We start from the raw sequence: 288,358 nt of genomic DNA on the forward strand, positions 1-288,358 counted from the left end.
TCTGGCTAGTGCCATCTCTCTCGATTACAGGTAAACGATTGTCACTTCGTTTGTACAAAGTCGACCGCCATATCTTGTCTAGTTTTAATCCTTCTTCTTTTTTATTAAAATTATTTTCGTGCTTGTAAATCTCTATAGCTTCTCTATACATGCGGGTATAATAATGTGAGGCCCTAGCTATCACGTTTTACATATGGACCACGGGAATTCAGCCCGCAAGTTTTAATTAATGAGGCGGTCATAATCTTTGGCTCGTCAGTGTGTGTAGCCACTTTCTGACTATGCTTCTACCGTTCCACTCCCGAATAGGACGTGAGAAAAATGGACACTTAAATCTTTCCATGAGAGCTCCGATTTCTCTTATTTTATCGCGATCGTCCTTTCTCCCTCTGCAGGCATGAGTCAATAAAATGTTTTGGTATCCGGAGGAGAAATTTGGTGACTGTAATTTCGTGAAAAGATCTCATCACAATAAAAAACAATTTTGTTTCAGTTACTGCCACCCCAAATCGCTTATCGTATCCATCACACACCCTCCCTGTTTCTTTACAACCTTTTCCTCCCAACGTAAATGGTGCCACCCGTCTGTTCTGTCTGCTAAGGGAGGGGTGGCCAAGCGGTTAAAGGCGCTACAGTCTGAAACCGCTCGACCGCTACGGTCGCAGGTTCGAATCCTGCCTCGGGCATGGATGTTTGTGATGTCCTTAGGTTAGTTAGGTTTAACTAGTTCTAAGTTCTAGGGGACTAATGACCTCAGCAGTTGAGTCCCATAGTGCTCAGAGCCATTTGAACCATTTATAGTGCAGGCAGTCTCTTTAACAAATTCGTTTAATCTTATAAGCGGTTTGTCATTGGAACACTGTCTTTGGTTCACCTTCCCCACAACATCTGATGTGTGATCGTTCCAATTTAAGGTGTTCATAATAGCAATCGCTGAGTACTTAATTAAACCAAATGTCTTTAAGGAAAGGGATGTTTACAGTGGCGTCCAATAAGTAACGCAATATATTCTTTCGAGCAATTTCGGTTGAAAATTGCGGAATTTGTTGTGAGACGTCGTGGAGCATTCCAACTTCAGCCACTATAGTTTCTGAAGTTCCCACTGGCGGCGGCGCTGTACGTAGCCTTCAAAATGGCGTTTGTAACGGATGTGCATTCCAAGCGGAGAGCTGTCATTGTGTTTCTTTTGGTATAAAAGCAGTGTATCACAGATTTCCTTCAGTGTATCTGTGGAGACCTGGCAATGAACAAAAACACGGTGAGTCGTTGGGCGTGACTCTGTCATCATCGCAACAAGATTCCGCAAACCTGTCCTATCATCCGCGTGCCGGCCGGCCGCACACAGCTGTGACTCCTGCGATTTTTGAATGTGCGAACACTCTCATTCGAGGTGACGGACGGAACACAATCAAACACCCCGCTGCTCCAGTGGGTGTCTGTTGATGGTTCTGACAGAGTCGTCCTCCAGTTAGGGTACTCATAGATCTGTGCCCGCTGGGTTCCTCGCCGCCTAATGGGAGATCATAAAGAGCAACGAAGAACCATCTTCGCAGAATTGTTTGCACATTACAAGGCTGATTGTGATAATTTTTTGTCGAAGTGACAATTTTTTGTCGAACTTCGTCACAGGCGATGAAATATGGGTTCATCACTTCAAACCGGAAACATAACGGCAATCCATGGAATGGTGCAGCACCCCTCTCCTCCAAACAAAAAGTTCAAATTACTTTTGAATACATTATGGGAGTGGCAGTGATCAATTTGTTACAAATATTTACTATTAAAAACAGTCTTGATCACGATTTATTTATCAAGGTGACCGGTTTCGACCACTGCTGTGGTCATCTTCAGACCATTGAGTAGGAACTCTTACTGTTGGAGAATCACTACTCGATTCTCCAACAGTAAGAGGTTCCTACTCAATGGTCTGAAGATGACCACAGCAGTGGTCGAAACCGGTCACCTTGATAAATAAATCGTGATCAAGACTGTTTTTAATAGTAAATAAAAAGTTCAAAGGCGCACCCTTAGCTGGTAAAGTCATGGTGACAGTCTTCTGGAACTCTGAAAAGGTTGCTCTGTTTGATGTCCTCCCTCATGGTGCAATGATCAACTCTGAAGAAATGACTTCAGCGTGTTCGTCGCCGCAAACATGCAAACAAACTTCTCTTTCTCCAAGACAACGCAAGGCCTCACACAATTGTGAACACCCAAGAGGAGTTCATAAAACTTCTGTCGACCGTTCTTCCTCATCCATCCTACTGCCCCGATCTCGCACCTTTCGACTTCCATCTGTTTGGCTCAATGAAGGGTGCGCCCCGCGTGAAGCAGTGCGTGGATGATTGGGAGGTTAGAGACGAAGCAAGACGTTGGCTCCGATGTCGACCAGTAGAGTGGTACCATGCGGGTGTACAGGACGTCCCAGTAAGGTGGCGCGAGGCCGTCGCGTTGAAAGTAGATTACGTTGGTAAATTGGGTTTCATAGCCAAAAGAGTGGGCAGTAACGTGATGTATTGGAATCCTGAGTAATAACACCTTGCTTTCAGAAAACACTGTGTTACATTACGTATTGACTGCCCCTCGTATATAGAAGACCTTACATTTTTTTATTGTTGAGGTCAATTGGCACCTTTCTCACCATATAAATATTTTGACTAAGTAAGTTTGTAATTCGATTTGATCATCGGATGACTTTACAAGGTGGTAAATGACAGCATCATCTCAAACAGATTTATACCAGCTGAAAAATGCTCCTGTCGGAGCACAAAAAAGGCGAATATGCTCCTCTTTCTAAGGCTGACAGAAAAGTCGGGAACCAGCTCCCTTAATCCCCATTCTGCCTTCCTCATCAAGAAACGTGGCAGAATTAGGATTGAAGCAGCTGGTTTCTCACTTTTCTGAGGGGGAAATTTGCCACTTTCGTGCTCCGCCAGGGCCATTTTTCCGTTGGTTCCCTTCTTTTCACTGTTATAGCAGGGAGTTCTGCTTACATAAAACGAATTCTGTAGATTAGTGAAGTTCTAACAGTTTACTTGAATATTTTGACACATCTACATTCTTTGGCAGATAAAAAAACTAATATGTACACATAACATAACGCTAACACAAAATAGTCTCGCGCCCATCGCAAGTTCACCTTACACTGCTTAACATAAAAGAATGCACAACATTGTTGGTCCACACCTACAGTACACCAAAAATGTTGTGTCGCCTGATTTGCAAGTACAATGAATCTGATGTAACAAAATAACTTTTTATGAAGTGTTTACGTTAGAAGGTGGCACCATCGGGGTCTAGACAGCTTGTATAGACGTGAAGTGATCATTATACAGAGGGAGCGTGTCATGATGTTTTATTAGTGAAAAATGGCACCTATAAACATTTTTGGCGCCCTCAGAACAGTTGGGATAACCCCAGAACCGTTGTCATTTATTCACTACTTTAGTTAAAACTACATTCACACCTTAGATCGGATATTATGTGCATATTTTACTTTCGGAAGTACATTTACTCTACATCTCTGGATCTCGGTAACAGATAATAGTGTATAAATGGGTTTCAAAAGTTCCCCTAGAACATCATCTTAAGGACATATCACCTTAAGAGCATATGGTAAAAAATTTCGACAATTTGCCATGACTATAAATAACAGAAATGGCCATAGCCACAACTGGTAGGTGCTTAAAAATCTTGGTTTTCTCAGGCACCGCCCAAGAACAAATGATGCTTTTGTAAGCTGCCTAAGGACTATCCTAGACCGCACCTAATGCGAAATTACACACTTCCTCCAGCCCAGGCAAATTCAGCTGAATTACTAATCTACAGACTTCGTTTTATGTTAGCAGAACTCTCTGCTGTAACAGTGAAAAGAAGGGAACCAACGGATAGCCCTTGATCTAGTGACCTTTTGTATACCTGTCGGAACAACGAGCAAACAGTAGTTATCCTACGGTACTGGGTCAAAATCTAAACATTGCACACTCCCTCCAGCCCAGGCGAAGTGTGTAATGTTTAGATTTTGACCCAGTACCGTAGGATAACTACTGTTTGCTCTTTCTTCCGACAGGTATACAAAAGGTCACTAGATCAAGGGCTATCCGAATCACTTGACCCCTTATCCCTGTGATCAGCAGAATCCGAGATATGACACCCTCAAAAATAGTGTTTTCACGCGCAGCTTTTTGGAATATACGTATCGGTACCGCGCACTGTTGCGAAGGGACCGATTACTAAACGGCTATCCCGGAATCCAGTATCAGTTGCACGTTGCCTTTCTAACGGCTTCCAGGGGAAACAACAACCTGATTTTTAATATTACGCTTAATTATTGACCGAATTTGAAAATTAAAAATGATGTCATAATTTACTCATTAATTTGTATCATCTTCTGTTAGAACTATAACCCTATAAGACATCTATTACAGTTCGAAACAGTGAGTTTGTCTTGAGGCAGCGAAACTGACAGTGCGCAAATACCAGCATTTCATTCATCCAGTGTATGAGAATGAGAGAACTTATGGGCTTCCAACATTTTTTGCACATAATTTCAAACGTTTACGAAACTTTTTCTCGCTGACAAGCCCCCAAGCCCATGGTGAAAGGAAAAATGTTTATCGCTTGCTGTATTTATGCGTTTCGTGCAATTAAACTTCAACATGAGACTGGCGCTTTAATTTATTACTTCTTTACTACTAACACCATTCGCAACACATTTTCCAGACAGTATTTGGTATATCCCTGAATGTACCTGCAAAATTACACTCATATTCAAAAAAAAAACGGTACACCTTGAACTACTAGAGACATGTACGTCAGTATATTCTGCAGAAATGATTAGCACTTCAGTTACCTCAGTTCAGCATGTGTCCTGTTGCCTAGTAGGCACAGGATCCGCCATCGGCCCTGATAACTTGTTGCGTGCGTGATGGCATCGATGAGTATAAGGCGCGAATGGCGTCCTGTGGTATAGCCATCCATGCTGCATTCACTCAGTTGCAACGTTCATCTGTGGTGGTTGGCAATGAGTCACAGCGCTGCTCCCGTCGTTTAATCATATCCCACACATATCCGGTTGGCGACAAGTCTGGTGATCTGATGGACCAGGACAGAAGGCTGACATCCTGTGGCACCAAAAAGGCATGTGTTCGTGCAGCGAAGTGTTGTCGTGCATTGTCTTCCTGGAAAATGGCGTCTAGGGTGTTGTGCAGTAACGGTATGGCAACGGGTAGCAAGAAGTCATTCACGTAGATCACACTGATCACAGTGCCATGGACACGCACCAGCTGTGATTTGTGGTTGTATCCAATAGCAACCCACACCATAGAGCCTTGAGTTGGCGCTGTATGGCTTGTGCGAATGCAATCACTGTGATGTCGCTCCCCCCTGCCTGCGGCAAACCAAAATGCCATTCCTGTCCCAGTGACGTCGTTCCACACACCACTGCCGCCTAGTGTGTTTCTACACGTTCGTCAAAGGTAGGCGGAGAAGTGGTCGACGGGCAAGTAATCCAAGCCCGTAATAAAAGGCGACGGACAGTCACCTCTGGTGGTGTACGATGTGTTACACTGTTTCAATGGTGCACCAGAGCAGAGGAGGAGCAGATCTGTCCTACAATGCCATTCGGATGAACTGACGATCTTCTCGGTATGTTGTCTGGGTGGTGCGACTTGACTCATCTCGTCGTGTTCTACGGCCTTCCGTGAATCATTCTGCGAACGCCCGTTGCGCTGCCGAAACGCTTCGTTCCACACTAGCAGCAGTTTCCCGGCTTGATGTATCACATTCTATCATGCCAATAATGCGCCTTCTTTCAAACTCACTGATTTTGCGGTACAGTGCATCCATACGTCTGCGAGACATCTTGCACATCTGCTCATGGCACATTGAGCCTTACCTTCGATTTATAGCGACTACTAGAGCCACAGGCACATTTTGCCGATAGGTGGTGTTTCGCAGTGATATCGATGTTGACCTTGAACCCGCTGGCCTACATGCTTCACATGCTAATCATTTCTTCAGATCACACTGATGTACATGTCCTGTGAATACGTACGTCCTGTCTCTATTCATTGAAGATGTTCTGTTTTTCCTGAACATGACTGTATCTCACTGTACGACACATTGTTCAAGAGATATGACATTATAAATATTGAAATTCGTGAAAAGCACGCTATTGCTTGAAATGGGGCACAAATTACTCAGAATATATTCATCCAGTGTTTGATAATGAGAGCACTTAGCTACTTCAAACAAAGTTTAAGCATAATTTCAGACCTTTTCAAAATTTTACTGACGCATACATACTTAACGTCAAATGTATAACACATTAACTCATTTTTAAAGTAATAAGGGAAACAGTTTTACACATGGCAGTTAAGACTCCTTAAACAATCGATGGTACACTGGTTGTCACCTAAATGTAGATTAAGAACAGCAGAGGGATTACGCGAACCAATATATGATGACTGGCTGAGCACTCTCTTGGTAGGATCAGGAGTGATCTTCGGATACGAGCTGTCTTCTAGCAAGACCTGCATTTCTCAATGTAATCCTGATGAGAAAAGACCACAGTTGCGTTGCCTTTGTCGGATGGTAAGACCACGATATCTGGATCTTATCGTACCTTCCGTATGGCCTCCCTCTCCCTACTAGAGATGTTCGGTTTCACAAGTTTAATTTGCTTGAGGGCACAACAGGTTTCACGACGTGGAGAGGAAGACCATGGCCCTTCTCAAGGAATCCGGCTTACCAGATGATGTTGTGAAGAAGCTACGACAGAGAGCATGTGTTCCACCGAAACTTTACAGACTCCCGAAAGTACACAAACAGGCAATGCCGTTATGCCCGATTGCAGCAACATTGGTGCTCCGACGTACTCACTTGAAAAATACCTGAAGGATATGCTTAGCCGTTATGTCGGAAAATGTCCATATCATATTCAGAACTCAGTGTATTTTGTCGGGCGTCTTAACAACTTTAGACTTCGTGATTCGAACATCCTTGTGAGTTTCGATGTTGTCTTCACGAGGGTACCATTTCAGGGATCCTTGGAACTTATTGGTCAGAAATTTAACACAGTGACAAACCTTTTTAGGCACGCCCTGACGTCGACATACTTTCTCTTCGGCGGTGGATACTACGAGCAGACGGAAGGAGTAGCCGTGAGGAGTCCACTTTCACCAGTCGTCGCCAACTTGTTCGTGGAACATTTCGAGGAGGAAGCCCTGGATTCAGCTCAGTGGAGACTTTCTTCCGCTATGTTGACTACACCCTTGCCATATGGCCACATGGTAGAGACAAGTTGAATGGTTTCCTCATATATCTCAATTCCATACACCAGAACATCAAGTTTACAATGGATGGAGCGCTCCCCTTTCTGGATGTCCTGGTTAAAAGAAGAGCAGGCGGCACATTGGGCCACAGCGTGTACCGTAAGAAGACGCACACTACTTACATGCAAACAGTTACCACCATCCAGCGTAGAGAAACGGCGTTCTCAAAACACTGGTTCACAGGGCCCGTACCCTGTCTGACAGTGAGAGCCTTAGCCAAGAACTTGAACACCTGAGGTAGTTTTCCGGAAAAACGGCTACACAGAGAAGCAAATTCGGAGAGCTCTACGTCCCATACCGACTGTACAACCGGAGGAAACAGAAGAGGAACCTCAGCAGGATAGCATTTATAGCGTTCTGTGGCACTTTACGGTGAAAGATAGGTCGAATTCTCGAAAACATCATGTGAAGACTGTCTTCCGCCCACCAATTAAGACACAGGCAGTGCTTGGTAATGTCAAGGACGATCTATAACTACAGAAATGCGTAGTCTGCCAGATCCCCTGCGAATGTGACATGACATACACAGGTCCAACGGTGCGTACTATCGAAGAGTGTTGCCAAGAACATCAACGGCACACCAGACTGAAGCAACCTAACAAGTCGGCGGTTGCTGAACACTGCCTCTCGGAATTACGCAGAATGAATTGCGACCATACCAAGGTTCTGATAAAGACGTTCAAGTGCTGAGATTGTGTCATTAAAGAATCTATTGAGATTCGAGTACGGGAACCGTTGATCAATCGAGATAGCGGTTACATCCTTAGTAAGGCCTGGGAGCCCGCATCGAATCTGATTAAAAGGACAAAGAAGACATCTCAACACGAACTGACTTCGAGAACAGGCAGAGATACTAAGAAGACTCCGCCAGCAGGGGCCCCTGGGCGCGGACCGAGAACGGAACGGATGCTGGACGCTCCGGACCTGGGCGCGGACCGTATTCGGAACACCTGGAGGGGGGGGGGGGGGGAGGTGATAAAAGGCCGGTGGCGGCGCCTCGGCGGTCAGGTCGTCTGCGCACCTGATGACGGCAACGTGGTCACTTGTCGAAATATTGCATTGTGCCCGTTGTACACTTACACCTGGCTGTTCACTGTTGAACTCTTTCGTCATGAAATACGCCGAGAGAAATTGAAGAATTACAAAGAGCCAATTGTATTCGTATTCCACAAGAACAATATTTTGTCCGCAGCTCGTGGTCGTGCGATAGCGTTCTCGCTTCCCGCGCCCGGGTTCCCGGGTTCGATTCCCGGCGGGGTCAGGGATTTACTCTGCCTCGTGATGACTGGGTGTTGTGTGATGTCCTTAGGTTAGTTAGGTTTAAGTAGTTCTAAGTTCTAGGGGACTGATGACCGTAGATGTTAAGTCCCATAGTGCTCAGAGCCATTTGAACAATATTTTCTGTATCCTTGCTGGTTGCGTGTCAATACAAAGTTTTCTTCAATGTATTGCGTAATGCTGGAACACTTATGTTCCAATATCCTACTAAAAGTCGCTGTCATTGTTATAGGAAAGTAATTCAGAGGGTTACTTCTAGCTCCTATCTTGTTATCGGTGTTAACTGTGTAACTACTGTAATGTAACGAAGTAAGTTTTGTATAAATGATTTTCTTTTGGCATATGACCATGTGCAGACTTCGTCACCTACGTCAGTTACAATACACCTCAAAATTATTTAAATTCTTTTTAAAGTTGTCTCTGAATGGTTCTTGAACGAAACTGTAATTAAAACATCATCATTTGAGTCGTATGCGCAGAATTACGTCACTCAGTCCAATTGGTTTGCGCAAACTTTTTTCAATTTAGATGGCGTTTGTTTCTTTTCAGAAATTATATTAATGCAAGTTATCTGCTTTAATAAATATTAAAACCACATTGAATAAACTTTTAAGACTAAGACTCGCGATGAACGTTGTCAAAAATTAATAACCTTGTCAAATAAATCAGTAATAATTCTTCCTTAGTATAATTCTTCATAAATAAATTCTCGGAACACGTGTTTAAACTTTTGTAGTATACACTAGTTTATTATCTTCATATATACTACATATAGACGTGAACATGAGCCTTGACAAGGTAGGACTGAACATTTACAACATGATTAAACTTTCTATGACTTCATTGTTGTAGAAACATTACAAATTCTTATTTTTTCGGTTTTTAGAAGCACGACGCAACAACTCGGTTTCAGGATCTTCTGTTCCTCTTTGGCTGTCGACCCGCGACGTATAGTGGGCAGCAATTTTCTCTCTGGTCCCGGCAGTGAAGATGATGTCTCCGTTCGTTGCGCCGCCCTCTCCGTACATGAAACATAAAAATAAATACAAACTTTAGATAATTCACGAACATTGCAAATATTACAAAATACATAAACAAAACACTAAATTAAACTTATATTCACCTGCAAACCGGGATGACACTGGTGGATGGGTGACGCTTCAATTTCGCGTCCCACTACACTACTCAGTTCTTACGTACGAGTTTTTCGTAGAACGAGCGTTTGTATATTATTGCTAAAAATGATCCTATTTCATCAGCTTACTCCTAAAGGAACCGAACTGGTACACAATCTGGACCAAAAGACTTATCTTTATTAAGTAACCTAATTTGCTTCACTACAGCGGAGGTATCTGTTTCCAAATCACCAACGTTGGTGTGCATTTTCCTGCACTGTCGCACCGCCTTAACAAGGTCCGTTATGCCTCCGAAGAACGATACCCAGGTTGGTAGACAGTTCAATCCGTGGCTATTCCATGACTTCTGGGGAAAGTAAAAAATTTATTGCTATGCCGACCGAACACAATCACTGCTTTCAGAAAAAAAAAATCTTCATCACAGTTGAAGTTCTTCACTTTCTACAGCCAAAATTACTGTTGTCAGTCATCTGTGACGAAGAATTATTAGCACTGCGTATTTTGTGTAAACCACTCTATTGCAATGACGTGTAAATTATAACATCAGCAGATGTAGAAAAAACGAAAAAGATAATTTCGACTTACTGCAGCAGCGTCAGTGTCCAACGGCAGTTAAATTTCATTCTGATATTCCATAAATGTGGTCAGTGTTTTACACGAAACGACTGAAACACTAATTTTATTTCACTGAAGCTGTTTTATTTCTCCGGCTTACAATACTCGTCAAACTTCCCATCACACAGTTTCTTCTGATCACATTCACATCGTTAACATCAAAGATTATTTCACAAGACCGAGATGAAACTAAACAGAGTGATGCCATAAACTTAACACAGACTGGCCCAGAGAAAAAATGCATCGAATAAAATTACAACCATAGACTCTCAGATGACAAAAATTATTTTCGAACAGGTTATATTGATCGATTCTGAGACATTAATTTTGTACATTATAAATTAGTTTCATGTACTATTGTACAATATAACTTGTACTAACTTTAACAACTATTTTTATCCGATTTTATTTAAGCTAATAGTAAAAGTAGCTGGATGACTGGTTTTTCGTAATATATATTTCCTGCATAAAACGCATACTGAATATCTTCATAGTCATCCAGTAGGATAAAGCAACAGAAATAATGAAGAAATACAATAACAAGCTGCACCACAGCAAAAGCCGAGAAGTACGTGAATATTGACGAAAAGTGGCCTAGTGTGACTCATTAACAGTGAGACTGGCATCGATAGTCCATTTGGGAGACAGAGAATTATCCTAGGGTTGTTAAAACCTGCCATAAAGAAGTGAGTTTGGCAGGCAATAGTATACATGTGGATATCTACCTCCCCACGTTAGAACACCGTAAAATTAGAATCTTAATGTGTATTGGTAAAGACTGAGACCAGAACTAGCTCTACGGCTCCCTATATTGCCTTTATTCTCAGCTGTGTAACTGTTAAATTCTTGCTGAACCATGCTGTACGGTCATCTTGTTGCTTTCATTCAGAAACTACGTCCGAAATATCACGAACAGACGTATGTATATTAAAGATTAGACATTTGTCACTGTACTAGTTACTCGTTTCATTTACAAACAAATCCAGAAAAATCTTGCTTTGTAACTGAATGTAGGTCTCAAGGCATTTCCGTGATTTTGCTCCATTGCTATAGTACACGCTGAATGTCTCGATGCTGATTCTATCACCTTCCTCCGCTACAAATAATCCGCAAAGGCTCGGGAAAATTCTGCCTCATCATTTAAGTTTAGCCTCCTATTTACAGCGACCGTCAAGAAGCCGAATACATCCTCGAAAATTAAGCAGCCCTTAAAATCTTACAGACGGAATAAGATAATTTATTAATTTAGAGCCAGCGTTAATCTGGCAAGAGGGAAGACAGCACGGATGTGCTGCCGGAGGGTGCAGGTAATCGAGGCGTGTAGCTGTTCCTCAGGAATCCGCGGTAATCCGTCCCCCTCGTGCCTGCGCCGCCCATCCCCTCCAATCTTACACCCCCAATCCCCCCGGCCCCACCCCCCCGCCCCTTACAGGGGGCGGTCCAGGAAATTAAACAGATTAAAGCCGCGCCTTCTGGTCGCACGGCACAGCTCCTCCACCTCGAAGTGCACCGGCGAGTAACAAAGCGTTCGCAAAGCATGGTTGTTCTGGCAGACAGAAAGTGAACCACCTAACGCAATGTCCCGAGTAACTCAGGGATGTGTGATAGGAGCTCTCCTCTTCACGATATCTTGGAATCATAACTTATGCAGCTGTATAAGGCTGTTCGCAGGTCACACATTTGTGTACAATGCCCTACATCGTTAGAAACTCAGAGATTGCAGCTGAAATAGAGGAAAATATCATAAAATTTTATGTAATTCAAAATTTTCAGTCATTTGTAGAGTTTTTTGTGGATATTCTACCACTATTTATGTGCCTTTATGATTTTGCTCCAGATATAAATCAAAATCACTCCGCTCCAAGATTACCACAGTGGCACTGGTGCAGCAGCCGTAACAGACCTTTAGAACAGAAAAAACTGTCTTGGTTGCACAAGATATCTTTATTTAGTCTTCATATATCACGCGTTTCGCCCGTTCTAGGCATCATCAGACAATATGGGGAAATTACACACTGGTATAAATATAAATTGCTAGTAAAGGCAATAATGAATGAATAAATTAAAAATAACAAGGGAAAACATACACCGTTTGAACTATGGAACATAGGTACAATTAGTGTTTCAGGGCGTGGTGAAAGGTATAAATTTCAACTCATAAAGTATTGCACCATAACTGAGCTTACCGACAAAATTCTTGCTAATTGTAACCGAGGCGTCTAACGTAGTTAAGAGGCCCGAAGAACTGGGAGGTAACAGCCAGATAGCCACTGTCAACGCTTCATTACATCACCTAGAAGCAACACGAGAAAAGTTGACAGTAGGAAAGAAAAAGCTACTAAAGCGTGCAAGGGGCACCTAACCCACGCAAATGGGCATATTCAGTGAGCAGAAAAAACTCACAAGGGCAAAATATACCCATATAATGGCTTGGCTAATATACCTTTGGCAAATGACTAATAAGAATAAAAACACAGCTAAAATCTTTATTAAGACTATGAATCTTCGAAGCCAGAAGCAATGCTAAACCGGAAAACTAACGGTAACTATGATAAGTTACCCCCGAGGAACCGTCCCTTGAACGCAAATATGATCTGTTTACAATACTGTGAGCACGCGCTGCCATTCCGACAACTAGACTGCCAGGCAAATGCGAAGGCCCCGTGGAGCCACAGTGAGAAAAGGCTCACAAGGTGGCTCGCTAAACTTCACTAACTGATGGCTAAGGCTTGAATAAAATAATCGGTAAGCACTGTAGGTGGCAATTATCATTTAAAGACACATCTAAAAATGTTTGATGTTTCGAAAAGACTTGTGCATTTATTAGATTCGGAAATTTGAAAAAGATGCGCTTAGAAATTTCAAACTCAGTTGAACTTCAAATTCAGTTTCTTGCTTTTGTTGGCCACGAGAAGGATTTTAAGGTTTTTGAAATCTGGGGGCCGATGGCCAGAAGATTCGGGGTCGCTGGGCAAGGGGGGAAACTTTTTTCACCTGACCTTTCTTTGTCAGTGGATGCTCGCTAAACCTAACAGCCAAAGATCTCCCTATTTGATCGATATACTCGGTGGGACATTATGTACACCTGATTTTTTTTAGACACACCACTTAGACCATAAATTCCTGATAGGTTTCCCGTTATGGGGCAATGTGTATTGCATGGAAAAGTCCTTCGAAAAAACAAGTTGAACATTAGTATCCCGAAATAGCTTAGCCAAGTTGTGTGAAAACGATCCTTTGCCAGCACCTCAAATCTTCTGGCTATCGGACCCCAGATTTAGAAAACCTTAAAATCTTCCAGGCAGCCAAAACTGAATTTATTGGAAGAGTTTTAAATTACTAACCATATCTTTTTGAAATTTCCGAATCTAATAAATGAACAAGTCTTTTGGAAAAATCAAACATTTTTTGATATAATACTTATCTTTAAATGATGGCTGCGACCTACAGTACTTACCGATTATTTTATTTAGGCCTTAGCCATCGGTTAGTGAAGTTTTGGCGCGCCACCTTGTTAGTTTTTTCTCGCTATGGCTCCGCGTGGCCTTGGCACTTGCTTGCCAGTCTAGTTTCCGGCATGACAGGGTGTGCTCACAGTATCTTAAACAGACCATATTTGTTCGCATGGGGCGGTTTCTACATGGGTAAGTTATAACCGTTAGCGTTAGTTTTCCGGTTTAAAGTTGCTTCTGGTTTCGAAGCTTCATATTTTTATTAAAGGCATCGTAGTGAATAACCATCGGATCGTATACGAGACTAAAAGCTATACGACTGTATGGAAATATTACCTGGATGATCGCTAGCCCCGATACTAAAAGCGTGACATGTGTAAACAGTGCTCCACGGCAACTATCAGTTTGAAGGAGAGCCATATATGGGAGCTGCAAGCGCTGAGGCTGAAACTACGCAATATTCGACGACGATGACGAAGAGCTTCTCATCTTCGCCTATAGGTGATGTAATGTTTTCTTTTGCCTTGTACATCAAATGGGCCAGTATTTATTGTGCGTTCTTCTATCAACAGAGTCTAATTTACGTGTGCATATAGACTGTTACTGCCCCAAATCATGCTGCTTGTGATGGGTTTCTGGTCCAGGTCCGAAAAGCTACGTTTACGTCAAAATTTTAAAGAGAAAACTGTCTTTTTCCTTTCACAAAGGTTGTCAGAAATTTTTGTTACATTGAGAAACTACTTAACGATTCAGTTAGTGAAAAAGTGTCACAAATTTTGCCGTTGTGTGATGTTTTAATAGAATAGACTCAGATTTTCGTGAGAAACCAATTGATAATCTTAAAAGCAATTCTAACAGAATCATACAACAAACATTCAAGATAAACGACTAATTCGCTTCCTTTATTGTGTATTTTTGCAGACTGTGTTAAGTGTGCGTGTAGAGGTTCCAGCAGTTATTCTGTGGATCTCGGAAGATATTTATGTGGTAGCAGCACAAGTGTGGGATATTAGTGTAATTTAGCGATGTCCTGCGTGTGTATAAACGCTATGTGATCAAAAGTATCCGGACACCCCCAAAAACATACGTTTTTCACATTATGTGCATTGTGCTGCCACCTAATGCCAGGTACTCCATATCAGCGACCTCAATAGTCAATAGATATCGTGAGAGAGCAGAATGGAGCGCTCCGCGGAACTGACGGAATTCGAACGTGGTCAGGTGATTGGGTGTCACTTGTGTCATACATCTGTACGCGATATTTCCACGCTCCTGCACATCCCTAGGTCCACTGTTTCCAGTGTGATAGTGAAGTGGAAACGCGAAGGGACACGTACGGGACAAAAGCGTACAGGCCGACCTCGTATGTTGACTGACAGAGACCGCCGACAGTTGAAGAGGGTCGTAATGTGTAATAGGCAGAAATCTATCCAGACCACCACACAGGAACTCCAGACTGCATCAGGATCCACTGCAAATACTATGACAGTTAGGCGGAAGGTGAGGAAACTTGGATTTCATGGTTGAGCGGCTGCTAATAAGCCACACATCACGCCGGTAAATGCCAAACGACGCCTCACTTGGTATAAGGGCCGTAAACACTGGACGATTGAACATTGGAAAAACGTTGTGTGGAGTGACGAATCACGGTACTCAATGTGGCGATCCGATGGCAGGGTGTGGGTATGGCGAATGTCCGGTGAACGTCATCTGCCAGCGTGTGTACTGCCAACAGTAAAATTCGTAGGTGGTAGTGTTATGGTGTGGTCGTGTTTTTCGTGGAGGGGGCTTGCACCCGTTGTTGTTTTGCGTTGCACTATTACAGCAAAGGACTACATTGATGTTTTAAGCACCTTCTTGCTTGCCACTGTTGAAGATCAATTCGGGGATGGCGATTGCATCTTTCAACACGATCGAGCACCTGTTCCTAATGCTCGGCCTGTGGCCGAGTGGCTACACGAGAATAACATCCCTGTAATGGACTGGCTTGCACAGAGTCCTGAGCTGAATCCTACAGAACACCTTTGGGATGTTTCGGAACGCCGACTTCGTGCCAGGTCTCACCGACCGACATCGATACTTTTCCTCAGTGCAGCACTCCGTGAAGAATGGGCTGCCATTCCGCAAGAAATCTTCCAGCACATGATCGAACGTATGCCTACGAGAGGTGAAGCTGTCATCAAGGCTTAGGGTGGGCCAACACCATAGTGAATACCAGCATTGCCGATGGAGGGCGTCACGACCTTTTAAGTCATTTTCAGCCAGGTGTCCGAATACATTTGATCTCAAAGTGTACATGCCTGTAGAAACATTCCTACATGATTTTTTTTCTTTTATTTGATTTCTCGTTGCATTTACACGTCCACAGTAATGTCATGGTATCTCACACCTCTTTGGCAACCTGATAGCGTCGTCATAGTGTGTAGGCAATTGTCTTTAACACACACGTGGTGCAAATATGAATTTCCTTACAATGAGACTTAGACTTGGTACGTAGCAAGAATGTGTAAGATTAATAATGCGCTGTGGTGATACCTTTTAAAACATTTACAGTCTCGTGTTTGCGTGTGTCTTTGGATGATGTAAACTGATCAGCCAAACCGTTATGACCACTGCCCACCGTGACGTTATACGCCGCCTGGTGGCGTTGTGGGCACGTGACGCGGTAGCAAAAGTACGTAAACGGAGCAGATATAGACAGGGAATCACCCAAGAGATATAAGGGCTACAAATGGGGAAATCCACTGAGATAAGCGTCATTGACAAGGGGCACATTATTATTACGCAGAGCCTGCTAACGAGTATCTCGAAGCTGGTAGAATGTCCACGTGCTACTGTCGTGAGCATCTTTGGAAAGAGGTAGAAGTACAGTGGAACTACCACTAGGTGCTACGCGGTTGGTCGTCCACGACTCCTCACAGAACATGGCGTTCGGAGACTTGCCTGCTCTGTAAAGTAGGACAGACGGTGATCTGTGGCATCTCTGCCAAAAGAACACAATGCTGGTGCACGCACAAGTGTTTCGGAGTACACCGTTTATCGTACATTGTGGTGTCACCGCCAGACACCACACTTGCTAGGTGGTAGCTTTAAATCGGCCGCGGTCCATTAGTACATGTCGGACCCGCGTGTCGCCACTGGCAGTGATCGCAGACCGAGCGCCACCACACGGCAGGTCTCGAGAGACGGACTAGCACTCGCCCCAGTTGTACGACGACGTTGCTAGCGACTACACTGACGAAGCCTTTCCCTCATTTGCCGAGAGACAGTTAGAATAGCCTTCAGCTAAGTCCATGTCTACGACCTAGCAAGGCGCCATTAGCCTTAGATAGCTTGTATCTAAAGAGTCTCACTTGTATCGCCACAATCTCCAGATGTCTCATCAAGAACGATGTATACAAAGGATGGATTAAAGTTAAGTAGTCCAGAAGCTACGTACTTTTCTTTATAGCATTCATTACGTATCCTGTTTCAGACCTCACTCCATCCTTCGTGAGTTAGTGCGTGCATCTTGGCCGCCTCTTTCAATTAGTGTGCGTAGTGTTGGCAAGTCTGCCGACACTACATTTTTGGCGACGCGGATCAATCAGGATCTTGTTCTTTCTACTTGCTTTGCCCTAATTTACTTGTGTCATGGCTTCTCCAGATGTACTGTCCGAATTTTATCGCTTGCAGAATCAGCAGATGCAGGCGTTATTGGATGCCCTTGGACACCTCGTCCAGGGTCAGCGTGCAATGCACACCGATGCGGCAGCCGCCGCTTCCTCGCTACCCCAGCCACAACATGCTGTTGCACCCCAGTTTCGTCCGTTTCACGCGGACGAGGAAACCTGGACGGAGTGGTCACGCCAATTTGGATTTCATCTCGCCGCCTACAGAATTCAAGGTAACGAGCGGCAGCCTCACTTATTATCATGTGTAGGGGTGCAAACGTACCGTGTGATAGTGAAATTGTTTCCCCGGCGCGACGTCGCAACTCTATCCTATGAAGAAATTTTGTCAGCGTTAGATGCCTATTTCAAAGAAACAGTCAATGTCGTTGCAAAAAGGTATACGTTCTTTCGTACAAAACGTACGGCCGGTCAGACTAATAGGGAGTGGGTTGCAACATTGCAAGGACTTACTAGGGATTGTGCTTTTGAGTGTGAATGTGGACTCCCTTATTCAGATACAATGGTACGTGATGCAATAGCACAGAACGTTTCTGATGTTCGTATACGGGAACAGATTTTGAAACTAGTAAATCCCTCCCTTCAACAAGTGATAGACATATTGGATAGACAAGACACACTTGACTTTGCTCAGGAATCATTTGAAACTTCGCCAGCAGTGTGTCACATTAACCGGCCCGCCGGGCGCGCTGCACGGAACGTTAAACAGCCCTTGCGCACGTCCGCGCAGCTGCAGCCTAGCTCTCAAACACGTGTGCCGCGTAAGCATGCCAATGCAGTTCTGAAATCATGCCCGCGGTGTGCAACTAGACATTCGCGTGACAATTGTCCGTCACGCCAAGCTATTTGCTTTTACTGTCATAAGGAAGGACATGTTCAAAGTGTTTGCCAGCAAAAGCTCAGATCAGACAATCACAACGATTCCAGGCCCTTTGCTTCGCGCCGGAATCGAACCAAGGACAATCAGGCTCGTGATCCTTCGCCCATGGACATTCATGTAGTTAATTCCACCCCGTCCAGTGCCCCTTTCTCTAACAGTGACTGTGTTCGTCCCACACAACGTGTGCGTCGACGTCGCCAGAAATCCCGTCAAGTCGCAAGTGCTTCTGTACCTGTCTCAGTTCAAATTGCACGTGAAAGTCGCTCTTGTCGTCAGCAGGACAATAAACTTTTTGTAGACTTGGACTTTGAAGGCAAAGTGATACCATTCCAGCTCGATACCGGAGCTGCGGTTTCATTGATCAATCACGACACGTACACACAACTGGGCAAACCTCCGTTGCGTGCCGCAAATGTTCAGCTCACTAGTTATTCAGGACAGCAGATCCCTGTGTTAGGGCAGTGCACTCTTCTTGCAACATGAAAGGGACAAACAAAACTTGTGTCATTTTACGTCCTTCGTTCTTCTTTGCAGTGAACTTGTTTGGTTTAGATTTATTTCAGTTGTTTAACTTGTCAATCGTAAATCAGGTCCTATCAGTGAACGAGACTGTGCCTTCCGCCAGTGTTTCTCGTCTATGTGAGGAATTTGCAGACATTTTTGCACCGGGCCTTGGTTGCGCTAAGAACTATGAAGCACATTTGGAACTGAAAGTACACGCGCAACCGAAATTTTTCAGAGCGCGCAATGTTCCCCACGCCTTGCGTGATGAGGTCGCAAGAACTTTACATGATTTAGAATCACAAGGTGTAATTGCACGTGTGCAGGCTTCTCTCTGGGCCTCAACCTTAGTCATTTTGCCAAAACCTTCCGGAAAACTGAGACTTTGTGTGGACTTCAAAGCTACAGTGAATCCACAACTGGTGATAGCCACTTATCCTTTACCCTGCCCGGAAGATCTTTTTGATAAACTGTGCCCGGGTAAATACTTTTCGAAGTTGGACCTAGCAGATGCATATTTGCAAATACCTGTGGACGAAGAATCCCAGCGCGTCTTGGTGGTTAACACGCATCTTGGTTTGTACCGATTCAAAAGACTGCCATTTGGGTGTGCATCCGCCCCTGCATTGTTTCAGCAATATTTACAAACTGTTTGTGCGTCAGTCCCTACTGCTGCGAACTATCTGGACGATATTGTGATCTCCGGAAGGACAGCAGCCGAACATTTAGAAAATCTAAGAACATTATTTCAGGTCTTGCGACAGAATGGTCTTCGCTTGCGGAAGGACAAATGTGTGTTTTTTGCTCGTGACTTACCGTATCTGGGACATGTCATCAATGCCCAAGGCATACACCCCAGTCCAGAGCACCTCCGTGCCATACAGGACTTACCTTCGCCGCAGAATTTGAAGCAGCTGCAGAGTGTGTTGGGTAAAATAAATTACTATCATCGCTTTCTGCGCAATGCCTCTTCCATTTCAGCTCCGCTTCATCGCTTACGCCGTAAAGGTGTTCTGTTCGTCTGGACGACGGAATGCGAACGCGCCTTTCGCCAGTTGAAATCGGCGTTGCTTTCAAATACTTGCCTTACGCCATTCGATCCCCAGAAACCCCTTTTGTTGATGGTAGATGCATCGGATTTCGGGATCGGTGCTGTGCTTGCGCACAAAGATGGATCGCATGATCGCCCTATCGCCTTTGCGTCCAAATTGCTCTCGTCTGCGCAAAGAAATTATTCACAGATAGAGAAGGAAGTTTTGGCTCTCGTATTTGGTGTTACTAGTTCCATGATTTCTTGTATGGTCGTCACTTTACCATAATCACGGACCACAAACCTTTGACATCGCTTTTTCATCCGAACAAGCCTGTACCTCCACGTACAGCGCAGAAATTCATTCGCTGGTCTCTTTTCCTCTTGCAGTACCGCTACGATATCTTGTATCGGTCCACTGTTAAGCACGGAAACGCCAATGCGTTGTCCCGTTTGCCTGTTGCTGAGGATCGAGCATTCGATTCTTCCGAACTTGCTTGCATGTTCATTGTTTCGGAAACCGATGACGTGGTCGAATCGTTTCCGATTGATTTTCGTCGTGTAGCTACAGCCACAGCTGCTGACACTGTCCTTGCTACCGTTTTGCGTTTTGTTGCTACGCAATGGCCCTTGTCGAAGTCGCGGATCGAGGATCCGCTGGTTCGCCGATTTTTTGCTCACAAGGAGAGACTTTTTGTACGACGTGGTGTTTTGTTGTTGCGTTCTGATAATGATCAGTCCAGAGTCGTGGTCCCACGTTCGTTACAGTCCTTTGTCTTACGGCTTCTTCACCAAGGACATTGGGGTATAGTGCGAACGAAACAACTTGCTCGTCAGCACTGTACTTGGTTCGGAATCGATGCTGCGATTACGAATATGTGCTCTTCTTGCATGGCGTGTGCCGAACAACAATCCGCACCGCCGCGGAAATTCTTTGCATGGCCACAAGCCACTTCCCCTTGGCAACGCTTGCACGTCGATTTTGCTGGTCCATTCTGGAATGCTCGATGGTTGGTTGTGGTCGATTCTTTCAGTAATTTTCCTTTTGTTGTCCGGATGTCTTCCACGACGTCATCTGCCACCATCCAAGCGTTATTCGCTATTTTTTGCATTGAAGGTCTTCCACAGACTATTGTTTCCGACAATGGCCCACAATTCATGTCCGCAGAATTTCAGTCATTCTGCAAGGCCAATGCTATTCAACATCTGACATCCGCGCCGTTTTCGCCTCAGTCAAACGGTGCCGCTGAACGATTGGTCCGGATTTTCACGTCACAGATGTTGAAGTTGAAAGAGTCGCATTCTCGGGAGGACGCGTTATTGCTCTTTTTGTCTTCGTATCGCTCTCAGCCCCGCGATGGTCGCTCGCCGGCTGAGTTGCTCCACGGTCGTCCTCATCGGACCTTGATGTTTTTGCTGCATCCGCCGCATCAGGTTCCTGTGCAGCGGCAGACTCCTGCTTTTGCTCCAGGCGACGTTTTCTTCTATCGCAACTATCGAGGTTCACGGCGTTGGCTCGCAGGGCGCATTCTTCGCTGCCTCGGCCGCGCGATGTATTTGGTTTTGGGGGCCTCTGGTGAGGTGCATCGGCATCTCAATCAGCTGCGCCTCTGTCGTCACACGGGTTCTGCCGCTCCCCGTCTGCTTTCAGCGACGGTGCCGTCCGGTCAGCGCCCTGGGGACCCATCTACAGGCTCGCCTCATCCCCAGGTGTTACCGACGCTGCCTTCCATTTTGCCCCATGGCGACGCGCCGCCGCCGCCGCCGCCTGTTCTCCCGCCGGCGCCGCCCGCAGTGGACGCTTCACTGCAGCCGCCACGCGCCTCCCTGGGTCACGCGCCGCCGATCGCTTCCCGTGACCAGCTGTCCTCCGCCATGGAACTCTTGCCCGCTGCGGACCAGATGTCGTCTTCGCGCGTCGGGTGCCCCGACGCAATGGAGGTCGACCCTTCGGCCCCTCCTGTCTCATTACGGGCGCATACACCGCATGTTGACGTGCACCCTGGACTAGGTTTTCAGGCGTTTCCTAGCTCCCCTCGGACCGAATGGCCGGGTGCGGGTGGCACAGCCTCGCCTGTTGTTAGGCTCCCCACCTCATCGCATATGTGGGGTCCTCCCCACGGCGGGCGGAAGCCTTATAACACGACCGTTCGCCGATTTGCGGGGGAGGAATGTGGTGTCACCGCCAGACACCACACTTGCTAGGTGGTAGCTTTAAATCGGCCGCGGTCCATTAGTACATGTCGGACCCGCGTGTCGCCACTGGCAGTGATCGCAGACCGAGCGCCACCACACAGCAGGTCTCGAGAGACGGACTAGCACTCGCCCCAGTTGTACGACGACGTTGCTAGCGACTACACTGACGAAGCCTTTCCCTCATTTGCCGAGAGACAGTTAGAATAGCCTTCAGCTAAGTCCATGTCTACGACCTAGCAAGGCGCCATTAGCCTTAGATAGCTTGTATCTAAAGAGTCTCATTTGTATCGCCACAATCTCCAGATGTCTCATCAAGAACGATGTATACAAAGGATGGATTAAAGTTAAGTAGTCCAGAAGCTACGTACTTTTCTTTATAGCATTCATTACGTATCCTGTTTCAGACCTCACTCCATCCTTCGTGAGTTAGTGCGTGCATCTTGGCCGCCTCTTTCAATTAGTGTGCGTAGTGTTGGCAAGTCTGCCGACACTACATACATAGTTGAACATGGAGTGCCATAGCGGACTACCCCTACATGTTCACATGTTGACCCAATGGCATCGTCAACTACGACTCCAGTGGGCACGGGACCTTCTGGATTCGACCGTAGATCATTGGAAACGTGTTGGCTCTTAGGGTGAATTACATTTTTGCTACACTAGGTCGCTGGTCGTCCCCACAAACGCCGTCATCGAAGTGAACGGCGGCTCGAAACGTTCAGCGCGTCACAGACGTAGGCTGGTGGGAGCAATGGAAGACATTCTGCTCCGCTTGCATGGGGACTTCGGTGGTAATCGAAGACACGCTGACAGCTGCAAAATCACCTACTTGATGTCTCCCCCGACGGTGATGCCATCTTTCAACAATGCAGTTGTCCGTCTTTCGGAGTCAGAACGGTGCTACTGTGGTTTGAGGGAGCCTTATAGTGAATCACGTTCATGTCTCGATGACCAAATTCGCCTGATGTAAATCCTATGGAACCCATTTGTGTCGCTGTCGGATGCCATCAAAGCATACGAAAATCAGCGGCCCGTTATTTGCTCGATTTACATGACCCGGGCGTAGACATATAATGCCACATACTTCCACAAATTTACCAATCAACTGTCGGATGCTTGATACGCAGGATCAGTGATGTAATTCGTTCCAAAGAGAGACAAACTATTAAGCAGGCGATCATAATGTTTTGGCTCATCAGTGTGCATTCATTGTGTCCTTTTGCTTATGAAACATCTGCCTCAAGAAAGAAAGATTACAAATTAATTTGCTTGTTACTTTAGACGTTGCTTTGTACAGAACCATACAGAACATTTTCGTGACCATTAATGTGAGGGAGTATTTTCTTGTAAATTATTGTCTCGCAGTATACTGCATAATGAGTATTACAAGTAAAAGTTCATTCAGCAGCTTCCCCATGAATTGTTTAGTACAGACAGTAAGTTAGTAACTGAAATTTGGCTTTCAATTATTGCAGTTTCTTTATTCCGTAAAAAGTGTGTCCGAATCAGACTGGCGAGTTTAATTTTACCTTTCTACAACATAGAACAGCAGATTTGCCTGACCTAACAGAAACGATTTACGATCCACATTGCTATGTACATTGATTATGGTACGTTCTGTAAAAGAATAATTAATTTTGAATTCGACTGCCTAAATCAACCATTACTAAAACAAATTTTTTGTATAAAAAATGTTATAGTTTGACTAGGCGATAACCATAATAAAATCTCCATTGTTCAAGGTGGTTGACAGCATGTCGTGTCAACACCACGTTCTTGTAAGGTACACCAACGTAGAATTATTGCAGAAACCAAATATAGTGCTCCATGATCATGAGGATAGACAGGACAAACGGATATTGCAGTAATTTCTGGTAATTAGGTCAGAAGGTGAAGGACATTAATTCTTATGCTAGTCATCATTGAGAATTACACTAGTCTATCAACCGATTGGAGTAATTGGTGGCACTCATCACCTAGTTACTGAACATTTCTGTGCTATGTGTGAAGTATTACAGAATAATGTTCATAAGTCATCTGATTATAGTGAACATTGGCACTCATTGGCCAGTTACCAACCATTTTTATGCATTATCCAAAAGTGATCATTCAAAACAAGAGTTAATAATGGCATACTATTTACATAATTCATCTAGTTATAGTAATCTTTGACACTCATTGGCCAGTTACAAACCATCAGAAGTCATAATTCAAAACAGGAGCTAATGAGTGTAGCATCAAGCTACTGGTATTCATATATAATAGCATGTAAGTGACATAATACAAATTAAAAATATAAGAAACAGTGGCATTCATTGGCCAGTTACTAAACATATGGTAAGTATTGAATATTACAAAACATTTTCCTCATTCAAGTGACATACGACATATTTAAAATAATTATTGGCACTCATTGGCCAGGTACAAATCATCAGAAGTCATCATTCAAAATGAGAGTTAATTATTAGCATAGCATTTATAGAGTATAACAAAAATATTATTTACAGAAATTATTGGCATAGCATGTATGCATTATTACAAAATATTATTCACTATTACTCAGAACTCATCATTCAAGTGACGTGACATATTTAAAATGTAACACACTGTAACTATTACTCAAAGTCTGTGATTAGAAAACATCATTCAGTATTACTCAGAGCTCTCTTAAACTGGTAGCATTATTTGGGACTGGTAATACTTTTTTTTTTTTTGCTAGCAATGCATTGCGTTTGGATCGATAATTAATTGCTGGGGCATAACAATATTTGCTTTTGACTTATTGCTGCAAATGAGGATAGGTAACGTCATTCGTCATGAGTCAGCTGTAGCAAGGTTATGAAACAAGTAGAGTATATGTGATCACATTCATGAATGACACACACAAATGGGTAAAAAAGTGCAAGTACTAGAACAGGTTTAATAATTAACTGCTTATAGCACATTAATTTCATGAATAGCATCTTCTGGAAAAAATACAAAATGGATTATTAAGCTGAAAGAAGAAACGCATATTATGCTGAAAAGTAGTGAACTTCGAATTAACAGGTAATGAAACGTGTACTCAATATGTATGTACTCTAGCTGTCCTTTCCAAAACATTCAGTCATTATACCATGCGACATAAGACACACTGTCAAAACGAACTGCAACAAATACTTAAATAACTACATAGCATTTCTTAACTAACAGTAAATATATAAACTTCATCTTTATTCTCATCTGCAAAGAAAAACTTAAAAGTGGTGCGTTAAGTGGCCATATAAAATTCATCACTATCATCACCTGCAAAGAAAAACTTCATTATTCATATTAGCATCACTATTCATCATCATTCATTATCATCTGCAAAAAGACACTTCATTATTCATATTACCATTTACTTCATACAACTATTCATAGTATAATGTTTCTTATTTCTAGCATATTTCATCACTAAAACTAAGATGTGTAGTTCTGTCTGACAGCCTGCATCAATCGCCTCGTATTCTGAAAGAAAAATAATTAGTTAAGACTGCTATCATACGATGTGTATAGTATATTCTTGTTAATGCTTGTTAATTCTGATCCATTTACTCTTCGTGACGAGGTATTGCATCTTCTTTCGTTCATTCCGAAGGTGAAATTCCCATTTCATAGTAATCCACTGTGGTTTGTTTAATTTATTTCTTTTACACGTTATTGCTTTCTGAAAATGATGAATAAGGATTAAAATCTTGCATTTAAATCATATACCCATTAAATAAAAACTGGTTTCTAGTGATATCATTAAGCATACAGCATAGCATGCCAGAAAACGTATTATGTCAAAAACATAGACAGTGTTCAGGTGCAAAAATGTACACAGAATATCATAATGTAGTAGCAAAAAAAAATGTAAAATAGTCACGATGTTGAGATATCATAAGGCAAAATGTCAAAGTCAACTGGTGTTTGTTACATCTTAAACATTTCATAGTGCATACAAACAAAACAGGAAAACAATCATACATACACGAAAAATGGAAAATGTGCACGGTCTGATGTGTAACGACAAGAAAAGCGACCTGCTAACCTTACCTTGCCAGGCACTTGCCAAGAAAAAATATGATAATCATCAGTAAGTAATCACATAGATATAATTGCATAAGTGGTCATATAAAAATCAGAAAATGACATTACAGTGTGATAAATCATAAAGTATGTTCATTCAATAAAGGGTTTAATATTGGAGACATGGTGATTGCCTTTACTTTTTCTGGTTCTCAGAGTTTCGACGTGTACTACATTGAAGTGAGGAATGCTGCGAATTCGAAATGGACCTGCGTATCGAAGTTCAAATTTACTACATCTACTCTTTCTTCTGTTAGATAAATAATGTGTGCGTACTAATATCTTCTGTCCAATGTGAAAGTCACGGCGTGTACAAACCTGTTTTTGCTGTCTTCTCCGGCGCTCTGTGGCACTTTTGATGTTGTTCAGCGCAATGTCAATAATTTCATGGTGTCGTAGTCGACGAGATGTAGGAAAGGTTACTAATTCTTTAATTTTGTTAGGTGGTTCAACATTTTTCAGTATAACAGTCGGAGATAGCATAGTAGATTCATTTGGTATGGAGTTAATTACATCCTGGAATGAGAGTATGTGTGTATCCCAATATGTTTTTATGGCAGTATATTCTACACAGTTTACCAATTTCTTTCATTAGTCGTTCACAAGGGTTCGAAGAAGCATGGTACCTGGATGTATAGATCGGAGAAATGTTTCTAGCTCGTAACATACGTGTCCATATAGCAGATCGAAACTGTGATCCATTGTCGGAAATTACTTTCAATACATGCCCTACATAGAATAGAAAATGTTTTACAAATGCTTTCGAAACAGTTTTAGCAGTAGCTTTGCGTAACGGAGTGAAGGTAACAAATTTCGAAGTGAGTTCAACAGCGACAAAGATGTAGCAAAAATCTCTATTAGTTCTGGGAATCGGACCAAAAATGTCTACAGCGGCCATGTGTGTCAATTTAACAGGTACAATTGGATGTAACGGAGGAATATGTGAAGTCGTGTCTGACTTAGCTTTCTGGCAAATTTTACATGACGCTAAAACTCGTCGAATACGTTTCTCCATATTGGCAAAATAACAGTTCTGTCTCCGTATAAGAAAACATTTTCTGGCTCCGTAATGTGCGTAACTTAAACGAGTATTCCAAATTAATTTGTTAACAAGCTCGTCAGGAATACACAATAACCAATTGTTGCTGTCAGGGTGAGAGCGGCGAAACAGAATATTATTGCGTACAGTCTAATGGTTTCTAATGGTAACATTATTCCTATCTTGCCAAAGGTATTTAATTTCTTTCCACCCGTTGTCTTTACTCTGCTCTTGCGCTATGTCTCGTAATGACGACGAAATGAAATTTTCAAATGCAACTTGTTGAATATACATGACGCTGAAATTTGCTTTGCAGAAGTTGGTTGCGATGTCTTGCTGATTGTTGCTGAGAGAACGGGATAGTGCGTCTGCTACAATATTTTGTGTACCGGGAATGTGAACAATCGTAAAATTAAATTCCTGCAAATAAAGTTTCCATCTGCTTAACCTATCGTGTATAAATTTAGCGGAAAGTAAAAACTGTATAGCTCTATGATCTGTGTAAACGGTAGTGTGTCTTCCATAAAGAAAATGCCGAAATCTCGTAAATGCACATTCAACACATAATGTTTCAAGTTCTGTAACAGAATAATTGCGTTCAGCAGGTGACAGAATGTGACTCGCAAAGGCGATGTTTTTAATTACTGTAGTACCATCTTCCTCAATTTCCTGAAAAATTTGTACGCCTAAAGCGGTGTTAGAACTATCGGTGGCAATGGAAAAATTTCTAGTGAGATCTGGATGTGATAAAAGTGGTGCATTCAACAAAGCTTCTTTCAGGTTCACAAATTCAGAATGTGCTTGGCTATCCCAGGACCAAATAGTGTTTTTACCCGTCAGTTGACATAATCTAGGGGTGTCTAAAGCAGAGTAATGAATAAATTTACGAAAAAAGTTAATTAAACCCAAAAAGCTGCGTAGTTGTTTCTTCGTCGTAGGTACAGTAATGTCACGTAAAGCTTGAAGTTTTTCCGGGTCAGGCGCAATGCCTTCTGCTGAAATTACATGTCCAAGAAATTTTATAGAAGTTTTACCAAAGTGCGATTTACTGAGATTAACTGTGAGTCCTTCTGCACGAAAAGTTCGTAACAGTTGTTCAAGAATCAGATTGTGTTCAGACCAGTTAGCTTCTGCAATAAGAATGTCGTCTACATACGTTGTGATTCTGTCTTTTAAGTTCTGTCGGGAGTATAGTATTCAAACCGCGAATAAATGCTGCTGAAGAAATAGTTAAACCGAACAGTAAGTTACAAAATTGATAAGTCACCAAAACAGAGAAAAGCCGTGTACTTTCTGCAGTCCGGATGGAGCTGAATTTGCCAAAATCCCGATTTCAAATTTAATGTGGAATAAATAGTAGTACCATGAAATTTCTGTAGAAGTTCTTCTAGTGTCTGTGGGCGATCTGTTTCATTAATAATAATGTCATTGATGTGGCGCGAATCAAGTACGAGGCGAAGTGAACCATCCTTTTTCTTAACAATATGGAGTGGGTTTATGTACGGACTAACTGCCGGTTCAATAATTCCTTGGTCAAGCATAGCTTGCAATTCTTTCTTAACTTGTTCTCTGTGAATATACGGAATGGGATAATGTTTAGCTTTAAATGTGTCGTGCTGTTTAACTTGAAATTCATACATAAAACCGGACATAGTACCAGGGACGTTGTCAAATACTGGAGCTTGCTGTAAAAGAATTTTGCGTAGCTCTGAAAGTTCGTCGTCTGTATTTGCACTGCTCTGTTTAACTTTATCAGAAATCATCTGTATAACGTTATAGTCAGCTTCTTCTGGAGTATTATAGTTGTGTACGTACGTATCTGTGAACAATGTGGAATGACAGTCTATGTTACGTGATGCGGAAATGACCTCTGTACGATTAATTGTTTGTTCTTCTGCAGATAAAGAGTGCTGAAATTCTAAAGCCAGTTGTACATTTTCATCCTTTAACATTAAATAGGAGGTTTGAAAGTCAATAATTGCGTCGTGTTGTAACAGAAAATTCGTACCTAAAATAACGTCTGTCGTCAATAAGGGAACAATCCAAAAATTTGAGTGAAATGTATGACCTGCAATACAAAATGATAAATGTGTCAGTAATTTTACATCTACTCCTTTACCAGATACTGCTCCTTTTACTTTAGGTTTGCCTAATGGTAATGTAGAATAGGTATTCTCTTTGTTACATTCGTTGAAAGTTTCCTCATTTATAACTGACATAGATGATCCAGAATCGATTACTGCTGAAAATTTGGATGATCCAATCTTTACTTCAATGACAGAGTGTGAAATGGTTTTTTGAATAACTGGTTTTTCCTGCAAAAGAGTGTCTCGGATGTCGTCAAAAGTAATAACATTTTCGTGAACAAGATTCTGCGTGTCAAAAGTATTGCTTGCGTTGCTGGAAGATGCAACTTGTACTGTATCTAGTCAAATTCTATCTGACGTGCTATTATTTTCGGGAGGATGCTGTGGCATTTCCACTATTTGTACTGTTCTGTTATTTCTTCCTGACGTATTACGTTCGGGATGATATCTACTGTCTGGTTCATTCATGATAATTTGTGGTTGCGGATGATTCTGTTGCTGGTAAGACCGACTGTTATTAAACGTACGCTGAAAATTGTGCTCATTATTTTTACATCTGTCATGACAGTCATTTCTATACGGTGCATTGCGATATGAGTTAAAATGGTGTGTTTTCTGTACGTACTGATTTCCTTGTTGCTGTGCGTTACTATTTGGTGTGGCCGACGCTATACGTGTCGGCGGCGAAACATTAAAGCTTGGTTGACCTTGCAGACTGCATTGTTGGTGAGGTATGCTAACCGGTTGGTTTTGTTGCTGTTGTTGGGAAAAACCTCTATTGTTACCAAAATGTGGTTCCTGTTGCTGATAATTTTGACGATACTGATAATTAAAATTTTGTCTGTTATTAAAGTTCTGGTGGTTGTCGTTCCTGAAGCGTCTATTAGCTTTGCTATTGAAATAGCGTGGCTGATCGTAATTGCTGTATCCTTGTATTTGTCTGTGACTGTTCGGAATCTAAGTCGCGTACTCTCTGTAAATTACCTAAATTATACAGGTTGTGTGAGTGTGAGAAATGTTCGGAATGTGGCGTATGCTGTGACGTGTTAGTGACTGAAACATTTTTCATCTCTGTCACTTCTTGCTGTAAAGTTGACAATTTTCTACGTAATGTATTATTGGACGAATCTATCTCACTGATCGTCTGCTGTAAATTTTGGAATTCAGGTGTTTGATTAAACGAAACTGGTGAAGTATCGTCCGATTTGGTGTCATTATTACTTTCGATAACGTCAATACGTCTGGCCAATTCATCATATTTTTCAGTCAGTGGTTTTACCTGATCATCGTTTTTAGTATCGCAAGCATTAATTTGTTCTTGTATTTTACGTGTGGTTTTGTTCAACTTTTTAACGTCTGCTTTGATGGCATCGGGATCCTGAATTAGTTCTAATTGTTCAAGTCTGTCGGTCACTGTCTGAAAGTCTACTGTGTGTGTGTCTGTTTTTGCTTTAAGATCGGAGATTTCATCATGCAATTCGGTGTTCAACTGTTTGATAGTATTAATTTCGTCTGATACTGTAGCAATATTGTTGTCTACGTATGTTTTTGCTTTCGTAAACAATTTACGTTTATCTTCCTGTCTCTGTGCAGTAATTGTTTCCATGACTTGTCGCTTTACTTTATTCTGTTCCTGTATAAATTTACGGTAACGCGTTTCACTGTTTTGTAGGTGGTGATTAAAACGTTCGTCAATTTGGCTGTACTGTTGGTCAAATTTCGCGTCTACTTTTGCATCCAGTGTGCGTGAAAGTTCTGCTGACATTAATTTAAACTCATCGCGTAACTGTGTTGCGTTTTCAGAGCATTGTTTAGCGACTGCACTAATTTCGCCTCTAAGTATTTTAGTTGTGGCTGCATGTGTATTACTTAATTCTTGTGCCACAGATCTAATTTCTTCACTACTGTTCCTAGCACAAGCCTTAATTTCCTCACGTAATTGTTCCTTAGTATCATGACATTGCACGGCAACGGCTGTAATCTGTTCCCTAAGCTGTTTGGAATTGTTATCTAGTTTTTCATTAAGTTGTTTGTAATTGTTGTCTTGCTTATCATTCGACTGTTTAAGACATTCATTAATTTGTTTGTAATTGTTGTCTTGTTTTTCATTGAATTGTAGCAATAATGCTACAACTTGATCCAAGTCAAAATTACCGACTCTATTCTTGGTACTGTGTGATGGTGTATCTGCATGTGTCACGCTTTGTGTAACCATTTGGTTATTCTGTGATTCTTGAAAATGTTTGCTAACCGGATGTGCACTGTTGGTCACTACACCGGAATCAAATAAATCTAAAAAAAATGGTTCAAATGGCTCTGAGCACTATGCGACTTAACTTCTGAGGTCATTAGTCGCCTAGAACTTAGAACTAATTAAACCTAACTAACCTAAGGACGTCACACACAGCCATGCCCGAGGCAGGATTCGAACCAGCGACCGTAGCGGTCGCTCGGCTCCAGACTGTAGCGCCCAGAACAGCACGGCCACTCCGGCCGGCTCAAATAAATCTGACGTATTCTGATTACACTGTTCATTTTCGTTACAAAAATTTGTCTGTTCGTTACGTAAATTTTGCAAACCGGGTGTGTCAAACTGGGCAGCGTTCATTGTATCGGAACGTGCCGCGTCGTCAATTGTTACATTTACTCTGGACATAATTGCATTTGTTTGCTCATCATTAGGATCAAAATCATTATTAGTGATCGGTTCGCACTGATTGTCTGTAAATGGAGGATTATCATTATTACCCTAAGTGTCGCAAGTATTATCGGTTAAATTATTCGAGTCGGCTATTTCATTCATTGCACATCGCGATGTACTGTTAACAGTTTTTCGCGGCATTTTTCACAAATCGAAATTAAGCACAAATGAAACAAAGACAAAGCGAAATGGAACAAACAAATACAACAAAGAGCAATAAATTGCCGATGATCTGTGAAAGAAAGAGTGACAAATTAGTAAATGCGTTGCGCCAGATGCAAACTACATTTAAGTAAATAAGAGCAGATATATGACTACTTCTCAGAGATTCACAAAGAAATACGATCCTGGTCGGTTGTCGCCAAGTGTAACCTCCCCACACGAAATAATTAAATAAATTAAATATGAATGATGAATGTGATTTTAATTTAGTGTAACCTCAGAACAAAATTGGTTCCCATTTATAATCTCCGTGCAGAAATGCATTCACATTTAATGTACCCACAAAATTCTTTTCTCATTTAATGTAAGCTCCAAACAGAAAAATTCCTAAACCTCGTAATAATAAAAAATAAATTCAGTAACCTGGTAAATTTTGGGACGACAGCAGTGCTGCGTCATGGCCCTGTAAGATGATTCTGAACAAAAAAGCAAAAAAATTCTTACCTCAATAAAAACGGCGAATATATCTGCTCTTACCTAAAATTTTTCCGGCACAGCTCTGTGCAATGCTGGCCTATACATTTCTGATTTATGAAAGGAAGCAAACTGATTTTTCTTTTGCAACAATCGGAATGATCGTGGATTGGAGAAATTAGTAAATTCTTTAAATTGAAATGAATGCTTTTAAAAAAAATTACTTTATATTACAAAAATTACACTCCTGGAAATGGAAAAAAGAACACATTGACACCGGTGTGTCAGACCCACCATACTTGCTCCGGACACTGCGAGAGGGCTGTACAAGCAATGATCACACGCACGGCACAGCGGACACACCAGGAACCGCGGTGTTGGCCGTCGAATGGCGCTAGCTGCGCAGCATTTGTGCACCGCCGCCGTCAGTGTCAGCCAGTTTGCCGTGGCATACGGAGCTCCATCGCAGTCTTTAACACTGGTAGCAAGCCGCGACAGCGTGGACGTGAACCGTATGTGCAGTTGACGGACTTTGAGCGAGGGCGTATAGTGGGCATGCGGGAGGCCGGGTGGACGTACCGCCGAATTGTTCAACACGTGGGGCGTGAGGTCTCCACAGTACATCGATGTTGTCGCCAGTGGTCGGCGGAAGGTGCACGTCCCCGTCGACCTGGGACCGGACCGCAGCGACGCACGGATGCACGCCAAGACCGTAGGATCCTACGCAGTGCCGTAGGGGACCGCACCGCCACTTCCCAGCAAATTAGGGACACTGTTGCTCCTGGGGTATCGGCGAGGACCATTCGCAACCGTCTCCATGAAGCTGGGCTACGGTCCCGCACACCTTTAGGCCGTCTTCCGCTCACGCCCCAACATCGTGCAGCCCGCCTCCAGTGGTGTCGCGACAGGCGTGAATGGAGGGACGAATGGAGACGTGTCGTCTTCAGCGATGAGAGTCGCTTCTGCCTTGGTACCAATGATGGTCGTATGCGTGTTTGGCGCCGTGCAGGTGAGCGCCACAATCAGGACTGCATACGACCGAGGCACACAGGGCCAACACCCGGCATCATGGTGTGGGGAGCGATCTCCTACACTGGCCGTACACCACTGGTGATCGTCGAGGGGACACTGAATAGTGCACGGTACATCCAAACCGTCATCGAACCCATCGTTCTACCATTCCTAGACCGGCAAGGGAACTTGCTGTTCCAACAGGACAATGCACGTCCGCATGTATCCCGTGCCACCCAACGTGCTCTAGAAGGTGTAAGTCAACTACCCTGGCCAGCAAGATCTCCGGATCTGTCCCCCATTGAGCATGTTTGGGACTGGATGAAGCGTCGTCTCACGCGGTCTGCACGTCCAGCACGAACGCTGGTCCAACTGAGGCGCCAGGTGGAAATGGCATGGCAAGCCGTTCCACAGGACTACATCCAGCATCTCTACGATCGTCTCCATGGGAGAATAGCAGCCTGCATTGCTGCGAAAGGTGGATATACACTGTACTAGTGCCGACATTGTGCATGCTCTGTTGCCTGTGTCTATGTGCCTGTGGTTCTGTCAGTGTGATCATGTGATGTATCTGACCCCAGGAATGTGTCAATAAAGTTTCCCCTTCCTGGGACAATGAATTCACGGTGTTCTTATTTCAATTTCCAGGAGTGTATTATTAGGGTATTTTTAAAACATTTGGATGACAGTTCACATACATTACTAGATATGCGCGAGGCTGCTTTATTTTACCTTATACACTAATACTCAGGCTCCAGACTCCCGACCAGAGCAGACTGCAGACAACCGTAGACTAGCGACAAGCAACAACTTACTGCTACAGCTACACAGTTCGTACTGCAGTCAACACTGCTCTCTGGTCAGCGATTCTCTTATACCTTGCATATCTCAGGCAGCGCTTACCTCTTACAAGATGTCATTTCACACTTCCGTGGGGCAGTCCTGACGACACGCTTGTCTTCATTGAACACGCGTCCTTCATCCATGATTCGTAGGAGATCATGTGAGAAAAGTGCAGCTGAGTTTCACATGGGTGATGCTTCCTACAACCGTGCTGATTCGTGGACAGAAGCTTCTCGGTCTCAAGGAAATTTTTTATTTTCTATTAGAGAATTTGTTCAAGAATTCTGCAAGAAAACCAATATTAAGGATTTGGGCTGTAATTTCGTGAGTCCGTTATTTTACAGAAGTTACCTGCTGTTTTTTTCCAGCTGCTTGTGACTTTGTACTGGGCGAGAGATGGCGATAAATGCAAGCTAAGAAAGGGACCTGTGCCGTGGAGTACTCTTTTTAAAACCGAGCTGAGATTCCATGTGGACCTGACGGCTCACTTCCTTTCAACTCTTTAGATTGTTTCTCTACGCCAGGGATTCTTGTCACTACATTCTCCAGACGGAAGCTGTACGATGCTCAAGCGGCAGTATATTTGTACGATTTCATAAATGCGAAATTTAAAACTTCGGCTTTTCTTTTGCTACGACACGATTTATAAATGAAACCGTAACTTCTCCAAACCACTGGAGACAAGAGGAAATTGGAAAACCAAATCCTTAGAACACCTTTAATTAAATACGACAGAGTCCGCGGGGAAGGGGTAGAGAAAAGAACCTGATAATTAACCGGCACTCCACTAGATCCAATCAATCCAGAGATGCACAAATTCTCCTTCCAGCCTGCCTGACCCTATCTCTGCAGCTACCGTTAAAGCAGCTCAACCTGCCCCAACGGAGACACAAGAGTGCGTGGGAAAAGTTTTCGCGTGTTTATGTGACAGCTTCAGATAAATCGGTAGTGTCTCGCGATGCAAATTGTGTAAAAAATCTACTAAACACTCGTTCGGGAACCTCGAGTATATTACGAAATGTTTGTAAAATTTGACCAGGAGTTCCCTTATTTTTTTTTTTTAACAGGACAAAGACTTAGAGGCTGACAAGTGCGTGGAAATGCGTGATAAGGACTTGAGGCCATTTAGCAGTATATAGGCTTCCTAAATTTAGGGTAAACGTTGATTCAAATAGGAAAAATATGCGGCTCAATGGATATTAAAACCACATTTTGGTTGTATGCAACCAAATCCGAAGACAGCTTAGTATAAAAGAAAATCTCCTTCTTTCAGACAAATATTCTTTAAAGTAAAATAACGAAAAAATGAACTTCGCGTTTGCTAAAATGCATTTGGGGCATTTAATAGATATCTTCAGGTTCTTAAGTGCAAAGGCTTTCAGGGATGGTTCTGCTTCATCATCATCATCAGCCAATTCAATCATTAAATGATGTGGCCTCTTTGAATCGTGGATCCAGGTAGGCTTTCAGCAGCCTTCTCCAAGTGGGACGGTCTTGGGCAGCTGTTACCAGCGATCTTCTTGATGTCTTCCTCTAGGCCTCCGGTGCTCTCTCGGACTCCACTCCAGTACTAGCTTCGTCCGTCTGTTGTCTTTTCTTCTTGCGACGTGTCCAGCTCACTGCCATTTCAAGGAAGTGACCTGATGATGGTTCGAATTAAGAATAGCCAGTATTACTCGAAAGAGGGTGAATATGCAGACAAAACCGTTCCCGACGAAGTAAATAAATAAGCCGGAAATAATCCGGAAAAGAAAAAGTCCACAATTTTATGCGCTAAAAGGACTTAAAATGAATAAGTACAGTATATTGGGCCTCGTCTTGCGATTTACGGGTAAAAAACGTCCGAACGCTATTCGTAACACTCCAGTGAAAGCGTACAGAATGAACTGCTATGTAGCGTACGACTGTGGGAAGACGGGCGGGCAAGCAGTATTCCGTTAGTCTGCTTGGGTTTGACGGAGCTTGGTCTGGATAAGAGTAATGCAGCCTGCCCGTTCGGCTGATAACGTGCGGCAGCTTGCCTGCCTGGCTAACAGGCAACCGTGCACACGTTAAGAGCAGAATGTGTACACCTCTGAATCAGACACACGGTTCCATTTCAGACACGATGATTGCGTCGCTCTCTGTGGGGAAAGGAAAACACATGAAGTAACCCCATATAATTGAATCATGAGTAAGCCATCGAACACGACGTAACTCATAACAAAATCGCCTTAATTTTGGAAAGCAACTACCACTATCTTGTCACACTCATCCCGCACCGGCCTCGGTAGTGTGAACTTAACATAATTCTGCTTTGCGAGACGAACTAAAAGCTCTGTAGATGACGATGCGCCTAAGTGAAGTCTAGGAGAGCACGCGAAGGGGTTCTGCAACGTAAGTAGCCACAGGCCCCGAGCCGCGGTCTCGTGCTGGAGCCGAAGAGGAAAAGTCTGCGTGGAAGCTTACAGTGAAGAAGTCTTCAGTGGCATCTAGCGCCAAAGAACCTCTAAAACTTCGCTAACTAAGAATAAATATCCACGTAACGACACTACTCTGGATTCCTTGTGGAGAAACCGTCAAACTTCACCAGTTTGGCGATCGGAAAATTTGTTAGAAGAGGTTACAGTGGGATGCTACGTAACAGATATCGCTCTCTCTCTCTCTCTCCTCTGAAATGTTTACTTACCTGTTAGCCAGTCTGTAATTTTCCAATAATACTAACAATTTGGTAGCAAACTCCCACTCTCGAAAAAGACTGCAGCTCAAACCAATGCAAACAAACCCAAGCTTCCTATTCTCGGAAAACTGGAGTCGTGCTGGCTTTTTTTCGAAAGCGGGCCGAACATTCCGCCAGCTTTACAGTTCCACAGATATGACACGATGTTTTCTGCTGTACCGTCTGCCCTCACTTTGTTGTATTATGACCAGACTGTGGGTAACAAACACTGTAGAGAGGTCAGTTTGGTTGATTAGGACACAGTAGGAAGAAATGCACAGGTCTCCCGCAATTCCAGCTACTTCTTTATCCCATAATGCTGGACGTAATACTGTGCAACGTGCCAGACACGTGTCCATTTCCGGCAAAAGAGTCACCCTGCTTCGCCAATGCGGCACCTAGTACACAGTGGTCAGAGGAGTAGCCCTGTACTACTGGGCTCTCAGAGCTCGAGAAAGTCTGTTCCATGAGTCCATCAGCCTCTGGCTAAAGGCGCGTTCGCACTAGGCCAAAGAAGGCTAACGAACGAGAGAGACTGGCTTCGGCCACATGTGTGTTGGCTTTCGGTTCCTCACCCACTCCAAACGAAGGGCTTGGAGCCACAAGATTCGGCCACGTATAATGGCAGTTGGCTCTGAAAACTTGCCGGTGGTCCTCCAGTTTTGTTGTTATAAAGTAGCGGTTTAATCACAATTTCACTGGCCGATAGCATGAGGGAAGAGATGATTTAGTAGTCGCCACATGTGCAGCATTTATTTTACTGCAAAAGGCTGGCCCTCAAGAAAAGAAGGAAAAGAAACGACACTGATGGACGGGAGCAGTGAGGTGTGGCAAAACTAATGTCTGAGCTTAAAGCTGAAATGGAGTACGGTCTATTTCATAATTTTTTCCTAATGAAAGCTACAAATTTCGAATTGTTATTGTGTGGGCTCTAAACTTTCGAAATATAGCACATCAGCCGGCCGTTGTGGCCGTGCGGTTCTAGGCGCTTCAGTCTGGAGCCGCGTGACGGTCGCAGGTTCGAATCCTGCCTCGAGTATGGATGTGTGTGATGTCCTTAGGTTAGTTAGGTTTAAGTAGTTCTAAGTTCTAGGGGACTGAGGACCACAGATGTTAAGTCCCATAGTGCTCAGAGCCATTTATAGCACATCAGAAAGTTAATATTCACTCCCTGTTTTGCTTGTCTTGGTCATTCACTGCGAACAGATGTCAATAAAGACACCAATTTCTTTTTCACATTCTGTATATTACTTTCTAACAGCTGACAAGAGTCTAGTCTTTTTAGTTAGTTTTTACATTCCCTTTCACCGTAAAACTCTGTCAGCTTTAATGCTCCCTCCATATCCCACTCTAAATACACGCCCCTTAACAAGCCTGCAAAGGAAACAGCGAATGGACTGTTGAAATTAAGTTTTTCAGGACAGCCACACGTCGCACACAGTATATTTTATTGACTAGATTCGCTATTTAATTTAACAGCCAACTACTGTACTTTAAACTGTAAATTCTAGAGTTATTGACGAAACGCTCGATAAATTAAATACATCAGTAAAACATAGTGCGACTTGTGACTGTGCTGAAAAAATTAACTACTTACCCGTTCTGGAGACACAACTAATCACTACTAAACCAACGAACATTCGACTTGGCGTCCACACTAGGAGCAACGCCAACCAACCGCCACACCACAACCTAGGCCAACCGATTCGTTGGTTTCGATTTGCCGCCCGAACACACTAAGCAAATATCGGCCATCGAAGCGGTTGTGTGCCGCTCGTTGGCCTTCGTTGGTTTGGCGTGTACCCGCCTTATGAGGACGCACATTGCTGCGACGGCTCGCCGTCACTCAGCTAATATACCAGCCTACTACAATACGCTGGAGAAATACTCAGCTAACCAGATTTACATTCTTAGATTGATATATGACCGCCAAAATCGTCTGTGTCTGTAGCGTGAAATAATAAAAAATAAAGGCTCTTTACCTTATTCAATAGTGCAGCAGTTATACAGGTATCGCTATAATTTATTATTACATGAATGTTTGCTCTTCTATCTGCCCCAATACTTCCTCATTCTTTCAGATTTTTCTTTCTTCCTTCGTCTGAGATCACTCTTTTATTGACCTTCGTTTGTAGCCTGGTTTGTGCGGCTTGCAGTATCCTGGTCCCTCTGTTTTGTTTTTTAAGTTATCTACTGTAATTTGGAGTTTTCTTAGATGTTCCTTAATTTCTGTGCTCTTACAAATCTACGTTCTCATCAGATGTCCAAAGAATGAGTTATGCTTATTCCTGTTCGTACCCATTATTTGTTCTATTTTATTGTATTTTCTTTCATTTGCAACTGTTCTCCAATTCCCATTTACTTGAAATTGTTTATTTATGCCTGTCCTAATTATTCTTCTTTCTGTCTTTAGTGTTTTGTCGATTTCCGCCGTATTTGTTGTTTTGAAGACGGTTTCAGCCGCGAAAGTTATATCTCGCTGTGTAACTGTTTTACACTCCTGGAAATTGAAATAAGAACACCGTGAATTCATTGTCCCAGGAAGGGGAAACTTTATTGACACATTCCTGGGGTCAGATACATCACATGATCACACTGACAGAACCACAGGCACATAGACACAGGCAACAGAGCATGCACAATGTCGGCACTAGTACAGTGTATATCCACCTTTCGCAGCAATGCAGGCTGCTATTCTCCCATGGAGACGATCGTAGAGATGCTGGATGTAGTCCTGTGGAACGGCTTGCCATGCCATTTCCACCTGGCGCCTCAGTTGGACCAGCGTTCGTGCTGGACGTGCAGACCGCGTGAGACGACGCTTCATCCAGTCCCAAACATGCTCAATGGGGGACAGATCCGGAGATCTTGCTGGCCAGGGTAGTTGACTTGCACCTTCTAGAGCACGTTGGGTGGCACGGGATACATGCGGACGTGCATTGTCCTGTTGGAACAGCAAGTTCCCTTGCCGGTCTAGGAATGGTAGAACGATGGGTTCGATGACGGTTTGGATGTACCGTGCACTATTCAGTGTCCCCTCGACGATCACCAGTGGTGTACGGCCAGTGTAGGAGATCGCTCCCCACACCATGATGCCGGGTGTTGGGCCTGTGTGCCTCGGTCGTATGCAGTCCTGATTGTGGCGCTCACCTGCACGGCGCCAAACACGCATACGACCATCATTGGCACCAAGGCAGAAGCGACTCTCATCGCTGAAGACGACACGTCTCCATTCGTCCCTCCATTCACGCCTGTCGCGACACCACTGGAGGCGGGCTGCACGATGTTGGGGCGTGAGCGGAAGACGGCCTAACGGTGTGCGGGACCGTAGCCCAGCTTCATGGAGACGGTTGCGAATGGTCCTCGCCGATACCCCAGGAGCAACAGTGTCCCTAATTTGCTGGGAAGTGGCGGTGCGGTCCCCTACGGCACTGCGTAGGATCCTACGGTCTTGGCGTGCATCCGTGCGTCGCTGCGGTCCGGTCCCAGGTCGACGGGCACGTGCACCTTCCGCCGACCACTGGCGACAACATCGATGTACTGTGGAGACCTCACGCCCCACGTGTTGAGCAATTCGGCGGTACGTCCACCCGGCCTCCCGCATGCCCACTATACGCCCTCGCTCAAAGTCCGTCAACTGCACATACGGTTCACGTCCACGCTGTCGCGGCATGCTACCAGTGTTAAAGACTGCGATGGAGCTCCGTATGCCACGGCAAACTGGCTGACACTGACGGCGGCGGTGCACAAATGCTGCGCAGCTAGCGCCATTCGACGGCCAACACCGCGGTTCCTGGTGTGTCCGCTGTGCCGTGCGTGTGATCATTGCTTGTACAGCCCTCTCGCAGTGTCCGGAGCAAGTATGGTGGGTCTGACACACCGGTGTCAATGTGTTCTTTTTTCCATTTCCAGGAGTGTATAATGTTTTACTTTTGCGTCTATGGATAGGCTCTTTTGTTGTATTTATTTTTGATAATGCCATTTACTTTCTTCAGTTTCTTTATTCTATTTTGCCTTGGTGGGTTCTCATATAGATTGTAAGTTACTAGTTGACATAAATATTTGACTGTATCTACAATTTTGATTTCTTGTTCTCCTATTGTAATTTTGTTTGCAAGTGTTGGTTCAGCATAATCTCTGTTTTTTCAAATGATATTCTGAGGCCAGTCTCTGAATCCAGTTTTCTGTGCTATTTCTTGTAGTGATTCACCTCGTTGCCTGGTTTCTTGAACGTTGTTGGGTAGGAGAGCAAGATCACCAGGAAATCCAAAGCAGTTCAAACTTATTTTCCGCACTCCCAATTCTTATTTTCTCTGGGTTATCCTTGTACCATTCTCTCACTATGCATTCTGCGGCAAAGTTGAACAATGTCTTAAGCCTTTTTTATGATGAATGGTTAAGAAACTTCTCCCCTAAACTTAACCTTCGATTTGGCGGTGGTTAGAGTAAATTCTATTAATTTAATTAGTTTTGGATAGATTCTCACATTCCTTAAATTTTTTAGTACTGAAGGTCTATGGAGGCAGCCATATGTCTTCTTAAAATCTACAGCTGTTATTGCAAGAGGTTTGTTCCGATTCGTGTAGTAGGTCATAATCAGTTTTAAACTAACTATCTGCTCTGCACAGCTTCTCCATGCCCTGAAACCTCCCTGGTATTCCCCTAACTAGTGTTCTAGTTGTTCCTTGATTCTTCCATATAGGATCTTTGATAAAATCTTGTATGTGTCGTCTAGGAGAGATTCCTCTGTAGTTGTCTGGATTGTTCTTATCCTCCTGTTTTTTGTAATGGCTGTATGATGGCGGTGGTCCACTGTTCAGGGAATTGTTCTGTTATCCAAATTTTGTTAGAACCTTCTGTAAAGAGGTCTTCACTACGTCACTTGAATATTTTCACATTTCAAAAACAACCCGATCTTCTCCACATGCCTTACTTTTTTCTTTTGTTTTTTGTTCTTTGAGGACTCTTTCTACTTCTTGGAATGTTGGTGTTCTAATTAGTTAGGTTCGGTTTTAATAGTGGTATTTACGTCGATTTGTAAGAGTTCTTTGGATTCTTCACAATTAAAAAGTCTATTAAATGCTTTTGCCATGATTTCAGTATTCTCTTTGTTACTGTGTGATGTTCTTCCATCTCCATCTTTTAGTATTAGCGTCGCGGGCTCATATTGTTGTAGTTGTTTTCCAAAGATTTTGTAGTAATTCCTGGAGTTGACTTTGTAGTAATTATCTTCTGTAGAGTTTATTATGTCTTTATGGAATTCTCTCTTAATTCTCCTAATGTTTTGCATGAAGTAGCTCCTTTCATTTTTAGGTGATGGCATTTTCTTCTGTTTTGTTTCTTTCTTCGTGGAATTTGTCACGTTCCGGAGTCCACTATGCATGTTTTCTTCCTGGGCTCAAGAGAACTAGATCCTCGGCTTGTTTCTTGAGATTTGGTCCAGTTCTTTTCGATTATATGTTACTTTAATACGCTACGGTCGCAGGTTCGAATCCTGCCTCGGGCATGGATGTGTGTGATGTCCTTAGGTTAGTTAGGTTTAAGTAGTTCTAAGTTCTAGGGGACTGATGACCTCAGATGTTGAGTTCCATAGTGCTCAGAGCCATTTGAACCATTTACTTTAATAGTTTGTGTTATTGTTGGTATTTGTCACTTTTAATTAGCTTGTGTGGGTCATACCTCCTCCTTTTTTTATTAGTTTTTCAGTCTCTTTTTTTAAGGGTGTGAATTTGATTTTAATTTCAACTAATTAGTGGTCTGAGCCTTTGTCTTCTCCTATCAGTACTTTAAAACTGTATATTTCCTTCTGAAAATTTTTGTCTATATAGACATGGTCTAGCTGCCACTACTACTTCCTCCAGTCTGGGTGTTTCCATATTTTAAGTTTATTTGGCTTCCTCTTCAAGCGTGTTGATTTAGATGTAAGGTTGTGTTCTCTGCAGAGTTCTACATTCTTGTTTGTTTAGCTATGTGAACTCCACTTCCCAAGTATATCTTTTTATTTCCTTTCTTTTCCCAGCTGGGCGTTGAAGTCTCCCAGTAAGATTTTTACATTCCTTTCATTTATTCTGTTCACAGTTTGTTCGATAAGATCTCAAAATTTATCAACCTCTTCCTTTGTTTTCGTTAGAATTATTTTCAATTGTAGGAGCATGAGAATTTATAATTGTGTAGGTTTTGTTCATTGTTTTAAAAGTCAGAGTTGCAATCCTTGGTGATACTACTTGAATATCAGTTATTGAATGGGATATTTTTATGATCACCATAAATCCTGTCATAATTTGGGGACATTGCTTTTTAATCCTCTGTCCTGGTTTCCCATTATAAATTCTATATCCTTGCAATTCGAACTGGTCCTCTATCGTGTTTCCCATTTCTTGGAGCCCTGTTATTAAAATATTTTGTTTATTTCATTCATCTGTGAAACTCTTAGGCTTTCCAGTCCTAAGTAGTAAATTTGTGTATTGATATATAATTTATTTGCTTATGTTGAATCTTCTTTTTGTTTGTCAGGATGCATTTGGGTGATTGCAAACGCTCCGATTCATTGCTATCTTCTAGTTTGCTACCCACCGAAGCCTTTACCTGCCTTTTTGGGCAGAACGGTGGTATTTTTTTCCTAAAAGACCTTTCCATGTTTGACTTTCAAAGGTAATTAACCTTAGCTGAAGCAAGCTTCGATTTACAACTACGATTGTTAATCGCAGAGGGTGTGCTTGGTCCCCGAGAGTTATTTTATTTCACTCAGGTCGGCCGGTAAGCCGATTAGGACCCCCCCCCCCCCCCTATCCGGTACTTGAGACGTCTCACGTAGGAGTATCACCTCTCCTCCTGCTACGACAGCATAATAGGCTCGTTATATACGATCAGAAAATTATTTACATCTACATCTACATCATACACCGCAATCCACCTAATGGTGTGTGGTGGAGGGTACTTTCGTTACCACTATCTGAACCCTCCAACCCTGTTCCACTCGCGAATAGTGCGTGGGAGGAATGATTGTCGGTAAGCTTCTGTATTGGCTCTAATTTTTCGAATTTCCTTCTCGTGAGCAATACGCGAGGTGTATGTGGGGGGAAGTAATATGTTGTTCAACTCCTCCTGTAAAGTGTTGTCCCGAAATTTCAGTAGTAACTCTCTCCGCGATGACAACGACTCTCTTGTAACGTCTGCCAGTGGAGTTTGTTTAGCATCTCCGTAACGCTCTCTCGCCAGCCAAACGATCCCGTGACGAAACGCGCCTCTCTTCGTTGGATCTTCTCAATCTCCTCTATCGGTCCTACCTGCTAGGGATATCAGATAGATGAACAGTACTCAAGAATCTGGCGAACAAGCGCCTTATAAGCCACTTCTTTCATGGATAAATTACATTTCCTTAAGATTCTTTCGGTAAATCTGAGTCTGGTGTCTGCTTTTCCCACCATCTGTTTTATATGGTCATTCCACTTAAGGTCGCTCTGGATAGTTACTACTACTACTACTACTACTACGTGATCAGGCCCAGTGGACCGCACGCATCTACAAGTTTCCTCCTCCACTGTATTCTGTCCATTGCTGCTATCCGCCATTCGTCCACATCTATTGACATTTGTTTTAAATCTTCATGGAGTCCATCCCTCCAACGCTTCTTGGGTCTCCCTGGCGGTCTCTTTCCTGTAGGTGTGAAATCCAGGAGCTTCCGAGGCCATCTGTGATCCTCCATCCGGGCCACATGGCCAGCCCACTGCATTCGTTTGGCTTTGACAGCTCCTGCTATGTTGGGCTGCTGGTATAGTTCCTCAAGCTCTTGGTTGTATCTGATCCTCCATTCCCCTGTATCTGCATCCAGAACCGGACCAAAAATCTTCCGAAGCACTTTTCTCTCAAAGACAAGGAGCTTATGGAAGTCCTGTTTCCGGATACTCCATGTCTCACAGCCATATAGAACAACAGGCTGGATCAGGGTATTGTACAGTCGAATCTTGAACTGTCTGGAGAGAGATTTGGACCGAAGCAGTTGTGCTAGGCTGTGGTAAGATCGGTTTCCTGCTTGTATTCTGGCATTGATCTCTGCTTCACATGACGAGTTCTCAGTGAAAAGTGCCCCTAGGTATTTGAATTCTTGCACTCTCTTATAGGAATGGTCCCCAGCCTGCAGTGATTGTAGATGATCAGCAGTCTGACAATGACCACGCGTCATAACGAGGTACTCTGTCTTAGCTTCGTTTATGTTTAGCCCAAATTTGGTGGCAGCCTCCTTTATTGCTTTGGTCATTTGCTCCAACTCCTCTTCCGATCTAGAGAGTAAACAGATGTCGTCTGCATATGCTGAGTATGCCAGTCTCTTACCTTCGATTTCAATCCCTTCGTTCTCTTGGAAGGTCTCGCGTATGATCTTCTCGAGGGCAAAGTTGAACAGGATAGGGGACAACCCATCTCCTTGCCTGAGTCCTGTCACAATTTCAAATTCCTCAGTTACGCGATTTCCCATCTTCACGTCGTTCAGACAGATCTTTATCAGATTGATGAGTTTCCCTGCTATGCCAGACTCCCTTAAACAGTTGAGCAGGCTCTTACGATGTATGCAATCATAGGCCTTCTTAAAATCAACGAATAAAATACGCAAATCTTTACCATATTCACCCAGTTTCTCAGTGAGCTGCCGGAGACTGAAGATGTGACCTACTGTTGACCGTCCTGGCCGGAAACCTCCCTGTTACTCCCCAATCACCGATTCTGCCACTGGCTGAATTCTGTGTATGAGGCAATTGGACAGGATCTTATAGCAGACGTTAAGCAGGGCGATTCCTCGATAGTTGTCACATTTCAGTTTGTCGCCCTTCTTATGTATTGGACAAATCAGAGCTGTTTTCCATTCTCCTGGTAGTTCTTCTTTGGTCCATATTGCCTGTATCAGTCGCTGTATTTTTTCTGCAAGTTTCTCTCCTCCTGCCAGGATCATTTCAGCCTGTATTCCATCTTGACCTGGACTCTTATTCTGTTTAAGGTGTCTGATTCTGGTTTTTATCTCATCCAGGGTAGGTGGGGGATAGTCTGCATCGGCTGTAATTGGGGACTGGATATCAAACTGCAGTTCGGGTTCATCACAATTTAGCAGCTGTCGAAAGTACTCTTTCCATCTCTCAGCTATGTCCCTATCGTTCGTCAGGATCTTATCACGGGAATCTTTGACAAATTTCTGCTTGGCCTGGTGACCTTTGCAGAGGTACTTCACCCTCAGAAACATTTCCCTCGTCTTTTGTCCCCTGAAGTGTGTTTCTGCTTCAGTGATGATATTCCTTATGTATTTCCTCTTTGCTCTTCTCAGAATTGCTTGTGTAGTCTTTCGGACCTCCTCAAATTGTGCTTTGGCCTGTGCCAGATTTGTCCCCTTCAGCCATCTGTTCCTGGCTTCCTTTCTCCTTTCCAGGGCATCTGCACATTCCTTTCCAAACCAGATCTTCTTGCCCACTGGGTTTCCCATGAGTGTTTCCTTTGCTGTATCCCTAACTGAGCTCTGGATGTTTCCCCACATAAGTTCGAGGTCCTGATTCGCGTCCACTTCACTGAGTGCTTCAAAGCGGTTACTAAGTTGCAACTGGTATCTGGTCTTCGTTGCCTCATCTTTTAGTTTCTCCACATGGTACCTTTCCACTCTTTTTAACTTAGGCCCCGTTCTTCCTTTACACTATATGTTTAAATGGCCTCTGACCAGGAAATGATCACTCCCACCTTCGGCACCTCGCGCTGTCTTAACGTCTAACACCCATCTCTTGGCTCTGAGATCAACGGCAACATGGTCTATTTGATTTACAGTTCTCCCATCTGGTGATATCCAGGTTCCTTTATGTATGTTTTTCCGCTGGAAGTTTGTGCTGGAGATGAACAACCCCAATGATGTAGCGAAGCTGATGAACCTAATTCCATTGTCATTGCTTAGGTTGTGTAGACTGTGCCTACCTGTTGTGTCTTGGAATATTTGTTCTTTCCCAACCTTGGCATTCATATCACCATGGAGGATCCTCAGGTGACCATTTGGTATAGCGTCCATCACTGCCTCTAGCTGTGCATAGAACTCGTCTTTCACTTCACATTCGCTCTCCTCCGTGGGAGCATGACAGTTCACAAAAGTCGCCTTAATATGCTTTACTTCCAGTGTTAGAACAGATATTCTTGGGTTGACTGAAACGAATTCTGAAACATTAGCGGCCAACGTCTTACTGACGCAGAAACCAGTGCCTAACAGATGACCTCGTTCACAGGCTCCATACAGAATTGTACAGTTTTCAACATCAATGCTCCCAGCATCGTCCCACCGGATTTCTTGTAGTGCAACTAGGTCTAGTTCGTACCTCTGAATTTCCTTGACCACACTGATTGCAGCTCCTGTCTTGTACAGACTCCTTACATTCCACGTTCCAAATCGTATACCGTTTCTTTGCCATTGACGTCGTCTATTTTTGTCAGTAATGTTCCGAGGCTTACTTGTAGTCTTGAAAGCATGTTTAATTTTTTACGGAGAGAGGGTGCTGGCCTCCCGTCCAACCTGCGTTGTTACCCTCACAGCTCACAGGACTGCTGGCTTTTCTTAAGGGGTGGGCTCCCCTCAGGAGTTGGGTTATAGGAAGGAATAAGAAAATTGGAAAGACGCCCTCGGGCCTCGAAACCTAATACCGTTGGGGTCGAAGAAGCAAGAGTTGGCCAAGGGAGGCCGACAGGGAAGGAGAAAGAAGGAGTCTGACACAAGTAAGTGGAAGCAATGTCAGACTCAGCTCGGGTCCCCGCGGTTGCCACCCGCGTACTTCTAGCTGAAGCCCCTGGATAGTTACGCCTAGATATTTTACGGCAGACGCTGTCTCCCTATGTTTGTCATCAATAGTGTAGCTGTACAGAAGTGGATTTCTTTTCCTACGTATGCGCAATGTGTTACATTTATTTACGTTCAGGGTTTACTGCCAGAGTCTGCACCATTCATCAATTCTCTGCACGTCATTCTGCAAGTTCTTACTGTCTTCTAGCGTTGCTATTTTAGCATAAACAACTGCATCATCTGCGAATAGCCTTAAAGAGCATCCGACGCTTTCTACTCGGTCATTTATATATATTGTGAACAGCAACCGTCCTATCATACTTCCCTGTGGTCTCCGGATATTACCTTTACATCAGTTGATTTAGTTCCGTTAAGAGCGACGTGTTGAGTTCTATCTGCAAGAAAGACTTGAATCCAATCGTAGATCTGCTCCGATACTCCGTAAGCGCGTATTTTTTTCATTAAAGGGCAATGCGGGACGACGTCAAATGCCTTACTGAAATCAAGGAACACGGCATCAATCTGAGCGCCGTTGTCCCCTGCTCTGTGGATCTCATGGAGGAACAGAGCGAGCTAAGTTTCTCAGGATCTGTGTTTGCGGAACCCATGTTGATTTTTATAGAGGAGATGTTCATTTTCTAAGAACGTCATAGTTCTTGAGCATAAAACATGTTCCATAATTCTACAATAGATTGACGTCAACAATGTAGGTCTATAATTGTGTAGATCTGTCTTACGGCCTTTCGTACAAACGGGGATGACCTGCGCTTTTTTCCAGTCATTAGGTACCTTTCGTTGCTCAAGCGATCTACGATAAATTATTCTGAACATTTAGTTCATGAGCCCACTAGAAGCGTAAATGGTTGCGAAAGCGTACTTGACCTCTTAGTAACAAGTAATCCTGGACAAATAGGGAGTATCGTGACGAATACAGGGATTAGCGAGCACAAGGCAGTTGCTGCTAGGCTGAATACCGTTAATACCTACAACCATCAAAAAGAAACGCAAAGTATACCTATTTGAAAAAAAGTTATAAAACTACTCTTAATGCCTTTTTAAGAGAAAGTCTTCACTCCTTCCGATCTGATCATGTAAGCGTAAAAAAGTTGTGGAATAATTTCAAAGAGACAGTATGGACGGCAATTGGGAGATATATACCATATAAATTAATAAGTGATGGTGCGCAAAACGGGTCAGATCACTGTTGCAGAAGCAACGAAAAAAGCATGCCAAATATAAAAGACCGTAAAATACCCAAGACTGGCAAAGTTTTGCAGAAGTTCGAAATACAACGCGTACTTCAGTGCGAGATGCTTTTAATAATTTCCACAACGAAACACTGTCTCGGAATCTGGCAGAAAACCCAAAGAGACTCTGGTCACACATAAAGCACATCAGTGGCAAGACGCAATCAATACCTTCACTCAGCGATAACAACGTTGAAGTCACTGATGACAGTGCCACTAAAGCAGAGTTATTAAACACTGTTTTCCGAAACTCCTTTACCAAAGAAGACGAAGTAAATATTCCTGAATTCCAATCAAGAACAACTGCCAAGATGAGAAACATAGAAGTAGATATCCTCGGTGTAGCAAAGCAGCTTAAATCACTTAATAAAGGCAAGGCCTCCGGTCCAGATTATATACCAATCAAGTTCGGAGCGTGGAATGTCATATCCCTTAATTGGGCAGGTAGGTTAGAAAATTTAAAAAGGGAAATGGATAGGTTAAAGTTGGATATAGTGGGAATTAGTGAAGTTCGGTGGCAGGAGGAACAAGACTTTTGGTCAGGTGATTACAGGGTTATAAATACAAAATCAAATAGGGGTAATGCAGGAGTAGGTTTAATAATGAATAAAAAAATAGGAGTGCGGGTTAGCTAATACAAACAGCATAGTGAACGCATTATTGTGGCCAAGATAGACACGAAGCCCACGCCTACTACAGTAGTACAAGTTTATATGCCAACTAGCTCTGCAGATGATGAAGAAATTGATGAAATGTATGACGAGATAAAAGAAATTATTCAGGTAGTGAAGGGAGACGAAAATTTAATAGTCATGGGTGACTGGAATTCGTCAGTAGGAAAAGGGAGAGAAGGAAACATAGTGGTGAATATGGATTGGGGAGAAGAAATGAAAGAGGAAGCCGCCTTGTTGAATTTTGCACAGAGCATAACTTAATCATAGCTAACACTTGGTTCAAGAATCATAAAAGAAGGTTGTATACCTGGAAGAATCCTGGAGATACTAAAAGGTATCAGATAGATTATATAATGGTAAGACAGAGATTTAGGAACCAGGTTTTAAATTGTAAGACATTTCCAGGGGCAGATGTGGATTCTGACCACAATCTATTGGTTATGAACTGCAGATTGAAACTGAAGACACTGCGAAAAGGTGGGAATTTAAGGAGATGGGACCTGGATAAACTGAAAGAACCAGAGGTTGTACAGAGTTTCAGGGAGAGCATAAGGGAACAATTGACAGGAATGGTGAAAAGAAATACAGTAGAAGAAGAATGGGTAGCTCTGAGGGATGCAGTAGTGAAGGCAGCAGAGGATCAAGTAGGTAAAAAGACGAGGGCTAATAGAAATCCTTGGGTAACAGAAGAAATATTGAATTTAATTGATGAAAGGAGAAAATATAAAAATGCAGTAAATGAAGCAGGCAAAAATGAATACAAACGTCTCAAAAATGAGATCGACAGGAAGTGCAAAATGGCTAAGCAGGGATGGCTAGAGGACAAATGTAAGGATGTAGAGGCCTGTCTCACTAGGGGTAAGATAGATACTGCCTACAGGAAAATTAAAGAGACATTTGGAGAGAAGAGAACCACTTGTATGAATATCAAGAGCTTAGATGGCAACCCAGTTCTAAGCAAAGAAGGGAAGGCAGAAAGGTGGAAGGAGTATATAGAGGGTCTATACAAGGGCGATGTACTTGAGGACAATATTATGGAAATGGAAGAGGATGTAGATGAAGATGAAATGGGAGATAAGATACTGCGTGAAGAGTTTGACAGAGCACTGAAAGACCTGAGTCGAAACAAGGCCCCGGGGGTAGACAACATTCCATTAGAACTACTGATGGCCTTGGGAGAACCAGTCATGACAAAACTGTACCATCTGGTGAGCAAGATGTATGAGACAGGCGAAATACCCACAGACTTCAATAAGAATATAATAATTCCAATCCCAAAGAAAGCAGGTGTTTACAGATGTGAAAATTACCGAACTAATAGTTTAATAAGTCACAGCTGCAAAATACTAACGCGAATTCTTTACAGACGAATGGAAAAACTGGTAGAAGCGGACCTCGGGGAAGATCAGTTTGGATTCCGTAGAAATGTTGGAACACGTGAGGCAATACTAACCTTACGACTTATCTTAGAAGAAAGATTAAGAAAAGGCAAACCTACGTTTCTAGCATTTGTAGACTTGGAGAAAGCTTTTGACAACGTTAACTGGAATACTCTCTTTCAAATTCTGAAGGTGGCAGGGGTAAAATACAAGGAGCGAAAGGCTATTTACAATTTGTACAGAAAGCAGATGGCAGTTATAAGAGTCGAGGGGCATGAAAGGGAAGCAGTGGTTGGGAAAGGAGTGAGACAGGGTTGGAGCCTCTCCCCGATGTTATTCAATCTGTATATTGAACAAGCAGTAAAGGAAACAAAAGAAAAATTCGGAGTAGGTATTAAAATTCATGGAGAAGAAGTAAAATCTTTGAGGTTCGCCGATGACATTGTAATTCTGTCAGAGACAGCAAAGGACTTGGAAGAGCAGTTGAATGGAATGGACAGTGTCTTGAAAGGAGGATATAAGATGAACATCAACAAAAGCAAAACGAGGATAATGGAATGTAGTCAAATTAAATCGGGTGATGCTGAGGGGATTAGATTAGGAAATGAGACATTTAAAGTAGTAAAGGAGTTTTGCTATTTAGGGAGTAAAATAACTGATGATGGTCGAAGTAGAGATGATATAAAATGTAGACTGGCAATGGCAAGGAAATCGTTTCTGAAGAAGAGAAATTTGTTAACATCGAGTATAGATTTAAGTGTCAGGAAGTCGTTTCTGAAATTATTTGTATGGAGTGTAGCCATGTATGGAAGAGAAACATGGACGATAACCAGTTTGGACAAGAAGAGAATAGAAGCTTTCGAAATGTGGTGCTACTGAAGAATGCTGAAGATAAGGTGGGTAGATCACGTAACTAATGAGGAGGTATTGTATAGGATTGGGGAGAAGAGAAGTTTGTGGCACAACTTGACTAGAAGAAGGGATCGGTTGGTAGGACATGTTTTGAGGCATCAAGTGATCACAAATTTAGCATTGGAGGGTAGCGTGGAGGGTAAAAATCGTTGAGGGAGACCAAGAGATGAATACACTAAGCAGATTCAGAAGGATGTAGGTTGCAGTAGGTACTGGGAGATGAAGAAGGTTGCACAGGATAGAGTAGCATGGAGAGCTGCATCAAACCAGTCTCAGGTCTGAAGACCACAACAACAGGTTGCTTTCAGAGTATGCTGATGCAATAGCTCCGTACTTAGCAATTATACACAACCGCTCGCTCACAGAAAGATCCGTACCTAAAGACTGGAAAATTGCTCAAACACCAATATCCAAAAAGGGAAGTAGGAGTAATCCGTTGAATTACAGGCCCATGTTCTAACGTCAATTTGAGTAGGGTTTCGGAACGTATACTGTGTCCGAACATTATGGAGAACCTCGAAGAAAACGATTTATTGAGACGTAGTCAGCACGGATTCAGCAAACAACGTTCTTGTGGAACACAACTAACTCTTTATACTCATGAAGTAATGAGTTCTATCGACAAGGAATGTCAAATTGATTCCATATTTTTAGATTTCCAGAAGGCTTTCGACACCGTTCCTCCAAGCGTCTTCTAACCCAACAGCGTTCCTATGGAATATTGCGTCAGATGTGCGACTGGATTCGTAATTTCCTGTCAGAAAGGTCACAGTTCGTAGTAATAGACGGAAAGTCATCGAGTAAAACAGAAGTAATATCCGGCGTTCCCCAAGGAAGTGTTATAGGCCCTCATTGTTCCTGATCTGTATTAACGACATAGGAGACAATCTGAGTAGCCGTCTTAGATTTTTTGCAGATGATGCTGTCATTTGCCGTCGTGTAAAGGCATCATATGAAAAAACAAATTGCAAAATGATTTAGATATCTGTATGGTGCGAAAAGTGGCAATTGGCCGTGAATAAAGAATAAGTTATTCACATGAGTACTAAAAGAAATCAGCTAAATTTTGATTACGCGATTAGTCACTCAAATCCGAAGGCTGTAAATTCAACTAGCTACTTAGAGATTACAATTGCAAATAACGTAAAATGGAATGATCACATAGAAAATGTTGTGGGTAGAGCAAACCAAAAACTGCGATTCACTGGCAGAACACTTCGAATGTGCAACAGGTCTACTAAAGAGACTGCTTACATTACGCCTGTCCGCCCTATTCTGGAGTATTGCCGTGCGGTATAGGATCCGCATCAGGTGCTACTGACGGGTGACATCGGAAAAGTTCAAAGAAGGGCAGCTCGTTTTGTATTATCGCGAAATAGGGGAGATAGTGTCACAGACATGATACGTGAATTGGAGTGGCAATCATTAAAACAAAGGCATTTTTCGTTGCGACGGCATCTTCTCAGGCAATTTCAATCACCAGATTTCTCTTCCGATTGCGAAAACATTTTGTTGGCACCCACCTACATAGGAAGAAATGATCATCACGATATAATAAGAGAAATCAGGGCTCGCACAGAAAAATTTAAGTGCTCGTTTTTCCCGTGCGCCATTCGAGAGTGGAACGGTAGAGAGACAGCTTGAAGGTGGTTCATTGAACGCTCTCCCAAGCACTTTATTGTGAACAGCAGAGTAGTCATGTAGACGTAGATATACTAATGCTAGGACAGTATGTGACTGCTATGCTGTTGTGGTTAGAGCTATGTAGTTACAGAGTTGCAGGAAGCAGGTTGCGTCTTGATAGACTTTTTTTCCCTTCATCTTCGCATTTGTAATGATTTCTGGGACTTTCTTATTCATGTAATAGAAACGTGTTCTGCGATATTCGGAGCTACTTACGTATAAGAGAGCGCTCTCTCAGTAATGAGTGTCTTTGACTTTATGACTTCAATCTGATTAAAAACCGAAAGATGAAGTTGCTGCTAGGTAAGCAACTTGCAGTGACATTTGTATTCGTTTTCGTGGCAAATATTTGGCCGGCTTTTCGTATATGTCGCAATTTGCCGGAATTTGGTTAGAGTCCAAGAGCACAGCTTAAACTGCTGCTTTTACACTGAGGTGACAATAGTCATGGGATAGCGATATGCACGTATACAGATGGCGGTAGTATCGCTTACACAAGATATAAAGGGGCAATGTACTGGCGGGGCTGTCATTTGTACCCAAGTGATTTAAAACGCGGAATGGTAGTTGGAGCTACACGCACGGGACAATCCATTTCGGAACTCGTTAGGGAATTCAGTATACCGAGATCCACAGTGTCAAGAGTTGCCGAGAGTACCGAAGTTCGGGCATTACCTTTCACCACAGACAACGCAGTGGCCGACGCCCTTCGCTATAAGACCGAAAAAATGGCTCAAATGGCTCTGAGCACTATGGGACTAAACTTCTGAGGTCATCAATCCCCTAGAACTTAGAACTACTTAAACCTAACTAACCTAAGGACATCACACACATCCATGCCCGAGGCAGGATTCGAACCTGCGACCGTAGCGGTCGCGCGGCTCCATACCATAGCGCCTAGAACCGCTCGGCTACTCCTGCCGGCTTAAAGACCGAGAGCAGCAACGTTTGCGTAGAGTTGTCAGCGCTAGTAGACATGCAACACTGCGTGAAATAACCACAGAAATCAACGTGGGACGTATTCCTTCGGACAGGTGGCAAAATCTGGCGTTAATGTGGTAAGGCAGCAGACAACCGACGCGAGTTTCTTTGCCAACAGCACGACGTCGTCTGCAGAGAATCTCCTGGGTTCGCGACCATATCGTTCGGTCCCTAGACGACTGGAAAACCGTGGCCTTGTCAGATGAGTCCCGATTTCAGTTGGTAAGAGCTGATGGTAGGGTTCGAGTGTAGCGCAGATCCCATGAAGACATGGACGCAAGGTGTCAACAAGGCGCTGTGTAAGCTGGCGGTGGCTCCATAAATGTGTGGGCTGCGTTTACTTGGAATGGACTGGTCCCTCAGGTCCAACTGAACCGACCATTGTCTGGAAATGGTTATGTTCGGCTACCTGGAGACCATCTGTAGTCATTCATGGACTTCATGTTCCCAAACAAGATGGAATCTTTATGGGTGATAGTGTGCCATGTCTCCATGCCAGAACTGTTCGCGATTGATTTCAAATATATTCTGGACAATTCGAGAGAATTATTTTGCTACCCGGATCGTTCGACATGAATCCCATCGAACATATACGGGACACAATCTAGAGATCAGTTCGTGAACAAAATCCTGCGTCAGCAACACTTTCGCAATTATGGACGTCTATGAAGGCAGCACCCGTTGTCTAGAGGTAGCGTCTTCGATTAGTAATCAAAACGTCCTCGCCCCCGGGATCGAGCCTGCCACCACGTAACTTCCGAATAAAAGTCATCAGCAGTGGCGACCGAGGACTTCCCGCGTAAGAGGTCACCCTAATCCTGCCAACGACCGGCGAAGCGGACAGTGTTTTAGTGCATTCTCTTGCCCTTGGGGCAGAAACTGCCCCCAAGAGCGGAAGAATCAGCAATGAAAAAGGGCATGAGTATGCAGAAGGCAATGGAAACCACTGCATTAAAGACACATAATGTGTTTCCACACGACATCTGGTCTATAATTGTAATGTGTCATGATGATCTCCCCATTGGCAAATGATTAGGGAGTAGTCCCCCATTCAGATCTCTGGGAGGACACTGCCAAGGGGGAGGTGACCATGAGAAAAAGATTGAATAATCAACGAAAGGATAACATTCTATGAGGCGTGGCGTGCGATGTCAGAAGTTTGAACGTGGTAGAGAAGCTACGAAATCTGAAAAGGGAAATTGTGAGACTCAATAGAGACATCGTGCGAAAATTATCGCACAATGAGTTTAACAGTTCACGCATCAAAGTTTCTGACAAGAATAATGTATAGAAGAGTGGAAATGAAAATTGAGGATCTGTTAAGATGACAGGAATGGTGAAGGCAGGAGAGAGGCAATTGTGACGTTGCAGTTGATAATGCAAGCAAGACTAAAGAAAAAGCAAAGCACGTTTATAGGGTCTGTCGACCTGGAAAAAGCATACGGCGATGTCAAATGGTGCAAGATGTTCGAAACTCTGAGAAAAATAGGAGTAAGCTATAGCAAAAGACGTTTAACATAAAACTTGTACAAGAACCAAGTGGGAACAATGAGAGTTGAAGACCAAGAATGAAGTTCTTGAATAAAAAAGGGTGTAAGTCAGGGATGTTGTGTTTCGTCCGTTCTGTTCACTCCGTACAATAGAAGAAGCAATGACGGAAATAAAAGAAAGGTCCAAGAGTGGGATCAAAATTCAAGGTCAAGGGATAGCAGCGACAAAATTCGCTGATTATGTTGCTAGCCTGAGGAAAGCAAAAAAGAATTACAGGACGTGTTGAAGGGAATGAATAGTCTAATCAGCACAGAATTAAAGAAGAAAGTAATGAGACGCAGCAGAAATGAGAACAGTGAGAAACTTAACATCAGAATTGAGGATCACATAGTAGATCAAGTTAAGGAATTCTGTTACCTACGCAGCAAAATAACCCACGGTGGATGGAGGAAGAAGGTCATAAAAAAAGAGTAGCACTGGTAAAAAAGGGCATTCCTGGCGAAGAGAAGTCTAGTAGCTTCAAACATAGCTCTTAATTTGAGGAAAAAAATTCTTAAAATGTACGTTTGGAGCACAGCATTGTACGGTAGTGAAACATGGACTGTGGGAAAACTGGAAAAGAAGAGAGTCGAAGCATTTCAGATGTGAGCAACAAAAGAATGTTGAAAATTAAGTGGACTAATAAGGTAAGGAATGAGGAGGTTCTCCGGAGAATTGGCGAGGAAAGGAAGACAACAATTGACAAGAAGAAGGGACTGGGTGGTAGGACATCTGTCAAGCCATCACGGAATAACTTGCATGATACTAGAGGGAGTTGTAGATGGTAAAAACTGTAGCGGAAAACAGAGACTGGAATACATCCAGCAAATAATTGAGGACATAGGTTGCAAGTGCTACTCTGAGATGAAGAAGTTGGCATAGGAACGAATTCGTGACGGGCCGTATCAAACGAGCCAGAAGACTCAAAAAAAAAAAAAAAAAAAAAAAAAAGGTGGCAGCATGTAATATTTCTGCCGTGGACTTCCATCTATTTGTTGAGTTCATGCAGCATGTAATATTTCTGCCGTGGACTTCCATCTATTTGTTGAGTTCATGCCACGTCGAATTGCTACACTTCGGCGGGCAAAAGGAGGTTCGACAAGATATTACAAAGTATCCCATGAGTTTTGTCTCCTGTCTATCTATCTATCTACCTATCTATCTACGTGATTACTCTGCTGTTCACAATAAAGTGCCTGGCAGAGGGTTCAATGAACCACCTTCATGCTGCCTCTCTACCGTTCCACTCTCGAACGGCACGCGGGAAAAACGAGCCATAAATTTTTCTGTTTGAGCCATGATTTCTCTTATTTTATCGTGATGATCACTTCTCCCCATGTAGGTGTGTGCCAACAGAATGTTTTCGCAATCGGAGGAGAAGACTGGTGATTGAAATTTCATGAGAAGATCCCATCGCAACGAAAATCGCGTTTGTTTTAATGATTGCCACTCCACTTATCATCTCTGTCACACTGTCTCCCCTATTTCGCGATAATACAAATTGAGCTGCCATTCTTTGTACTTTTTTGATGTCATCCGTCAGTCCCACCTGATGCGGATCCCATACCGCACAGCAATACTCCAGAATATGGCGTACAAGCGTTGTGTAAGCAGTGTCTTTGGTAGACCTGTTGCACCTTCTAAGTTTTCTGCCAATGAATCGCAGTCTTTGGTTTGCTCTACCCACAATATTATCTATGTGATCGTTCTAGTTTAGGTTATTTGTAATTGTAATCCCTAAATATTTAGTTGAATTTACAGCCCTCAGATTTGTGTGAATAGCCGCGTAATCAAAAGTTAGCTGATTTCTTTTAGTACTCATGTGAATAACTTCACACTTTTCTTTTCAGGGTCATTCCACTTTTTGTACCATACAGATATCTTATCTAAATCATTTTGCAAGTCGTTTTGATCATCTGATGACTTTAGAAGACTGCAAATGACAGCATCATCTGCAAACAATCTAAGACGGCTACTCAGATTGTCTCCTATGTCGCTAATATACACTCCTGGAAATGGAAAAAAGAACACATTGACACCGGTGTGTCAGACCCACCATACTTGCTCCGGACACTGCGAGAGGGCTGTACAAGCAATGATCACACGCACGGCACAGCGGACACACCAGGAACCGCGGTGTTGGCCGTCGAATGGCGCTAGCTGCGCAGCATTTGTGCACCGCCGCCGTCAGTGTCAGCCAGTTTGCCGTGGCATACGGAGCTCCATCGCAGTCTTTAACACTGGTAGCATGCCGCGACAGCGTGGACGTGAACCGTATGTGCAGTTGACGGACTTTGAGCGAGGGCGTATAGTGGGCATGCGGGAGGCCGGGTGGACGTACCGCCGAATTGCTCAACACGTGGGGCGTGAGGTCTCCACAGTACATCGATGTTGTCGCCAGTGGTCGGCGGAAGGTACACGTGCCCGTCGACCTGGGACCGGACCGCAGCGGCGCACGTATGCACGCCAAGACCGTAGGATCCTACGCAGTGCCGTAGGGGACCGCACCGCCACTTCCCAGCAAATTAGGGACACTGTTGCTCCCGGGGTATCGGCGAGGACCATTCGCAACCGTCTCCATGAAGCTGGGCTACGGTCCCGCACACCGTTAGGCCGTCTCCCGCTCATGCCCCAACATCGTACAGCCCGCCTCCAGTGGTGTCGCGACAGGCGTGAATGGAGGGACGAATGGAGACGTGTCGTCTTCAGCGATGAGAGTCGCTTCTGCCTTGGTGCCACTGATGGTCGTATGCGTGTTTGGCGCCGTGCAGGTGAGCGCCACAATCAGGACTGCATACGACCGAGGCACACAGGGCCAACACCCGGCATCATGGTGTGGGGAGCGATCTCCTACACTGGCCGTACACCAGTGGTGATCGTCGAGGGGACACCGAATAGTGCACGGTACATCCAAACCGTCATCGAACCCATCGTTCTACCATTCCTAGACCGGCAAGGGAACTTGCTGTTCCAACAGGACAATGCACGTCCGCATGTATCCCGTGCCACCCAACGTGCTCTAGAAGGTGTAAGTCAACTACCCTGGCCAGCAAGATCTCCGGATCTGTCCCCCATTGAGCATGTTTGGGACTGGATGAAGCGTCGTCTCACGCGGTCTGCACGTCCGGCACGAACGCTGGTCCAACTGAGGCGCCAGGTGGAAATGGCATGGCAAGCCGTTCCACAGGACTACATCCAGCATCTCTACGATCGTCTCCATGGGAGAATAGCAGCCTGCATTGCTGCGAAAGGTGGATATACACTGTACTAGTGCCGACATTGTGCATGCTCTGTTGCCTGTGTCTATGTGCCTGTGGTTCTGTCAGTGTGATCATGTGATGTATCTCACCCCAGGAATGTGTCAATAAAGTGTTCCCTTCCTGGGACAATGAATTCACGGTGTTCTTATTTCAATTTCCAGGAGTGTAGATCAGGAACAGTAGAGGGCCCATAACACTTCCTTGGGGAACGCCGGATGTTACTTCTGTTTTACTCGATGACTTTCCGTCTATTACTACGAACTGTGACATTTCTGACAGGAAATCAAGAATTCTGTCGCCCAGCTGAGGCGATACTCCGTAGGCACGCAGTTTGGTTAGAAGACGCTTGTGAGGAACGGTCTCGAAAGCCTTCTGGAAATCTAAAAATATGGAATCAGTTTGACATACTAAGTGTATAGTCTTGCTTGTCACAAATATTTAGCTGCGATCGAATCCTTAAGAGCGACTTCGTAAATTCGGCGGTCAAGATAAGAAAGATAGCAGTACACGGCGGTCGAAGGACGTCACGTGACCCGAACGCCAGCTCGTGGCGTCCTCACTGTAGTTGGTCGTCAGCCCCTGCCGCCAGCTCGATACCGCAGGGGACCGTTGTGTGGCATTGCCTTCGCTGCCGCAGCCGGAGGTGTCGCGCGCTGTTGGCCGGCAAACGGCTGCGACGGGGATTACCGCAGATTGAGTTCAGCCGCCCACTGACGCACGGCAGCTGGGGGCTACACCAGCGCGCGACGGGCAGCGCCTGGGCCACTGGCGGCGTGCCTCAGCACTCACGTGCCAGTGGCAGTGGATTGCGATGCTAAAGTAGTGATTTATCAGCCTGTTGGCAAGGCGTTATTACTGGACCACTTCAGAGCACAGTGGGATATGAAGATACCTTCTGTTCCCCAATCCAACTCTTATCACTAGAGGAGACTTAAGCCATTCAACAATTGGTGGGGATAATTACAATTCTGCAAGTAGCAGGCTGGAAAAGACAGCCTGCCAAACATTACTAAATGCCTACACTGAAAATTGTAACACCCCACCCGTCACTTAGCTGGTTTTGGAGTGTGTTCACCCCAACTAATTGACTAACAGATCAACAGAGAGTGCAAAACTGCCGCAATATCGGATAACGCAAAAAAGTAATATGGCCCTGTGACTCCTGATTGAACTACGGTGGCAGTGTTCACATTAATTGATTCAAAATTGATAACTTTTAATTAAAAAGGGGTGCACATTGATGTTATATTCAGCTGTTGAACACCAGATGCAAATGTTGAACATAAAATTAATTAAGAAAGTGACTTGGGATTTCAACTACTTGATTGAAAACAGATGCAGTCGGTAAGCACAAATTTATTTTAACTCCCGACCTTCAATCATCACATTACAAGACTCTCCTATCAGGCAGTGGCAATAAATTGCGTTTGCGTGGAGTAAAGCGCGATAACTCAAAAGTAATTCCTATCGACTGACCCAGGTGTAATGCGAAATGCGAGAATAATTCTACAATACACGGCCCGTGAAACCCTCATGGAAACTTTGCCGACGTGATCCGACAAATTAATCAGTGGCTGGAGTGGGCGCAATATCACCAAATACAGCATGGTGGAGCGGCGTCGTGGTGTGGATGTCGGCCGACCTCGTGGTGCTGAAAGGCTGCGCTCGTCTATTCACTCCTAGCTATCTTGCTCAGTACATAGCTGAACCAAAACTTTCTATCTCCAAGCTCAATCGTTCCATTTGCTAAGTCCTAAACTGCAGAGATGTTCACTCTTTCCCAGGCAAACTGAGTAAAGAACGCCACGTCCACACTCTAGGCAAGCTGGGAACGGAAGACCTCTACGGAGACTTCTCACAGTCCGCTCTTCGCCTCGGTTTCCCCTCCAGCAAAATCACTTATGCCAATTGCAGTGCAAGTCGCATTAATTATGCATCGCTTCCCAGCGCTGACCAATGCCTGCTCTGGGAAGTGAACAAATTCCCACAAAATTTCCCTTCCTCTCAACTTCTGTTATTTAGCTCCTCCCAGGCCACCCATCAAGGTTAGCGTCTGCACAACACCAAGTTTTCCGGAATTCTGACTCCCAGGAGAGTACTTCAAACTCCTTGGTCCTACTTCCCCATCGGAGGCCGGCGTATTTCATTCTGTCGCTCTTCACCTTATTTGCTTCAGACTCTGTGGACCGTGAATTCAGCGTGAAGTTGCTATAGTCACGAACACGCATATTTTGACCTCTGTTGACCGCTCCACCGTAGCTTTGCGCGGCTTTCTCGCTTGTTTCACAGAAAACGGGATGACGGACATTTATCAACAGGCGTACAAGTTCTCTGTCTGTTTCCCGGTACACCAGCATGGAGTCGGTGTCAACTACCCACTGACTGTCACTCATCTTAAGGCGGCTGGAGGCCGCGCCCCATTACCACTTTCTCAGAGCTTGAGCCACCCTAAGCTGCCTATTGTCGCTTCCCTTAGTCGCTCCCCCGGCGGCCACGGTCAATTCTGAGTACTTCCCTGGGATAAACTAGCCTCCAGTAAATCGACGCGTTTCCACAAAGTTTTCATGTCGTGTGAATTACTTTAAAACCATCACCCGACATTAATTATTCCAATATGTCCATACTATACCCTCTACAAGATGCATTGTGCCTTGTCAGTCATTTTTGTTCAGCCCTACTGTTCGCTCAACGTGAGTTAGGTGATCTTTAATGACCTCATGTAAGGGGCATAGTTCTTGCCATCTTACAAAATTAACTGGAACTGATAACCTGGAAGCTCACTCATGATGGAAATCTTTCCGAGATAGGAGTGAAGTACACTTCGAAAAAGTTCAGAGAAGGGCAGCTAATTTTGTATTATCACGAAATACGGAATAGTTGCTACGGCAGTCATTAAAATGATGGGATTCTTCGATGCAGCGAGATATTTTCACGAAATTTCATTCACCATCTTCTTCCTCTGAATGTGAAAATACTTACTGTCGGCAACCTACATAGACAGATGTGATAAAATAAGAGAAAACAGAGCTCTAACAGAAAGATTTTAACAGAAAGATTTAATTGCTCACTTTTCCCACACACTGATAGGGAGTGAAACGGCAGAGAAATAGTTATGAGGTGGTTCGAAGAACTATCTGCCAGGCATTTAAGTGTAAACTGCAGAGTAGTGATGCTGATGTGGAAAGGTATTAGATCTAATGCCAACAAATATTACTGATCTCTTTGAGGATGTCCATATTAAAACTGGTATCAGTGACCAGGCCGTTGCAGAAACAGCGATTAGGGTAGCTAAAACAAGTACAATGATTTACATCTTCAATAATGTAGATAAACAGGCTGTCGAGTCGTATCTCAAGGAGGAAGTGAAAACGTTTAAGTACAGGCAAGAGTGTCAGCATGCAGAAGAAATGTGGTTCGAGTTTGAAACAATAGCCGATTATTAACTGAACAAATATGACCAAGTAGAAAAGAGAATGGGTGCCACCCCCTGCCCCCTCCCCCTCACGTCGTGTACAGTCACTACAAAGAAACTACTAAATAAAGAGCGTCTTGTGCATAATAGGTTAAAAAGAAAGCATAGGACTATTGATGAGACAAGGACGTCGCCCCAAAGCAGGTCACCCCAAAGTAGGTCACCCCAAGGGCCGCCCTCACTCAAAAGTACGTTACCCCGAGTACCGTTATCCAAGATGGTGGCCGTGACGCAACTACGCGACGTCAGCTGATGACGTGAGTACCATTACCCAAAAATGGCGGTAAGATAGGACAGTTGGACTACCTCCACTAACCTAAGTCACTTCTTCCTAGGAACTCGCGGGAAGTTTGAATTTTGGCGGGAAGAAAGGTCAATTGCACTACCTCCACTAACGTAAGTCACCTCATCCTACGAACTGGCGGGGAAGTTGGAATTTTCGATGGGCTACCTCTACTAACGTAAGAAAATGCTGTCAAAGAAAAGGCAGTTGCGCTAGCTCCACTAATCTAACCCACCTCTTCCTATGAACTGTACATAAGTCTTTATTAAACAATTAGAATCAGTATCACCATCAAGTGTGTTCATCATCCTTTTCGAAAATGTTCCCCAATTTTGATCTAAGAGCTTACATTCAAATCGAATATAATTTCTATAAATTTGTTTAAATTTCTTTATATTTGTTTAAATTTATTTATTTATTATTATTGCATACCTACAGCATTAGTTTCCTGTTACCACCACAATAGGCTGAGATATCGATAGCGGTATTACATGCACTGGACATAAGTCCTTATTTAAACAATTAGACCCACTACAACCATCAACTCTGTTCACGAAATTTTGCTCTAACAGCTGATGGCAGTTAGTATCGTGTTTCCATTCTATTCGAATATAATTTCTATAAATACCTTTAAATTTGTATAAATTTCTTTAAATTTGCTTAAATTTATTATGTAGGCCTACCTACAGCATTAGTGTTGTGTTATCGCCACAAGAGGCTTAGATATCCGTTTCTCATTGTTTTAATAACTGTATTACATGCACTCATTGAGCTCTGGACGTAAGTGTTTATTTAAACAATTAGACCCACTACTGCCATCAAATGTGTTTGCCCTGCTCTCGGATTAATTTTGCGGCGTTTACATTAGGTCATATCACCTATTTCCCCATCATTTTTCGCAATTCTATCTATTTTATGGCAGTTCTGTCCATGCGATCATGTAATAACCTCTCGTTCTGTTTTCTAAAATTGGTTTTAAATTCAGTACAGCCGCCAACACCTAGTCAAATACACGGATTGTGAGGCATAGTATAGCACAGTATCCAGTCACCCACACATTTGGAGAGCGTTTGCTCTGTTTTCTGTATGATATATGCATGTGTTGCAGAAGGCCCCCAGGACCCGCAGTAGAGACGAATTAGCGTTCGAGTGTGGACCCGCCACGCGTTATATCCAGACCGATGTTGAGATGCGGATCCACAATATGGGTTTGAAGATGGATCCCCCTCCGAACATCAGTACGAATATATATAGTGCATGGCGGTTTTCCCAGCAGGATTCACCACCGGCAATGGAGGGTGAAGCTTTGACAATGCCAGCCACTCGTGCTGGCGAAACGTCAGAAAAATCATTAGATGAACGTCGGCCGAAGAACCCGAGACAGAAGCCAATAGGCAGTTTGTCAACAAGTGGCCACGAAAGCCTTAAAAATTTTGTAGGATAAGAGAAGTTGGTAGTTTTTTCGATTTTAAACCGTACTTGTGCAGCGCTATGCATATAGTTATGTAATTAGGTCCGATCTTTGTGATTAATTGCGATATTTGCGTGAGTTTGGAGTGGTATTGGGAAATTTTTCTTAAAAATCAGGATATGACCAGTTGTATGGTATAGCTCTTTTTTGTGATTTTAAGCTGTCCCTGTCCTTGTGCAGTACTATGCATATAGTTGTGTAATTAGTAACAATCTTTGTGATTAATTATGTAATTAGGATGGACATTTATGTCAGACTCCCACATCTGAAGGATTTCCATGCGTTAGAGGGGGGTGCACTTAGGCTTTCCATCCAGTCGAATCAGGGTTTGAGTGGTTGATAAGTTGGGCTTTTTACTTGCATTGAGTGTTTGTACACTGAATTATTTTCAGGTGATTAAGCGTTGTGTGCGTGTTTGCATGCATTATTTCAGTAATGTGCATGGCGTGTACTGGTTTATTTCGATAATTTAGGAGTTGGGTTGTTTGAGGGAGAAGACTGGACAGCGAGGTCATCGGTCTCAGATCAGATTAGATTAGATTTACTTTCATTCCAATTGATCCATAGTGAGGAGGTCCTCCAGGATGTAGAACATGTCAGAAAAACAACAATACATGACAAATATTTACAACTCAAACAAATAAGCTAATGTACCATTCCACAGGTACCAAGTGGCATGGTCGTCATTTTTTAATGAACACTATATGAAAGAATCATTTTACAAATACTAATGCACTGAATTTAAAATAAAAAAGTTTATTATTTATTTATAAGGTAATAAACAGTTAATACAACTACTAAATACTTATTTACAATGAACACATTACTGCACCGAACTGGTGCAGAAGTTAGATTGTACTTACACACACACACACACACACACTTATTTACAATGAACACATTACTGCACTGAAATTGTACAGAAGTTATATATATATATATGTGTGTGTGTGTGTGTGTGGATGTGTTGGTACTACTGAGAAATTCATCACTGGAGTAGAAGGAGTTGGCCACCAATAATTCCTTTATGCTTCTCTTAAACTGAGTTTCATTGGTTGTTAAGCTTTTTATGGCTGCTGGCAAGAGTTATTGAAAATGTGTGTTCCTGAATAATGCACACCTTTTTGTACAAGGTTAAGTGACTTTAAATCCTTGTGAAGATTATTCTTATTTCTAGTATTGATTCCATGAATTGAGCTGTTGGTTTGGAAAAGTGATATGTTTTTAATGATACATTCCATTAAGGAATAAATATATTGGGAAGCAGTAGTTAGTATCCCTAGTTCCCTAAACAGGCTTCTGCAAGATGTTCTTGAGTTCACACCACATATAACCCTTACTGCCCGTTTTTGTGCCCAGAAAACTTTAGCTTGGCTTGATGAATTGGCCCAAAAAATAATCCCATATGACATTATGGAATGAAAGTAGGCATAGTATGCCAGTTTTTTCATTTTTATATCTCCTATGTCTGACACAATTCGCATTGCAAGTAGAGATTTTTTAAGACACTTCAGCAGTTCTATGGTGTGCTCCTCCCAGTTGAATTTATTATCAAGCTGTAATCCCAAGAATTTAACACTGTCCACTTCTTCTATCTGCTTGTCATCGTGTGTTAGGCATATACCCGTGGAACACCCCTTACAAGTTCTGAACTGCATGTAGTGTGTTTTTTCAAAGTTTAGTGACAAAGAATTGGCTAGGAACCACTGATTAATGTCCACAAATATTTTATTAGCTGACTTTTCTAAGACTACACTTACTAACAGATTAGAGCTACCTGCAGGTGCTCGATATACACTTAATATTATGAAGGAATTTTTGTTAAATTCTACTTCTGTTGCACATGCTTCCATATGCTGTTCTAGGCAAAATTTATGAATGTCTATGTTCTTAAATTTATAACAGTTCCTGATGAATGTGGCAACTCCTCCTTTCTCCATTTCTGATCTACAAAAGTGAGATGCTAACCTAAACCCTGTAACACTAAAGTTCTATACCAGTGGTCACTTGATGTTCAAAGAGGCAGATTATGTCAGCTGGGTTTGAAGACTCTAATTCATCTGCACAGATAACTAATTCATTAATTTTATTTCTCAGTCCTCGAATATTTTGATGCAATAAAGATAGCTGACATTTCACATTGACTGAGTTGAATTGGGTAGAGTTGAAATATCTGCTGGCTGTTGTAAATTCTTAACCAGTAGCTGTTTATGCTGATGTTTTAAGCTATAATTATGTTTTTGGTTTCTTTCTCAAACTGAAGGTTTGTCTCAGTCCTAACCTCTCTTAAAATTTGGTTTCTTTCTGTCCTTGCTACCCTAAAAAAGGATCTTTTCTGAACCCTATAACCACTGGTGTTTTATCACTCATGACAGTGCCTCCCAGCCAGTTTACCCTTCCCCTTCCTGTTGAGGTGAAAGCCATGCCTAGTATAATCCCACCTATTGAGAGAATCAACAGGAAACACACCAATGTGTGACCCTGCACCCAACATAAGCAGCCGTTCCAACTCCAAATTAACTCTCTTGAGAGAAGAGTTCAAACGAGGTCGGTCATGGCGCCCAAGAACAGATACAAACTCAACACTAGTATGCTTCGATGCTGATGCAATCTTTGCCAGGTCACACTCCATACTGTACCCAGTATCTCTGTCAATACTGTTACCTGCCCCACCCACTATGACCACGGTGTCTTCCTTAGTGAAATCTTCGCAAAGTGATCCTAAATTCTTTGTCACCTGCTCCAGACCAGCACTAGGTTTAAAAAATTGGTCACCTGGTTTTCTGACCCTAGTTCTTCCTGCAAAAGTTGGCCAACACCTCTTCCATGGGAACTACCTAACAACAACACTTTCTTTCTCTTTACTGATTTCTCTACATTCTTACTTTTGAATTTGCTGCTGAAAGTTTGTTGTTCCCTGCAACTGCTGGAGGCTCACCAGCTTCTGACTGAAGCAACAGGTCAAACCTATTTTCCACATTCACTACGAAGCTGTCAGATAAAGTTCTAGGCCTGTTCCTCCTGCTGCCTGTTGCCACTTCCCACCTCTCCTTACCCTTCTCCCTCCTTAACCTGTCAAGATCTCCCCTGGCCTTGTCTAATTCAGTCTGAAGGGCGGCAATTTTCCCCTCCTGTTCTAGTATCTTCCTATCTCTACTACAAATCCTACAAAACCACTGATGAGTCTCATTTACTTCCCCTATTCCCAAACCACTACAGTCGCCCACACGGAAAAAACTACAGCACCCATCACACCAAAGCACCGACCTAACAATTCTACGGCAAGTCAAGCACTTTTCACTCATGATTAACGTAATAATTAAGAATAAGTAAGTTAAATTACAGATAAACACGAAAATATGGTTCCACAAATTTGGTCTAGACGCAACTGTGTGTAAACAAAAACAACAGTGCAAAGTTTCTGAAATAACAACTGAAACTTTACACTACTTTCCGGAAATGTTAGTTAAATAATGAAGAGATACGCTACAGTTAAATTGCTGGAGAGAGCAAAGAACAACTAAACGAAATTCTATAGATTTACTGCGGCAAAACGTAAACAGCGTTTTCTGCTATATTACGTAAAGAAAAATGAAATCTTTAATGGTACACTTAAAAGGCACACTAATACACCTATTCACCAAGTAATCAGTAGTAAACTATATGTTTTATAATCTAAAATGACTTATCTTTTCGAGAACACCAAAAGTCGCGCTAGTCGCCTGCCTGCAGGGCTGCCATCGGATTAGGGAAGGACGGGGAAGGAAGTCGGCTGAGCCCTTTCAAAGAAACCATCCTGGCATTTGCCTGGGGCGTTTTTGGGAAATCACAGAAAATGTAAATCTGAATGTTGCCGAACGCGGGACTGAACCGTCGTCCTCCCGAATTCGAGTCCAGTGTGCTAGCCACTGCGCGACTTCGTAATTTACGAGTAGTTTGCGTCTCTGCACGTCAGCGTAATGCATTATTTAGGAGTAGTTTAGAGGTCTGTAAACTGTATATAGTGACTTTAAGCACGTTATGGTGCGTGTTTTGCATTAGCGTAATAAATAAATTAGGTGAAATGCGCAGCTAAATAAATTGTTCAAAAAAATAAATGAAGTATACTCCCTCCACTCTCCAGCAGCCCAGAACAGGCTGATTCCTTTTTTCACACCAATTTTCCTCCCCTCCAGATCGCTGGGATGGTGAGTGTTTTGTATCAGCGTAATAAACTAGGTGAGATCCGTAATTCTATGTATGTAGGAGATGTGGTTGGATGACCTTGAAAAGTAGGTGAGACTATTTGGAAGTGCAGCAAACACATTTTCTTGCCTATACGAGGTGCGGCTAGAAAAAAACCGGACTGATGCTGGAAAAAACATTTATTTACAATTATTTACAATTTCATGTTATCTCCTTCAATGTACTCTCCTCCTCGGTCTCTACACCGCTCCATACGAATTTTCCACTGTTCATAGCAATGCTGCAGATCATTTTCGGTAAGTTCATACATTACTTCCGTCGCTTTTTCTTTTACTGCTTCAACAATCTCAAATCTAGTTCCTTTCAAAGCTGACTTGAATTTAGGGAAAAGAAAAAAGTCACAGGGGGCCAAATCAGGTGAGTAGGGTGGATGATCTGAGATGGGAATGTTGTGTTTTGCCAAAAACGTCTTCACTGACAACGCACTGTGAGCTGGGGCATTGTCTTGGTGAAGGATCCATGACTTTTTTCTCCACAAATCGTTCCGTTTTCTCCGTACTCGCTCACGTAGGGTAGCCAGGACGCTAATGTAGTAATGCTGATTCACTGTTTGTCCCTCTGGTACCCAATCAATGTGCACAATCCCTTTGATGTCAAAAAAAACAATCATCATTGCCTTGAATTTCGATTTTGACATTCGTGCTTTTTTTTTGTCGTGGAGAACCAGGAGTTTTCCAATGCATCGATTGGCGTTTAGTTTCGGGATCGTAAGTAAAAAACCACGATTCATCGCAAGTAATAACATTTTGTAAGAAGGTGGGATCACTTTCAATGTTTTCCAGGATGTCAGAACAAATCATTCTTCGGCGTTCCTTCTGTTCAATTGTGAGACACTTTGGAACCATTTTTGAACACACTTTGTTCATGTTGAAACTTTTATGAAGAATCTGCCTAACACTTTCCTTGTCAACTCCTGTTAACTCAGACACTGCTCTGATTGTTAAACGGCGATCTTGTCGAACAAGTTAACCGATTTTTTCAATGTTTGCATCAGTTTTTGCTGACAATGGTCTGCCAGTGCGAGTGTCATCACTGGTGTCTTCGCGGCCATCTTTAAATCGTTTAAACCACTCAAACACTTGTGTTCGCGATAAACAATCATCGCCGTACACTTGTTGTAACATTACAAACGTTTCACTTGCAGATTTTCCTAGTTTGAAACAAAATTTGATGTTAACAAATGGTTCAAATGGCTCTGAGCACTATGGGACTCAACTGCTGAGGTCATTAGTCCCCTAGAACTTAGAACTAGTTAAACCCAACTAACCTAAGGACATTACAAACATCCATGCCCGAGGCAGGATTCGAACCTGCGACCGTAGCGGTCTTGCGGTTCCAGACTGCAGCGCCTTTAACCACACGGCCACTTCGGCCGGCACTGATGTTAACACGCTGTTCTTTCTGTACACTCAACATTTTCCGACGCACAGACAAAACGTCAACTACTTAAAACAGACGCCACGGGCAGACTGAGTGCAGGAGGCAGATGAAACTCGAGCAGTAGGCGGAGCGAGAGTCACGTGACAGGCCACGCGACTTTCAGCCTTATTGCATTCGTTTTATTGTTTCACCAGTACTAGTCCGGTTTTTTTCTAGCCACACCTCGTATGACTAACCAGCCTCTAGTGAGGGCGACACCATACTAACGTCCCTCAGAAAAATTCATTGACGTTAATCAGAGAGGATGGCAAACACAATTGATGGAAGTAGTGGGTCTAATTGTTTAAATAAAGACTTACGTCCAGAGCTGATTGAGTGTATGTAATACAGCTACTAACAAAATGAGAAACTTATATCTAATCCTCTTGTGGCGGTAACACAACACTAATGCTGTAGGCAAACAAATTTAAATAAATTTAAAGTAATTCATACAAGTTTAAAGAAATTTATAGTAATTATATTCGAATTGAATGGAAACATGATAATAACTCGCCGGCCGAAGTGGCCGTGCGGTTAAAGGCGCTGCAGTCTGGAACCGCAAGACCGCTACGGTCGCAGGTTCGAATCCTGCTTCGGGCATGGATGTTTGTGATGTCCTTAGGTTGGTTAGGTTTAACTAGTTCTAAGTTCTAGGGGACTAATGACCTCAGCAGTTGAGTCCCATAGTGCTCAGAGCCATTTGAACCATTTGATAATAACTCGCATCAGATGTTAGAGCAAATTTCGTGAACAGAGTTGATGGTTGTAGTGGCTCTAACTGTTTAAATAAGGACTTATGTGTAATGCATGTAATACAGTTAGCGATATCTCAGCCTATTGTGGTGGTAACAGGAAATTAATGCTGTAGGTATGCAATAATAATAAATAAATTTAAACAAATTTAAAGAAATTCAAACAAATTTATAGAAATTATATTCGAATAGAATGTAAGCTCTTAGAGCAAAACTGGGGAACATTTTCGAAGAGGATGATGAACACACTTGATAGTGATACTGATTGTAATTGTTTAATAAAGACTTATGTACAGTTCATAGGAAGAGGTGGGTTAGATTAGTGGAGCTAGCGCAACTGCCTTTTCTTTGACAGCATTTTCTTACGTTAGTAGAGGTAGCCCAATTGACCTATCTTCCATCGAAAATTCCAACTTTCCCGCCAGTTCGTAGGATGAGGTGACTTACGTTAGTGGAGGTAGTGCAATTGACCTTTCTTCCCGCCAAAATTCAAACTTCCCGCGAGTTCCTAGGAAGAAGTGACTTAGGTTAGTGGAGGTAGTCCAACTGTCCAATCTTACCGCCATTTTTGGAGAACGGTACTCACGTCATTTGCTGACACCACGTACTTGCGTCACGGCCACCATCTTGGATAATGGTACTCGGGGTGACCTACTTTGGGGTGACCTGCTTTGGGGCGACGTCCTTGTTGCCCTACTACTAGCATTGGGCTGTCAAGAAGGCAATACGTGACTCCCTCAATGATTTCCACAGCACAAAGTTAATGGAAATAGTTCTCTACAAACAAAGAAATAGATACAACAATAGAAATTCTGGTTGTATGTGAAGGCAAGCCATGGCACGAATCTTAGTGCCATTCTTGGATGACACAAGAAATGAAATTGAGGGTAACAAAGTAAGTATACAGCTGTTCAACTACATTTTCAGATGTTCCTTCACTAAAGAAAATACGGAAGTACTTCGCCAATTTACTCCTCACACCACTGAAAAAATACGAGTGATTTTGATATTTGTGTCGATGGTGTTGAGAAACACATAAAGCGGCTAAAATTAAACAAACCCAGGGAGAGGAGGGAACATAGTATACAGAATATGCTATTGAGTTAGCTCCCATTTTAACCATAATGCACGTTCATTCAGTTAAAAAACCTGTACCCAACGATTTGAAGATAGCATAGGTCACACACGTCTACAAAAATGGTAACAGAATCACTTCTGTCCATTCGCGTTAATGTCCATCTGATGCAGAACCCTAACACTCAATGCAGGCTCAAACATTGTGAGCTATCTCGAACAGAATGACCTCCTCCATACTAACAAGAATGGATCTATGAACTCCGTAAAAATCGGTCATGTGAAGCACAACTTGCACTTTGTGTAGTGAAGTCTTGAAAGCCATGGATGAAGGCAATCGTTTGGATGCAATATATCTTGACTTCCAAAAAAGTACTGGGTGATCAAAAAGTCAGTATAAATTTGATAACTGAATAAATCACGGAATAATGTAAATAGAGAGGCACAAATTGACACACATGCTTGGAATGACATGGGGTTTTATTAGAACCAAAAAAATAGAAAAGTTCAAAAATGTCCGACAGATGGCGCTTCATCTGATCAGAATAGCAATAATTAGCATAACAAAGTAAGACAAATCAAAGATGATGTTCTTTACAGGAAATGCTCAATATATCCACCATCATTCCTCAACAATCGCTGTAGTCGATCTTGTGAACAGCACTGTAAAACACGTTCGGAGTTATGGTGAGGCATTGGCGTCGGATGTTGTCTTTCAGCATCCCTAGAGATGTCGGTCGATCACGATACACTTGCGACTTCAGGTAACCCCAAAGCCAATAATCGCACGGACTGAGGTCTGGGGACCTGGGAGGCCAAACATGACGAAAGTGGCGGCTGAGCACACGATCATCACCAAACGACGCGCGCAAGAGATCTTCCACGCGTCTAGCAATATGGGGTGTTTTTTCTTCGTTCTAATAAAACCACATGTCATTCCAAGTATGTGTGTCAATTTTTACCTCTCTATCTACATTATTCCGTGGTTTATTAAGTTTTCAAATTTATACTGACTTTTTGATCACCCGATATTTGTCTTTGTATCACATCAATGTTTATTAACGTGAAAAGGATCATATTGGGTATAATACGAAATTTGTGACTGGACAGTGGATTTCTTGGTAGGGACGAAAAAGTGATGCATGCTATCATGGATGGAGAGTATTCGATAGAAGTTAGATTAGTACTACTACAGATGTTTGCAAAGTAAGAGTGTTGGAACCCTTCTTGTTGCACTTGTATGTTAGTGTTATAGCCGACGATATTAACAGTAACCTCAGACTTTTTGCAGATGATTTTGTTATCTACACGGTCCAATCACATTAAGGTGACCACCGTCTATGTTCGACGTCAGCGTGAAGTACCCATTCACAGAAGGCAGGTGGTAGCACCAGCTGTGGACGGTTTATAAAGCGTGTCGGAGTGACGCGGGCAAAAGTGCAGTCATTATCACAATGCGTAAACGGAGCTATTTATCTGACGTCCAAACGGGCATGATCAATGGTTTTTGGGTGAAGAGTGAAAGCGTTTCCAAAGCTGCTAAATATGTAAACCGTTCGTGTGTCACCGTTGATAAAGTATACCGTGCACGGCAAAGAGGCACTATCTAAAACCGGCGACGAGCCAACTGTACTGGGCCATAGGTGACAGGGGTGAACAATAGCTGTGGAATGTGTACGGACGAATAGAAGTGGAACTGTTGAGCAGCTAACCGTCCTAGTGAACCAAGGGGCTACCTACAGTGTCTCACCAACGACTGTTCAGCGAATGTTGCTGCCTGCATTATGGGCCTCCGCAGCTGGCGCCTGGTTCATACAACCATGCTGACTTCCGTTCATCGGTGACGACGGCTGAACTTTTCACGCCAGTACCGCAACCGAACGTCCACTAAGTGGCAACAGGTGGTATTTTCTGATATGCTATACGTAACGACAGATGGTCATTGGCGTGAACGACGTGAAACATCTGAAGGCAAACAGGGAGGGAGCTTTATGGTCTGACGAATGTTTTCGTGGCATTTCCTGGGTGATCTCGTCATTCTGGAGGCACAATGAATCAACACAAGTTTCATTTATTTATTTATTTACACGTCTAGTTCCGTAGGCCCAAATTGAGGAACAAAACTCCAAGATCTTGGAACGTACCAGTACATGAAAATTGGTTCAAATGGCTCACAGCACTATGGTCTAAGATCTGAGATCATCAGTCCCCTAGACTTAGAACTACTTAAACCAAACTAACTTAAGGACATCACACACATCCATGCCCGAGGCAGGATTTGAACCTGCGACCGTAGCAGTCGCGCCGTTCCGGACTGAAGCGCCTAGAACAGCTCGGCCACAGCCGCCGGCTCAGTACATGAAATTACAACATAAGAGTAAAAACAGATAAAATGTTTATGAACTTAAAAAACTAAAGCAATAAGTTTAAGTAAACATAATCAACAATATAACATAGGAATCAGCTTAATTTTTCAAGGGACACCTCGACAGAATTGAAGGAATGATCCATGAGGACCTCGTCAGTTTCGACTTGAAAGCTAAGATTTTTGAATTCTTGTGGTAGCTTATTGAAAATGGATCCAGCAGTATACTGCAGGTCTTTCTGCACAAGAATCGAGGATGTGCGATCCAAATGCAGACTGGATTTATGCCTAGTATTAGTTGACTGAAAGCTGCTAATTCTTGGGAATAATTCGATACAATTAACAAGAAACGACAGTAAAGAATATATATATTGAGAGGCCAATGTCAGTATACCAAGACCAAGACTAATGAACAGCGGTCGACAACAGCTTCGCGAACTTAACACCACTTATTGCCCGAACTGCCCCTTTCTGTGTCAAAAATATCATTTGAGAATGGGAAGAGTTACCCCAAAATATAATGTTATACGTTATAAGCGAATGAAAATAGCCAAAGGAGACTAATTTTCGTGTCGAACGATCACTTACTTCACATACCGTTCGGATAGTAAAAATGGCAGCAATAAGTCTTTGAAAAAGATCCTGAAAGTGGGCTTTCCATGACAGTTTCCGGTCTATCTGAACACCTTGAAATTTGGACTGTTCGGTTTCACTAATCATGTGCCCATTCTGTGAAATTAAAACGTCGGGTTTGGTTGAATTGTGTGTTATAAAAAAAAGTGAGCCTTACTGTGATTTAGCGTTAGTTTATTTTCCACAAGCAATGAAATTATGTCATTAGCTGCACGATTTGAAACAGAGCCAATGTTGCACACAGCCAAGCTAGTTCAGTAGCAAACAGAAATGTTTTATAATTACCTGTAACACTAGATGGCAAATCATTGATATAAATGAGGAAAAGGAGTGGCCCCAACACTGAACCCTGGGGCACCCACATTTGACTGTGCCCCACTCAGACCCCACATCACAGCCATTATCAACATTGTGAATAATAAAAATTTTCTGACTGTTGTTAAAGTAAGAGGTGAACCCCGTATTCCATAATGGTCCAACTTCTGGAGCATCTATCTTTGGCGATCATGTCCACTCCAACATGCAGTTTGTCTTCTCTTCGGCACGATGGCGTCTACCATCAAAACAATCCAAAGTGACACACAGCCTGTGGTGCCCGTGCATGGTTCGTAGAGAACTCGGACAAGTTTACAGTATTCCCCTGGCCGCCGAGCTCACCGGATTGAAACCCAATCAATAACACAGGTCTTCGACATAAAAATTGTTTCAAATTTATTAAGTGATTTTTATAGTGTTTTCAACGCTGACTTCGGGAAAAATAGTGAAAAAATTCCATCACGTGCAGTTATTTCACAAACTGCTTATCTAGTTTTCGCTGTTTTCGATATTTCAGCTCTCTAGTGAGTTTAAATTTTGGTTTTTAGGATCTCCATAAACTGTTATTTAGCCGTTTTTATACTAGATATACGTAAAATATAGAGTAATTAGGAGAAACCAGCAGTATTTTCATGTCAGTGCCTGTCTGTCGCGCTGTCCCTTCCCCCGCCATCACCGAGCAGTGAGCTTCTGCTATTGTCCTTCAGTTCACAGTACCTCTTCACGCTGTGCTGTTCACGTGTTGTTGTTACTAGTGCTTTAAAGTACTGACTGTTTTCTTTTGTTGTGAATTTGGTAAATGGACACTGGACAATGGCTACCAGAGGCTGTATAAACTCGCCAGATTGCTTCTGCTACATTTGTGGTAGCTATACCGTTAAAAAGCAACAAAGGAACATTTCCGATTTTGTTGAAAAAGTATATTTCGGCTATTTTGGTATAAAGTTAGGCAATCAAGATAAGCCTTGGGCCCTACATAAAGTTTGTTCAGTGTGTGTTGAAGAACTGAGGCAATTGTTTCAATGTAAAAAGCAGTCCTTACGTTTTGGAATACCAGTGGTTTAGAGGGCGCCCAAAAATCATAATGATGACTGCTATTTTTGTTCTTGCAACGAACGAGGTTTCAATTTGAAAAACAAAAAGGATATTTCTTACCCTAACATTCAATCAGCCATTCGCCCTGTTCCTCATGGAACTGAAGTACCAATACCCTCTCCTCTTTGGATTCTTTGGATGATACAGATGATCACGAGCCATTGCCTCAGCAAGGTGATAATAAAGAAGACAGAGATTGCAACGATCCTGGCACAACCGATCCCATTCCACTCTCACAATCTGAACCAAACGATTTCGTTGGAGACCTAGGTCTTTCTAAAAAATCGGCAACATATGTTGGCTCCGGGTACATCATTTTCTTGGTATCGATCGAGGGAAAAGCAGTTTGTATCTTTCGTCTCTCAAGAAGGTGACCTGGTGTTTTGCAGTGATGTTCCTGGACTTATGGCACGTTTGAAAATAGAATATGCTTCTGATGAGTGGAGACTTTTTATTGATTCTTCAAAAAGAAACCTTAAAGCAGTACTTATACACAATTTCAGTAAGTATGTCTCTATACCAGTTCGACACTCGCTTCACTTTAAAAAAATGTTACGAAGACCTAAGCAAACTCTGCTACTCAGACCACAAATGGATACTATGTGGTGATTTAAAAGTGTTTTCAATGCTTCTTAGTCAACAAAGTGGCTATACAAAGTTCCCTTGCTTTCTCTGTGTATGGGACAGTAGAGACAGAAAGCAACACTACATAAAAATGCTTGGCCCTTGAGGAAAACCTTACAGGTAGGGGTTAAAAATGTTGAGAGGAAAAGCCTGTGGATCCCAAAAAGGTGTTACTTCCACCACTTCATATTAAGTTGGGGCTGATGAAACAATTTGTTAAGGCATTGCCAAAAGAAGGGGAGTGATTCAGATATCTTTGTGGACAGTTTCCTGGTTTATCGGAGGCAAAGCTAAAGGAAGGAAACTTTGTCGGACCACACATTAGAAAACTAATGACAGATCCCAACTTTGTGGACAAAATGTAAACAAAAGAAAAGGCAGCGTGGTCATCTTTTAAATTAGTTGTTACTGGTTTCCTAGGAAACAAAAGAGATCCAAACTACAAGACAATCGTCGCAGACATGCTCGACAACTTTAAGAAGCTGGGCTGTAACATGAGCATTAAAGTTCATTTTCTCCACTCATTTTTTGACTACTTCCCAGAAACCTTGGTGATGTGAGTGAAGAGCAGGGCAAAAGATTGCACCAAGACATCAAAGAAATGGAAAGATGACATCAAGGAAGATGGAACGTCAACATGATAGTGGACTGTTGCTCGACGATAAAAAGAGATGATCCCTAACGAGTCCACAGCCGGAAAAGCAATAAAAAGCTTCGACAGGAAGCGAAAGCGTTATCATAAGGACTTACGAGCTTAAAGAGAAATAGAAGTGTACTGGAAATGTAGTTTAGAACATGATTTATAAATAAAATAAAATTTTATAACGTTGGAAAAAAATGTGATAAATTGCTTAAATTTTGTTATTATACCCAAAAATACTCCCTTTTTTCTGAGAAAACCTGACGTGATAGAAAAAAAATGGATTGCATTTTTGAAATCAACGCTGAAAAGCACATAAAAGTCAGTTATCAAATTTCAAACAACTTTCAAAAACTATTTTTTTGCAGACCTGTGTAATTTGTGGAACCACCTCGATCGGGCTGTTCACGCCGAGGGTCCTCACCCGAGGAACCTGGTGCAGCTGGCCACAGCACTGGAGGCCGCACGGCTCCACATCCCTGTCGGTTCCTTCCCGACCCTCATTGACACTCTTCGTGCAAGTCTTGCAGTGGTCATCACTGCAAAAAGGGATTATTCAGGCTTTTGGAGAGGTGGTCATTTAATGTTACTGGACAGTGCATAATGAAATACAACATGAAAAACGCTGCTCTGATATCCTGTAAGATGTTGATAGTATTTAAAAGTGGTGAAAAAATTGCCAACTTGTTTTAAATGTTCATAAATGTAAACCGATGCAATTCAGAGGACTAAAAATGTAGTATCCTGTGACTAGGACATCAATAATCACAACCAGAATAAGTCAACTGATGGACGTACCTAGGTCTAACAATTCGTAGGAATAAGAAATGGAAAGATCACATTAGCTCAGTAGTAGTTAAAGCAATTGGCAGGCTTCTGTCGATGGCAGGAGACTGGATAATTGCAGTCAGCGTACTAGACTGCTTGGCCGCGCGGAGTGACCGCGCGGTTTATGGCGTCATGTCACGGACTGCGCGGCCCCTACCGCCGGAGGTTCGAGTCCTCCCTCGGGCATGGGTGTGTGTGTGTTGTTCTCACCATAAGTTAGTTTAAGTAGTGTGTATGTCTAGGAACCGATGACCTAAGCAGTTTGGTCCCTTAGGAATTCACACACATTTGAACAAGATAGCTTATAAATCACTTGTGCGTCTCATCTTAAAATATTGTTACAGTGTGTGGGACTGAGTAGGGTTAACAGTGGATACTGAATGTATACAAACAATGGTGGCGCGGTTGCTCACAGATTTGTTTGACTCACGGGGGTGGGATACGGAAATGTTGGAAAACTTGAAATGGCGGACCCTTGAAGATACGCGAGCTATTTTGCGAAAGATTTCTTACAAAATTCAGGAACCAGTATTAAGTGAAGAATTTAAAGATAATCTTTAGCCTCGTAAGTATGATAAGATTAGAATAATTACAGTACGCAGACATAATCAACAGTAGATATACCTTGCAAAAGATGGGAAAAAAGATTTTAAGTCGTTCATATGGATGATTGGAAAACCAAGTTTTGCCAACAAAAATTATGTTGACTTAACTTTCTGTAGTCAAAAATTTTGAAAACTTCGGACTTTTTTCAGTCCTTTTTTCACAGAAGCTGTTTCTTGCGATCCTACCGCTTTGACATCTATTTCCTTTTTAAAAGAGCATTAAATTCTATACAAACTTGATTACTACAACTTTTTTCTGTAACCAATACCGTTCGTGAAATACGGCTATCATTTTTCAAATTTTGTGCAAAATGGCAAAATACCTAGTTTTTGAGCACTTTTATTTCAGTTTATGTTTATGTAGTAGAAATTTATTTTACATGAAGTTGCTTACTGGAAGTGAACATCTCACTTCGCGGAATTCAGTTATTCTATGTGTAATGGGGTGATTCCTGGGCATCCATATATTGTTATTCGTTCATCAATCACGTAAGTTAACCTCCAGGGCATTTCAGCTCTGATTCATGGATATTTATAAAACTAAATCATTGCCTCATTATGATATACATACTAAGTAAACTGCAACAGGAGATTGAACCATAATTAGCTGAAATAGGTAAACCGATATAGGTAGCTAATTACACTCCTGGAAATGGAAAAAAGAAAACATTGATACCGGTGTGTCAGACCCACCATACTTGCTCCGGACACTGCGAGAGGGCTGTACAAGCAATGATCACACGCACGGCACAGCGGACACACCAGGAACCGCGGTGTTGGCCGTCGAATGGCGCTAGCTGCGCAGCATTTGTGCACCGCCGCCGTCAGTGTCAGCCAGTTTGCCGTGGCATACGGAGCTCCATCGCAGTCTTTAACACTGGTAGCATGCCGCGACAGCGTGGACGTGAACCGTATGTGCAGTTGACGGACTTTGAGCGAGGGCGTATAGTGGGCATGCGGGAGGCCGGGTGGACGTACCGCCGAATTGCTCAACATGTGGGGCGTGAGGTCTCCACAGTACATCGATGTTGTCGCCAGCGGTCGGCGGAAGGTGCACGTGCCCGTCGACCTGGGACCGGACCGCAGCGACGCACGGATGCACGCCAAGACCGTACGATCCTACGCAGTGCCGTAGGGGACCGCACCGCCACTTCCCAGCAAATTAGGGACACTGTTGCTCCTGGCGTATCGACGAGGACCATTCGCAACCGTCTCCATGAAGCTGGGCTACGGTCCCGCACACCGTTAGGCCGTCTTCCGCTCACGCCCCAACATCGTGCAGCCCGCCTCCAGTGGTGTCGCGACAGGCGTGAATGGAGGGACGAATGGAGACGTGTCGTCTTCAGCGATGAGAGTCGCTTCTGCCTTGGTGCCAATGATGGTCGTATGCATGTTTGGCGCCGTGCAGGTGAGCGCCACAATCAGGACTGCATACGACCGAGGCACACAGGGCCAACACCCGGCATCATGGTGTGGGGAGCGATCTCCTACACTGGCCGTACACCACTGGTGATCGTCGAGGGGACACTGAATAGTGCACGGTACATCCAAACCGTCATCGAACCCATCGTTCTACCATTCCTAGACCGGCAAGGGAACTTGCTGTTCCAACAGGACAATGCACGTCCGCATGTATCCCGTGCCACCCAACGTGCTCTAGAAGGTGTAAGTCAACTACCCTGGCCAGCAAGATCTCCGGATCTGTCCCCCATTGAGCATGTTTGGGACTGGATGAAGCGTCGTCTCACGCGGTCTGCACGTCCAGCACGAACGCTGGTCCAACTGAGGCGCCAGGTGGAAATGGCATGGCAAGCCGTTCCACAGGACTACATCCAGCATCTCTACGATCGTCTCCATGGGAGAATAGCAGCCTGCATTGCTGCGAAAGGTGGATATACACTGTACTAGTGCCGACATTGTGCATGCTCTGTTGCCTGTGTCTATGTGCCTGTGGTTCTGTCAGTGTGATCATGTGATGTATCTGACCCCAGGAATGTGTCAATAAAGTTTCCCCTTCCTGGGACAATGAATTCACGGTGTTCTTATTTCAATTTCCAGGAGTGTATAATCATATAAAGGAGCCAAGTAATACACAGGAAACATAGGTAGGTTTATTATAATTAAATAGGCGTTAACGTTTACTAACACTTATTATTATCACTTCCTGATGCGCAATATTTCTGACAGAGTACGTCAACCGTCGGTGCACTTGAGATAGATATGTAAGATACTTCCGACGTTTTGATGGGCCAAGTCCCTCGGTGTCGCCACAAATGCCTTTAGTAATGGAATCAGGGTAAGAAGATCGAGTCAATCCCTGATCGACCTTTTCTTCCAACTGTGAAGCCTTTTCCACTTCGTTGACTTCGACGTCTGTTTCATAATTAATTCCCATAATATCTGCTTTTTCTTCATTTTCTTAAAAATTCTAGCACATTTTCACAGTTGACTCCATAGCAGTTCTTACAAATGTAAGAACATTTAAAACTTGCTTTCCTGCAGCAGCCCGTTCCGCTTTGGACTTGACGGCAATTTCGTAACGAATGATGTTGCTCAACATCGTTTGTGAGTGGCAATCTTGCAAGATTCAGTTTGCTTTTTACGGCATACTTAGCTAATGGCTGTTGTTGCTAAACGTCTAGTGTCTGCGAACTGCTGCATCTCCTTTACGCAATGCTTTTATTATTCCTCCGCGGGTTGTGTCTGGTTTCTCGGACGTGGCAAATGGTACATTTAGGTGTTAATGTTTCTTAATAATGTTGCAAAATTTTGTTTTTCGTTGACAAAAGTGGATATTGTATCACATCCACCTACGACGTGAGTGAACAGAATATGTTCACTGTCGAACTTGTGGAACGCAGTGCAGAACCACTTGTCTTCAGCACTTGCTCTTCATGGCTTTAGAAAAAATAAGTTTTCGATGCCTTGTCCTCAACCAGTCACGAGCACAAGGTCAACATCTTTTACCACTGTGACCACACTTCCAAAATTGTCGGTTCTTGAAATGGCAGATGTTACAGTCACAACCCCAGAACCTTCTTGTGCCTGTTACATCTACCACACTCGCAAAATTCTTTTTTAAGAAGTGTAATCAAGCTATTCTTACTTTTTTCAATGAACAAAAATTTGCAGTGAGGGACTTCGTATACCATCTCTGATACAACTAAAACGTCAACCTAAGAATATTTTCTAGACCTGCGAACTCCCTCAGCACTCTATGTTTACATTGCTGTCCACGTTGCAGGGGAAAAAAAAAAAAAAACATAACATTCGGCTATTTATTTGAAGGAAACATTTCGAGGTCAAGTTTCATCTTCATATACATCTATGTGGCTACTCGGCAAATCACATTTAAGTGCCTGGCAGAGAGTTCATCGAACCATCTTCGCACTAATTCTCAATTATGCCACTCTCGAACAGCGTGCGGGGAAAACGAGCACCTATATCATAACGTGAGGTCTCTGGTTTCCCTGATTTTATTGTGATCATCGTTTCTCCCTATGTAGGTCGGCGTCAACATAATAGTTTCGCATTCAGCGAAAAAAGTTGGTAATTGAAATTTCAATTCTGGGAGAAGATCCCGTCGCAACGAGAAACGTCTTTGTTTTAGTAATGTCCACTGCAAATCTCGCGTCGTGTGCATGACACTCTGTCCCCTATTTCATGATAATACAAAACGTACTGCCCTTCTTTGAACAGCCGGCCGCGGTGGTCTCGCGGTTCTAGGCGCGCAGTCCGGAACCGTGGGACTGCTACGGTCGCAGGTTCGAATCCTGCCTCGGGCATGGATGTGTGTGATGTCCTTAGGTTAGTTAGGTTTAAGTAGTTCTAAGTTATAGGGGGCTGATGACCACAGCAGTTGAGTCCCATAGTGCTCAGAGCCATTTGAACCATTTTTTTCTTTGAACTTTCTCGATGTACTCCGTTAATCCTATCTGGTATGGATCCCACAAAGCGCAGCAGTACTCCAAAAGAGGACGGACAAGCGCAGTGTAGGCAGTCTCTTTAGCATCTTCTAAATGTTCTGTCAATAAAACTCAGTGTTTGGTTCGCCTTCGCTACGACAGTTTTTGGGTGATCTTTCCAGTTTAATTCGTTCGTAATTGTAATTCCTAGGTATTTAGAAGAAATTACGGCCTTTACATTAGACTGACTTATTGTGTAACCGAAGTTTAATCGATTCCTTTTAGCACTCATGTGCATGACCTTACACTTTTCATTATTAGGGTCAATTGCAAATTTTCGCACCATACATATATCTTTTCTAAATCGTTTTGCAATTGGTTCTGATCTTCTGATGGCTTTACTAGACGATAAACTACAGCATCATCTGCGAACAACTTAGGACTGCTGCTCAGATTATCTTCTAAATCGTTTACGTAGATCAGGAACAGCAGAGGGCCTGTAACACTACCTTGGGGAACACCAGATATCACTTCTGTTTTACTCGATGACTTTCCGTTAATTACTACGAACCGTGTCCTCTATGGCATAAAATCAAGAATCCAGTCGCATAACTGAGACGATAGTCCATAATCACGCAGTTTCATTACAAACCGCTTGTGAGGCAGGTGTGAAAAGCCTTTTGGAAATCTATAAATACGAAATCAGTTGTCTTCGAGACAATTTATAATATTCGAACACAATATATGCTCCAAAATGCTGCTGCATATCACGTTAATGATACGGGCCTGTAATTTAGTGTATTGCTTCTACTGCCTTTCTTGTATATTGTTGTGACCTGAGCAACTTTCCAGTCATTGGCTACGGATCTGTCATCGAGCTAGTGGTTGTATGTGATTGATAAATATGGAGTTATTGCATTGGCATACTCTGAAAGGAGCCTAATTGGTATACAGTCTGGACCGGAAGACTTGCTTTTATTAACTGATTTGAATCGCTTCACTAGTCTGAGGATATCTACTTCTAGGTAACTCATTTTGGCAGCTGCTCTTGATTCGAATTCCGGAATATTTACTTCGTCTTCTCCGGCGAAGGAGTTTCGGAGGGCTGTGGTTAGTAAGTCTGCTTTAGCAGCACTGTCATCGACAGTATTTCCATTACGATAGCGCAGAGAACGCTTTGATCGTGTCTTGCCGTTAGCATACTTTACATACAACCACAATCTCTGGATTTCCTGCCAGGTTTCAAAATAAAGTTTTGCTGCGGATAAAGTTTTGTTGTGGAAACCATTATAAGCACCTCACATTGAAGTCCGCCCTAAATTTCAAGTTTCTGTAAACAATGTCCAATCTTGGGGATTCTGCCTTCTTTTAAATTTGGTATGCTTTTTTTTTTGTTGTTTCTGCAACAGTGTTTTGATTTTTTATGCGTACCATGGGGATCAGCACCGTCGTTTGTTAATTTATTTGGTATACATCTCTTAACTGTTGTCGATTCTATTTCTTTGAATTCCACATCTGGTCTACGCTTATAGGTTGCATTTCATTTATGAAAGGAGAACATTATAAGCTTTTGTGCCCGTGCACTGCATACCTTTCTGCGCCACCGTTACATTTCTACAATCACCGTTGAAATCATGCTTCCTCTTTGTGTTATAATCATAATATTCACTATTTCTTTTGTACAACTCAGGATTTTTGGTAATGAAACACATAAACGGATGTATACTAGGTCTACAACTTTGCTTCCCCCGTTTTTTCTCGAAGTTCGGGGCTTTATTGTTAAAAACTTACTAAAAAATTATGATTCACAGTATACCCATCGCTAGCCATTACATTCTCCCATTTTTCGAATAGCATACGAATCCCGTGGCGGAAGAACTGGGCGTCTTTTGTGGGGATCCATGGATCGATTAAATTTTGCTCTTGTTCACATTATCGGAAGTGCTGGTCAGCCAGACTTTATGCCACTGATTGAGAAAGGTGAGAGAGCAACATATGGAGAGAGCAACATATGGAGAATACGGAGGACTTCTCATTTCAACGTTTCCTTGTATATTTTGACGGGTTTTGCAACATGGGGTCGAGCACTAACCTGCTGCGAAATTACTTTTACATGCTTATCGCTGTATTGTGGCCGTTTGTGTTTCAGTACTGGGCTCGAACGCATCAACTGCTTTCGATAATGATGTCCTTTGACTGTCTTCGTCTGTTTCAGTAGCTACGAAAACGTTCTGTCTTCCACCGCCATGTCGGTCTTCGACATCAAAATCACTGTTCTGAAGGTGTTGAAAACATTCTCTGCGCGTTCTTCCACTAACAGTTCCCTCACCATTGGTCTTACCCAGCATTTTAAGAGCCACAGCCGCAGATTTCTTCATGTTAATGCAGAAAATTAAAACTTCCCGCAAATGGCTAGAAATGGGTACGCAATTTGACGTACTTAATCGAAAATAACCTTATGACGCAATCACAAATCGACTAATATTTCTATGGCATTATGTTTACAGATGCCTAAGCTTATTGTATTACACCTATGATCAACCACCTGAACTCCACTTGTCGCTACTGCCGTCTATTGCAAAACGGCGGAAGCAAAGCTATATACATATATTGGGAAGTAGTATGAAGATTTCTCGGCTTCCGATAAAGGTTTCTACACCACTCATTAGTCTTATAACGAAAGTTAAAGTTGATGGGCCAAGAATATTTTCTTCACTAACGATTTGTTTCCCAAAAGAATAATTCCATACGTCGTTAGAAAATGGAAGTATCCATAGTAGATAGCCATCAAAAGTTGAAGTTCCCACTTTCAGAGATAAAATGCAAGACAAAAATCGATTAGCTGAACATTTATTATATGAGCCCACTTTACTCTGCAATCAATAAAGTTTAATGGCGGTCCATTGACTCTAAACCATTTTACTAAGTCAATGACAATATTTTTAACAGGTCCTTAAACATTTTCACATATACAGCCATGAGTGATAATGTGAACGTCGTCAGCAAAATGGTAAAATTGTATTGGGTTGGTGCATAAGTTCGGAGCGTTTTTGGTTTGCATGTTGATATTCTGGTTGCTATGGGTTTATTTACCGATTTTCACTTTTTATTTTTACTTCACTGCTGCTGTTTGAGTTTAAATATTGTAATTTTGTCACTTGGGGTAGTGAGTGGAGATGTGGCCGATAGAAAATGGAGTTGCAAGTGGAGAAATCGGAACATTTCCAACATTTTCTTCTCTCTGATTTCAATAGAGGATGACAGCAGCGGAGGTAGTCAGAAACATTTGCGCCATGTATGTGGATAATACCTTTGGACAGAGCACAGTAATAAAATGAATTTCTCGTTTTAAGGAGGATCTTTTTGACATTATTGACCCTCCACTTCAGGGAGACCTTTGGGGTTTGATGAAGATCGTTTAAACGCATTAATCCACGACGATCCTCGTCATTGCACTCGAGAACTAGCAAATGTTTTTAACTGTGATCATGCCATCGTCGTGTTACATTTACTTGCAATGTGGAAGGTTCAAAAATCAGATGTATGGGTACCGCAAGAGTTAAGCCAAAAAAAAAAACCAAAATCGGCAAGTAACCATATGATCATCTCTGCTTGCTCGTCATTAATTGCATTGTGAACAGCATGGACCACTCTTATGCTCTACCATTGCTGGTAGCGAGAGATAGCGTCTCTATGCCAACAAAAGGCAAAGAAAGGAACTGTTAAGCCAAAACAAAGCAGCATCACCCCGTACAAAGACCTGCGCGCATCCACAGAAGATAATTAGTAATTTTTGAGAACGTTTCTCTTGCAGTACAGCGTTTTTTATTACGTAAAAATGAACATGAACAGTCTCTACCGCTTGAAACTTCTTTTTTTATGAAGTTACCGGTTTCGGTCTGTTTTAGACCATCTTCAGACTTCAAACCATGCTGGCAGGCGGTGGCTGTGAACGGAGGAGGCGCTACGACTCCAAGAACGCTAACTGCTCAAGCAAGCAGTTGAGTCCACCATCATGGTATGAGGTCTGAAGATGGACTAAAAAAGACCAAAACCGCAAACTTCATAAAAAAAGAAGTTTCAAGCGGTAGAAACTGATCAAGTTCATTTTTAAACAAAAGATAATGTTATGCATCTGGTGGAACAGCGATTGTATGGTGTGCTACGAATTGCTTCCCTGAGGCGTAACCATCACTGCTGACGTTTATTGTCAACAACAGAAACGTCTTGAGGACGCAGCCCAGGAACAAGACTAGGAAGACTCCGTGAAGTGAGGCTACTCCACGATAACGCCCGCCTGCATTCTGCTAGGCTGACAAAAAACTTTATTCAGGACTTGGGTTGGGAAGTCATTCCGCATCGACCCTATTCACCTGATCTTGCGCCCCGAGATTTTCACATTTTCCGCTTTCTATCGAACAACCGTCAACAAACTTCCTTTCCTATTGAAAATATACTCGAAACATGGCTCGACGAGTTCTTCGCCTCAAAATCACGTGATTTTCACAGTCGCGGAATCAAATTACTCCAGCGTTGACAGATTGTTGTAAACAGTGATGGAGAACATATTATTGATAATTAAAGTCTCTGTTATGTATATCTCTTCTGTTTATTAAACGTCTGGAAAAACGCTATGAACTTATGCATCAACCAAATACATTTTGGTAAGTCATTTATGAATGAGAAGAAACTTAAAGGACCAATAAAATGATTCTTGTACTGTCTTTACTGTTTAGTACTTCTTTCTGTTTCCTGTCTTTCAAGTATTACCATAGTCACCTATTTGATACACCACCTATTCTTAAAATGTTAGCTTTCTGTAATAATATTTGATGGTTCACAGTGTCAGAAGTTTTTGATATATCACAAAATAATCTTACTGTCACAATTTTGTCATGTAGGGACTCTGGAATCCACACATATAATGTATGTTCCACACCTTCTCCCAAAGTATTGGATCGATTTCACCCAGAGCTGCTACACATATTACTTACTATCTATAAAGAAATACTTTGGGGGGCATGAGGCAGCAAACTCCCGTTGGGGTGGAGTGATAACACAGAGAGAGGGGTAGGAGGAAGAGGTCGACAGACAGAGAGGTGGGAAAGAGGAGATGGACACAATATGGGGTAGGAGGAAATGGACAGAGAGAAGGGGGAAGCAGCAGATGGCCTAACAGTGTTGAGAAAATACATTCCCAAGGAATGCTGTGTACTCAGCTACTTTTACTGGTAGATTGCTTGTTCAGGAGACATATCCTTTTGGAAACCTAACTGTCTTTTGCTGAGAATATTAAATCTATATAGATGTTCCAAACTTCTTGTGTATATGAAATTTTCTACTATGTTCGAAACAGCAGTCAGAAGAGATATTGGCCCATAATTTGTAAGTTCCATTTTTTCACCCTTCTTGAAGAGGTGTTTCAAAACACCATATTTAAGTCTGTCAGACGCAGTTCCTTGTTGTTAGGCTGCATTGTAAATTTGTAAGGTACATCACTTACAGAAACAAAGAAGAGTTTCAACAAATTGTTACCGATATTAACTACTCCATCTCAACCAAGAAGGTTAGGAGATGGCACTAACCATGCTAAGCAGACGTCGGTTGAAGTCTGTCTGCTGTCTTGGTGATTCTTAGAAGTCTGTTTCTCTGTTAAAGCCCTTATTAAGTCTACCCTTTTAGGGTTAATGAATTAAATTGACGGTCTGTTCTGAGAATGTACTTTGGAACAACATAGTTTCATGGATGAATACCCATCATCACACAGTTGAAATCTTATTTTTTAACGCCAGTTCTCACCCATACAGAATGGTGTACGTTGCGGCAAAACAACCGAACTGTTTATTCCTGTTGTAAGTGATCAGCAGAGCAGAACAGTGATACGAACACTCCACTATCAATATGGCCGAGGCAGGTTTCACTTTTTCGGCACAATGGCAAGTCTGTGGGTATCTACCTGTATTCTAATCTCCTTGAGCACATCCTACATAATGATATTAAGATGCAGTTATCTACAGACTTTTGTGACAGCATGGGAAATGGCATGAAAAAGAAGAAAGAAACTGCTTTTATTCTATAAAGATTTTAGCGAGGCTCTGACAATTTCGTGTTGGTATCCTATGCTTTGCATGACTTAACGGTGCTGTTGGAATTTATGATGTAAAGCGAGTATCTGTTTACTTTTACGTTAAAAGCAAGTGGTGTGAGCTGTATAATATTAGCCGCAGAATTGTGACTATATGTCCCATTCCGTCATCTTCATCTCTGAACACAACTGAAGACTTTTACTGTTTATCGATCCAGTGAATCGTATTAAAATTTAAATGCATTGCCCCACATCATCAACATTATTTAAAATCTATATAGACATAAGTCTTAAGACATGGTCTCGTACATGCATTGGAATGAGGCTATAAATTAAAGATGGAGTTTATTTCCTACCATTTGCTGGTAAGTCAAGTGGTTATAGCACAAGATGTAGATGACGCAAATTATATAGCTATGTAACCAGTTAGCAATGGTTTACAGAAGCCAGGGATTGAAGTTTAATTACCAGAAAAGAGAATACCTCACAAATTCTCCAGATGACTTAAAAATAGAGGGAAAGAAAATTCAGAAGGTCAGTAGTTTCTTTTATTTGGGATCTATTTTATCACTTGGGGGGGGGGGGGGGGAATCAGAGATACAAATTATTAAAAAAATGAGCAGTGAAGAAAGGTCATTTTGATGCTCAGCTCAGTCTTATGGAGTAGAAATGTAATAAACCGAACCAAAAGAATCATATATAAATAGACAGTAGACAGCATAGTTATGTATAGAATGGAGACTTGGACTACTAGTCTGAAAAATTAAAAAACTGCAACCAGTAGAAATGGACTCCTGGGGAATATCAGCAAGAGTTTATAAAAAGGAGGAAATAAGAAACGACCAAATAATAACGAGAATCGAAGTAAGAGAAAGAATAGATAACGCAATGGATAGAAGGAAGTTACAATAGTTCGGGCATGTAAGAAGAATGGAGGAAGCCAGAATATCGAAGATGATCCTGGAATGGGAACCTGAGAGAAAGAAGAGAAGAGGTTACCCAATGACGACCTGACTTTAAAATGTACAATTAACAACGAAAAGACTTGGCGCAGAGGAAAAAAAATATACAAGATCGAAACACATGTAGGGAATTCCTGAGGAGATAAATTAAGATTTTATTTGACAAATGTAATAATTTCCGGGTATTTGTTTTGTCGGAAAAAACCGTTGTATAGAGGAAAATCTCAATAAATAAACAACAAAAATACAATGAAAGAGATGATGAAATATCATTACATATTTCAGTGCCGGTAAAATGGTTCACATGTTCAGTATACTGTATTTGCTACCGGTACACTAAGAATTATTCACCCCAAGCAAAAGTGCGTTTTTTCTGTTCCACATTTCATGTTGTTTTGTGTGATAAACTGACGTTGCAGTGCTCATCTTCGGCACAGCAGTGTAAAAGAGGACACAAAATAAGCTCCATGCAAAGCCCACGGAATTTCCATCTTTATTTGTGGGTATTTAGGCATATAAGCCGCTTCTGGTATTTCTGCTGTCTCCAGGTAAGATCATGTGCGTCAGATAAAATCTTTCCTTTCGAAAACTTAAGCCCAAGAACTTAACGTAAAATTTAAATGTGTTTTCCGTGCTGATTTTATCAAAACTCGTGTTGATGTCGTCATATATTGCGTGTATGTCAATTCGACGATTGTAAACTTATCCTTTGAATTTTAAAAATGTGATATATTTTGTGGTATTGTATCATCAGTATTGCAAACTTAACATGTGCCTTTCATAAAATATTTCTCAGAATATCTTCGCTCAAAACCAACAGTTCCCCAGTTTCATTATATTTTTATGTGTGTCATATATTTATATGAGAAAGGTATATTTTAGAGAATTGTCGTAAGTTATGAGGGATTTGGGTAACCAGTTTCAAAGTAAATCGGTGTTTGTGATTTACATTTACTGTAAGTAACAGATCGTGTAACATTAAAATGGTTCAAATGGCTCTGAGCACTATGCGACTTAACTTCTGAGGTCATCAGTCGCCTAGAACTTAGAACTAATTTACCTAACTAACCTAAGGACATCACACACACCCATGCCCGAGGCAGGATTAGAGCCTGCAAGCGTAGCGGTCACGCGGTTCCAGACTGAAGAGCCTAGAACCGCACGGCTACACCGGCCGGCCGTGTAACATTAGTTTTCTCTTTTAACAGGGATTTATATTGCCTACATTACCGTAAATTAACTCTATTGTCGAATTTGTTAGTGGCTATAACCTGGAAAACATTTCCGCGAAGCAGTAAAACTTGTATCAAATTTTTCTGTTCTCATGACAAACATTTCGTTTTGGCTGTTAACCGCTTTAGTTCCAAAAGGTTACTGGTAATACTTGTAGCATATCAAAAACATTAATGAAAAGAGAATCAGCAAGTTTAGTTTAAAGTTATTTGTTTATTGCTCAGTAAAATATGCAGTGCCACTGTGTTCACTGTTCTTGGGCGGGAGAGGAACTGGTTGTTGTTTGTAAGCAGCCGGAAATCGCCTTAGCTACTGTGAAGAGATTGGAAGCTGCTGTGAATGGATGTGTTTGGAGGACCAGAGATACCAAAGGTACCTCAAATACTCCCGTGGTCGCTGTCCCTTCTGCAGGAACTACCGTATCCATCTCTACTAGTCCAGTTGACTGTGAGTGGCGTGTCGATGATAGGTCTAGGAAAGCTGTACAGAAGAGACAGGAACCAGGGAGAGCTCAGCATATTATATCCATCACCCTAAACAACAAGATCAGGATGCTGTATTCTACTGACACTGCAGGTGAGCCAATGAGACACTTCACCTGTTGGGAAACCTGTAGCGTCCTGTGTCAAGAAGAGACAAACACAAATGAGTATCAGTGTATTATTCATTAGTGGTTCAAACATACAGTATTAGAAAAATGGTAGTAAGAGATGGGAAGGAGCACTAAGCACACTGATTGTATACACCTGGGGACCTCATTCAGCACAATAAAGAAACTGTTCGAACAGCTGCTGAGGGGGTAGGTATCAACCAACTGCAGACTGTGGTACAAATGGGAAGATACTGTACCTGTCGTCTGGGCTCTGGGGCCATACTTGGATCTTTCCAATGACTAGCAGAGCAGGATGAGAATACCCCTCTAGCTCAAGCAGTTTCAACAAAGAACTGTAGATGAATGTTGGATGTGGATGGAAACTGTCAGGATGTGCAGTATTAAAACTCATCCGCATTTCCCAAGTGATTAATTATTTCCAGCTACAGTGCCCCTGTTCCTCTGAGTCTGCATCACTGGGTCCTGCAATGCTGAGGACACCACTTCGCTGTCTGCGAAACGGCTTGGTGCGGAATGGCTTCCTCAGCAGTCCGTGCAGTGCACTGCTGCATGTCGGTCTTGTATGGCCGTGGAGTTTTGATGACGTCAGTATGCGCAGGAAGTCGACTCAGCGGTCTCTGTCCCTGCCACCTCAGCACCGTCCGCTGGGAACTGCAAGTTGGCGTGGCTAAGATCACGACTACAATAAGCGCCTGTGATCCGGCGTCCGAATCTGCGGTACTTGCCTCTGGATGCCTCCAGCGTGTGTCGGGAGCTAACAAGACTGCCTGCGGTAGCAAGCCATGGCGTGGCCCACCATTGGCTGGCTGCGGACCCCATGTTGGCCTCAAAGCGTCGAACCAGCGAGCTGCTGTGGACTGGAATGCTGGTGCCCCATCTGCTGCTGCATGTAGCCGGTGGTGAGACAAGCTTCACCATCCAGGAGAGCTGTCACACTTAAATGCCTCTGTTTTGCTAACACGCTGCTCTGAGTCATGTACTCATAACACCTGGGTTGAGCCAGTGGGCCCCTTCTGCCTGTAACTTGCGTCATGCAAACCACTGCATTTACTCTTTTCAGTGGGTCTACGGCCATGTGGTGTCCATTCTACATCGCAACCGCTGGTAGTGTAACTTACTGTCAACAGGACTGCTCCTGGCTGTAACTTGAGCGCTCAGAAATATTGCACTGAATCTAACTTTCCTATCTTAAATAGTGGTGCCGCTACATTATTCCCCCCTTTGAAAAGACCCGTCCCCAGGTCGACCTCTAACTACTCTTAAACTTGTTTGGTTTGACATGTACTTATGACATATTTACTACTACTATTAGAAAACTTAGATGTGGTCTAGTCCACTCCACTTAATGGTCGATCAACCCCTTACCTACCCGTCTTATGTCCTCGGTATCGAATCCACTGGGATTTGGTCTTTCATTGGTTCCCTCTTGGAATTGGCTCTCTGCCTGATCAAAATGAAAAAACACACAACAAAGTTAAGGCTGCGATGGCACTTGCCACAGAGGTGCTCAAAATGATCGTTACTTGTCGTTGCCTTTCCCTATATTGAGCGACATGCTGCACAAGCTGTTAGGCTAATATGCTCCCCTCTTGCCCTGAAATGAACTGGTTTACAGATCTCAACAGACCTGGCTCCAGGGTTTAATTTAACAAGGTCATATTCTGCCGTGTCAAAAACTCTAAAGCTGCTTCTGGCCAGTACAGCTGTGGCTGTGTAACATCAATTGCATGACTCCTGAAATTGACGCTGGCAGATGGAAGTTTGGTCGTATTATGTTACACTTAGTTCCATTGATAAAATTCCACTCCCCTCGAGCTCTATCCATTTCGTTTCGGTGAATACTCCCTGCTCAAAACAACTTGCTGCTACTATTAATTTTTCGTAGGTGGAGAAGATCCAATGCATCCCAAACCGTTGCAAGCTCAATTCTGGCTCCACGTTGTCACTTGGACAGTCTATTTCTTTCCGCCTCGCTAAATATATCTGCACCGTGCACATGTCCGGATTGGTGCTTATCACTCTGGCTGGACATACCGCGTTACCTTCCCTTATGGCAGCTCCACAATTCCTCCCTCGTCATCTCGACGTTCCAGCCGTTAACTGCCGGATCAGCAATACCTCCTCAGTTTTTTTACTTCTAGCAACTTGCTCAATGCTCCCCACTTCACTGGATATGGGTGGACCGTGTAACATTGAAACCTCACGTGTTTCCCCATAACTGGGAACTGGACCAAAATATACACTCCCCTTTTCAGTGACCTGAGGACAGGGATCGCCACCACCCTTCCTCCCTCTTCAAAAAGACTGCTGTTCCTAGCAGGCTCACAATACTCGAAAACACATACAACAGATAAAAAAAACAATGCCTAGTTAATCTATGCAAACCCAATGATACAAAACAATAAAACAAAAAAACTACAAATACTCCACTACTTTCTGGATCGCAAAGCATATGGTTTTCTCTGCACTGAACACCTCTCTTCACTCTCTCTTTCTTCCTCTTCCTTTCCTGTGGCATGCCTGGAATCACATTGGGACAACTCTCAAATGGCCGCAACCGCCCAATGTGTACTATCGTTGTTCTAGTTGGCAGCTGAAGCTTAACATTAACGGGGGATGTGGTTTCAACTACTTGGTATGGCCCTTGATACCTCGTGGCGAACTTTCTCCTTTTCCATTTTGGTGTATAGGGGCAGGATAGCATTACCCATTGCCCTACTCTATACTGTGGTAAACTTCCTTTCTGCTTCACTGCATCTTCCTGCCTTTCCAAAGCCTTCGTATTCGCCTTTTGTACCCATTTCCAAACATCCTCAATTGTTCTCGCGAACTGAGATACAGTTTCACCAGTCCTTCCTTTTTGTAGCTTCACTAAATCAAATGGTAATGGCATTTTTCGTCCGTACACTACCTCATACAGAGAGAAACCGGTATTGGTTTGGACTTTTGCATTGTATGCGCATACAATATGCTTCAAATACTCGTCCCACTGATGGTGATGAGAATGCACATAAAAACTCAGCATCTTCCCAATTGTTCTATATATCCGTTCTCTCCTTCCGTTCGCCTGTGGATGAACACGCTTGTCCTCAATTTCTTTTATGTTCAACAGTTCCTTCATTAAATCCGACATGAAGTTGGTAACTTAGTCAGTAATTATTGTCTCCAGTACACCAAACTTCAAAATCCAGTTATTTATTAATGCTTTTGCGACCATTGCTGCCTGTTGATTTGGCATAGTCACCATCTCCACGTACCTCGAAAAATGGTCTATTACTGTCAGAATGAATCTGATCCCTGATGGTCCTCGGCTGAAAGGTCCTAAGACATCAGTTCCCAACATAGAAAATTGACATGTCGCATCTGGCAATCGTTTTAGCTGTATCTGTTTCTGACTCAAATCTGCTCTCTGCGCACATAGTATACAATTCTTAACATATTGATCCACATCCACTTTCCTACCTCTCCACCAATACCACTCCGCCACTCCCCTACTCGTTGATCCACACCCGCCATTACCAGCTAACATGTGATCATGTGCTTCTTTTAAAACCTCATCTCTCAGCTTTGCTGGCACTACTACTCTTGGCCCTAACTTCGTTTCCCTGCACAGAAGGCCATCGTACATATTAAATGGTGGCTGTGTCTAATACAATTTACAATTGTCATCAGTGCCCTGTAATTCTTTCCATGCTGCTGCGTCACAACCTGTGACTTCTACTTTTGCCACCTTTCTACTCACTGCATCCACATTACTGTGCTTCTTTCCAGGCTTGTGCACCACCTCATAGTCGAATTCATTAAGCCTCACAGCCCACCTAGCAAGTCTAGTGGACAGATCGTTCATCCCCAACAACCACTTCAACACAGCATGATCTGTCACTACCCGAAATCTTCTCCCATATAGATAACATTTAAAATATGTGATTCCATATATTACGCTAAGCATCTCCCTCTCTGTTGTTGAGTAATTCCTCTCTGCTACATTCAACTGCCTAGATGCATAGTCTACAGGACGTTCTTTCCCATCAGTTTCCTAACAAAAAACACACCCTAATGCTTGATTCGATGCATCACATGCTATAATAAATTCCTTTTCAAAATCTGGAAAGCCGGCCGGGGTGGCCGAGCGGTTCTAGGCGCTACAGTCTGGAACCGCGCGACTGCTACTGTCGCAGGTTCGAATCCTGCCTCGGGCATGGATGTGTGTGATGTCCTTAGGTTAGTTACGTTTAAGTAGTTCTAAGTTCTAGGGGACTGATGACCTTAGAAGTTAAGTCTCATAGTGCTCAGAGCCATTTTTGAAAATCTGGAAACACAATAAGCGGACTTGATGTTAACACTTCTTTCAGTTTGTCAAACGCTTTCTGACACTCTTCTGTCCACTCAAATTTCACACCCTCCCGTAACAATCACGTCAATGGCTGTGCTAAATCTGCAAAATCCTTCACGAACTTTTGATAGAAATTGAAAATTCCACGAATGGTTGCACTTCCTCAAATGTTTTCGGCTCCCGAAAAACCCTTACAGCCTGTACCAAGCTCGGATCTGTTCGCACTCCGTCCTTACTGATGATATGACCGAAATATTTCACTTCTTCAAATGGAAAATGACACTTCTCCAGGCTTAACGTTAAACGAGCTTCTCTTCACCCCATAAAGACTTCCCTTAACCACTGTCTATGCTGCTCCATACTACTTGAAAACAATATAATGTCATCCAAATAGACAAGACACTTCCGTGATTTGAAACCCCTCAACACACTGTCTAACAACCTCTGAAACGTTGCCGGAGCGTTTTTCAAACCGAATGGCATTCTGATGTACTGGCAATGGCCTCCCAGAGTATAGAAAGCTGTTTTTGGACGATCCTCTGAAGCCACCTCTTACTGACGATAACCACTTGTCAAATCCATTGTAGAAAAATACTGGCACTGTCCTAAGTGATCCAAAGTCTCTGATATGTTTTGAATGGGATATGCGTCCGTTAATGTCTTATTACTGAGGTGTCGGTAGTCACAACAAAACCTGTATTTCTTAGTTCCATCCATAGATTTTTTAGGCACTACAACAATGCCCAATCCCCAGCAACAATTACTATGCCCAATAATACCATCCGCAAGCTGTTGATCAATGAAAGCCTCCAAAATCGGCTGCAAATACCTCAGTATTCTGTATGGTTTACGGTAAACAGGTGCCTCATTCCCTGTTGGTATCTTACGTTGAACTAATGGAGTTGCTGGTAACGGCCGTTCCGGAAAAGACAAATCCATAAATTCCCACAACAGTTCTTCCATATGCTCTTTTTCTCCTCCTTTCAAATGCTTAACTTTGTTATGCAATGCAGTTCTATCGGCAGTTAGTGGCTGATCGCTTTGCCTACCTCTCTAACACCAGTCTTCATCATCTGGTACATCCAAATTCGCTACTAAAACTCCTTTTCTCAAATTCGCGTCTACAGCGCTAAAATTATCCACGTTCACAGAGACTACTCGCCTGTCGTTTCCCACTTGCACGCGTACAATACTACGTTTCACAAAACAACCTAATGGATCCAAAAATTCATTATCCTCCAATGGTTCAATAACACATATCGTACCCACAGGTAGATTTGACTCTCCACTTATCCAAAGCGACTTCCCGGTGCTACTAGACACACACTCATGCGAATTAAGCCTTAATGCTAAAGTAAGCGGTTCAATTGGTTTGCTCATTACGTTGAATGCCCCTCACGACAGCTCTGCATCGGCAACAGTTTCCACAGTTCATTGTCCAAGGTCAATTTTGGCATGATGTTTGTGCAAGAAATCTACTCCTATATCATGTCGTAGTCCACGGTTACCCATGGTACTACCTCCAAGTATGCATCAAATCGGACTTCCCCCATGCGAAAGTCAACTGTCACTGACCCCAAAGGTGTGACCTCCCTATCCCCCACTCCATTGGGTTCGATTCCCGGCTGGGTTAGGGATTTTCACCTGCCTCAAGATGACTGGGTGTTTATGTAGTTCCCATCATTTCATCGTCACTCATGAAAGTGGCGAGACTGGACTGAGAAAAAGTGGGAATTGGTATAGGCGCTGATAACTGCGCAGTTGAGCGCCCCACAAAACAAACGTCATCATCATCCTCCACTCCACGCAACATATAACGTGATGGGTCTAACTTCCTTTGCCCCATTAAAATCTTAGTAGCCACTGACACTTGGACCCCTGTGTCCAACTAAATCTTAAACGTTTTAGTTCCTATGAATCCTACCACTGAACATTCCACCTCTGCATACGTATCTGTAGCACTGAAATTAAACGGGAGCTCCCTTAGGTGGGTCTTGGGCCCCCTCTGCTGTTTAACGATTGTCCACCTACTAACTCCACGTCTCCATCCTCCACGCTGCTGATTTCCACCTCTTCCTCTATTCCTCGGAGACTGGGTACATTTCCTCTGCACATGTCCCCATACGACCACACTCATAACATTTTATACCCGCTGTAAACACTGTTTGTCTATCATGTGCCCCCTTGGCACATCTATTTCCTCACATTGGATTTGCCAGCTGAATGGCTGAATACAAATCTTTTGGAGTCCCTTCACGCACTTTCCGCGACATATGCGCTGGTAAGCCCCTGAAAAATACATCAAGTGCCCTATGCTCGGCCTCTTGCAACAGAAAACCATTCACCTCATCGCTCTGACCCAACTCGTAAGTATACTCGTAAATTTCTCTTATCCTGTCCACAAATTTCTCTACCGTCTCCCCCTGCCTCTTCAGTATTGTACTCAACCCCTCCCTGAAGTAACGAGCGCTATTATGTTTCTTGTACCTCTGTAAAAGCCCCTCCATCAACTGCTTAAACTGTCCTGCCTTCCTTAAGGCCTCAGAACATCTTAAATATGTCTTCGCTTCACCCGTTAATCTAATATTAGCTACATGTAACAACTGTTAATCAGACCAACCATACATCCAGCTGAAGTTTCTAAGTCCTCCACAAATGAACACAGCTCCGTATCGTCATACTCAGTATCATCATACACCAATATAAAAGTAATCAAATGCCATGAAAAACGACATCTTACTGTCCCAAACACACCAATGCTAATTCTGACCAAAAAATAATATGCCTCTGCAAAGCATCTAAAATGGTCTACCAGGAGCCATACACAACAAAAAATGGAAGAAAACATCCAACATTCAAGAAGAAAAATTAGTCACCACTCATCACATTTTGTGACTGTAATGCAGGTGGTGGGCTCAAATGTTGTACTATACAGACGGCGCCCACTATTCTGACACCAAATGTAGATGAATGTTGGACATGGATGGAAACTGTCAGGATGCACCATATTAAGACTCGTCCGCGTTTCCCAGGCAATTTATTATTTCCGGCTACAGTGACCCTTTTCCTCTCGGTCTGTGTCACCAGGTCCCACAATGCTGAGGACACCACTCTGCTGTCTGAGAAATGGCTTGGCGCAGAATGGCTGCCTCAGCAACCTGTGCAGTGCACTGCTGTGTGTCGGACTTGTACGGCCACAGAGTTGTGATGACGTTAGGATGCACTGGCAGTTGACTCAGCAGTCTCCACTCCTACCATCTCAGCACCGCTCGCTGGGAGCTGCAAGGCAGCCCTCGGTGTGCTTCCTCGCCGGGGTGGCTAAGAACGCAGTGACAACAAGCACATGCAATCTGGCATCCGAATCTGCACCCCTTGCCTCGGGATGCCTTTGGCGTGTGTTGGGAGTCAACAAGACTGCCTGCAGTAGCGAGCCATGGCGTGACCTGCCACTGGCTGGCTGCGGACCCTGCGTTGGCCTCATAGTGTCGAACCAGGGACCTGCCGTGGACTGGAATGCTGGCACCCCATCTGCTGCTGCATATAGCCGGTGGTGTGACACACCCCACCATCCAGGAGAGCTGTCACATTTGAATACCTTGTTAGTGAACTGGCGCCTATTTATACGCAGCTGTGCGCCTCTGTTTTGCTAAAGTGCTGCTCCAAGTCATGTACTCATAACACCTGGGTTGGGCCAGTGGGCCCCTTCTGCCTGTAGCTTGCGCCATGCAAACCACTGTGTTTACTCTTTTCAGCAGGTCTACAGGCCTCTGGCCTCCATTCTACTTCACAACCACTGGTAGCGTAACTTACTGTCAACAGGCCCGCACCTGGTTGTAACGTGCGCTCAGAAATATTGCACTAACTTTCCTATCTTAAACGGTAGTGCGGCTACAGAACAGATTGTGACCACCTGGTTCTGAGTTGAGTGAAAGGCTTGAACTAGAGACTGAGAAGGTTCTGTGACAAGCTTGACTGTGACTTCCTAGACGTGTGTGACAGTAGTGAGAACTGTACAGTCCCCCTAAATGGGTCAGATGTGCACTAAACATCAGGGGCAGCTACCCACGTAGCTGACAGTGTGGGTGCACAGGGTTTGTTTGTTTAGGTGCCTCGCTACCTAGCCCAGCTAACGATAGTTGTAAGAAACCCAGAAGTTTTAGTGTAAGATCCAAAGAAATGCGCCTTGGAGGTGAGAGTATTAAAATCCTGCTGGATAATGGCTAAAGCATTCACAACCAAGTGCCAGAGTTTCAAGTGCTCCTAAAAAGCAGTGTACGAGTAGTTCACATGATACAAGGCACAGAAGGCTAGATAAAACCTGTAGTATCGGTAATAAGAGACAATTATAACAACAAAGTACAAAGAGAAATTAAAACAATTAGCCCTTCATATATGTTCAGCAAATTACACAAAGAAGCAATGCTGTCATCTCACTGAGAAACTGCAAGCTAGCCTATGGTGGCAGCAGTTCTCCATCTGCCAAACGACTAAAAACTTGTAACCACTGTACCCAAGAGATGCCACATTTATCAGTAGCGCAAGGAAACCTGACATTAAACAGTGGCCCCTGTGTGTATCACCCCTGAGTTGGCTAACTAGACATAAAATTAATTTAATTACTTCAAACCCACAACAAAATAAATGACATCATATGGAATGAAAATGGGTGTCATTGAAAAAGTAATAACAAGGACCTGCGCTATCAAAGATATTTATTAATTAATATCAGGGTCAAGAGAGAACAAACATATAAACAGAAACTTCAACTAGGCAAGCACATGATGCTGTATCGTTCCACTGATTGGTCTTCCACGTCAAGATACAACTAAGAATGCAATGGACACTGGCAGTGACTACTGCGGGTTCAAGGCTGCTATGAAAAAAGATGGTCGTGAAAACGATGGACAGGCTTCTGAATTTGCCGAAACCGCGCAACGTTACCGACAGAGCCGGTGAAAGACGAGACGCTGTCGGGGTGCGCGCACTGCCAAAGATGTCTCATATCCGCGAAAATATAAAGTTTCGCCCGGGTGTCCGGATGTCTTTACAACTAACTGCTCTGTCCATAGAAACGGAAGAGCTGCAGCAACTGTACTCCACGACGGACGAGAAGCAAGTCCACACCTCTCTCTTTTGCTCAAAACCTCCCCAAAAACAGCGGTCCCCCCCCCTCGCCCCCTACGTTCTCAAATAAACCTATCATGGCCCAGCAGTGGTTACCGTGCCAATCATGTTTTCTAGATAGGAGACACGATCTTCCTCAACCAATCGTCACAGTGCAGTACACATTCTGTTCTCTGAAAAAACAGCACACAATGCCTGGAGGTCCTGCAGCCAAACGTCCGGTGCATTTCACAACACGAGGGAAGCTTCCTAGTGAAAACAAGTTCTGTCTCGTCCATAAAACGATTTCGTGGGCGCCGTTTTGGCGGGGCGCGGTGGCATCTACGAAACGCGACATCCGGAGAAATTCGTCGTCCCGTCTCACAGGGTACGCTGTTCTTATAGTGAACACATTAGCCGGACGCCAGCCCGGCGCCGCTTTACCTAGACCCGTTCAGGGATAAGGAGAGCAGGCTCCCACACCACGTCCACTGGCTAATAAAGCAGTCAGGCCGGCGCCAGGATTCCCGGCGTTGCCAGTTTCTGAAGAAGTGTCATTTCGCATTCAGCCACGGCGTTCCCACCTTTTGCTTGGCCGACAGCGCAACAAGGCCGACCACCAGAATACCGGCCCACATACCACTGCCCTGCCGTACCCACGGCCCGTTTCGGTGACTCCAAAGGAATCCGCGAACTGGCTTGCTGCTATTGCAATGGTCACCTCCAGCGTCCAAAACTTCGTCTCTATAGCCGAGATTAATTCTATTACTGCTACTCAAGTCATGAAAGTACTGTGAGATCAATCACTGGTTTACAACAACCCTAATAGTCCATCAGATTAATATCGATCAGCGAAAATTTAGATACACCAAAGGCGAATGAAATTGTATGATAATCACCAAAACAAAATGAAAGGGGAGGTGCCTGACGGGTATTACCACGGCATTGTCCCTGCCCGGAAGGCACCGCCATCTTTCAAAAATTCTAACTTGTAGCTCAGGACAGGAAAATGTAGAGGAACCATGGCTGAAATTTAAAATAACAGTTGACAATGCCGTGGATATATATGTATCCAATAGAACAGTTCATGATGGGACGGACCTTGTGTGGTATACAGTCAATGCAAAGAAATTTCTAAAGAAAAAACAGCGACTATTGCGTAATTGCAAGAAAACAAAGCATAGGGCTATAGACAGATAGAGAGATATTGAAGTAAGCGCGTTTGACTTTCAAGAGAGCAATGCGAGAATCCTACAGTGACTACCGTAGCAGAATGTTGTTGAACTATGTTTCACGATACCTACATGTATTCTGATCGCATGTAAAGGCTTTCAGTGGCGCTAAAATTAGTGTCCATCCACTCATGGATGAAGCAGGAACTGATATTGCAAAAGCAGAAATGCTTAACTCTTGTTCGAGAAGCAGGTGAAGTTATTACAATTGAACATGGCTCCAGCGCCCGATGGAATATCTGTCATCTTCTATACTGAATTTTTTGACTACAATATACCGTAATGAGCGTATGGCATTGGTGGCCGGGAGACCCTTCGCGGGGCGGTTCGGCCGCTGCTCCACAAGCTCTTTAACGCCACTACGGCGACTTGCGAGTGAATGACGATTAAATGATGATGAAAGACACACAACACCCAGTCATCTCGAGGCAGAGAAAAATCCCTGACACCACCGGGTATCGAACCCGGGACCCCGTGCGAGGGAAGTGAGAACGCTAGCGCAAGACCACGAGCCGTGGACGTAATTTACCGTAGACCACTAGAATAATAAACCGTGCCCAGCAATTGGAACAAACACAGGCCACATGCATCTACAAGAACGGTATCAGAAGTGATCCATTAAACTACCATACAACATCTTTGGCATCCACTTGTTGTAGAATATTAGAACATATTCTGAGGTCAAACTAAGGGTCAAACGTAATGAGGTATCCCGAAAAGCATGACCTCCTCCATGACAACCAGCACGGCTTCTGAAAACATCGATCATGTGATACCCAACCCACACCTTTCTCACAAGACATCCTGGGTAAAATATTCAGTGAGATGTACTATTTTTCGATTTCCGAAAAGTATTTGACTCAGTGCCACACCTATGCTTCTGTCCGCAGTTCATGGTCTAGTGGCGTGTCATGGTCAGGGTCACGGTCAATTGACGGGCCTTATCCTTGGCCCGAGATGTAGGAGTATAAACTTAATCAAGCTGTTCCTCCTCAGCTCCTCTCTGGTTGAAGTTTTTTTTCCCTCTCTTTTTGGTTGGGCTTCTGTGGATCTGAAACAAACGAATTAACGGCCAGATGTCTCTGGCGGCTTTTTATTTTTCTTCTTCTTGTGATGATTGCCTGGCTGACGTGAAGTGTCCATTGGTGGCGTGTTCTGTCGGATGTACAGGACGGCTTGCTCCGTCATGTACCTCCAATCGTCGTCGGAAGGCGTGTCACGTGGGCTACGCAAGGCGACGACTGACGCCGAAGTGTGGCCTACGGCCTTCACAGACCACCAGGCTTACATCTGCACCATCGCTCTGCCACGACAGGAGACATGGCGCAGTAGGGGCCCATGGAAGCTCAGGATGAAAACTGTTTATGGGAGGTTAAGTCACATGGCGACAATGTCAACGGCGTCAACGTTCGTACGATTCAACGTTTAAATGGTGACTCTGCAGTGTCAAACCGGCTTTACGCAGAACGTTCACACGGTATGGCCAAGATAAGTCACACCGGCAACGGGCGACTTCCGAACTTTATTTCATAGCCCTACGTGAGTTGGCGAAACAACCACCGTCTGAAGACCGTCAGCAGGCTGTCCAACGTATCAAAGCATAACTGCTGCGTCTTACGGCAGTGAAGATGGAAGGAGTTAAAGTACGTGCGAGGATGCTCGCCGGATTACCCAACGAACGGCCGTCATTCCACTATATACTGAGAGAAAGAAGGCAGCGGCGACTTACACTTATATGGGATGTCGAAATGGCCGATGGATCGCGGGCCACGTTACAGAAGGATATCGCACGTGCTTTTGCTCACCACTACAGCAGTCTCTATGCGGAGGACCAGCTGGACAGAGCAGGACTGACAGACGTGCTTCCCGAAACGCCAACGGACGAGCATCCCACTGAAGTGGGCGGCCTTATGGCTGGAATCACCGTAGATGATCTGGAAACTGCCGTAAAGTGTGGTGCGTTAAACAAATCCCCTGGACCAGATGGTCTCCCTCTTGAGTTCTACCGCACCATTGTTTCTCTGATGGGACCGACGTGGGTACAGATGTACAATGAACTCTTAACACCTACCTTACGTGTCCCTACCGAGTTCACAGAGGGTATCATGATACCCGTTCCAAAACCATGTGGTGCTCATAGACCACAAACTACCGGCATTTCACATTATTGAATGGAGACTACAGAATCTTTGCATGTGTCCTCCGTGCTCGCCTTCAAGCGGCGATAAAGTACAAAATACATTTGGATCAAACGTGTCTAGGTGGTAAGAGCAATATACACACAGCGCTTGGGGCATACAGGGATGTCATAGCATTGATGTCGGGATGTCGATTACGAGGAGCCCTCTTGGCAGTGGATTTCGATCACGCTTTCGACCGAGTGGACCATGTATTCCTCCGAGGGATCATGGGACGGATGGGAATCCCCTCCAGTTTGTGGACTCGATCGTGAGGTTGATTAATGGCGCAAACTCGAGAGTCTTGGTGATCGGTGTTCGCTCCGAACCTTTCACGATCCAGCGCTAAGTGCGGCAAGATTGCCCTCTTTCGGCCATCTTATTTTCAGTCGCTCTTGAACCTGCACTACACGGTGAGAGGCACCCACTTGCCTTTCTCATACTGTGGCATCAAGCAGTCAGGCCTGCAAGATGAGTGGTTTGCCAAGCGAGTGGATTCTTCCTTAATTTATCGAGCAACATGAATTCTCGTATCTTACTATTTAGTTACAAATTATCCTCCTGCATGAATAATACGCAACGGAAACACGCATCTGACTACAAGTGATTTATAGAACTCTGACTGCACACTACGCACTGGCAATACCACATTTACTTTTTGTCTTTGATTTAACGGCTTTTATATAAATTCGGGACATTATGACAACACACAATTTAATGAAAAAGGCCACCAATCTCTTTCTATTCACTATCTGATTTATTCCTAAACACACAAATTCTACAACCTACAACAAAATCACATGAGAAATTCCGCCCAGTGGGCATGGCTTTACGTTAGTGAATCTCTATACTATGGTCTCGTAATCTATTTACCGCAACAGTGCACTCCCTGGATCGGATGGTGGATCTTTTATTAAACCTCACACTTCGCCTCTCACAATCATCCTCACGAAACTTTCCTCCAGATCGAGCGATACAGAAGGAACAGGCATACCCACAAATCTTTCGAAACTACCTTGCTACCCCCATGCAAAACACACATACCCAAATTACATGACATATACAACACAACAATATGAAATACAACACAGAGAACTGTTACAACATCATCACTTTCCGCTTTCCCACTTCAATCAATATCTATCCCAGTTTCACACGACACTGCCCCACTTTGTAATTCTACTTTCCTACTGTGAACTCTGGAGATAAACGCATGTCTTCCTGTGCAATGCAAGCCAAGTGGCGTTGCTGGAAAAACGGCCGACTCACCTTGATTCTCTCTCAGAGTTTAAATTTAGCGTCACACGGAATGATATTTCTTAAATACTTCAACTTATGATACACACGCTATTTCTTAAATATTTCAGCTTATTGTACACACGCTATTAATTCTTAAATATTTCAGCTTATTGTACACACGCTAGTATCTCAACTTATAACTACACGTGGGCTCATTGTGACCGTTGGTTTACTACAATCCCCTTAAAATTACCTGCCTCACTTTGTAATTTTCCCCACAAAAGTTCCTGGGAAAGAGAAATGATTAGTTCTAACTACTCTTAAATATTCCACATCCATACCATGCCTCCACACTTTCATTACGGAGCACAACAAAAAAGCAGGTCTTTACAGCAGAAGGTTCAGCGCCAGAGTGCCGAAAACATGGCCGTATTCTGGTTCTCTCGCACCTCTGTCGAAGTGGGAGAAGCACCTTGCTACCTTATTGGTCAGCCGCATTTCAGACGCTCAAAGCTCTGGTAAGTTCCGTCTCTTTGGTCTCACCAAAGGTAGCCAAAGGATCGACTCAAAGATGATCATATATTCCCATTCACTATCTGTGGTTAGCAGACGACCATACATTCATTCATTTCACAGATCTCACCAAACTGGATGTAGGGATTTATTTTGAGGGAGTGCACATGTGATCAATTAAATAAATAAATTGTCATTCTTTCCCACACTGGTATCCGGCTTCGCTGTATTAATTGAAATTGAGTTACTTTTACACAAAAAATGTGTTGTTCTGACAAGAATTTCGTACCTATTTTCAATGTTGGGCGGTACTGTACCCTTTCAACGGCCTCCGACGACGACTTGAAGGCGTCCAACTACGGACCACCTCTTTCCAATGCCGCGCATACGCCGACGACGTCGTTCTTTTGGTCAAGTCAGGAGACGAAATCCAGGCGGCGCTGGAATGGCTCCAGAAGTATGGAGTCTTCAACCTACGAAAAGACCCGATGTGTGGAAGTGGGCCGAGGGCTGCCATCAGGGACAGCAGTGCCCATCACCAAGGCCCCCCACACTCAAGTGTTTGGGAGTGGTATTCCATGGAAACATACGACGTACAGAGGCGGATGATTATCGACGGCTACTGCGACAGATTCGCCAATTGATACTACAACATGCACTGCGCGCATTATGTCAACGTCTACTTGGCACCGAAAATAAATCACTTGGCACACATACTACCGTTGCCTACCACGATCGCGTCAAGACTGCAGTCGGCCTTCGGACATTTCGTAAGTGCTGTCCTCCTCTTCAAAATCCGCTACGATACCTTGATGCTGCCACCGAGAGGAGGAGGCATCGGACTCGTAAACGTGAAGAACAGGGTGCCTGCGCTGTTTTTTAGTACGATGCAACGATATTGGAAAACCGAGCACGTCACGCTGTGATCAACGAAGTGGCTCCCCATTCACAATGTCCACCAGCCAATGTAGGCCACATCACGGCACCGCTCGCACACCTTCGGGACTTCTTCGTCGATTACAGTTGCGTTCAGAACAGTTTGCCGGAGACCAGGCTGCCCACAACGAAAGACTTCTATCGAAGCTTCCTTCAGCAACAATCTAGCAATGTGGCCGAACAGAAGTACCCGGCGATACGGTGGCAGAGAATATGGAGAGCAGGCCATCTTCCCTCTCTCCCTACGAAGGTAAGCGCATTGTGGTATGTAGTGGTGAACGGCAAATTCCCGAACCGTCAACGACTGCACTCTATTCAAATCAAATGGTTCAAATGGCTCTGAGCACTATGGGACTTAACATATATGGTCATCAGTCCCCTAGAACTTATAACTACTTAAACCTAACTAACCTAAGGACATCACACAACACCCAGTCATCACGAGGCAGAGAAAATCCCTGACCCCGCCGGGAATCGAACCCGGGAACCCGGGCGCGGGAAGCGAGAACGCTACCGCACGACCACGAGCTGTGGACGCACTCTATTCATCTGGTCGACTCGCCGATATGCCCCCACTGCGCGGTTGTCGACTCTGACGAGCACCATTTGGTTTGTTGCACCGCAATTGACTGTTGGCTTCCAACGAGGAAAATGCTAGAACATGTTTTTCCAATTACTTGGGTTCGTTATTCAGGGACTCTGGCTAGTTGGGGTGTTCCGGGTAGGAGAAGTGAAAAGAGGAGATAGCTCAACGTTGAGGAACTAACGTTCAAGGCTGATGTATTCAGGAGACTATACATAATTTTTAAGTTAACGAGAAGCCGACCTGGATACACTCCAACAGGGCCGATGCAGGGTCCCGTTTTCTCTTCTTTCTTTTTCTAGTAAACTCTCTAGACGGCGTTAGGAGCCGTTTTTACGTTTGGATGTGTTGAATGGCACCTTTAGTTTCTGTATGTTGTGTTTAGCACCTATGAAAAAAAAAAAAAAAGTGGCTAGTGTTGCTGCCACTGGATCACGGAGTCCCAGGTTCGATTCCCAGCCAGGTTGGGGATTTTCTCTGACCGGGGACTGGGTGTTTCTGTTGTCCTCATCATTCCATCATCATCATCATCATTCGTGACAGTGGCTGGATTGGACTGCGAAGAAAATTGGACTGTGTAAAAATTGGGACTTTGTACAGGCGCTGATGACACAGTTGAGTGCCCCACAAGCCAAACAAACATCATCACACCTACGCTTCTTATCAAAAGTGCGATTGTATGGGGTTTCAAGCGAAATTTGTAACTGGACTGAGGATTTTATGTTACGGAGGACACATTACATTATTTGGATGAAGAATCATCAGCAGACGTGGAAGAAACTTTGAGTATGTTCCAGGAAAGTGTGTTGCGTCTTTTGCTGTTCATGTTGCATATTAATGAACTTGTGGACAATATTGATAGACTTCTCGCAGATGGTGCAGTTATCTATAATGAAATACAGTCTGAAAGAGGCCGTGCAAATATTCAGTCAGATCTTGATGAGGTTTCAAAGCGGTGCAAAGAATTCCAACTTGCTTTCATTTTTTAGAAATGTCAAACTGTGCACTTCACAAAACGAAAAAAATAGTATCTTATAACAATAACATCAATGAGTCTCAGATGGAATAGGTCAGCTCCTATAAATTCCTGTCTGTGACATTTTAGGGACAATGGAACGATCACATGGGCACAGTCGTGGATAAGGCAAATATCAGACTTCGGTTCATTGGTAGAATACGGTACTTGGGAAGTGCAAAAGTCTACAAAGCAGACTGCTGACAAAACATTTGTGTGGCCCATCTTACAATATTGTTAAAGTGAGTTGGTCCTGCACCAAATAGTACCAACAGGGGATGTTAAAGGTATATAGAGATGGGCAGCACAGACAGTCACAGATTTACTTGAAATGAATTCGCAGTTGCGAATAAGGACAACCATCAGTGTAGTGACAGAGTTGTTCGACTAGTAGGAATGTCACAGAGATTCTGAAACAACTAAACTGGTAGACATAAATTATCCCTAGAAAGAATCGGCTCTTGGAAAATACTAAAACCCCCTACGTGTTTCTCCAACAGGGATTGTGAGGACAAGCTTAGATTAATTTCAATACGCACAGAGTCATTTAAACAGTCGGTCTTCCAGAGCTCCATTTGTGAACGTAACCAGAGAAGTCTCTATGTGTCCGTCTTTTTAGAGATGGTTGCGGGACTCGGCTGTTCGATAGAGAATGTCAAATTAAACACCTTTCAGCCGTCAGATAGAGTTAGATTCTCCCTACACGTCGGTCAGGGGCCTGAAGATGACGCAGTAAAACGCTGAAACTGGTTGCCAAATAAAATAAGGTTGGAAATTTGACGGCTGAAGGGAGTTTGACATCCTGGAACGAGAGAAATCCCTAGTAACTGGTACAGTGGGAAATAGCATCTGCCATGCAATTCAGAGCGGTTTTCAGAGTGTGAATGTACATGTATTGGTTTTACTCGTCATTACTAATGGTACCGGTACGTCGTAACAACCGTTTCTTACATCTCTTCAAGCAAATATCTTTCCAGTTCTTAGCGGTCTCTAGCCTTTCTGCATAAATGTTTTACTCAGCGTTAACGAATCTCTGAAAATGAGGTTTTGGCAATTTCTTATTTGATGTACAACTTGGATACTAGTAACACACAAAGCAACACCGTTTTAAGTTCGATTTAAACGTATTTGTCCTCTTGGTTTTTTGGACCGTAGGAGGTACAACCGAATGCGTAACTATAGCTGCTACATAACATCTTAGTAACATAAGTTATCTTGTTTTCGTAAATCAAGATATAAGAATTTGATTTCTCTTTCTCGCAGAACATAAAGGTAATGGAGTGAAAGAGATTCCATTATTTTGTTTACGAACTATCTGACAGGAGCTTCTCCTCTGACGTTGCCGATAGTTAAATAGTAATCGCATGGCAGTTCAAAGCATTGGTTTTGTCATAGTCTGTACTGATTAATTACTGCTTAATGTTAGTTTTCGTCGTCAGTGAAGATCAGTTTAAAACACAATATTAACAAAATATAGTTGCCGCTTTAATTCCTGTTTACACGCGATTACGGACCTGTTGTCTGCTGTGCGTAGGAGAATCTTTGTTTTTGCGCTGTTCATAACCTCAAACGCTTTGTTTATAAACGTGCAGGAAAAATAAGTGAGGAAAACAACCGAAGGAGCTGTGTTTCTAGGTGATTTCACCTCTTATTAGGCGGATTCTCAGTGAGGTGAGCGCTTTTATAAATTGACAATTTTAGTGGATTATGTAACGTAAATAAGAATGATTACTGTGCTTATGAGAATGAGCATCTTCTGGCATACAGCAAGTAAAGTCTGCGAAAAGTTGTCCATCGAGTTGTGAATGGGAAATAAAAGATACGAAACAACAGATATTTATTGAATGTTATTGCGTATATACCCGTTTTGTGACAACACGAATATGAAAGCTAGTTCGTGAGGAATGAACGTAACTTACACTTTTCGCAATAGATTTCATTTATTATTATTTAATACCAAATCTCTAGTGCCATTGTGTGCATCACCGTCCTGTCAGTGTTTTCCCTTGTACCCGCTCATATACAAGTAACTGTGTTGTTTTGGCACAAGTCGATAAATAGTTTCATGTATTTTCACTTATGTGTTGAAAATTATTCGTAGATAAAAGTTTGTTGCCACATTGCCAAAAATCATGTGAAATTATATATTCGTCTGAAATCTGTATACTTGTCATGAACATACGTATGGCGTGTGTGATTTTATAGACTGATGCGAGAATGGAATATAGTTGTTTCATTTAGTTCAACAAGTAGGATTTCATCTTTGTCTGCCCCGTGGTCTTCACAAACCACTCTTATTAAATCTTGAACTGGCAGAAGATATAGCTGTTGTTAATTTTACTTTTGCTATCTTGTCTAAGCTTTAAATATTATACATAACAAAGCATTGGGAACTTGTAGTACCATGTACTTCAGTTAATGGTCATGTTTTATTAATACTACATATTTAGTTAGGGAGGCTTCATCACTACTTGCTGATCTAAGAAACAAATTTTTTAATGTAAAATGACTACAGAATTTGTGATATCAGTTCAAGAAGAAATTGTCCTGAGACTTGTCTACAGAATTAAATATTCACCACATTTTGATAAAATTAGTTATGTGTACAAGTAGGGAAACTTTATCATTAAAAATAATAAAAGAACAAGTGATATTCTTTATGACAGTTCAGAGGTTGACAGTAGCTTTCTCTCTCTCTCTCTCCCTCCCTCCCTCCCTCCCTCTTTTTCTCTTAATAGCAAGAATTTTTCAAATGTTTCAACTGGAACTGACATGATTCATGTGAGTGATCTTATTACTGTGAAAACGTGTTACAATTATACAGTTATAATATACTAAGATTAGGTCTTTTAGTATCTTGCAGAAAATGTTGCTATGTCTAATTACATTCATATTTGATGAGAGTGGACATGATGATGTATGGTGAAAGATCATCATTATTGTTGGACCTCCCCCCAAAATTCCTCCCCTTTTGTTTATGAGTTCTCCTTTGGTAGAACAACAGTCTTTCACAATTCAGTGTGCATGTCCTATTGTGAATAATTCTAGCACTCTGTGTAAAATGTCTGTAGTATGGGATGAGAGAGGAGGAGCATCCAGCAGATAGCTTCTCAGAATTGTAAGAACAGTTTTTGAAATGACCTATGATCAGTTCCTTGCAGAATGTCCACATGGAATTTTGGCCTGCTATTCAGCTCCATTATGTTCATATATGGATATACTTTGTGTTGAGTGGTTAACTTAACAGCATAAAAAGTTAAAAATGAAACAGTATGTTTATCATATGACAAAAGACGGTTTCTACAGAATAATATCAACTTTTGTTCTGCAGTATTGCATATTTTCTGAATTGTGAGAATGTGGCAGGCATTTTGTTTTCAAGTTCAGGGTGATCTGTAATACGATGCTAGACAATTATTAAACAAGTTTCCACAAAAACAGAAAGCAGTAGATGATAAACCACGTGTTTTCAAGCCAAGTGAACCCTTTCCTCCTAACATTCTGTTCTCTTTATGGGTACCGACATGCATTTAAACAAGAGTAATGGTGAAATGAAAGAAATTCTCAGTAAATTATTTTTATTGTAAGGACTATAGGTTGTTACATGACTGAGCTACACTTGTTTGGGTGCTTTTGATCACAGTTGCTTCCTTTCTAATACTGCAGTAAATCTTATTCGTGTAAAGTAATATAATGAAATGTTCTACGACAGTGCGTCAATGGTAGTAAGGAATAAAACATAAAATAAACAATCTCTTAATCGAATAGATAGCAGTCCCCTGTTTGTTTATGTAGGAAGTTTTGAGAACCACTAGATCCTCTTGCATTGTGGCACAAGCAGAAGAGCCTGCAAATGTATCATCATGTCATCTGTTGTTGCATTATCAATATAGGCTTATTGGAAAGAATTTAAAAATAGCTAACAGTATTCAGTCACAGTCACCTATGTAGATAAAACTGAAATATTTCCCTGTACTGATGTCTCCACTTTTTCAAAGTGATTAGAATTAAGTTAATGGCCTTGCGACTTGGAGGGTTTCTTACCATAACTGTGTCATGGTCTGTCATTAGTTAAGTAAACTAGGATGTGGTAAAAGGTGTTAGTCTATGTGCATTCCTAAGGAAACATTTGTCATCAAAATACAACAAAAATAAGTAGTACAAGAAAACCTAAATCAGGAGCAAGCTATACCCTCTTTACTATTAGGTCAGTTTGTTAACAACTGCACTCCCTCATGTGATTGGTCTCTACTGTATAATGTTCTCTTGATCGTATCCGATTTGCATTAGATACCTATTTTATAATAAAAACATAGTTTTGCGCTGCCCACACAACAGATATCTAATTGTGAATCTTGGTCCATGAACATGCTGCTGTGTGTGTTGCATGTTTATGCATTCTTCTTCGGTAAAACAACAGTATTGTCACTTCAGTACATTGTAAGTAATTCTAGTACTCCGTGCAAAATGCTTATAGTGTGGGTTGTGATGAGAGGACCAAGCTGCTGATTTGTGTGTTTATTTTTACTCATCCAGGGATCATCTCACAATGACATACGAATTGTCACAGTAATGCAATGAAAATCTGTTGCTCAAAAATACATACACATGCTTTATAAGGATATGACAGGTAGTCTACCGTGGCCTTGATGGAGGAACCATTTTGACATTTGCCTGAATTGGTTTAGGAAAACCACAGAAAACACAAATTAAGAGGCTTGGATAGCACTAACTCCGTCCTTCCAAATATGAGGTCATTGTCTTACCAGGTAGATTTACATGCAGTTTGCTTCAGATAAAGTACACACTATTGATTTGGATTCAAGTCCAGCAGCTGTGAGCTAACTGTGTTAGAAACATGGTATCCAGCCAGTTTGTGTGAGGGATTGTCTGTATACTCTGTACCATTGATAGTGCAAGGTGCTTTGAAGATGACTCCTCTTTAGAAAAATGTCAAACCATTTTTTGTGCAGGCTTTTGCCTATTGATTTTGTGATATTTGTAGACTGTGGTAGGATCAGAGTATTAGTGATTGTTGATTGAACACAGTTTACTTTTACCTGTTTGTGTAATGTTGGCTGTAACAGAGGTGCAATTTTGGGTACACTACATTCTTTCATTATCCAATAATGAGCAGTATGGTGTTCAATTTAAACAATATTTCTTATATAGGACCTACTTTTGATAATAGTTACACACACTCTGCTGTCTAAAGTAAACAAGTTGCAGAGAGAAACAAAGCACAAATTTGAAAATCTATCACTATATTTACAATACTGGCCAGATTTGTGATCAACAGCTGACTAAGGTTGAAAGTCATGATCGTATATCATTATTGTGATGTAATGACTGACGCAACACTGCTATCATTCTGAAGAATGCATTTGGTAAGCAAACTAGATCTTTAATTCAAACTTCCTGTTGCAATTATTGCAGCATATCACACATTTATGACCACTGGTTCACCTAGGGTCATTAACTTCCACAGGAATGTTTGCCTGTTCCAAAACACTGTACACTTAGTTTTCTATGTTACACAGAGTTGTTCTGTGTGTGTGTGTGTGGTTTTTTTTTTTTTTTTTTTTTTTTTTTTTTGTGAAGAGACAGAGGACACTTGCTTGGTTATGTCTATGCTTTTCATGAAAGTGGTTTATCCTTCCTGGTATTGGAGTTCCTTAGTTAGCGGCATGGATGCGAAAGGCCTTTGGCCTTGCCTCCATTCCAGACAGATTTCCCCCTCCTCACACATGCCTCCCTTTTCCCTACATTTTGTCTCTTCTTTTGTGACATCTTGTTCCCCATTTTCTGGTGTTTTCTTCCCCTGGTGTTGTACCAATTGTGTAAGATTATGGTATTGTGTGGGGATGGGGATGGATCAGCAACAGTATTGGTATCCCGTTGCATGTAGTGCCTCTGGGGTGTCCACTGCTCCCTACCTCTCCCCTCCCCTCTTCCCCCACATTCTTTACCCTTCCTGTTGCTTTGAGGTTCCTTCTGCCCCTCTGCCCAATTTCCTTTCTTGTTGACTGGACTGTGCTTTTAGTGTTGTTCCACCCTTAATTTCTGCCATCTTGGTACGTGGGACTGATGACCCCTCTGTTTGGTCCCTTCACTGCCCCCAGTCAACCATCCAACCATTCATGCCATGACATCATTTTTCTCCCTTTTTTTTTTTTTTTTTTTTTTCTTTGGGAGGATGGATGTTCATCTCCACTTGGATAGGAATTCTCCACCTTGTTTTATACTGGGCCAAAAAAATAACCTTTGTACATTATTGTCTGCTGTTCAGGCTTCATTATCAGCGTTCATTGGTCAGAGTTTCCAGTATGTTTGCCTGAAACTCGTGATTTCATGCAGAACTTTTGTGGAAATTTATGGAATGCAGGTGTCACTATGAAACAATTTCTTTTCTTATTAACTACTGCAAAGACTCTTTTTTTTACCATTAAATTGTTAACTTTCAGCAGTTCATCTCTTCATTCGTTACTGTGAACATTTTCAAGTGTTTATCTTCTTGTTTCTAAGGACACATTTTGCTTGTAATGTGGAATTATTGTTTCCTTTACTTATTGTAAAAGCAAAAAATATTGTGAAAGTGTCCAGTGTTAAATATGAAAGAACATGTTTCACTACTTTAGTTTTATGGCACAGGTGCAAAATTTTAAGTATCTTGGAAGCAGGATAGACACCGACTGGAAGTGCAGCATACACATTAAAACAAGGATAGCAATCTCAAAAGAGGCATTTTATAAGAAAAGGAAAATTTTCTGCAGCAGTCTGGAGAGAGAACTGAGGAAAAGACTCATAAAAAGTTTTGTATAGAGTGTTCTTCTGTATGGCGCTGAAACATGGACATTGAAGAAGAAAGACAGAGAAAGGCTGGAGGCTTTTGAGATGTGGACATGGCGGAGGATGGACAGAGTAAAAGATGAAGAGGTACTGACAAGGGAACCTCCCCATCCCACCCCCCTCACATTTAGTTATAAGCTGGCACAGTGGATAGGCCTTGAAAAACTGAACACAGATCAATCGAGAAAACAGGAAGAAGTTGTATGGAACTATGAAAAAATAAGCAAAATATACAAACTGAGTAGTCCATGTGCAAGACAGGCAACATCAAGGATAATGTGAGTTCAGGAGCGCCGTGGTCCCGTGGTTAGTGTGAGCAGCTGTTGAACGAGAGGTCCTTGGTTCAAGTCTTCCCTCGAGTGAAAAGTTCAATTTTTTATTTTCAGTTTATGTGACAAGCTCTTATGTTTCCATCACTTTTTTGGGAGTGATTATCACATCCACAAGAAAACCTAAATCGGGCAAGGTAGAAGAATCTTTTTACCCATTCGCCAAGTGAACAAGTTAGGTGGGTCGACAACATATTCCTGTCATGTGATGCGCATGCCATCACCAGTGTCGTATAGAATATATCAGACGTGTTTTCCTGTGGAGGAATCGGTTGACCTATGATCTTGCGATCAAATGTTTTCGGTTCCCATTGGAGAGGCACATCCTTTCGTCTACTAATCGCACGGTTTTGCGGAGCGGTCGCAAAACACAGCCACTAAACTCATTACAGTGAACACAGATGTCAATGAATGAACGGACAGATCATAACTTTGTGAAAATAAAGAAGGTAAATTTTTCACTCGAGGGAAGACTTGAACCAAGGACCTCTCGTTCCGCAGCTGCTCACGCTAATCACGGGACCACTGCCCTCCTGAACTCACTGTATCCTTGATGTTGCCTATCTTGCACATGGATTACTCAGTTTGTATATTTTGCTTATTTTTTCATAGTTCCACACAACTTCTTCCTGTTTTCTTGATTGATCTGTGTTCAGTTTTTCAAGGCCTATCCACTGTGCCAACTTATAACTAAATCTGAGGGGGGTGCGATGGGGAGGTTCCCTTGTGAGAAGAGCGGGAGAGAAAAGAGTTACTAGATGTAATAAAAAGAAGAAAAAGAAATTGTATTGAGCATATATTAAGAAAGAATGACGGTCTGATAAAAACAGTTTTAGAAGGTTATGTAGAAGAGAAGAGGAAGTGAGGAAGGAAGAGATTTTAGATACTGGATGACTCGATGGATCGCACAACATGCAGCAGCCTTAACAAGGAAGCAATGGATCGCAGAAAATGGAGAGGCAAAGGACCTGCTAATATAGCAGAAAACTGATGATGATGATGCTATACTTCTTGTATTTAGTTTTTTACCATGTGTGTGGTGTAGAAGAGACAGATTTTTAATGTTAAGTTGCCAAAATAGGAGGGTTTGGAGGTAGGCTGACAAGCAACAAAAGAAGTGGAAATCTTTACAATCTGATCAATGAACACAATGTAAGGTTGAAAATTACTGTGTGAGGGGCAGATTGTGGGAAGGGAGACAAATACATGACTGGCGTAATCACCTAAAATTGTACTTGTAACTAGTTATAGGTAATCAGCAGCAAAAACAAGAGATTAAAATGGAAAAAAAAGTTGTCAAGTGCAGACCTAAGTGAAAGATAAAGAAACACTTTAAAACTGCAAAAGAACAGAATGATTAGACCTAAAGTTGTAATTTCATCCATTTGCTTTGACCCATGACATCATCAACATAGTGGACACCCCTATTTCAGTGTTTGTAAGGAGCTTACAGCTGCTCAGCCCCAATTCCAAGCATAAACAATAAGAAGACCATGGTGTCACTCATGAAACCCATCAACGTACACAAAAAACGCGAAATATTTAACTCCAGCAGTAGAATGAAAGTAACAAGAAATATGCATTTTGAGTAGGAACAAACTAAATATATGACAATAAAAATGACACCACCATTCCAAAATAAATATTAATCCAAAACCCAAGCACACAAATTTCTCAATATTCTATAACCAGAAGATGCAAAAACAAAAATCCTTGGTAGCATGGACTTCACTTGACTTATACAGCTCAAATGAAGACCATGATATCAATAAACCACACACAAATTGGAAACCTGGTACTGGAAATTCAATACCATGAACCCACACACAATTCCAAAACCTGATACCATTGTGCGAGGTGGCACAGTGGTTAGCACTGTGGACTTGCATTCAGGAGGATGATGAGTCAATCCCGCATCCACCCATCTTGATTTAGGTTTTCTGTGATTTCCCTAAATCACTACAGGCAAATGCAGGGATGCTTCCTTTGAAAGTGCACGGCCAACTTCCTTCCCCATCCTTCCCAAATCTGATGGGACGGATGACCTCACTGTTTGGTCCCTTCCCCCAAATCATCCAACCAACAATCAAAACCTGATATCATAAACTTCAGTTGACCTATATATACCAGCCAAAACCAAGCCTGCAGTACCAAAAATCTACACATCAAATGGTGAAATCCCTTATCCAAACTCTTAACGTACTCTATGTATCTAAAACTAAGTGTGCAATACAACAAATGAAAGCATAAGTAATGTCAAAAATGTATCCTAACTAGTGATGATGAACCAGTATTAATGATACCTGCCAAGCACTTTTCAACAAAATTAATAAACCCTGTCAGGAAGAACCCCAAAATTCATGAGTGCTTTCATCATAATTGGCTTCAATATACTTAAACAACTGTAAACAGCAACAAACTGATCATATGTATTACAATAATAAATAAATAAATATATAAAATAAAATAAGATGAAAAATACTTACCAGCCAAACCTACCCTCAGATAAATTTAGGCTGGCCAACTGCACTCTAGAAAATGAAACAAAACAAAATTGTCCACAGTCAGTCCAAATAACTGCAGGAATTCAATTGCAGACAACATTTCTTCACCTATTACAACAAGCAGTGACCTACCCATAAATTTGTGTCTCATGTACATGCCCAAAAATAAAAAGGAAAATAATATGAAATCTCAGAACATAAGAAATACAAGGCACTAGTCATTCCAAACACAAACATGAATCCATCAACCATGCTCTGCAGAATCAAAGTAACTCAATAACAAATCGGCACACTCTTCCAATAACAACCTGCTGCACTCAAGTCACAATGTCAAATGACTCATTTATATACATAACAAACTACTTCGAATAATAAACATCCAACATAAGAGTGTGCCATAAAATACTCAACATGCCATATACAAACACCACTCAATCCAAAACACTGCACTGCCATGAAGTCACACAACACAATGTAGTTACATCACAGGTCAAAGCAGACAGGTGGAATCACAACTTTTGGTTGATCCAGCCATAAATAGAGTGATCAAGGGGGAAACACTGTTATAATTGGGCAGGTGATGTGTTTCTACTAGCAAGTACTTCTATCATAAAGTATCATCCAAACCCCCTAGTTTCTGATATTTCTGTTGCTGAGTATCTGTAATACAAGTGCTGTTGTAATAATACTCTTAAATATAATTCTGTTGTAGAGCTTTGATTGTGATAAGTGTCTTGTAGAATGTAATCCTAGACAGAACTTACTGCCTTTTTGACTGAATACATATTTACATAGTGCCACATCTTGTCACCTTACTTGCTCTAAGCTTTCTTATCTTTCATCACCTGATAGTTTTGATTTCTTTTTTGTGCTAACCCCAGTATTAAAAATAATACAAAACCAAACATTTTTAGCCATTATAAAGAAAGCTTTACATCTGTTCTGATTTGGTTTGAGGAAATGCCAATCACTTACAACCTGATCATTGCTATGTTGGGTACTGTGAATATGTTATGTCCATCTCCTGCTGTCCAATCCAAATATAATGTGAATTACAAATTTATTTGTGGTAATGTAAAAGTAGAGAAGAAAATTCAATGAAATTCAGATGTCTCTTGCTTATGAAAGCGTATGTTAACTATAATTTAGATTTGAGATTATGTTTACTTTTCTCTCTCATAAAAAGATTTAGTTAAAAATCAATAATAGCCATCTATTGCAGTTTAGGAACATTTCTATTGGTTAGCATTCATTTCCTAGACTCAGATGAGCTCTTATATTTACTTGATTGCACTTTGGTAAGGGCAACTTGGTTTTTAAATGCAGGCTCCATTACATACAGTTTGTTGTTTTAAATCTACTGTATTGTTTTATATGCTTATTTGGAATAGAATGAATGCTAGGCTCTAAGCCTTTTAAGATCTTTACTAATCTACAGTAGTTTGCTGTACGAATAAAATCAAAACTGGGTTTAACTATAGGATAGTATGACTATGGTGGTGATGTATGTGCTCCCTTTTTCCAGACTGGACCATCCTAAATGCAACAGGATTGGAAGGACAGTGCCAGTGGGCAAAATAAAGTCAAATTGCAAACATGAAGACTGAGGCTCAGCCAGAAAGTTGCAAAAAACACATCACTGAGGTGCTTATGTGTTTCTGCAACAAACATTTTAAAAGATTGTGCAGTGCTAATACATGAAAACAGTATCGTTGTCACAAGGTTATGAAACTGCTGACTGGAAGTTTGAAAGATACGAATCACTTCCTTTAAGTTTCTTTGGACTCAGGCTGTGTGTATTGCTTTGTTCTTGATGTAACTTAAATATATGAACAAAAAGTGAAACAAGTCAAGATGTCATTTACACCATCTCCAGGCATGGCAACCACACCTACAATGTCTGCAACAGAGAGTCCTCCACTTCAGTATATGTCAGAAGATGGAGACAGCATTGACAGAAGTGAAACCATGAATATGTCCCAGCTTGAACCCTTACCTCCTGTTGATGCCCAACCAGTGATGTACTGTGAACCAGCCTTTTGGTGCTCTATTAGTTACTATGAACTCAATACTCGTGTTGGTGAAACTTTTCATGCTTCACAGCCTTCTATAACAGTAGATGGTTTCACAGACCCAAGCAATTCAGAACGATTTTGTCTTGGGCTGTTGTCAAATGTTAATCGTAATGCAGTTGTGGAACAAACGAGACGTCATATAGGGAAAGGTGTTCGTTTGTACTACATTGGTGGTGAAGTGTTTGCTGAGTGTCTAAGTGATTCATCCATTTTTGTACAATCACCTAACTGCAATCAGCGGTATGGGTGGCATCCTGCTACAGTCTGCAAGATACCACCTGGCTGTAACTTAAAAATCTTCAACAATCAGGAGTTTGCAGTGCTGCTGTCCCAGTCGGTGAGCCAAGGGTTTGAGGCTGTGTATCAGCTAACTCGTATGTGCACAATTCGAATGAGTTTTGTCAAAGGTTGGGGAGCAGAATATCGCCGTCAGACTGTCACATCTACTCCTTGTTGGATTGAACTTCATCTGAATGGTCCACTTCAGTGGTTAGACAGAGTTCTTACACAGATGGGCTCACCAAGATTACCTTGCAGCTCAATGTCCTAAAAAACCTTAATACACCCATTAAAATTGTGTAGGATCCTGTGACCAGAGCCAGTTGTATTCTGGTTCTACCAGAGAACACCACTGTAACTGCGACTGAAATGTTGGTTTTATCAGTGACAGTTTTTATAGTATGACATGGTACCGTACATTGAAAACTTTCATAGTAATTAATACAACCAGTTCTTCTGCATGCTTTCAATTTCTGGTTCCTGTGTTTTGTAGTGTAAAGGATGTTAAACTTAAAATGCTCGTGTAGATGCATACTTCAGAATTTATTTTTGTTGCTTTATAAATATATATTTTGTTGTATGTGTAAACTATTTTAAAAACTCATGTTGTGTGTAAATTGTTACAAATAATAATTTTTTTGTTCATGATGCCATGGTTATTTTCAACTAACCTGAAACTAAAAAAAGGCATCATTGTATTGCCCAGTATGAAACAGAAGTTATGTAGCAATTCATTGTGTATGAAAATTTATTAGATCAATAGTCACTTCAATCTACAAATAATATTCACATTAGTGGTTTCAGCAAATAGTTGCCATCTTCAGATGTCATTAATCCACTGAAAAGCTTCGTACAGCCAAACAAATGTAGTTAGGCATTTTGAACATCATGAAGTTACTTAACGATTCAATGAATGTACATCATTTCACCACATTATAAAAAATTCATTTTTTACCACGTGACAATATGACATGCAGTCATTGAAATGTTAAATAATTTTATGAAGGAAGTGTTTGTCTGTATGAAGCCTTTTAGTTGATTAAGCACATCTGAAGATGGTAACTGTTCGCCATAAGGTAATTTGAATATTTTGTTAGTGTCTGTGCAGTTGTTGACATAATAAATTTGTATACAAATATTACAAAGGTAACATACTTCCAGTTGGCAGTATATTGTTGTGATGTGTTGTTGTTTGGAAAGCAATGAAAAGTATGGTGTGAAATGATCAAGCTCAGAGTATAAAAAAAGGAATTTGGGTATTTTGTACAGAGATTATTAGTTTTGACTGACACAGAACTGTCCAGTTATGTAGAGCAACTCATGTCCTAAGGAAAGTGCCTTGAAAGTTCTTGGTTATAAAACATGTGCTGTATAATGGATCTTAGTACCACAAAGCCAGAATGTGAGCAAGAAAAGCCTAATTAATTAAGTTGTAACACAGAGGAAACTGGTACTGTAGCAGTAATTTGTGTAGAAGATTTGATATTTGAGTTGACGCAAATAATTTCTTCTCAGTTTTTGAGAATAAGTCTTTTAAGTGCTACTGATTTAACTGAAAATTGAAAACTATGTGAATAATGTATATTTTAATTTCCTGCTGTTACATGTAGTGACAGAGCATGTTTCCACTTTGTGATGAGATATGTTGCATCAAAAATAGTGTGTATTTTGTATTAAAAAAATACCATTTTGTCAAATCCTTTGTGACAGTTTTGCAATATGAATCCCTGTTATGACATTTCCAACCTTTCCTGTGTTTGAGTTTAATGAATACAACATAAAAATAAGAACACCGTAAAAGATGTAAATTTGTGAGTGATTAACAATATTAAAAATCCCAGTGCAGAAATCTGAGCAGCCAACAAATTATGAATCTTCTAACTTATAAAAGCTTAAGGAAATAAAGAAATGAGTCATCTGCACTGCTATTTCATTCTATTAAAATTACTGTTACATTTCTCTTTAACTGCATATATTACTGGTCGCTCATACATTAACTGACTGTAATGACCAAAACACACTTTCTGTTTAGTGTGTGTGTGGGGGGGGGGGGGGGGGGAGAGAGTTGTATGCAAATTCCTCTTCCAACCAGTCTTTTGCATATTTAACATCCAATATTTTATAAAAAGGAAAGTTTGTTCATTCAGTGTTACTGATTAATCTTTAGGATAAAGTTGCTTTTACGTTTTGGATATTAATTTTTAATATAGTTTTTTCTTATATACTATGTGCCATCCACAGAATATGTTTTGCTCATAGTGTTCTCACAGGATATAGTTCTTCACATAGTATCATTGAAACTGTGGTAAAAGTATTTCCAATCAAATCATCAATGTTAGTGAACTGTTATTGGTTTCACTTTTGGCAAACTGACATGACGACTGGAATTTAGACAAACTTGAAAAGGTAGGTCTGCTCAGTATGGCGTTTAAGGATGGTTTAAAGTCTGTGGATCCCCTGCATATAAGCATATGTAGCCTATGAAATTTTAGCGATGGAAAAAATACAAATATCGAAAATACAGTTATTTGTATTGAAGAATGCACTTGTAAATTTTGAAAATGTGTGCAAATTTCTTATATAACGTGAATTTATTTCATTCTGGGAATTCATTTTGTTCATGGCAACAAATAAAACTTTGCTGAACAAGAAAAATATCAGAGAAAACTACTCTTTTGCTTTCCTATGGGCACCTTACACAGTTTGATAATGGAAAAGATCCTAATATGTCCACTACCTTTTTTTTAATGTTATGCAATTGTCAATGATAGCATTAAGTTTTAGTTTTTGAAATGATTGCTGTCTGACTTCTAGTTGTAATAGCTGAAACTTTTGTGCTAATGGCAGGTTTAATAATGTCATTTTTAAGATGATTTAAAAACCGTAGCAGAGAATGGAATGTTATTTTGATTCGGTAAAAAATAAATGGTACTGTGTGCTACATTATCTTTGACATAGTATGTTAAAGCTTCAACTCCAATATGATTATGTTGAAGCTTGTGTTTCTTGAATTATGCAGACTTTGCCTGCATTTTTGAGTGAGTGGGTAATTGTTGTTGGTGTAAGATAGTGGTGTGGTATGGACTGCTTGTGAAAGTAACTAACACCGGAAGGAGAAGAGGAAGAAATACATTGACTATATAGACATTTTGTTGTCTTACGGACTTTTTTTACCCCCTCTGAAATGTCACTGTCGGTTCCCTGTTTGCACATGTGTCCAAATTGTGAAACAGCACATATGAAACAGAATTTGGTAGAGAAGTAAGGAGAAATAGTCAGATACTCTGTGATTATAAATTCATTTGATATGAATAAATGTACACATTTGGTTCATCCGTAAAATGGTATAGTTTTAAGAAAATCTGAAAGTACAAGAGAGATGACAGATTTATGCATATGTTGGAGTGTATAATGGCAATGAAAGAAGTATTTCCTCTACTAATGGTCAATGTAACACAGTCTTTAATGTGTGTTGAAACTTATAATCTGAAAAGACTCATCACAACTTTGTTATATTTTTCAATTGTGTATATATCGTTAACAAGAACAACTGTTTAACCCAACAACGGTTTACCCCAGAAATCTCATCTCTTAATCTCTCTTTAATTTTATTAAAATCATAAAGAAATTTGGGTAGTTGGTGCTTAATTTGACTAGCCACTTCTCCTATGTTGCCAACAGACACATAAAGGTAAAAGACAACACTCTTACATTCTAGAACCTCAGAAATTCTCCTTCCTTACAGCAAACAGGAAATTGAGGGTTTCATTCAGAACTGAGGTCAAGAGGGACTCAAATCAGGCGGGAAAAAATGTTGAAAGAGATGGCGTAAATGCATTTCTGCAGTAAGTATGGAGTAATGTTTTAACATAAATGAGTGTGTCATATTGAAAAATGATACTGCAGAATTTGGAATGGGGAAACATTAAATATGGTGTCAAGAGGTTAGATACTTAGCCCTGTTCCAATAATGATCCCACATACATAATTTACCGTAGTCAGTGGCTGGCTCTTCAAAAGTAGTTAAGTTTGCAAATTATATGAGGACTACAGCTGAAGAACCAAAACACACCCATTCCAGATACAGTCAGGAAAGTATCATGCTTACACCTGTTTCACATCTCAACTACTCATCTCACCAAAATTCATACTAAGCACTTAGGAAAAAATCAAAATGACTTGTAGGTGAGAGATGTAGAGGCTAATGGATAAACACTAAATGAAACTCATATATGTGGAATTCCTATACATACAGATGGAAAAAGAAATGGAGAGGGTCCTAGTACACGAGTAACTTAACTAAAACAGCTCTGTTTTGCTTGGATACCTTTCTCACTGTGTTGACCTGCAGACAGAATCACGGGCATGCTTTAAATTACTACTGTCCTATGGAATAATCTTCTGGGACAAAAGAGTTCTGGTCAGAAAGTATTTATTTTACAGAAGCATTCAATAAGGATATTATGCAAATGTTTGTAATCGAACATCTTGCAGAAGCTTCTTCAGCAGTCTTGGGATTCTTACAGTCACATGCAATACATTTTCTCTCTAATGGTATCTGTGATTTATAAAAAGAATGGGTTTAGCATGAGCTGTGAGATTTACAACCAGAATATTAAAGTAAAAATAAATTTATACATACTACACATCCCGCTGGTGTGTGGAGTCAGGATGGAGTTTTGTATACCAGTCAAAAAACTTTTAACAGGTTGCTAGTAGACATAAAGCAGGAGATTGGTCATCTCCAGTTACTCATGAACAAAACTAGAATTTACTTACTTAACTGCTTCTGTAATTTATCAGAGTCTTTGGACTCGGTGCCTCTCTCCTCCAGCACATAAATAAATGAATAATACCTCAAATATACTAAATCAATAAGAACAGAATGATGATTTTCTTTTTAGTCTTCTGACTGGTTTGATGCTGCCCATGACCTGCTGCAAATTCCTTTCCTGTGCCAAGCTTTTCATCTCAGAGTAGCACTTGCAACCTATGATCACAGTTATTTGCTGGATGAAAACCTCCCTGATTTCGAGGACCCAGGAGAGAAAGACCACAGTAGATACGACAATGAAAAATGCACCACATTGTAGAGCATCCCGATCAGAAGTGCCGAGTATCATCGCCAGAGTGCAGCATGGTCACATGAAGTGAAAATGGCCACTCCACAAGAGCACATGCAAGCAGTAGTGTGGTTTGCAGAATCAAAATCGCCGATTACTGTGCAAAGAAATTATTGTCGTATGTATGAATGTGATCCACCTGATGTGATAACAATTAAGGAATGGTATAGGAAGCTTCTGGCAGCAGGAAGTGTTCTGAAACATTCTGGCGGTGCACGTCACGGAGTTTCAGAAGAGAGACATCAGACAAACGTTTCTCAGAAGCCCACGTAAGTCAATTCATCAAGAATCTAGGCAACTTGATGTACCTCGATCAACATTGCATCGTGTAGTTCACCAGCGTGTTCGTATGTGTGCTTACGAAGTGCAAATTCTGCAACATCTGACACCGAACGACAAACCATGCTGACAACAATTTGCTGCGGATATGCTGCAGCATACTGATATGGATGCCAGCTTACTGGAAAGGTGTTTATTCTCAGATGAGGCAACCTTTCATCTATCAGGAAGGGTTAATAGGCATAATGTTTGGATTTAGGGTTTGCAAAATCCGCACGTTGTCATTGAACATGTTCGGGATAGCCCTAAACTAAACGTCTGGTGCGGGCTAATGCACGACAGGATTGTTGGACCATTCTTCTTTGCGGAACAAACAGTGAATCGGTCAGTGTATCTGGACATGTTGGAGCAGTTTGTGTACCCTCAGATACAAGACTTGCAACCCAACATCATTTTTCAACGAAATGGAGCTCCGCTGCATTGGTCAACAGGTGTTTGCGAGTTCCTGGAAAGGAAATTTCCCAATCATCGGATCCGACACCCAACATTACGCCACTGGATTTCTTTGTGTGGGGATTCGTGAAGGACTGTATGTATGCACCCAAAGTGGAAGATATTCCTATGTTGCAACATCGTAGCACTAATGCAATTGCAATAATAACAGATGGTATGTTACAAAGAACTTGGCAAGAAATTGATTTAGACTCGATATTCTTCATGCTATAAGTGGTTCACATGTAGAGGTGTATTGATGGTAAATAAATAAATTGAGATGCTCTGCAATGTGGTGAATTTTTCATTATTGTATCTGCTTTTTATTTTATTTATTTATTTATTTTGTCCCCCCCCCCCCCCCCCCCTGCTGGGTCTTTGAAATCAGGGAGGTTTGAGTGGGACACTCTGTATTGCAACCTTTGTCTTTCTGTACAGTTTTTACCATCTATAGCTGTCCCTGTTTCTAGTCAGTGTTTTCCATATATTCCTTTCCTTGCTGATTCTGTGGGGGACTCTCCTCATTCCTTACCTTATCAGTCGTCCTAATTTTCGATGTTGTTCCAGTTTTTCCATGGTCCACGTTTCACTACCAGGCAATGCTGTTCTCTAAATGTACACTATCAGAAATTTGTTCCTCAAATTAAGGTATGTGTTTGATACTAGATGACTCTTGGCCAGAAATGACTTTTTTGCCTGTGCTAGTCTGCTTTTTACGTCATTCTTGCTCCATACGTCATGGGATATTTTGCTGCCTAGGTAGAAACATTCCTTTACTTCATGATCACCAACTATGATGTTAAGCTTATCACTGTCCTCATTTCTGCTGCTTCTCATTACATTTATCTTTCTTAAATTTACTCTCAGTTCATATTTGCACTCAATAGACTGCTTACTCCGTTCAACACATCATGTTATTCTCCTCCACTTTCACTGAGGATAGCAAGGTCATCAGCGAATCTTATCTTTGATATCGTTTCACCTTGATTTTTAATCCCACTCTTGAACCTTTCTTTTATTAACATCATTGCATCTTTGATGTATAGGTTGAACAGTAGAGGGGAAAGACTACATCCCTGTATTACCCGCTCCTTAATCTGAGCACTTTGTTCTCTGTATTCCACTCTTACTGTTCCCACTTGGTTGTTCTGCACATTGTATATTGCCCTTCTTCCACCATAGCTTATGCCTATTTTTCTCAGAATTTCAAGCATCTTGCACCACTTTAGGTTGTCAAATGCTTTTTCCAGATTGATAGATTCTATGAATGTGTCTTGATTTTTCTTCAGTCTTGCTTTCATTATCAACCCCAATTTCAGAACAAGCTCTTCATTGGCTTTTTCTTTTCTAAAGCCAGACTGATCGCCGTCCAACAGAGCTTTAATTCACTTCTCCATTCTTGTATGTGAATTAAGTATGGATGTAGCAGAAAAGAAAATCACAAGTGGAAAGAGCAAACAAATAAGCTTTTTGCATATAAAAGTGAGGAAAAATTGTAATTAACAAATGTGAAAAAAGTATTGGCAACAAACAATGTAGGATGGAAAAACCGGACGGATTAGGTAATGTAGTACAGGAGATCGGGTTTGAGGAAGTACTGGAGCGCAAGTTCTAATGTCCAGAGCTCGGGAAACTGTCATTTTGTTGGAGGATTCAGATGGTGTTTATAGCGTAACTGACCTCCAGGTCTCTCGATTCAGTATGTAAAGCATGTTCAGTAACTGGATATTGGTCATCCCATAGGCTGACACATCATCTGTGTCGATTCAGGCATTCTGACAGTTTGACGGGGTAATTCCCATTTAGAATCTGTGCAATGAACGCTTATCAGCCAGTAAACAGTGTGCTGTGTCACATGTTCCCTTGCCTCTAATGTAGTACATTTCATCGGAGATGTGGACAGAGTAGGCAGAAATGTATCATTGTGTGAGGTAGGCTCTAGAGTGGGAATGGTTGCAATGGTAGTAACATAAGGGAAAGAATTACGCTCAGTGAATGTTGGCTTGTTTGACAACAATGATGCGAAAGTTGAGTGTGTGATGAAAGATAAGAGTGTGTGGTGTGGGGAGGGTAGTGAGGGATTGCGTTACTTCAGATCCTGCATAATACTGGCAAGTTGGGGAAGGCTGCTTCTGTGTTCTGTGCTAGGAGGGTAGAGGAGGAGACTGTCCAGGAAATTATATTTGAACTAGGTTATTGAGATAGTTCAAAGGAATGGGAAGGCTGGGGAAGGGTTTTGGTACAAATGTTCACTGTTGGAACAGATTTGATTCCCACAGATACTTAGGTTGCAGGGAAAGGGGCATTTGATGTGAAAGAGACAGCAACTGTCAAAGTGGAGATGATGATGCTTGTTGGTCAGTTTCACGATGACCAAAGTTTGAATGCAGTTCTCAATAGGATGGAGGTCCACATAAAGGAAGATATCTTGTGATTGTTTTATTTGATTCTCTTGTTGTGTTACACTCAGAAGTTAAACTTTGTATGGGATAGATATATTTACATAAAAGCAGCAATATTTGCATTACTGATGCTTTAGTCTTGTGTGTGTGCACTTCTTTCTATGTTTACACACCATCTACGTCAGGTGAATAATGTTTCACAATGCGTGTGACATATCATCATTTGAATTTTAGATTTGAAGTCCAAGTAGATACCAGTTCATGGCTTGAATAATATAAGCATAAGTCAAATTAAAATGAGAACTATTTTGTTTCAAAGTGGAGCAGTTCTGTTTCGCAAAATAAATAACACTGTAATTCAGTGAAATATCCTGCCTGCTCACAATTTTTTGTGTACCATGATCACCGTAATCTTTTGTATGTTATATGTTGAACACACCAATACTGCATTGCTTCCGTATTCCTCCATCTAGCACCAAACTGGCATCCTCCATTTACAATGTTCAGTTTCGTAAAACCTGGAAGTCATGAGGTAGTAAGTCCGTATTACATGGAAGATGATTGAGCTACTCCTAATACTAGTATTTCATGACTTTTGTAGTATCTATTGCTATCTGTAGTAACATATTGTCATGCAACAATGTGAAACCTTTATCCAAGTGTCTATGTTTGGTATAGCTTATATTATTAGATATAAATGATTTCAAAGAACTGTGTGGAGGTGACAGATTAGTCTTTTGTAATGAAGTGGCATTTTAATGGACTATGAGCATTTTGATTGAAAATTTATTAACTTTTAAAATATGTCACACTTTCGTTTCTCTGGTATGCTGCTTTGTTTCCTCTTGTTCCATTTTATTGCACAGGGTTTCACTTTCTGTGAAAACTGTACAGTATTAGAGCTGTGATTATTGCGTCTCCCTTAGCCTACTCTGTGATGACAGTCAGATACACTGACACAGAACAGGTTGTCCTCTGCTTTTTTGGGTATAATACTTTTCAATTCTGAGAGTAAGATGCAGTTGTTATTTCACTCTTTCTTCATTTGCTGCATCACCTGAGATGCACTTGCCACTGTGAATGGCATTTTTTGTTGTGATTCTATAAGTCACTACTTGTGCTCATAGCTTCATTTGTGTCGGACACTTCTGCTCTGTCAGTAATTTCCTCCTTGTGTGGGAGCATTTGTCTATAGTTGAAATGGTGTAAGAAAATCCACAGCAGTTTGTAACTCTGTTGCCTGCTTTCAGCTGCAAAATGCGAGTGGCTGCAGGCGAAAATGATAGCTGTCTGCAGCACCGTCTAAACACCGAGATGTGCCATAGAGACTTTTAGAATATTGTGTTACATCTGCATTGACATCTATACTGTGTAAACCACTGTGAAGTGCATGACGAAGGGTACATCCAATAGTATTATTTATTAGGGTTTCTTCCTGTTCCATTCATGTATTGGGCGTGGGAAGAATGAGTGTTTGAACGCCTCTATGCATGCAGTAATTATTTTAATCTTACCCTCACAATCCCTATGTGAGCAATACATAGGGGGTTGTAGAATATTCCTAGAGTTGTCAGTCGTCATTTAAAGCCAGTTCTAGAAACTTTCTTAATAGGCTTTCTCGGGGTAGTTTACATCTACCTTCAAGAGTCGTCCAATTCAGTTCCTTCAGTATCTCTGTGACACTCTCCCACAGATCAAAAAAACTTGTGACCATTCATGCTGCCCTTCTGTGTATGTTCTCAATATCGCCTGTTAGTCCTATTTGGTGTGGGTCCCACACGCTAGAGCAATATTCTATAACCAGTTGCACGAGTGATTTATAAGCAATCTCTTTCATAGACTGATTGTACTTCCCCAGTGTTCTACCTATAAATCAAAGTCTAACATCTGCTTTACCCATGACTGAACGTATGTGATCATTCCATTTCATATCCCAACAAAAGTGTTACACCCAGGTATTTGTATGAGTTGGCTGATGCCAACAGCCACTCACTGTTATTATAGTCATAGGATACTGTTTTTTCGTTTTGCAAAGTGCAAATTTTATGTTTTTGAACATTTAAAGCAAGTTTTCAATCATTGCACCACTTTGAAATCTTATTAAGATCTGACTGAATACTTATGCAGCTTCTTTCAGACAGTATTTCATTATAGATAACGGCATCATCTACAAGAAGTGTGAGGTTACTATTGGTATTGTCTGCAAGTCATTAATATAAAACAAGAACAGCAAGGGTCCTAAAACACTTCCCATCCGAGATAACATGCTGCGTCCTCCCTGCCAAAAAGTCCTCAATGCAGCTTCAAATTTCACATGATACCCCCATAAGTGTAGATGTGGTACTGAGTCAAATGCTTTTCGGAAATTAAGCTGTACTGCATCTGCCTGACTACCTTTATCCAAAGCTTTCAGTACATCATGTGAGAAAAGTGCTTGTTGGGTTTCACGTGTTCAGTGTTTTTTGGAATCCATACTGTTTGGCATTGAGGAGACCATTCTGTTCACAGTATCCATCTCATTATGTTTGAGTTCAGAATATGTTCAAAACTTATACAGTAAATCTATGTCACAGATATTAGACATAGTTTTGTGGATCACTTCTACTCCCCATCATGTAGATGAGTGTAACAGCTTTTTTACAGGAACTGGGCACGGTATTTTGTTTGGGGGATCATGACAGATATATTCAGAAGGAGGGCTAACTCAGCCGCAAATTCAGTATAGAATCTGATGGATTCCATCGGCTCCTGGAGCTTTATTCAGTTTTAGTGATTACAGCTTGTTTCTCAGCACCACTGACACTAATACTTATTTCATTTATCTTTTCAGTGGTACAAAGATTAAATTGTGGCAGTTCTCCAAAGTTCCCCTTCATGGAGGAACATTTGAAAACAGAGTTAAGCATTTCAGCTTTTGCTTTACTACACTCAATTGAAGTTCCTTTTTCTTTTGCTAGGGTCTGGACACTACCTATGGTGCCAGTAACACCATTACTATGACCAGAATTTCTTGGGGTTTTGTGAAATGTCATTTATGGTATTCTGCTATGGTAGTCATTGAAGGCATCACACATTGCTCTTGTGACAGTCAAACATGTTTCATTCAGAATCTCTCTGTATGTAGCCCTGTGCTTTGTATTGTACCTATTATGCAGTAATCTCTGTTTCTTTAGGTGTTTCTTTACAGTGATTGTATACCATGGAGGGTCCCTCATATTATCAACTGTTCGACTGGGTACATATACATCCAGTACATGATCAACTATTGTTTTAAACTTGAGCCATAGTTCCTCTGCATGATCCTGCCGTGTGCTGAAAGTTTCAAGTTGTCATTGTTTCGAGTTACATTGTTGGTCGAGGTAGGCTCTCAAAGCTGCCACGCCCAGTCCACTGCACCTGTCACAGGTCAGCTAACACCGACTCACCTGTAGATTTAGGGTAGCTGATTTGTAATTTTCTTTGCAGTAACATTTGTTGCATGCACTATTGTGTCTCTTAAAATAGTGTCTCTTACGTTGTAGAGTGAGAAAGTGAACTGCTTCATCAACATTATTTTTACAGTAACAATTCATTCAGACATCTGTACTTATACAAATCAGAAGGATTTATGTATTAATTGACAAATTATAAGCATTTACATAATAACTGAAAATATAAATTTGATTGAAAATGTCTGACATAATTACATTCTTCTGTTTTCGATTTTGGCCATCTATGGACTATCTGAACTAACTTACTCATGATAATGTCTTCTTTGCTGCTTTTCAGTTTTTGCAGTATTTCTTCATTCTTTCACTGTTGTCTTTTTTTCTTTCATCTGTCCATATGATGATGCACTTACTGACCATTTCCTGAAAACCTGTGAACTTAGTAATCTTGTTTTGAAACGTTGGCCTGTCTAGAATTTATGGTTTTGTAACACTCATTTCTGCTAAGTCCTTTTTCACTTACCTGAACCAACTAATTTGTATTGTGGGATTTTTGTCAGAATGGACAATTACTTTTTAGTCAGTCCCTTCCAGTTGATTCGACCCAAGTGACCATAAAAAAAGTTCTGCTTTTCCTTAGAGCACCCATTAGGGTGTAGATTTCTTCATTCTTATATTTGTAAGTCCTCCTCTCACCCTCACCCCCCTCCAGTAAGGCTTCACACTATGTGGATGCTGCCAACCACAAATTCCTCTTCAATTCAGAGGAATAGCACTTGCACCGCATACTCTCAAGTATTTGTTGAGTGTATTCAAATCTCTATCTTCTCCTCCAGTTTTTACCGTGTACAGCTCCCTCTAGTACAACGGAAGTTAGTACATGACGTCTTAATGTATATCCCATCATCCTGTCCCTTTTTGTTACCAGTGTTTTCTATATGTTGCTGCCTTTAATTCTGCAGAGAATCTCTTCATATCTTATCAGACCACATAATTTTCAACATCCTTCTATAGCAATAAATCTCAAATGCTTAGATTCTCATTTGTCGGGTTTTCCCACAGTACAGTGCCTGTACTAGTCTGCTTTTTACGTACTTGTGACTTCTTGTATCCTGCATTACTCCCACCCCTCTCCTCCCCCCTGGGGGCTCGCCACTCTTTGGCAGTTTCGCGCTTGGCTACCACGGGTCCCCAGCCTTTGCAGCATTTTTTCCCTTTCGTGCTGCACATCTATCCTCTTCCTTTTCTTTTTTCCCCTCCATTGGGGAACATGTCTGGGGTATTATTGGGAATGTTCTGCATTCTGTCGCTGATATGTGAATGGTCTCACCTTTGCTTTTCGCTCCCTTTCCTTTCTTTGTTTCCCTTCTCCCCTCATTCCTCCGCTTCTGCATTTGAGGACCCTATTTCTTCTTCTTCCTCCCTGTGCGCTCCTGAAGGCCGGCCCATGCGTCTGACATGTAACAGGTGACTGGGTAATACATAATTCCCAGCCTCGGGTCAACAGGTAGAGTTCGCACGTGCCCCCTGGTACAGGCCAGGCTCGGGGGGGGGGGGGGGGTGATTGCCTGAGTTGTTGTAACATTCCATTCCCAAATTGCTGATTTGTCCCTCTGTCAGGTGTTCGGGAGGTATGACCTGAGATGCGAACAATCACCAAAGGCGGGTGCACCCCCTTGTGAAGAGGGCCCCCGGTTGGAAGGAGCACGCCGTCGGAGATGCTGGCAGTCATGGGGGATTTCATCATGGGGGGTTTCCTTGTGATGAGTCAATCATCCTCCCAATCAATATCTATGAAATGTAAATGTAATGAGGCAAATGATTTGAAGACCCTACCTGCTGCACCATGGTTCCTCGTGGTCTCATATAGTGAAGACGGTCAGTCTTTTGCCACAGTCAATCCGTTTATTATTCAGAAAGGTGTTGGTGCAAATGCTGGCTCTGCGAAACCCTGCTCTCGTTTACGGAATGGCACTTTGTTTTTGGAAGCAACTTCTGATTCTCAAGCACAACTACTTCTTACTGCCTCGCTTCTCCACGGTTACCCTGTTTGTGTTGAGGCCTATAGAACTTTGAATTCTTCCTGTGGCATAATTTACACCAGGCTGCTCGACAGTCTAACCGATGCTGACATCCAATCTTACCTCATTGATCAGGGTGTCATTGCTGTTCATTGTGTAATGAAAAAGGTAGATTCCTCCTTAGTGCTCACCCGCACACTCCTTCTCACCTTTGATAGGGTGATGCTTCCATCCAAGCTCAAAGCAGGTTATGAAATTATCACCGTCCTGCCATACATTCCAAACCCGATGCGCTGGTAGCAGTAACGTTGTTTCAAACACACTAGAACATCTTGTCGACACCCAGCCAAATGTGTCACCTGTGGCAGGGATGCGCACGAGGGCAATTGTCCACCTCCTTCTCCCCGCTGTATCAACTGCAACGGCAACCATGCCACCTATTCTCAGGAGAGTCCAGTGTATCTTGATGAGTGGGCTCTTCAAGAGATCCGGGTAAAGGAAAAGGTACCTTATCCAGTCGCTCGCAAGTTAATGGCTAGTCGCAAACCCTGCATTCTCCTACCTGGTACCTATAGTTCTGTTCGGTTTACCCCTCGCTCCGTGAAGGACATGGCTATGCAGACATGCGATGTCCAATTCAGCTCTGAGGTTGTGAAATCACCCATTGTCAAGGTAGCATCGCCATCCCCTGTCCAGCTGTGCAACAAGCCGTCAAACTCTCGCCTCAAGGGGCAAAACCACCAGCTACACAACCGGTAGGCCAGAGAGGACAGAAGGAGTACTCCCAAGAAGACTTCCTCCAGCCAAACAACAACCGAGTCTTCATCCAACCAGAAAGGCTCGAAGAAGTCCACCAACGGCAAATGGTCTTCTCCTTTGTCATCTCGAAGATCCTCTTTGATGGTGTCAGCACGTGATACCTTAGCCCGGCCAGCCTCAGTGTCGCCGCACCTTTTTCGGCATTAGCCTCCACAGACCGACCGCACAAGCAAGCTGATGCTTCTGGGGACCCTGTGGAGCAGGATCCTCCTGCTTCTGTGCCCTATAGTAGCGCCTCTTCCCCTGTTGTTACTCGGCAGCCGCCAAGGTGACACCCATTCATCTCTTCCTCATCGTGACTCTCCTTCAATGGAGCGTTTGTGGCCTTTGGTCATACAAAAATGATTTACGGCTGCTTTTAGTGGTGCAGTGTCCCCTTGTACTCTGCCTTCAGGAAACGAAATTGTGCTCTCATGACCACTTTGAGCTTTCACATTTCTTACTGATTCGTCTTGTCCTTCCCTGTGAGGTTGGCATTCCCTCTCATGGGGTCGTCATACTGCTCATACGGAATGACATTAATAGTCAACCCATCTCCCTGACTACCAATCTTCAAGCTGTTGCAGTTTGCCTTTTCCTTCCCCACCTGGCTTTTTCCCTCTCTACCGTGTATGTCCCTCTGTCATTCGCTGTCACCAAGGCAGACTTCCTTCAGCTTATTGGGCAGCTACCTCCACCACTTTTGCTACTCAGTGACTTTAATGCACATCACCCCCTTTGGAGTTCTCCCAGGACCTGTCAGAGAGGTGCCCTCTTGGCTGACCTTCTTAACCAACTTAACCTCTTCTGCCTTAACACTGGAGCACCCACTTTCCTTTCCGATTCCTTGCACACCTATTCCCATTTAGATCTATCCTTCTGCACTGCCCAGCTTGCCCCTCGTCTTGAGTGGTCCGTTCTTTCTGACACCTTTTTGAGCGACACTTTCCCGTGTGCTGTCCATTTCCTGACTCCTACCCCATCCACGTGCATGCCTAAATGGCAGCTTACTAAGGCTGACTGGCAGCTTTACTCCTCCCTGGCAACCTTCGAGGAACAAGATTTCCCCAGATGTGATGACCAGGTCGTATATCTCACAGACGTTATCCTTACTGCTGCAGAACGTTCCATTCCTCGCACTTCCTCTTTACCATGTCGTGTCCCAGTCCCTTGGTGGACTGAGGCATGCCGTGACGCAATTCATGCACGTAGACATGATCTCCGTGTTTTTAACTGCCACCCTATGCTGGCAATCTGCATTCATTATAAACATATGTGTACAAAGTGTTGTCATGTTCTTCGGGATAGCAAAAGAGCTAGCTGGATTTCATTCTCTAGTTCTTTTAACAGCTCCACACCTTCCTGGGTAATGTGGGCCAACCTCCAATGACTCTCTGGGACCAAGATCCATTCCTCGATTTCCGACCTGACAGTCGCTGGCAATGTCAGGGGACCCTATTACTATCTCCAACACCTTGGGCCACCTTTTTGCGGAAGTTTCTAGCTCTTCCCACTATCACCCTTCCTTCCTCCATCAGAAATGAGTGGAGGAGGCTCGGGCGATACCCTTCTCTTCTCTGAATCGTGAGTGCTACAATTCCTCATTTACTATGATGGAGCTTGATCATAGTCTCAATTCATCCCGATCCTTTGCCACAGGGCCTGACGCCATCCACATTCAGATGTTGCAGCACCTTTCTCTTGCGGGCAAGCACTTTCTGCTTAACACATACAACCACATCTGGGCAGAGGGCACATTTCCCGGATGCTGGCATGAAGCTACCGTCATACCCATAACTAAGCCCGGTAAGGACGAAAACCTTCCTTCTAGCTACCTCTTCATCTCTCTTATCAGCTACGTTTGCAAGGTGATGGAAGGTATGATTCATGCATGGCTGGTGTGGTGGCGCGAGTCTCACCATTTATTAAGGAATGCACAGTGTCGATTTTGAGCATGGCGTTCTGCAGTTGATCATCTCATTACTTTGTCTACTCATGTCATGAATGGTTTTATGTGGAAATCCCAGACTGTGGCTGTGTTTTTCGGTTTGGAGGAAGCCTACGACACCTGTTGGATAACTGGTATTCTCTGTACTCTTTACACGTGGGGCTTCCGTGGCTGCCTACCCTGTTTTCTTTGGGCATTTTTACAAGATGGAGGTTCCAAGGTGCGTGTGCAGTCTGCCTTGTCGGACACCTTTATCCAGGAAAATGGTGTGCCTCAGGGTTCTGTCCTGAACATCATCCTCTTTGCTGTCACCATTAACTCTATAATGGCCTGTCTCCTGCCAGGTATCTCTGGCTCTCTCTTTGTTGATGATTTTGCCATTCTCCACAGACCTGTCTCACTGAGTGGCACCTTGAGCGCTGTCTTGATCATCTTTACTCCTGGAGCATTGACAATGGCTTTCACTTTTCCACTGACAAAACCGTCTGTATGAATTTATGTCAGTGCAAATGGTTTCTCCCACCATCTCTACAACTTGGGCCTGTTGCCCTTCCATTCATTGACATGATGAAATTCCTGGGGCTCATGCTCGATAGGCAACACTTTTGGTCCTCCCATTTGTCTTACCTGGCAGCCTGCTGTACGCGGTCCCTCAATCTCCTACGTGTCCTCAATGGTACTTCCTGGGATGCCAATTGAACCACCCTCCTCTGTTTGTACTGGTCTCTTGTCCGTTTGAAACTCGACTATGGGTGCTTTGTTTATGCATCTGCACACCCATCCCTCTTATGCCATCTCAACACTATCCATCATCGTGGCATCCGTTCGGCCATGGGCGCCTTTTACACCAGCCTGGTTGAGGGTCTGTATGATGAAGCTGCTGAACTACCACTGTTCTACCGCTGTGACTTTCTCCTTGGCAGGTATGTATGCTGTTTGTCTACCACATGTGGCCACCACTCTTATGCCTCCTTCGTTGATGATTCCTTTGATCATCAGTATGTGACTCGTCCCTCTTCTCTGTTACCTCCTGGAGTCCGCTTTCGCCATTTGCTACAGCGGCTTCACTTCACACTACCTGCAACTTTCCCAGTGGGTGTGAACCCTTCACCACCTTGGCTTCGTGAAGTGGCCCAAGTTAACCTTGGCCTTCGTTCACTTCCTAAGGACACTACTCCAGCCTCAGTCTATTACCTCCAGTTTCATGACCTTCGCATGGATCTTCGCAATAGTACCAATGATGGCTCTTGGACTGTCGTGGAGTCAAGTGTGCCTTCGTCATTGGCACCCATGTCTTTAGGTATCGGCTTCTGGCACACTCCTCAGTATTTACAGCCGAGCTCTTCATCTTGTATCAGGCCACGGAGTACATCTGGCGACACAGCCTTCCCAATTGTATCCTCTGCTCAGACTCAGTGACTTCCAAAGTCTATGTGTGCTGTACACTGCTCATCCCTTAGTGCAGCAGGCCAGGAAAACTGTCACTTGCTAACTCTTGGTGGAGCCAGTGTCATGTTTCTGTGGGTCCCTGGTCATGTTGGTTTCCCAGGAAACGAGGCTGCTGACAAGGCCGCAGTCCTTGTCCCTCAGCCCATGAGTACCTGTATTCTCTCCGATGATCTCTGCGTTGCCGTCTGTCAGGAGGTGGTGTACCTTTCGCATTACCAATGGTCTTCCCTCCACAGGAATAAGCTTCGGCTTATTAAGCCTCTCCTGGCGCCTTAGATAACCTCCTCTCGGCCCTCCTGCCAGGAGGAGAATATTTTAACTCAGCTACATATTGGGCACCACCTTTTTAGCCATCGTCGTTTGCTAAGTGGCACTACCCCACCACTCTGTACACATTTGTGCCCAAATTTTAATTGCCCACTACTTCCTGCTGGAATGCCCATTTTTTAACCATTCACGTTCCATTTTGGGTTTGCCGTCTGAGTTATCAGCCGTTTTAGCGAATGACACACGGGCTGTCGACCACTTTTTACTTTTTATCTGCCAAAGCAATGTGGCTAAGGCCATTTAATTTTTAGTTTTGGACCATTTCTGTATGGTGTTTCTTTTTTTAGCCCTTTTTCCACGTGCCTGTTTTTAGCTGTCTAATATTCTGTCCATTGGGACTGATGCATAGTCATTTACCTCCTCTCCGTGTTCGTGTTATATAGTTCTGACTTGGGCACGTATGACCGCAGTTGTTTTTTGCACCCTAAAGCAAAACAAAACAAAACATCATGCATTACTTTCCTTCCAAGATAGCGCAATTCCTGCACTTCCCAGCTTTGTTGATCCCAATATCAATGTTATGTTTACTGCTAATCTTAGTTTTATTTTTTGTGATTACTTCTGTCTTTCTTCTGTTTACTGCCAATTTATGTTCTGTGCTCATTTGTCTGTTCATTGCATCCAGCAGGTCCTATAATTGTTCCTCAGTTTCACTGGGATTAGTAATGTTACCAGCACATCTTATCATTACTGTCCTTTCACCCTAAATTTTAAATCCACACCTGTACCTTTCTTTTATTTCTGTCATTGCTTACTCGATACATAAATTGAACAGTTGGGGCAAAAGTGTGCAACCTTATTTTAAACAGTTTTTAATGAGAATAATTGGTTCTTAGTATTCCATCCTTGTTAATCCCTCTTGGTTGTTTTATGTATTGTATATTAAGTGCTTTTCTCTACAGCAAACACACGTTTTTCTGAAAATTCTGAATATCTTGCACCATTTTACATTGCTGGACCCTTTTTCTGGGTCAACAACCCTAAGAATGAGTCTTGATTTTCGTTAAGTCTTGCTTCCTTTATCAAATGCAACGTCACAGTTGTCCTCTGATGCATTTACCTTTCTTAAGGCCAAACTGCTCCTTATCTTATGGAGCCTCAATTTTCTCCTCCATCTTTCTGTATATTAGACTTGTCAGCAACTTTGATGCTTGAAAGACTACACGGAAGGCGCAATAGTTTTTCAATTATCTGCACTTTACATATTAGCGACTGTGTTGTTGATATTTTTTTGAAAGTCTGATGGTATATCTCCACTCTTTTGTTTTACAGACCAACTTCAATTGTTGTTTGTTAGCCATTCCCTCAGAAACTTTAGACATTGGTAAGACATGTTATCTACCCTTTCTGATTACTGTTAAACTCCTCCAACTCCTCTACTGGACTCCTTATTGTTGCATAGAATAACTATTTAGGGTATTTATTTTGGAATTAATTCCGAATGGCTGTACAAGGTGATTTTTATTTATTTCAGTTAATTTATAATCACTGATGGCCTCATTGTCAGGCATTTACTACGACACTCAAGCTTATACATCCCCTAAGCATGTATCCGCACACTCATGTATTGCTTCACCGTAACTGAAGGGGAAAAAAAGCAATGTGAAAAATGGATTCCTTACTTCTTCCAAATCAACTCCCGTATCTGCTTCTACCACATCACAAACTAGTTCCTCCCTCTCTTAGAGGCCTTCAGTATACTATTTCCATCTATCTGCTGTCTCCTCTGCATTATACAGTGGAATTCCTCCTGCTCTCTTAAGGTTGACACCTTTACCTTTACTTTTACCGAAGGTTCTTTTAAATTTTGTATATGCTGAATCTGCCATAGGTACAATTTCTTACTTTTTGCCAACTTCACATTTTTCCCACAGCCATTTTGCTTTAGCTTCGCTGTGATTCCGATCTATTTATTTATTTAGTTCCTATGTAACTTATATTGCTGTATTACTGTATTTCTGTGATTCTTTCTGTATGTACCTCTTTTGTCAATCAGTTGGAGCTTTTTTTATGCTGCCCAAAGTGTCTTTATTATTTCCTTTCTTCTATCAACTACTGAGATTGCTTTTAAAAAAAGTTTCCATTCCCATTCAACTAAACTGCTTACTGTGGTATTTGTTATTAAAGTATCTACAGCCTTTTATAACTTCAAACGCACCACTTTATTCAGAGTACTTCAGTATTCATCTTCTTTCTGCATCAATTCTTCATGAGAAATCTCTTAAGCCTACTGTTCAATGTTACTGAATTGTGTTCAAAGAGCAATAAAAGTTAAATAATTGATGTACCCCACTTGCTCTCTTGTATAAAGAAATTTGTTGCCACATTTCGTTACCAACTTCGTACCATCGGGAATTTTTGCCTATCTGCTTGCATGCTAGTTATTTCGAACATGAATGTTAGCCGTTTTTATGGATGCTTGTGGAAGGTTCTGAAATATTAAAGTAGAGGTCCATGTTCTTTTCTTGGTGTGATGTGTGAAGTGTTGTGGTTAACTATAATGATCATATGTAGGTTGCATTATTGATGATGTTTGGAAATGAAGGAAGATGGCAGGCTACCCATTCTTCACAAATAATACCAAAGAGCAAGCAAAATTCAATGTTGCCATTTATGATAAATATTGTCATTATCACTGTCACATGAAGCAGTGAAGAAAAGCCTAGGAACTGGACAAACAGTCTGTTGATCAAGGTCTGTACACCCCCTGAGTAAGCTAAATATTGATAATGAATGTGCCACAGTGGTGTCCATTAGTGTGTCGTCATATTGAATGTTCTAAGAGCACAGTTATCTTTGAAACTAATTGAAAACAATGCAATACCAACTTGAGTTTCTCCTGGTGTATACAATGTCCAAATAACTTAAGGGAATGCCACGGGGTGACATCGTCAACAACCACACTTCAAAATGACCACACCCCATGCCATTTTCAAGGCAAAACTGCCTTGAAAATGGCGGTGTTGCTCCTGTTGAAATACTGGCAGTTGCCACTGATGTCACCCAGCTGCATTCTTATAAATAATTTGAACAATGCATTACTGGTATATTGGGTTTCATATTTTTTCTCTCTTTTTCATATGGCAGAAGAGTGCATTCTATATCTCAGTTCTTGTAATGTAATCTTATACTAAGCCATTTCGCTCTGAATATAGTTATTTAAGTTAATATGAGTAGTTGAAGACATAATAATCATCTGTACAGGTTAGAGTCATACAGCGGGTACGTATCCAGGTGATAATGACTGCCTATGACATTATGAAATGCCATCTTCATTTCCAAATGTTCCTTTACGTAGGAAAACTCTGGAGAATTGCCCCAATTTAATCCTTGTATCACTGAAAAGATGAATAAAATAAGTATTAGTGTCAGTGGTGTTGAGAAACAGCTGAAATCCTTAAAACTGAACAAATCTACAGGGTTCAACAGAATCCATATCAGATTCTATGCTGAATTGGCAGCTGAGTGGGCCACTCTTCTAACTATAACCTGTCACCGATCCCTCGAACATAAAACCATGCCCAGCTCTTGGAAAAAAGCTCAGGTCACACTCATCTACAAGACGGGTAGTAGGAGTATCCACAAAACTACTGTCCAATATCCTTGGCATCAATTTGTTGTAGAATCTTGGAACATATTCTGAGCTCAAATATAATCAGTTATCTTGAACAGAACGACCTTCTCAATACCAACCAGCATACATTCCAAAAACTTGCACTTTCCTTGCATGACATACTGAAAGCTTTGGATCAAGCAGGTAGATGCAGCATTTCTTGATTCCCGAAAAGCATTTTACTCAGTACCACACCTATGCTTATTATGAAAAGTATGATCTCAACTGAAATTTGTGATTGTATTGAGGACTTTGTGGTAGGGAGCACGCATTATGTTACCTTGGATAGAGAGTCATTGTCAGATGTAGTAGTGACTTCAGATGTGCCCAGGAAAGTGTGTTGGGATAGTTGTTGTTCATGTTTCATATTAAAGACCTTGCACACAATATTAATAGTAACCTCAGACTTTTTTCAAATGATGCAGTTATCAATAATGAGATACTGTCTGAAAGAAGCTTCATAAAGTATTCAATCAGATCTTGATAAGATTTCAAAGTGAGCAAAGATTGGCAACTTGCTTCAAGTGCTCAAAAATGTAAAATTTTTGCACTTCACAAAACGAAAGAACATAATACCCTATGACTATAATTCAATTGAGCAAAAGTTGGAATCAGCCAATCGTACAATTACCTGAGTGTAACACTATGTAATGGAAAGGTCACACAGGTTTATTCATGGGTAAAGCAGGTGGTAGACTTCGATTTATTGGTAGAATACTGCGGAAATACAATCAGTCTATAATGGAGATTGCTTACAAATCATTTGGGCTACCAGTTCTAGAATAACATTCAAATATGTTTGACCCGTACCAAATAGGACTAACAGGAGATATTGAACGTATACAAAAAAGGGCAGCATGAATGTTCACAGGGTTGTTTGATCCATGTGAGAGTCCCACAGAGGTACTGAAGAAACTGAACTGGCAGACTCTTTAAGACAGACATAAACTATCGTGAGAAAATCTACTAACAGAGTTTCAAGGACTGGCTTTAAATGATGACTCTAGGAATATATTAAAACCTATTATGTATTGTTCATATGGGGATTGTGATGATAAGATTAGATTAATTACAGCATGCACAGAGCCACTCAATCAATCATTCTTCTTGCGCTCCTTAAGTGAATAGAATGGTATGAACAGTGGGACGTACCATGTGCCATAGATGTAGATGACTACCGCATATTGAAATAAGTTACGGGCATATGCCTGTGTAAATTCCTTGACAAGTGGAGACAGGTTAACAGTGATACGAATTATTGCTTGCCACAGGGCTGTATGGAGGGTTGATGAAATAGTCCCTTACCAATGGCATAGGCCCAGAGGATGTGCAAAACTGGTTGGAAAAAGGCTAAGGAAGCAGAGAAATGTTTTTCCCTAAGCCTGTTACTATAAATGCACAATATTCTCAGTGTCATTTTGTCCAAGTTTCATCATCAAAAAATGACTGCTGATGTGCTGCTATTCAGCAGACAACTATCACTAAAACAGTTTATATGGAAACATTCTGGTTCACACAGCTGCCACCTAAACAACTTACTGATGTTCAACAGTAATGTTCTTGTTGCTATTTTGGTATGGTATTGTAGGGTGTCAAAGGTGGACGAGTGAGTGCTGAAGCATGTGTTCTATTAGAAAAGAGACTTGCAGTTTTTGCCGATTTCTGCCAACTTAGGGTTGGTTTGTGATTGAATGAAGTAGAGTGCTTGAAAGTATTTTCTGGGACAATAAGTTTCTTGGAAATCAGATTTCTCGTACATCATACCATTTCAGTTGACTTTAATATACTGTCAGGGAACATTATAAACGATGCTCTGTATCTTATTGTGACAAATGTGCTGCTGATTTTGGTGCCAAATATAGCAGAGACATTGATACAGTGGAGCTAATTGATTAAATAACTGTTTTCAAGTTGCTGGTGAAAGATCTGATGAAAAGCATTGATATGGCTGCCCATTTGGATACTCTGAATATTTTTTTTTTTCCGTAAGTGTCTGTTGGGAGACAGTTATGGAAACACCAAAATAGTGTTGAGGATATTTATGACAATGTCAGTGACTGTCGCATCTTGTGAGTGCAGTTTCAGCAAGTTAATATTCATAAGAAATAGTACTTAAGGCAGAGTATGATTGAAAGCAGACTGCTGCATTTTTATCTTTATCTATAGAGTCTGATACAACTGCTAAACTTGGATTCAATGACATGTCTAAAGACTTTGCATCACAGAAAGCAAGTCAATGCGTAGTAAAATTATAATAAAAATACAATTTTTCTCAACTCTCAATTATGGCCCTTCTGTATTTCTAATTAATAATTTATGCAGTATTAATAATTTTTGGTTGGGAAACGAAATCTGATCTTTAATTACAACATGCTAAAACAAGTTTGCAGTAGCTGCCATAAACAATAAAATATAAATTTTATTTTACTTTCAATTTTTTAGAAAGGTTAATTTATTTACTACAGCTACATAGTGTAATATTATTCAACAGTCCATTATTTTTACTAAATTAACTAGAAAATTTAAAAGAATTTTAAATATGTGAAGGGAAAAAATACAGAAAGGTAGTTTTGATTGGGAGGCAGATGGGGAGGGTGCATCCTTTGTAGTTCTGAAAGAGGTGCAGAACAACCACAATATGACTGCTATGCCCTAGGCCTCCATTGTAGTGTGGTTTATTGAGTGTTTGTTGTATTTGTAATGAGACAGTAGAATGAAGACATTTGGAGCAGTTCAATATTAATAAAATTTCATCTTTTGACGGTAACTAAAGCTATACTTTATGTACAGAGATACCAACAAAAGTTTTATTGCATCATCAGAGATGCTAGAGTCATACATAAATCTATCTTCTGACGTCACAATAATGTGTAAACACACACACACACACACACACACACACACACACAGACAGACAGAGAGAGAGAGAGAGAGAGAGAGAGAGAGAGAGAGAGAGAGAGAGGAGCCAGGGAGGCTGCAGATGCTATCTCTTCAAAGAAAAATCTCCTATGAACATCTGATTGCTTTCTCTGCCAGACAGCAGTTTCCTCGTCTTATGACGATATAGCATTTTTTACTTTCAGTTGATGATGTATGTGTGGTTTACACCATTTTTTTCTACATTTTGCAGTGAATAAACATGAAAAACGTCATTCTGGTATCAAATCAAATAGCTTGTATTAGGCTTGCGGCCAAATGACATTTATTTACCCATGGAAAAGGTATGGTTTTGAGAGGTGGTTGAATGAACCGGAGACTCTCATTGTGTAAAAATATTTTATTACGTGTTAGGAGCAACAGATACTTCGTGTTCCTTTAATTTAGTAATTCTCGTTAGAGGCTGAATATGTTATGGTGAATACTTTGATAGCAGTTACAGTCTCAAACAAATTCAGTAAACTGAACCATTTATACGTATCCACACAAACGTTAGGTTGTGGCATTATCATTTCACTACCCGTGATTGCGTAGTTTTGCCAACCTGGGTTACAGAGCTAATAGTGGAGAAGAGTTGGTGCTTTTTGGTTTATTTAGCATTAAGGCCCATACTCGACTTGTCTAATTTCAATCCTCTTCCTTTCTGTTAAAGTTGTTTTTGTGCTTTTGAATTTCTATGAGCTCTGCATATAGCCCAGCATAGTAATGATTGGATCTTGATAAAATTATATCACTGATGAAATTTATTTAGTTGTTCCTTGGTCCCAGTGCATGATGTGTTATTGCTAATTTATCTGTGGTACCCAGATGACAGTTGCTCTTGTGTTCCTTAAGCGTTCTTCCACACTATAAGCTCCAGAACACACTTTGATGTGACTTTGCAATCTTAAGCGACACTCTGATGCCGTGAACCAATCTTTCGGTGGATACATATACAGTTCAACTTGTTTAAGATTGTAATTATTTTCTGAGTTCTTGAAAATCTGATAATGGAAGATGAAATGTTAAGCAGAAAAATGTGCCTTGGATCATGGCTCAGTGTCCACAAAAATCACTAATTATCGGTGTATCAGAGACACCATTTGTCATGTAATTTGAGAGCACTTACTGCAGGTTTAGACTTGCAGGATGTGTGTTGCTTTGAAGCTATGTTTTGAATCTTTTTGAATTCGAGTGATAACTTTTGTTGTGATCCCTGTGTGGTATCAGATAATGAGTTCCATATGAGCATTCCATGAATTATTGATTCTAAGAAAAATGTAGGTCAGTAGTATATTTTCATCCTGAATCTACATCTATACCTTGCAAACCACTGTGAAGTTTACATCAGAGGATGTGTCCCATTGTACCATCTGTTAGGGTTTTTTTACGCATTCCAGTCACTGTGGAGCATGGACAGAATGATTGTCTAAGTGCCTCTTTCGATGCTGTAAGTAATCTAATCTTGTCCTCACAAGCCCAATGGGAGTAATGTATAGGGGATTGTAGTATATTCCCAGAGCCATCATTCAAAGCCAGTTCTTGAAACTTCATAAGTAGGCTTTTTGTACATAAGTGCCCATATTGCTGGCTTGAAGAGTAAAGGTTTTTTTTTTTTTTAAATTTGAAACCTTTGTCACCATGTAAACTTTGACTGACTGTTTCATGATTTCAGTGTTATGTCACTCATTGCCTTCCCAAGAAAGATCGTTAGCATATGGCTTTTTACACACACACACACACACACACACACACACACACACACACTATCTCTCTCTCTCTCTCTCTCTCTCTCTGTGCGACCATTTAAAATGTTTTGTATATTTTTATAGATAACGCAAACTTCTTTATCATTGATTACTATCATTTATGATGGACCCTGAATCCTGACACATTTGTATCAAACACCACAGAGGTTGAAAAAAAGTTTTCCCAGAATTCATAGCAAATGTGATGGATTTCCAGAACATTTAATCTACAGAGTTATTGGTTCTGTGTCCTATAATAACTCATGGACTGTAATGTGCATATTGTTTTGATTTGATTTCATTTTATTTTTTCAAGTCATTTTACTTCATCTCTCTTTCTTATTTGTTTTGTTTTATTTTTTATTTACTGTGTATTTATTATAATGGAGGTCTGGAGGAACATTGACTACTTAACACACTGTGTGCTCATTTTAGAAATTTTCAGGAGTCATACAAAGCAACATCATGATCATGCAATATAGGTTTTGGACAGTTCTTTCACTTCATGAGAAAAAATGTAACTCTTAAGAAAAGAAATTTTAGAAAGGTAATTCATTCGTAACCATAAACTGACAAAAATGGTTTCTAATACCTGTGTAGCTATGTACATAGGCAGCCTTATATTCATTGGGAGCAGAGAATGAAAGATTAAGGCTATAAAAGAAATGAGAGGAGAAACAATGTCACTGTAAAATAAACACAAAACGTTGACGTAAATAAAGGTAATGTGTTTTAAAGTGAAGATCTTTGCACATTTATGAAAATAAAATCTACTATTCATGTAACATTCAGTACTGAGTTGTTCCACCCCACATACTGTACTATGCTTGGCTCCTTCTTGGCATATTGTTCACACATTGTTTTCAAACCTGTCACTCTATTCAGTGGCAGTGTGCGGGGAAAATTAATAGGGTGAATTACTGCAATTTAGAAGTGGTTCCAAGCTAGGTCAGTCAGATTCACACCAACAGTCTCTTTGTGATGTGTGTATGGTGTGCTCAGGTGTTATCATCTTGAAACATGAGAACGTCAGTGAAATGTGACTTTAAAGATGGACAAAAGGTTTTAGTATCAGTCTCAGTACTACACGGCCCCCAAATTACTCTTGATACCAATGCGAGCCCTCGATCTGACATCAGTGCTTGACCTTGGCCCGAAACGTGACTGACTCAACTCCCTGCTACATTTGTGGGATGCATGCTTGAGACGTGATTGGTACCTAGTCACCTTCACTCTCTTCAACAATGATCAAACTTCAGACAAATCCTGCACTCGGTGGTAAAAAGATCCAGTTGCCATTAACCGTTTCTTTGCAGCCGGCTTTGCATGTCATGGTGTAGTTTGTTGTTGTCGCCTAGTGACCAAATTGATAATGATGAGATGGTGCTTACATGGCTCTCATAGGACCTACAAAAAGCCAGTGCACAGTTTTGTTGCATTCTCTTTGGGGACACTTACAAGCCATAATTTGTATGAGGTTCATTCTGAAAGCAAAGAACGTTTGGTTTCGACATGTGACTTGACCCCTCCACCCCCAAACGCCGCCGCCGCCAACACCGCCACCACCACCACTTACCTTCGTACTCATCCGCTTGGCGGCAGGTACGATCCAATAGCGTTGCTTACTGATTAGCTGTACGATTTTTAAATGTGTGACAAAATTGACTATAAAAAAATCGCCAAGTGTGAGATGCACAGTTTCATCCGCATTTTGAACGCAGAAGTAGTCCGAACCATCGACATTTATTGACAGATAATTGAGGTTCACGGTAACGTGATGAACGAAACGCCAGTTCGGAAGTGGTGTATCATGTGTAATCGCGGACGGAAGAATGTTCACAAGACGAAGATTGCTCGGTTCGGCCCTCAGTGGTTACTAAAGCACTAAAAGCAAGGACTGAAACAAGAATCCAAGAATGTAGGCGTTTCACAATCTGTGAAGTGTACAAATTCTTTCCCGAAATTCCAAGAACTATGTTGTACGTGATTGTTGGTGTAGATCTGAGCTATAAAAAAAAAGTGTGTACCATGTGGGTTCCTCGAATATTGTCAGACGAACAAATAAACAAATGGCAGCTGCATTGACATTTCTCAGTCGTTATGAAAAGGATGGTGCCGAATTTTTGAATAGCGTTGTCACTGGTGGTGACTGGTGGTGCTTCACACCAGAAGCAAACAGCCAATCAGTGAAATGGCGTCATTCGCAATCCCAACGAAACCAAAAAAAGCAAAACAAATTTTGATCACTGGAAAGATTATGACCACGGTGGTAGGGTATCGTAAGGGTGTCATGCTCGTCTTCTTCATGCCTAGAGGCGAAACCATAAAAGCACCGTCCTACTGTCTAACACTTCAACGACTTTGCGCGTCATTAAAAACAAGCGACGCGGAATGTTGACCAGTGGAGCCATCCTCTTTCACGATAATACACGTGCGCATGCAGCGGGAGTGACACAGGACTTGCTTCGGCAGTTTCAGTGGGAAATAATTCAACACTCACCACGAAGTCCGGACGTAGCCCCAAGGGATTGTCACTTACTCCCCAAATTGAAAGATTTTTTGAGTGGATAACGATGCGGAAATGACGAACTTAAAAAAGTCGTTAATCCGCGGTTTAACAACTTGGCGGACAACTGAGTATGCAGAGGGGATAGAAAAGCTGGTAAAACGGCAAGACAGATGCCTAAATTTAAACGGTGACTACGTAGAAAAGTAGTTTGGATATAAAATTACATGTAAAATAGTTTCATTTAATTACACCAAAGATTTCCGTTGGAATAAAAAAAAAAAAGAAAAACATTCTTTACTTTCCGATTGACGCTTGTAGGCAGCGGTGATAAGGTGGTGTTGTTGGCTATTGAATGCCACCACGAGAGGAACCTTCAATGTTTGTGTGTCATGATAGTGGTTGGACATTCAAATTATGTCGCCGCATTATGCACTATTTTGGCTGATTCCTGTCCTGACAAACATTCATGCGATGCACTGACAAAGTGCACGTGGTAGAGCTTCAAAAGACACCTCACGACACTTTGACTGAACAATTTACTCAATTTCCACTGTCCCATTCAGGACTGGGCACACGACAAACACTACTGAATAGCCCCGAGAATGGGTGTTCTTTTACCTCCGCTACACGTGCGGCCTTATGAATGATTTTCTGTGCTGTAAAACGTATTGACAATGAGGGTTCTGATCAAAGAAGCACACGCTATGCAAGTGTGGTGCAAAACTAATTTTTGGAACAGTATATTTCACATCAGTAAAGACTATCTCGGTATTCATCACTTTCAGCTGAGGGCACTATGAAGATAGTCAACATCATTTCCATTCATTATTAGGTGACCATCGTATTTTATTTGAATAAACGTGATGGGCAGCAGTGTTTGTGTGACTAAGATCTACAGAGAATTGTCAGATTATGAAGTGTAGAACATTTAGACTCTTGTCAGAATTTGCTGTGTGTGGATTACAGTATGTAGACAGGTGAAATTTTTTGATGTTGTTGGATAATAGACATAGATACTTCATGAATATGTAGTGACACTTAAAAATTTGTGCCAGGCCACTGCCGGTACTCAAAATATATAATTAATAAAATAAAAGACAACCATCGGTCACAATAAAGGTTTGAGCCAGGCTTGGAGGAGCGCTTAGATAGTGTAATGATTAATTAAAGCGTATGCTCACAATAAGTGGGAAATCCAGGTTCGAATATCTGTCTGGCACAAATTTTAAGTTGTCACTTCATATTCAGTACATTAAAGATTCAGCGTATCTAACCTGTTTCTGCTGATATCGTTTCATGTCATTGCTTTTTTGTTCATTCCATACACACCGATTCGATCATGTCGTTTCATTTTATTCGTAGATAATTCCAAGGCCTTTCGCATCGATTCTGAAATTTTTATTATATTTTGCTAACAAGTAAAGAGTAAACGAAGCATCTGTTTCGAGAACCTTGTTGTGTTTTGCATTTTTGGCGTGAACTGTGAATGGTAAAGACACTTTATGTTGGTAAGAGATGCTACTTTGAAAAAATTGGTTTTATAAAGTTTCAAATAATTCTGGAAACGAATGTCAACATTTAGGCCTATCACAAGATACGAATCTGTAGCTAGTACCAAGCTGTATTTTTGCTATTTATAACGTTCTACAACTGGAACATTGTTATTGCTAACTAAGGTCTAAGAGATTTGAGCCAGTAACTAGTTTACCAGAATAAAACACATCATTACTGACTCGACAGTCGTCTAAGAGATGTTGAATCGCAAACTCGTAGACACATGTAATGAAAACTTTACAGAAGCTCTCCTGGTATGCTGGACCAGCGTTCCTGGAAGAAACGACACTTCAGAGAAATGGCCTAGCCATAACGGGGATTGTTTCCAGAATGAATCTTCTCTCTGCTACATGAGTCATTCTTGTATGGCTCTGTTGGTATTTTTTAGCTGCGACGTGCAGTTGCGAAGGATTGCGACCATTGTTGAACTATTTTTTAAACTTGTAACAGTGCTGATTACGCTTGAAAAAAATTTCACTTGGAGTTCAGTAATGCGCATTTATTGACTCATTGCGAGATTAACTCATCATCAGAATATCTGTCAAAAGAGCACAAAAGTCATAAGCAACAGAGTAACAAAGATTTTCTGAGTCACTATTAACCAAAAATTTTTATTTAAAAAACATACAGGGCAGATCTCTGAACATATCTAAGAAGAATGATGGAAATCTTCACACACGTACAGTGTCATATGTGAGCTAACTGCTCCAGAGCACAGTTTAGCGTGAAAAAGCTAGAAAGTTTACAGAAATGACCTCCAGTCAGGAAGTACATGAGTGAAGTGGCGGTACAACTGAATAATGGAGATACGAAGAAACAATTTTGCTAATAATTAAAATAAGATATGAAAGAATAAATACTTAAAAATACATAAAATGTAACAGCCTAACATGTATTCGAAAGTCATAAAAGCAGAACAGTAATAAGAGAAGATGAAAACAAAATACTGCATGAATGAAAAATGCTAAAAATACATAATGATTACAGCAAAATGAATGCACTTCACGCTCAGTTGTACTCAGGAGCTGTTAACTCACACATGACATTGTGCTGTGTATGAAGAATCCCACCAGTCTTCGTAGGTATGTTCAGAGACCTGCCCTGTATGTTTAAAAAAGTTTTGTTAATTGTGATTCAAAAAAATTGTTATTACTCTGTTGCTCATGACATTTTTAATCTTTTCACAGATGTTCTGATCGTGAGTTAATCTCGAAACATGTCAATGAACGTGAATTACTGAACACTAAGTGAAAATTTTTTTTCAAGGACCTAATCAGCAGTGTTAGAAGTTGAAAACGTCAGTTGGTAAGGGCGTTGCAACGTTTCGAGTTCGAGTCCTGGTCTGGCAGACAGTTTTAATCTATCAGAAAGCTTCAAAACAGCTCACATTCCGCTGCAGATTGAAAGAGTCATTTTTACGACATTAAGAGCAATTGTAATTTTGGACTCATTCTTGGAATTTAACAATAGTGACTTCAAGTGCTTGATAGAGTGTATCTCCACTCTCGAGGAACACAAATCTTTCCGTGCGAGGTCCGATTTCTCTTACTTTATTACAATGATCATTTTCCTTTATGTAGATGGAAGTCAACGAAACATCTTCGCATTCGGAGGAGATAGTTAGTGACCGTAATTTCTTGAAAAGATATCACCGCAACGACAAACGCACTTGTTTTACTGACGATCACTCAAACTCGCATATAATAGCCTGACACTTTCTGCCGTTTTTCGCGACAATACAAAATGTGATGCCCTTCTTTGAACTTTTTCTATGTCCTCCGTCAATTCTATCTGGTAACGACCCCATATCGCGCAGCAATTCTCCATAACAGACCGAAAAATCGTAGAGCAGGCATTGTCTTTAGTAAATTTGTATAATCTTCTAAGTGTTATATCAATAAAACGTAGCCAGTAGTCCACCTTCCCGACAACTTTTTCTGTGAGATAATTCCAGTTTAAGTTTTTCGTAATTTTAATCCTCAGGTATTTAGTTGAATTGGCAGCCTTTAAATATGTGTGATTTATCCTGTAACCCGAAATTTAACGGATTGCTATTGGTACTCATACGTTTTTGCTTAGAGACAATTAATTGCCACTTTTCGAACCATACAGATATCTTGTGTAAATCATTTTGCAGTTGGTTTTCATCTTCTGATGACTTTATTAGACGATAAACGACAGCATCATCTGCAAACGGTCCTCGCGGGCTATCCAGATTCTCCTGTAAATCATTTGTGTAGAGCAGGAACAACAGAAGGCGTGCAACACTACCTTCTGGATCACCAGATATCACTTCTGTTTTACTCTGTGTGACTTAGCGTCAGTTACTACGAACTGTGTCCTTTCCAACAGGAAATCACGGAACTAGTCGTACAGCTGTTCCTAATGCTCGTAAACGATGTAATTCTTTGGTGCCGAGGAATGGTGCCGATCTTGTGAGGCTAAATAAATTGGTGTTAGCAACGATACATAGGACTCCTATTTTAAACGGCGATCCAAACCTTGCGGGGAGATTCATATTAACATTTGTTTTTGATGAAAAAATAGATTTTAATATCCAAGTATTCCTGCTACATCCGTAATTATCTACATTGAAAAGTCATTAAGAAAGCCGCGAAGCATTTTTTTCTCTCCTAAATACACTCCTGGAAATTGAAATAAGAACACCGTGAATTCATTGTCCCAGGAAGGGGAAACTTTATTGACACATTCCTGGGGTCAGATACATCACATGATCACACTGACAGAACCACAGGCACATAGACACAGGCAACAGAGCATGCACAATGTCGGCACTAGTACAGTGTATATCCACCTTTCGCAGCAATGCAGGCTGCTATTCTCCCATGGAGACGATCGTAGAGATGCTGGATGTAGTCCGGTGGAACGGCTTGCCATGCCATTTCCACCTGGCGCCTCAGTTGGACCAGCGTTCGTGCTGGACGTGCAGACCGCGTGAGACGACGCTTCATCCAGTCCCAAACATGCTCAATGGGGGACAGATCCGGAGATCTTGCTGGCCAGGGTAGTTGACTTACACCTTCTAGAGCACGTTGGGTGGCACGGGATACATGCGGACGTGCATTGTCCTGTTGGAACAGCAAGTTCCCTTGCCGGTATAGGAATGGTAGAACGATGGGTTCGATGACGGTTTGGATGTACCGTGCACTATTCAGTGTCCCCTCGACGATCACCAGTGGTGTACGGCCAGTGTAGGAGATCGCTCCCCACACCATGATGCCGGGTGTTGGCCCTGTGTGCCTCGGTCGTATGCAGTCCTGATTGTGGCGCTCACCCGCACGGCGCCAAACACGCATACGACCATCATTGGCACCAAGGCAGAAGCGACTCTCATCGCTGAAGACGACACGTCTCCATTCGTCGCTCCATTCACGCCTGTCGCGACACCACTGGAGGCGGGCTGCACGATGTTGGGGCGTGAGCGGAAGACGGCCTAACGGTGTGCGGGGCCGTAGCCCAGCTTCATGGAGACGGTTGCGAATGGTCCTCGCCGATACCCCAGGAGCAACAGTGTCCCTAATTTGCTGGGAAGTGGCGGTGCGGTCCCCTACGGCACTGCGTAGGATCCTACGGTCTTGGCGTGCATCCGTGCGTCGCTGCGGTCCGGTCCCAGGTCGACGGGCACGTGCACCTTCCGCCGACCACTGGCGACAACATCGATGTACTGTGGAGACCTCACGCCCCACGTGTTGAGCAATTCGGCCGTACGTCCACCCGGCCTCCCGCTTGCCCACTATACGCCCTCGCTCAAAGTCCGTCAACTGCACATACGGTTCACGTCCACGCTGTCGCGGCATGCTACCAGTGTTAAAGACTGCGATGGAGCTCCGTATGCCACGGCAAACTGGCTGACACTGACGGCGGCGGTGCACAAATGCTGCGCAGCTAGCGCCATTCGACGGCCAACACCGCGGTTCCTGGTGTGTCCGCTGTGCCGTGCGTGTGATCATTGCTTGTACAGCCCTCTCGCAGTGTCCGGAGCAAGTATGGTGGGTCTGACACACCGGTGTCAATGTGTTCTTTTTTCCATTTCCAGGAGTGTATAAAGCATTTTATGGTACAACAGTGAAGAAACAAAATTGCAGCAATAGTTATGCACAGTAAGTCGTCAGAGTCTCAGAGAAAATAGAACTAAAACGTGAAAATGACGAATGCATAAATTTGTGACATAAAGTCGCTTTCACCCCGGACGTACCACGCCCCGCAGCGCACAACGGCACATACAAGGGCAGAATTGCACAGAATGAAGCAGTGTTCGTTGGTGCGCGGCAGTGTTCCAGTGTGTGTGCGTTTGCGCGCGCACGCGCGCCCTCCAATGATAATGGAAAACGAGAGACGCCATCCAAACAGAGCCCACACGATCGAATCATTTCCTTTAATGTACCGACACTGCGCGGAATTTGCTTCTTGTTGTGCAGAACGGCGCGGTTTGACGCCCACACTGGACGCAGGTTTTTAGACCACAAAGCTATTTAGACCACAAAGACGCTATGAAGCTGTTTAACATGAAATCGCTTTTAATGTCCTTAGCTATCTTGAGGAGAACGAATCTGGGGTATGAATGTCACAAAAATACAGTATATTAAGACTGTCTGTTCGATGGGAAAAAGCACTGATGAAATGTGTTTCGAGTTTTTGGAATACGTTCAAAGTAACAAGTATTTAATTCAAGACGTTAACTTGGTGCCAACTTAGAACACTATGCCAAACCCTGTTGTGTTATTCATCAATTCCAAGAACGGGGTCACGAACAAATCAGACAGGAAATTCGAGAAGAAGAAACGGAAATTCAGCATAGCTCCTGGGAGATGGCCATTTGAAAAATTATGTATTCTACTTGCATTCGTATAGGTCGAAAATCAGTGTTGGGTGATATTGTACCATTACGCTAACAGTAAGAAACATGCTTTAAAAAGGGTCTATAATGAAAATGCAATTCCAGAACATGTATTCGAACGCAAAGACCGATAGTTCTGGAAATTGAATAACGAATTGCAAGACCCACACCTAAAATACGATTCCTTTTACAGCCCTTCAGTAAAGTGTCCATAATTTCAACTTTTTCTCGAGCGATAAAACACTGTGTCTGAACTGAACTCGTATCCAGACAATTGCCTCCAGGGGGATCGCTCTTGTCTGTTAACCTATCTACGCTCACAGCTTCAGTCTGCCAGTACATCCTGGATTTCCACAACTATTTTTCAAATGGCTCTGAGCACTATGGGACTTAACAGCTGAGGTCATCAGTCCCCTAGAACTTAGAACTACTTAAACCTAACTAACCTAAGGACATCACACGCATCCATGCCCGAGGCAAGATTCGAACCTGCGACCGTAGCGGTCGCGCGGTTCCAGACTGAAGCGCCTAGAACCGCTTGGCCACTCCGGCCGGCAACTATTTTTCGCTTCCAGTGCAGATATGAAGGGCTGCCGAACTAAAATTTGGAATAACCCTCAAACAGATGGCACATTCTAGCAGACGTGTGTCTCACAGCACTCGAAAATGGGTCTAAATTCATGAAACACCTTATGCATCGTTAAAAAACTATAACTGTGTAGCAATTCTATTCTTTGAATGCATGTTTATGCAGGTACATTTATAGTGTATAAAATTACGAGTAGCTGTTGGATTACTGCAGTAGGTAACCGCTATGGGAAGCATCGGCCGTGGTAGGCAGCACGCTTACTCTTGCAGTTCAGCGAGGAAAAGGTAAGTTGTACAGTAGATGTGCATGGAGAAACCTGGTGTCGTGAGGGATAGTTATCGAATGTTGATTCAGACATTGTGACTGTGTTCAAGTTTCTGTTCTTTCGTTTCACTTTGGGACGTGCATTTTTTCCCGCGTTATATACGAGGTCTGTTCAAAAAATTCCGAAACTTTGTCTACCAAATTTTTCTACGCTTACGTTTTACTTATTGTACATGGTCTCCTTCGAAATACTCTCCTCAGTTGATACACCACTCGCAACGCCGTTTCCACTCCGGAAGCAGTCTTGGTACGTCTCATGCTGGATCGCGCGAAGCGCCGTCTGCGAATTTTCTTGTGTCTCGTGTATCGTTGCAAATCTTGGTCCTTTCAACGGGATTTTTAAATTCGGAAATAAAAAAACGCCGCAGATCTGGAGAGCAAGGAGGACGAGGCTGCAGAGTGATTTCGATTTTTGTGCAATAGCCACGCATCAAGAGGGATGAATGTGCGAGAGCGTTATCGTGATGAAAGAGCCATCAAGTGTCTCGCCACATTTCAGGCCGTTTTCTTCTTACATTTTCTCGCAGGCTTCGCAAAACGTCCTGACAGCACCGTTGAATAACAGTATGTCCCTGTGGCTCGAATTCATGATGAACTAATCCTTCAGAGTCAGGTCAGCATGGCTTTGACATTTGACCTGACGAACTTTTTTTCGTCTTGGAGAATTTTTCCCGACCCATTTTGAGGATTGAACCTTGGTCTCAAAATCATAACTGTAGGCCCACGTCCCATCACCAGTTTTGATTCTCGTAAGGAACGCCTCTTTCTCATTTGCGCGATCCAAAAACTCTTCACAGACTGCGAAGCGAGTCTTTCTGGGGTTGACTCATGAACCGTGGGACAAACTAGGCGGCAACACGATGCATACCAAGATGCTGTTTCTGGATTTCATGACATGATCCAACTGAAATGTTACATTCTTCTGCAATCTTCGATTAGCACGCACAATTTCGTTGCCGTGCCTGACATGAGCGTCGTCGGTAGACGTCGAAGGGCGTCGTAAGCGAGGGTCATCTCTAACTTCCTTCCAGCCACATTTAAACCGTGTGAACCATTCGTAACACCGAGTACGGCTTAAGCATTCATCGCTGGCGGCTTCCAGCATCATTTGACGTGTCCCTGTAAAGGTTTTCTTGAGTTTCAGGCAAAATGTAATGCAAACGCGTTGCTCCTCTATGCCGTCTCGAAATTCGCAAACTGCGTCCTAACGTTCTACTCAATACAGCACTCAACAATAACTAACAGACATACAACAATGAAACTTCCGGCAGTTAAACCTTAAACACAGGTGTGTGCGGGGATGCGAACAGCATTTCGCTGCAACACACCATTGGCGCGGAACTACGAATGTTCCGAAATTTTTTTAACAGGCCTCGTACGTTGTAATTATGTGTGACACTCAGTGCCGATAACTGTTTGAGGTTTAGTAGCAGTACTCAGAAGTGAAGGAAATTAGTGTTCCATTACACTGCAGTTACGTCTGTGTCCATACCACAGCTATAACTATACAAATAACTTCCTACCGCCATTTGTATTGATTCGCGCACAGCTGTTCTAGTAAATTTTAGCTTAAACATTTTCTTTCTTTCTTGTTAATTCGTAAGTCGTATTCGTTAGCCGGTATAGCAAACATTAAAGATCTGAAAAATATTAAAGGTAAAGAAACACACCATCTGCATTCGGAATTGTAAAATCTGTTGCCGACATTTTCTTGCACGATATGATGCACAAGACAGTTCACTCACTAACTAACTGAGAGTCATCTCTGTGAACCAAAGCTCTGAGAAAGTTCGTGATTAAAAAGCTGTCAGATTACATTTACTCGTACAAAGACACAAGGCTCGATTGCTCTTCGTTCTAGGAATTTTTCAACTGTGGCAATGGTTTGCACATGTGGAAACAACTCACAGGAAGAGCTATATCGTCAGCATTTAGCTCTTTATTTATATTTAGCAAGACAGCTTGGAGCGGGTTCGCATTTACCACGTATCTATGTTCACAGCATGGCAGTCAAAACGCTTCGTCGTGTCCCCCGCCCCTCTACTCTCTCCCCTCCGCTGCTTCCACTTTCCGTCGGCTGAATGCCTGGTGCTTCCTATTGGACATCAATTTGGCAGCTCGCACACCCGACGTGCTGGAAGATTAACTGTAGTTTCGGTTACTATGTGATTACATCGTTAAAGCACTTTGTAACGAATGTCTTATAAAATGCGTTCGATATAAATCCTTAATACTGTACTGCAGTACCTCGATGATATCCTTTATTGAACTTTGTCAACTGCAGTTTGAGCGTATTCCTTGCATTTATGAAAGATTTGCTGCTGGTAATGGTGATGGTGGTTGTGGCGGCGGACCCAGTGCACATGACAACGACGACGATGATGATAGAGTAGGACACGTTACCCGGTGTCTTCACATAACCGACTCATGGGGCGTTCTGCTTAACACGTCAACCTGATTTATGGTTTACCATCAACATTATTTCACACCGTCACCCATAAACTACGGAGAGGTTTGGATTTTGTTACAGGCCATGAAACGGCGATTAAAATTCCTTCTGCCGCCAGAACTTGAGACATCTGTTCCCAAGTTCAATACTGGAACGGAAGCGCGTTTTTACAAACTCTGCTGCAGAGTGGGTCGAAGGTGCCTCTTGGCTCCTAATCTGGAGCAACCCTTTCGATGTGAGGCCGCTTGTTTAGGTTGCAAGTCGATTTCGCTTCGTACGAATTGAAACAGACTCTTATTAGTTCACACGAGGCCGACTGTTTCCTGTTTTTGGCCCCAGAAAACTCGGAGAAGGTTGCCCGAAACAGAACCCGAGGCCCTTTGTCGTTGTTCAATGACGCGTACCTGTAGACCAGTGAGAGCTTCGTCGTTGTCCGTAATGGGCAGAGGGGGACAGCACAGTACCATCGTAATTTAGCGACTGCGGGAATGCTTCAAATGTAAGGTCACCGAGTATCGGTTATGATGAACATCATGCATTTGTACAGGACTACCTATGAGTGCTTTGCGTGAGAACACTTAGTAAATCGCTGTATACACAGTGACGGAGGTGACCTAACTCTTTCCAGCTGATGGTTATTATGCGAAAAGAAGTCCCGCACATGGTACTATCATCAATAGTTCCACCCGAGAAGTTCAAGTCTCGATGGTATGGAATTCCGCAGGATTCTGCTGAAGGATTTTTTCCAGTTGTTGCCCGGAATAGCTCGGAGCGGTGTCACATTGTTCGTTGATGATATTAATGTCTAAAGTATCGACACTGGATGTTCGTAAGAAAATGTTGAACGTCTGGTATAGAATTTCGCTACCTCTATTAATTAAATTCTTCGCAAAACTAACTTCAACTGCTGCTTTCAGCACCGTGTCCCAAAAAGAAGAATTTCGACATTTCCATACCGCATAGAGCGGTGGTTCCCAACCGTTCTTAGACCATTACTCCTTAGTGCAATCAGACATTGGCTATTATTCCCCCCTCCTCTCCCACACATTATCACCAACTTTAGCACCTAACTAAACTGTAGAATGAAAGACTTTTATTGGAACTCTTTTATTTTTTAAATGATGAAAGATGAATGATATTTAGTTTGTTTGTGTGTGTGGGAGGGGGGGGGGGAGGAGGAGGGGGTTGAATGAGTGATGAAGGAATTCAATTCGTCGTTCATCGTACGTGCTGCCCACAAATCCTTCTCAGATAAGAAAGCTAACTGTCCACAGTGAGAGTACACACTTGTCACAAAACATTACTCCTCTCCGTTGCGGTACTTACTTGACCTGTACACTGCAACTCCATTTAAAGCCAACCAAGTTAAAGGGCGTGCACTATACTTACTGTCTGTAAATCACTTGATTGCTGCACTCCTTACTTCTGAACTGTCAAAAATTGGAAGATTTCAGGTTGTTAATGCTTTGTGTCTTACCACAGCCACTGATAGTAATGGTAATAATATTATTAATAATAATAATTCTGTGTACAGCACTGTAGTAGCCCTTATGTTAACTTAATGCTCTGTCTTGCTGTCAGTTAATTCATTTATCTGTTTCGAAGCGAGTAATGAAGCCATTTCTGGATTACTGTAGGTACTATCTACAACTTAAGACATTTTCTTCAGGTATTTAGCCTTTTTACGTATATGTGTCACTTTTATCATCAGCACTGTATGGGACAAAGTACAGCATATGTGTTTAGTGGGTGGACAATGTGAGGAACCTGTAACTTCCACTGTATTAATGCTACTAATTGAGAAGAAGTAATTATTGATAACTTATATAATAAGTATTAGAGTCTTACGGAATTGTGAGAATAGTAATGATCTTCTGAAAACAATTTAGTTTCTTAACTGAAACAGAATCGAAACGTTTAGTTTTTACCCCTCAGGAAATTTCATTTTACCCCTCAGGGGGTAATTACCCTAGGTTGGGAACCACTGGCATAGACTGACCGATATCGATGCAGAGCTGTGCCACAGCCGCTTTACTTGGCTGTAAGAGCCAGTGTTCCGTGAATTTTCATCGGCTGCCCAGTGTACGAAAGGCGACAATCGCAGAGTAGCTTGTAAACTACAGCCTTGGGGAGCATCAAATCATCTTTGACGGAATCCAGAAGTGCTGCCATCTTCGGCGGAGGGTGAAAGATCACTTTAATTTTGTGAGTACCGGACCTGTTTTTGACGACAGGCTTCTTACATATGGCAGGAAAGCCATGGAGTTAAATCTGTCCTCGTTCCTTATGTCCAACTGAGCTTTTATTCGTAGGGCCTTACGTGTCTGTTGCAGACGTACACATTTGCTTCAGAAACTCCCTTTGAGTGTATAAGCTCATTTGCAGACTGCTTTCAACAGCAGAGCCGTCTGTAAACAAACGTTCTGGGAACGCTCATCGTCTGGGAAGGGTGGTGGCAGCTATTTGCATATAAATAAAGGTCCATATGAGCTGGCTTACGATTAACTGTCCCAAGGTGCCATTATTGCTTTTAAGATGAAATGTTCTTAGGAAATAATATATATACACTCCTGGAAATTGAAATAAGAACACCGTGAATTCATTGTCCCAGGAAGGGGAAACTTTATTGACACATTCCTGGGGTCAGATACATCACATGATCACACTGACAGAACCACAGGCACATAGACACAGGCAACAGAGCATGCACAATGTCGGCACTAGTACAGTGTATATCCACCTTTCGCAGCAATGCAGGCTGCTATTCTCCCATGGAGACGATCGTAGAGATGCTGGATGTAGTCCTGTGGAACGGCTTGCCATGCCATTTCCACCTGGCGCCTCAGTTGGACCAGCGTTCGTGCTGGACGTGCAGACCGCGTGAGACGACGCTTCATCCAGTCCCAAACATGCTCAATGGGGGACAGATCCGGAGATCGTGCTGGCCAGGGTAGTTGACTTACACCTTCTAGAGCACGTTGGGTGGCACGGGATACATGCGGACGTGCATTGTCCTGTTGGAACAGCAAGTTCCCTTGCCGGTCTAGGAATGGTAGAACGATGGGTTCGATGACGGTTTGGATGTACCGTGCACTATTCAGTGTCCCCTCGACGATCACCAGTGGTGTACGGCCAGTGTAGGAGATCGCTCCCCACACCATGATGCCGGGTGTTGGCCCTGTGTGCCTCGGTCGTATGCAGTCCTGATTGTGGCGCTCACCTGCACGGCGCCAAACACGCATACGACCATCATTGGCACCAAGGCAGAAGCGACTCTCATCGCTGAAGACGACACGTCTCCATTCGTCCCTCCATTCACGCCTGTCGCAACACCACTGGAGGCGGGCTGCACGATGTTGGGGCGTGAGCGGAAGACGGCCTAACGGTGTGCGGGACCGTAGCCCAGCTTCATGGAGACGGTTTCGAATGGTCCTCGCCGATACCCCAGGAGCAACAGTGTCCCTAATTTGCTGGGAAGTGGCGGTGCGGTCCCCTACGGCACTGCGTAGGATCCTACGGTCTTGGCGTGCATCCGTGCGTCGCTGCGGTCCGGTCCCAGGTCGACGGGCACGTGCACCTTCCGCCGACCACTGGCGACAACATCGATGTACTGTGGAGACCTCACGCCCCACGTGTTGAGCAATTCGGCGGTACGTCCACCCGGCCTCCCGCATGCCCACTACACGCCCTCGCTCAAAGTCCGTCAACTGCACATACGGTTCACGTCCACGCTGTCGCGGCATGCTACCAGTGTTAAAGACTGCGATGGAGCTCCGTATGCCACGGCAAACTGGCTGACACTGACGGCGGCGGTGCACAAATGCTGCGCAGCTAGCGCCATTCGACGGCCAACACCGCGGTTCCTGGTGTGTCCGCTGTGCCGTGCGTGTGACCATTGCTTGTACAGCCCTCTCGCAGTGTCCGGAGCAAGTATGGTGGGTCTGACACACCGGTGTCAATGTGTTCTTTTTTCCATTTCCAGGAGTGTATGTATTTTTTTTTATTTGGAAAGACTTTTATTACTACTCCATTCAGTACAAAGACACTTTTGAATATGATACAATAAAACGTCTGAAGTTATTCATTTTTTCCCATGTCGTTGATGTTTCAAACTGTTCCACTCAACTGATTGAAAAAATTGATGGACTCGTTATTTGTATGAATCCTGTTCTTGTGTCTTCCGGGGTGGGGCGGCACAGCCATGGGATCCCCACCGTCTCCGGCCGTCACAAATGTTTTTATATAGCACTTTGAGGAGCAGGCTCTGAATTCTGCTACCATCTTACTTCCTACCGTACGTCGACGACACCTTCTTGTTAAGGCCTCATAGTGAAAATGCATTGCAGCCGTTCGTCGACCACATGAACAGTGTCCATCCCAACATTAAATTTACTGTCGAGGTGGAGAGGGATGGCTAGATTCCGTTCCTGGATGTTTTAGTTGAACGGAAGGCAGCAGTAGGCCGGCTTGGTCGTTCAGTGTACAGGAAATCTACGCACACTGACAGGTACTTAAATGCTAACAGTCTGCAAGGTTGCAGACGCTGCCATTACATCTATGTACGCAGAACACCGTGCCAGTCCCGGCAGTCAATGATTTCAACTCCTGGTGACGATGGCCGAGACAGCTGTCAAAAGCTCGAGTGTTTTATTCGAAATGACGAGACTTGAAAACCAAGAAGATTTTATTCACTCCTGTTCTTGTAATTTTGAAGCGTTTTCTACCATAAAACAGGCCGTTCTTCCACTAAGTCGCTCAATGTATATTATGCCTATGCTAGAGGTGCTTAGTGTCCCAAGTCAAGAGCCGGGCTATGAGAAGAGATTACGAAAATAAAAAGAAAGACAAATAACGGCAGAAAGAATGTACTGGCAAACACGCTGCTGTTTCCTCGAAGAATGCCGTGCAATTCCTTAAACATGCGAAGGCGCCAATGTGTACTACTGCACACGTCAGGATGCTAACCTCACGGCAGCCGTCCACTGATTAGCTCCATGGCTGCCGTGCGCCGTTTGGACGGTACCAGCAACCAATGGCGTGTAGGTGTGAAAGCCGCGAATGGCTTGCCGCACCACGGCCTTGTAAACGATGCCGTTTAAATGTGAAATCTGGCAAAGGGAGCGGGAAGGCGCAATAGTTAGAACACTGGACGCGCATTCGGTAGGAACTGATTAGTGTGCAGGCAGTTTACTCATATTCTGGACGCGCTAGAGTCCAAAGGTTTCACGCATCACGTAGACTGAATTCAAGTAATTTAAATTTGCGAGTGATTTTTGTCTTCCGTAACTTATCCCTGTTACTACTTCTTACTACTGCTACTACGACCACCACCACCACCACCACCACCACCACTAGTACTACTACTCTCTTGCATAGAGTAGCGTGATTGACACCCACTTGTGGAGCGGTGTTGGTGGAAGATATTTTCGTCACCAACTTTTGCTGCCTGTGGAATAAGAGACGATTGTTTTTTCCTGATCATAAAACTGTCTTCTTCACTTTATTTCTTCACAGTATATGGAACAGTATCTCTTCCTGCTTCATCTCGAGAGTGGTTACCTTCTTTTCCGAGGCTTTTCAACATTAAGAGGTGCCAAGCGCGTTGCTAACGTCTCAACAGTTCCTGCTGGCATGTGGCTACCTTCTTTGACTTTAATCGTCGTCAACAACACAAACCTAGATACTGCACTGTGCACATACTTGTGACAATTAGTTCCGTTAACTTTGTATGGCTACTATCTTCAGGTTTAGTAAGGAACTAGGTCACTACATAGAGATGAAAGTCCTACTAACGCTCTCAGACTCACAAAGGACATTGTTAGCGCAAGACGATCTATGGGTCTTCAGTAAAATATGGGTTGAAGGCTACTATTCAGGTCCATGGCAGGAGTCGATTCTGACACAACATCTCAAGCCAAGGGAGGACAGATTGTCTCCAGATATTTGCATGAGTGCTGCACTCACTATTTGTATAGGTAAATGTCGTGTGACTAGGGCCTCCCGTCAGGTAGACCTTTCGCCGGGTGCAAATCTTTCGATTTGACGCCACTTCGGTGACTTGCGCGTCGATGGGGATAAAATGATGATGATTAGGACAACACAACACACAGTCCATGAGCGGAGAAAATCTCCGACCCCGCCAGGAATCGAACCTGGGCCCTTAGGATTGACATCCTGTCGCGCTGACCACTCAGCTGCCGGGGGCGGACGGCTATATAGGTAAGGCCCTTGAGCAGATGATAAACCGACGCCTGGTGTGGACTCTGGACGACTGAGCAATCCCCTGGTTTCTAATCTGGGTTTCGCAAATATTGATCAATGCGTTACCACCTGCGTCAATTAAAAGGTGCGATACAACGGTCATTCTTACGCAAACAGCAGTTTATTGGTATCGTCTTAGATCTCGAGAAAGCATGTGGTACCACTTGGAGACATGATGTCGTCTGTCAACTTCATGAGTTGGTGCTGCAGCTTCGACTAAGAACTCTCTCAACAGAGTGGTGTTCCTCGTGCCCGCCGCTGTGGCCGAGCGGTTCTAGGCGCTTCAGTCCGTAACCGAGCTCTGCTACGGTCGCAGGTTCGAATCCTGCCCTGGACATGGATGTGTGTAATGTCCTTAGGTTAGTTAGGTTCAAGTCGTTCTAAGTCTAAGGGACTAATTACCTCAGATGTTAAGTCCCATAGTGCGTAGAGCCACTTGAGCCATTTGTTGTTCCTCAGGGTAGCAGTCTGAGCAACACCCTGCTTGTTATTGCAGTCAATAGCATCTCCTCCACAATAAGGAACCCAGTCAAATATTCCTCATTTGTGGATGGCCTAGCAGTATTCAGCTCTTCCTCCAGTCTCATGACTAATACACATCAACTACAGCTGACCCTTAAGTGGCTGGAGGATTGGGGGGACATTACTGGTTTTCAATATTCTGCAGAAGAAATTGTTTCTGTGTATTTTAATATTTCGCGTCATTTTATTACTTACCCTGAAATCTGCCTGAGGGGGATCATTCTTTATACTAAGACATCAGAGCAGTTGTTGGGCCTCATCTATGATCAGAGGCTGCCACATCTTCATGATTACAAATGTAGATGTATGAAGGCACTAAACATCGTAAAATGTCTTAGCAGTAAGGAATGGAGAGCAGATTGGTCCACTTTGCTCACATTCTATACAAACTTCGCTTGCACATGGCTTGACTGTGGCAGCATAGTGTATGGCTCAGTTAGGCCCTCCTATTTAAAGATATTGGATACTGTCCACCACACAGGCATTAGACAGGCTGCAGGAGACTACCAAACCAGTCCCATTCCTGGCCTCTGTGCAGAGGCTGCTGAGCCGCTTCTCAGCATCTAGCGAGAAATCCCCATGGTGGGAGTTGTACACAAAGTGAGATGCATCTCAGAACATCAAGTTGTCAGTATTGGGACACAAACAATCCATGAAATGGAGGTTAACTTTTCGCCAGGCAACTAAGCCTTTTTCCTGTCCATACGAAGGTTTGTCTCGAGCAACTTGCTGTAGCAGACATATCAATCCTTAAACATGGTTGTAGCAAATACTCTTCCTGGTTATCAGACCCGCTTTTAACTTGGTCATGACGGAGTGCAAACGAGGCCACCCCTCATTCTATGGTTTTAAAAAGGTTTTTTAACAGTATTTTATCGGAATATCGCGAGTGCGTGGTAGGTTTTAGCGATGGTTGAAAGCAAGGGAACATTGTCGGATGTTCTGTTATCTTACCAGATTCTGTCATTAAAATATGTCTACCAAGTGACTATGCAGAGCTGTGGGCGGTCAAGAAGCCATTGGAGCACGTAAGGCTTCTTGTTGGAGGAAAATTTCTTGTCTGCACTGACTGTCCTATTGCTCTGTAGGCTATTCAACAAATTTTCCCATTAAATAAGATAGTTCAGATTGTCTATGCCACTATTCACTTCCTGCACAGGAAGAAGAACGAGGTGGCCTTCTGCTGGGTCCCTAGACGCATCGGCTTTGAGGAGAATGAGGGAGCTGGCACAGCAGTGAAAGTAGCCTGCCAGGAAAATGCCACAGTTCACTTTAACGTCCTCCTACGAGTTGTCATTTTGTGAGTGACAAAGATAGTGTTGGCCGAATGGAAAATGTTGTGGCTGGATGTTGCCGACAACAAGCTGTGATTGATACAACCAACCATCTGGCCATGGTGGACTTCGTTCGATCACCGAGAACGACGAAGTGATCCTCACTCTCCTTCGTATTGGACACCGCCCAATGGCGCATGCTTGTTTCTTGCGCAATGAAGTCCCACCGGAATGCAGTGTTTGCGGTGTCCCATTACGGTGCACCATGTTTTAGTCCCGTGTGTTTCGTATGCTGTTAGGGAGAAAGTCTTTGGTCTACCGAGGTACTTGTCCTCAATTTTAGGCGGTATTGAAACAATAGCAAGTGAATTGTTGACATTATTTGTGGCCTCATGATTTCTGCCCAATTTAATTGGACGAATGTTTTAATGTGCTTTAGGGTGGTTCGCTCGCCCTCTTAATTATGCGATCAACCCGTTATCTGAATACCGTCTACTGTTTTATTAATTCTATTAAATATGACAACGGGATGAATATATATACCGGAGTTTGTATGTGAAATTTTTTATTATTCTGCCTATAGTTCTATGGTCGTTGCTTTTCGTTTCAACAAAACTACTCGTACACCAGTACCACGATCTTGGGAAGGGCGCTGATGACTACGACGTTTAGTGCCCAACGATAATGAATCCATCCATCCATCATGATATGTGATGACAGCTCGAGAAATACGTGCAGACCGTTGTCCATACGTCTTGGAAAGGCTAGCTGTGCCACCTCTCTACACATACGCTATCAGCGGGTTTTTAGTTAATAATACGCACCAAGTCAAAAGAAACTGTAACCTTCACTGCCGGCCGGAGTGGCCGAGCGGTTCTATGCGCTACAGTCTGGAACCGCGCGACCGCTACGGTCGCAGGTTCGAATCCTGCCTCGGGCATGGATGTGTGTGATGTCCTTAGGTTAGTTAGGTTTAAGTAGTTCTAAGTCTAGGGGACTGATGACCTCAGGAGTTAAGTTCCATAGTGCTCAGAGCCATTTGAACCATTTTGTAACATTCACTCAGCGGTCACCATACAGGAAATCGATTTGCACTTGGCTAACGCATTCTTATCCGCCATACAGAGGGGTGCGTACTGTTATACATGTTTAACTTTCGGAGCATTTCAACTAGAACATGAAATTTTAAGTATGAAATTCATAATTTTAAATATGAGTTGCAGAGTGTCTTGTGGTGTACCCCTTTTATTCTATACAAGAGTTCCTCGCATTAGTTGATAGGGATTTGCTGTGCTCTGCTACTTAAATAACACAGCGCATGCGCGACACCTGGCATTTCAGCCATCTGCGTGTGTGTGTGTGTTTTCTCAGATGCGCTTTATGTAAATCGTGAATCACTAATTAAATGATGACACAGAGAATGCCTGGAATCATTTGAAAACCGGCAGAAAGCGGCTTTCTTCAGAATTTAAAATGCGAACCTGATTCAAAATTAGTATGCAGTATCAGAGCTCGAAAAACTGAACATTTTTCGTGTGAAAGTTTATTTTGCTCCGCTGTGCTGATTCGCTGATATCAAAACCATCTTCCTGGCACTAGTGTCCTACGTAACGTGTAAGGACACTGGATGTGCTTCAGAACACATGATTACTGTTGCAGCGAAGAAAAAATAGTTGGCCTTACATTTCCTATTCTAAAGTAACGAATTTTTTGCCATTTAAATACGCTTCGTGCATAGATGTTTTTAGTAAAGAACATAAGGTTTTTCCGTTAATAGTCAGTAGCTGACATGTTGAGGGTACCATAGCTGTGTGGTGAGAGAGGCTGCGAAACACCGACCAGCAACTAAGCTGATGACATATTTAAATCATCTACTGTTCTTTACCTTCGCAAGGACCACGACAGGGAACAATAAATACCTTCAATACGTTATCGATTTAGTGATTTGAAACTTGGCGGCAGATTAAAAGTGGATGCCACACTGGGTCTGGAACCTGGGAGATAAGCTCTTCATGAGCAGTTCGACTCTCGACCCGCCCTCACAGACCTGCTTCCTTCAATACTTCTTCTCCTATTTTCCAGTTTCGTTCTTAGATTTTGTGGTTGGTGACAACTGACAGCAAAGAAGAACATTTTGATCGAATTTCCGGCTACAGTATCATATATGGAAAGTAGTTCTCGCGTAGTTTTAAGCATATTCGTGACCTGCCTTCGAGCACTTCGCGTTCCCCGAAACACATTTACAGTTGACAGTGGCTTTCATGTTTGGCGATTACGATCTGTCGTTTTAGGACAATGTTGCTAATCTGTCTGTGTCTTCGATGCGTATGCTGGGAAAATAATTAAAAGGAGTTAAGTTTTGTCCCCTCTCTCAGCCGGTAGATCATCGTTAACGTTATCCGTCAGATGTCAACCAGCCACTACTCTGCTGTTTCCGCTGCTACGGTTATAAGATCAAACGTCATAAAGTTGCGAATTGCTCCCACTCACAAGTGTTACGAACCTCTCTCGGCAGTCGAAAATCAATGTCCACATTGCAGGATATTTTCAAGGAGGGGATATTCGTCCATAAATTCCAAGATGGACAAACTCCAAGACAACAGTATTATTTGTTTGATTAGACTAGTGGACAGCGATCACAGGATGTAAAAAGAAAAAACCGTCTGCAGCCATTTACTCATTAACCTATTATTTGTATTCTTAGTGTTTATCCCTAGTCTGTATTACTTATTTATCTCCAACGGTAAAGCCAATGAAACGACAACTGCCATACAGTTGTCAGTTATGTATATTCTCAACAGAAGACATATTTTTACTTGTTAAAGAAAAATTTAAAAAAGTGGAAATGTTTTCGTTGTTTGTACGTACAAAATTAATAATGAGAGCAATGTACAGAAAATTCACTATAAACATATCAAATAATTAAGTTGTTAGTAAGTATAATAAATAATAATATAGTTGGATAAATGGCTGGGCGGTACATTTAAAATTAGAGAATGTTAACTGGAATACTCACTTAGAAGTTCTGAAGGTAGCAGGAGCGAAAGACGATTTAGCCGGCCGCTGTGGCCGAGCGGTTCTAGGCGCTTCAGTCTGGAACCGCGCGACCGCTACGGTCGCAGGTTCGAAACCTGCCTCGGGCATGGGTGTGTGTGATGTCCTTAAGTTAGTTAGGTTTAAGTAGTTCTAAGTTCTAGGGGACTGATGACCTCAGATGTTAAGTCCCATAGTGCTCAGAGCCATTTGAACCATTTTTGTTAAGTCCCATAGTGCTCAGAGCCTTTTTTTTTTCTCGAAAGACGATTTACAACTTGTACAAAAACCAGACGTCAGTTACAAGGACAGAGTGGCATCAAAGGGAAACAGTGGTTGAGAAGGGTGTGAGACAGGGTTGTAACCTATCGCCTATGTTCTTCAATCAGTACATTGAGCAAGCAGTAAAGGAAACCAAAGAAAAATTTGAAGTTCGAATTAAAGTTTAAGTAGAAGAGATAAAAATCTTGAGGTTTGTCGATGACATTGTAATGGACAGTGTCTTGAAAGTTGGATATGAGATGAACATCTACAAAAGGAAAACAAGGATAACTGAATGTTGTCAGTTGAAGCAGGTGGTGCTGAGGGAATAAGAGTAGGAAACGAGACACTTACAGCAGTAGATAAGTGTTGCTATTTGGGCAGAAAAATGACTAATGATGATGATGGCCGAAGCATAGAGGATATAAAATGTAGGCTGGCAATAGCAAGAAAAGCGTTTCTGAAGAAGAGAACGTTGTTAACATCGAATATAGACTTAAGTTGTCGGAAGTCTTTTCTAGAGTATAGACGTGTGTGGGAGTGGAGCATAAACAATAAACAGCTCAGACAAGAAGACAGTAGAAGTTTTTGAAATATAGTGCTACAGAAGAATGCTAAAGATTAAATTGGTAGATCACGTAACTTATGAGGAAGAACTGAATAGAATTGGGGAGACAAGAAATGTGACACAACTTGAGTAAAAGGAGGGATCAGTTGACAGTACACACTTTGAGACATCAAGGGATCACTTATTTAGTATTGGAGGGAAGTCTTGGGGTTAAAATTGTAGAGGGAGACCAAGAGATGAATACGGTAAACAGATTCAGAAGGATGTATGTTGCAGTATTATTCTCAGGTGAAGACAGTTGCACAGGATAGAGTGGTATGGAGTTCTGCATCAAGCCAGTCTTCGGACCACAACAACAAATAAAACATTCTTTGGTTTAGGAATATGTTTTATTTTAAGTACATCTGGCCACCATGCCTTAGTCAAAATAGAAAAATGTTTTTAGCTATTTTAAGCAAAATTATTTATCTCAAGTCAAACATTATTTTTTAAATTTAAAGTACCCAAAATTAGGAAATTTAAGAAAATATTATTTCGTAACTGCAACTGCAAAATATTATTTTAAGTAATTATCCTATAAGATTTATGTTAGTGTCTTTAAGCACTGCTGAAATAGTCTATGCCGCGAATAATATTAACTCGTGATATCACTGAATTGGTACAACAGAATTTTTTTTTCCAGGCGAGAAATATACATTTTCAATGTTTCTATTCAGTGATAGCAGTTTTGAACTTCGCGCCCTCAACTTCCAATAAAACTTCAAGGCAATGAGGGGTTAACCATTTTAATTCACCCTTAAAAGTGCGTAACGCAGCTTTCCTTACTGGCAGCATGAAATTTGGGAAAATATGTGAATGTTACAAAAACGTATGCAATGCATTTAAGAATGGTTTGCCTCAGGAAAGGTACATCGCAAGTGCGATGGACCGATGCAGATATCACTACAACATACATCGAAAAAAAATGAATATATCCTAAATAACATTGTCAGCTTCTTCCTTGCCATACAAATGCCATCGCAATTACCTTCTGTTTTTGATTTATCAGGCTCTGGTGGCTGTTGTACATCTTCATCGTTTGAAAGCATTCTTTGACTGGGAAAATACTGTATTGACTTCCTCGCAAAACTGTAGTAATAAGTATGATATCGGACTTCAAAAAGAGAGTATGCAGGTGTGATTTCGTATGAAAGTAATATGTAAACGACACGTCGCGATATAGCATTCGGTCGTTCTGTTTTCAAACAATGAGTGTACAGTCATGACACATATATTTGAAACATGGAAAAAGTCATACAGCATATTAATGTGGTCAATTATAGGATTCTATAAATGACTTGCAGACACCTTTTAAATAAGACTGAGCTTTTTATTCACTAAACTGTACAATGTGTAGAGAGGTCTGGAAATATACCTCCCATCACGTCCGTAAAAGCAGAAGTAACGTAACTGAGGAAAAACTCTTTACATCATATTTTGTTTTAAAAAATGAAAGCGTTACAGAGACTGTCCTTTTAACTTCTCTGTTGCCACGTCTGTGCACTACATTTAACATGGACTCGTTGGCTTTTAATATATTATACAGGGTGAAGCAGAAGAAACGCATGTTTTTTGAACCGCTAGTACGCGAGACGAGAGGGGGTATTGACCTTGAATTAATGTTGGCAGACTGCCCATACAATGCAGTTTCAGTCGCTATGGAGCGTTGGAGCGTAGAGCATCGTGTGTTCGTTGTCGAGCAGTACTTTAGAAACAATGATTCAGTAGTCACTGCACAACGTCTATTCCGTCAAAATTTTAGAGTTGGACGTCGAGGTGCAGTGCCTGATCGAAATAATGTACTCCGATGGGTTGCAGCGTTTAGAACTGCTAGATCTGTGACGAAAAAGAAACCACCTGGTCGTCCCCTTTCAGTTCGTACTCCGGAAAATGTAGACCGAGTGAGAACGGCAGTTCTTGCTAGTCCTAAACGATCGGCTAGACCACAGACTGTAGCGGTGTGTATGTCACGTCGTTCGCTTCACCGCATCTTACATGATGATCTTAAGTTTCACCCGTACAAGATAATGATCGTCCAGCAGCTTAGTGAAGGGGATTTTGTGCAATGCAGATGCTACAGTCTTCGTGAGTCATGAAGCACATTTTTATGTAAAAGGTTACGTCAGTGTTCAAAATTGTCGGTATTGGGCGCCGCTGAACCCACATGAATTACACCAAAGACCTCTCCACAGTTTAAAAGTAACAGTGTGCTGCTGCATTTCAAAGATGGGGATTGTTGGACCCTATTTTTTTTTTTTTTTTTTTTTTTTTTTTTTTTAAGAGGAAGGAAGTGCAGTTACTGTGACATCAGCGTGCTACATTGAAATTTTAAACAAATTTCTTCGTCCAGAACTTGAAAGGCGTCAAGTGAACATGAGAGAAATATGGTCTCAGCAGGAGGGTGCCACAGCTCACACGGCGAGAGCATTCACGGAAGTGGTTCGAAAGATGTACCCAGGACATGTTATTTCGAGATACCGTGATGTTTACTGGCCCCCTCGCTCATCCGATTTCTCGATATGCGACTTCTTTTTGTGGAGATATTTAAAATCAAAAGTCTACATGAACAAGCCTCACACAATCGATGACCTGAAGAATTCCATCCGTCAGGAAATTGACGCCGTGCCGAACGAAATGTTGGAGAGAGCCATGCGTAACTTTTGCGAGGGGATCCAAATTTGTATCCAGCAAGAAGGACATCATCTCCAAGACATTATTTTTCTAACCTAATTAAAGAATATATATTTCAAAACTGCATTAAAAAATCCATCACTTAATGCTTGTTTGTATTATTTTCATCAAACCGTGTCCCAGTCATTCAATAGTGAAAAATATGCGTTTCCTCTGCTCTACCCTGTATATTTTATGAGATGTTTTTCCCTACATAGAAATTAGTTCATCTTAACACTTTATAAAAAAAGTGAAAAATAAATACCTTTATTACAAGCTACACTTCAGGTTTGTGAAAGCTGCGTTATACCCGAAACGTCTTGGAGACACCATGTCCGAGGAAAAGTCATTTGGAACGCATTGTATACCACTGCAAACCACTTGCTTTCCTGTGATCTTTTTAAACTTTAATAGCATCCCTTGCGTTATATTTGTAGTATCTTATCATATGACCAAGTAACTAGACTAATATTGGCTCATGGAACAAGAAAATAAATAATAAAGACAATTACACTAAACACATTTGGTACGCCATCATTGGAAATGTCATGAATTACAACTATTTGTATCAGAGCATAATCAACATGAAATAGTTCTGAAATGTGTTCGACCAATGAGCTACTGACGTGTGTCTAACAGCGTCAATGCCTGTTGGAATTCAGTTTGCCAATCCCTATTTTAAACGTGTAAAATGTTGCGTATTTCTTTTTATTTGTTGACATCCCCTTAGGAGGAAGCGTTTACTTTTAACGACTTGCTTCTCTTTTGTAGGTGAGGCCAGAGATGGAGGAATGTTCATTCACCAGCTGGTACCCCAGGTTTTCGAGGCACAGCGTCGAGTCTATAGCGATACCCATCCAGAACGACGTGCTGACGTACCTCCGAGAGGGAAGCCTCATCCTGCCCAAGGAGGCGGTGCCGCCACCCAGGCAGCGCAGTTCCAGCTCTTCCGACTGGAGCGACTCGGACGCTGACTCTGACGAGGCTGAGGTGAGTCACGGGCCTTGCTTGAGCGCTCAGGTTGCGCCCAGAGTGTCAGTAGCGAATTTGCTTGCCAAGTAGTGATGCTAGGCTGTTTTGGGTACTAGTAGTAATTGGGAAAATTCACCTGGCCGCCTTACTAGAGCTGTCCAAGTGTAGTTGGCTTAGTGGGCTGCCACTTTGTGGCCTTCCAACTGACCTGATTTTCTTAAGAACCAGCTACCTAGGGAGGCTGGCCTCCCTACGCATTGTAACTCGAGATGACCGTAAAAGGGACATGATAAGGACACGCTTAGGATAGGAGAAAGGGACCAATAAGCTGTCGTGGGATACACTTCGTCTGGCTCCTCCCCTTCGGCCTTTCCGGCTTGGGTGACAGTAGCCTGCACATCCAGATCATGCAAACCTCCTCGGCTGTACAAGGTGGTGTCCCCTCACAGAAACTCTTCAGATAAGCAGATTTAAGCGAGTTGGGAGAAGAAGTCAAGGAAGACCGAGGAAGCGATGGGTACCATAACATGCTAAACAAAGGAAGGCCTAAAACTTGAAGTGAAGATGACGAGATGATGAACGGTATTGCCAGATATAGCCGCCTGTTCAGCTCTGTTGTATAGGAGAACTAACCACGGGCGGAGGTCGCTGATATTTAGTGGTAGGGGCACAAATTTTGTAAAGAAATCCACAAAACTTCAACAAATTTGATTCTCTGTCTTTCTATATTGTTAGCTACAAGGCGTCTTGACCAACACAGAGCCGGCCGAAGTGGCCGTGCGGTTAAAGGCGCTGCAGCCTGGAACCGCAAGACCGCTACAGTCGCAGGTTCGAATCCTGCCTCGGGCATGGGTGTTTGTGATGTCCTTAGGTTAGTTAGGTTTAACTAGTTCTAAGTTCTAGGGGACTAATGACCTCAGCAGTTGAGTCCCATAGTGCTCAGAGCCATTTGAACCATTTGACCAACACAGAATAAATGAATAACTCTTTCCGCCACGCAGTCAAATGCATTTCCACGCGACAATGACGCACGCTGGTCAGTGTCATATGTGATACAGAATGTTTTGTATCCGAATCGGAGACTGATGACGTTAAATATGGAGCTGCTTCCCGAGACAGACCACAATGACAGAAACTGTGCTGCTTCAGGTCCACTACCCAACCACAATACTATTGCAAGTGCCCTTTTTTGGCAGTTATCTGAAGACGTGGTGACCTTACAGTAAAGGAGTACAGTGGTGACTATCGGAATAGCACTGTACGTAGGCCCGTTCACTACCAAACACATATCACTGTCACCGTTCCACGGAAGACTGTAACCACACCTAAACACACGGTACTGCACGGAAACACAGGCGGCATTGGCCTACTATGCTCTTAGGTATACATGCGGCATGAAGGCTATGATGTGGTCGAATTAGAACGCTTAGCGCCGGCGGACTGCAGGGAGCGGGTGTGGCTATGATGGTGATGATGATGATTTTATGTGAGAGGTGCTCAACATCATGGTCCACCAGCGCCCCGACGAAAAATCAGCACGCTAGTCTCAAGGGTAGGGACGAAGGCTGTCCCCCACACGCGGCGCGGTTTAAAATGCATTAAAGTCTGCTTCTCTTCCCCACCAATTTTGCGATGAGGGCTGACAGTTCACAAAATGTCACCACTCCTGTAACACTGTAAACAGTATTGGCGAGGATGGTGCGCAGATCTCCACCGAGATTGTGGGATGTCCCGATGTCAGTATATGAAACACACGTTGTCAGAATATGCTTAACTGAAAATGGCACACCACAAACCTCACAGAGTGGGAGCCCTGTGTTAAAGGGCTACGTCCGATGCGCAGCCTGGTAAGTAGAACCTCCTGTCAGCGATGAGGCTGCCATGAAGTCCGCCATGCCCGTGTGGTCGATTTGAGCAACTGGAGTTTAGTTTTCTGTCACCTTCAGCCATTCAGTCTCCCACTGACACACGATGCATCTGTCAGAAAATGAGGTAAGGGAGAGTTTGAGGTTTCTATATTCGCGACACTTACTAAGAGGACACTGTAAGAACAATGCTTTCCATTGTAGTAGTTCAGTTCAGCGTGTCTTCGTGAAGTATCGTCAGTAGTGCTGTACTGTGTTCCCATAATCACGAATACTCTTGAGAATGGAAAACAGAGGGGTACACCGCGAAAGTGGGCACATTCAGGTGAAAAATAGTTTATATTCATAGTTGTACAATTTTGCCACGAAGAGAATAAAAAACACTGGTACCGTAAGAGAAACCAATTTCATGGGTGGCAAAATTGGTAGGGAAGTCAGAAAGAACAGTAAAATACATTTTTAAGGACTTTAAAAAAGTGGAACACACCGGGGAAAAGTTGAAACTAGTAGAAAAGAAACCCGTCCTACAAAAGTAGTTTCTGTTGGTGACTGCAACAAAAAACTTGTTCCAAGAAATTTTTTGGAGTATTACGAGAATAAGGAGGAAATCCCAACGTTGAGAGAGCTGCTTATATTTTCAAAAAACCGACATAAATTTTCAGGGCAAGAAATAATTTCAGAACATTTTGAAAGAGATGAGATTTCCTGTGGAAAAACAAAAAATGTATTGATGAGAGAACCATCCTATCAGAACGTTCAGACATTGTTCGAAAACGTGCGAAATACCCGAGAGCAATCATGGCAGCAGTAGCCAAATAAACTAGTGGTATTCACGCACGAAATGTGAGTGCAATACGCATTACACTGTGAAAATGTGCTCGCAGCGTGAAGTAGTTCAGGGTGTAAAGACTAACAGCAGTGTAGGCGAAAGAGCAATTCTTGTCCACTCTGGAGAAGCAATAGGTTTCTTAGATGGAGCAGAATTAATTTATGATTCGAAATTTAATCCCTAGATTATCGCGATGATATGAATGGAGATAATTATCACAAATGGTTAGAAGAAAAAGTGATTCCTAATATCGCAAAATGGCTCTGAGCACTATGGGACTCAACTGCTGAGGTCATTAGTCCTAATATCGCAGCTGGCAGTATTGTCGTTCGTGATAACGCACCGTACCATACTGTTCAGAGAAATGGAACACCCACTACCGACTCGCAAGAAGGACGTAATTGAATGGCTCATTCTGAACGAAATCAGTTAGAACCAAGCTTAAAAAGAAATGAGATTTTTCAAGTTGTGTGTTAGAAGAAGCCAAAGTCTGATTTTGAAGCAGATCCCGTTTTGAAGTATAAGGATGTACTGTTCTGAGGCTCCCATCATACCATTGTGATCTGAACCGCGTAGAACTCTTCTGGAATACAAAGAAACAAAAAAATGCAGAAAAAAGTTTCTTCTATTAATTTAACTACGTTAAGACAAATGACCAAATAGTCTTCGCCTAAGGTTACCAAAATGATTGGTTAAAATCTTGCAAACGTGTCAGAGGAATTGAAAATGAATATTGGGATACAGATGGGTTAACGGAAGAAGCAACAGAGAACATAATCAATGTTGGTCTGGAAAGTGAAAATGAATGTGCACTACATGACAACGACAGTGATATGGAAACTTGACACGGCAGATGAAATTGGAACGGATTTCAGTGAAACAGATAAAGCAGATGGAGGACTTGGCGTCTAACCCCTGTGCGATTGACCATCCACTTGAAACCTCTAATCACGAAGGTTAGTGCAGTTTTCATTGCATAGCTGTAGCTGTCCCACCCTTCCTCCCCGCCGCAACCCCAGTTACACTGACTGACGATTAGCAGACCGAAACAGCCTCTCTCCCAGGTTAAATAATATTCTGGTCGACTAATGCAGACGCAGAAGTAATCATGGAGCTGTATACAAAATTTCATCGAGGGTGTCTCCAACCTGGAGTTAGCTCCTACATTGTTGGAATATAGCCGAGAAGGTGCCGTCAATCTCCATGTGATCTCCAACCACACCCATGGCAACATATGACTTGGACGTTTCTGCACGTTCAGGGGTGTATGTAAGACCGGCGAAAATTAGGTACAAGCACTTCATGTATAACTCGCCCAGTGCTCCATCTACCTCAAGTTTCATTCATATACTGTCTCTGACATCAGTGTGTCCTGGTCTCCGCTCACGAATTAACATTCTGGCTAATGAATGATGTGCATTGTACTCTGCCCTGAATTGCCTTACGCACTGCGCTTAAGGATTAACCTCGGATTAACGAATAATTGCTGTGCATCGAACTCTTTCTCGGTGTGCCTTACGGGCTCTGATACAAGCAAACTGTCAAATTTACGACTGAGTACTGCTCCTGCACTCCAGATCACTGCCAGATTCCGTACGCGACTGTGCTGTGTACTGTATTGACAGTGCAATAACTACTAGCTAAAATCCAAAATTTGCGACGAGCGTAAAAGGACTTAAATATTCACCTGATTTTGACCAAGCTGCTCGAGCAACAAAAGTGGTGTCGGCACCACCAGCAGATGGATCTCCTAGCAGCTCTGGCAGACACTTCGTGCTGAATGTAAACACTTAATCGTCTCATTCCTATCAGCGTCAGTCTGTTATTTTCACCCTGAGAGGGATCAAGAGTGGACTGAGATGCATATCTTCCCCAACACTTCACAGCCCTTAAGGTAACAGAGAGCCAGCTCCGGTGAGCGTTTTCCTATCATTGTCTAAGCTCTAGTTGCTCCAGTTATTGCAGAAGTTGCCCCAATTAACAGATCTGGTGGCCCAACCTTGTGAAGAGTTGTGTAACTTACTGGCAACTTATTATCGTCACCAAAGCCATACAATTTCGGCCAGGATGCGCGGTAATCAATACAAAAAAAAGCACAGACTTGTCGTATTCAGCATGAACGGCTGTCCTTCATGCCCTCCGCCAAAAGTATCAGTTTATGTGTGACAGCTCAGATGGCAACAAGTCATAGGCTGATTCACTCACCCAGGACAATGTAATTGGATTCTCACCAATGAATAGCTTCGCGGTGAGGCATTAAAATTTCCAAATGGCTCTGAGCACTATGGGACTTAACATCTTATGTCATCAGTCCCCTAGAACTTAGAACTACTTAAACCTAACTAACCTAAGGACATCACACACATCCATGCCCGAGGCAGGATTCGAACCTGCGACCGTAGCAGTCGCGCAGTTCCTGACTGAAGCGCCTAGAACCGCTTGGCCATGGTGACCGGCTATTAAAATTTCCTGACCCCTCACAAAAAGAAGTCCTACGCATCGGTCATTCATTCATTCTTTCACTAGCTGCTATGTTGCAAACGTTCGCCCCATTGTAAATAGTACAGATCAAATCACAGCAACTGCATCATTTCCGCCCCTACTCGCAGTCTTCCTCGTCATCAAATCACTTGACTGTTGACCATCTTTAATGAAATTACTGGAATGAATGATTTGAAATTTCGTTGAAATAAAAAAAAAAGGAAATAATAATTTTATTTCTTGCTTAAAAGTTAATTTACCTTAGTGCGAACTTTGTTGTAGAACCACTCTCTTCATTACGTGTGGTAATAAAAAAACAAATTTTACTTTCTTAAGGATTACGTACATTTAAATGGAAATTATTACGTGCACTCATATTAATTGGATAGTACTATCTGGATAAGAACTGAGTCTCTTAAATCATTCGGCCTTGGCATACACTTTCCAGAATGCAGTGGGTTTTTCTTTTTGTGAAATATTTTTACTGACTTTTATCCCGGCACTAGCCATAGAACACAAGAATATTTTAATGAACAGAAAATGTCTTAATTATTGCCAAGCCGACATTTATCACTGATCAAACCTACTACATTACGCATGTGATTTATAGATGACGTGGGCATGCTCATTTACATAAATAATTCACACTTTTAATGAATACTAATATATTTAGCCCAAACAACAAGTCAACTCACATTAATTCGTACGCTTTGATTAAAGGAGGCAAAGTCCCGACAGATACAAAAGAAGTACATCTTAACTCTGCTGGATAACCACGATGCATACACAACCTTTAGTGCCCACAATGCGGGTTAATGAATCAGGCGCGTCTAATGGGCGCGAGCGTAGCTGCACATCGCGTCTGCTAGAGCGATCAAGGATTAACACTTCCTCACTTCTTCCTCACTTCAGCTGCTCTGTCCACAACTGACCCTTCCTCACTCTAGCGGCTCTGTCCACACACTGACTCTTCCACGCACTCTAGCGGCTCTGTCCACACAACTGGCTGCTCTGTCCATACAACGACAGAGAGTCTCCACATGCCAAAGATAAACAACGGCACGACTATTACGATTATTAACATTTCTTTGTAAATCGATTTCTAGCAAATATCGCTGATACCGCAAATACTGACACTTTTACATTCACATAATAAATATAGAAATTTCCTATCCTAATACAGAGAAATGTTACAAAAAAATATAATAAAAATAACAAACATATTTCATACCACATTCAGTAATATTAAGAGATATATATATAACTTGCCCAGATCGGCGTATATGTTACAAATAAATTGTGAAAATGCCAGGGAACGTTACATTGCCCCCTGGCAGCATTTGGCAAAGAGGTTTTACACTTTGACACAATGGTGCCAGTAACGTTCTTTACACCTCTGTATGTTTTATGGAATGGCTCTTGTAATTAGCCCCAGGATTATATAAGTACATGGCTCCCCCATTTGGGCGTAGGCAATCAGGAAACCTGGGCAAAACTGTGCCGGAGCCCAGCCATCCCAGTTGGTTTATAGTCCATATTAACAGTTTTTCATTTGAAGTATTTTTGCAGTTTGTCACAAACGGGTTTACACAATTACACAATATCACTATTTTTCTTGTGATACACTACAAGGTCACTTGTCCTAGGATATATCAATTACGGACGTACATAGTACATGTTCAATGTTTATCAAAATGAAGTCATTAATATGTTATTCAGTTTATGTAAACATTTCAAAAGCCAATAATGTATTTGATGAGCGGTGGGGTGCGGCGCTCGGCGCGGCGCGCTGACTTCGTGTAGGTCACCGCCCCATCGTTGACAGCTACGGCGCGTACGGGCGTGGCTGTCTGGTCTGCTACGGGCTGCTGTGGCCGCTGCATAGCTGCTATAGCCGAACGCGTTGGATACCAGCTCGCCCGTGCGACGTCTTCTTGCGGTGCTCCAGGAAACATGCAACAAGTTCACAAACAGTATACTATCCGTATTTCCTGCTGTGGGAAAGAACGCACACAATTAGTGGTAGTTATTACTCAGTAGGCCTTCACTAGTCTGGTTCGCACAAGGTTTCATTGTCACAGTACACTTTTATGGGCACACAATATTTTCCACCGTCATGACTGGTCATTAGTCACACGCTCTTTCCTAGCGTCCCTTTACATACAAAAAGTTAAAATTTGACACTAGGTTTATCCACCGTCCGTTATCGGTTCACTGTTCGTGTTGTGCTAGTTCTTTATCAGTGAATGTCACTGTCTGTTTCTGCCGCACAATACTACACTTTTGTTAAAGTTTACTTATTTCTATTTACAATGTCCGCTGCTGAGTTTGTTTGCAACAGCACATTCGTAACCTTTTACCAGAGTGTAAGATTTACGTACATACAATCAACGTCCTACGTAACCACAGTGAAGTCTCTGTAGGCGAAAATTTACTTGGACCGTATCTGGCTAGCTCTTTCTTATTGATTGAATCTGCACATGCTTCAATTGAAGCTTCTTTGTGAGTTTCTTTACGCTACATAAATTTACAACAAGGTTGCCTCCCGTGGTGCTCTCGGGTCACTACTGGGTGCATTATTTTGTGATAACACTAGTGAGATAATAAAGTTCTCAGGGCCTTATATTACTAATATTGTTCCGGGTTCAGATCTGTCAATCTGACAGCTACACATAGATACACATAATATAAAGGATTGTGCCAAGAAATATCTCAAATTAAACACAAATTAAAAGAGTACATAACACAAATATCCACACACATGAAAAAAGTCAATCATATTCTTATAACTATACACTCCTACACTAGTACACCTTATTAATGTTCATTGTTTACAAAGGAACGGTGTCCGCATAGGACTATTAGTCTTTTACTGTAGGAATGCTTTTACATCCTTACGCGGATACAGTCCCCGTACTCTCCCTGAGTGGGGGTCTGCTAAGAGATAGCTACACTCATGTGGCACACTTACTACTCTAAAAGGTCCATTATACACCAATTGCCACTTGCTATTCTGTTTCAAAGATGCCGAGGACTTAGGATGATTGCGTAAGAGCACCAAGTCCCCAACATTAAATGTTTGGTTATTCGTTACATGTCGATTATATTTTTCCGTCCTTTTCTGGGCGCACCTAGTAAGGTTGCATCCCGCTTTTCTTATCTTCTCTTCCTTAGGCTCAGGAATGACTGGGACCTTAGGCAAGGGTGCCTGCCACTCGTTCAGAGCTCGATTATTATTCATTAATATCTCATTTGGTGGATACCCCGTAGAAGCATGCGGGGTTGCGTTGTGAATTTCGACAAACTTATGTATCATATCTGGCCACCTTGTGTGCTTATATGCAATGTATAACCTGCAAAATTTATTTAACTCTCCAAATACTCTCTCTACTAAACTTGCTTGTGGGTGAAAGCGGGAAATTAGTATACGCTTTATATCTTGTTCATATAAATAGTTTTTCCAGGTATGGCCTGTAAAATATGAAGCATTATCCGATATTATCGCTTCAGGCTTACCTACTTGTATAAAATATTCTTTGCCTAACCATTTCACTATTCCACGAGCATTGGCTGATTTAAGGCAGTATATTTTTAAATATTTTGAAAAGAGGTCATACACCGCTAAAATGTACTTCATGGAATTTTCGAAGTTGCTCATCAAGGTTTTCGGATGAGTCCTGACAGGTACAATGATTTCATTTATGTCTCTTGCATCCAGTACTAACCGTACCTGTCCGTCAGCTTTTGCTACCGCCACCAATGGACTACTATAAGGGGACAAAGACGGTTCTATTATTCCCCACTCGATCAGTTTTCTTATTTCCTTAGCTACTATTTCCTTCTTGGACCAAGGAATGGAGTATGAGGCTCGACAGTAAGTTTTGTGAGGCTTTACCTCGATCTTGTATTGATATCCCTTAACAACTCCTGGTCGTTCAGAAAATACATCTGCATAATTAGATAATAACTGTACTATTTCCTTCTGTTGAATTGAATTTAAATTTTCGGACTGTGATACTTTGTTCACTAATATATCCATATTCGCCTTTGATTGATCACCTTGTACGTCAGGATAATAGAGATTCTGCCCTGGACAATAATTGTCTAATTGTAGTATCGATTGATTCCTACATTTTATATTTATGGCGTTACAATTAGGTACAGGTACCTCTTCAGATCTAAGCATGGAAAATTCTATTCTCCTACCAGCATTCATCAAACTTAATTTTCCCCGAGAAAGGTCTATTATTGCGTCCCTCTCTCTCAAAAAATCTACCCCCAAAATGCAGGCTACCTTTAAACCCTTTACTACCAGGAATGAGCTCGTTATGGCTTCTTCCCCTATATACATCTCTACCCGCACTTGGAGCTTAATTATTTGTCGCTGTGCACTTATGGCTCCAGTGACTCTACAATTATTCACGGGAAAAGTCAGCATACGCCTTTCCTTCCCCAGTACCTTGAATAAGTCCATACTCATAACACTAACAGTAGCACCTGTATCTATGACCACTTGCACATCAATATTGTTAATTTTAACTTCTATTATCACTTGTACATTGTCCTTGTGTTCCTTTATGCACGTGGATGGTTCGGTTATTAATTCATCTCCCATCTGTACCCCGTCATTATACCTAAGGATACAGATTGTTTTCGGTGTTTTGTTTTGTGTCGGGCTGCTCTCACTCCAAACCGTAGCCGACGATGGAGAGCGTATCTCGGCCGCATCTAGTTTGTTGAATTATTGCTAGTGGATGGGCGTGGCTGCTCTGTGTCATTGACCTCCACTATGTGCACGTTGTGTTGCGTCGGCCGCCACGGCTGCGCAATTGGCGCATTTTGTGGTGGCGGTCGGTTATTGTCATATCTATCACTGTTTTGCCGGTCCGGACTGGGCCTCTGGTTCTGTGGCCAAGTTCGGTTTGCATCATTATAAGTATTAGTGTTGTACGGCCCCCTGGCATTTTTCCATCTATGACTGCTTGGTGGGCCTGTTTCATACCGGTCATCGAACCTCCTTTTCCTATCATTATTCCCCGGTGGTCTATTTCCGTTCCGGTCTCTATCTCTATTTCCGTTTTGTGTATACCCTTGTCTCCTATTATTACCTCCGCCGTTTCTATTACTGGTTAGAGGCGTGTTATTTCTACCATTTCTATAACTATTTCCGTTACTTCTAATCTGTTCAGAGGCCGCCTTAATGTCCTCCTGAATCAGGTCAATTGCGTCCAGAATAGACAAGAAATGTTCCATATCATTTTCGGGCACGTGTATAAGCTTTTCCTTTACATCTATCGGCAAGTGTGATTTCAAAAGTCTGATCAAATCCCGAGACGAAATCTGTTCGTCCCAGTAACGGGTCTTATTAATGTACTTCTCAAAATATTTTCGCAAATTGCCTAATCGTGGAGAATACGGCTCTGGATTATATACTTCCTTCCGTAATCTCTCCTGAATACATGTTGACCAATATTTGGCCAAGAATGCCTTTTCGAATTGCTCATATGTATCGCAACTGTCAGCTGCTTCGGTTGCCCATAACGCAGCATCTCCCTGTATGTAAGACATAACAAACTGTATTTTCTGGGTATGACTCCAAACGCTAGGCAAAATGTTTCTAAATCCCTTGATAAACACTACAGGGTGAACAGATTTCTTCTCCGTTGTAAAGATCTGAAACTGTCGGTTCCTAATCAGACTTTCTTCAATCACTACTTTGGAATGACATTTATTTGTTCCGCTTACATCGGTTGCCTGTCCTGTCTTGCAGTCACAATTGTGTACTGCTGTATTTATATGCCTATCATTGTTGGACTTGGCTGGCGTGACATACGCCAGCGCATCGTCTTGCCGCAAACTTAGCTCCATTTCGGCAAGACGGCGGTCCACACTCCGCTGCCACAGCGGAATGTCCTTTTGCACTATCTTTTTAAGATCTTGCACATCCGCAGTAGAATCCATCTCTCTGGCCTCAATTGCGGCGTGCACTTTCTCATCTAATTCCTTTATGAAGTTACGTTCTACTTTGTGCACATGTTCGATCACTTTGTTCTCAATTACGTGGGTTGTGTTAAGTTCTAGTTGTTCGACCCTATTAGTCAGGACACTGACTTCCTCTACGATATTGGCATTAGCCATTTGAATACTATTTAGTCCTTCGCTTAATGCTTGCACCGTTTTGGTCATGGTTTCATATTTTTGTTTCAAGTTAACAATGTCACTTTGCATAACTTCTAAAGCTTGCATCAACTGCAAGTCCCTCTCATACATGCGTCGGTCACGCTCTGCTTGTTTGGCATCACGTTCTTTATCACGCTCTGCTTGTTTACATGCAAATTCAGCTACCAATCTCTGGTCACGCTTTGCTTGTTCGGCATCACGTTCTTTATCACGCTCTGCTTGTTTGGCATCACGTTCTTTATCACGCTCTGCTTGCATTTGTACAAATTCAGCTTGGAAAGTGATCATGCGCTCAAACATATCTTTTAATGATTGCACTTCTGACATCACACCACTCTCTGGTCCGTGCCCAGTGCTTGCGGATGGCTCACTATTTACGCTATCAACTGAATCACTGGGTGGCAGTGGCAACATTTCTTGCCCTTCTGCCCCCAGATTCTCACATTGTACTTCCTGAGCTACGTCACTAACATTACTTTGTGTCCCATTTTCTAACTCGGTATCACTATTAACTAACTGTTGCTCATTATCCATGTTGATATCTTTCTGACTACGCAATCTAACCATAGTAAACAAAAGAAATAAAATCTGAACTAAGTATTCTAACACTTCAGGTTTCACTCACATAAGCACACAAGAAATGGACATTACCCAATACATACGTACTATATACTACAATGACTAACTACTTAAATGTCCTGTTATTTTAAAACAAAGTACTAACAACAAGCACACCACTAACGATCCGAGGACACTGCACGGAGGCTACTTTACTACCTACAGGACAACTACACTGTAGCTTTACCTTTTGGTGATCTATCTTGGGTGCTGCTGCCCCCTGATATTGTGGAAGGTTATTAATTTTTCAAAATAATGAGCTCTCTGCTTCAGCTCCGGATACATAGTGTTCTCATGCAAAAAATCATACACAGGTATTACCACACAATATTGGTTAAGCAATACATACAGTACATGACAAAATTATTAAATGTCCTGCAACAAAGTTCGACTATATTAATTCCCTAGGTATCTCAAGGGTATTTCGTGGCCACTGCATATTCGAGCCCCACGCTGGGCGCCATTTTAATGATATTCTCTTAAAATTGAATCGAGCCCCACGCTGGGCGCCATTTTAATGAAATTACTGGAATGAATGATTTGAAATTTCGTTGAAATAAAAAAAAAAGGAAATAATAATTTTATTTCTTGCTTAAAAGTTAATTTACCTTAGTGCGAACTTTGTTGTAGAACCACTCTCTTCATTACGTGTGGTAATAAAAAAACAAATTTTACTTTCTTAAGGATTACGTACATTTAAATGGAAATTATTACGTGCACTCATATTAATTGGATAGTACTATCTGGATAAGAACTGAGTCTCTTAAATCATTCGGCCTTGGCATACACTTTCCAGAATGCAGTGGGTTTTTCTTTTTGTGAAATATTTTTACTGACTTTTATCCCGGCACTAGCCATAGAACACAAGAATATTTTAATGAACAGAAAATGTCTTAATTATTGCCAAGCCGACATTTATCACTGATCAAACCTACTACATTACGCATGTGATTTATAGATGACGTGGGCATGCTCATTTACATAAATAATTCACACTTTTAATGAATACTAATATATTTAGCCCAAACAACAAGTCAACTCACATTAATTCGTACGCTTTGATTAAAGGAGGCAAAGTCCCGACAGATACAAAAGAAGTACATCTTAACTCTGCTGGATAACCACGATGCATACACAACCTTTAGTGCCCACAATGCGGGTTAATGAATCAGGCGCGTCTAATGGGCGCGAGCGTAGCTGCACATCGCGTCTGCTAGAGCGATCAAGGATTAACACTTCCTCACTTCTTCCTCACTTCAGCTGCTCTGTCCACAACTGACCCTTCCTCACTCTAGCGGCTCTGTCCACACACTGACTCTTCCACGCACTCTAGCGGCTCTGTCCACACAACTGGCTGCTCTGTCCATACAACGACAGAGAGTCTCCACATGCCAAAGATAAACAACGGCACGACTATTACGATTATTAACATTTCTTTGTAAATCGATTTCTAGCAAATATCGCTGATACCGCAAATACTGACACTTTTACATTCACATAATAAATATAGAAATTTCCTATCCTAATACAGAGAAATGTTACAAAAAAATATAATAAAAATAACAAACATATTTCATACCACATTCAGTAATATTAAGATATATATATATAACTTGCCCAGATCGGCGTATATGTTACAAATAAATTGTGAAAATGCCAGGGAACGTTACACATCTCTGCTGATCATCCCCATCATGTGAAGACTGTTTCAAAACGATTCAACTGCCGCCCTCCAGGCAGTCTGTGGCAAGTGTGGACGTGAAGGATATCTTATAGTCACATCTATTTGTGACTTCCAGCCGGCCGCTGTGGCCGAGCGGTTCTAGGCGCTTCAGTCCGGAACCACGCGGCTGCTACGGTCGCAGGTTCGAATCCTGCCTCGGGAATGGATGTGTGTGATGTCCTTAGGTTAGTTAGGTTTAAGTAGTTCTGTCTAGGGAACTGATGACCTCAGATGTTGAGTTCCATAGTGCTTAGAGCCATTTGAACCATTTGCGACTGCCATGCGTGTTTCGAACGTATGGATATAAACAGCACAAGGCCGCAGAAAGCGCACACACATAGACAACAAATACGAGTGATCGTGGAGCTAACTCTAGGCAGCCATAGAGAAAAATTTCAGGTTGACACAGGTACATCTGCAAAGCCAGTCAGTTGGAAATCTTCCAGCGTCTAAGGACCCTAACACTGTTGCAAACTGCAAGGATGCTACCAGAATGAAATTTTCACTCTGCAGCGAAGTGTGCGCTGGTTTCGAAACTTTCTGGCAGATTAAAACTGTGTACCGGACCGAGACTCGAACTCGGGACCTTTGCCTTTTGCGGGCAAGTGCTCTACCACCTGAGCTACCCAAGCACGACTCACGACCCGTCTTTACAATTTTACTTCCGCCAGTACCTTGTCTCCTACCTTCCAGACTTCACAGAAGTTCTCCTGCGACGGGTCGTGAGTCGTGTTTGGGTAGCTCTGCAAGGATGCTAGTCGTATACGGCAACCACCATATTGTGCTCAAAGGACTGTATTTAGTGGATGTCGGCGACTAGAATGTCGCTCAAAGTATGGACATACTTCTAGCACAGTGACAGAGAATATGTTTTGACAAGATGCCTTTTCAGCTTTTGGATTTACCATCTCTGATACAGTAAACCTAGTATTGGACGAAATTCCATTTCAGTAAGAGGCACTATATAAAGAATTTTCTGCTGTATTTGCACCCGGCCTGACCTTTACAACTAACCATGCAGACCATATCACGTTCAAGACATTGGCGCTCCCCGATTCCTCTCGGCCTCGACCCATTCCTATAGCATTAAAAGAGGCAGTTAAGGCTGAACTGAGGCGATTAGAACAGCAGTGCGTTCTCAGACAAATACCTTCCACTCAGTGAGTAATGTTGGTCGTGATAATCGAAATACAAAGTAGTAACTTTGTGTCAAAGTACAGTCAGTTCGCCGGCCGCTGTGGCCGAGCGGTTCTAGGCGCTTCAGTATGGAACCGCGCGACCGCTACGGTCGCAGGTTCGAATCCTTCCTCGGGCAAGGATGTGTGTGATGTCCTTAGGTTAGTTAGGCTTAAGTAGTTCTAAGTTCTAGGGGACTGATGACCTCAGATGTTAAGTTCCATAGTGCTCAGAGCCATTTGAACCATTTTACAGTCAGTTCACAAGCAGTTACTGATGTTTACTTTATTCAAGACCCTGTAGAACTACTCAGCCAAGGTCTGTGGTAGCCAATGTTTCTCGAAGATTTACCCCGTAGATGCATAATTGCAGTTTCCCTTGCATGCCGAGTCTGAAAAGGTAGCAGTGGTTAATACACCTTTCAGTCTACCTGTATCAGCGTCTGCCTTTCGGCATTTTGAGTGCACCAGTACAGTTCCAACGATATTTAGAAGTTTGTCGTCTTTGGGGTCCGCAGTGCGAAATATGTCTTGTAGTGACATGATTACCATAATGATATACCAATTACACTGTTTTCATATGAATTTCATTGCGCAAATCACAGTGAGCTCATTTCGGTATATTGCCATCGTCAGGTGTCCTGTAAATACGTTGACAGATGATAGACTTGATGCTGTAAACTGTAAGTATGATCGTAAAGGTATCATACATTCGATTGCTATTTTTGCATTATGGGTAATATCGACGCTGCTATATACCGTCTTTGATGGACTTTGTTTTTAGACGCAACTGGACGTTCGTTGTAGGTGTACTGCTACGTTTGATTTTTAGATGTAGATTAGTCAGTTTTTGTGCGCTATTTTCCCTCTTGGTAGCTTGGGTAATAGGGGACCAGCGATATTACATGTTTACATAGTTACCACTAGAAGTAAGCGATATGTGGATATTCGGTTATGTTTTGATTATTTTCTGAGGTATGGTTCTGATTATGTTTTTTACCTTAAATTTTTCCTAGTTTGTGTTGAGACTATTTTTTTAAGTAATAATTTTGCTGTGGTTAATAGGCTGTGATGTTTTCTTCGTGTTACATCTTTGTTGTACGGTATCTATGCTGTTACTATGCACATGTGTTACCTATTGTCTTTGGTTTGTTTATTTTACCCGTTTTTCTGCTTTTAATATCAATAAAGTTTTCAATATTCTTTGGTGACTGAGGTCGGTTTCTTCAGTAAATTTAGAGGGCTATTCTGTGACTTTGAATTTATCTCCATTTCTTCAAGGATGTTCATGATTGCTCCATTTGTGTGGTATGGAGGATTTTCAGTGTTTCGTTTATGGATTTTACATCGTATTTTTCTGTCCGCACATGATGAAAGAATGTGGATGGGGTTCTTCACTGTCCGTGATGTGCTCTTTGTATCTGATGTTGGAATTTTGGGCCGGTTTTCCTACGTAGCATTTGTGGTACATGTTACATGAAATTTTATAGACGCTGGGATTGTTATGTATGGAGCTCCCCTCGTAGGCTTTGTGTCTGAGGCTGTGTCTATTTTAAAATGCAAAGGCGATGCTGGTTTTGTCGTGCTTAGCTCTTCTTTTGACTAACCTACTTTCGCTCCACCTCTCTTTGGCACCAAGTGTAGTGACGAGGACCACATTCTTGTAGTCGGTCACGTAATGCCTCCACGTATCGTAGAATAAAATTCGGCTTCGCTATTGCTAAGCAGTCCAGGACCAAACGCCTTGGCCGACATGCTGCAGGTGGTCCATCTGTCGTCCTTATGTGGCACACTGTGTCATGCGGTATGCGCTTAGGAGCACCGGGTGGCCTGGTCAGATTCGGGTAGTTGCTGAGCAACTCAGTGTACTCGTCCCCAGAAGCCTGCACCAACAGAGTTCTCTGAGTTGCTGTGGTGTGGTGGAAACTGGTGACTGCTAAGCCTGTGAAGCCGTTCACAGAGTGAGCGTTCGCGACGTCCGGAAGTAGTCGGTAGTGCACCAGGAGATCAGCTCCGGAGATCAGCTAGTTGAAGGTCCACGCGTACGGGTGGTGGAGTCAAAGGTGAGCTCCATCCGCTGAGTACTGTACGTCGTGATTGACGAGTTGTTACAGCTGTCAGACGGAAGGCAGTTGAAGGCCGGCAACGATGCATGGCCGTTCGAGACAGGATGCTCAGATCCGAACCGGTATCTATTAAGAATTTCATGCCAGAACCACTGTCAGTGACAAACAGGCGCTTGGAGGACTTCTGTTGCACCTACCGCTGGCCGCTGCTTGCATTCGAGTGAGAGCACGATGATGAACACGTCCTCGCCTGATAACCGATACGAAGGTGATACCAGCACATTTGCGCGTCATCTTGCGGATTCGTGGCACCATGTCATCGGTATCGACCTCTGTTGTTGCCGGCGCTGTCTCGCGACAATGGCGCGCTAACGTGGGTGCACAACAGCTCATCCTCTGCCGTGAGTGAGTCTTGGTCAGCCTCAGCTATTGTTGCTGCGGCAGTTGCACTGTTGTCCCGCACTGTGATTGCACTGACATGTGCAGGTGCGATTGTGCTGTGAATTCGATAGGCCAGCTACGCTGCGGTGTCCAGCGGCATGTCAGTGTTCGAGACAACCAAGGCTTTTATCTGCGGCACCAAACGACTGCTCCATAGTGTGCACAACAAGTTGTCTGTCACAATGACTGTGTTAACCTTACTGCGCAGGTGTTGCAGGTACTGGAATGGCTTTCTGTCGTCCATCTCTTCTTGAGTGGTAACTTGTCGTATGCAGTCCTCTTGGGATCCCGCCACTCGTCATATGAATTCTGACTTGAGCTTCGGTGGCGCCATAATTATGTCTTGCACCTCACTGGCGAATCGGTGGTCCAGCTGGCTCACGGTGAGTGTGAATTTAGTCGCGTCGGCTGTTACCTCTGCGCAACAAAAACTCGCTTCTGCTTGCGCAAACCAAAGGACGGAATTTCCAGCCAGAACAGTGGCAGGCGGCCTACTGTTCTCCATACTGCGTGCTGGTTCTTCGGCCATCGTGCGATTCGACTGATATTCCGCCGATCACGTCGGTGTCACCACTTGCGTTCAGCTCTACTTTTGGCTATCCGACTTTCGCTTGACGTGTTCGTACTGACTAAGTGAACGATACTTATGCTGACGCTTTGTAACTTTGTTCAGAAAGCACGCTTGATGTCACTCTTATAGATGGACAGGACAGAATGCCATAATTAGTGGCGCTAATTCTTGTTATAAAAAGGAGATGATTACAGGCTACAACTCGGTAACACCAGAGAACACAACGTTGGCAAGGAGCATACATTACCAGCGAATTCACAAAAGCAAAGAATAAACAGAACGCATAGAAAACATATAAAAGCCTAAAAGACGCAGCGCCCCTGGCGTCTGGGCACGAAATTGCTCAGGCAGCCACGATTTACTTCCTTCAGAACACTATACCACACCGTACACTACATAACACTGCACTTCAAGTTCGTGAGTGGTGGCTGGCGTGAAGGCCGCTTCAGTTGTGTTGAATAATTTATTAATTTTGTTTGAGATGTTTCCTAGATAAGTTGCGTCTATGTATGTTGTTTTCTTCTTTTTTCCTTGTGTGTGTGTTTATGGGTTAGTTATTTATTATTTATTTATTACGTATATTGAGCCTTTTTGGTTGTGTATTCCTGTAGTATAGTTTCGGTATAATTTTGTAGTTTTAATCGTTTTGTTGCGCTATATATTCTAAGATTTTTACTCGTTTTTTCTTTTTCTTATAGTGGTAGGTTTATCAATGTGTTAAGCATAGTGTGGAAAACGCGAGTTTCTTGGTTATGGGATAACATGAGTGTGCGCTGAGAATACAGCCCGTTCTCGTAGGCTTTCAGTAAATTTCGAAATAATGTTTGTTGCTGAAATTTTTAATAGCTAAATAGAGAAAGTTAATTGTCTTGTTAGCTTCGTGCTCTATGGTATATAGCGAAACCCTCTTTTTGTGTATATTCTTTATTGTCAAATTCTAAGTAATTTTGGTGTAAGACTAGTTTTATTAGTTGCAAAATTTGAGCAGCACTTTGTATCGGAATTATTCTGCATTTGAGTAGGTTTTGTTCTATGGTATCTATTGTTTCCTGTGTTGGGATTTTTGTGTATAGGTTGGTAATGTGAAAAGAAACAAATTTTGAATTTGGAGTTATTTTTACATTTTTGATGTTTTCAGCCAAGGCTCTGGAAATCTTTATTGTAAATTTTTGTTGTATGTGTAGAATTTATTACGGAAGTAGCTTAATTTCTTGCTTATGCAGTCTGTGGGGCTGTCAACATTGTCTGCTACAGGACATATAGGAACAGACAGCTATTGTATCTTTGGGTGTATGTGGAGCTTGGTGTTCTAAGGTTCATGGGTATGTGCGTCCTTTATTCACATTCATTAGTACTATACAGTATGTTTTCATGGTTTCCTTAGTTTGGGCTACAAATTTGTTTCAGAGATTTTTATGCATTTATGTGATTCCATTATTATTAAAGGAACCATTAACTTTTTGTATGTTGTCATTTTTATTGATAACTAGACTATTGCCTTTATTTAATTGCTAATTGTTGTTACTCTTTAATTTTTGATTAATTTGGCAGTGTTTTATTATTTGAATACGTATTGTAGCTTTTCCTGATTTTGGGCTCTCTTTCTGTTTTATTCGCTATTTCGATAGTAATTTCATTTTGTTGTTTTATAGCTAAATTTTCTAAGTGTAGTGCTATCTTTGCAGATGATATTAATTGTTTTGTTGTGTATTGTGGAATCTGTGTTCAATAGTACACTTTAATCCTTTATCCAGTAGTTTTTGTTCTTGATCATTGAAAGAAATTTCAGTCATGTTGATGGTTCTTTTGTGAAAATTGAATGGGGATATTATGCTCTTACTTTTGACAATGAAGTACTGCTTTTTCATGAGCTGCTTGATTTTATTTTTGTTTATGAATCTTATCTGGGTGCTAATGTTATGTATATAAATATTTATAAAGTGTGGAATGATGTCAGCCATTAATTGAGTAGTATTGTTACTTAATTTTAGATAATCCACATACATATCTTGGCTTAGGTATTCCTTATGAGATAGTTTGCTGTTAATTTCTCGTTGGACTCATAATTTTGCTCCTTATTGTCCAATGTGAGCTACTAGCCGTGGTTCTGCTTAAGTTATGATGTTGGCATAGGTATTGTAAATCCTCCATATAAGTGAAAAGGGGGCAGACATGAACATTCTTGAAGAAACAGAGATATATTCATATGCACACAATAACTCTCTAAATCTGCTGAACGAACAAACCACCCTAGCATGAAAAGTACATTAAAAAGTGTACTGAAAAATTTATTGATGTTATAAAGAAGAAAAAATGAGTAAAATAAACAAACCAAAGATTCTGAGTAGCACACGTCCATAGTAACAGCATAAACTCTGTACAACTAAGATATAACATGGAGGAAACATCAAAGCACATAAACTGTTGCAAAATTATTGCATAAAAATAAAAATAATTTATAATTTCAGCACAAACCATGAGAAATTTCAGTTGAAGAACAATCAGAATCAAACCTAAGAAAATAATTGAAACATAACAGGTTCTCCACACACCACCTACTTCTAGTGGTAACTATGTAAACATGCAGTATTGCTGACCACTATCATCCAAGCTGTCAACAGGGGAAGTAACACACAAAAACAGAGTAATCTACATCCAAGCATCAGATATAGCAGTACGTCTGCAGCAAACATCCATGTAACATCTAAATACAAACACCAACAGAGACAGCATATTGCATCATTGATATTCCATGTAATGTAAAAAATACCAATCAAATATATATAATACCTTTACAATCACAGTTACAGTTTGCAATATCAAGACCATCATCTGTTAATGTATGTACAGAATACCTGATGATGCCAGTATGCCGAAACGAGCTCATTGTGATCTACAAAATAAAACTCATATAAAAGATGTGTAACTGTTATATCATTATGGTAGTCAAGATGTTGAAAAACATTGACAAGAGACGTATCATCGTCCATGAACTATTTGGATGAAATTATTGACATATGAGATAATCGTCTGGAATGCATATGAAATCTGTACATCTTGATAAAAAAGAAAACTGCAAGCAGCAAGGGTACATTGCAACTTGTGCAAAAGTAATTTCTTCTAAGCAGAAGAGGATTATATAGGCCACATACAAAACATAAACAGCATCCATACTATGGAACGTCATGTAGAACCCATCAGCAAGATGGTATAAACGAACAATATAAAAAAGTTGCAATATTTTGTGGACAAAATAAATTATTACATGAAATATATTGCACACGCAGATATCACTGTCCACCCCTCATCCAGCTCTGAGAGAAAGAGATACAGTTAAGTGGATAGTGGCCTTTGACAGCGCTTACAAAAAACTGAAGGAACATCTGTAATCTGTGTGACTCCTGACTTCATTTAAACGTAGATGCTCATTGGACATACACTCAATGCAATACCATATGCCACTGGGGAAGTACTCTCTCAAAAGAATGGTGAAAAGTTGAACAGCCAATCACATAAGCTTCATAAACGGTAACACATGCCCAGAGGAATAACTTACAGATATAATGATGGTCTCATCCATCACACATCACGTCACAAAATTCCTTTACCTCTCTCTGCAGAGTACGCTTCCACCTAATTACTAATCGTAAGCCTTCACTGGCAACATTTGGGCCATACATTAGGCTTCCAGGATGGACAGCGTAGCGGCCTAGCACATGCGATGATGGGCTTTGCTCTTCAATAGTTTCAACTACAAAATTCATTACAATTTCACCGCTAAACACACTAATGCCAACATGTTGTGTCGCTTGCCCATGGGCGCCGATCCAGCGTTTGATAGTTGGGCAGAGCTCTGCTTGCAGATTGACTCATGAGTTCATTACGCTGTATGAAACTTTCCTCTAATAACCACAAAGATAGCCTATGCCACAAGACATCACTGAATGCCCCAGCACATTGTGTGCTGATTTCATCAAGCTGGCCTCCGAAGTTACCAGCCTTCACAATCTTCCACTGTGGACCCTCTTTCACTTGAAAGATTGCCTTTTGGTTATTGACGGAGCTATACTACTGCCCACATATCACAACGACTTCTCAAGTATTCCTACTTTGAGGCCAACTGGGAATGGCCAACATGAAGAACATAGAGCACTGACATGTTTCCAGAATGACATATCCCGCATCATGGCACCTATTCAGTCAGCATGTAACGGCAAGGCAGAAAGAGTGGAGGACAAGTTTGAACAACAAGTGTCAAATGGTTCAAATGGCTCTGAGCACTATGCGACTTAACTTCTGAGGTCATTAGTCGCCTAGAACTTAGAACTAATTAAACCTAACTAACCTAAGGACATCACACACATCCATGCCCGAGGCAGGATTCGAACCTGCGACCGTAGCGGTCACGCGGTTCCAGACTGAAGCGCCTTTAACCGCACGGCCACACCGGCCGGCCAACAAGTGTCAAAGGCACTTACAGAATGATGTGAGTCAGTAGTTATGGGCCTGCTGAAGTCCTCCATTTCTGACAGCCATACATTTTCCTGCACCTGGTCCAACTGCCCTAAATCCAACAGCAAGAACACACACTGTGATTCCACGCTACCACATGGCAGCTAAAATGAGGGCTCCCACATTCAGGTTTCATCACAGTTGGACTCCAACGACAATCACCTAGCACCAGGGATGCTGCATGTATATCATCTCTACCGAACATGGCAAGGAAGTGTGCCATCACAGTCAGCTGCAGCCCCATGGAGCTACTGTCATCTCTCCAGAACTTAGACACCAATGGAAACAGCTCCTTCTCCTCCAGCTGGACATTGTCAGGCCCTCCCAGAAGACTGACAACCACCACCATAAATACTGTGGAGACTACTGTTCAAGTACTGATGAAATCAAGTCAGGACCAGCTCCTGACAACAGAGACTACCCACACATACGCACCACCGACACAGGTGTACAGCCAGTTGCTGACAGTAACATGGAGGGGGCCTCTAACCTGTCGTTAGTTCCTGCCCTGTCAGAATACAGCCAAGAGGACGCCGCTGACCTTTACATGATATCCAGGCCACATCAGCAGCAACCAGGACTCACTAGAAGTAAGGCAACGATCATGGTACACGCATTACCCAGCCCCACCACTCTTTGCCGTCGATATCAAGGAACATTTAGACTACGTTTTCCCCAGCTGTTGGATTGGGAGGGAGGTCCAGCACCTCAGTCCCATGGCTCTCTTTTTATAGCGAGAGATGGAGTGTATGGTGTTTGAGACCCCAGAAGAGCTCGTTGCCCATTTGGCTGAAGCTAAAACCATTTTTCGTGAAATATGTCTTTGTTTTGAGCATGTTAGACGACCATTAACAAATGGTTCAAATGGTTCTGAGCACTATGGGACTTAACATCTATGGTCATCAGTCCCCTAGAACTTAGAACTACTTAAACCTAACTAACCTAAGGACATCACACAACATCCAGTCATCACGAGGCGACCATTAACACGCGGATTACATGTACTCTAATGTAAACAGAAGACATTTCTGTGACACCTCTAAAACAATATTCATCACACGGCAGTTTGAACTCATTCACTGAACATCACTAGTGTCAAAAATTTCATTGATCGCTAGTAGGAAACGGTGCATTTGTGACATTTTTGTTACATAAAAAAGTATTTCTTTTTATCTTTTCTGTACAGTCTAATATGTAGAATAGGTTCTTTTTTACGCCATGACAGTGTAAAGCATGGTCCTCCTCCAACTCTGTTCACACAGTTGTGCTGTTCAATGTGCTGTTTAGTTGTGGCAAAGAAATGCAACTCTGGTTTGTAGTCATGCTCAGATAGCTTAATGTTTAAGGCGATTGTAGGATAGTCCCAGTCTGCATACATTCTCAGTTGCTACAACCTATTGATATACCTGCCTGGAGAGCAGAGTATGTTAAATCACTTTCACGACACAGGTAACCATGCCAGTCCTAGATCGAATCCGCCTTGAATCAACGGTGGGGTCACTGAGCCAATCAGCCTGAATGTGGTTTTCAAGCGGTTTTCCACACTCATGTAGGTAAATACGGGGCTGGTTCTCGCATCCCGCCTCAGACAGCTGATGCACAAACGCTTTGTATCATAATGTCACAGTTGGCTATCGATTACACTAGACTCAGACAGAAGAGATGTACGCCTTCCAACCTCAAAGAGGGATTGGGGGATGGGAAGAGCTGGCAATAGTTTTCAAATGCCTTTGGAACTGGCGACCCCATCGTAGTAACAGCCTATATAAACGGGTTGGACAAAAGTATCGAAGCACAGGGAGAAATGCACGCTTGAACATAAATTCAGATTCTAGCCTAGCCTGCAGGTCGCGCTTTTGTATTTGACCATGAACAGCACCTGTGCAATGTCCTCAATACGTTGCAATTATCAGTGGTGGTCAGAACAGTACTCTGTGTAACCGTGAGTGCATTACGTTGGAGATAAGTGAATTCGAACATTGCCAAAATATTGGTACTCATATGGCGGATGCTTTCATAACGAAATAGACGATAGAGGGATAGAGAAACAATTAAAATCGCTCAAAAGAGGAAAGGCCGCTGGACCTGATGGGATACCAGTTCGATTTTACACAGAGTACGCGAAGGAACTTGCCCCCCTTCTTGCAGCGGTGTACCGTAGGTCTCTAGAAGAGCGTAGCGTTCCAAAGGATTGGAAAAGGGCACACGTCATCCCCCGTTTTCAAGAAGGGACGTCGAACAGATGTGCAGAACTATAGACCTTTATCTCTAACGTCTATCAGTTGTAGAATTTTGGAACACGTATTATGTTCGAGTATAATGACTTTTCTGGAGACTAGAAATCTACTCTGTAGGAATCAGCATGGGTTTCGAAAAAGACGATCGTGTGAAACCCAGCTCGCAATATTCGTCCACGAGACTCAGAGGGCCATAGACACGGGATCCCAGGTAGATGCCGTGTTTCTTGACTGCCGCAAGGCGTTCGATACAATTCCCTACAGTCGTTTAATGAACAAAGTAAGAGCATATGGACTATCAGACCAATTGTGTGATTGGATTGAAGAGTTCCTAGATAACAGAACGCAGCATGTCATTCTCAATGGAGAGAAGTCTTCCAAAGTAAGAGTGATTTCAGGTGTGCCGCAGGGGAGTGTCGTAGGACCGTTGCTATTCACAATATACATAAATGACCTTGTGGATACATCGGAAGTTCACTGAGGCTTTTTGCGGATGATGCTGTGCTATATCGAGAGGTTGTAACAATGGAAAATTGTACTGAAATGCAGGAGGATCTGCAGCGAATTGACGCATGGTGCAGGGAATGGCAATTGAATCTCAATGTAGACAAGTGTAATGTGCTGCGAATACATAGAAAGATAGATCCCTTATCATTTAGCTACAAAATAGCAGGTCAGCAACTGTAAGCAGTTAAATCCATAAATTATCTGGGAGTAGGCATTAGGAGTGATTTAAAATGGAATGATCATATAAAGTTGATGTTCGGTAAAGCAGATGCCAGACTGAGATTCATTGGAAGAATCGTAAGGAAATGCAATCCGAAAACAAAGGAAGTAGGTTACGGTACGCTTGTTCGCCCACTGCTTGAATACTGCTCAGCAATGTGGGATCCGTACCAGATAGGGTTGATAGAGGAGATAGAGAAGATCCAACGGAGAGCAGCGCGCTTCATTACAGGATCATTTAGTAATCGCGAAAGCGTTACGGAGATGATAGATAAACTCCAGTGGAAGACTCTGCAGGAGAGACGCTCAGTAGCTCGGTACGGGCTTTTGTTGAAGTTTCGAGAACATACCTTCACCGAGGAGTCAAGCAGTATATTGCTCGCCCCCCCCCCCCCCCTCTCCTCCCCTACGTGTATCTCGCGAAGAGACCACGAGGATAAAATCAAAGAGATTAGAGCCCACACAGAGGCATACCGACAATCCTTCTTTCCACGAACAATACGAGTCTGGAATAGAAGGGAGAACCGATAGAGGTACTCAGTGTACCCTCCGCCACATACCGTCAGGTGGCTTGCGGAGTATGCATGTAGATGTAGATGTAGAACGAAGGTAGCCAAAGTTTTTGGTGTTTCAAGAGGCACCGTTTCGAAGATGTATACGACATACGAGGTAGAGGGGAAAACATCATCCGCTAAGTCACAACATGGACGAAAGAGTCTGTTGAATGGCCATGACAGACGGTGATTGAAGAGGATTGCGACGAAAAACAACAGCACGATACCTGCAAAAGTCACTGCAGAATTGTAAGTCGCACCTGCGAACCCTGTCACGCAATGGATGAAAACTGCCATTTGGTCGGATGGGTCTTGTTTCAGACTGTTTCCAGTTCACGGCCGAGTTCACGTGCCAGAAGTGAAATATGGCGGGAATTCGGCGATGATTTGGGCAGCCATATCGTGGTATGTAGAACGAAGGTAGCCAAAGTTTTTGGTGTTTCAAGAGGCACCGTTTCGAAGATGTATACGACATACGAGGTAGAGGGGAAAACATCATCCGCTAAGTCACAACATGGACGAAAGAGTCTGTTGAATGGCCATGACAGACGGTGATTGAAGAGGATTGCGACGAAAAACAACAGCACGATACCTGCAAAAGTCACTGCAGAATTGTAAGTCGCACCTGCGAACCCTGTCACGCAATGGATGAAAACTGCCATTTGGTCGGATGGGTCTTGTTTCAGACTGTTTCCAGTTCACGGCCGAGTTCACGTACCAAAAGTGAAATATGGCGGGAATTCGGCGATGATTTGGGCAGCCATACGCGGTGGTCTCGCGGTTCTAGGCGCGCAGTCCGGAACCGTGGGACTGCTACGGTCGCAGGTTCGAATCCTGCCTCGGGCATGGATGTGTGTGATGTCCTTAGGTTAGTTAGGTTTAAGTAGTTCTAAGTTCTAGGGGACTGATAACCACAGCAGTTGAGTCCCATAGTGCTCAGAGCCATTTGAACCATTTTTTTTGGGCAGCCATATCGTGGTATTCCTTATGCCCCATGGTTACTCTACAAGGTCACATTGCTGCCAAAATTTGTGTGACCGCTTTGGCTGATGAGGTCCATCCCGTGGTCAAGTTTTCGTTCCACAGTGATGGTACTGTGTTCCAACATGACAGGGCCCTTGTTCACATAACTCGCATCGTCCAGGACTCGTTCTTTAAGTGTGAGAATGAATTATCGCATCTCTCCTGGCCATCACACTCATCTGATCTCTGTACTATTGAGCCTCTGTCGTCTACTAAGAGAAGTGTACTTGATCGCTATCCACCTCTTTTATCGTTACCTGAACTTGCCGCTATTTTGCAAGTCGATTGAAAGAGTATTCCCTTAAAAACCGTTAGGGTAGTGCCTTGAAAACCGTAAGGACCTGTGTTTATCCATTCCGAGGCAAGTGGAAGGTGTTTTGAATGCCAACGTAATTCCTACACCGTATTATGCGTGATACTTACTCATTTATTTTAATAACCAGGACTTAGATAATACAAAATAACATAATCCTGCCAGGCACTACCGACTTTCTGTCAGATGATCCGTAAACTCCAGAATTCCACTGTCTTAATAGCCGTATCACTTGCTACACGTAGATCCTCTGTGGTGCAAGGACCAGGCAGGTTACTGCGGACCCGGAGATGATGTTGGTCTTGCAGCTCGCTAGTCACAGGACTCATCCTCAGTCATGAAGCCTCACTTCCTTAGGTTCGCCTTGTTTCGTGACACTCGTGTCCTCAGTTGTTTTAGCGCCTTCCATGTCACATACTGCGGATGAAAGCCCACAGAAGGTTCCTCTTTGACGTTCTCCGTTGTTTGATGAAATTCGCCATAGCTCTGTTCGGCGAGTTGCAGGTGCTGATGGAACTGCTAACGTTGTGGGCATAACGCCCCTCCTTGACCTCAACCTAGCCTTTTGTGGTTCGTACCCAAGCATGGGGTGTCTGGGATCGGTTTCCCGCTTCTTTTTCTCCATTTATGCGAATGTGCTTCTGCGGATGTCAGGTGGCGCTATACCCATAATTTGATAAATTTCAGTGACAGGGTTTGGCCGTACGACGCCAGTCAGAATGCATCCAGTCTCATTCAACGCCGTATCCACCTGTTTGGGATGTGTGCAATTTCGCCGCACTGGTGCTACGTATTCTACTGCAGAGACGCACAGTGCCACTGCATACAGTGTGTTTCAGGAGGAATAGTAAATACTGTAAGAGGTGGTAGTTGAGACGAATTGCAAAAAAATGCCATATAAGATGTGTCCAATTTTTTATTGAGTACAGAGATACAGCTGTTAGTATATAACCAGGCTACCCGTGGTCTAGGGGTAGCGTCTTTGATTCATAATCAAAACGTCTTCGGTCACGGGTTCGATCCCCGCCACTGCCTAAATTTTGATAAATAATCAGCATTGGCGGCCGAAGACTTCCGGCATAAGAAGTCAGCCTCATTCTGCCAACGGCCTTGTCAAAGAGGGCGGAGGAGCGGATAGAGGTTCAGGGCACTCTCTTGTCCTAGGGGTGGGAAATTGCCCCTAAAGGCGGAAGAATCAGCAATGATCAACGACATGAAGGCAATGGAAACCACTGCATTAAAGACACGTAACGTGTATCCACAGGACATGTGGCCTGTAATTGAAGAAGAGTCATGATGATCTCTCCATTGGCAAAAGATTCCGGAATAGTCCCCCATTCGGATCTCCGGGAGGGGACTGCCAAGGTTACCATGAGAAAATGATTGAATAATCAACGAAAGGATAACGTTCTACGAGTAGGGCAGAGGGTGTGTTACTGTGAATAGTTCAGTGACCGGGTTGTTCTAATCAGAATCGACAGCAGACCAACACCGACAACGATAGTTCAGGAATACATGCCCACGTCGCAAGCTGAAGATGAACAGATAGAGAAAGTGTATGAGGATATTGAAAGGGTAATGCAGTATGTAAAGGGGGACGAAAATCTAATAGTCATGGGCGACTGGAATGCAGTTGTAGGGGAAGGAGTAGAAGAAAAAGTTACAGGAGAATATGGGCTTGGGACGAGGAATGAAAGAGGAGAAAGACTAATTGAGTTCTGTAACAAGTTTCAGCTAGTAATAGCGAATACCCTGTTCAAGAATCACAAGAGGAGGAGGTATACTTGGAAAAGGCCGGGAGATACGGTAAGATTTCAATTAGATTACATCATGGTCAGACAGAGATTCCGAAATCAGATACTGGATTGTAAGGCGTACCCAGGAGCAGATATAGACTCAGATCACAATATAGTAGTGATGAAGAGTAGGCTGAAGTTCAAGACATTAGTCAGGAAGAATCAATACGCAAAGAAGTGGGATACGGAAGTACTAAGGAATGACGAGATTCGTTTGAAGTTCTCTAACGCTATAGATACAGCAATAAGGAATAGCGCAGTAGGCAGTACAGTTGAAGAGGAATGGACATCTCTAAAAAGGGCCATAACAGAAGTTGGGAAGGAAAACATAGGTACAAAGAAGGTAGCTGCGAAGAAACCATGGGTAACAGAAGAAATATTTCATTTGGTTGATGAAAGGATGAAGTACAAACATGTTCCGGGAATATCAGGAATACAGAAATACAAGTCGCTGAGGAATGAAATAAATAGGAAGTGCAGGGAAGCTAAGACGGAATGGCTGCAGGAAAAATGTGAAGACATCGAAAAAGATATGATTGTCGGAAGGACAGACTCAGCATACAGGAAAGTCAAAACAACCTTTGGTGACATTAAAAGCAACGGTGGTAACATTAAGAGTGCAACGGGAATTCCACTGTTAAATGCAGAGGAGAGAGCAGATAGGTGGAAAGAATACATTGAAAGCCTCTATGAGGGTGAAAATTTGTCTGATGTGATAGAAGAAGAAACAGGAGTCTTAGAAGAGATAGGGGATCCAGTATTAGAATCGGAATTTAAAAGAGCTTTGGAGGACTTACGGACAAATAAGGCAGAAGGGATAGATAACATTCCATCAGAATTTCTAAAATCATTGGGGGAAGTGGCAACAAAACGACTATTCACGTTGGTGTGTAGAATATATGAGTCTGGCGACATACCATCTGACTTTCGGAAAAGCATCATCCACACAATTCCGAAGACGGCAAGAGCTGACAAGTGCGAGAATTATCGCACAATCAGCTTAACAGCTCATGCATCGAAGCTGCTTACAAGAATAATATACAGAAGAATGGAAAAGAAAATTGAGAATGCTCTAGGTGACGATCAGTTTGGCTTTAGGAAAAGTAAAGGGACGAGAGAGGCAATTCTGACGTTACGACTAATAATGGAAGCAAGGCTAAAGAAAAATTAAGACACTTTCATAGGATTTGTCGACCTGGAAAAACGTTCGACAATATAAAATGGTGCAAGCTGTTCGAGCTATAGGGAGTAAGCTATAGGGAGAGACGGGTCATGTACAATATGTACAACAACCAAGAGGGAATAATAAGAGTGGGCGATCAAGAACGAAGTGCTCGTATTAAGAAGGGTGTAAGACAAGGCTGTAGCCTTTCGCCCCTACTCTTCAATTTGTACATCGAGGAAGCAATGATGGAAATAAAAGAAAGGTTCAGGAGTGGAATTAAAATACAAGGTGAAAGGATATCAATGATACGATTCGCTGATGACATTGCTATCCTAAGTGAAAGTGAAGAAGAATTAAATGATCTGCTGAACGGAATGAACAGTCTAATGAGTACACAGTATGGTTTGAGAGTAAATCGGAGAAAGACGAAGGTAATGAGAAGTAGTAGAAATGAGAACAGCGAGAAACTTAACATCAGGATTGATGGTCACGAAATAGATGAAGTTAAGGAATTCTGCTACCTAGGCAGTAAAATAACCAATGACGGACGGAGCAAGGAGGACATCAAAAGCAGACTCGCTATGGCAAAAAAGGCATTTCTGGCCAAGAGAAGTCTACTAATATCAAATACCGGCCTTAATTTGAGGAAGAAATTTCTGAGTATGTACGTCTGGAGTACAGCATTGTATGGTAGTGAAACATGGACTGTGGGAAAACCGGAACAGAAGAGAATCGAAGCATTTGAGATGTGGTGCTATAGACGAATGTTGAAAATTAGGTGGACTGATAAGGTAAGGAATGAGGAGGTTCTACGCAGAATCGGAGCGGAAAGGAATATGTGGAAAACACTGATAAGGAGAAGGGACAGGATGATAGGACATCTGCTAAGACATGAGGGAATGACTTCCATGGTACTAGAGGGAGCTGTAGAGGGCAAAAACTGTAGAGGAAGACAGAGATTGGAATACGTCAAGCAAATAATTGAGGACGTAGGTTGCAAGTGCTACTCTGAGATGAAGAGGTTAGCACAGGAAAGGAATTCGTGGCGGGCCGCATCAAACCAGTCAGTAGACTGATGACCAAAAAAAAAAAAAAAAGTATATAACCCAAACAAACGTAAGGTAAAGGTTAATGAGGACGTTCACAATTGATTTTCAAAAATTCCACCGCCAACTTCAATGCACTTTTGACTTCTCTTCATAACACCACATGTAGCTCTTCTGAGGTCGTCTATGCGTTGTTTTATGAGGACTGCAGTACTTATAATTCCAACGACCAAATCGGCTCTTGGAGTTATTTTTTCTTTGTAGACTTCGTTTTTCAACCATTCCCACAGGCAGAAATACAAAGTGGTATGATCCGGAGACCGCGGTGGCCAAGACACGTGCCCATATCTGTCGATCCCTCTTTTGGGGGAATGTTAGGTTTAGGTGATGTGTCACCTTACTACAACAATGTGCAGGAGCCCCGTCATGCTGGATGAACTTACGCATTCTTGTAGCCAAAGAGATCTCTTCCAATGACGCTGGAAGCTCATTTTCAAGAAAGTGTAGATAACGGGGTCCTGTAAGACGATGCAGTAACACAACAGGACCAATCAATTGATTACCTATCAAACTGCAGCACACATTTGCAGAGAAGCGCTCTAGAAAATGTGTCTCTATAATGGCATGTGGGTTTTCTTCTTACCACTTATGTGAATTACGAGTGTTACTGATGACCTCACGAGTGAAAGTGGCTTCATCAGTGATGAGTAAAAATGAGATTACCTGGCGATTCTCACGTATTCAGTGACAAAATTCCAATAGCCTATCTTCATCTCCTGATTGAAGATGGCTGAGTGAGCTGTAAATGAATCGGGTGGAACCCTTGCATACGTAATGTCCACCATTCTATTTTATGTGAAACACCGATACATGCAGAAATTCTATGTGTGCTTGTTGAAGGACTACATTCTACCGACTGAATTATGTCTTCTACGAGTATTTCATCAATAGTCTGTTGATTTACACGTTCAGATGCAAAATGACTGCTGGCCACTGTACCAGTGTCACGCGTTGTCTTGAAAACACGAGTAAACACTCTTGAGTCTGATTAGGAAATCGTATGCCGTATTGTTTACAAGCAGCAGCAGCGTTCCCACTACAAAAGCCATAAAAACCAAATCGCCATACTCAGCATCTGTAAATACGTGCGGCATGTTTACACACTACAATACAGTAGAATCGGCCAACAAATCACACTGAAAACTTCAATGTAAATTAAAGCACAACTTCACAATGTGAACATCAACGCTCTACTGCCGACATTCGATAAATACGTCCATGGCAACCACTGTATCAACACACAAAACGAAAATACACTGATCTCGGCTGTGTCTCTGTAATCAATAATAATAGGACAAATGTTATATGGAAATTTTTATTGCAATTCGTCTATACTACCACCTCCTAAAATATTTACCATTCTTCCTGAAACACCCTATGTGTACGGAGGACATTTGGATGTGAGCTGAGCTCTGATGGTGCTAGTAAGTTCACGGATGATGCAGGTACTTTTAGCTTTTTTTCTTGGCAATGATCTTTGATGTAAGATTACAATCCAACTTTACTCCCATGTATTTTGGAGTATTCGTAGTAACATAGTTTTTGCCTTCTCCACATAAAATTTAACTCCCTTATGGCTTCCCCGTTTCTCAGAGAAAGGGCACAGACCTGCGTCTTTCTGGGAATTGGTTTTAGGTGGTTATCATCGTAATACTTGGAGACATCTTCGAGGACTGCTGTCAGCTTCATGTCCGCTTCCTCAAAGGTTTTGCCTTGAGCTGCAGTTGCTGTGTAATCAGCATAAATAAGTGTTCTTGCTCCTGGGTTGATTGGTTGGTCGTTTCTGTAGATAATGTACAGCAGGGGCGCCAACACACTAACCTAAGGAAGATCATTCCTTAAGGCCTTTCATCGACTCTTCTTATAATGCAGAGTGACAAAAACCTCCTGTTTTGCGGCAAATACGGGATAAACTGTGCTGAATGGTAGTCTTTTGTGACTGAACATACTTTTCTGATCGACTTTCTGTGGCTGAAGGTGTCATACGCTGCTGACAGATCTGTGAATGCCATTCCTGTTAGTTGTCCTCTTTTGTATCCACATTTTATGTGCTGAGTCACATTAAGGATTTGACCATAGCATGACTTCCCTGGGTGGAAATGTGACTGCTCACTTATAAGGTGTTTATCAACGTTTTGTGAGATGTGAATGAGGGTCAGCGTTGCAAAGACTTTATACAGTTGGTAAAGAAGATAAACTGATCGGAAATATTTAGGATCCGTTGATTCTTTTCCAGGCTTCAGAAGGCCGGCCGGTGTGGCCGTGCGGTTAAAGGCGCTTCAGTCTGGAACCGCGTGACCGCTACGGTCGCAGGTTCGAATCCTGCCTCGGGCATGGATGTGTGTGATGTTCTTAGGTTAGTTAGGTTTAATTAGTTCTAAGTTCTAGGCGACTGATGACCTCAGAAGTTAAGTCGCATAGTGCTCAGAGCCAGAGCCAGGCTTCAGAAGTGCTCCAACTTTGTTTTGTGTTCTTGGGGTTCCCATATTTTTAACCACTACCTGTATGTACTGGTTCTCTGCGATATTGGAGAAGTCCCATACCATTCCCGACCCAGCACTGGCTGGATAAAGGGCATCGGGCAGGAAGGAAGGAAGAACGCCACATTCGTATTTAACATTACTTGAGACGGACCGTCTTCATCAGAAACTGGATCCAGGAATGTCCGTAGTTTAAATCAGAGCTAACGTTGGCTGTAAGAACTGCTACATAAATAAGAGAACAAAAACGGATGATTTGTATAAGGCAGCGAATGAAGCCAAACTACCCGACAGTGTACGAAAGTAGCAATTACATTTCAGCCATACTTGTTGAGGAATCTCTTCTCAGACCACCGTGTTCATTTTTACCACGATCATCACAGTAACAGGCCCTGCTATGATAGGTTTTCCGGGGTAGCTTGTTACAGTGAGCATGGCGGAAGCTTCATTGCTCCGATTTGCCGCGATCGAAATGTCGTGGAACGCTACGTGGGGCTGTAACAAGGCACGGAGGTGGAGGGAGGGCTTTAGCAAACGTTTATCGTTGGTTGTTGGAGCAACGAAGCGTTCCAAGAGTCGTCAGATGGATGTACCTGTAATCGTATATCGGCGACGTAAATCTGCTGTAGAATTATGGAACACGTTTAGTGGTTGCGTATTACGACCTTTTTGATGACCCCAAATAACCTTTATAGGAATCGGCATATGGCCCTAAATAACTTTTATACGAATCTGTGTGGATTTCGCAAACAGCACTCCTGTAAAACTCTGCCCGCTGTGTCACCCTTGAGTCCAGTAGGCAGGAGGTAGGGAAGCCTAGGGTTCCGTGTTTGTTGACATTCGGCATGCATTCAGTACACTCCCTCACTGTCACTGGATTAATAATTATTTTTTATTTCTTCTCCATGGATTTTAATTCCTGCTCCAAATTTTTCTTTTGTTTCCTTTAGTGCTTGCTCAATATACAGATTGAATAACATCGGGGATAGGCTTCAACACTGTCTCACTACCTTCTCAACCACTGCTTCCCTTTCGTGCCACTCGATTATTATAAGTGCCACCTGGTTTCTGTACAAATTGTATGTAGCCTTTCGCTCCCTGCATTTTACCCCTGCCACCTTCAGAATTTGAAAGCGAGTATTCCAATCAAATTGATAACTTACATAATCAATATTAGAGTTTTACAAAATTACGAAAACAGTAATTATCTTTAGAAAATAATTTAGTTTTGTGACTGAAATAGAATCGAATCGTTTGTTATGGCTCAAATGGTTCAAATGGCTGTGAGCACTATGTGACTTAACTTCTGAGGTCATCAGTCGCCTAGAACTTAGAACTAATTAAACCTAACTAACCTAAGGACATCACACACATTCGAACCTGCGACCGTAGCGATCGCTCGGCTCCAGACTGGAGCGCCTAGAACCGCACGGCCACTCCGGCCGGCTATAATTTTTATCCCTTGGGAAATGTCATCTTACCCCTCAGCGGTAATTACGCCCAGGTTGGGAACCACTGAGCTAGGACAATGACTGTGCATAGATTGTAGTCAGTTCTAACTGAGGTAATGTAAAGAGCAACGCTACTGGACAGTGGATGACGGGGAACGAGCGATTTGGAATGATGAATCACTGTCTGGACGCTGTGGCAAACCGAAGCAACGGTGTAGGTTCGGCGAATGCCAGCGTAATGTAGCTGCCATTGTACTTAAACTGCTTGCAGTAGAGGAGCAGTTCGGAGGTTGTTGGCAACACGTAATGTTTGAAGTGGTCACGTTAAAGTGGATCCATTCACAATGTAAGGCTGGAATACAACGTCTACGTCTCTCGTGCAGTGAAGAATAATTTGACAATTCGAGATGTAATAGGTAATATTACACATGTGATTCAAAATGACAAGTCGTCGAAATTAGCTTGTCGAACGATTGAAATACAATTCATTTGCATTACAGCCTACTGCGGACCATGTTCTCTTTTATTAAGTATTGTACGTAAGTAGGCGGAAATATCTGTTATTGTTTATTTAAACAGTTGACGATCGATCATTAGATACATTACTGGCCATTAAAATTGCTACACCACGAAGGTGACGTGCTACAGACACGAAATTTAACCGACAGGAAGAGATGCTGTAATATGCAAATGATTAGCTTTTCAGAGCATTCACACAAGGTTGGCGCCGGTGGCGACACCTACAGCGCGCTGACATGAGGAAAGTTTCCAACCGACTTCTCATACACAAACAGCAGTTGACCGGCGTTGCCTGGTGAAACGTTGTTGTGATGCCTCGTGTAAGGAGGAGAGATGCTTACCATCAGGTTTCCGTCTTTAATAAAGGTCGGATTGTAGCCTATCGTGATTGCGGTTTATCCTATCGCAACTTAGCTCGCATTGGTCGAGATCCAATGTCTGTTAGCAGAATATGGAATCGGTGGTTTCAGGAGGGTAATACGGAACACCGTGCTGGATCCCAACGGCCTCGTATCACTAGCAGTCGAGATGACAGGCATCTTATCCGCATGGCTGTAACGGATCGTGCAGCCACGTCTCGATCCTTGACTCAACAGATGGTAACGTTTTCAAGACAACAACCATCTGCACGAACAGTTCGACGACGTTTGCAGCAGCATGGACTATCAGCTCGGAGAGCATGGCTGCGGTTACGGTAGACGCTGCATCACAGACAGGAGCGCCTGCGATGGTGTACTCGACGACGAACCTGGGTGCACGAATGGCAGAACGTCATTTTTTCGGATGAATCCAGGTTCTGTTTACAGCATCATGATGGTCGCATCCGTGTTTGGCGACATCGCGGTGAACGCACATTGGAAGCGTGTATTCGGCTCTGAGCACTATGGGACTCAACTGCTGTGGTCATAAGTCCCCTAGAACTTAGAACTACTTAAACCTAACTAACCTAAGGACATCACACACATCCATGCCCGAGGCAGGATTCGAACCTGCGACCGTAGTGGTCGTGCGGTTCCAGACTGTAGCGCCTTTAACCGCTCGGCCACTCCGGCCGGCAAGCGTGCATTCGTCATCGCCATACTGGCGTATCACCTGGCGTGATGGTATGGGGTGCCATTGGTTGCACGTCTCGGTCACCTCTTGTTCGCATTGACGTCACTTTGATCAGTGGACGTTGCATTTCAGATGTGTTACGACCCGTGGCTCTACTCTTCATTCGATCCCTGCGAAACCCTACATTTCAGCAGGATAATGCACGACCGCATGTTGCAGGTCCTGTACGGGCCTTTCTAGATACAGCAAATGTTCGACTGCTGCCCTGGCCAGCACATTCTCCAGACCTCTCAACAATTGAAAACGTCTGGCCAATGGTGGCCGAGCAACTGGCTCGTCACAATACGCCAGTCACTACTCTTGATGAACTGTGGTATCGTGTTGAAGCTGCGTGGGCAGCTGTACCTGTACACGCCATCCAAGCTCTGTTTGACTCAATGCCCAGGCGTATCAAGGCCGTTATGACGGCCAGAGGTGGTTGTTGTCGGTACTGATTTCTCAGGATCTATGCACCCAAATTGCGTGAAAATGTAATCACATGTCAGTTCTAGTATAATATATTTGTCCAATGAATAACCGTTTATCATCTGCATTTCTTCTTGGTGTAGCAATTTGAGTGGCCAGTAGTGTACAATCAGAACCGTTACGTGTAACAGGGATATTCGTGTGACACTATTAAAAGTTGAACGATCGCATCCAGTTGCCGAAGGAAATGTGAATCACTGATGAAGAACTAGCGTACAAAATCCTTATCTTTATGTTGTGAAGATGCCAGCTTCAGTTGTACTTATAACCCTTATTTTATTTATAATCGATTTCAATGATTCAGGCCCTTGTGTCATAGCGGGTGAGTGCCGGGTAATATCACATACAGGATACAAGAAATCGATGTCGGGTGTGGTAAACCTTCTTTCCTGCTTAATGTGTGAATGTCGGAAGCGCTTCAACTAAACTGTGACAATGAACGGCCTTGTCGATGTGCTGGCACCAATCACACAATATGCAAGAGAGAAGGTTCACCGTAGCGGAATTCTTGAAGAGCAACGTTGGCATCCATCGAATGTAAATAGCGGAATAGTTAGCAATTGAAGTGTTACACTACCTCCTCCCCCCTTTCCCAGACTTCCACTAACAATTACATACCAATATTTCTTGTCTGTATTAAATTTAAGTAATTGACGGTTTGGTTTAAGTTTGAGTAAGATTAGTTGTTCTGAATTCCGTACATTTTAAGATGCAATTTTGCTGCCTTGTCTCTGAAACGGAGAGTTGAAGGTGTATGTCTCGTTTACTCGGTTAGTAATAGATATAAATGGTTTCACGATAATATTTTTTTCTTTAATTCATTATTGTAATTAGGATGACAACGAGAGGTAAATAGTGGTCTTTGTTTGGTTCTGTGGCGCTCTGGGTGCGTGCATACATTTTGCCCAGAGATTCATGGCGGCAGTCAGAGGCAAGGAGAGCCAAACTTTCCATTTCTTTCCGTTTAGAAAAACTGAGGCCCAAGCTGAGGCCATACTCCTGTGGTACATGGTCATTGCTTTGGCAATGAAACTCAGCATCTTGTTTTCAGTTGCCTGGGCATCGAGTCAAACAGAGCTTGGATGGCGTGTACAGGTACAGCTGCCCATTCAGCTTCAACACGATACCACAGTTCATCAAGAGATTCAAGGCACCAGCACCGTTTCCTCTCCCCAGTTAATCTTCACTGCTATGAACCCATTTCATCGACCGTGTACAAGCGGTCGAAATGAAACTGTGATTTTGGTAGAGACTGTCACGTGGATAGAATCAGCTGAACAAAGCAGATAATTTTCCAAGTTAACTTCAGTGAAGGATTCCGCTATTATGAGAGACTTCGAATGATATCCATCTTTTCCGCATAACATTAAGGAAGAATTTCTGTTCCGATTTTCGAATGGGGTGGCGCTAGAAGATGATTTTCGTCTGTCATCCTCTCTATATTTAATTAATATTGATGACGTTCGCACGGATCTGCAGCCTGAAGTAACTGACCCGCAGTGCGACGGGAAATATAAAGACAAATTTAGTAAAACGAGAAACATTATAGGTTTCTGCTGGCATTTCGTCAGGATCGATGTACTCGTTTGCACAAGAGTGCTGGAGGCGTAGTATCAGTGTCTGGTTCCACGTACGCCTGTGAGCAGCTGTTTTGAGCAATGAAGAGCAATAAAACGCGCATGGGGAAACTCAGTGTTCGACCGTAACCTGAATTGCAGTCTGCGTTTACAGTGCATTCGAACGATTACGCCGAATACAGAAGCTCTTGTAAAAGAGTATAAATGCAGTTTATCTACATCTACTTCTACATAGATATTCCGCAAGCCATCTACGGTGCGTGGCGGAGGGTACCCTGTACCACAGCTAGTCATTTCCTTTGTTGTACAACTCGCAAATAGAGCGAGGGAAAAACGACTGTCTATACGCCTCCGAATAAGCCCTAATTTCTCGTATCTCATCTTTGCGGTCCTTACGCGCGATGTATGTTGGCGGCAGTAGAATCGTTCGACACTCAGCTTCAAATTCAGGTTCTCTGAATTTTCTCAGTAGTGTTTGTCGAAAAGAACGTCGCCTTCCATCCAGGGATTCTCATTTGAGTTCCCGAGACATCTCCGTAACATTTACCGTTTGTTCATACCTACCGGTAACAATCCTCGCAGCCCGCCCCTGAATTCCTTCAGTCCGACCTGGCACGGATCGCAAACACTCGAGCAGTACTCAAGAATAGGCCGTACCAGCGTCGTATACGTGATCTCCTTTACACGTGAACCACTCTTTCCTAAAGGTTGAGAGTGCGAGAGTCCGTTGAAAGTCATTACGTGAGTAATGTCTGGGAAGCATGTGCGTAATTAGTAACAAAATTACGTGACAGCTGTATGATTTTAGTTTTTTTTTCAGTTATAACAGTGAACCCACATTTATAGTGGCCGCAAAATTAATTAGCCTGAGAAACTGGCGGTATCTACGTGGTCCCCTGTCTAGTCGCCACACAGTTCCCCACTCCCTACCTTGTGTTGTGACGATGGAACCTCCCTACAGTGCTCGCTGATCGCAAGCTTGCAATTGCTGTCTGTTCGCGGAGCACGTTGGTTGTGAAGCCCTGCACCTCCTTTTGCTTTCCTTTCTTCTCCACTCCATCTTCAATTTACATACAGTGAACCCTGTTTTGCGCCCTTCTGGAAGAAGTTAAGTGTCATATAAAAATATGTTTCTATTTTTTGTAATTCAGTAAGCAACGCATACCGGAAACAGTAATCAGACTATGTGATTTTCTCTGTTATCAGCAACCGTCTTTCCCCGCGTTCAGCGCACAGTTGAAGGATGCAATGAACCAACTGGGTGGCGAGGTGTTTATCAAAACCAACTGGAGCGCTCCGAAGGTAACCACATACCGATGACTTTTGTAGATTTTGTCCATAACCAGCGTATGTGTAACCATATAACTCACGGTAACTGTTGTTTCAGGATGCAAAATGGATAGCAACGAATAAGTCGCTTAAATGTCGGAGACTGGAAGAAATATATTTACTGCTCAAAAGTTCTGACTTCGTTGCCAACGATCTCAGCTATCAACTTGAGGTACGGAAGAGAAGACTAGACTTGTTGGATTACACAACGTCTAGTTAAACTCCCTGTACAGGCTTTGCGGACAGGTTCCTTACACCAAAACAAGAAAATAACGTCTAGTAAACATGGGCTGTAAAATGCACACCTTAAGAGCTATAAACATTTGTTCAGTAGAAGAGATGTTTTTCACTGTATCGAAGATGAACAAGTCATATAACATTTCCACTACAAAGATAATACTGTCTCGGAACGTTGCGTGTCTCAAGGGCTGGCTCATTACGCCACTATTAAGTACTTGACATGTTTGTCTCCGAGCTCCATTAAAACTTCAAAGAGTACAGGGCGTTCTCCTTTACACATAAACATGCTCTCATCAGATAAATGCCTCACCAGATTCAGAAAAAGAACTGGTCACAGGTGATCGGATGAAGTCCTAGATGGAAAGGCAAACCCAACAGGCTGACGCCCCCTCCAGCGGCATTATTGGCGTCCCAACACGACACACGCCAACACGAAGGCCGCAACCAAATGAATGTAGGCCGGTGTCTTTCCTCGGCGCAGCGCCCGCAACCCTCTGCACTGGCTGACAGTCTGGTACAGGCCTCCTTTCACAGAACAGAGCTCCCTCTGTCTCCCGCGCCCTCACTAGCCTCCCTACTAAGACCATTGATATTCTTAAAAATATCGGGAATCCGATATATCGATACTTAAAAAATGCTATCGGACCTCGATAAACCGAAAAAATTAACTACATATTAACGAAGAAAATCTATATCTCAGCCTATAAAAATATCGGCTGCAGATTGTAAATATATTGCCTGTTTTAGTTCTGTATATTTAAGTACTGGTTAATTGTTAGATATTCTGTGCATCAGCAAGCTGGCTCCTTGGTTATTCCCCTTACAGCAAGAATTGAAAGAAAACAATGCACGTTCGCGCTTGGCGATAACCACTTTGCTAACAATGGTAACTGCAGGTAAGTGGCACAGTAAAAGGTGTCCGATGCGTCCATCGTTCGGGTTCGTCACATATCGGATTTTTCTGGAACACTTCATGCCGACTTCCTTTTTTGTAGACGCCAGCGACCTGGCAGCTGCAGTGTCAAAATTGCGTGGTGAAGTTAAACGTTGCAGTTTCTGTGGGTAGCGCCAAGCGCCGATAACGTAAGCATATCCCCGCACGCGTTTCCGCCTATCGCAAAAACCAGTCTTGTCATTTAGATTATGGCCCTCTTTTTTCAGCAGCTGTCTTTGAAGAGTACAGATGTGAAGATATAGCACACTAGTTGCGTTCAAATTCTTTTTTATCGCAGCTGGTGTGCTATTTCTCCACATCCGGAATCTTGTTATTCCATTCACACCGCCACCCTCCGGTGCAATCAGACTTCCTCTCTGTGCCACCTATACTTGCTTCACACTGTCAGAGAAAGACTGGATATGATGGGAGCTCAAAAAGTAGTAAGTGAAAGTCAATTTATGTTCTACTACAATTTCAAAAGAACGATTTCATATATTTTCCGACAATTGCGAAAAAATACACACATCAAAAAAAGTTTTGCATCACCCCAGTACCCAGAATTCCTGTAGACAGACATTGACTGTGGATATTGTATCACAGACACAATCCCTTCGACTGTTCAGAGATGTCACTAAACCCGCCAAAAGATGTAAACAACCATGCATGAGGAGTACCTATTAGACGGAGGGGGTCCGACAGCCCATCAGTTCCGGTCATTCCACCAGCTCATGTTGTCTGTAGTTCAACCATGATTAGACGGTTCGATCGCGTCCGCATTGTTACTTTGTGCCCGGAAAGGCTCTTAACAAGGGGAGTGTCCAGGCGCCTCGGAGTGAACCATAGTGATGTTGTCCGGGCATGGAGGAGATACAGAGAGACAGGAACAGTCGATGACATGCCTCGCTCCGACCGCCCAAGGGCTACTACTGCAGTGGATGACCGCTACCTACAGATTATGGATCGGAGGAAGCCTGACAGCAAGGCCACCATGTTGAATAATGCTTTTCGTGCAGCCACAGGACGTCGTGTTAAGACTCAAACTGTGCGCAATGGGCTGCATGATGCGCAACTTCACTCCCGACGTCCATGGCAAGGTCCATCTTTGCAACCACGACACCATGCAGCGCGGTACAGATGGGTCCAATAACATGGCGATTGGATCGCTCAGGATTGGCATCATGTTCTCCTCATCGATGAGTGTCGCATATGTTTTCAACCAGACAACCGTCGGAGACGTGTTTGGAGGCAACCCGGTCAGCCTGAACGCCTTAGACACACTGCCCAGCGAGTGCAGCAAGGTGGAGGTTCTCCGCTGTTTTGGGGTGGCAGTATGTGGGGCCGACCGACTTACACCGCCGGTAGTCATGGAAGGCGCCGTAACGGCTGTACGATATATGAATGCCATCCTCCGACCGATAGCCCGTCCATATCGGCAGCATATTGGCGAGGCATTCGTCTTCATGGGCGACAATTCGCGCCCCCCATCGTGCACATCTTGTGAATGACTTCCTTCAGGATAACGACATCGCTCTGCTAGAGTGGCCAACATATTCTCGAGACATGAACCCTATCGAACATGTCAGAGATAGACTGATAAGGGCTGTTTATGGACGACGTGACACACCAACCACTCCGAGGGATCTACGCTGAATCGCCATTGAAAAGTGGGACAATCTGGACCAACAGTGCCTTGATGAACTGGTGGATAGTATGCCACGATGAATACAGGCATGCATCAATGCAAGAGGACGTGCTTCTGGGTATTAGAGGTACCGGTGTGTACAGCAATCTGGACCATCACCTCTGAAGGTCTCACTATATGGTGGTTCAACATACAATGTGTGGTTTTCACGAGCAATAAAAAGGGCGGAAATGATATTTATGTCGATCTCTATTCCAATTTTCTGTTCTGGTTCCGGTGCTCTCTGAACCGAGGTGATGCAAAAGCTTTTTGATGATGTGTGTATCTATTATAAAATAAAAATTTCGGCACTCTATATCGCCGTTTCGGTATCGATATATCGGTAAAAGAATACCGCCAATGTACTGTTTTTTTTGGAAAATATATCGATGTATCGTTATTTTATCAACACCCGTACTCGCTACCACTCGTACCTCTTGCACCCTCTCTCGAACTTCCCCCTTTTTGCGGCCAGCGAAACTCTCCAAAGACAAGAAACCAGTCCACGAGCGATATATCGAATCGAGCGTCACGGCTCTGTGAAGAATCTCAACAAATTCAACAACAGTTTTCGATGTCTTCGGTCTGACAAGAATCTTGCTTCATCACAACAATGCACTTCCACCCACAACTCTCAGAACCAGGAAACACATAGCCATATTTTACAGGACATGATTGCCTCATCCGTTGTACATATCATACCTGGCGCCCTCGGACTTCTATCTGTTTCGGCCATTTAAGGTTTCCCTATGTGATACACACTTTGAAGATGATGAGAGTATAATTCATGCAATAAACAACAGTGCCACGAGCACAAGAGAAGAGCTTTTACCAACAGGGAAGACATGCTCTACGCAAGGCTGAGGTAAGGCTGTAGAGCCGCGCGGGATTAGCCGAGCGGTCCAAGGCGCTGCAGTCATGGACTGTGCGGCTGGTCCCGGTGGAGGTTCGAGTCCTCCCTCGTGCATGGGTGTGTGTGTGTTTGTCATTAGGATAATTTAGGTTAAGTAGTGTGTAAGCTTAGGGACTGATGACCTTAACAGTTACGTCCGATAAGATTTCACACACATTTGAACATTTTAAGGCTGTAGAACATGGCAGACACTGTGTAGAAAAACAGTGTACGTAAAAGAAATTTTGATTGATACTGTCACCTAATTGTACCCCATAGGAACAAATATGTTGAAAGGAAAATAAAATGGGGCTTTATTTGTCACGTATTTTCGCATGTTGACAGTATACCAAGTTTTCAAATGTATTTGAAAGCGGTTGCATGTCCTCTGGTCTAGTAAAATGATAGTGGGTGAAGTGTAACATGTGCTGAAATTACAGGGTGGACAAAGCAGCGGTGGCAGTGGTTATTACGTAGTGCTAAAGCAGTGGAAAGACATCCATCCAGGAACGGAATACAGATGCTTTGTTATCCAAAACCAGTTGATCGGTAGGTTATCTGAGAAATTACGTTACCATACATTAAAATGGTATATATGTATGTCGTATATATTTATCGCAAGTTACAAGTGAAATATCGATTGTGTGTAGTCCTGATATTCTGATAAAACATATTTTCACTTATATGCGTAATGTTGAAATATAAAAAAGTAAACTGTTTCACTGTTTCAGCAATTTCACAGCGAGACTGTACGTCGTACTATGAGCACATACAAAAATTGAAGTTCGAAATACTGGACGATTTAGTCCAGTTTTACAGAAGAAATATACATAAGAAGGCACCACTGGAAACTTGTAAGTTTTTCAGCCATACATTTATGTCCTTGTATACAGTATATAATAACACTAGATTATTCTAACATTTAGGGGCAACTTTTTGACTTACGTTTCGTCATTAACGATATGTACTAACCATATTGCGCTGTTCGATTTCGGCATCATTCATCTGTAACCTTTTTTTTTCGTACTTCATGACTCACTTTTGATGAGCATATTCCGCAGATCTGTAAACAGTATGAGCAGTATATATTAAAACAGAAAGTGATAAAGACTCAACAGATCCCAAGAGGTACGCATTTTGAACAATGTAGTTAAAGCCCATGAGAGGCTTCTGTGTGACCGATTGTGGGCTCACAGCGAGCTTCACCGGCTGTCAGTTTGAATTCAGAGTGATGAAATCTGTTGATGACGTCAGTAACGGGGCTATACGTGTAGAGGTCGGCACATGTAGGAAATATACTGTAGTTATAATGGTGGATATAGGGGGCTCCTTGGATAACCTTTGGTGGCCTACGGTTTTCTCGCAACTAAGCGATCCGTGGTTAGGTTGCGGTCCTGATATTATGCATAAGGAAACGCTAAGTGCGAAAGGATATTAACACTTTTTACAGCACTGTGTACTGAGTACAGTGGAGGAACAGTTCTGAGATGGTGAATGTTTGTATCTGTACGACAGTGCACCCTATCACAAAGCAACAATTATGAAGCGATAGTCTGTGGACAGTAATATTCCTGAAATGTACTGGCCTGCCCAGAGTCCCGATCCGAACCGAAAGGAACAGCTGTTGAATGAGTTAGAACGTCGATTTCGCTCCAGACGAACTGGTACTACCTTCTCTGCTTTCGGCTCTTCGGGAGGAGTGGGCTGCCACTTCTCTACAAACATTCAGACAGATTATTGAGAGTGTACCGAGCAGAGCTCAAGCTGTCATAAAGGGTGGGCACCTTCTTTCAATGCTGCTAGAACCCCCATTCTCCCCCACCCCACTTGTACTAAACCTCCAGAAATATCTCAGTTTAGCCAATGAGTCCGTAATGATGGTATAAGAGGTTCACAGTATGAATGGCCGTGCTTTTTCAGCCGAGTTTTGCGGTAATTAAGACGGTCAGTCCTCGGCTACCTTAGTGAGTCGTCGTGTAGGGTTCCTTCTACCTGACTCTCTCGAAGTTCATGTCCAGTATCAACGCCGTCGAGTTCTCTGTAAAGTGCAATTCTACTTCCTGTGATTCTAAGTGACGAAGCGGGAAGCTATATTATTCGGAATAAAGTTCAAAAGGGATACCATTATGATGTATTTATTTGCTAAACTTCGTTAATAATGCTTAACTGAAAACTAACAATTTCCTCAGAGCATGGTCTTACGATGTAACTAAGATCCCTGTCCGGCACACGTTTGTACTCGTCGCCGTTGATTCCGCGCAAAGTCTCGATTCAGTTGATATTATCAATTCCTTCCCTTCTCTTTCCTTGTCTCCTCCCCCACCCCCCCTCCAACTCTCCGATTTATATGTGTTGGAGTGTGGTCTGGTCGGTGTGCAGACACGCTGGACGTGGTGCGAGAGGGCCGCGGCAAGGTGACGCTGGTGGACGTGGGCCCGCTGACGGAGCGGTCGGCCAAGACGCCGCTGTTCACGTGGCCGGAGCTGCAGGAGCTGCTGGCCGAGCGCACGCCCCCGCAGCCGGCGTCTGCGGGCGGCGCCGAGGCGGCGGAGACGCCCGCCTTCGACCCCGAGTTCCGCTTCCTGGGCGAGGACCCTGGGCTGCAGCCCAACCAGTGCCAGCACTTCGGCGTTCCTTTCGAGGTGTCTGACCTGTGCAGCATGCAGGAGTCCATGTCCATCATCGAGCACATTACCGAGGTAGGTTACTTACATTTGAATGGCAGGAAATCAGAAAAGGCAGTCATAGAAAGTAATCTGGAGTGTGTGTAATTTGGAGTGTGCTCTCTGTCAAACAGTAAAACGAAAAAAATGGCTCTGAGCACTAGAACTTAGAACTACTTAAACCTAACTAACCTAAGGAGATCACACACATCCATGCCCGAGGTTCGGATTCGAACGCGCGACCGTGGCGTTCGCGCGGTTCCACAGTAAAACAAACGTTACCATTTTCTCTCCGTTGCGCCTTTGCTCTCTTATCTTTTCTCAAAGACTCAGGTATCTGTCCTGTTCCCATCTTCATTATCTGTGTCCCCATCATTTTCATCTCTCTCTCCTTCTTGCACTTCATCTATCGCGCCCATTTTTGCTGCCAGTACCCTCGGTTTAAATCCATCTGACTGTAATCAGGCGGTTTATGTAGGTAAGATGTACAACCAGTCGTTTTTTGAATGTCAGACGAATTATTGTGCCAATAACTACGCTATTGTTTACAAAAAGTGAAACACTCGTAAGGGAAACTCGCCATCACATCCCCCTCAGGTTTAGTGGTACAATGGCCTAGTGAATGCTAAAAGAGTTACTTTTGTGGATTATATTATATTACCTATTCATTTAACGTGACTGTAAAGAAATAGCCGGCCGGAGTGGCCGAGCGGTTCTAGGCGCATCAGTTTGGAGCCGCGCGACTGCTACGGTCGAAGGTTCGAATCCTGCCTCGGGCATGGATGTGTGTCATGTCCTTAGGTTAGGTAGGTTTAAGTAGTTCTAAGTTCTAGGGGACTGATGACCTCAGATGATAAGTCCCATAGTGCTCAGAGCCATTTGAACCATTTTTTTTGCAAAGAAATAAAAATATATACAGAAAAACTGAACACACATCAGGAATGAAGACAGGAAGAACGTGTACTGAACTGTGAAAAAAGAAGCAAAATACCATCAGTGAACGGTCCTAACTCAAGATGTATAACACGGAGTGGACTGCAAGAACTATGGTGTCGTTGTTGTATGGTCACGGGGTTGGCTTGCAAAATCTTTCTCGTGTCCCATTTTCTTCGTAAAATTATGAATTTTCCGTCCGTTCATTTACGTGTCTGTACTCCTACTGGAGTCTTGGCAATTGTCATACTATGCACTGATTGCAGATTATAAGTCGCAAGTAAATGTGATGAATAGTGAGAGCAGGCGAAATGTCGCATACACCTCTCACAGAAATGAAAACAACAGATGACAGGTGTGAACTTCAAAAGCCCGCATCTCGTGGTCGTGCGGTAGCGTTCTCGCTTCCCACGCCCGGGTTCCCGGGTTCGATTCCCGGCGGGGTCAGGGATTTTCTCTGCCTCGTGATGGCTGGGTGTTGTGTGCTGTCCTTAGGTTAGTTAGGTTTAAGTAGTTCTAAGTTCTAGGGGACTGATGACCGTAGCAGTTAAGTCCCATAGCGCTCAGAGCCATTTGAACCATTTTTTGAACTTCAAAAAGGAATTCAAGAGTCAAAACTTCCAAAACGGAACGCAAGTGTCGTAACATGTGATACTTGTGTAGAACAAATAAGAGGCACGTATGTATGTACGTAAGTACGTCTGCCTGGAGGTCCCTTGCTTACAATACGCTGTTGCAATCGGACATTACACTACGGCACAGACACCAATTTGAATACAGCGAACAGACACGTTGACGGACAGTTCATAGTTTTGTGGAAAAAAGGGCTAGCGGGAGATCTGAACACGTATCTCCCCCTTCACAGTTCACCACCGGAGCCACATAACCACAACGCCGTGGCTGTCCACATTGGCTCGATTTTGTATATGCTGAGTGTGGACCATTCACTGTTTTCATTTTACACCTTTTTTCACAGTTCAGTACACGTACTCCCTGTTTTCATGCTTGATCTGTGTTCACTTTTTGACGCTCTATCCACTGGGCTATTTTACCACTAAATCTGAGGGGAGGGGGGCATGGGGTGTTTACCTTGTAAGAAGCAATTGTCTGTAACAAGCCATGATAAGAGGAAAAATAGAACAGTGGAACCACAATAAGCCACTTACATGGCAGAGAGGTGGCGTGCACGTAGGCCCGTACGCCTCCCTCTCTTGTGTGAGCGACCAGGTCAGTGTCACGTAACGCTCAGTCGATGCGGAACTATCATACGAAGTGAAAACGTGTAACCAAGTGCCACTATGCCTCGCCGAGATCACAGGGTGGAATATCGGCATGTGAGTGCGTTCGGAGGGGGCAAAAATGATCACTTACCGAGGGGCGGCCCTGTCGTTCCTTGACATTGCGGCTCGTACAGGGTACGCTGCTTAGAGATCGAGGTGTATGTGGAACCAGAGGAGAGAAGGTGCCGTACACGGCGCCAATAGGGTGCTGGACGACACAATGCGACCACAGCGCGAGGTAGTCCGTTTGGCCGTGACGGACAGAACAGTTTCGTCCGCAGACTTGGCGCGATGTTGGGGCACTGCAACTGGTGTGGACATGTCTGCGTCGACGGTTCGACGGTGTCTTATGCGGGGTGGACGGGTAGCATGCATGTCAATGCGTCGCCTTCCATTGACTAGAACCCACTAACTGCAATGGGCGTGTGAACGTCGACACTGGCGCGCTGAGTGGCAAAATGTAGTGTTTCCGGACGAGTCCGGCTTCAACTTGCCCTACAGTGATGGCCGCAAAAGCGTTCGGTGCCGCTGTGGTGAACGCGATTGGGCAGACTGTTGAGCAAAAAATGGTTCAAATGGCTCTGAGCACTATGGGACTCAACTGCTGAGGTCATTAGTCCCCTAGAACTTAGAACTAGTTAAACCTAACTAACCTAAGGACATCACAAACATCCATGCCCGAGGCAGGATTCGAACCTGCGACCGTAGCGGTCTTGCGGTTCCAGACTGCAGCGCCTTTAACCGCACGGCCACTTCGGCCGGCGACTGTTGAGCGGCATAGCGGATAAATACCAGGTGTGATGGTTTGGGGCGTTGCTGCATGTAACACGCCATCTCGCCACCTACGTCTTGAGGGCAATCTGAGCAGCTACCGCTACATCACGGATATTTTACAGTCCGAGGCACTGCCCCTCCTGTAGGCCGTACCACATACCATATTTCAACAGGACAATGCATGGCCGCCTGTGACGAGGTTTGTGCAACCTTTTTCGAAGAACGTTATGTACCATTGCTTCCCTGGCCGGTCCGTTCGCCTGACATGTCGCCCATCGAACGTGGCTGGGATATGGTCGGTCGGCAGCTTGTTCGTTCAGGTTCTCCAGCAGCTACAGTTGATACTTTGTGGAAGCGCGTAACACCACATGGCAGAGTATTCCCCAGTAGCATTTTCAGGTGCTCTTTGATTCCAAGCCACGACGTGTAGCTGCTCTGACAACAGCACATTGTGACGCTCCACCGTACCGAATTTCCGCAGTCACAGTCAGGACCGTCTTTAACCTATTGGAGGCGCTGGGCACATTATGGCCCCAATGACTATTTTGTTAGAATTGACAAAGAAATTGATAAACGAGGTTCTGTATACAGGGTGTTACAAAAAGGTACGGCCAAACTTTCAGGAAACATTCCTCACACACAAAGAAAGAAAATATGTTATGTGGACATGTGTCCGGAAACGCTTACTTTCCATGTTAGAGCTCATTTTAGTTTCGTCAGTATGTACTGTGCTTCCTCGATTCACCGCCAGTTGGCCCAATTGAAGGAAGGTAATGTTGACTTCGGTGATTGTGTTGACATGCGACTCATTGCTCTACAGTACTAGCATCAAGCACATCAGTACGTAGCATCAACAGGTTAGTGTTCATCACGAACGTGGTTTTGCAGTCAGTGCAATGTTTACAAATGCAGAGTTGGCAGATGCCCATTTGATGTATGGATTAGCACGGGGCAATAGCCGTGGCGCAGTACGTTTCTATCGAGACAGGTTTCCAGAACGAAGGTGTCCCGACAGGAAGACGTTCGAAGCAATTGATCGGCGTCTTAAGGAGCACGGAACATTCCAGCCCATGACTCGCGACTGGGGAAGACCTAGAACGACGAGGACACCTGCAATGGACGAGGCAATTCTTCGTGCAGTTGACGATAACCCTAATGTCAGCGTCAGAGAAGTTGCTGCTGTACAAGGTAACGTTGACCACGTCACTGTATGGAGAGTGCTACGAGAGAACCAGTTGTTTCCGTACCATGTACAGCGTGTGCAGGCACTATCAGCAGCTGATTGGCCTCCACGGGTACACTTCTGCGAATGGTTCATCCCACAATGTGTCAATCCTCATTTCAGTGCAAATGTTCTCTTTACGGATAAGGCTTCATTCCAACGTGATCATATTTGTAAATTTTCACAATTAACATGTGTGGGCTGACGAGAATCCGGACGCAATTGTGCAATCACGTCATCAACACAGATTTTCTGTGAACGTTTGGGCAGGCATTGTTGGTGATGTCTTGATTGGGCCCCATGTTCTTCCACCTACGCTCAATGGAGCACGTTATCATGATTTCATACGGGATACTCTACCTGTGCTGCTAGAACATGTGCCTTTACAAGTACGACACAACCTGTGGTTCATGCACGATGGAGCTCCTGCACATTTCAGTCGAAGTGTTCGTACGCTTCTCAACAACAGATTCGGTGACCGATGGATTGGTAGAGGCGGACCAATTCCATGGCCTCCACGCTCTCCTGACCTCAACCCTGTTGACTTTCATTTATGGGGGCATTTGAAAGCTATTGTCTACGCAACCCCGGTACAAAATGTAGAGACTCTTCGTGCTCGTGGTGTGGACGGCTGTGATACAATACGCCATTCTCCAGGGCTGCATGAGCGCATCAGGGATTGCATGCGACGGAGGATGGATGCATGTATCCTCGCTAACGGAGGACATTTTGAACATTTCCTGCAACAAAGTGTTTGAAGTCACGCTGGTACGTTCCGTTGCTGCGTGTTTCCACTCCATGATTAATGTGATTTGAAGAGAAGTAATAAAATGAGCTCTAACATGGAAAGTAAGCGTTTCCGGACACATGTCCACATAACATATTTTCTTTCTTTGTGTGTCAGGAATGTTTCCTGAAAGTTTGGGCGTACCTTTTTGTAACACCCTGTATATTTTTATTTCTTTATAGCCACATTAAATGAATAGGTAATGTAATATAAATTACAAAAGTAACTCTTTTAGCATTCACAGGTTAGTGCCTAAAAATCTCTGTTGATTGAAGAGGTATCCTTCTAGATTTGAGATGGGCAAAATCGTTAATCACTTGTTCAAAGTCTTTATTTTTGAGTATACTTTTTTATTCTTTTCAATTTGGAGAAGGAGCGTTCCGCACTGCAGTTGGTTCCATCATGCTTAAAAAGATTCTCAATGCATTTTCTACGTTTGGAAATGTGTGTTCAGTTTTGTTTTCTTTCAAAAGGTGATATTTTTCCAATATACTATTAGTTCCCCCATTTGTATTATGAACAATTTTCAAGTATTCTGTTAAATGCAGACATTCCGTTTCTAACTCTTGCTCGTTAACGTCCTCATAAATAAATTTCAGGAAATTCTTTCCAACTTTGTCTCAGCTCTTCGAAATTCAGAGTTTGCAAGCGAAAAAAATAAACCAAAGCGTTGACTACTGTTCTCATACGAACTTAATCGTTGTTTTAGATGAACGCTCAAGGTATCAATTATGGGAAGTATGGTTTCTACTTTGAATTTCTCTTTTTCCATTCAATTTGGTTGACGGTGCAGAGCCATCAAAAAACCTCTGGGGTGAGCTTCTACATTATGTTCTTTGAGATAGGTCCATGTAATCAGATTGCGGGTTGCTTTCTTTGGCGGACGATTCGGAGTCAAATTTATCCCTGAGGTAAATGATAAAATCATCAAGTGAAGCGAACAAATAGTTGTAACGTGCAGTGTTATTGTTTCTTTCTGAAGGTAATTGCTTGTTTTTTATATTCTTTCCAATATAGAGCTCCAAATTTCCGTTAATATAATAAATTTTAGCTTTCTATTTTTTTTGGATAGACTAAGGCTTTCGTCTCTGGTTTGTTTTGCCTGTTCTGTATCTTCTGCGATGGACATCAAAGTTTCTATAATTTGTTTATGGCCTTAATAAAAATGGCTCTGAGCACTATGGGACTCAACATCTTAGGTCATAAGTCCCCTAGAACTTAGAACTACTTAAACCTAACTAACCTAAGGACATCACACACACCCATGCCCGAGGCAGGATTCGAACCTGCGACCGCAGCAGTCCCGCGGTTCCGGACTGCAGCGCCAGAACCGCTAGACCACCGCGGCCGGCTATGACCTTAATGCAAGGCGCTTACCGTATCAGATCGGGCTGACCATCTGGTTTGTGAAATATTTGTAACAACTTGTTTTTAATCTAAATGCTCTGTTAATATATTTCTTCGGTGGGTAGAGCTCGCCAAAATGTTGTACACTTTCTGAACCATTTCCAAAACGTTGTTGGCTCTGATACACACCCAGCAGCTTGGATACCTACCAAGGTTAGTGAATGTCCCGCACATGGTACAAAGGTGGCAAATTCACATTTCTCCTTTATTCTTGCTTGTAAACCAGTATATTTCCTCGACATATTTGAAGCATTGTCTTAGCTTTGTTCTCTGCAATCTTTTATGGGAATATCATGATTATCCAAAAAAATTCAGGATGGTTTCCGCTAAATACTCTGACTTATGGTCTTTAATAGGTATAAATGCCAGGAACCTGTCAACAGGAAAACGGTCGAATTAAAAAAGTTAGCTGCTCAACATGAGACACACCAGGCCTACTGTCAACGCTAATAGAAAAATATTTTGCTAATTTCATTTATAATTTTTAGGAGCTTTTATCCCATGACGTCAATATACTCATTGCAGATATTGGCTGATAAATGAGAAGTGTTACTTTTCCAGGATTCCCGAATTTTTGTAAGTTATCTGCAATAAATGGATTGAATTCACTCAGTAATTCCGTACATCCCAAATAGTTTCCATTGTTGGGAGATCCTCGAATTTCATTGTCACCGCGAACTGGAAGCCCTCTCGATGTCAGAAATTTTCCAACAGCCACAATCCGTTTAATTACATATCTCTAGTAATCCACTTCTTTTTGATGTTGAGATAATAAGTCTCTATCTATTCTACCAACAGCTTTGCTTCGTGCCAGATAAGTCATCATGGATTGCCTATGTGCTGGGCTATTTTCATGTTTTTTCATGTGCTTCCAATCATTACATCCTCTCGGAGAGTATAGTTTTACATCAGAAGGGTTAAATAAGCAGCATGAAAAACAAAATACAGAGTTTTTGGAAGGCGAATACAACCACCATTTTCTTTCGACACTTTTATTGTTCCAGTCGCTAACACAAAACAAAACGCGCAAACGACGATTTAATCAAAGAATACGTCAGAGCAGAGTCAGTAAGAACTACAAACAAAACAAACGCCACAACACCGCAGCCAAATACAGGTGAATTTCCGATCGTCGAGTCGGTTTATTTAAGTCGGTCGGTCACGTTTAATTTTACGTCACTGTTCGCTCCGTGCCGAACTGTCATGATCGTTCGATTTTTTCGAAATGTATTTGTTGTACGATAATACGAGTAAATATCGGTTATCGTTTGGTGATCTGGTAGGAACTTGGGGGCCCCTGTCGATCGCGGAGCCCTGGGCGCGTGCCTAGTGGGAAAGAGGTGCCTGGCCATAGTGCATTTAAAGGTCTGTAATTCTCATCATTTGTGTAGTGTCAGCAAGCCGAGCGGTTCTAGGCGCCTCAGTCCGAAACCGCGCTGCTGCTACGGTCGCAGGTTCGAATCCTGCCTGGGGCATGGATGTGTGTGACGTCCTTAGGTTAGTTGGGTTTAAGTAGTTCTAAGTCTAGGGGACTGATGGCCTCATATGATAAGTCCCATAGTGCTTAGAGCCATTTGAACCATTTCTTCAGTGTCATGTCGCTAAGCAATGGAATAAATTTCATTGTGATCACAACTTTCGCTCTTGGTGTTCCAATTTTCCCCAACAGTAGTGTAGTTCGACCCACCAGCTGCCGGCTCATCGCCAGACGGAGGTATTACAGGTACGTTATTTTCTGGAGCATTTGCCGCTAGACGCCGGTGTCATGGTGATAGCATGGCATCTTGATATCCATGAAAAATTCCATCTCTCTCTCTCTCTTTGTCTCTCTCTCTCTCTAACACACACACACACACACACACACACACAGATGCACTTTAATTTTTGTTTACTTTGATCCTAAGATGCAATAAAATCACCACGAATCTAGCGTGTAGCTGCACGGGATCCAAAAATAATATTCCTGTAATACCTCCAGCTGGTGACGAGCATGCTGTGGCTCGAAAACTACTTCCCTCTCTTTAGTCTAACTCTTCGCGAGGGTTTAGTTGCATCACGTGGTAAGCCCCTCGACGACCTACCTCCACGAAGCACTGACTTGGGCATGTTGACCTGCTGGCTGCAAGCCCACCTCGGTCAGGCTTTTAATCTGGGCTATCCACCGCAATGGTGCGTCCTCTACGTCTTCGGCCGTCGACTGTTCCCTGTATAATAGTTCTTTCCATCGCATCTTGCCTTCTGGCAATGTGACCAAATATACTGACGGGAAAATAATTAATGTAGAGTAATGAAATTTCGGGGATACATTTGTCTAGGTAACACATTCAAGTGATTAACGTTGCTGGATCACAGGTTAATGTAAGTGCGAAATAAACTATTGAAAATGCGAAATGCTAGTACGTTAATAACCAGTGTAACCACCAGAATGTTCAATGCAAGCGTGCAAACGTACATGCAGTGTGTTGCGCAGATGTCAATTTGTGGGATGGTGTTCCCTGCCTGTTCCAGTTGGTCGGACAATACAGAGACAATTAACGCTGTTCGGGATGACGCTGAAGTTGTCGTCCGATGATGTCCCATATATGCTCGGTTGGAGACAGATCTGATGATCGAACAGGCAAAGGCAACATGTCGACACTCAGTAGAGTATGTCGGGTTACAACATGGTTATGTGGGCGAGCGTTTTCCTGTTGGAAAATATCCCCTGGTACGCTGTTCATGAATGGCAGCACAACAGGTCGAATCACCAGGCTGAACTGCAGTTTTTCAAACAGGGTGCGTGAGATAACCAGCAGAGTGCTCCTGCTGTCATATGAAATCGAACCCGAGACCATAACTCCAGGTGTAGACCCACTGTATTTACTTTGCAGACAGGTTGATTCCATGGCCTCAGCTGGCCTCCTCCTGAAGAACAGACTGCCGTCACCGGCACCAGGGCAGAACCAGCTTTCATCAGAATACATAACAGACCTATCCTGCCCTCCAACGAACTCTCACTTGGTACCACTGAAGTCGCTGATGGTGGTGGTTTGGGGTCAATGGAATGCACGCTACAGGGCATATGGCTCGGAACCGCCCTTGCAGTAACAGATGTAGCGTACTGTAGTGTCAACTTCTGCTCAAATTGCTGCTGCAGTTGCAGTATGATGCCCCAGAGCGATACGCCGAACACGATGGTCTTCCTTTTCGTCAGTGCCACACAGCCATCCGGAGCACTGTCTTCTTGCGACTGTACGTTCCAGTGACCACCGCTGCTGCCAGTCATCACGAACAGAGACTACATTCCTGCCACGTCGTTCTGCAGTATCACGGAAGGAACATCCATCTTCTCGTAGCCCTATTACGCAACCTCGTTCAAACGCAGTGTTGACAATGGCTTCTTAGTCTCCTTAAAGGCGTTCTTGAGTAACATCAACTCACCAGTCCAGTCTCAAAGGTAACTAACGCTCACGACCGTTACAGCATGTATTTAACGCAAACCTGATTTACATCCTCATAGTGCCGCGAAATTCGAATAGACGTCATCTATCAGACATAGAAACGCGCCTACAAGTTTCGCTTGTGTCGCACAATACCTTCTTGGTGTTGTTATTTTTTTCCGTCAGTGCATTTCAACTGATTTTGGTTGACAGGAGTCGACACTTCTTCTCATGCCGAGCTGCTTGACGATCGATTTATTAGTACGATGTGTTGCCCATGGTATTCGAAGTAATCTTCTATAACACTACAATTCCAGAGCATCAGTCTTGCGACGACCCACCGTCTTCGTCGTCCAAGTTTCTGCTGCATAGGGCACGATAGCGAAGATTAGAGTTCGGACGAGGGTCTTCTTTGCCTTGGAAGTGATGGCGCTGCCCTTCCAGGTACGAACAAGATTTGCTGTAGAATTTCTCGCAATCGAATTTATCTCCAGTGTCAGTGACAATAGATCCTAAATACGACCTCGTAGCCAGCAATTATTGTGATGTCAGGTCAGTTGTCATTAGAGCGATCTACAGTCATCACTTTGGTATTTCTGTTCTTGCTTTCAGGACCATATTCTGTGCTTCGTTCGGACATTTTTTTTTGTTGTTTATTTATTGCCAAATTATAGAGATTTTAATACAGGTCGTACATCTTACAATTTTCGTTTTTCATCCTTTTTGCAGTTTTCTTTTGTTTTATCTACTACATTTACAAAGAATAAAACTTTTCAAAATAACAGTAATTTAAGGTTGAAATATAAATAAAATTTTGTTGTTTTTTTTTTCAAGAAGAATATAAAAATATGATAGAATAAAGGAGAGATTTGTTAGTGCCATCACCGATTGTGACTAATGGTGAATACCTCGGAAAGATTTTTTCGAGCTGTTGATTGCAAGTCACACACACACACACACAAAACTGGTTATTGGTATCGCTAATCCTATGTATTGTTAATCCTATGTATTAACTTTAGGTGCTGATCCGTGTACAACATTTGGTGATTTCTTAGCTAGATCGCCAGCACCTTATGCTTATTTACTGTCACATCTCGGCTTCCTCCTCCTGTTCCTCTTCATTGTCAATGTTTCCGCTGTCACTGTAAATTTCGCTGTCCACCCTCCGGAGATTATTGTTGCGCTGCATACAGGCATGTGTGGTATGTAATGTCCGGAGATACTCTTCATGTGTTGTTTTGAAATACTCTTTGTCAATAAGCTTTGTTGTTCATCTGTTTCTGTGTAGTCTAAGTAAAGTTTATGTCTATTGTTCGCGTACTGTCCGCAGAAAAAGACATCTTCCACGCATGTGCATTTAGGTGTCTGCCTCAGATTCACACGGTTTAAGTGCGTGGGTAAGGTCCGTGTCTGGTTAAGAAATCTACCATACCGCGACTGAGATCGATATGTTTCGTTCTCAACCGCTCCCTTATGTCAGGTACGAAGTCGCGCAGTCTACGTCCCTTATCACTTACATCCCACTCACCTTGCCATGTATCCAAACGCCAACTTTTAAGGTGACGTATCGTCTGTATTGGCACACCAGTTATTGTATGTACCTTATCTAGTCTCCCCATCTTTAACCAATACCTTGCAGCTCTGTATTTGATCGTGATATCTGTGGAGCATATTCCGAGCACCCACACAGTGCATCCACTGAGGTGGTGCCGAAGGCTCCAGATAGCCAAGTAGAACACTTCTCTGCCCTCGTCCGACAGATGCTTTATTGGTGACCAGGTTCACTCTGTGTGCCCACGTGCTGGGTGCGAAGCTGAGTACTGATTCGAAGAGCCCACAGTGGTATGTCCGTATGACTGGTAGAGGTAGTCTGCACTGTTTTGAATGTAGCCTCACCAGTTTGTCTGTTGTTAGCCCTATGTGATCGTGGAAATTCAGTTTCTCATTTATGTGTACACCAAGATAGTGCGTAACGTGTGCTCGTTTGATGTTTGTGTCCCCGATTTTAACTGAAGGATTCCTTTGGAGTGATCCTTTCAGTAACGTGTATGTTGTTTTGTTTTCGGCTATACTGAGGTTATTGTTGTGACACCACTGTGTAATTCTTTGTAGTATTCCACTGGATTTCTCTTTTAACTGGGCTCTGCTGTCTGCAGTGACTACAACTAATAGGTCATCTGCGTAGGCGACAATTCCGTCTGACCTTTCATCCCCATTTAGAAGTTGTAGCAGGGGCTCGATTGTTATGTCCCAGAAGATGGGGCGGCAAATCGACCCTTGAGGACAGCCTTTGGTAATTATTTTAATTACTCTCCTGCTGTGCATCTGCCATTCGGCTACTCGGTCTTTACAGAAGCATAGGAAACTGTCGTACAGTAATTGCGGCACCTCCAGATGTCTTAACCTCTGAAACATTGCGGGCCACCAGAGATTATCGAATGCCCCGGCAATGTCAATCATTATTGCCATGGCTTATGTTTGTGTTATAGTATTACCTATGAGTAGGGCCAGGTTGATGCCGGCCGGAGTGGTCGTGCAGTTCTAGGCGCTACAGTCTGGAACCGGGAGTCCGCTACGGTCGCAGGTTCGAATCCTGCATCGGGCATGGATGTGTGTGATGTCCTTAGGTTAGTTAGGTTTAAGTAGCTCTAAGTCTAGGGGACTGATGACCTCAGATGTTAAGTCCCATAGTGCTGAGAGCCATTTGAACCATTTGAACCTGTCACTATCTTTTATCGCCCTTTGAAATAATTTTCGTTTGAGTCTGGCATCTTGTTCAAGTCTCGTGAGTTCGTTGAGCCATCGTACTGGTGAGCGTTTTGTGCTCTTTGCTGTCGGTATTGATGTGTTTTGTGCATGTTGTATTACCTGTGTTAGCTTGTGTGTTCTGAATCGATACCTCGTTTGATGTTTTCTAGATCGTGTTGTTGGATAATTTCCGTGAATTTGTTCCAGACTGCTTTGTGCAACAATAAGTGTCTGGTGTGTGATTTGGTCGTTGTGTTCCGAGTGTGAGTCAGTGTGTATGTTATGACATTGTGATCACTACTGGTTATTTTGTTGTGTACGGTCCATTTTGTTACGAATGCCATTGCTGCATTATTTGCTAGCGTAAAGTCGATATTACTGCTCGTACCATCGAACCCTGCATATGTTGGTATAGGTCCCTCCGTGTTCGTTACATGTAATTGTTTTTCTTGTATTAGGTGGGTGATTATGCGTTCTCTGTCATCTGTTCTATCTGAGTTCCAGAGGTCACTCTGGAATTAATGTCACCACTTGTCACTATTTTTTTTGCCTGTGGCATACATTACTACGTCTCTGGTGTAGTTTGCGTACAGTTGTATTTGATTGCTGTATTGGGCGCACATGGATGCAATCACCCATCTAACATTCCCATTAGTTATCTCGATGATAACTAAATGTTGATTGCAAAACTGTGTACCTTAATTATGTTGTAAGTTCTATTTAAAATTACTATTGCAGCCTTACAGTCATTGCTGTCTGTTATTGTAGTAGCTTGTTTTGGTAGACATATTAGTTGGGCATGTAAGCACATGATGTCTGCCTGCAAGTCTTGTGCTATTTTAGGGATTTCCGCGCTGAGTGTTGTACTGATTTTTGTATTATGTTGTAAGATATTCATTTTTTAAGTGTTCTGGGTGTTTTACGTGTACAAAGCATTTACTGCCTGTCCGTGAGTAATCAAAATGTGTTCGTCCGTGTGCTCTTACATGATCTGTATATATTTTCTCCAAGTACAGGCAGAAGACCTGAAGCATGAGGTCGAGCAGCGGCTCCGCTGATTTAGGAATATTCTCTGTCCGTAGGATGATTCTGTCTGTCTGCTCAGTTACTGGAAAACAGAGAGAATCTCCCTTTGGATGGTACAATTTAAGTAGCATCGACTGCACTGTCTGCAGTATCTCATTTTTCTCTAGCCTACTTAAAAGTAAGTTAAGTTCTAAATTATCGTAATTAGGTGTAGCTGGCTTCCTGTTGGTGCTGGTTTACGTTGCGGTTTCTGTGGTGCTACTATATGGATTGTGGTTTGGTGTTGGCCACTGATTGGGGGACATTTTAAGATCTCTTTGAGATGTCATACGGTTACACTTCATTTTGTCACACGCTTCTTCAATGGTTTTTGTCTTCACACGTTTTTCACTTGTCGGTGATGTTGCTGGTGTGGTGTCGGCGATGGTGGTGGTTTGTGTGGGACTGACTGTATGTGTTACAATGTCTTTGTTGATGTTTGTAGTGGTGGTTATTTCTAGACGCACGTTGACATCGTTGCATCTTCCAACTCATATATCCTCTGCGTTAATGTTATTTGGAAGATAACCAGTTGTGTAATTGTCTTTTGATTTGCTTTGCCACCTCGTAGTGGATGGAGCCACCGATTGTCATGTCATCTATATATTCTATCGTATTAATACAGCTATCCTGTAATGCCGTTGAGAGTGTCAGCGGCGGGATGAGTTCATTATCGTAGTATTTCTCCGGTAGAAGATGCATTTGTTTTCTTTGTAATGTTGACGGTGATTTGCATTTATGTGTCTTGGGTGATTGGCTTGGATGTTCGTGTTTGTTGTGTGTGTGTGTTGATTTTAGCTGTCATGGTCTGTACTGTCCAGGAGCCGGTCATGCAATTCTTTATGGGTCTGACAGTCACCTCCTTTAGTTTTATTGCAGACACGGCCTCTGTATTTGCAGGGGATGCAGACGCAAACCTCGGACGTGCACTCAGTGCGCTTGTGTCCTTGGTTGCCGCACTTGGCACACGGAACGTCGGTGTTTCTGCAGGTGTTAGTCCTATGTCACAACGCTTAAAACATCGGTTTTCTACTGTATAGTCTTTCACAGAGAGTGATTCGATGTCTTTGTAGACTATCTGCCTTCGTGTAAGGACTCTGTACAGGTGTGGGCTGGCCTCCAGGACCTGCTGACTGAAACCCCTTTCCTTAGGCCGTATTTTAAACCTTCTTTTGACTTCTCTGTCGAAGTCTTCATTCGTGGTGTCAGCGCTTAGATTTTGCTCGTAAAGGCTTTCTAGAAACTCCTCGTCGGTAAGTGTAATGGGCACGTCATATACTACCACGTGTGGCTTGTGTTTTCGCGGTCCTTCATAGACAATGGTGCGCAGGTCTTTAGCCTTTTCCATTATTTTTCGCTAATCCTCGTGTGTCGCCATTTCTACTATAACTGTCATTCGAACAGCCATCGCATGATGGTTTCCAGTTTATGTTCGTCTGTTGCAGTTATCAGAATAGTCCGTCCCCGGTAGCTGCATGACCAGCGTGACGTATTGTCAATCCCCTGGGCCCGGGTTCGATTCCCGTCTGGGTCGGGGAAGTTTCTCCGCTCAGGGACTGGGTGTTGTGTTGTCCTCATCATCATCCTTTCATCCTCATCGACTGCAGGTCACCGAAGTGGCATCAGATTGAAAGACTGGCACCCGGCGAACGGTCTGCCCGACGGGGGCCCCTAGCCATACAAATAAATAAAATAAAATTATCAGAATGTCATCTCCTTACTGGAGATTATTAATTTTCCTGCCCTTACAACGATGCCATCATACCAGGTCTGAAAGAACCTCCTCCATAACGTGTTTACTGTATGCACTGAACAGTACTGGAGAGAGAATGCAACCTTGTAACACGCCGGCATTAGTAGAAAAGATGTCTGAGAAGGTACAATAAATCGTATCAGATTCAAAAAGCGAACGGTTACGTATCATACCTAGGTAAATCGATAGTTTGAATCACAGTTGCCGTTTCTCATCCAGGTTCGAAATAATGAACTGACAGTAATCTGTACTTTTTTCTTCTACTTTTCATCAACTAATAAACTGTCCTCTTGCTACTATAGCTTCTACTCTTCATTACTCTTTATGTTACATGTATTACTTGCGTCTGTAGCTTTCTACAGCTTGCTCCAAATCGCACCATAATGCATTGAGTCACGACGTTGCAATAATTTCGTACAGCACTAAGTTAAAGCTACATTTTTTTTACAGTATTAACGTTACATGAGACTCCGTTTTTCTTTACAGGCTGTCAGGCAACAGAACGGCCGCACTGAAGAAAGCTGAGCGATGACTTGCGAGCGAGAAGGGTCTGTCGATATTAAAAACTGTGAGGAGAGAAAACCCGATGAATGTTATGTTATATGGTCAATTAATTCTGTGGTATTACATGTGGCTAAGGATTTTAAGGTTACGAGATTCACTGTGAGATAAAAATATAATATTTATCTGGAAGAATGTTTCATTGAAATTCCAGCACGTTAAATAGCCTTGAAATGAATTATATAAAGATTATTTCCGTTACAGCTTTCACGTATTGTTTGCCTCCTTTTACCTACTCCTTCGTAGGAAAAAATAAATTACGTTTTCACTGCAGTACGAGCAAATTCAGTCGCTTTCAATGAAAGATCTGGAAATTTCTCATTAACACAGCAACTGGTTTTTCTTAATAAGAGACTTCGCACAGGTTGAACACGCAGTGTACTATTATGTTTGTAATGACCGGAGTGTGTGCAAGATGAAAAATAAACAAGAAAGTGAATGCTTGATAGGTTCCCTGGATTTACGCCGGATAATATTGTAGAAACCGCACAATATTTCAGCGAGACAACTGCCCGCCATCTTCGGGTGCTACTGTCGCGTCGCTGAGAAGCGCGCCAATTTATATGCTGGCTTTCTAGAACAGCGCAGGCGCCAGCGGGGCATAACGTCATCGAAGACCAATCGTAGACAGCGTCGAATACCAGAGCCCTCTGCTGGAGAAACGGGTCGCGGTGTGCGGAAGCGCGCCGCAGCGCGGGAAAATGCGACCGGGAGCGACGGACCCCGTTCGCGCGTGCGAGGTGTCGGCGCGCGATTTAAGCATCTGCGCTAAGGCTTCCCATCTGCGTTGACTCGGTGCGGTTGCTAATCTGTGGCTGACGATTCCTTAGTGCCGCCAAGGCTGGCTCCCAGGCTTTGCTCAGGTGAAACCCCGTGTCTCTGTTTATTAGGTCACTGCTTATACGTATTTCGAGCGCCTCTTTGATGATGGAGTCCCAGTATGTGGAAGCATGCGAGAGGATCTTGGTTTCTTCATAATTCATGCCGTGTCCCGTGTCAAGGCAATGTTCAACAACCGCAGATTTCTCTGGCTGACCCAACCTCGTGTAATGTTTATGTTCGTCGCATCTGTCTTTGACCGTACGACACGTCTGGCCAATATAAGATTTCCCACATTGGCACGGGATTTTGTATATTCCTGGTCTCCTCAGGCCGAGGTTGTCTTTAACAGAGCCCAGCATTGATTTCACTTTTGCTGGAGGCCGGAAAACACATTTAATCCGATATTTCTTGAAAATTCTGCCCACCTTAAATGACACGCCACCGACATACGGTAGGAAAACCAACCCCGTGGTGTTATCTGCTTCTTCAGGTTGTTCTTGAGGTATGGAGCGTGCTGGTCGAAACGCGTTCCGGATCTGCTTCTCGGAGTACCCGTTCTGGGCAAATACAGAGCGGAGATGGCTGAGCTCTGCCGATAAGCTGTCCTGATCTGAGATGACTCTAGCCCTATGCACTAACGTCCGTAATACACCGCTGCGCTGTGAGGGATGATGACAGCTCGAAGCTTGTAAATACAAGTCTGTGTGCGTAGGCTTCCGGAACACACTGTGACCCAAGGAGCCGTCTCCTTTTCTACGCACCAAAACATCCAGAAACGGGAGCTCACCATCTTTTTCTACCTCCATGGTAAAACAGATACTTGGATGGAGGGAGTTCAGATGTTCCAGGAAAGAAGGAAGCGTTGCTGTCCCATGCGGCCATACCACAAACGTATCATCTACATATCTCCAAAAACATTTGGGTTTCAGAACCGCCGTCTGAAGTGCTTTGTCCTCGAAAGCTTCCATAAAAAGATTTGCTACTAAGGGAGACAAAGGGCTACCCATAGCAACACCGTCAGTCTGCTCGAAATACTGGTTGTTAAATAAAAAGTAAGTCGAGGTAAGCACATGTTTGAAAAGGTGTAAGACGTCCTCTTCCAGCTTGGCTCCTATAAGTTGTAATGAGTCCATCCTCCTTGGGTCACAGTGTGTTCCGGAAGCCTACGCACACAGACTTGTATTTACAAGCTACGAGCTGTCATCATCCCTCACAGCGCAGCGGTGTATTACGGACGCTAGTGCATAGGGCTAGAGCCATCTCAGATCAGGACAGCTTATCGGCAGAGCTCAGCCATCTCCGCTCTGTATTTGCCCAGAACGGGTACTCCGAGAAGCAGATCCGGAACGCGTTTCGACCAGCACGCTCCATACCTCAAGAACAACCTGAAGAAGCAGATAACACCACGGGGTTGGTTTTCCTACCGTATGTCGGTGGCGTGTCATTTAAGGTGGGCAGAATTTTCAAGAAATATCGGATTAAATGTGTTTTCCGGCCTCCAGCAAAAGTGAAATCAATGCTGGGCTCTGTTAAAGACAACCTCGGTCTGAGGAGACCAGGAATATACAAAATCCCGTGCCAATGTGGGAAATCTTATATTGGCCAGACGTGTCGTACGGTCAAAGACAGATGCGACGAACATAAACATTACACGAGGTTGGGTCAGCCAGAGAAATCTGCGGTTGTTGAACATTGCCTTGACACGGGACACGGCATGAATTATGAAGAAACCAAGATCCTCTCGCATGCTTCCACATACTGGGACTCCATCATCAAAGAGGCGCTCGAAATACGTATAAGCAGTGACCTAATAAACAGAGACACGGGGTTTCACCTGAGCAAAGCCTGGGAGCCAGCCTTGGCGGCACTAAGGAATCGTCAGCCACAGATTAGCAACCGCACCGAGTCAACGCAGATGGGAAGCCTTAGCGCAGATGCTTAAATCGCGCGCCGACACCTCGCGCGCGCGAACGGGGTCCGTCGCTCCCGGTCGCATTTTCCCGCGCTGCGGCGCGCTTCCGCAGACCGCGACCCGTTTCTCCAGCAGAGGGCTCTGGTATTCGACGCTGTCTACGATTGGTCTTCGATGACGTTATGCCCCGCTGGCGCCTGCGCTGTTCTAGAAAGCCAGCATATAAATTGGCGCGCTTCTCAGCGACGCGACAGTAGCACCCGAAGATGGCGGGCAGTTGTCTCGCTGAAATATTGTGCGGTTTCTACAATATTATCCGGCGTAAATCACGGGAACCTATCAAGCAGATGCAGCGCCGGGAAAGCCTCAAACAGCACAAGAAAGTGAATGTCAGAAAAGAGTTTCCATCATTGTTTAGTAGTATAGTCACGTATTTGGCATATATCTTAGCAGGCAGGAACAGTAAAAGTAGATAATTTTGCCCAGAGTTTCATGACAGTAGTCTTCGAAAAGACAATGCAATACATGCTATGTTTTCATTGTGATCCAGATTCACTATGCTACTTACTGAGTGCTAGTAATAAGACATGAAAAGTCATTAGAATTGTAACTGAAGGAATAGTGCATCTTGCAGATGCCTGCATGCAGAAAACAGTCATCGGTCAAGAAAAGTTTCTATCAAAATGATCAAATGCTTATAAAAAGAAAAAAAGCTTATAGTGTTGCAGTAGCGTTAGGACTGTGGAGTGGAAGGACTGAGCGTTTGGTAGTGGGGGCGTTCTCGTCCTTTAATTAGCAGCACAAATACTTAGAAATAACCCAAACAGAACTAGATCGATAGCTCTCTTGCACACGATAAATTTACCAGCTAATTAAACAAATATAACAAAAAAGCAGCAATCAACATTCTGAAACGAAATAAGCAGTGTTGAAAACACAGGCATGAGATTACAACTTAAATTTCTTCAAGAGACCTGTGGCTTAACATGGGATGTACCTCGACGAAATAATAATAATTTTAAAAAATGACAAACGGAATGAATATACTAATTGCGATGGAGAAAAAATTGCAGAAGTACTACGGAAAGATATACAGTTTGCGTAATTCTTTAACATCAGGTCATTGCCAGATTGCACTTTGAGTTAATTCAAAGCAACCTTCGCTAACGGCCTTGCTGCAGTGGCAACACCGATTCCCATCAGATCACTGAAGTTAAGCGTTGCCGGGCCTGGCTAACACTTGGATGGGGGACCGTTGAGGTCTGCCGAGCGCTATTGGCAACTAGGGTGCATCAGCCATAGTGAAGCCAATTGAGGATCTACGTTGAGAAGTAGCGGCTCCGGTCACGAAAACTAACAAGTGCTGGGTGAGCGATGTGCTGGCCACATCACCCTCCACACCCGCATCCAGTGACGCCTGTCGGTTGAGAATGACACGGCGGTCGGTCGGTAGCTTTTGGCGTTCCGAGGCCCGTTCGGACGGGGGTAATCTGCGCTAAGGCACAGGACTGACAATAGAATAGCGGACCGACGAAAATACAAGAGTTACTTTTGGAATATTAAGTACAGGGCAACGCAGCACAGTGACACAGGCAATGCCCGAGTTCTCCAACACCAACAATCGTGGAGGCACCAGGAGAAGAGAGGGACCTGAAGACTCCAGCCGCCATTCCCTCGACTAGTCGGCGCTGCACTCTCTGTGTTTGCAATGTTCTCAAAACTCGACGGCCTCTGGGTTGCTGCGTTGCTCATTCGCTCGCCCGCACAGTCGTAGCCTGGTGTCCTCCTCTTGCTGCTGCTGGAGTCTCCCTGCATTGGTCGCTTCGTCGCTCCCTCCTTGACTTCCACATAGGGATGGCGGTTACCGCTGAAACAACCGGTTTTCGGTTACACCGGTTGTTTTCGTTTCCATTTCAATCCGACAGTTAAAACCGCTGAAAATAACCGGGTTCTGAAATAACCGATTTTCAATTTTTTTTATTGCTTTTGCTTCCAGTAATAAACACAGACTTCGAACAAAAGTTCTAACGAACGTGGAAGAGTATGAGATTACGATCGATATGGTGTTGAGCTTGCGGCAGAAATCGGTCTCATTGTTTCCAACAAACAATTCGATGGCGAAGGAGGCGGGCTAGGCGACAGCGAGAGCGAAAGGTCACAAGTTGATAGCTTACCTGCATCATCTGTTTTGAATGATATTAACTTTTCATCCTGAAGCACCCGTAAAGTAAGGTAAGATAATGACATATCTACAGCTATACATGTGATGTCATTTATTGTATGGCTTCCAGTTTCGGCGCTTCAGTGCACCATCACCAGGCCTTAGCTGATGCTGAAGAGATCCATATACACCATACATCAGTGGCCAATATAAATGGTATAAGCAGACTACCTGTAACTGTGATGTTATCTCTCCAACCATCAACTGTCAACGGGTGTGTGTGTGGTGTGCAATGTCCAGTCACGGAATAATCGGTGCGATATTCCTTGATGGCACGGTGACCACGTGAAGGTTTTGGAAGATCATTTCATCCCCATTATCCAAAGTGACCCTGATTTCGACAAGATGTGGCTCATGCGAGATGGAGCTAGCTCGACCCCATCGAAGCAGGACTGTGTTTGATGTCCTGGAGGAGCACTCTGGGGACCGCATTCTGTCTCTGGGGAACCCAGAAACCACTGGCATGGGCCTCGATTAGCTGCCACATTCTCCGGATGTGAACACATGCGACTCCTTTTTGTGAGGTTATATTAAAGACTAGATATACAACAATACCCCCAAAACCATTGCTGAGCTGAAAACGGCCATTCAGTACGTCATCGACAGCATCGATGTCCCGACACTTTAGCGGGTCATGCAGAATTTCTCTATTCGTCTGCACCACATCATCGCCAATATTGACAGGTATATCGAACATGTCATAACCTAAATCCGAATATCTGTAGTGACGTTTACACGTTTACTAAAGTGTGTGCACGCCTTAGTTTGTAACTAATTTACTCTTTTTTTCATATAGTTTAATGATTGTCACCCTCTATATTGTACTTCACGGAAATGCTCACAGAACACGCACCTTAACAATTTTCATCAGCGAGGAATTGAACCCAAGTTCCCAATGGGTCAGACGATTAAGTCTACAAGGAGGCCACACTGTCTGTCGAAAAAATCGATCTTACCTTTGGGTATTAAGCATGCTTGGAAAACCTCAAAGTCCATTTTCTCAAGAGTTGTTGAGAGCTACTTCGAACTGCTTGGGAAGAGTGATATTCGAGTTCTGAACTCCATGTACCATAAATATAAAAAATTACAAAAATCCGATTGCGGTGTGGTCTCATTGTCAGTTTTCTAGTTCTGGTAATATTCCACACGTCCAACATGAAGTTACATGAAAAATTTACCAAAATGCAGCTTGCAGAGGCGTATATGAAGGAGTATAGTAATGTGAGAGTAGTGAATACACATTCGACGTATTACTCAGGACACGTATAGGTTTTAGCTGGGAAACCTGATTGTGACTCTCTTTGGCTGTCACGCAATTTCGTTTACAGTAACCCTTCCTAAACTTGCCAGAGTTTTTCAGCAAAACACAGTCCTCTACAACTTGGCTTCCCGCATATGGACTGCACGAATAATATTCCTAGGCTGATGCCACGCGACCTGTGTCTCCTCAGGAGATACCTGTTACTGGGTAATAAATTGTCAGTGGGCTACAAATCAGACAGGAGTGAATTCGACTTAAAAGCAAACATAAGCCCCTCTTAGCCCCACTTATGAGCCTCACGTTAGGATATGCTGAAAGTATAAATAAACCACTCCAATTTCTCATACCAGTGAGTATCATCTTGGTGGTGATACGCAGTTAGACAGCACAAAGGTTCCAGCTAACCCTCTTAGCGAAGGAGGAGTTCGAGTGTTATAGAGTGGCGGTAGATTGCCTCACTTCCAAGCCGAAACAGAACTGCTCGAATACTCTCGAAGTAAATGTGGTAGTGTTTTCCGATATCAAAGTTTTACCTGGACCAAAGGTACCGAACAGGCGTTTCAAAACAAGAAATGGCCGCCTGCGTCGTATCTGCATGGGTGGAAACAGTCAAGAAAACCTCCAATAGGCAACCACCCAACACTTTCCCAAAAGGCAGCGAGGTAATTGCCCTACAAGATCCAAGTATATCTTTTCTAATCGCTTCTCTGTTGTCTGCAAGGAAAACGTACTTTTCTAAGTGCCCTATGGAGGTCTATTAATAGTAGAAGTTCTACAAACCCGTATCATAGTCTTTATGTCGGAATACATATATTTCCAAACTACCATCTTTGTGGACGATCATTCCTGGCCTTACAATATAAAAATCTCATTCTTCACTAAATGCAGCTCTGCTTCATCTCTGCCCACATTGTCACTTATTTATTTCAGGGTTTCATCCCGTTTCTGATATTTCTGATATCTTTACACAGCGCCGGAAACTTCCATGATATCGGTTCACAACCCCGAATTCGGGAGCTGTTCGGCCGCACTCTGGGCTTCCTTCCTCTTAAAATTGTTACATACTTGACTTGGAACTACTGAGATACCAGTAGCTATCTAGCTATCCTACCCGTACGTCTAGGATTGGGCAAAATCAAACTCAAGGCCTCATTATCGGTTTCTAGCTGGAATGGTCTATGTTCCAGGTCACAACAGAACCTCCAGCTCTTACAATGAATACTTTTTTCCGCACGTTTACAATCAAGGAGAGGCAAACGATGCAAGTCGACTGCGATGTTTGACTTCTTGCAACAGTAAGTAGCAACGCTGTCAACGGAGCATTGGTCTGGACAATGAACTGCTGACTAAAACTCGAAGTAGGTAAATCTGGAGATGACGGCAGAGCTTCCTTAAGGCGATCGAAAGCGGTCTTTCGAGACTCCTACATTGAAACCTGTGTCGCCTTTTCGCAGTTCGATCGGGGGCGGATCCTGTCCTAACATTTACTTAAGGAGACTTGTAAATGGTGCAGTTATCTTTAATCAAATACTGTATGAAAAATATCCACCGACATATTCAATCTTAATAGTATTTCAAAGTGATGCAAAGGCTGGCAACATGTTCTAGATATACAGAAATACACTCTAAGAAAAGGAAAAAAGGGCACCACGAAGGAATTAGTCGAACGGGGCGGAAATAGGTAGATGTGATATACATGTACAGACATACAAACGATTACAATTTCAAAAAATGTTGGCGATTTATTTAAGAAAAAGAGCTTCACAAATTGTGTAAATCAATAACGTTCTTGACCACCTCCGGTCCTCGTGTGGGAAGTTACTCAGCCTGGCACTGATTTATAGAATATTTGGATGTCCTTCTCAGAGATATCGTGCCAGATTCTATCCAATTGGCGTGTTACATCGTCAAAATGCCGAGCTGATTGGAGGGGCCTGCCCATAATGCTGCAAACGCTCTCAATTGGGGCCAGTTGCTGGCCAAGGTAGAGTCTGACAAGTACCAAGACAAGCAGTAGAAAGTTTTGTCTTGTGTGAGCGGGCATTAACTTGTTGAAATAAAAACTCTGGATAGCTTACCGCGAAGAATAACAAAACGGGGCCTAGAACGTCGTCGACGTACTGCAGTGCGGTTAGAGTGCCGCGGATGACACCCAAAGGCGTTCTGCTATGAAAGTGAATGAATGGCACCGCAGACCATTACTACTGGTCGTCGGACCGTACGGCAGGCAACACAGAGGTATCCCACCGCTCTCAGGGGCATCTGAAGACCTTTTTTCGGCCTGGAATCTTACTGACTGGAGTAGAATTGTCTTCAGTGATGAGTCCCTCTTCAAACCGAACCCTAATGACCAGAGAAGACGTGCATGGGGACGCTGTGGACAGTGGTGGGAGACCAACCCGACCATGGCCCACCATATAGCCCTACAACCAGAGGTGACGGTCTGGAGTGCCGTTTCTTTTTATAGCAGGACTCCTGACAGCAGCGGTGCGTCGACAATTTTCTATGCCCCGTTTTCTTGCCGTTCGTGCCAAGCCATCCTGAGCTTACATTTCAGCAAAATAGCGCCTGTGTGCACACGGCGAGAGTTCCTACTGCTTGACTTTGTGCTTGCCAAACGCTACCTTGGCCAGCACGGCCGTCGGAACTATCCAGAAATGAGAGCATTAGGGACAGGGCCCTCCAACCAGTTCCGGATTTTGACGATCTAACGTGCTAGTTGGACAGAAAGTGGCACGGTATCCCTCAAAAGAACATCTAACAGTTCTGTCACTCAATGCCAAGCCCGATTAACAGTTTGCATTAAGGCCATAGGTGGACCAACACATTATTGACATGCTCAATTTGTGAAGCTCTTTCTCTTGAATAAATCATTCAAATTTTCTGAAACTGTAATCGTTTGTTTGTCTGTACATGTACATCACACCTATCGATTTGCGTCCCATTCGGATAATTCCTTCGTGGTGTGTGGATTTCTGTGTTTTTTTGTCTTAGAGTGTGTAAAGTTACACACTTCAGAAAGTGAGGACAAAAATTGGCAACTTGATTTAAATGTACAGCAATTTGAAAGTATGCAATTTTTAAAACGAAAAATTTAGCATCCTGTGACCAGCGCATTAATGTTCTAAAAGTAGAGTCATTCAAGTTACACAATTACCTAGGTGTAATAATTTGTAGGGATGTGAAATGGACGTATCACACATCGCCAGTCGTAGGAAAAGTACATGGCAGACTTAAGTTCACTAGCAGGACATTTAGAAAATGTGTTCAGTCTTCAAAGGAGTCACTGCAACTTGCCATCTTATAATATTGCTCAAGTGTGTGGAAACCATACCAAATAGTACTAACCGGGGATATTGCACGTGTACAAAGATATTATCACAGGTTTGTTGACTCACAGTATTATATGAAGAATCTGTTCTTCAGGTCCCTGTGCATCATTCCCGTAGATAAGATCAGACTAATTACAGCACGCACAGAGAGTTTTCTTCGCATGCTAAATGCTCGATGCTGTATCATGCTAAGTACCATCTGCCATGCACTTCACAGAAGTTTCCTGAATATGTATACAGATGTAAATCGCTGGCTTTCGTGTGTATAATGGACACCATTGAGCACTGGACCACCATCAATATCATGAATGACTGCTAAGGCAGCAGAGAACATTCCCTCCACAGATCGTTGCGGCATGTAGTGCTGACAGCTTCAGGGTGGTCGAGTTTAATTAAGTTATGGGATCGTTATTGAGACGGAAACACTGAAACTAGAATTTTTGTCAGACTTAGTGGTGCCCATCTGCCACTATGCTTCGTGAACTGTAAGTGTGCTTACAGCTTAATTCACAGGGGCCATGTAGTTCTGCCGCTGACAGCGTGGGACGTCGGTTGATTCTCGTATACCAGCTATCATTTTTCTCTTTCATTTCCATTACTGTATCGCAGCTCAGGTATGGAGATGCCTTCGATGGCTTAGCAGACCAAACCTGACATGAAACTTGCAGCCGCATACATTACACATAATAGAGGGTGGAAGGCATGGATGACTTTGGCGAAGTTTGCATCCCTAACATTTTTCTCTTTCCTCCCTCTCAGGTTCCTTCTCCAAAAGTAAAATAGCAGCTGAAGTACTCGTGTGCCAATACTTACGATCTTCTGATGCGGCGTACTAATTACTTCCAATGTTAAGACTCTCTAGGTTCTTCTTGACTGACCCTTGAAGTGCTTCACAGGAGTACCACAGGGCCTTCTACCTGTGCTCACTTCACCATTCAGAATTTTTCGAGGAAGTCCGCCGGGCGGATTAGTGTCGAGGTCAGGTGTGCTGGCGAGTCTGTGGATGGTTTTTAAGGCGGTTTTCCACCTTCCTCGGCGAATGCGGACTGGTTCCCCTTATTCCGCTTCAGTTACATAGTTACATTACGTCGGTGACCGCTGCTTAAACATTGTCTGCACGTACGCGTACACCATAAATTACTCTACCACGCAAACATTTGGGGTTACACTCGTCTGGTGTGAGACGTTCTCGTGGGGGGGGGGGGGGGGGGGGTCGATTTGGGGCCGAACCGCACAATAACCCTTGGTTCGGTGTGAGGCGGCTGTGGGGTGAGTGGACTGCTGTAGGCTGTTGTGGGGTTGTCAACTTCAGATGGGCAAACTCGTTCATCCTTGGGAACTAGTTTACTGCTGATCGTTCTTTTTCGGGAACCGTTCAATTTTACTCTTTCACCGTTCATTTGTGTTTGGTATATGTTCTTATGATAAACTGAAAACTAGTTGTGTAGGTGACTGAAGGATGGAGGGCACCAAGAGGGGGCACTTGCCTCCCCCCTGGAGTATAGAGTTTTTATTCATTACATAATTCTTACACACTTTTAGAAGAAATTTCTGTGATTTTGCAGAACCTTTCGTTTAGCCAACCGTAGCCTTGTGTGGCTGATCGCAGGGTGGTGCACGGAAAACCGGACCCGAGTACAGACTGCTCGCCAATTACGGACGATGTGTTGCCCGTTACGAGCAGATACAACAAACAGACAAACATGTAATAAAAAAAAATTGGCTCTGAGCACTATGGGACTTAACATCTGTGGTCATCAGTCCCCTAGAACTTAGAACTACTTAAACCTAACTAACCTAAGGACATCACACACATCCATGCCCGAGGCAGGATTCGAACCTGCGACCGTAGCAGTCGCGCGGTTCCGGACTGAGCGCCTAGAACCGCGAGCCCACCGCGGCCGGCAAACATGTAATAATTAGGCAGTGAAGAAATAACAAGCTAATGCAAGCAACAATTGCGAAACAATCGATGACGATGTGTAGAGAGCTGGAGAATAGAAAATGAAAATCTCATGCGACGCGCACGGGCTATAGCTCATGTAGTCTTGTAAACCTGTTGGTGGCTGTTTCCCAACTTAATAGACCAAAGTGTCTTGTATAAAATTCTTCGTTTCGACTTCCACTACATAGCTATGCTACGTTGTAAACAATAATCGTTTACACCCTATATATACTTCACGTTGTCTCTGAATTCGTAGGCGAAGTAGAGACTTTATGGAAGCATAAAATAAAATGTGGTTTTCTCATACTTGCGTCACACGCTTAGTAAAAATTAGGTTTTTATGTTGCATTATTAAAGTAAATGCAATAATAATAAAGTTCGCAGTAATAAAGTTTTTGGTTTGAAAGCTCCTTCTGAACAAATGTTTTTGAGATAATAAGTAAATACGATTTTATGGCAATCTATGTCTTTTCAAATGGAGAGGCACCGCTTTTCCTACTGAGCCAAAATGACCCACAACCCACTTTTTTTTTCAAAGAAACCAAACTAGCAGGTAATGCAAATTCGAAACAACCAAACTTAAAAATAATTAGAGCTTTCCTAAATGTAATGTTTTGTATATGAAAGATACACGAAAATCGTTTTATATGAATTTTCTTACACTAAAAATTAAGCAAATTTTTGAAAGTTAGCTGCTAAATCAAGTCGATGAAATAAAAAAATATATGAATAACAAAAAAAACTTGCCTTTTTATAAGTATGTCTTCTGCTGTTCATCGATATAATGAAGTGAGCTGATATGCCCTTTTGTTACCTGAAAAGACATACCTATTACATACAACGTAATTTTTATGTAATTTACGTAACTGTAAAATACTTGTTGATTACCGATCGTGGACGTTGAATAGCCAGAACCAAGTGCAAGAACAGTTTGGAACACATGTAAAATAGGCGATCGCAGTGAACGAAACGAACAACTGGATACTGAACTAACTAGGAGCAGTCGGCAGTGGAACTGAAACAGGTGGTCATGCGAAGAACGACGAGTGCGGCCGAGGGAGACCGAGCATTGTCGTCAGCATACTGTAGTTCAGTTACCTGAGCGAGAGTTGTGAACCTTTTAGAATTCAGTCTGGACTAAATAATTAGTCCTCCATCAAATATGTGTTCACGTCTACTCCTACGTTGTTCATAGACAATGTCTCATAAAGCGTGGATGTTAGGTACAGAGCGAAGAACGTTGACGCAGGATACAATCTTGTTTGAGTCCATTAGTAACAGTAAAGTTCGCAGATGTTTCCTTCTGCTGTATCACTTGCCCAGACATGTCATCATGGAAAACTTGAACCTGTCAAACAAAGTGTTCAGGACAACCAAAAGGTTCAAGATCTTCCACATAATTTCTCTGGGGATTATATCAAAGGTCTTTTCTAGGTCATAGACCACAAATAGTAAATGCTGATGCTGTTCCCTGCACTTCTCTTGCCAATGTCGTGCACAAAAGATCGTATCAATAGATCCTCTGCAGGGGCGAAATCCACATTGAAATTGAGCAAGTACGGTTTCGGAAAGAGTCTGGAGGCAACTGAATAGAATTCTAACATAACTTTTACCAGCCACGGAGAGCAAAGATATGCCACGGTAATTACTACAGATGCTTCGGTCGCCTTGTTGGAAGACGGTGACAATTGTGGAGTTCTTCGTGTCAGCTGATACCTTAGCGTGTTTCCCACATTAGAAGAAACAGAGGAGTGTCTGGTTTTTAGAGGCAAGCTACCACTTTGGTGATCTCCAGGGACATGTTGTCAGGTCCGCGTGCCTTTCTCAGTTTCGTACTATGTAGACGCTTGCTGAACTCATGTAATGTCGGCCGCACAGCTATAAAGGACTGTGCTGAATATCGTGAGACATGTTTGAGAAAGTCGTCAGCAGCACTGGAGCTACGGTTTAAGGATGAGCTGAAATGCTCATTCTAGCGATTGAAGATATCCTGATTGTCAGTGAGGACGGTCATACTGTCCGCGGCTTTAGGGTTCCTGATGAGGAACGAAAAGACCAATATATTTCTTTTATTCCATCTCTGCAAGTCCCTAGCATCCGACAGACTGTTGACTTCCTTCGCTTTTTTGTTGGCACCAGTTGTTGTTCATTGCTCGTATTTCAGCATGACATTTCTGCTTCAGCCCTTGAAAGCGTGTTTTCTGGAGGTAGTATTTAGGAAAATGGATATAAGCAGTATCTGATTAAGAGAGCTCTGAAAGCCAAAACAGCAGAGCAGTCAAAGAAAGAGGAGTAAAGAGATGTAAGGTCTACAGCCTTCCTTCTGTATGTGGAAGACGTTTCTCCTGTCCGCTTGCCAACAAGGTAACTCTTATGGAATATGTGATGGCAGACAGGAATCTAAGAAATTCTTTTTCAGAGTGGTAAAAGTTACGTGGCTAATCACAATCACTATTCAAGAACAGTTAATCGAACACCCCCTCCTACAGTCTAATAAATCTCCGTGTATTTCGATTGGCCATCATTGCACAACAGTTAAGGTACTGTCCACAGCCTCATCGGATTGGGATTCTGTGGTAAAGGAAGCTATGGAAATAAAACTGGAAGACAACCTGACCAACCGAGACGAGGGCTTCCATCTCGACAATTTATTGGCCTACACTCATTTCGCTTCTCTAGAGCCTCAAAGGAATATTTATTTGTGACCTTCGTTGCCTGGCATTCCGACAAATGGTTCAAATCGCTCTGAGCACTATGGGACAACATCTGAGGTCATCAGTCCCCTATAACTAGGATTCGAACCTGCGACCGTAGCGTTCGCGCGGTTCCAGACTGAAGCGCCTAGAACCGCTCGGCCACCCCGGCCGGCGGCATTCCGACATCTGCCACCAATTTCTAACTGGTAAGCACTGAGGATCCGCAGCTGCACTACGTTTGTTAGGTTCGGCGCTTGGAACTTCTCCATCTTTGACGTATTAGTTTTATCTGAGACTGGCACTGTTGCGCCGATACTGTTATCTGTGACGGACGCGCTTTTTATTCCACCGTATATCATTGAATGACGTGGTTCTAGCATTTCAGCCTGTAAATAAACACGCCTGGACATTCCGAACTCAGTCAACGACTCGCTTTAAAGATAGTTGTAGGGTTCACAGAGAACATATCACTGGAGGAAATATTGTTGTCTCGGAAGCACGCCAGAAAAGCACTTCAGGAAAAACTTCGTTCTAATTACAGGTTATGGAAGACGTATCATCTGAGTTTACCAAAGCATTGGCTACTGCTCACGCTAATGTAGACAAGTATATTTTTCGTGATCTTCAGAAAACATTTCACAGGCCTTTACTTACCTTTCCATTACTTTGATTCTGAGGCTAAAACTAATGTTTACTTGTGGAACCTGTTTATACTGTGCTAGACTCCCTCTCTCATACATCCAAGTATGGCTGTATTAAAGGCTAACGTCAGTGTATACAGGGTGATTCTTATTAACATTCAAAACCCACCGAAGCGACGTAGATGACGCCTAGACAAGAAATTTAATACAAAACACATGGGGCGGCAAATGTCGGGAAATTCCCCAAAAGTGGGTTACGAATGTTGGACATGTGACGTCACCAGCTGACGTACCTCGCCACTCGCCCAACGACTGGGCTTATAGATGTACCCTCGCGGGCAGGGGGCAGTGCTACACATAGCTCCGCCAGGCTACTCTGTTTTCGAAGACTTTTTGTCAATGTGATCTGTTGTATGCGTTGAAGTTAGAAAGTTATTGTCGTCGCTGTAACGAAGCAGAAGTTGTTCTAATTTTGCGTTTCTTTCCTTTTGTTCCTTCTTGTCTCTTTTACAAGACTTTATTTAGTGAAGAACACGTAGCTCATTTACTGGTAACGATGCAACACGGAAGCTTATACGTATTTACTTGTGACGTAGAACAGTAGATTTTCCTGTTGTGTACTTTATTAAACAGCGGAGACCTCCAGACCGCTAAATACGTGGGTAATCCCAAAAGCAAGGTCTGCTATTTTTTTATGTGAACAGAACTCGCCGGCCGCGATGGTCTCGCGGTTCTAGGCGCGCAGTCCGGAACCGTGCGACTGCTACGGTCGCAGGTTCGAATCCTGCCTCGGGCATGGGTGTGTGTGATGTCCTTAGGTTAGTTAGGTTTAAGTAGTTCTAAGTTCTAGGGGACTGATGACCACAGCAGTTGAGTCCCATAGTGCTCAGAGCCATTTGAACCATTTTTTGAACAGAACTCTGTTTGTGTGGCAGTTGGTCACACTGTTATGAAGAGTGCTTCACGCGCTATGTGTGAACAAGCGCACGCCGCGCTGACGCGCTGTCTTGGCTTGGCAGCCGTTGAGAATGGAGCTCCCGTTTGTTGTTACCACCAAGTGCGAATTGCACGCAATTATTCGGTTTTTGAACGCAAAGGGCACTGCGCCGATTGAAATCCATCGCCACTTGACGGAAGTGTATAGTGAATCGTGCATGGATGTCAAAAATGTTCGTAACTGGTGTAGAGAGTTTGCAGCTGGTCGGACCGAAATTCAAGACACACAAAGGAGCGGGAGACCGTCAATTTCTGAGGAGACAGTGTTGAAGGTTGAGCAAATCATGCGTGAAGATCGGTGGATCACCCTGGATGATCTCTACACGTTGGTTCCTGAGGTTTCCCGAAGCACCGCTCACAGGATTTTAACGGAAACATTGAATTATCGGAAGATGTGCGCAGGATGGGTACCACGTATGCTGATTTAGGACCGCATGCGGCAACGAGTTGATGCTTCCTGCGCATTTCTTCACCGCCTTGCATCCGAACAGGACAACTTTCTGGACTCAATTGTCAAGGGTGACGAAACATGGGCATACCACTTTACACCTGAGACCAAGCAACAATCACGCCAGTGGCGGCATCCTTCTTCACCAAAGACGCGGAAATTCAAACAAACAGAGCTTGCCGGTAAAGTCATGACAATCGTTTTTTGGGATCGGAAAGGGGTATTGTTGGTCGACTTTGTGCCTACTGGGACCAAAATTAACGCTGATAGGTACTTTGCGACTCTGAAAAAACTCAAACGGGCAATTCAGAACCGGAGAAGAGGAATATTGAGCAAGAGCGTACAAATTCTCTGTGACAACGCTCGCCCACACATCGCTCGGCGAACCGTTGCTCTCCTGCAACAGTTTCACCCACCCACCCTATAGTCCTGACTTGACGCCCAGTGACTATCACCTGTTCTCTAGGTTAAAAGAACATTTGGCTGGAAAGCGATTCAGCTCCGACAACGAGGTGAAAGATGAGGTTCATAACTTCCTGAACAGCATGGCGGCGAGCTGGTATGACATTGGCATACAAAAACTGCCACAGCGTCTACAAAAATGCATCGACGGAAACGGTGATTATGTCGAAAAATAGCTAAATGTTCAAGCTGTAAACTGATCTAAACCATTGTAGAAATAACAGGTCTATGTACTTATAAAAAAATAGGAGAACTTACTTTTGGGATTACCCTCGAAAAATAATGAATAATACCTCAATGTAAACACATGCAGCGAGTCCAAAAAGTACTCGTCTAGCTGCATATCTTTTAGAAAACAAAGTCTGTGTAACATGAAAAGAAATGTATATAAAATCTAAAGAGCCACTCATGTAAGAAGTACCTCGGTAAGTTATTTTTGTTGAAAAGCAAGGAAAGAAATAGATCCAAATCGACAGCAAGGTTAACAAAATAGAAAATGTAATACAAGAGCCAGTTCATAAAGTATTCATCCACCATCTGAACTTCCCCAAATTCTGCACGCAGTGATGAAACTATAAGGCTGACCCACGGCACACACTAGAGTCAACCGTGCGCGGCCCCATTCTATCGCCTGTTGTGGTTCTGAACGTCGCCGATACAGTTCAATTAGCGGCATCGGCCGTAAGGGTAGTGAGACGACGCTGATCGAAAGAAACTTTTTTGCGTGCTTACATAATGAGTGCAAATCTTACGAGACTGATGAAGTAGTCGGCAGACCTAGATCGACGGTTCAGTCGATAATAGATTGATTTTGCGCAACGAAATCAATAAGAAACCAACCACGTACCGGATGCCCTCAAACTTTCAGTGATGCAGACGCGAGATTTATCATGAGGGAAATGAAGAAGAAACCTAAAATCAGCGCTCGTAAGTTGGCTGGTGAGTTACAATCTAGGGGAAGGAAGGTATGTGCCAACACTATCAGAAATACCTTCAAAACGTATGGGTATCACGGCCGGGTAGCGCACAAGAAATTTTAGATCAGTGAACAGAACGGAAAAAAGTCTTCATCTTGCAGTGGAACATAGATTCAAAAAGGAAGATTTCTGGAATAGAGTAATATTTTCTGATGAGAGTAAATATAACGTATTCGGGTCGGATGGCAGGCGAATGGTGTGGCATAAGAAGAATGCGGAGATGTTGCCACGCAGTCCTGTGCCAGCGGTTAAACACAGTGGTGGCTCCCTGATGGTGTGGGGCTGTATGAGTGCTGCAGGTGTTCGAAAATTACATTTCATACAAGGTACAATGGATCACCATATGTGTATTAACATTTTAAAGGACAACCTGAATCCTAGCGCTGAAAAATTAGGTCTGCAAGGAAATTACATTTTTCAAACAAGATAACGACCCAAAGCATATGGCTCTAAACACAAGGCTGTGGCTCCTGTACAATACTCCAAAACAACTTAACACCCCCACTCAGAGCCCAGACATCAATCCTATTGGACGCCTTTGGAAAGTACTGGAAGATAACATCAGGATAAGACATATTTCTAACAAGAGAGACCTAAAAGAAGTGCCTCAAGATGAATGGGACAAAATTCCAGCCTCTCTGACGGAAAACTTGGTCAAGTCGATGCCCAGGCTACTACAAGCAGTAACAGCTGCAAAGGGAAAACCCACTAGCCGGCCGTTGTGGCCGAGCGGTTCTAGGCGCTTCAGTCCGGAACCACGCGGCTGCTACGGTCGCAGGTTCGAATCCTGCCTCGGGCATGGATGTGTGTGATGTCCTTAGGTTAGTTAGGTTTAGATCTAAGTCTTGGGGACTGATGACCTCAGATGTTAAGTCCCATAGTGCTTAGAGCCATTTGAACCAAACCCCCCTAAATATTAATTTTTGTAACTGAAATCATATTTTCAGATTGTAAATTAAAAAAAAAAAACAGAGTGGACGAATCCTTCTCGAAGTAGCCCTTGAATAAAATCTCCGTTTTGTCACATTTGTTATCGCTATGGATGTATTTATTTCCTTGTCCATCAATAAAAATGAATTATCAAGGTTCGCTGCATATGACTGGATGTTCACATTTTATGTTCGCTTCCTTTCACGTGACGTATACTTAGTTCTAAAATAAAATTACAACTAGATGAATACTTTTTGGACTCACTGTAACTGTCTAATGCAGTGTGAAAAGTACTGCCTGTCGAACTCTGAGTCCCAACCGCTGAAGTCGCGCACGTAAACCGGAAGCCACACCGACGTGAGTGCTTGACAGATTGGGATGATGTGGTGCGACAGAGCGATGGACTGAGCCTCTGCACATGCGGTGAGGTACGTCATCTGGTGACGTCATAAGTAGAACATTTGTCATTTACGTGTGGGGTACGTCCCGACATTTGCGGCTCCATGTCCGTTAGATTAAATTACTTGTCTCAGCGTCATATACGTCGCTTCGGGGTTTTTTAAACTTTAATAAGAATCGCCCTTTGTGTTAGATAAAGGTGAGTTATCCTGCAATTCAGAATCGTTTGCAAATTAGTGGTATTCCAATTAGTTCTGTATATTATTCGAATAAAGTACGTGTTGTGAGAACAATCCTTAGTTCGTACCATATCTGATCTTAAACAGTCAGAGTACCATTGGTACAAATCTTGATAGCATCTCTTCGTGAAGGCTTCTGACCTTCGACAGAAATATAGGTGAGCAGACTATCTTTTGTGCATCACTGTGCATCCTGTCAAAAGCCTGCATAATGCCACTAAAGTGGATATGCAAGTCACAATGTTATTCAAAACGTTTCACATGAAGCTGCTACAACAGTGCCACGGTTCTTTCGAAAGACATTCTGGCTATTTGGGAGTGATCTTCCAACGCAGCCTTGTAATCAATAAAGCAACTAACTTGGAAAGCCTTTTAGAATATGCTGATGAGATACATTGCTCAGTATAAATTCCTGCCTGAAACTTTATTATTTTTCTTGTAGGTTACATACGTAAGTTATGATCTAAAAATCTTCAGCTACAATCTTTCTTTTCCATATTTCCTGGAACTCAATGTGCTGATGTGATATTCGTCCCCTTTATATTTCGGGCTATTACCATGATGACAATGGGTCATTTTACTTGCTATTGCAGCCTTAACTTCCTGCAGCGTTGACTGCTCATCCTTATTTTTGACCGTTGCGAACTCAGACAGGCATTGCTACGACGTAGATTAAGTAATATAGAAAATCAGCAATTTTTGAGAACATTTCTCTTGGAGCACAGCGGTTCTTTTATTACTTAAAATGAACATGATCAGTGTGTTGTGAATAAAAAATATGTTGTTGTTGTTCTGGTCTTCAGCCCTGAGACTGGTTTGATGCAGCTCTCCATGCTACTCTATCCTGTGCAAGCTTCTTCATAAATAAAGAAATAAATATACACTGAAAAACTTTTAAAACTGCGTTATTAGAAATGTTCTGTGCTTGTACGAAATTTTTAGGCTATCGGACTTCTTCTCTTACATTTCAGTTGCATGTGCAGACAGCGGACTCCAAGCACACTAGTGCGTGTCGTAATGAAGAAAATCCTCCTTACTTGGTTTCACATCACTTGAATAAAAAATACTTAATACTGGTCCCAAAGTTTTTCTTATTTTGAAACATGTATGATACAAAACACTCGTAGTCCGGCATATTTCCGAACAGCACTTCCTTACAGCAAGAAAGTTAAAAACAAAATCATTTACAAAAAATTGAATGATATTTTTTCATTTGTCTACGCCTTATATTTTTTTGTTTTTAATAAATTTTAACTTCACGATACCTTGGGGGTCTTTCATCATGTACCTACACAATTGCCCCCACATTTCGCGTTGACATGGTATGGAAACGTACAGTGTTTTTTTGCTTGTACGTGTTTACATTTGCCGATAGGGGTCGATGCCCTTTATTTGTCGGCTTCTGTTTTATTTAATGGAATGGATATGTCAGCTTATCCTATGTACGAGGGTAATCCCAAACGTAAGGTCTCCTATTTTTTTATAAGTACATAGACCTGTTTATTTCTACAATGGTTTACATCAGTTTACAGCTTGAACATTTAGCTATTTTTCGATATTATCACCATTTCTGTCGAGGCATTTTCGTAGACGCTGTGGCAGTTTTTGTATACCTATGTCATACCAGCTCGCTGCCTTGCTGTTCAGAAAGTTATGAACCTCTTCTTTCAGCTCGTCGTCGGAGCTGAATCGCTGGGCCCACAGTTAACGCTGAGAGGTACTGTGAGACTGAAAAAACTCAAACGGGCAATTCAGAACCGCAGAAGAGGAATGTTGAGCAAGGGCGTACACATTCTCTATGAGAACGCTCGCCCACACATCGCTCGGCGAACCGTTGCTCTCCTGCAACAGTTTCAGTCGAACATAATCACCCATCCACCCTATAGTCCTGACTTGGCGCCCAGTGACTATCACCTGTTTGCTAGGTTAAAAGAACATTTGGCCGGAAAGCGATTCAGCTCCGACGACGAGGTGATAGAAGAGGTTCATAACTTTCTGAACTGCATGGCGGCGAGCTGGTATGACATGGGTATACAGAAACTGCCACAGCGTCTACAAAAATGCATCGACAGAAATGGTGATTATGTCGAAAAATAGCTAAATGTTCAAGCTGTAAACTGATGTAAACCATTGTAGAAATAAACAGGTCTATGTACTTATAAGAAACATAGGAGACCTTACTTTTGGGATTACCCTCGTATTTTAGAGTTCCACAAGAAATTAAAAGATTATATACATAATATGATAGTCCATTATATATTTGAATTTAGCGCGCTAACAGTAATTTTTGTTAGCTTCGTTCTCGCTGCTGTGTTACGCGCTTGCGCGCTGGCGGATTTGGCGGCAAAGAACAAGTTGCCAACGGTCAACGTATCAGCTGCTACCGTCGCACGTGCGTGCACTCGTTTTCTTAGTGTTGATTTCACACTGACGGTCACACTTTCACCTGAGTGTCACATATTGAAGAATTGCAGTGGCGTTTGTCTTCATTCTGGGTGCAGAGGGTGTGTGCTTATTGTTCAAAATCCGACCCTGTGGCAGAAGATCTCCATTTTTACGTACCGGGCGTCATTATTACCCGTCGTACCCGCATTTTCAGCGGAGAGAACCCCGACCAACAGCATTCGTCGATGAGGTAAGAACCGGGTCGAACAACTATAGTTCGCTTGTTCGTGTGTCAAAACGTTGTGAGCCACGATACTCGGCAATTATTTCGTTGCACACGTGAGTTCATGTCACCCCACTTGGAGCACAGAAGTTTTTTTATTACTTAACATGAAAGTCACAATCGCAAGAAACTTCTTCTTCTTTTTTTTTTTTTTTTTTTTTTTTTTTGACGTTACCGGTTTCGGTCTGTTTTAGCCATCTTCAGACCACACACCACGATGGTACACAGTGGCTGTGAAGTGAGCAGGCGCTGTGCCTCCAAGAACGCTAACTGCTCAGTGCAGTCGTACGGTAACCGGTAACCTCATAAAAAAGTTCCTTACAGTTGTGACTGTTCATGCTCGTTTTAATATAGAAAAGTGTGCGGAGTGGGTCCACATCAGCGATGAGCACGCCATTACTCTCACCATCCAGCTTCGGTATAGCCCTTTGGAATTTCCAAGGACATCCTTCGCAGCCAAAAAGATTCCAGTGGTGAATATTTTCTTAACCACCACTCCATTAGTCCATTGTGCTTCATTAATTATTCTGGACACCTCTTCTAGCAGTTATGCCTTGATATCATGACTGGCAAAGATTTAACAGTCAAGGCTCACTGGTCTCTTACGGCGTTTTAAAACATGTCGGTAAAAGATTTACTTTCTGTTCGGAACTTTACGGCGTTAAATCCACTTCTAAATAAAATCAGTTCTTTCATCTCTATTGGGCATTCTGGGTGCATATACTCTCCGAAGAGAGAATAATTTCACTCACTCAAAATCTGCTTTTCATAATACGATTAGTCTGTTGAGCAAATCGATTTTTTCAGCAAATCGTACGTCACTTTTCTGCCCTCGAATGCTGTTTTTCCTCTGAAAAAAGGAAGTGTAGCTTTCGAAAGTTTTCCCTGGCGCGCAAAGCTAATTTCGCTTACGGCCAACATATCGAATCCATACTGGCGAGGGTCGGCCGTGGTGGCGGTTCTAGGCGCTTCAGTCTGGAACCGCGCGACCGCTGAGGTCGCAGGTTCGAATCCTGCCTCGGGCATGGATGTGTGTGATGTCCTTATGTTAGTTAGGTTTAATTAGTTCTAAGTTCTAGGGGACTGATGACCTTAGAAGTTAAGTCCCATAGTGCTCAGAGCCATTTGAACCATACTGGCGAGGAATAAGATAGCTATGGCCAAAGAAGAGCAGGTACCAATGTTTCACTGATTTTCTCGTTTTTATGACAGTTCACCTATTTAACATACTATGGACACTCTTGGCCGACAGATTATTCGTCAACGTCGTCATGCAGCCACTGCTAAAACTTCGTGGATCCACATACAAACCGCGTGTGAGGAAATTCTCTAGACAGACATATACAGGCTGTTTTTAATCCCTTGTCCTAACGTTTAAAGGTATCGAGGACTACACGCCATGCTGAATTCTCAAACTTATTTACAAATTTACTTCTAACCAAGCAAGGAAGAACATGTGGCCACATCTTGTTTTTCATCCATTTTCTTTTTCTTGTAACTTCAATTCGATAAGAGATACACGGTCCAATCACATTAATGTGACCACGTGTCAAAAGCCTGCATACCCACCATTTGTAGTGCAGAAGTGTACGAAGAGAGCAAATTAGGTTCTTGAAGGCACCAACATCGGTGCAGAGCCATGCCGAATCCAAAGCCATCGCTAGGTTTCACGAATGAGGATCTGTGTCGCAAACAGGCCTATCAAGGTGCTCTGGCAGATTCTCGATTGGGTTTAAATCCGGGGGTTTTGTCTCCAGGTGAGTATGGTAAACTCAGCCAGGTGCTCTCGGAACAATGTATGTAAGCTGTGTGACACGTTGCGTTGTCCTACTGGTAGACGCCATCGTGCCGAGGGAAGAATTGCATGTAGGAGTGGAGATCTTCCCCAAAGATAGATACTGACTTGTGTCGATCCATCGTGCCTTCCAGAATGGCGGAATCATCCAGGGAATGTTATGAAACAATCCTCAGACCAAAGGCTCCCTTTTCCGGCCTGGACCCTTCTGACTGTACGTAATTGTGGTGTGCGTACTGTAAGACCTTTGGTACACACACCATCAGATTATGTGACTTGTCGCTCTAACGAAGTAGGCGAGTGTCAGCAATATGTCTCGTGGTCTTATCGTGGCGTTTTTATCTTCTGCCGCTAGGTCAGACGATAGAAATGCCACTTGCACGCTTAGAGTAGCAGATTGACGGTGACCAACTTTAAACAGAACTTGATTAATTTTCACACACATTTATTAAAATAACAAAAAAGCATAGATCTTACGTAACTTGATTCTGGATGCTGTTTACAATTGACAATCTGAAGTTCCTTTGGTCTTAGTACGTTAATCTTATTCTCACATATCTCTGATACTTGACAAAGTGTCTATACATTTCTCTTCATGGCTATGTACAGGAATATGATAATCTTATTAGGCACAGACTGAAACTTGACAATAGACTGGTACAGACTAATGCAGACTAATGCAGACTGACTAATCTGTACACTCGTTATAATACCTCGAGCGTTCAGGTATCACTGCGCGAGTGTGATCCGTGAGGAGAAAAGGTTCTACGTTAGAAGCATTCTCATTGGCTGCGAGACATATTAATACGCGGATCGGCGGAAGCAGAATTTGGTCCGTCTCAAAGACAGCGCCATCTCGTAGTGCGGAGACGGAGGAGCGCTGCGCCTGCGCTGTTGTGCTTAGCGGGGCGCGCTCTATTGGGGAAGTTGTGTACGCGCTGACTACGCGGAACTATGTACACAACAGTAATAAACGTAATTCATCTGAGAAGACCACCTACCGCCACTCAGTAGACGTCCAGTTGCGGCACTGGCATCGAAATTCCAGCCTTCGTCACCGATCACCGGCACTCAGCATTGGTGCGCGAACCAGGCGCTCACTGCGAAGGCTGAACAGTATTTAAGTAGACACTGTTGGTAGCCCATTGGCTCGTCTGAGCGCTCAGTTTCTCGGCAGTTGCACTTCTCTTGCACACATCTTCCCAGCAGTCTCTCATACCTGTCGCCTATGGCCCGTGATGCACCACGGTTGCCTCGGCACCAGTTTTGGAAAGCGCCATTCTGCCATGCTAGATATAGTTTAACCGCGGCGGCACGCGGACTGTTTACGAACTTAGCCATTTCGTAAATGCTTCCACCATTGGTCCGAAAGCCAAGGCTCCTGCCGTTCTAGACGTCAGCGTTACAACGACCACCACTTTTTTCCGCGTCCCCCGACACGCTTTATATACTCGCCATTGCTAACACTGCCACCCGCCGTCTGTGAGTGGTTATTACTCGTCGGCATCGAACTTAGGCGGTGGTCACATTAATGTGACTAGACTATGTACTTGCCTTCATCATCTTAAAAGAAGGAAGGAAGATTATGGTTTAACCCTGCTGTTCTGTTCGGGTCTATATGACCCGAAACGAATATGAACGTTATTTTACATTATGTAAATACCAATATATATTTATGAAACTTTGTGACTTTGTCTGAAAATGGATGAGCAGCATGTGTTTTAAAAGGTTTTAAAAAAGTTTAAGAAGTTTGGGCTTCAACTGTAATAGTTGCATATGTAATGTTCGGGTCATAATGACCCGACACAAATATGTTTAGTGTAACTCGTATTTATTTCTAAAATCTGGAAATGGCGAAAATTATTTTTGTTGTGTTGTGTGGGAATAGTGACTGCATCATTCCAACTTACTCTCAACAATCACCTAAAGCTCCATGCGTTCACAACAATGGGCTTGTTTGTTGCTTTCCCCAGGAAATAATAATTGGCAGTTCTCAATAATTGGAATGCTTTGTTTCTGCCCAGTTTGACTTGTGACACCATGGCGATGAGACCATTGAATGATCGTGAGTTGGAAGAAATAGTAAATGCCTCACCAGATGAAGGATCACTTTCTGAGTTTGAAGATCACATCAGCAATGCATCTGAAAGCGAGTGTTCCGATGACAGTTACGACAGTCCACAGCCCATACAAAATAGTGTAGAGACTTTTCTTTCTAAAAATGGGAATATAGAATGGCAGTTGCATCCACCAGCACAACATGGTCGCCTACCAGCTTCGAACATCATCAAGAGTACCCCAGGAGTTACCAGGTATGCAGTCAGCAGAATATCTGATGTAAAATGTTCATTTGAAGCAGTATTTCACACAGCGCTTCAAAATGAAATAATAGAGATGACAAATATTGAAGGGCAGCGAGTTTATGGTGAACAGTGGACAGATATTGATGGTTCTGTTTTCCATGCATACTTAGGACTCTTACTCCTAGCGGGTGTATATCGATCTCATGGGGAGTCTACAAAAAGTTTGTGGGATAAAGATACTGGGCGAAACATATTTCGAGCAACCATGTCTCATGAAACATTCTGTAAGATATCACGTGTCCTGCGATTTGACAAGAAATCTACTAGAGAGGAAAGACGACGTACTGACAAACTTGCCGCAATTCGTAGTATTTGGGAGAAGTGGGTAGAGGTCCTTCCTAAACTGTATAATCCAGGAGAAAATGTTACTGTTGACGAGCAGTTAGTAGCATTTAGAGGTCGCTGTCCATTCAAGCAGTATATCCCAAGTAAACCGGCAAAATATGGGATCAAAATATGGACCATGTGTGACAGCAAAACTTCATACGTACTGAAAGCCCAAATTTATACAGGAAAGGTGAGTGGAGCGGCACCAGAAAGAAATCAGGGAATGAGGGTGGTATCTGATCTCACTTCTGAGTTACGTGGTCAGAATATCACGTGTGACAACTTTTTTACGTCGTACAATTTGGGGCAGCTGCTTCTGAAAAGGAAATTGACTATGTTGGGAACTATACGGAAAAATAAGCCGGAGCTTCCACACAAAATGACCAACAAGGAGGTACACAGCTCTTCATTTTACTTCACAAATGACACTACTGTGGTTAATTATATTCCTAAGAGACACAAGAATGTTGTACTTATGAGCACTCTCCACCATGATGCGGAAATCAGTGACAGGGCTGATAAGAAGCCAAAAATGATTTTGGACTATAATTCAACCAAAGGTGCTGTAGACACGCTTGATCAGTTATTAGGTACATATACATGCAAACGAAAAAGTAATAGGTGGCCAATGATAGTTTTCTACAATATTCTTGATGTTTCTGCTTATAATGCATACGTTTTGTGGATTTCGGTTGACCCTAATTGGAATGCAAGCAAATTGACTAGAAGGAGAATATTCTTGGAGGAACTTGGAAAGTCACTGATAAAAGAACATATTGCATCAAGAACGCATTTCCCAAGAACAGAAGATTCTTTGAGAATGGTCACAAGCATCCAAAACCCGAATGATGTGGGTGGTGTGTCAGAATCGGTAACAACAAGAAAATCTACAAAACGTGCACGCTGTAAGTTCTGTCCATCAAGTAATGACAATAAAACAAACATGGTGTGTGGAAAATGTAGTAAACATATTTGCAAGAAACATGTAACCTACTTGTGTCCACAGTGCAAGCAGTAAGAAAAGAACTGTAGTATTTTATAAGATGATTGTATTGAAAATTCTGTTGTTTCAAATTTATGTGAATACTTGTGCCTAAACTACAATCAGTAAGAAGAGAGGATTCTAAAGTTGTAGTGCTTTCTATGTTGGAATGTAATAAAAAAACTGTAGTGTGTTCTGTACTGTAGTGTGCTCTAAGATGAATATCTGTAATGACAACTGTCTGTTGTTAGAAAATGTCAATACTTACGTCTAAACTGTCAACAATAAGAATAGAAGTATGGAAAAACTGTAGTGCTTTCTAAGTTGAATGCCTGTAATGGAAACTGTCTGTTGTTTCAAATTTATGTGCATATTTAAATGAAAAATATCCCTCAATAAAGTTGTATGCATTGTTATTATTATTATTATTACCATTATTATTATTATTATTATTATTATTATTATTACTAACAAGGTACTGGAATAGAACAACAATGTCGATAGCTAAAACTGTACCAAAATTTATGTTTCTAAAGCATTTTGATATGTCGGGTCATATTGACCCGAACAGTATATATGTCAAGTAAAAGTGAACAGAACAGCAGGGTTAAGTGGAGTAGAAGTTGCAGCATTAGAAAATTGTAGCGAAATGCAGGAAGATCTGCAGCGGATAGGCACTTGGTGCAGGGAGTGGCAACTGACCCTTAACATAGACAAATGTAATGTATTGCGAATACATAGAAAGAAGGATCCTTTATTGTATGATTACATGATAGCGGAACAAACACTGGTAGCAGTTACTTCTGTAAAATATCTGGGAGTATGTGTGTGGAACGATTTGAAGTGGAATGATCATATAAAATTAATTGTTGGTAAGGCGGGTACCAGGTTTAGATTCATTGGGAGAGTCCTTAGAAAATGTAGTCCTTCAACAAAGGAAGTGGCTTACAAAACACTCGTTCCACCTATACTTGAGTATTGCTCATCAGTGTGGGATCCGTACCAGATCGGGTTGACGGAGGAGATAGAGAAGATCCAAAGAAGAGCGGCGCGTTTCGTCACAGGGTTATTTGGTAACCGTGATAGCGTTACGGAGATGTTTAGCAAACTCAAGTGGCAGACTCTGCAAGAGAGGCGCTCTGCATCGCGTTGTAGCTTGCTGTCCAGGTTTCGAGAGGGTGCGTTTCTGGATGAGGTATCGAATATATTGCTTCCCCCTACTTATACCTCCCGAGGAGATCACGAATGTAAAATTAGAGAGATTCGAGCGCGCACGGAGGCTTTCAGACAGTCGTTCTTCCCTCGAACCATACGCGACTGGAACATAAAAGGGATGTAATGACAGTGGCACGTAAAGTGCCCTCCGCCACACACCGTTGGGTGGCTTGCAGAGTATAAATGTAGATATAGATGAATGTAGATGTAGATGAAGGTCCTGTCGACATAGAGGTCATTAGAGAAGGGATAATCTTAATGTAAATTTCAGAAGAATTAATTTAAAATTTGCTCCTTCCGAGCTGGCGACCGTTTTTCTTACTTTAATACTTATTTCAAAGTGATTGCTATACGCTAAGATCTCAACCAACTTTCTAACAAAACCACTGTTGGTTTGCTGGATATAACCAAGTAGTCTGCACGATAACTAAGGTAGATAGTGAAGTGAAATATTTGTGTGCACTATAGTTTACGATCAAAACCAATATCCATCTCTCACTTTGGAAAGAAATAATCGATCGCCTTAAAAATAATAAATTTTAGTTTGAGCTACGTGCGATCGAAGTTGTTCAAAATAGCGGTTAATAACGTGCTTGCACAGTGCAAAATAAATGCCTATACTCAGTTGGGCGAAATAGAGTTGCACAGCTTTGTGAACGGTTTGTAACGAGGGCAGACTTTTGCCTTTCACCGCCAGCCAAGGTCACGCACCGAGGTCGCGTGATTGGCCGAATAAGAGGCAGTTTTTGAGTGTTAATGACTTGCAAGCGAGAACTTTGCATCATGTGTGCTAAAAGTTTTGTAAAGCGTGGCAGTTAAGCATGTTATTAAGTAATTAGTAGTTATGTAATAGTAGATCAAACACTGTTACGGAATTATCAGGTTCAATTTCAGGCCATTTCTTGCGTCAAGAAACGGGGAATTGAGACATGTGAAATCGCAGGGTTCGGTTACACTTCGTTGTAAAAAGTTGCATGACTCGTGAGTTCCAAAGTGCTGCAAGAAGTCCAGCTATCACAATTACTGTGTTTTAGGAGTTACGAGTGCGGCACAGTGCTACAGCGGAGGAACAGTTCGGAGACGATGATCGTATCAGCATGACAATGCACAGTGACATAAGGCAGATTCTGTGAGGCAACAGTCTGTGATCAAAACGTCCCGGAAATGGACTAATCTGCGCCGAATCCCTCCCTGAATCCAATGGAACGCCTGTGGGATAAGTTAGTTTGCTGATGGTAAGTTCCCATAAGACGAAACTGCTGGGGTCATCGGTTCCCAGGCTTACACACTATTTAATTTTAACTTCAACTAACTTACGCTAAGGACAACACACAGACGCATGCCCGAGGTAGGACTCGAACCTCCGACGGTGGGATGGGATGAGTTAGAACGTCGGCCTCGCACTAGACTCCAGTGTCCAACATCACCTTTTCTGGTTTCGACTGTTGTGGAAGAATGGGCTGTCATTCCTCCACAGATATTCAGGCACCTCACTGAAACACTTCCCAGCACAATTCATGCCGGAATAAAGGAGACGAGTGGGCACGTCCCATATTAATATCTAATAATAGGTGTCCGGATACTTTTGATCAAATAATGTATGTAAATGAGCAAGATATTCCCGAAAATCTTCGTGTAGAGCACTGCATGACATGAGAGTGAATCGTGGACATGTGGGATCCGGAGGGTAGAGACTAGAACTGTAGAAAATGTAAAGCTAGAGAAGGATTTTAAAAGTTGGGGACAAATAAAGTATGAAATGAGAAACTATGAAAAAAATAGTTAGGCATGAAAGTTTGTGTAGGATCCAGTAAATAGCACTGGCTAACTCGAAACCTGCTTATTACAAGGGAAATTCAATAATAAAAGAGACAAACTGATGTAGACATGAAACAGTTTGTAAGAGTAGTTTTGTACTTTCACGACTTTAGGTTGGCTCTAATGGAACGAGCGGAGAACAGTTGACGGTTAAAAATTGTTTTGTTCCTAACCTCAGTATTGGATTTAAAGACGGCGTATCTGCTTGAAGTTTCCATGTTAGATAAACAACGTTCAGCGATCAATTTTTTGCTTTTTACAGATGAAAAGCCATCTAAAATCTTTTCTCGAATAATGTTATAGTATGTTGAAAGTTGTGTGAACTGCAGGAAGTCCTACAAATGGGTAGTCAGATCAGCCGGCCGCGGTGGCCGAGCGGTTCTAGGCGCTTCAGTCCAGAGCCGCGCGACTGCTACGGTCGCAGGTTAGAATCCTGCCTCGGGCATGGATTTGTGTGATGGCTTTAGGTTAGTTAGGTTTACGTTGTTCTAAGTTCTAGGGGACTGATGACCTCAGATGTTAAGTCCCATAGTGCTCAGAGCTATTTGAACCATTTTTGTGGTAGTCAGATCAAAAACTGTCGAACCTCAGTGGCAAACGAGCACGTCCTGGCCGGCCGGCTGAAATGTCAACTCCGTCTCTAGAAACAAGCATTGACAGCATTGTTCGTGGAGAACGACCTGTCAGAGTCGAATGCAAACCCAGCGATGAGAGAAAAACGTCGCAGCGTGACATAGCTACACCACAATGCTCGTCCTCACACCTTCCAGCTGATCCATAAAACCATTGAAAGATAGATTGGAATATAGTAGTCTACCTCATCCTCCCAACAGTCCAGATTTGGATCCTCCGAATTTTCAAATGTTTGGTCCCATCCAGGAAGCGTAAGGGGTAAAAAGTTCAGGAAGAACGAGGTGGTCAAAAAATTTGTAGGAAAGTAACAAGACAGACTTCCTTGCACCAGGTATAAAGACACTAGTTCATCTTATTTCGTAAAAGTAAACAGTTTTCTTTTCCAGATTCAATTGTCTCTTTAATTGCTGAACATCCCTCGAAGAAATGATGACTGTGCATGGTGATCGAGATTTGGATCCTCCGAATTTTCAAATGTTTGGTCCCATCCAGGAAGCGTAAGGGGTAAAAAGTTCAGGAAGAACGAGGTGGTCAAAAAATTTGTAGGAAAGTAACAAGACAGACTTCCTTGCACCAGGTATAAAGACACTAGTTCATCTTATTTCGTAAAAGTAAACAGTTTTCTTTTCTAGATCCAATTGTCTCTTTAATTACTGAACTTCCCTCGAAGAAATGATGACTTTCACGCATGGTGATCGAGATAGGGGGTTATTTATGACCAGGCGGCGCGCGTACGTAGCGAGAGGTCGTACGACGTGACGCTTCGGATTGGAGTCCCTGTCGCAGCAGTTAGGTGCTAAGTAATTGCTGATTCTGAATCAGTCACGTGATACTATATCTGTCGCCCGCCAAACTCGGGCACATCGGACGATTTGCACTCATCGTCCTTCTTATTGTTTCATTCAATTTTCAATTGTCGGTCCTAAAAGCTGAGCTTCGGCCCCCGCTGTGGCGAGATCGAGCGCGTTACGCAACGGCCGCATCGACATGTGAGTCACGTTATCGGACTTGGCGTCTCAAATTTATCTCCGTAATGTTTGCTACCCTGCCAGTCTAGGAGTCTCACATTTCTCCCCGATCTGGCTACAGCTGTCGTAACTACTGTTTTCATTCAATAGACGACCTCGATCTGAACTGTCTCTGTAATCATTTCAAGAACCTTGTTCCATTTATATCCTTAGGAGGTACAGGTCTCTTAAATTTGCCTTTAAGGCTTACTTACTGATAACTACAATTACTTAAAACCCTTCAGTTAGCTTAACAGCTACAGATCTTGCAACTACGAGAACGCACCAAGTCCAGGTAAGAGCAATTCCTCTGTTACCGCTTGACCATTAGTATCTGAAAGAACTCTTAAGATAGATCTTTAACATCTTGTACTGCTCTCTCTTACGGGCATGTCTCCCACCGTTTGCGTTGTAAGAGACTAGTGCAAGCTCCTACCATCTGACAGCCAGCGCGTGAGATTCGTACACATTTTACTGCCTTCGTGAAGCTTCTATCGAAACAGTGCGTAAGTCGTTCCCAGAAGGACAGGTTAGAAGGACATCCAGGAACAATCATCTTGCTGCTGGCTGCACCAGTAGAAAGGAAGATTAGGATGAATACGCAAAACAGGTTACAGAGGATAGTGGATGTAACAGCTACGTAGACTCGAAAAGATTACTACAAGACAGGGGAAGATGGAAACATCTTCAGCATCAAATCACTTTGGAAAATCCTGATCTTCAGTTTACTGACATGTATCGAAAATGTGGTCTAAAACTAATTTCAGTCATATGTGACCTAATTGGTGCTGCACGTGACATAAACTTCAGCGCATAATGAGTTAGTGAAAAGACAATTTTCGATCGTTAACTGTATTCATATAAGAAAATCCGACGACTAATTCGACTCTGTTGCTCTCTACGGGCAGTTCATCGGAACAACTGATTTTACGCGAATAACTGCTTAGGGATTTGTAATCATTATGTAATATAAATAATACATATTATAGTGTGTTCACTGCTTATTCTGCAATAAACATAATAGATGCGACTGGGAGAATGTGCTTTAGTGAGAGGAAATAATGAGAAGCATGCAAGGCAGCACGACACAGCGTGCAGAGGCGACAGTTGACTGCCGTGGCTCCGTCTCCACTAGACGTCCCTTCCCCTCCCCTCCCCTCCCCTCCTCTAGTACTCCCTACCCCGTCCCCCGCCCCGCCAAGTCTTTTACGCTGCACTAGCAGGTGTACGCCCGCGGCGTCGTTTGCCAGGGAGCTCCTCGGCCACCCACGAAGCTCTCAGCAAGCGCCAGCTGCACCGTCTGCTGCCTTTCGTTTACGGCTCCGGCGTGCCACTTTTTACACTTCCACTGTTCTATGTACAAGTTGCAAATACAACAGCCTTTACTCTCATGAACACGCTAATCATTTAAATTATTAAACACTGCACTACTTAACGTATTTTAATGCATACGGGGCGTTGTAGGAATTCATTCCCATTTTCAACCTCTTGACATTGGTATCGTATGTGATCTCTGCTGGTGTTTTGGTCTGCATCTCTGCCCATACAGAAGTCTCTTTATGGCTTACCCGGTACGGAAATATTCAAGACTCGCTGGTATTTGATGTTGCTGATCCTGGCTATCAGATATTGATGAACGATAAAATATTGCCAGTGTCATCGATGACCAAGATCGTCGTGACGGCGAGGAAGGGCTTAGCGACAACGCCTGTGCTGGAAAACTTCCATCCAGCGAGGACGCTTTCCAGTGCATTGAGACGGTTGAGAAGAAGTTACAACAGCATGAAGAATGTGATGCTGCCCAGCTGTTGATTTTAAAACTTTTACGAGGTTTACCGTCAGTAAAACGAGTCTCAGCTCTGAGGCAAACACAAATTTACGCTTCTTTTCCTAAACTCTAAGCTTACTTCGCTAGCCATTTTTACTTTTTCAGTCTAGGCTATGTATACAGATCTCTTTGCTATTTTAAGACGAATGATACAAAATATTTGGGCACATTTTTGTTTTTAATTCATCGTTTCTTTGTTTCACATTCCTATGAACGCTGGGTAAGTTGGGCCTGTGCTTTGCTATCATACAAATCTGGCATCGGATTATTTTTCGACAGCATTTCCGGACAACTGTCTCCCGAAATATACATAAAATATCACTCTAAAAACATCCATGACTGTGTAACCATCTGAGGTATGTGCTCGTGACCTGTGACTTCCTCTCTTCAATATATCTGACTCAAATGGTTCAAATGGCTCTGAGCACTATGAGACTTAACTGCTGAGGTCATCAGTCCCCTAGAACTTAGAACTACTTAAACCTAACTAACCTAAGGACATCACACACATCCATGCCCGAGGCAGGATTCGAACCTGCGACCGTAGCGGTCGCGCGGTTCCAGACTGTAGCGCCTAGAACCGCTCGGCCACTCCGGCCGGCACACTGTAAGGAATAGGGATCTTGAAGTTAGCTGGTTAATAATAGCCTCTGTGTTTATCATATTGTCAGTCCATAAAAAATTCTTCCTACGTCGATATAATGTCTACGCAGCATACATGAACAGAGACGCTATTCACTTTTGTCACTCGAGATACCCACTGTTTTTCTTAAATTCCATTCGACCGCTCTAAAGAAAACTAGAATGATTCCTATGGTGCAATATTAACCATGGACTACCATCTTAACATTTGTGTGGAGGTTGGTGTGTCTCAGCTATGCTGGCAGGAGCAATGCTCCTGGTAGGGTCATCCATGCCAGACTTAAGTTGGTGAGATGCCAGACAAAGTGAAGTCCCAATCTAGGGCACTCTCTTCTATTGAGTACGTCGATGGCAACCACATGCGCTCTTACGTAAGTCTGGCATTAGTTCGTCTTACGTGTGGCAGGCTGCTTCTGTTTCCTTTTCTCTCGGTCTCTCTTAGCCCCATTGGTATTAAGTTTCGAGCCCCAAGGGGTCTTTCATTTTGCTACTCTTTCTCCAACGGCGGCGACATTGGATAGGATGAACCTTGATACAGTGGAGCTGGTGAAATCCTGATTAACCGAGACCTTAAGTCAAGAATGACTATCGGTATGAAGGAAGAAAACCTTGATCAAATGATTATTTTAGTATTTATAATGGAGTGAACGAAGAGTGTCGGACAAAAAAGAGGATATCCATGCCAGTACATAAAAGGTGGAAACGCTCCATAAAGAAATGCGACTGTGTGAACGAATGTCTGATGAGTGTGGATATGGAGCCAAAAGGATATGATGTAGAATTAATTGCATCATATCCAGCCACAAATAATACTACTGACACTGAGAAGATTAATTAATTAACCCTCCTAGATGGCGTTAGCAATAGGAAGCAGCTGTATCTTTCAGGAGATTTTAATGGACGAATGAGGAAGCAGGATGCCAATAAGATTGTAGACAAATTTGGGCATGATATTGTGAATGGAGAGAGGCTGCTAGAAATGAGTGGACAGTACAATCTTAAGATATGGGGCGGCTTTTTTCAACACAAAGAGATCCATAAATATACCTGGACACAACCCTCAAGAAAGTTAGAATTTACAATTGTTTGCTCTATAGGGAAACAAAGTTTGTACAAAGGTGAAGGACTGCAAAGTCTACAAGGACGCAGGAAATGGATCTGACCGCTTCTTGCTTTGGTTTTCGCCTTGGTTCCCCTTTCAAAAAAAATAGTAGGTGCCAAAACAATTGTAATAAGAATGGAGAGAAACTGGACAAATCACACTATAAGTTAAGTTTACTAAGGATTCTTCAACTGCCTTCTTATACAAGCATAGACTGAGCAGGAAGCTACATCAAACTGATGATACAACAGCGGAGCCGCGTGGGGTAGCTGTGCGGTCTGAGGCGCCCTGCCACAGTCCACACACCTCCCTCTGTGAGAGGTTCGAGTCCTCCGTCAGGCATGGGTGTGTGTGTTGTCCTTAGCGTATGTTAGTTTCAGTTAGATTGAATAGTGTGTAAGCTTAGGGACCGCCTCGGCAGTTTGGTCCCATAAGATCTTACCACAAATTTACAATTTACAACAGTGGACGTAGCATATAAGACAACTGTGAGAGCTGGAATGAGATTTTCACTCTGCAGCGGAGTGTGCGCTGATATGAAACTTCCTGGCAGATTAAAACTGTGTGCCGTACCGAGACTCGAACTCGGGACCTTTGCCTTTCACGGGCAAGTGCTCTACCAACTGAGTACGAGTCTCGGTCCGGCACACAGTTTTAATCTGCCAGGAAGTTTCATATCAGCGCACACTCCGCTGCAGAGCGAAAATCTCATTGTGGAAACATCCCCTAGGCTGTGGCTAAGCCATGTCTCCGCAATATCCTTTCTTTCAGGAGTGCTAGTTCTGCAGGGTTCGCAGGAGAGCTTCTGTAAAGTTTAGGAGGTAGGAGACGAGATACTGGCAGTAGTAAAGCTGTGAGGACGGGGCGTTAGCCGTGTTTCGGTAGCTCAGTTGGTAGAGCACTTGCCCGCGAAAGGCAAAGGTCTCGAGTTCGAGTCTCGGTCCGGCACACAGTTTTAATCTGCCAGTAAGTTTCAACTGTGAGAGCTATTCATGACACTGCCTTTGAAAGTCTTAGAGAACACGTTTGGCAACTTTAAAAGTAATTGTTGGGTTGACGATATTGCCAGAAACGTGAAGAAGAAAAAGGAGGCCTCTAACAGATGGCTTATAAGCAATAAGGCTTGTAAGGTGGCAGATTGAATGAATGTCAATTTCACACCTTACATGAGAGACTTTATATGTCCTAACAAGTAGATGAGTATGTCACCTGACATACTTCGGCGATAATGAGCAGATTTGCCTAATAAAATGCACAATATGTAATGCGGAGGGCCCGCATCTCGTGGTCGTGCGGTAGCGTTCTCGCTTCCCACGCCCGGGTTCCCGGGTTCGATTCCCGGCGGGGTCTGGGATTTTCTCTGCCTCGTGATGGCTGGGTGTTGTGTGCTGTCCTTAGGTTAGTTAGGTTTAAGTAGTTCTAAGTTCTAGGGGACTTATGACCACAGCAGTTGAGTCCCATAGTGCTCAGAGCCATTTGAACCATTTTTAATGCGGAGGGATGAAACCCGATTCGATGATATTTACACACCAAACCCAAATCCTGCACGTCAGTGAGCAAAAGGTGAAAAAAGCTGCTAGAGGAAACGTTTTAGTTTGGGAACAGACGCGAGTTGCGCTGTCATGGCCCAAGTACAAAGGGGTTGGTGACCTGTGGCAAAAGGGACAACAAAAGAGCCGGGCGATACATCGAGGAGAGCAGCTAGAAAACATTGGGGAATTTCCAGTTGGATAAACAGACCAGCGATGTAGTTGATCACATTAAATGCCCGTGGTGCACTCGTGGTGTATACGTGTAACTTATAGGCAGTAGGAGCGGGCACAAAATGGCCGATTGGGTGGAATAAATTTGGGAGGCGAAGAAAGGGGCGAAATTTCAACACAGTTTGAAGGTAGGCTCTTTGCTATTGGTAGAGGTAGTTTCCACAAGATGAAAGGAACGCTCCCATTGGTCTGAAAAAGCTGTGATGTGAAATATGAAAGGACGCAGGTGGGGGACAGTTCGCTATGAAAGACACAAGACCGAAAACTTCAGGCAGTCTCCTCTGAACCAGAGTGAAGTGCACACCAGGGTGCATCACGCTCTGTACGATGCCAAAAGAGTAATTTTGTCTGAACACTGCATTCACTTTGGCTAACATGCAGCTAGAAATTAGCTGAAGAGTTGTTGAGCTCCAACAGTGGAGAAATGAAACAGCCACGTAGTTAACTGTTCTTGCGAGAACTGAGAGAGCATTGTAGTATACACGCTGCTCCATCTATGAATGTGTATATCGCCACATTTCCAGACTAGGGATGAGTGCATGTATTTTCGCCTAACGATAAACATAGGACTGTTAAAATCAGTAAATATTTTGATTAGATTTTTTATAGGATTTTCGGAGGGCGAGAGCAGCCCAGCAGCCGAGAGCTCATTGCAGCTAAGGTAAATGCCACTAGCAGAGGCGTAAACTTGTTGGTTCACCAGCTTGCGTCCACTGTGAACTCGAGCAACCTTGAGTAACCTTTTGCTCATCTTGTCACAAAAACTAACCATCCTGCGTAGACTTGATTGTCATCCTATTTAGTACCGAACTTAGACCCGGAATCAGATGATTTGTCGTAATATTGACCAACTTCACGGTGTAGTAGTGAGAATAATCTTGTAGAGAACCGTCTATTTAAATTTGACATTGTTGTGTTCAGGGTTATTTCTACTAAACAGGATGTAATCAGTTATATTGGCAACTGTCCTGTAAGTAGCTTACAAAACTGTATTATGCTGCGTCCATAGGCCAACAGCTAAATTCTCACATCTAGCCACTAGCTTAAATTCTTACATCCTACAACTGCTGTTGCACTCCGCGCGCCCCTACTTACAATCGATTCTGCCACTCAGGCAACATCTTTGGTCTAGTGGTATCAAAGATACAATCTTCTTCTACATGCGATAACCATTACATGTCATTTTTCATGAAATATATTATAAAATCGGTCTCCATGTACAAGTGGACCGCTCACAACTTCTACAAATGTACAACTGTTAGTAAACATTACAATGTGCGTTTTACAAAACATTAATTGAACAATACGTATTTTGAACACATTCAACTCTAAGGGTTATCGTGCACGTCACATTACAGCTGTTGTACTGTTCGCAGTAGATCTTCGAAAATCGCACCGTGAGCTTCAATGCATTTGTCGTAATTGTCTATGTGCCTCTGGAAGATCCCTAATGGCAGTAGCATCCATGAAGCGACCAAGCAGTTCACCTGGCGTAAACAAATATCTAATAGCAAAAGGGTCTGGCAATCATGGTGACCAGCTGACTGTTCTACGTGGACCAGTCCAATGATTAGGTAAGTGCCGAGTGCGGCTGAAATGTTCCCTCACACGTCTGGTAATGTGTGGAGGGGTTACGTCATGCTGGAAGTACACTGCAGTCTGAGTGGCCACGGGAACGTCCTCAAGGTGTTCAACAAACGAACTTTCAAAAAGTTCAAGTAATTTTGTTCCATTATTTGCTCTTCCAAAACCACTGGACCTATCAACACGTTACTGATCACGCCGCATCAAACAGTAATCGGAAAAAGAATTTGGAAATTGATTTCACTGTCGCGTATTTGGATTTTATTACGTGTGTTGTTGATTTCATTCCACGTAAACTTGGCTTCGTCAGTGATTAGTATTAACGGATGCAAATGACGATTGTAAGTTAAACAGTGACAAAATTCAAGTCTTGTGGCATTGTCACTAATGCGAAAATTGTGGAGACGCTGCGTGTGAAATGAGCACAAGCTTTTTGCTTATAACGTTCGCCATACGTGCGCTAGTGGAACACTAACATCTGCAAAAAGTCAGCATGTCCTGTAGCAGAACTACCGCTGCACCATTTCCTCAATGTGTTGCTGTTCCTGCACAGGTTGTTGGACAATACGTTCAGAAGAAAAATTGGAATTTGGAAGAGTACTTGTTCCAAGCAATGTGCTGATAACTCTGGTAAACCGACTACGATCTAGGCTTCGACGTGTGGGAAAGCGCCGACGGTATTCTTCCACAGCAAGCGGAGCACTACCATCGCAGAAGCCATAAACATACGCCTTATACGCATATTACTCGTTAGTGTACTTGTGTGGAATTTTCAGCGCAGGCACAAACGCAGTTAACCGGTGGTTTTCCCTGATACACTCTCACTCACTACTTCATTCACAACGCATCATTGACAACTGCGTGCTGAAATGTTTCTCTCTGCAATTTGTAGTACAAAAGAAAGGTTTGGTATATTACTACTATGATAGGATATTATCATCTTTTTATACTATAATTAAATTTCAATTACACATATAAAAAAATCTCATTTTATCTAAAACCAAGGTACATAGAAAAGTGTGCTACTCTGCAACAGACAGACAAGAAAAGACGCAACAGAACGGCGAGAAGAAATGAAATGCCATATCATTTGCCTCACAGCGAAAGATAAACAGAGTTCGTCTCCGTTTGGCCTCTTTAGGAAAAGTTTCTGGCCAAACGATTTTATTATGATTTTAATTACAAAACGTAGTTTTACATAAGGGCATAAACAGAAATTCACAGTGCTGTTGTTGTGGTCTTGAGTCCAGAGATTGGTTTAATGCAGCTGTCCATGCTACTCTATCCTGTGCAAGCTTCTTCATCTCCGAGTAACTACTGCAACCTACATCCTTCTGAATCTGCTTAGTGTATCCATCTCTTGGTCTCCCTCTAAGATTTTTACCCTCCTTGCTTCCCTCCAGTACTAAATTGGTGATCCCTTGATGCCTCAGAATGAGCACTACCAATCGATCGCTCCTTTTAGTCGGGTTGTGCCACAAATTCCTCTTCCCCCTAATTATATTCAGTAGCCTCTCATTAGTTACGTGATCTACTCTTCTATTCTCTTGTTGTCTAAACTCATTATCGTCCATGTTTCACTTTCATACATGGCTACATTCCGTACAGATACTTTCAGAAAATACTTCCTGAGACTTAAATCGCGACGTTAGCAAATTTTTCTTCTTTAGAAACGCTGTCCGTGCCATAGCCAGTCTACGTTTTATATCCTCTGTGCTTCGACCATCATCAGTTATTTTGCTCCGCAAATAGCAAAACTCATCTACTACTTTAAGTGTCTCATTTCCTATTCTAATTCCTCAGCACCACCTGATTTAATTCAACTACATTCCATTAGTCTCGTTTTGCTTTTGTTGATGTTCATGTTACATCCTCCTTTCAACACACTGTCCATTCCGTGTGCTCTTCAGGTTCTTTGCTGTTTCGGACAGAATTACAATGTCAACGGCAAACCTCAAGGTTTTTGTTTCTTCTCCATTGATTTTAATTCCTACTCCGTATTTTTCTTTTGTTTCCTTTACTGCTTGCTCAGTATACAGATTGAACAAAATTGGGGATAGGCTACAACCCAGTCATACTCCCTTCTCAACCACTGCTTCCCTTTCATGCCCCTCGACTCTTATATCTGCTACCTGGTTTCTGTACTACAATACTGGCCATTAAAATTGCTACACCAAGAAGAAATGCAGATGATAAACGGGTATTCATGGAACAAATATATTTTACTAGAACTGACATGTGATTACATTTTCACGCAATTTGGGTGCACAGATCCTGAGAAATCAGTACCCAGAACAACCACTTCTGGCCGTAATGACGGCCTTGATACGCCTTGGCATTGAGTCAAACAGAGCTTGGATGGCGTGTACAGGTACAGCTGCCCATGCAGCTTCAACACGATACCACAGTTCATCAAGAGAAGTGACTGGCGTATTGTGACGAGCCAGTTGCTCGGCCACCATTGACCAGACGTTTTCAATTGGTGAGAGATCTGGAGAATGTGCTGGCCAGTCCAGCAGTCGAACATTTTCTGTATCTAGTGAAACGTCCCCTTAGAAATATTATACATGAATGTGTGCTTAAACTGACACACAATATTTTTAGCGCAACGCAATCTGTCTTTCAAAAATCCCTACAAAAGAATGGCCCTGACTAACATTAACCTATACCTTTCACAAATCACTTACCTCTCCAAAAATCTTCGTTACTCGAACTACTGCAATACAGCGAGCCCCACTACTGCCAGCTAAATAAAAGATTCAAACTACTGAAGGCACTAACTACTGACAGGCATAGTTAGCAAATGAAAGATTTTGATAGAGAACAAACAATGTATTTACCTTACTAGTGTTCAAAAGTCATAATATATATAGCAGTTCATGACATCCAGTCTTACAAATTTCAAAACTCCGCTATTTCTCTCCCCACATCCACCACTGCTGGCGGCTCACCTCCAACTGCGCAATGCTACGCGCTGTTAACATCCAGCTGCCCAACACTACAATGGCAGACAACAATGCAAACTACCCACAGACTGCACACAGCACAGCCAGTGATTTTCATACAGAGCGCTACGTGCGTTACCAATAAAAAAACCTAACAGCCTACTTACATAGCCCCCATGCTCCCCACAAAAAATTTTACAAATTGTTTTGGGCAGTGGCCAACACAGATTTGAAAAAAATTTTCATAGTTACAATAACAAAGATATTAAATGCACACACTTATTGATACAATGTTGGTCATAAGCTAAAATTTTCTCACAGTCCATAAAGACAGTCCTGATCATTCATCACAGTAAACTTGCAGTGTTTTTCTCAAAGTCGGAGCAGTAAAAGAAAATGCACACGGAAGTAGTAGATTTTCATGCAGTCTTGAAGAAGTAGTGTTGTCCTACCAACGGAAAGACAGTGCTGACTCTCGACATGCAGACAAGTAATGGGTCACAACAGAGCAAACCCACAGCAGAGTCATTCGACGTTTTGAAGAATATTGGTAGGTAGGTCATCACACAGTAGACCCACTGTAGTCCTGGTAGAATTACGGTATTGGTGGGTCATCAGAGGTGCAGACCCACTGCAGTCCTTGTAGAGACGGCCAGCAGCCTTCTGTTGCGACTGTGCAGGTGCACAATCACCATTGAAGAGTCTTGCGGACAATATAACAAGCCCATAAACCATCACTTGTGCACTCAAAGTTTTTGGAATTGTCCTTAGAACCAGCAGTGCTGTTAAACAGTCCCTTGCTGAATTATCAACACACGTGCAAACATTAACAGTCCCTACTTCTCACATATTGTCTCTATACTGTGACCAACAGAAATGTGTGCACTGAAATTAATGCTTACAAGTTACTTAATTTGATGATCTGATGTCAATTACAATTTTATAACATGAGAATGCAATAACAAAGGTACAATATACATCAGTAAAGAACATAATAGTACCGATAACATTTGTAGTAACACAGACTTTACAAAAGAATAGAAATAAACATATACATCAGTGTTACAGGAATTATGACATAAGTAAATACATAAAAGATCAGAATAACTTTCGAAACATCAACTTCACACATGAGCATTAAAACAAAACAGAATAAATAATGTCTAAACATCTTTACAAAGTAAATAACATATTATCAGAAAAATTCTACAATGTAACTCTCATCAGAAAACACATAAAGACAGGAAGAACACAAATACCCAAGGGTACACAAACACATAGTGGGATAACACAAGGAAAGGACAGGGTTTGTTTTACTGCAGTATTTTGCAAACAAAACTTTCTTTACTTCTCGGAGATCTCCCTTCGTTCTTCATTATTTCCAAAAAGTCCTATCTATACCTGCTTTCTGTACTTTTTTCGTATAACTTCTCAATGCATTTTTTCCAATTCATCGCAACTCATTCTCTTATATAGTCTACCCCCTCTTAAGCTAACTTAAATCAACTGAGCTCAGATGCATAAACTAAGGGACGAGGCAATGCAGCAGCACAAAACAATTAATACAAACAGCAATGACAAAAAAATGCAAATTGGCAAAGCAAGCAGCAGTATATATAAATTATCAAAGCAATTGCAATATTACAACTAATATAAGGCAATGAGCAGCAAACAAGAAAAATAAATCAGTAGTAAAACTGGCTTAACAGAGTAATGCAAAGTGAAATTTAGTAGCACTATGCCTGGCAAACAGCAGCAGCAAATGCAATAACTGATATCTAAACATGACATAGCTCAAGCAGCAAAAATAGTACACTAAAGACAACAATGCAGATAAGGGAAATGTATATTCACATCATAATGTCTATGTAATTAAAGTGGTGCACCACAAAAACTAATTCTACAAAAAATTACCAAGTACTTGAAAAGAAAATTATATATGCAGTTACTGTTATTAGTCCCTTCTTATTGTTCTTTCCATTCCAAGAGCTCCTTAATGCAAAGATTGTGCATCATAAAATAATTATTTAATAGCTCTGTTGACAGAAAGTGTTCACATTAGCAAATGCATTTAAGTTTATTTTATAAAACCAATGCTGCAACACAGCTGGAAAACAGATATCAAATGAAATAAGCAATTACGCAAATCAAAGCATAAAAACATCATTCAATAGCTATGTGGCATTTCGTAAGTCAGTAGCTCTCAACTCTCGTAGAAAGACATTTGTCATAATCAGGTTTGCAGATGTAAGAATATTTCCCATCAATTCATAAGCATTTCAGTAAATATCATAAATTAAGAGCTCCACAGTGTTATTATATGTTTTCAAGTTTGAGCGTGTCATATTTGCGATGCTTTCTACAAAGGAATATCAATAGCGAGGATAATGGCCCCCTTTTTTTTTCTCCACCTGTGCCTCTGAAAGGCACACACTCATGGCTTTTTTCCAGGCGACTGTCATGCAGCTGGGTGCCCACGACTCATTACGTGAAGGTGGTCACTTAACTTTCTTACTGAAATATTTACGACACCAGTTTGCACTACAGTGACAGTCTCATATAAAAAATTTCACAGGTCGAGAATTTGCGTTGCAAATGTGGAAACAAAATCCTATGAATATAAAAGTGTTCAAAAAGTTTCCATCGGCATTGTGATACATTCACGCATTTACACACATTTCATAACTATTCAAGTATGATTCTTGGTTTCCAACATCCTTTTCCACAAATCAGAGTCCCTAACCACTACTCATTATTCATATACGCATTCGTCGATACTTCTTCAGTATTTCATCATAATAAATACGTAGCATAATCAAATTCCTCATATACGGTAGCACCATCTTATTGATCATAAACATACCTCAACAGCATAATACACATTGTCGTCGTAAAAATAACAACATAACACGTCAGTCAAATCTCAGAAACGTCGTAGCTTTTTGCAATAATGTCAAAACCTAAAAAAAATTCGCTGCTCATTTAAATAGTGTCATCTACCTCAAATGTACTTCAAAAATCGTGATCCCATACCAAATATATCATTCAAAGCCCTCATACTATCACAATGGTTCCGAAAAAATATGAACACTTCACAAAGTACAGATAAAATACAATTTCATAAGTGTGAAGTTATCCATCTGTGTAATTGCGTAAACATGTGTCACTGATGTAGTAATAAAATGTTTGTTTCTCTGTTAAATAATCAGATACCTGTGTAATTTATGTGTAGAGAAATATGGTACCGATGTGTAAAGTTGTATAAGCAAATACCATATTAGCTAGGGCTCCTTGTGCTTGTGAAACACGTGGTACACAAAGTAGGTGTGTACCCCCCTGAGGATTAATGTAATTATACCCTCAGGTGTTACAGATTACAGAAATGGAATGAAATGTATCATGGAAAACCTGTGTATCATTGTACTTCAAATATCTTTAAAAATAAATGTTTTAAGTACAAAATTAATCACTCAAATACGTGTACTGTAGTGCTAAACTGTGCGTCTTGTTGTAAGATAATCTCTGTGGAAGTGTTGTAGTTATCGTCCTCCAAAAGCTAAGTTCTGCAGAAGTCAATGTACTTACCTCATGATAAACAAAAGTGAAATGCTTTGCGTATAGATATCTTAGTTATTACGCTTATTGCCGTGATGAAGAAAGTACTGTGCTGTAATGTATTGTTGTGCTGCGGAAAAGGCTGTCTCATTGTAGCTATACCACAAAAGTTACTATTAAAACATGTTTTCCCTTCCAGGAGAATTCAGAAAAACTGTGCAGATATAAAACAGATACACCGCAAAAGCAACAATGTAAAGTGTGTCACATATTAGTAGCGCCATGATATAATCGTGTAGCTGTCAAAGAAACCAAATACTAAGTCATCTTTAATCTCACAGAAACTACTTCAAATAAAGAATGTATTTTCAAGGAAACCAAAATGTTGCATTAAAATCTCATTAGCAGTACCGGTACATGTTCTAAGTATGTCAGCCTTATAGTCGTTACGTAATCGTGCAACTAACAAGCAAGAATGTACACACACAAGAACAATGTGTCGTCTGTTCACTATAACAATGCACTCGTAATTTCTGTTTAAATAAGTTCTCTTGGTTCTTGACTGGATATTTAACTTCAAACATTGTTGCATGTCAACAGATTCTAAGTGTGACAAAGCATACTGGTAATGTAAAGTGAAAAATTTTATAGCAAAGACTAAGTTAAAAAGCAGATTATCTCTAAATAAACGGTTTTACATGTGAAATGTGGTGCAATCTTTTCCTAGAACGCAGAGTTTCAGTTTCAACGCAATTATCATGTGGTTACGTCTGTAAGGAACACTGGAATTTTTCTCAACGTTAGCTTATGTTATTTTTCTCAAGCCCAGCCGGCGCACATGGCTGCCTGCCGGTGCGAGTCATTGTCTGTTTCTTTGTTGGCGCGCGTCGTTATTAGGATTAGGAGACCTAACTTCTACAAATTCACCTTGTCGAGAGGGTCCTGCTCTGTTTGAATCCCGCCAGTTCTGATGCAATTCAGTTCTATCGTTACGATCATATCGTCTGTCGTCATGTCGGTAGATTCCATAGTTTCTTTCTTGTCGATCACGTGGTGAAGAATTTCTCCCTGAATCGTAACTGCGCGCTGGATCGTTGCGTCTAAAGTTATTCTGTCTCCCTTGATAATAATTATTTTGGTTCCAAAAATTGTCTGTTTGTCTGATTGTGATAGTCACTACCGCGGAGAGGTGATCTTTGCCTGTAATTATTACTACTCTGCCAACGGTTGTCATACGGGTGGTGTCTGTTTTGGTCACGATTTGTGTTGTGAGAATAGCCTTGTCGTGTCCAGTCATTATTTCTTTCATCGCGGAATTGCGACGGATGTGGCCTGTAATTGTTGTGTTCCTGTTTTCGCGTTCCGCGATTGTCAGTGTCAATTTCTAATTCTTGTAAGAGTCCCTGAAAAGCTTCAATGTCGTCTTTGCAACGTCCTGCCAAAATAATATGTCGTAAATGTTCAGGTAATTTGAGTAAGCAAATGCGGATGAGTTCTGAGGGGCTGTATGGGTTTGAAAGATACTGATTCTTATGCAACATGTCTTCAAAATATTTCACAAGACTGGAAAATTCAGATTGTTCGAAATGTTTCATCATTATGATGCTATGTTTTACTCGGTCTTGTGTAGCTTGAGACCAATATGCTGAGAGGAAGGCATGGTAAAATTCTCCTTCACTGTGACAATCGTGAATGACCGATCGCATTCTTACAGCTGGTTCATTCTCTAAATAGCCACACATAAATTCTAATCTGTGCTCTAATGACCAGTTGGGAGGAAAACAATGAGAAAATTGATGGAGGCATGCTTGTGGATGAATGTCGTTGCCAGAATTCTTAAATGTTTTGAATTTACGTGTAGTAATGAACAGCTTATAGTCAAAATCATCATGTCGGCGAGTCGCATGTCGGTCATTGTTACGTCGTTTCGGCGGTTCCATCTCAAAATTCGGTGTACCTTGCCAATTTCTTTCATAATTTCCCAAGTGCCCTGTGTTATTATTTTGCGGCTTTTCCGTATTTCTAAGTCCCTCTTCCCGTGTTGGAGCGCGAGTGTCCTCTGAAATATGTAATTTTTGTATTACTTGTGCCAACTAATCTTGTGCTTTCCGGATTTCTCCTTTGTGTTGCGTATTAATTTGATTCTGATTTTGTTTGGATTTCTTAATTTGTTCATACTCTTCTGTGTCAGTGATGGCTACAGGTCTTGTGTCATTCAGATCATCATCTACCTTTGTAGATAAGTTAGTGAACTGATCCGAAAGTTCGGCTACTTTCTCCGATAGTGTACTTATTTCCTCAGTGTGTTTTTGTGAACCAAGTTTCAGTGTGTCCATTTGTGTTGAAATCGTATCTACTGTGTCCTTTAAGTTTTCCTGAGTTTTTGCAAGTTGCGTAACCGAATCGGTAGATGCAACTCAGTCAATTTTAGCTTGCAAGGTGTCGTGATTTTGATGAACAATAGTTTGCAGTTCCTTTATGGATGCTTCGTGATTCTGTAATGCATTTTCATGGCGTGAAAAAATAGGTTGGAAACGCTCACAAATTTGGGTTTTTACGTCATTACATACTTTTTGACATTTCGATTCGATTTTATGTAACTCAGTAGTTAAACCTTCACGTGTTTGTTCAAGCGTGGTGTCTAACTTTCGAAGATTGTGTTCCAATGCGTCTAACTGTTGCTGTGTTTGTCTCTGGTGCTGTTCCATTGTGTCTAACTTTTGAAGATTTTTTTCCATTGAGTCTAACTTTTGAAGATTTTGTTCCATTGTGTCTAACTTTTGAAGATTTTGTCTCATTTGTTTCTGATTTTGTTCGAGCGTTGTGTCTAACTTTGTAGCCTTTGTCCCATTTGTTGCATTAACTGTAATAACAATGCATTGGTGTCTGAAACATGTTCCTCAGTGCTATGAGGCAGTGTATTTGAACCGGCAATATTCGCATTTTGAAAAGCAGAAAATGTGTCTTGACTTATTTGAGAAAACGGTGAGGACGCGAAACCTGAATCTACAGTATTTGCAGGATTGTGTCCTGTCACATCGGATTCCTGAGGCGAACTGTTGCCGACCGATCGATCGATAATGCTTCCCTGTTCACTAATTGTTTCACTGTCTACACCATTAGTTGCAGCCTGCTCCATTGCCCTATGCACAGTTACCAAATTACTACTTTCAGCATTAGATAATTCATTACACGGTGGCGCTAACACACTGCTTTCGTCTTCACTGTCATTTCTCAGTTTACTTTGGAGCCTAGTGTTACGTTTTTCACACGCCATAATTATCAGTATTTCACACGATAACAAGAAAAGCAGAATTTGAAGAGCAAAAATAAGAAAACACATTAACATAGCACTGAAAATAATATCTAGTTAATTGCAAGCGCAGCTGCGAAATACTTGGTGCAAATCTACATGCATGCCACAACTGTTTTACTGTACAACAATGAAAGATAGCAACTACAAAGGAGATTCTCTCTACAATTATGCGCTAGCAATAAACAAAAGCTACACTAATTACACAAGCTGCAAGAAAAAATCAGAAGATTCCAGTGAGGTATCCTCGGCTAAGGGTCGACATATGAAACGTCCCCTTAGAAATATTATACATGACTGTGCATAAACTGACACACAATATTTTTAGCGCAACGCAATCTGACTTTCAAAAATCCCTACAAAAGAATGGTCCTGACTAACATTAACCTATACCTTTCACAAATCACTTACCTCACCAAAAATCTTCGTTACTCGAACTACTGCAATACATCGAGCCCCACTACTGCCAGCTAAATAAAAGATTCAAACTACTGAAGGCACTAACTACTGATAGGCATAGTTAGCAAGTGAAAGATTTTGATAGAGAACAAACAATGTATTTACCTTACTAGTGTTCAAAAGTCATAATATATATAGCAGTTCATGACATCCAGTCTTACAAATTTCAAAACTCCGCCATTTCTCTCCCCACATCCACCACTGCTGGCGGCTCACGTCCAACTGCCCAGCGCTACGCGCTGTTAACATCCAGCTACCCAAAACTACAATGGCAGACAACAATGCAAACTAGCCACAGACTGCACACAGCACAGCCAGTGATTTTCATACAGAGCGCTACGTGGCGTTACCAATAAAAAAACCTAAACAGCCTACTTACACCAGAAAGGCCCCTACAGGACCTGCAACATGCGGTCGTGCATTATCCTGGTGAAATGTAGGGTTTTGCAGGGATCGAATGAAGGGTGGAGCCATGGGTCGTAACACATGTGAAATGTATCGTCCACTGTTCAAAGTGCTGTCAGTGCGAACAA

The 288,358-nt window shown here is 42.7% G+C and overlaps 2 protein-coding genes across 2 annotated transcripts; both read left to right on the plus strand.

The window, feature by feature from the left end:
- Positions 1 to 110,738: 110,738 nt before the first annotated feature.
- Positions 110,739 to 238,664, plus strand: LOC126237379 (cell division cycle protein 123 homolog). Its single transcript, XM_049947462.1, has 8 exons — positions 110,739 to 111,076; positions 175,668 to 175,886; positions 216,061 to 216,156; positions 216,242 to 216,355; positions 220,374 to 220,482; positions 220,665 to 220,787; positions 222,313 to 222,632; positions 238,471 to 238,664. The coding sequence occupies exons 2-8, from the start codon at positions 175,680 to 175,682 to the stop codon at positions 238,507 to 238,509; spliced, it is 1,008 nt and encodes a 335-aa protein (XP_049803419.1). The 5' UTR covers positions 110,739 to 111,076; positions 175,668 to 175,679; the 3' UTR covers positions 238,510 to 238,664.
- Positions 120,942 to 121,712, plus strand: LOC126235511 (mothers against decapentaplegic homolog 3-like). Its single transcript, XM_049944229.1, has one exon. It carries the CDS (start codon positions 120,942 to 120,944, stop codon positions 121,710 to 121,712), a length of 771 nt encoding a protein of 256 aa, XP_049800186.1.
- Positions 238,665 to 288,358: the final 49,694 nt, after the last annotated feature.

The sequence above is a fragment of the Schistocerca nitens genome, chromosome 2 (genome assembly GCF_023898315.1).
Source record: "Schistocerca nitens isolate TAMUIC-IGC-003100 chromosome 2, iqSchNite1.1, whole genome shotgun sequence".
NCBI lineage: Eukaryota > Metazoa > Arthropoda > Insecta > Orthoptera > Acrididae > Schistocerca > Schistocerca nitens.

Bases quoted from the DNA above. Each gene is read 5' to 3' on its own strand.
- LOC126237379 (XM_049947462.1), top strand. From the start codon at position 175,680: ATGGAGGAATGTTCATTCACCAGCTGGTACCCCAGGTTTTCGAGGCAC. The intron at 220,483-220,664 runs GTAGGTTATCTG...TCACTGTTTCAG, and splicing joins TATCCAAAACCAGTTGATCG to CAATTTCACAGCGAGACTGT. The intron at 222,633-238,470 runs GTAGGTTACTTA...TTTTCTTTACAG, and splicing joins TCATCGAGCACATTACCGAG to GCTGTCAGGCAACAGAACGG.
- LOC126235511 (XM_049944229.1), top strand. From the start codon at position 120,942: ATGTCATTTACACCATCTCCAGGCATGGCAACCACACCTACAATGTCT.